The 285,948-nt window shown below is 37.2% G+C and overlaps 23 protein-coding genes, 5 long non-coding RNA genes, 2 other non-coding genes and 1 pseudogene across 43 annotated transcripts in view; 17 read left to right on the forward strand and 14 right to left on the reverse strand.

Moving 5' to 3' along the window:
• Positions 1 to 1,164, forward strand: part of LOC119076033 (cap-specific mRNA (nucleoside-2'-O-)-methyltransferase 2) — a 2,473-nt gene extending 1,309 nt beyond the window's left edge. The window contains exon 3 of the mRNA XM_037182651.1: positions 1 to 1,164. This exon is cut by the window's left edge and continues 263 nt beyond it. Coding sequence (XP_037038546.1) covers positions 1 to 1,123 — 1,123 coding nt within the window. The 3' untranslated portion in view covers positions 1,124 to 1,164.
• A 6,648-nt stretch (positions 1,165 to 7,812) lies between these two features.
• On the forward strand, positions 7,813 to 9,869 carry LOC119076146 (apolipoprotein D-like). Of its 2 annotated transcripts, none has more exons than XM_037182827.1 (4): positions 7,813 to 7,951; positions 8,421 to 8,679; positions 8,764 to 8,957; positions 9,432 to 9,869. In XM_037182827.1, coding segments are annotated over exons 1-4 (663 nt in total). In that variant the 5' UTR covers positions 7,813 to 7,950; the 3' UTR covers positions 9,641 to 9,869. The 2 variants fall into 2 exon arrangements, with proteins under 2 accessions (XP_037038722.1, XP_037038723.1); XM_037182828.1 differs by having other exon boundaries at positions 7,813 to 7,945.
• Positions 9,870 to 17,824: 7,955 nt separating this feature from the next.
• Positions 17,825 to 34,388, reverse strand: LOC119076102 (serine/threonine-protein phosphatase PP1-beta catalytic subunit). Of its 2 annotated transcripts, XM_037182759.1 has the most exons (7): positions 34,043 to 34,233; positions 25,223 to 25,312; positions 19,206 to 19,337; positions 18,917 to 19,132; positions 18,608 to 18,846; positions 18,282 to 18,521; positions 17,825 to 18,198 (listed from the first exon to the last, which is right to left on the reverse strand). In XM_037182759.1, the coding sequence occupies exons 1-7, from the start codon at positions 34,092 to 34,094 to the stop codon at positions 18,085 to 18,087; spliced, it is 1,083 nt and encodes a 360-aa protein (XP_037038654.1). In that variant the 5' UTR covers positions 34,095 to 34,233; the 3' UTR covers positions 17,825 to 18,084. The 2 variants fall into 2 exon arrangements, with proteins under 2 accessions (XP_037038654.1, XP_037038655.1); XM_037182760.1 differs by lacking the exon at positions 25,223 to 25,312 and having other exon boundaries at positions 34,043 to 34,388.
• Trnap-ugg lies at positions 19,884 to 19,955 on the reverse strand. Its single transcript has one exon. It is a non-coding gene; the product is annotated as a tRNA-Pro (tRNA).
• Positions 20,205 to 20,276, forward strand: Trnap-ugg. Its single transcript has one exon. It is a non-coding gene; the product is annotated as a tRNA-Pro (tRNA).
• Positions 34,389 to 35,185: 797 nt separating the features above from the next.
• On the reverse strand, positions 35,186 to 38,084 carry LOC119076078. Its single transcript, XM_037182727.1, has 5 exons — positions 37,875 to 38,084; positions 37,748 to 37,812; positions 37,539 to 37,687; positions 35,357 to 36,380; positions 35,186 to 35,268 (listed from the first exon to the last, which is right to left on the reverse strand). Exons 1-5 carry the CDS (start codon positions 37,945 to 37,947, stop codon positions 35,203 to 35,205), a joined length of 1,377 nt encoding a protein of 458 aa, XP_037038622.1. The 5' UTR covers positions 37,948 to 38,084; the 3' UTR covers positions 35,186 to 35,202.
• A 2,598-nt stretch (positions 38,085 to 40,682) lies between these two features.
• LOC119076094 (E3 ubiquitin-protein ligase RNF220-like) lies at positions 40,683 to 42,529 on the forward strand. Its single transcript, XM_037182749.1, has 3 exons — positions 40,683 to 41,306; positions 41,373 to 41,619; positions 41,769 to 42,529. Exons 1-3 carry the CDS (start codon positions 41,007 to 41,009, stop codon positions 42,368 to 42,370), a joined length of 1,149 nt encoding a protein of 382 aa, XP_037038644.1. The 5' UTR covers positions 40,683 to 41,006; the 3' UTR covers positions 42,371 to 42,529.
• Positions 42,530 to 51,540: 9,011 nt separating this feature from the next.
• LOC119076145 (basic helix-loop-helix transcription factor amos) lies at positions 51,541 to 57,764 on the forward strand. 3 transcript variants are annotated; one of them, XM_037182823.1, is made up of 5 exons: positions 51,541 to 51,704; positions 52,726 to 52,883; positions 54,727 to 54,850; positions 56,862 to 56,982; positions 57,506 to 57,764. In XM_037182823.1, the coding sequence occupies exons 1-5, from the start codon at positions 51,649 to 51,651 to the stop codon at positions 57,716 to 57,718; spliced, it is 672 nt and encodes a 223-aa protein (XP_037038718.1). In that variant the 5' UTR covers positions 51,541 to 51,648; the 3' UTR covers positions 57,719 to 57,764. The 3 variants fall into 3 exon arrangements, with proteins under 3 accessions (XP_037038718.1, XP_037038719.1, XP_037038720.1); XM_037182824.1 differs by having other exon boundaries at positions 56,865 to 56,982; XM_037182825.1 differs by having other exon boundaries at positions 54,727 to 54,835.
• LOC119076006 (putative U5 small nuclear ribonucleoprotein 200 kDa helicase) lies at positions 57,755 to 64,927 on the reverse strand. The gene is made up of 8 exons (XM_037182586.1): positions 64,760 to 64,927; positions 64,473 to 64,636; positions 63,882 to 64,407; positions 62,090 to 63,820; positions 59,157 to 62,017; positions 58,913 to 59,064; positions 58,675 to 58,849; positions 57,755 to 58,616 (listed from the first exon to the last, which is right to left on the reverse strand). The coding sequence occupies exons 1-8, from the start codon at positions 64,802 to 64,804 to the stop codon at positions 57,848 to 57,850; spliced, it is 6,423 nt and encodes a 2,140-aa protein (XP_037038481.1). The 5' UTR covers positions 64,805 to 64,927; the 3' UTR covers positions 57,755 to 57,847.
• A 90-nt stretch (positions 64,928 to 65,017) lies between these two features.
• Positions 65,018 to 72,404, forward strand: LOC119076023 (PAX3- and PAX7-binding protein 1). Of its 3 annotated transcripts, XM_037182626.1 has the most exons (15): positions 65,039 to 65,348; positions 65,421 to 65,674; positions 69,012 to 69,240; positions 69,449 to 69,622; positions 69,761 to 69,837; positions 69,909 to 70,135; positions 70,211 to 70,400; positions 70,620 to 70,743; positions 70,835 to 71,026; positions 71,101 to 71,249; positions 71,322 to 71,526; positions 71,584 to 71,779; positions 71,848 to 72,007; positions 72,073 to 72,236; positions 72,317 to 72,404. In XM_037182626.1, exons 1-15 carry the CDS (start codon positions 65,153 to 65,155, stop codon positions 72,369 to 72,371), a joined length of 2,592 nt encoding a protein of 863 aa, XP_037038521.1. In that variant the 5' UTR covers positions 65,039 to 65,152; the 3' UTR covers positions 72,372 to 72,404. The 3 variants fall into 3 exon arrangements, 2 of the variants coding, with proteins under 2 accessions (XP_037038521.1, XP_037038522.1); XM_037182627.1 differs by lacking the exon at positions 65,039 to 65,348 and having other exon boundaries at positions 65,541 to 65,679; positions 72,317 to 72,395; XR_005087532.1 differs by lacking the exons at positions 71,101 to 71,249; positions 71,322 to 71,526; positions 71,584 to 71,779; ... (1 more) ...; positions 72,073 to 72,236; positions 72,317 to 72,404 and having other exon boundaries at positions 65,018 to 65,348; positions 70,211 to 70,363; positions 70,835 to 70,859.
• A 17,719-nt stretch (positions 72,405 to 90,123) lies between these two features.
• Positions 90,124 to 97,749, reverse strand: LOC119076185. Its single transcript, XR_005087555.1, has 3 exons — positions 97,712 to 97,749; positions 90,326 to 90,544; positions 90,124 to 90,235 (listed from the first exon to the last, which is right to left on the reverse strand). It is a non-coding gene; the product is annotated as an uncharacterized LOC119076185 (long non-coding RNA).
• Positions 97,750 to 105,482: 7,733 nt separating this feature from the next.
• LOC119076187 lies at positions 105,483 to 107,824 on the forward strand. Its single transcript, XR_005087557.1, has 3 exons — positions 105,483 to 105,662; positions 105,717 to 105,852; positions 107,581 to 107,824. It is a non-coding gene; the product is annotated as an uncharacterized LOC119076187 (long non-coding RNA).
• Positions 107,825 to 111,663: 3,839 nt separating this feature from the next.
• Positions 111,664 to 181,511, reverse strand: LOC119076009 (protein TANC2). 3 transcript variants are annotated; one of them, XM_037182592.1, is made up of 10 exons: positions 180,541 to 181,511; positions 134,577 to 134,768; positions 127,264 to 127,412; positions 120,095 to 120,335; positions 119,757 to 119,975; positions 115,599 to 115,937; positions 115,022 to 115,531; positions 112,722 to 114,954; positions 112,455 to 112,653; positions 111,664 to 112,390 (listed from the first exon to the last, which is right to left on the reverse strand). In XM_037182592.1, the coding sequence occupies exons 1-10, from the start codon at positions 181,490 to 181,492 to the stop codon at positions 112,121 to 112,123; spliced, it is 5,304 nt and encodes a 1,767-aa protein (XP_037038487.1). In that variant the 5' UTR covers positions 181,493 to 181,511; the 3' UTR covers positions 111,664 to 112,120. The 3 variants fall into 3 exon arrangements, with proteins under 3 accessions (XP_037038487.1, XP_037038489.1, XP_037038488.1); XM_037182594.1 differs by lacking the exon at positions 180,541 to 181,511 and adding an exon at positions 160,178 to 161,809; XM_037182593.1 differs by lacking the exon at positions 119,757 to 119,975.
• LOC119076077 (gustatory and odorant receptor 22) lies at positions 131,148 to 133,156 on the forward strand. The gene is made up of 5 exons (XM_037182726.1): positions 131,148 to 131,380; positions 131,452 to 131,613; positions 131,854 to 132,665; positions 132,718 to 132,879; positions 132,946 to 133,156. Exons 1-5 carry the CDS (start codon positions 131,284 to 131,286, stop codon positions 133,090 to 133,092), a joined length of 1,380 nt encoding a protein of 459 aa, XP_037038621.1. The 5' UTR covers positions 131,148 to 131,283; the 3' UTR covers positions 133,093 to 133,156.
• LOC119076095 (kelch-like protein 17) lies at positions 138,649 to 140,202 on the forward strand. Its single transcript, XM_037182750.1, has 3 exons — positions 138,649 to 139,539; positions 139,595 to 139,791; positions 139,852 to 140,202. The coding sequence occupies exons 1-3, from the start codon at positions 138,844 to 138,846 to the stop codon at positions 140,093 to 140,095; spliced, it is 1,137 nt and encodes a 378-aa protein (XP_037038645.1). The 5' UTR covers positions 138,649 to 138,843; the 3' UTR covers positions 140,096 to 140,202.
• Positions 181,512 to 187,391: 5,880 nt separating the features above from the next.
• On the forward strand, positions 187,392 to 189,670 carry LOC119076064. Its single transcript, XM_037182707.1, has 3 exons — positions 187,392 to 187,825; positions 187,937 to 188,781; positions 188,870 to 189,670. Exons 1-3 carry the CDS (start codon positions 187,679 to 187,681, stop codon positions 189,378 to 189,380), a joined length of 1,503 nt encoding a protein of 500 aa, XP_037038602.1. The 5' UTR covers positions 187,392 to 187,678; the 3' UTR covers positions 189,381 to 189,670.
• Positions 189,671 to 193,451: 3,781 nt separating this feature from the next.
• On the reverse strand, positions 193,452 to 193,799 carry LOC119076208. The gene is made up of 2 exons (XR_005087577.1): positions 193,756 to 193,799; positions 193,452 to 193,621 (listed from the first exon to the last, which is right to left on the reverse strand). It is a non-coding gene; the product is annotated as an uncharacterized LOC119076208 (long non-coding RNA).
• A 1,112-nt stretch (positions 193,800 to 194,911) lies between these two features.
• Positions 194,912 to 216,506, reverse strand: LOC119076017. 2 transcript variants are annotated; one of them, XM_037182612.1, is made up of 6 exons: positions 216,411 to 216,506; positions 205,189 to 205,203; positions 202,135 to 202,144; positions 195,845 to 197,806; positions 195,546 to 195,651; positions 194,912 to 195,484 (listed from the first exon to the last, which is right to left on the reverse strand). In XM_037182612.1, the coding sequence occupies exons 1-6, from the start codon at positions 216,455 to 216,457 to the stop codon at positions 195,042 to 195,044; spliced, it is 2,583 nt and encodes an 860-aa protein (XP_037038507.1). In that variant the 5' UTR covers positions 216,458 to 216,506; the 3' UTR covers positions 194,912 to 195,041. The 2 variants fall into 2 exon arrangements, with proteins under 2 accessions (XP_037038507.1, XP_037038506.1); XM_037182611.1 differs by lacking the exons at positions 202,135 to 202,144; positions 205,189 to 205,203; positions 216,411 to 216,506 and adding an exon at positions 198,319 to 198,564 and having other exon boundaries at positions 195,845 to 198,253.
• LOC119076196 lies at positions 203,538 to 204,211 on the forward strand. Its single transcript, XR_005087565.1, has 3 exons — positions 203,538 to 203,690; positions 203,762 to 203,944; positions 204,004 to 204,211. It is a non-coding gene; the product is annotated as an uncharacterized LOC119076196 (long non-coding RNA).
• On the forward strand, positions 215,739 to 217,978 carry LOC119076097 (lipase-like). The gene is made up of 4 exons (XM_037182753.1): positions 215,739 to 216,115; positions 216,970 to 217,175; positions 217,236 to 217,471; positions 217,534 to 217,978. The coding sequence occupies exons 1-4, from the start codon at positions 215,803 to 215,805 to the stop codon at positions 217,901 to 217,903; spliced, it is 1,125 nt and encodes a 374-aa protein (XP_037038648.1). The 5' UTR covers positions 215,739 to 215,802; the 3' UTR covers positions 217,904 to 217,978.
• A 3,448-nt stretch (positions 217,979 to 221,426) lies between these two features.
• On the reverse strand, positions 221,427 to 225,210 carry LOC119076036 (peptidyl-prolyl cis-trans isomerase G-like). 2 transcript variants are annotated; one of them, XM_037182656.1, is made up of 5 exons: positions 225,058 to 225,210; positions 223,616 to 223,676; positions 223,068 to 223,548; positions 221,731 to 222,986; positions 221,427 to 221,663 (listed from the first exon to the last, which is right to left on the reverse strand). In XM_037182656.1, exons 2-5 carry the CDS (start codon positions 223,664 to 223,666, stop codon positions 221,514 to 221,516), a joined length of 1,938 nt encoding a protein of 645 aa, XP_037038551.1. In that variant the 5' UTR covers positions 223,667 to 223,676; positions 225,058 to 225,210; the 3' UTR covers positions 221,427 to 221,513. The 2 variants fall into 2 exon arrangements, with proteins under 2 accessions (XP_037038551.1, XP_037038550.1); XM_037182655.1 differs by having other exon boundaries at positions 221,731 to 223,548.
• LOC119076115 (phosphatidate cytidylyltransferase, mitochondrial) lies at positions 223,793 to 225,202 on the reverse strand. The gene has a single exon (XM_037182777.1). It carries the CDS (start codon positions 224,842 to 224,844, stop codon positions 223,867 to 223,869), a length of 978 nt encoding a protein of 325 aa, XP_037038672.1. The 5' UTR covers positions 224,845 to 225,202; the 3' UTR covers positions 223,793 to 223,866.
• A 2,498-nt stretch (positions 225,211 to 227,708) lies between the features above and the next one.
• LOC119076142 (splicing factor U2af 38 kDa subunit) lies at positions 227,709 to 229,372 on the forward strand. The gene is made up of 5 exons (XM_037182817.1): positions 227,709 to 227,895; positions 227,970 to 228,124; positions 228,210 to 228,364; positions 228,806 to 229,005; positions 229,076 to 229,372. Exons 1-5 carry the CDS (start codon positions 227,852 to 227,854, stop codon positions 229,227 to 229,229), a joined length of 708 nt encoding a protein of 235 aa, XP_037038712.1. The 5' UTR covers positions 227,709 to 227,851; the 3' UTR covers positions 229,230 to 229,372.
• An 8-nt stretch (positions 229,373 to 229,380) lies between these two features.
• LOC119076086 (protein SMG9) lies at positions 229,381 to 232,347 on the reverse strand. Its single transcript, XM_037182739.1, has 3 exons — positions 232,246 to 232,347; positions 231,204 to 232,185; positions 229,381 to 229,639 (listed from the first exon to the last, which is right to left on the reverse strand). The coding sequence occupies exons 1-3, from the start codon at positions 232,282 to 232,284 to the stop codon at positions 229,404 to 229,406; spliced, it is 1,257 nt and encodes a 418-aa protein (XP_037038634.1). The 5' UTR covers positions 232,285 to 232,347; the 3' UTR covers positions 229,381 to 229,403.
• Positions 232,348 to 234,953: 2,606 nt separating this feature from the next.
• Positions 234,954 to 235,963, forward strand: LOC119076143 (RING-H2 finger protein ATL52-like). Its single transcript, XM_037182818.1, has 2 exons — positions 234,954 to 235,296; positions 235,362 to 235,963. Exons 1-2 carry the CDS (start codon positions 235,153 to 235,155, stop codon positions 235,917 to 235,919), a joined length of 702 nt encoding a protein of 233 aa, XP_037038713.1. The 5' UTR covers positions 234,954 to 235,152; the 3' UTR covers positions 235,920 to 235,963.
• Positions 235,964 to 236,301: 338 nt separating this feature from the next.
• On the reverse strand, positions 236,302 to 244,763 carry LOC119076019 (patched domain-containing protein 3-like). 2 transcript variants are annotated; one of them, XM_037182620.1, is made up of 14 exons: positions 243,805 to 244,763; positions 240,074 to 240,211; positions 239,706 to 239,821; positions 239,559 to 239,644; positions 239,012 to 239,489; positions 238,843 to 238,952; positions 238,663 to 238,783; positions 238,309 to 238,605; positions 237,943 to 238,188; positions 237,503 to 237,818; positions 237,299 to 237,441; positions 236,938 to 237,225; positions 236,598 to 236,864; positions 236,302 to 236,539 (listed from the first exon to the last, which is right to left on the reverse strand). In XM_037182620.1, exons 1-14 carry the CDS (start codon positions 243,821 to 243,823, stop codon positions 236,303 to 236,305), a joined length of 2,862 nt encoding a protein of 953 aa, XP_037038515.1. In that variant the 5' UTR covers positions 243,824 to 244,763; the 3' UTR covers position 236,302. The 2 variants fall into 2 exon arrangements, with proteins under 2 accessions (XP_037038515.1, XP_037038514.1); XM_037182619.1 differs by having other exon boundaries at positions 240,074 to 240,204; positions 243,799 to 244,763.
• Positions 244,764 to 245,028: 265 nt separating this feature from the next.
• On the forward strand, positions 245,029 to 269,018 carry LOC119076008 (laminin subunit beta-1). 3 transcript variants are annotated; one of them, XM_037182590.1, is made up of 17 exons: positions 245,029 to 245,297; positions 257,562 to 257,658; positions 257,735 to 257,767; positions 262,269 to 262,969; positions 263,064 to 263,295; positions 263,357 to 263,545; positions 263,610 to 264,136; positions 264,199 to 264,609; positions 264,678 to 264,870; positions 264,932 to 265,696; positions 265,763 to 265,962; positions 266,023 to 266,119; positions 266,187 to 267,163; positions 267,229 to 267,581; positions 267,643 to 267,973; positions 268,383 to 268,527; positions 268,590 to 269,018. In XM_037182590.1, the coding sequence occupies exons 2-17, from the start codon at positions 257,595 to 257,597 to the stop codon at positions 268,727 to 268,729; spliced, it is 5,358 nt and encodes a 1,785-aa protein (XP_037038485.1). In that variant the 5' UTR covers positions 245,029 to 245,297; positions 257,562 to 257,594; the 3' UTR covers positions 268,730 to 269,018. The 3 variants fall into 3 exon arrangements, with proteins under 3 accessions (XP_037038485.1, XP_037038484.1, XP_037038486.1); XM_037182589.1 differs by lacking the exon at positions 245,029 to 245,297 and adding an exon at positions 250,398 to 250,547; XM_037182591.1 differs by lacking the exon at positions 245,029 to 245,297 and adding an exon at positions 251,318 to 251,433.
• Positions 269,019 to 273,467: 4,449 nt separating this feature from the next.
• On the forward strand, positions 273,468 to 276,307 carry LOC119076029 (SET and MYND domain-containing protein 4-like). The gene is made up of 3 exons (XM_037182647.1): positions 273,468 to 274,557; positions 274,618 to 274,739; positions 274,953 to 276,307. Exons 1-3 carry the CDS (start codon positions 273,621 to 273,623, stop codon positions 276,093 to 276,095), a joined length of 2,202 nt encoding a protein of 733 aa, XP_037038542.1. The 5' UTR covers positions 273,468 to 273,620; the 3' UTR covers positions 276,096 to 276,307.
• A 922-nt stretch (positions 276,308 to 277,229) lies between these two features.
• On the reverse strand, positions 277,230 to 278,940 carry LOC119077192 (annotated as a pseudogene).
• A 3,362-nt stretch (positions 278,941 to 282,302) lies between these two features.
• Positions 282,303 to 285,948, forward strand: part of LOC119076193 — a 3,824-nt gene continuing 178 nt past the window's right edge. The window contains exons 1-2 of the long non-coding RNA XR_005087562.1: positions 282,303 to 282,344; positions 283,090 to 283,092. This is a non-coding gene — a long non-coding RNA (uncharacterized LOC119076193). The remainder of the gene's footprint in view (positions 282,345 to 283,089; positions 283,093 to 285,948) is intronic.
• LOC119076141 overlaps positions 284,069 to 285,948 on the reverse strand; it is a 5,473-nt gene continuing 3,593 nt past the window's right edge. The window contains exons 2-5 of the mRNA XM_037182815.1: positions 285,729 to 285,839; positions 285,470 to 285,662; positions 285,227 to 285,384; positions 284,069 to 284,265 (exon numbers count right to left, since the gene is read on the reverse strand). Of these exons, the coding sequence (XP_037038710.1) occupies positions 284,122 to 284,265; positions 285,227 to 285,384; positions 285,470 to 285,662; positions 285,729 to 285,839 (606 nt within the window). The 3' untranslated portion in view covers positions 284,069 to 284,121. The remainder of the gene's footprint in view (positions 284,266 to 285,226; positions 285,385 to 285,469; positions 285,663 to 285,728; positions 285,840 to 285,948) is intronic.

Here is a 285,948-nt window from a genome sequence, read left to right on the forward strand (position 1 = left end):
CTGTAACGGCTATCAGCGAATTTACAAACACATCAGCTACGTCCTGGAAATGGCAAATCGGATGACGCACGTCGAGGCTCCAATGTTCGCCTTAGACATGATACCCAAAGACTTCATCGAACAGGTCAACGATTGTGCGAAAATGTTTATGCTCTGCCAGACGAAAGCGATCCAGACGAACATCTATCATTTCCAGAAGCCCGAATGTGATCAGCAACAGGTACTCGATCTGCGGTACGAAATACGAAAGGAATATTGCCGAGTGTATCGCATCAAATCGATTCCCGAACGAATGAAACTATTGTACGGCAAACCGTGTTCGGATGCGGGCAACGTCTGTGGACCGGTGACCGCTGTTGCTGGATCGTTCACTTCTCGTTTAATGTTTAAGAATCTCGCCAAGAACGACAAAATGGTGGAACTGCGTGCACGACTGGAAGGCATCGAGAAACGATTTTGCTTTCAAAATCGAATCGAACCGGTGCCATTAACACTGAACACTCGGCATAATGACATCCTGAAACCGTTCTACGGACAACCCATCCAACAAATTGTCAGCAGTAAATTTGTGTTCGATCAATGTCTGAAACTGTTGCTGGAAATCATGGATGATACCGATGACAGTCTGAATAACAATGTGGACTGGACATCCCGAAGCGATTCGATCATTTCCGTAGATTCAGCTAGTACGGATCTCATCATAACCATCGATATCATCAGCTACGGAAAAGTACAATTTTACGATCGATTCGAGAAGGACGTCTTCCACCAACTAGTCAACGCCATCAATTTGCATTCACCGGACCGAATTCGAATTAAAAATCTTCTGCTGATGACCCACTTTACCGTGGGACTAATCTATGCTCTTGGCTGTGTCTATGAGGAAATTGTGCTGACGTCCGACGGTGAAATTCGCTTGAATGGGTTGCGCGCGATGGGTAAAAATTTTCTGAATAATATTTTGATGAACCGCATCGAGTTCGTATCATCGAATCCGAATCGATCCGTACTGAGTATCGTGAAAGTGATCTTTTTGCGCAACAGCATTGGGTTTAACGACGCCGTCATGAACTACAATAATCAATTGTCGTTGAAATATGGGAAAATGTTGTTGGATAAGTGATCGAGTGATAATTTATTGTTTATTTAAAAGAGAGAGAGAGAAACTTTTTCTTCCTCACTCCATTGAAGTATTATGATTATGGCTTATTATACCCTGTAGAGATTATCATTTTTTTAGGCTTAGGCGTTATTGTTCTTCGCTGATTTTTTTTTCTGTTCAATTTGAATTACGAAATAAATTTGTGACATTTGTTTTTGTGAAAATCGGCGAGTTTTCCTTTTCTCATGAGTATCATCATCGGTTGTCGACAAGGACAACAACATATTAAGTTCGAGATGAAAGTGCTACATACAGTTAAATCGAGGGGTTACAGTAAAATGGACATCTTGGTCTAAACCAAAGACTATTTTTGGAAAGACATTTTCTTATTGAAATTATTCCAGTGAAGTGAAGAATCACCAAAGTCAAATCACAAAACTTCGCTACTATCTTTAATTTTCCTATTTTTTGTGAAAATTTGGGAAATAGCAGGAAAATATACCTCCCAAAATTAGTTCCTGGTCTAAATTTTATGCCATAGATGGGGTTGACCCATCGACCAGAATTCTTTCTGTGAATGGCTAGTTTCGTCGCCACTAAACCTAATAATTTTTTTTTCATTCTTCACTTCTTCATTTAACAAAAAAATCCAAACCGAACACAAGAACCGCATAGCTCCAGTATGCTAATTAATTCATTTCACAGTCAGTTCGAGTCTGGGCGATATTATGGTTATCTGTGCGAGTGTAAGGCTCGGAAAAGGTCAGGTCAACCTGAAACCTGACCTGAAATATCTCTTAACGTGACCTGACCTGAAATTTAATTACCTAACCTGACCTGAAGTGATCTTTAACCTGTTTCGACCTGACCTGAAAAAACCTGAATTTTTAGACCCGTACGAAGTACTGGGGTCTTATAGGTTTACGCATACGTTTGTAACACGTCGAATTGGACTCCCTGAGTAAGGGGAAACCTATTGTGGTTGTCTAGAGATGCCAAATCCGCGAGAAAAAAAATGTCCGTCTGTCTGTCCGTCTGTCCGTCTGTCCGTCTGTCTGTCTGCACGATAACTTAAGTAAAACGCATCCGATTTTGAAAATTCTTTTTTTTCCCGTTTGGTAATGTCAAAAGACAGGCTAAGTTCGAAGATGAGTGATTTTGGATCGACCCCTCCCGAGCTGTGGCCCAATAAGTGCTTTACGGTTTTTCGAAGATATCTCCGGACATTTAAACGTTAAACTTGTAAGTGATACGTCAAATAAAAGGTATTTACAATACCGATCGACAAAAAATGGAAATCGGATGACCGACTCGTGAGTTAGACCCCTTGGTGTGGAACAGGCACAGGGCGGCAAGCAGTTTTTGCTTGTAGACCGGCCACATTTGAACATATTTCGTCTGTTTTATGAAATTATGTTCTCCGGAGCGTGAGCTAGGTCTCTTGGAGTGAGCTCTTATCTGGCTACTCGGCCGTACAGTGAACGCGGAGTATTTTGTCAATATCTCGAGTAAATTTTGACCGAATTTCATGAATTTTTTTTTGTTTGAAAGGTATTAACGAATGTAAAGCGTCGGTACTATTTCCGGTCTCCTAACAAAATGGCTGCCGGCGGCCATATTGGATTTTAGTAAAAGTGATATAAAGTGGGAAAATTTGTACTTAGAGAGTTTCTGTTAACATGGAAATAATGTGTTAAGTGTGAGGGGTTTCAGGGATTCCATATATGGACATCTATATATACCTATATACAGCTATATTGAGCTATATACAGGCATATAGAGCTATATAATAGCATATATTTATCTGTGAAATGTTTATTTATAGTGAAATATAGGTAATTATAGCGGTATATAGCTGTTTAAATAGGAATTTATGAAATTTGACTTCGTACGGGGATGTCTATATTGCCTCCGGCAATTTAATTGTATATGATAACAAGGCAAAGAGTGGATAATGTAAGTGATTTAAAAGGAAGAATAGTTTTTCAGCAGAGAAGAAAATGAAGTAAGAGAAATGAAGAGTTTCACATTAAAGGCTTTTGATACGAATAGGTGTTTCGTACGGGTCGGCGTTAGCTATGTTTGTTTATTTTTTTACATTTCTGATAATTTTATAAATTATTGCGAAATTATATAAAAGTTCTATTCTACTAAGTATTTATAAATTAAAAACGAAAAAAAAACATTTTGAAAAACAGTCAAGCAGTGAAGGCTATTTTAAACACGAGCCTGATGTTGATTTAGGGTATAGTACTTTTAAGAGGCAAGTCTCGGCAAGTCTACACCAGTACTACAATACATCCCAAATCATTTATTTTTACAGTCAAATGATATGCCTCAATATTGCATTGTTTTGTGTGACTATTGTTTTGTTCTGACAAACGGACTACTGGAAGGCCCATTCTGGAACATTTCCCTCTTTAGCGAGTGTGGCTCGCGATTTTTTCGTGGCTCAGTCCGGATCGGTCTTTGTTGAAGTAGACTTATTTGGAGCTGTTGACGTTATTACCCCCACCTCTCTCACACACAAAACTATCCACGCGGTTATGTGCGTTAAATCGTGGTACAAGCCTTAAATTTTGTTCCTCTTACGAAAATAATGAATTATAGTTTTTAATGTTTATGATTTCTACCGTTTAAAATGTTCGACTTATTTCTTCCATAAATCGCGAAGAAAACAATAACAATAAATTGGCTAATAAGTTTAGTATTATTTCCGAAACAATGCTTCCTGACTCAAATCTAAGCTGAAAGGAAACGCCCATAATATTCAAATTAGTCTTTTATCAAATTCGGGTCAAATCAGGTCAGATCAGTTATTTTTCATATTAGGTGAGGTTCAGGTGAGGTTCAGGTCAGGTTCAGGTCAGGTCAGGTTTGGAAATTACCTGAACCTGACCTGATTAACTCAGGTATTTTTTCTCCTGACCTGACCTGACCTGAACCTGACCTGTTCCGAGCCTCATGCGAGTGCCTGAGTGGAATTGTGACATTGTGAAACGAGTCTCGAAAATCAATTCATATCTCGGAAAGTAAAGAAAATGTGTGCAAAGAGATATGAGTTAGAAAAACCGTTTTTATATGTTCATCATGCCTGCGATCGTTTTTCAGAGAAATATGTTTTGTTTCCGTTCTCGGCACCTCTACCCGTAGAGTTTCAAATATTATATAGCAAATCACTAACCTCATTTCGAGTGAATCATCACTTTGTCTGCCTAGATAAATGCAAAAATTTTCGCTTTTCACTGAAAATGGTGGTTTGCAGAGGCATAGTATGTATATTTTGCAACAGCTGAGATAACACGGATTAAGAGTATCAAAAACCATTGTGTTCTGAAAAATTAGAGACAACGGTGTTTTCTCTCAAGTATTTGTTTCTGTGCTATTGTAGGTTCAGTGTCACATCATAACTAATGACTATTCAACACATGATAACTAGAGCATGTCCAAGAGTGTCAGTGTCAATACTCTCGAGGATTTCCAATTTTTACTCTTGAACACAATCCTAAGCGGTAGCTCGTATCACTAAAGTCTCCGAATTTGACACTGTTCAATTCAGTGTTCATGCTAGTAGCAGTGCTATGGTTGCACGTACAGTGGCTGAAATCAGTTTTTATTCGTTAGCACTCAAAATTTAAATTATTCTGAAATTAAAAATTTTGAAGTTTTTATTGTCTGTATAATTAGAAGGAATATGATGCAACGAATCATTATCCCGATTAAAGGAAACGCCATTATTTATTACAAAACTTTTTTTTTACAAGAAATTTAAAGGTATTTGACACCGATTTCAATTGGGTTAATCGAATAACGTTATTCAAAGAAAATGAGATACAATACACGCGTAGGCTACAATTTTAGCTAAGTACCGGTTCCTCTTAACAGTAGTCGAATCAATTCGAGCTTATCGGGCTGAAGTTAGCCCAACGCCAAAATTATGACTAGTAACAAATATGCTTATAGGTACATAAGATGGATGTGTGTGTATGTGTGTACACTGTACATAACAAATCATATTACATAAAGAGTTATGCTATCGCTATTATGTACTTATGCCGGCCTCGAATTTGGGTCGGACCCAAATGTTCCTTAACTTTAAATTGTATACATTTGGGTCGGCCCAATATGTTCAGCTCTTATGACTGCCTCGAATTTGGGTCGGACCCAAATGTTCTTCAGTTTTGAGTTTTATACATTTGGGTCGGACCAATATGTTCGGTAATTATGACTGCCTCGAATATTGGTCGGACCCAAATGTTCTTCAGTTTTGAGTTTTATACATTTGGGTCGGACCAATATGTTCAGCTCTTATGACTGCCTCGAATTTGGGTCGGACCCAAATGTTCTTCAGTTTTGAGTTTTATACATTTGGGCCGGACCAATATATTCACTACTTATGACTGCCTCGAATTTGGGTCGGACCCAAATGTTCTTCAGTTTTGAGTTTTATACATTTGGGTCGGACCAATATGTTCGGTAATTATGACTGCCTCGAATATTGGTCGGACCCAAATGTTCTTCAGTTTTGAGTTTTATACATTTGGGTCGGCCCAATATGTTCAGCTCTTATGACTGCCTCGAATTTGGGTCGGACCCAAATGTATAAAACTCAAAACTGAAGAACATTTGGGTCCGACCAATATTCGAGGCAGTCATAATTACCGAACATATTGGTCCGACCCAAATGTATAAAACTCAAAACTGAAGAACATTTGGGTCCCACCAATATTCGAGGCAGTCATAATTACCGAACATGTTGGTCCGACCCAAATGTAAAAAACTCAAAACTGAAGAACATTTGGGTCCGACCCAAATTCAAGGCAGTCATAAGTACTGAACATATTGGTCGGACCCAAATGTATAAAACTCAAAACTGAAGAACATTTGGGTCCGACCAATATTCGAGGCAGTCATAAGAGCTGAACATATTGGGCCGACCCAAATGTATACAATTTAAAGTTAAGGAACATTTGGGTCCGACCCAAATTCGAGGCCGGCATAAGTACATAATAGCGATAGCATAACTCTTTATGTAATATGATTTGTTATGTACAGTGTACACACATACATCTTATGTACTTATAAGCATATTTGTTACTAGTCATAATTTTGGCGTTGGGCTAACTTCAGCCCGATTCGAGCTTCATGTACTTTATGCAGGAGCTGAACTATTGCAAGACACGTATTCGCTCACGTTAAAAATTCGATATGTCTGTTACTGTAAATTCTCGTCGTGGATTTTTTTTTGATCACGTTAAATTAATAACAACTTGTAATGTTGGTTGATGGTCACAATAAACAACAATCAATCGTGAAGATCGTTTTCAGTCACGACGTGACTGTCACATTAAATGATAACTCGTCGTGGGACTTGTTACCGTTCACGCTAAATTGCAACACCTCTTGAACCTTTTTTGTTGTTCACGTTAAATGATAACAATGCGTGATTTTGGTTGTAATACACGTTAAACAGTCAAATCCACATAGGGCCGAGTAGCGGCCTTAATCCAAGGTCCCAAATTTTAAACTTTTTCAAGAAATTTTCAACAACCTTCTATTCGGTGTTCGATTACCCCAATAAAAAAAAATTATGAAAATCTCATGAAAGCCTTTCAGTTTTTGTTTATTTCAGTTGTCCGGTGCACAAAACGTTGTTCTTACCTCGACAGGAAATGGATTTTTTCAGCACACGTCCTAATTTAGGACTGGTGCTGAAAAATTCGTCATTTCCTGTCTTGGTAAGAAAAATACTATTTTAGCTACGTTTGAAGGCCTTGAAGAGACGATCATTTTGAGTATACACACCACCAGGTCCATGTTCACCTGACGGTGATATTAATGACTTTAGGTGAAAAAATAGGTGATTCGAATGAGCTATAACTCAATAAAATCCGTGACACCTTGTCTTAAAATGTCTGATTTTGTTCGATGTTTTGGCGATATCACTCTTAATTCAATAATAATAATGACTACGTTCAAGATATAGTACAGTACTAGGCAATGGGGCAAATGATGGAAATGGTACTTCTAGGGCCCTAACTCACGGTCCATTCATCCGATTTCAATATTATCGCATACGGTGTGTGTGTATTGTCGTGATACACATGACGGTAAACAAATTTACCCTAGAGTGCTAAAGGTTTTGCAAGCAAAATTATGTCGCGCAAGCGGTCGTATACGTACACGTCTCTTATATACAGCCTTATAGCAGTAATGTACTAATATAAGAGCCTCCTACTATTACTCGCGTAATCGCTCGTATGACTACATGGTTCTTATAAACATCCTTATAGCAGTTATGCACTATGTTCCTCGATTGGTATCGTCAACCTAGCGGTGCAATAGAAGTTTTACCACGTCAAATAGAGTAGTATTTTGTACCAATAATACCATTATCAGCCTTAATGGTCAATATCTGTCGTTTGCCGTTTTATTTACATTTCTACCGTTCATTTTGCCGTATACTCAAAAGACCATAAAATACTTAGGCGGCCCTAACTCACTTTACTTAACGTAACTCACGAAGAGCCGACCCGAATATGCCCATCTTCGAATTAGCCTGCTCGAATGCCATCAATTACACACGGCATCGTATTCCTATGAGCCCCCTTTGTACTTCGTACGGGGCTAAAAATTGTAAAATTTTATGACTACTCGGGAATGTATAAAAAAGTGTGTCGTATAGCAAAATCTTTTAGTGATCGTATTGTCCAAATCTGGATCGGAAGTAGTTTCAAGTGTTTTCTTTCTTCAGTTAATAATTCGTTTTTGAATTCAAATCTCGTTGAAAAAGAAAACTTTTATTTTCGAAGAACTTCTTTAGCTTGATGTGATTAGAAGAAAGTGATAGTAAGTTGACTCTTTGTTTACAATAAACGATTGAATTCTTATGTTTCTTTTTATGTTAAACGACTAGTTTTAATTTTTCTAATTCACTTGTTAGAGTGTGAAGATTTTCACAACAAATTAAAAACTCTTCTCAATGTGTTCAAGTGAACATAGAAAATATACCGGAAAAACTAATTTCATTTTCAACCAAATTGAAAGTTTAACTTTTCCCAAACGGAAAGCACATCAGCATTTCTACTATCAGAAAATCCAATCTATTACTTCATTTGATCTAACTATTAACCAGAGATTGACAAACCAACATTAGGTACTCAACTTATAACCTTGCCCTTGGTTACTTATGATGACACCGCAAAGATTTAATTTTTAATTTCGTTGTGGTGAAACGATAAGAACATAGAAAAGTGGAACATTTGTCGTTTCAAATGCACGAAACCCACATTAAATATTATGTTAATTATCTTTTCAGTGACGCTGATGGTTTACAAACAAATTCTTATTGGGCTGATTTATTTAAGCTCAATTACGAAATGCCAAATACCATCGATCGGCGGCTGTCGCACAATTCAGACGACGCTCAAGCTTAAAATAGAGCAATATTTGGGCACATGGTATGAGGTTGAACGATATTTTACGATCAATGAATTGGCATCTCGCTGTATCGCAGCTACATACGAACGAAGAGCTGATGGGAAAATATGGGTGAACAATGTGATGACGAATCAAATGTAAGAACATTTGGAACTTCCAAAAAAGCACACGACTCTTGAGAAAACCACTTGCACACTGAGATTGACTGTCTTTTCCATTAGAACAAACGTTCAACAAAATATGTCTGGTACAGTGGAACTAACCGGGGTCGGTGTCGGTGGCGAAGCAACGTACACTATTCATTACACAACTCTACTGGTAAATTACAACATCACAATGACCGTATTGGGAACGGACTATAATAACTACGCGGTAGTTTGGTCGTGTAATGGAATTGGATCGGTTGTGCATTCAGGTAGAATTGATAAAATTCAATGCTCGGAACGGTTCGGATTTAGTCTGGCCGATACGCGAGCCTGAACTAAAATTTCAGGCACGACTTGAACGTGATCTGAACCTCAAATGTTCTATTTCGGGTTCAACCAGAACTTGAATTGGTTCGACCCGAATCTGAACATTTACTTTCAGGTTTCTCACAAACCTGACCTGAACCTGAAATTTTCAGCTTAGACCAAGTAGCCCGAAAAAATTCGTGAAAATTTGTGATTTCTCTTGTAAAAATTTCGGGTTACCCGAACCCGACCTTATTCAACCTGAAAGTTTTAGGTTCATGTCAAACCCAACAGATATTCGGGTCGCACCAACTCATCAGGTTCAGGTTGAAATCTGGTTCAAGTTAACATGACTTGATGAAACAGGTCAATCCGAGTCTGATTTGAGCCTTGCAGCCGTAACAGATAGTTAAAGCAACTGTTCATTCAACATACAGAATCAGCATGGCTGATGACGAGAAAACGAAATCCCCCGGCTCATGTATTGAAAAAAGCTTACCGTGTCTTGAAACAATTTGGATTCTCTCGCTCATCTTTCCTGAAAACGGATCAAAATAATTGCGATGCTGTTCCACCAGTTCTATTTAATAGAACAATAGAAATTCCACGGGATCCAGACGAGGATGAAGACGAGGACGAAGACTGATCTGTGATGCCGGGCACGAATTCGCAGGACAATATTTCGAATCATGCTAAGTTGGTACATTATCTATTTGATCGTGTGAAAATTGTTGTAATAACTTTGTTCATCCTTCAGAGGAATTTTACCTCAAGTTTTTGAATAAAATACCTTACTTGACAATGGGGCAAATTCTTGTTTCATACAAGAAGTACCATTTCCATCATTTGCCCCATTGCCTAGTACTGTACTATATCTTGAACGTAGTCATTATTATTATTGAATTAAGAGTGATATCGCCAAAACATCGAACAAAATCAGACATTTTAAGACAAGGTGTCACGGATTTTATTGAGTTATAGCCACGGCAGAGTAAAATAAACCAGGCAGGAGCGGTTCATTTTCGAAACGTCAAATAAGGGACCTAATACATGGGATGAAAATGAACTCAAATGAACACTGACATAAATTGAAAAATTTTATTCGCAAAATATCAAGGGCTACTAGATTATTCAGGTCCCTAGTCAAACAAGCGCTCCTGCCTGGTTAACTTTACTCTGTCGTGGTTATAGCTCATTCGAATCACCTATTTTTTCACCTAAAGTCATTAATATCACCGTCAGGTGAACATGGACCTGGTGGTGTGTATACTCAAAATGATCGTCTCTTCAAGGCCTTCAAACGTAGCTAAAATAGTATTTTTCTTACCAAGACAGGAAATGACGAATTTTTCAGCACCGGTCCTAAATTAGGACGTGTGCTGAAAAAATCCATTTCCTGTCGAGGTAAGAACAACGTTTTGTGCACCGGACAACTGAAATAGACAAAAACCCAAACAAATCAAGAAATCACTTCGACGAACAATCGAATCATCAAGTAGTCCTACCTAGTGCGGGAAAATATATATGAAATTTCATTCTCGCCTTAGATCGAAAAAACCAAGCATTTCAATGCTATCTGCGATTAATAAAAACGTCGTATTTCAGTTGTACGGTGCACAAAAGTTTTTTCCCGAAATTGTTTCACTCGAGTAATTGCAAAAAAACGATTTTGGGCCCCTTTTAGCAGACCCTCCATCGTCGACAACAAAATAAATTTCACCAAACGTAGTACTACGTTTTACTCGCATCAGTTCAACGAATCGAATGAGCTATAACTCAATATAAGTTTGATAAATAGAAGTAATAGATTTGATAATTTTACTGGTGCCATCCAAATTTCTATGACAGGTTAAGTGATAAAAATGATAGTAATGTTGTCGGCGGGCGAAAGCTAACTGACTAAATGCTGGTTGACATTCATAAGCCATTGATTTTCTCCCTATACAATAAGTTTACTACTTGCCTGACCGTTTTAAATAAATTTGGTCAGAGCGCTGTCTTGTATTGAAATAATTGATTGTAGACGCTGCTGGCTTATAAGCTAAGGTCTTCTTAATAACGTTGTCAAGCACAGTGCCGTTTTTTTCCTCTTCATTCCGTACACAGAACGCGTCACCCTCAGCGATATCAGTATCAGTTCTTTTGAAAGTTTGGGGTTTGATCGGAATTGCTTTAAGAGGCATCGGTGCTCAGCTAAAATTGTAGCCTACATTTGCATGTTGTTCCTCTTTGGTGATATCTTTTCATCAGAATCCTTTTTGAAAAATGTACGACCGCAATAACGACCACGAATGTGTTAGCCTTTAATAAAAATTAGTTGTATTCGTTCATCCATCGATTCATCGAAAATTCAAATTCTGAAGCACACGTATGGCGTGCTTTGCCCTCGCATCTTTTTTGGAAAAAGTAAAACCATCCTTTGGTGTTGAAATGTGTTGTATTTGAAAAAAGAATAGAAACATTTGTGGTGATGTAATATAACGAGAAAACTCAAAATATGTGTCAATTGTCGTGAACTATTGAATTTTCACTGATTAAGGTTACATCACAAACTTTCACTCCATTTCAATACCAAAAGATGTTTTTACTTTTTGCAAAAAGGATGCGACGTGAGGCGACTTTCCTACACGGTCAATATTGTCAGGAATGATAATATGGTTTTTTAGACGATAATATCGTTCAAAAAACGATATTTTCGTTCGTAAAATTTCCACTCAGGACGATAAAATCGTCTAAAATGATTTTTTTTTTAAATATTGTCAGGACGATAATACCGACCAAAAAATGTCCTGACGATAGTGACCGTGTAGAAATGTCCCGCCACCGGATGCGAGGGCAAAATTATCATCAAACATTTAATATTTTTGCGTTCAAATGTAGGCTACAATTTTGCCAAATGAAGATTCCTCTTAAATAACGTTGTATGTGTAACCTTTATTTCGGGTATAACGTTATGGACGTGTCACACTCATTAACGAAGTCGTTGATGGTACTGAAGTACCTAAAATAAAAATTGCCAAATTTTATGTTCGTATAGATTTTTAATTCTTTTTTATCTAATTTTAATTAAAATTTGTTAACATAATAAGTATAATAATATCTTTCTCTAACAATGTTTGTTTGTTTTTTTTTTGTTTTTCTTCTTCTTTTTTGTTTTATACCTAGAAACGTATATATATCTTACTTTTTTGTATTTTTTTTTCTTGTTTTTGTTTTTATATTTGAATTATTTAAGGTCAAATTTGACTGATACTTCTTAATAAGAAAAAAAAATTATAAATTTTTGGTAATAAAAATAGTTAAATTACAGGGGAAAAAAAGTTTTGTTATTCATATAACTATAGTACAATGTACACAATTTGTTGTTTTTGTTTTTTAAATATAGACATTTTCTCTTTGTATTTTCTCTTCTTGATGATTCCGTTGAATAAAAATTTTACTTAATTTTGATTGATTCAAGTTTCACTTATAAAAAATGTTTATGTTAGATTGATGTCTGGTCGAGCTTATGAGCAATTGATGGTACGCTGCAATTATAGCCTACTTCTGGGCGTATTTTAATGTATTTCCATTTTCAAGAATGTAGAACCTTTAATTCCGACCGCAACTTTGTTAGCTTTGGATAAGGTAAAAATGGAAATTTTGTGATAATTTCAAACGCTTTTCTCAAAGCTACATCGGCGATAGTCCTGAACTATCGACTTTCCCATTCAACTGTATTTGCCAAACTCCAAACGACTTGCACCCAATTCCGCGTTCACAAAAGAAAAATTGTCAAAACTTATACTTGTTTACAACTCTCACCAAATTGAATTTGATCATAGCTTCCGTGCCCTGGGCCCATAACCTGGCTAGGCTAAAATTGTCAGCACACCATTTATTGCTCTTGATAATTTTGTTTTGGAAACAAATTCCTAAAGATTCCACAATTAGTAAAATTCTTAAAGAAATTCTTTATTGATCTCCAAATATCAAAAATTTAGGAGCGGTAAAAAACAGTCAGATTTCCTTCTTAAAAATACAGACGAAATCAGAGAATTATTTACTACTAAATCTGTTAATTATTGACAGCTATTATTGCCGGGTCGGAATGCACTCATATCAGACATGATGTTGTTGGATGGAAGCTCTTTTGTTGAACCATCAATCATGTTAATAACAGAAGAACTCGTCGAAGTCTGACCATTTTGTCTAGTAATCATTCCGCTTTGACCTGAACAATATGACATAATCTTAGGATAACGTAAGGGAAAATGCTCGAGTCAAATTTATTTGGAGGTATTCTTCGACTCCCTTATCACTTTCCGGTGTGCCTAAAGTTTACAAGTCGCAATAATCGGCAACGTGTTAATTTCCACATGCAAAGGGCGTGATTTATGTTCATTCGACGAATTGATTAAAAATAAATGTCTGATTGTTGTATGAACGGTTAACAAACAACCACTTATAATAAGTAGGAGGAAGGATGGAAGATTTAAAGTAATTAGACGCGAAGAAGCAAAATAAATACGAAAATTTAATTGAAATGCAAAATGGTGATGAAATGGCATGGTCGAAAAAATTAATTAAAAAAACCGAATTAAGGCAAGCCTGTTACATTATATATTCTATCAACCTATTAAAATCAACAGGTCATCTGTAACAGATGATCTGTTCGACAAACAACAGCCTGGTTAATGTTCTGTCATAATACGAAAATGGATGATGATTGTTGAAACCAATGAAGTAAAAGATTTTCATGTCAAATAATGAGTGACAGTTGAAAATTCTTCTACTTCGTTTCTTTTAACATAGGCATATTGCTACATTAGAGGACAACGTCCATGTTCGTCATTGTCATGACTAACCGATTTGAAAAGGCTAAAAAAAATTAATACTAAACCGACTAGGAAGAGGAATGAGTCTTTAAGACACTAACTTGAAATTCGAAACAAAAATAAATATTTTCCAGTTCACACGACCTGTTAAAAAAAAATAATTTCCGGAACTTCGTGATGTTGGTGATGGAAACAAGGAGTAAGATGTCTGTTTCAATTAATACCGACAAGATTTTTCACTGGGAAAAAACTGATTTGATTTTGCATTAAAACTTTTAACCTTTCACAGACGGCAAGGAAAGGTGGTAATCTGTTTTAAGCGACATGTTTTCATTAAATTATGATTTTTTTTTTGCATCAATTGGTTTTACTGTGATCTGCGCATAAGGGCTTTCAGTTTTTAGCCCGTGAAGGGTTTAGATGAAAATAGGAGTAGCAAGCCAGTATCGACAATTTACTTAACTCACATGCAATGACTAAATAATGGAGTGATGATGAACGAATTATTGAAAATATTGCCATCACTGACCAATTGCAACGGAAGGTCAGAATACTTTTCACTAAAACAATATAGGATAATCGTGTTTCACCCAAATTGTGTTGTAGTGAATCAGTGTAATCGAAACGGAAAAACCGTTTCGATGTCGCCATACACAAAAGTTTATAAAAAAATTGTTTTCTTTTTGTTTAATTTTGATTTTCTTCTTTGTCACTTTAATGATTTCTACGTATTCTAAATATGTACAAAAAAATTGACACTGATATATATATAATTATATACTTTGAACGTCCAACCATGGATAAATAAATGCATTTTCTTTCCGTCGTTCTATCTGTATTGTAACACTGTAGACATCCTGTAGAAATTTCAAATTACTCGGAGAACATCCACTGTCTAAAACTACTAAGAAAGCGAATCGGATGTTCGTTTCTAATGCAGTATACGATTCCCAAGGAGTCACAAGATTCTATGATTGCAAATGATTCGCGAGTAGTTAATACGAGACCATCAAGGACAAACCAAAGGAAATTTCATGAAATCGAAATCAAATTTTAATAGGAAATTATTGTATGAAAGACTCAGTTGCTAGAACCACTTCCGCTGTACCATTGCATGTATATAACAAACATACACACCAGGATTTATAAAAATTGTGTTTGCTATAAAAACTTGTCTCTATAAGATCAGCGTTTTCGTCTGTTGAGCGTGTAATTATTGAACTTTTTTCGCCTTAAATCCAATAAAACCCTGAAACCCACCGGATGTTCTCGGTAATTTTTTTTTTTTTCAAAAACTTTTAGAAACGGCTGACTGTTATCGACTGTTCACCACTAAAAATCAATGGATGACCTCCGTTGTATGGGATCTCATGCAGTTAAAGAAATCTGGTGAAAATGAATGAAGTAAAAGATTTTCGGTCGAACACTAGGCGATGAACAGATAAATGAAGTAATAGATTCAACGATTGTATTGCAATACGCTTGCCGTTTCTTAAAAGTCAATGAACGCTACGGGATGACTACATATGTGAATGCATTTTACGTTTTGTTTTTATTAATTTTTGTTTGATATCTCATCATCTACGTACAGACATTTTTTTTTCATAAGAACATTTTGTCGACGTTAGTCTCAATTTTGTTTTTCTTTTCTTTTTCTTTAAATTTAACTTTCAACAACGATAAATTATTTAAATTTTTTTGTTTTGTTTTGGTGTTTTCATAATCCAACTTATTATACACATCACTTCCAGTGAACAGGATTTTCTTTCTTCATTCATTATTGTATGCTAGACCGACAGACTGTGTGCATTTCAGTTGATTACTTATAATGTCACTGCTTTGAAACCTATGCCTTTGATCTACTCGTTAGGGAACTATTTCTCCCACAGATGACTATTTTTTATAAAAAAAAACATTTCCCAAGCTTTTCCTACACTTTCTTGAATTTTCCTATACTTTTCAGAATTTTCCCAAAAAATTTTTTTGGAGAAAACAATGGAAAATATGTAAAAATGCAAGAAAATTAAGGAAAATTTTGGAAAATGTTTTACCTACAAATAGTCTTTGTGTATATCTAAGCAGTCTTACATTATAGAAAATTCAAGCCGGTTTAATGACCATCAAGAGCAGTAGATCTTTTGCAAATTTGTAGCCTACATTTAGGCGAACAAATATTCGTTTTTCAATGATTTCTCTGAACCAAAATCTTTTTTTGAAAAAGTAAGAACCAATAAAGCACGCAAAAATGTGGCACTTTTAAAGGAAAAATTGGTTTGTGGCTGATAACTTATACCCATTGGAGAAACCTTTGCAGATTGTGTAAATTAATGTAATCTGCACAGTATTCTACAATTTGTAAAATTGGTTAACAATGACACATTTTTGCGTGCTTTAATGGTGTTACTTCTTCAAGGAAAGAATTTGTTTCTGAGAAATCATCAAAAAACGAATATTTTTCCGCTTAAATGTAGGCTAAAAATTTGCAAAAAGTCCATTGCTCTTAAAAAATTCAATTTGAAGATTAACTTTCTATTGAAAGGTCTGTGATTACGAGTTTTGAACTTGGCTGGAAGGACAAACGTTCTAATAAAAAATAAAACTTTCTCTTTAAATTACAGATTCGTAATTCGAGATCGATTAACCTTCATTTCAAACATGAATTTCACCAAATTTCACTAAAAGAATTCACTCGTAAAATTTGGTGAAATTTAATTAAATATTTCTCGATCTTAGACCCTTAGATCCGTCGACAGTGGCCCACTTAGCTTAGCACTCATAGATAAAAGAAAAAGTCTTAGGTTAAAAATGTCGCTCGTATCTGGTATAGAGTAATTCCACGGCATATAGGTTTCAAATCGTATAAATGACCGATAAGCACACAGTCTCTTAGTCTATACTGCCGGCCAAGAAAACAAATCTCTAATTCGAATAACATCGATCATCGTTCATATTAAATGCTTACGCTATTCACCAGAAAAAATTATTTCTCCGATTCAAATATAATAAAATTTCATTTTTTTTTTGTTGGCTTTAAACAAGCTCCTAACATTTTTAACGTTCACTTAACATTAATGTTAACGCAAGGATATCAAAGGTGATCTATCTTTAATCGTAAAATACGTATTTTAATAAGGGCAAACAAACCATAGGCAAGGCGACAAATGATCTACGATAACCGAAAAAATGTTTAACGGTTTCGGTAAAATTCAGTTCGAATCTCACGAAAATTTTGATTCGGCAGAAGGCAAGGGGACACTTGTGTCGACTGTATGACGATAGGAAATAAAAAGATTAAAATGCAAAATTACCTCTGACCTCAGACTAAATCCGATTCAGAGACAGTTTTTTTGTTAAGTTTTCTTTCGAGCTGCTACAGTGGACGTTGAGGAAAATTAGACACAAATTTCCGTCAGCTGGTCTACTCATACAAGCAAAACTGCATACGCGTGCTTATGCTTATACTACCACGTATAACAAGTTCGGTTTGTATGAGAGGGCCAGCTGAAAAAACAACTGAATTAATTCATGTAAAAATTTGACTGTATTTCTCTAGAATTTTGAAGAATTCATAGAATTCATAGTTGTCTTAGGTAGTGAGGTCACTGAGGTCTCAATGAAAATACTGAAGTTGACCGGAGCTAAAATTGAAAATGTTTCCTTCAGAGGCCAGGACTTGAAAGAATTTTTCAAAATTACTCGCTGCATTTGACTGTTAGTGTCTTCACAGACCTTTCAGAAATTCTACGAACACCACTTATGAGAAAGGGTTGGTTGTCTTCAGTAGTAGCTCTTTATCCTTCGTCACAATTGATTGCGAACAGCCATTAGTCTTCCTTGTATCCCTTTGTCGACGCCAGTGTCGATGGAATCGTGAGACTCATCTCTGATTGTCAATGGCTAGATCACACAAATTATCATCCCGAACAAAAATTGTTCACTTTTATTTTTGGAAAATAATGACAAACGGGAAAGCGGGTAAAAGAAATGCAAAGCGACTGAGCGTCGCCAGTTCGTTCAGTTCATCTGGATTTTATGAATAAATTTTCCATTACCGACAATCGCGGTAACTTTTCAACACAAAATGTTTTGTATAATCCTGCGACCCAATCAAAGGTAAACAAATAATCAATCGGCCTGGGACGGCCATACGAACAGTTCAATCAAATTACAACAAAAAAAAAGAATTGAAAAGGAAAAAGGAAATGGATGTTCATCATGTTAATAATAGTATAAAAGGGAAGCTCTTCTTCACCACCGCCATCACTGAATATGATTATTTTCGCTTGTTGTTTGCACCAACCTGTGGCACATTTCTCTGTTGATTGGGTCGGCCGGAATTTGTGCCGCCGTACTGGTATTTCGCTTTCTTTTCCGATGGCTTTAATATCTGGAACACAACAGGAAAATTTTGAATTTCGATTCCCTCCAACGACACCACACGAACGGAAATCGTTCGACTGATTCACTCACCTGAAACGAGCACATTAACGACGCATCGACGGTCATCATTCCACCGGCATTATCGAATTCTCCGCAGTAGTTTGGCGCCGAAAACAACGTCACCAACTGTCGCTTGGCGAAAAACTCGTAACCATCTTCCACCACCTGATGCGCCCGACAGATCAGATCCAGATCGTAACGGTTTAAGAATTTTATAACTACGTCGGTTCCGAATGTAAAGCTCACGCCTCGATCATTTTCACCCCAACCCTGGAACGTTGACAGTTCATAGTCATTTGGAGCACTAAAGTCACACGCATCGGATGCACAACTTAGAGTCAGGGCACATGTCTTACCTGTACATCTTTGTCGGGATCGCTCCACAGTAAATCGCATAACAGTCCAGTGTCGGGTACATCTGTCGGTCGTGATATTCGACGTATTTGATCCATGCCCTGCAGGTCTGGACTCAGACCGCCATGACAGCAGAATATTTTTTCGTCAATGATAGCCGCTATCGGAAGACAATTGAAACAGTCTGTAAAGGTCTTCCACAGTTTGATGTTGAATCGCCGTTTGCACTCATCATAAAATCCTGTTTTTGCAGTGGAAAAGAATGTCCGATTGTTAGTTGCTGCATAATCATCGTCATCTTCTTATCTTACCATAAATTCTGTTGATACTCGCACACTCATGATTGCCACGTAAGAGGAAGAAATTTTCGGGATATTTGATTTTGTATGCCAACAACAGACATATTGTTTCCAGCGACTGCTTGCCTCTATCCACATAATCGCCAAGGAATAGGTAGTTTGTGAACGGCGGGAAACCACCGTAGTCGAACAAGCGTAACAAATCTGTATATTGTCCATGTATGTCGCCTGCTCGAAAGTGGTTCCACGTTAATTTTCCCGTCAAAAATGGATCGTAAAGCTTTCGCATGTGTACACTTACCGCAAATGATTAACGGGGCCTCCAGTTCCAGAAGTATCGGTTGCTGCATGAAAATTTCTCGCGATTTCAAACATAATCCACGAACTTCCTGTTCGGTCATTTGAACTTGTTTGCCTGGTGTACATCCTCGAACTATAAAACGAAGCAAAAAATTTGAAATGAACTGAACTGATGGACTGATGGAACAACGAAATGATCATAAATTAGAGGAAAAAGAAAACTATTTTGTTTCCAAAAAAGCAGTCTAGCGCATACGGCAATCGCTAATACAGGATGAATGTGATTATGCATTCGTGTAGAAATGGACTAAATGGAAACGAGCATTAAAATGTTGAAACATATTTTACGGGAGACTAACGTAATTGTTCTAGAAATGCAAAAGTTACAGGCAATTTCGTAAGTACAAAATTTTGTGGTCAAACATGCAATGTACGACGTATGAAACATTTCTGTATCGTTGCTATGACTCTAACTAATATGATACTAAAGTTTTCGTTAAACTAATCAAGTAAAAGATGGGATTTCAAACTACAGAAAATGATTACAACAGCAAATGAAACCAATTGGATAATTAGGAACTGTTATCTGCTAGAGAACTTGCTTTAAATTGTAATTAACAAAAGCATTTACAACTTGTGCAAAGGCACTTCTTCTGTAGATGCAAAGAAAAAAAAAATCGGGCTCAACCGGGATTTGAACCCGGGACCTCTCGCACCCAAAGCGAGAATCATACCCCTAGACCATTGAGCCGATATCGGTTTGTGTGACGATATTTCATTTCAACGCACGTTATCATTGAAAATATTCGTTGAAGACGTTTTTTTCGCTATTATCACATTTCGCAGGTATGTATGTACCGTACCTACAACATCCAATATACAACATCTGCCTTTCACTTTTGAGTTTTGTTTTTAAGTTTTTTTTTTTTTGATTGAAACTTGAAATAAAAGGTTATGCAAATTAGTTTTATTAATTAAATCAATTCGATGCTTTATTAACGGCTCAATGGTCTAGGGGTATGATTCTCGCTTTGGGTGCGAGAGGTCCCGGGTTCAAATCCCGGTTGAGCCCGATTTTTTTGCCTTTTTTTTATGACTAGGAGAAATAACAAAAGAAGCATTAGCCAATAGTAGTTGAGAATACATCGAGATGTCAAGACTATCGCTGTTTTGCCAATGTACTCTGGTCGAACTGTGACTCTGTATTATTTTCGAACCTGAACGAGAACTGAAATAGGCAGACATATTCCATGAAAGGTCATGTAGAGACAAAGGGTATAAAATGACAACAGAGCTACGTGAACACAAAAACAGTGGACGCCAGTGAATACGAATACGAATTTGATTCAGCTGATTTCCAACTGGTAAAACAAAGCTGGTCATACGAATGGAAAAGTTTTTTTTTTTAATGGAAAAGTAACTTGCTTGCACGTGGTAGTAAGACGTATCAGCTGTTTTGACTGGACCAGCTGGAAATCAGCTGAATCAAATTTCTACCTAATTTTCTCTGTCGTCCACTGTAACTCATTTCTTTAAATGAACAGGATGTCCTTGTTCTCCTTGAGACAATGATAAATGGAAAATGATGTTACGGAAATGGATGTGAGTATGTCATCCTAATCAAAAGTCGAAAAAAGACGTAGAATTCTGAATTATTCATCAGCTGTTACTAAGAGAGACTTTTGTCTGTTGCAAGAAAGACTATGTCTTCAACATTAGAAACTGATGCGGCTCAAAATGTCGAACAACAGCAACCGTTTTACGTAATAATTCAATTTTCCGTTTCTAAATTCGAACAGAAGAACTACAAGAACAAGTGAAATTGTTGACGGTTTCGCTCGTTGTTAACACACTGTTCCCTTAATGAACTTATATAAATGAACTACAATGTATCGTGTAATTAAACAGAGCTGATGTAAACACGTCATTCATATATATATATACAGAGCTCTATATACCGTGCCGCTGCCACTCGCTTCATTTAATAAAATCTAATTTCAATTTCCAATTTTTCTTATATAATTCGTAATTCGTCTAAAAATAGACACGCCGTTCGTTCCGCGTATATTTCGGCGTTTTATTTGGTTGTAATAAATTTTTGATTTTCAAACAAATGAAAAACCTCTCCCAATAATGTTCGACGCGTTCGCCGTTTTTGTCGTTTGTAACTCCAGCCTTTAAATAACCGAAACAATTTAAAGAGCTGGAAACTAAGTAATGTTACGGTCTAGGTGTGTGTACACACACAGTTTCCATTAAAGAAATTCGTCAAAGTAAAGGTAGAACGTGACTTTGGTTGAAAATCTTCCAAAATTCGTGGATCGGAATATTGTTAGACGAATTACGGCGTTCGTACGGATGTAGAGGCATGTCCACATAATATATCGAACAGTAACAAACTGCACAGCGCTAAATTGGTGTATGAATGGTAAACATGCGGAATACAGCGGCACATAGACGAGAATTTGTACAATAAGATGTAACAGAGAATAACAAACGGCCGAGAAAACATTGATCGATAATCAATCTGTTTTTATAATCAACTTCCTATTGCACCACACAACACAGCTGCGAATCAATTAGTGGGAATGCTGATGTGTGTTGTTATAACATACAAATAAATAATCAAATGGATGGATAAATTGTTCACACACTTCGAACATATAGGCAGCAATTACAGTCTGTGACTTGTTTTTAATTTTTGGGACGTATCATTTCCTCTCTGATACAAATGCAAATACGAAGACTAACAAAGTAAATCTGCCTACGGTTGGAGTTGGGTCATATTACAGTATATTATCGGCGACAGTTTTTTGTTTTGCTTTTTTAGTTCATTAGGAAGGAAAATACGATATCACGGTTCAGTGTTGTTCACTTCAACCACGACTTCGTCTCAATTGACGAATCATTTAGATTGTATACGCAGTTAAGATTGATAGAAATTCAGCTCAATGAATTTTGTTTTGATTCGGATTATGATTAAAAATGGGGATGGGAACAGCAGCTCGCCAATTTAGCGTCTATGAATACTGCCGTTCAAATTTAGTTAGGTTCCAATTATCGACAGAAACATAAATTAGTTGCTAGGCTAGTGCGAGTCGGACTGGTCGATCGAACTCGTACATCGACATTACAAACACGACGAATTCGACTGTTCGTATGTCTGAACCGATTTTCATGTGTTTTGATCAAAGTGAAGGTAACCAAGGTTCTGAAAGAACAGGTTAAGACAGCCACGAAGGTGGGTGACACCTAAATTGATAAACGCACTCAGTACAGATTGTCTGTGAAATCAACTTGAAGAAAATGTTTGTGAGGAAAATTCGGAATTTCGTCTTTGTTAAAATGCCCTTTTCACATAAAGTTCGTAGTCGCTAACGCAATTTGTGTGTCACCGCAGTCGTAATCAACACAGAGTTGCCTTAGCCTGTTCTTGAAGGTAACAACGGACAATTTGAGAATGAATAATGCTCCCTGAAGCATCAAAATTGAAGAACAGGTCATTAATGCCTCAATGTGCACGAGATTTGTGTCTATGATTGACTTTAAACGAAGTTGTAAGCGAACAATATCGACGGTATTTTTAAACCTGTACGACGCACTGGGGTCTTATTTCGGTAGAAAGGTTTTGTGACCAAGCAAAGACCGATCATTGTTACTAAAGTCAAATCTAAACAAATTTGTAATAACTACCGGGTCGAAATGTACAAAAAACGTGACAGCCAAAATGATGTATGGACGATTCGGTTATCATCAAAAAAGCCGGCACCTTCAGGGACTGTTTTTGGAAAAGATTTTCTTGAATTTTTCCAAAATTTTCCCGAGTTTTCTTTCAAATTTTCCCGGTTTTTCCTACATTTTCCTAAGAATAGTTTTTATGAAGTTGTGAGAAAGTTGAGGAAAATCCGGAAAAATTCCAGACAATCTGAGTAATGTCTTCCCAAAAATTGTCCCCGCACTGAAAAGAGTTGCAACCTGAAAAAAAGAGTTGCAAAAGAGTTGCACGCGGAAAAAAGGAGTTGCAAAAGAGTTGCACGCGGAAAAAAAGAGTTGTAAAAGAGTTGCACGCGGAGAAAAAGAGTTGTAAAAGAGTTGCACGCGGAAAAAAGGAGTTGCAAAAGAGTTGCACGCGGAAAAAAAGAGTTGTAAAAGAGTTGCACGCGGAGAAAAAGAGTTGTAAAAGAGTTGCACGCGGAAAAAAGGAGTTGCAAAAGAGTTGCACGCGGAAAAAAAGAGTTGTAAAAGAGTTGCACGCGGAAAAAAAGAGTTGCAAAAGAGTTGCACGCGGAAAAAAGGAGTTGCAAAAGAGTTGCACGCGGAAAAAAAGAGTTGTAAAAGAGTTGCACGCGGAGAAAAAGAGTTGCAAAAGAGTTGCGGGCGGAAAAAAGGAGTTGCACGCGGAAAAAAAGAGTTGTAAAAGAGTTGCACGCGGAGAAAAAGAGTTGCAAAAGAGTTGCGGGCGGAAAAAAGGAGTTGCAAAAGAGTTGCACGCGGAAAAAAAGAGTTGTAAAAGAGTTGCACGCGGAGAAAAAGAGTTGCAAAAGAGTTGCGGGCGGAAAAAAGGAGTTGCAAAAGAGTTGCACGCGGAAAAAAGGAGTTGCAAAAGAGTTGCACGCGGAAAAAAAGAGTTGTAAAAGAGTTGCACGCGGAGAAAAAGAGTTGCAAAAGAGTTGTACGCGGAAAAAAGGAGTTGCAGCCTGAAAAAAAGAGTTGCACGCAAAAATAAAGAGTTGCAAAAGAGTTACACGCAGAAAAAAGAGTTGCAAGAGAGTTGCACGCGGAAAAAAAGAGTTGTAAAGAGTTGCAAAAAGAGTTGCAAATTCAGTACGGTCCCCCTCGTCCCTACCTTCCACACATCACTATTCAAATATACCAAAAACGGAACCACTTGAAACCATATGCATCGACTCGGCCGCTATTATCCGTAAAGTGTGTGGTGTTGGCATTGTTACAATTTAGATTATTCTTCTAAAGTATAAAATCCAGCCACAGGACAAACTTTCAGAATCTGTTTCTGTTCCTTACTTTTTTCTTGGCTCTTTTATTTTAGAAACCTTTTATAAAACGGCAAGCGTATCGGTACAAAATCTATTACTTCACTTGTCTGAAGTTTCTCCCAGCAAATGTATCAATAAGAGAACACCAGAGTCAGAGCTCATCGCGTATTCCTATCGTCGTCAGCAGATGACTAACCGTTTCTACAAGGTTACATTGTAAATAGTTCCTCTGAATTAATAACGGCGAGATAGCATTAAATCCATCAATGCCACTCAATCATCTTCAATTTTAATAAATTTCACTAACCATTCACATCACACTGAATTATAATATTTTACCCATCATCATGTGCGGTCAATATGGTCAAGTCGGTGTAAAGAGAAAGAAATGAAGCAATCACAGTGTATAATATACCATTCATGTTTCTATTAGGTGTTGTTGTGACGAAAATAGCAAAAATTTTCCAAGCAACATAGAAAGAGGATAACTTGTTTTCCGTTCATTACTATTCAATTTGAATTATATGTGTGGCATATACAATGAAACAAACAAAGTTAGAAGCGGAAAATAGAGAGAAGCCAAACAAAATGATGGGAATTGATGATTTTCTATAATTTCGTTGAAATGGTTCGGTTGTTTTAAGTCGTAAATATTTATTGTAAAATAGACCTGGGTGATAACATGAATTATGTCAAACAACGTGAAAATGTATAACCGATAAGTGTGTGAGTAATAACAATGAGAAAATGATATGTAAGGTAGCTTGAAGGTTTTTTAGTTTAGTTACGTATAGTACAAAGTATGGTAAAAGTAATTTTCTTGTTGTTATGTACACAGAGAAATTGTTTCATGAAAATGTTTTATAAATCTCCACAATGCCATTTTTTCAACGTATAAGTAAAGTATCTACACAAGTTCAGCTGAATGGTATATAAACGGCTAAATATACTATATAGAAAAGTGATGATGACTACGATAAAATTTAATTGAAATTTTCTTTTGATTTTCATTTTTTGTTACCAAAATCTGGTGTGGACGAAAAAAACTCTTTTAATTTCCCCTTTTTCTTGTTGGTTGGCTCCTCCGAATTTTCTTGCTGTGCCTTGTTTACTGTACATTATTCGTTCAGTTTTTTTTTGTTTTGTTTTGTGTGTATACGTTCCCATTTTTATTAGAAAATTTAGCAATTAAAAAACCAAACATCGATCGTTTTCCACAAAACACACACACACACGCAATTAACAACCAAAAATTAAGCGTTATGAGTCAAAGCCAGGGTATAAATTCAGCGCCATTTCACCATTATATATTCACCACGCGCGTCACCATTTTTATATTTTATTAGTAAATTAGTTTGTTTTGTTCGATTTTTAGTTGTTTTTTTTTCGTTCGGTTGCAAGTTAGTTAAACCGAATTACATTCATCATCATTGTACAATTACAATATTGGGATCAGATGATGATGATGTTTGTTTTTGTTGTTGGTGCAGGGAAGATATATATTAAATCGAAACCAATGCACACGACATTTAGAAGACACGGACGCATTTATAATGAAGACATTAAGCAGCATAATAAAAGGAAAAAAATAGAAAAAAAAATTAAAAGTTAGTCAATTGTTATACACTGAAAAAAATAAATAAATTGCAACGCACAACAAAAAACGATTAATTCTATTTTGTGTGAAGGGAGACAGACACATTGCCATATAATTCTCAGGCAATTGAGCGCAGGACTAAAGATCGGTTTATGTCAGATTTACCTTACCCTAAACCTGGCCTGAATTAACCAGAAACCTGAAGACAGACATTTCGCATTTCAGGTCTACCTAAAAATAGATCATTTTCACGTATGCTATTCGAAATGTCAGAACCGACGCACGGATCTGCGCACGGACGAATGAACATAACCTAAAATTTTAATAAAAGAAAGTCAGGTTCGTTAAGTACATTCACCTGTCTGACCAGTGCCCTATATTAGCGAAAATATTTTCACGAATTTTCTCAAATTTTCGCGATTTTATCAAATTTTCACAAAAAAACTTTTTGCGAAAATTCACGAAAATTTGAGAAAATTCACGAAAATTTGAGAAAATTCACGAAAATTTGAGAAAATCGTGAAAATTTGTTAAAATATTTTCGCGAATATAGCCACTGTGTCTGACAGATGACATTGCGAAGCGCTACTTGAAAATGATCTATAGATTTGATCCAAGGTCATACGAATTGTCAAATTTCACTACCTGAACCCAACCTGTCAGTTTCAGTTCCGATCAGATTTTTTCTTTATGATCCGACCTGAACTTTTTTTTTTGCTGCAGTATTCCGAACTTTATTCAAGACTAGTCAATCTGTGCATCTTTTGCAACAAAATCGAATGATAAGTACCGTAGACTTATCGACCTTATCGATCATTCAACAATGATGTCACGCAAAAAATGAGACAAAAGACGCTTTTTTATGAAGTTTTTATGTTTTGTCTCACATCATTTATGAATAGTCCCTTTTCACTCTTGCTCCTTGTAACACATTCTTTTTGTTACAAATTTTTGTCATGAGTTCACTTGCGAACTGAGTAGTGAAATAGTGAAATTAAACACACATTTTCTATAAGTTATAAACAATCAAAACACATCGCAAGCATCACATACACATAATGTCTTTGTTATATGCGGCTCAGTATACGTAGCACATACTAGTATAATAATTTAGTTTGTGTTTTGATTGTTTATTATAGTGTTTGTTTGTGGCAGGGATCCCGATTAACGTTAAGTACGGCTTCCGTTTAATAAAAAGTACTCCGTGTGAGAGTCGTAAGAGAGCGAGCTGTCAAGTAAACAAAGCAAAAATTGAAAAAAATACAAGTTTGTCCCTCACACTGAGTTCTTTTTTGGTAAGTGGAAATCACCCCTTATTCATCACCGATTTCATTTGGGTGTTCGAATAACGTTATTTGAAGAACCAAATGAATTAACGTTATTTAAAAAAAAATGATTCGGTTACTCCAATACTCTCATTCAAAAATTTATTAAAAGTTGATTATTCTCGCAGGAAACGACGTTTCCAGTGAAGAGTTTCATTCATAAGGACTTCCGAGTAACGTTATTCGAGTAACCGAATTCAATTTGGAACTGTTGAATAACGTTCTGTGTGTAACGAAATTTGTTTCGGTTATAACGTTATGTATATCCCAAATTTACCACTGTAACGAATTACAGCGATAAGACTTTTTCAACGTTCCAACTGACCGACAGGTTATGACAATTCGCTATTTCACACAATTCTATCATTCCAAACGCTCGGTCTAATTTTATTGCTGCTTTGCAAAGTGATTTGGTTGAAAATTTTACATTAAATTCCTAAACTTTTGAGTTTTCTTGCAGTCACATTGAACAAAGTTTTTGTTTAAACTACAGAGATCTAGATCGAAGAAATTCAATCCATCTAAACCATCTAACGTTCGAGAGTAGGATGTTAGACACTAATAAAAATTCTACTCTTCCACCGAATAAATACTCGCCAAGACGCAAACTCTTAACCTGTTATCTGTTATCGACAGTGTCAGCAATAATAAGTGACAGTGTCTAACTAACGAGGTTTTATATAGCAAAAAAAAACATGTTCAAAACAAATGAAGTAAAAGATTTCTGAAATCAATTGCTGAAAATCTTCTATCAAATGAAGTAATAGTATGAATAATAAGACTGTTAATATGCTTGCCGTCTGCGACAGCTTAACTTCTTCGCGTAAACCGCGTAAAATAAACGATGCGTATTATGTGTGCACAAGATGTTATGATGTGATAAACGAGCTAAATGAACCACACGGTGTAGTTGTATTCAATTAACATTGGAACGCTACACTTATATCAGAACGAATGATTACAACAACAATTGACGTACGAGGAAACAGACAAGACTTCCGCCAACAACAAGCGGTCTCATAATACATTTCCAGCTGGCAAACCGCCAACTCTTTTTGAGAAATTCATTCGAATCGGTTGGCAATCGGATGGAAGTTCAGAGCTAATATTTTCTAAACCGCTGGTTGTTTCATCCTAAAACTTGAACTCTCATGTCTGTCTGAAAGGGATATCTTGGGGATTATGTTTGGTCCCTTGCGAAACGTAACAACAATTTTTCTTCTTGAGATCTTTGGTATGGGCGAATGATGGTATGTCTTTCATCAAAGACATTCGAATCGGGAAAATCCATTTCTGACCTATTGGAACACGTAGTAGAAAGCTGGTGGTGAATTGTATGAAACAGGTTCGGCTGAAGTTAATGGACCATTTTCAACTTTCATACAAAAACTAGAGTTTCCGAAGTGATTTCCTGTGTATTTTAATGAACCATGACAGGAAGCTATTTTCCACCCATTTGAAACAACAAGTAAAATTGTGTATTAATTCGATTTTTATATAATGCGACGACAATGAACAAACTGCCTACGGTTACATCACATCAGGTCATGTCCATAAATTTAGATTTAAAAAAAATTAAAATCTTGTAATTGCATCACCATCATCACAACTGGATGTAGCACGCTTGCAAGCAATATCGAATTAATCAACAAAGTTTGATTTTACAAATTTGGCACAACAACAGTTTTCAGTTTTGGGAAAATATTATCGTGCAACATGAACACGAACACCGTCAACGCTATGAACGCCATTGACAAATGGTATAAATGACATTATTGAAGAAAATCGTTTTACATGGTTATTTCCTGTGCGAGCATCGTTTTGTTGAATCAGCGGAATAGACAGGTCTTTCGTTATTATACAGAAAGTAATCAGCAAGAGAAATAATTCGCTTGTAAATTTACGACATTTATGGCTCCGGGTGAGATAAGAGGAAGTGAGAAGATGTCAGAATTAAATTAAAACTAAATTCCAATGAGAGGTTTTGCAATGGAATGTTCAGGCGAACAATAAACTAGAAAGAAAAGTAGTTTTCCTGACGTGATTGCTGAAGAAAATCGATTGAAAAATGAAAATCGGACTAGGCAAAGTTGGATTTTCGCATTAACTGACTCTTCAGAATTTGTAATTCGTTGGACCGTTCAAATTCTAGAATCTGAATGATCTGAACTCTCAACGATTTGATAGTCTGGAGAATCGGTATGTCACGAGAATTTTTAAAACCCCCAAGGAGTCTTTGACTGTCGATCTTAAGGGCAGGGAGTTTCAAATTCACAGAGTTACTGAGACTGACAACGATTTGTAAATCTGAAAGTGGAATTGTGACTACCGAGGATTCATGAGTCTCGAGAATTCGTATCTCCGAAGGAATCACGACTGTCGACGGATTCGTAATTTTAGTCTCTTGAAGAATTGACACTGTTTATTAATGAAAGAATAATAGGTTCCCGACTACAAGTACATGTCCAGAGACTGGTGCTAATATTTATTCTTGAGTATGCGTGTTGCTCGAGTGTTGACTGAATTTTTGCTGCTGTGTTTTGCTACGCCAGGGATTTTCTTCGAAGTAACTTTCTGTTTATGTCCAAAATGTCCATCGAATGATGGTAAAACGTTTTCATTGTAAACTTTCGACCACAAGTTCATTTGAAAGTTTTACTGCTGTCTTGGGAAGGGATCAGTGGAAACAACTGATGATGGCTAGATCACGCTAGCCTCAAACCGCCACTGAGTCCCGAGGTCGAAACAGCTCTGTTTTCTTCGTTAAATTCACTCAACATGAGTGGGTAGGGAAGAGCAAAAGCTCTGTTTGTTGTTTTGTTTATCTCTGAATTTAGCTCCCTATTTATAGGCATTTCAGATGGGGATATTTTCAGTGATTCCAAACGTCCTGTTAAAGGACGCAACGATAGATCTGCACAGAATCCACTCCAACATTGCGATGCAAGTGATTGTACATACATGCATAGCGTTGAAGCAGACGACATTAATTCTGAGTTAATAAATGAGTAATCAGGCCTCATCTCCGTATGATGAATGGTGCTAACGCACCGCCTCTGCTTCAATTGCTTGCACACGCTCCGTCTTAACATCTGCAGACTGGATATCTTCCCATGTCATTTAACACAATACACAAAGACATTGCCTCAAAATCTGACATTGCCTGGTGCTAATATTTATTCGTGAGCGCGTGTGCAAATTATGTGTATCCGTGGTATCCAGGATACCGGGAAATTTCTGAAATTTTTTTTTAGGATACCGGGAAATCGAATTATAGCTGCACAAAGCAGCGGGAAATGTATGTACCGGGAAGTCACTTTTACATTTTTGGATACCGGGAAATCTGGGAAATCTTGACTCGGATACCGGGAAGAAAACATAATTTGCACACGGGTTCTTGAGTATGCGTATTACGTAAAGTGTGGAGAACTCATAAATTAATGGAAACGCAGACTATTCCTGCTTTCATAAGTGATCAGAGCCAGACTGGGCGTGGGCGCTTACACAAAATCTTACTCTAAAGTCGCAAAATTATGTGGCAAAAGCGCCAATGTAGGAATTTGAATAGATAATCAAACAAAAGGCGCAATGTAGCTTGCCCGATTTTACCATATGGCCAGTCCGGCCCTTGTGTGACGATACACAACACCATTCATTAAAATGTAAACGAAAATTTGAGATCGTTCAACAAATGAAACTAATTTCGTCAATGTCAGATGAGCAGTATAGACGTTGGATACGAACAATGTAGAAAAAAATATGAAAAATAATTAAACAAATGCAATCCGAAGGCATCATTTGCACCAGCTACAAAATATTGACTCAACGATTGTCAATAAATCAGAGAAAATATTTTTTCCATCGCTTTACTGAATTGCATAAAAGAAAATTCTAGGTCATTTCTCGGTCTATAAAACTTGGAATTTATTGTCATGTTTATCCTTCTACTTAGCACAGTATATGAGAGCACCGTAAACAGCAGAAAATAAGTTCATCCTATGTAAATAACATCAACTCTCGATAATTATTTAACTGACATTGCCAGCATGGTTCTTTCTCTTGCTGTTGTTGTATTTATAATAAATACGTTTTTCGTACGAGCAGTACATAATGGAGTTACCTCTATACAAATTTCCATTATATGCACGGGATGATGATAAGGAAAAATAAACACGTAGATTCGAAAATAGATTTTGAATCACTGTAAATGAGAGTTGTTTGTTTGATGTTTTATAATATATGAGAGAGAGGCTGCAGAGGTATAGTATAATAACATCGTCAACTCTATGTTTGACGAAATTATTGAATTTTATTCGTTCAAATCAATTTCTTTTTTCTTGTGCTTTCAACTGAAACAGTTTTGCAGAAGACCAAAAAAAAGGGACTTCACCTTCCAACAGTTCTAAAATTAAAGTTCCGCGCTTATCCAGAACGAAATTCGAACTATCCAGAATGAAATTCCAGATTATGAGCATTTTGCGCTAACATTTCGTTCGATAAAAGTGATGTTCATTTATAAGAGCTATGAATCGTTGGCATGAAATACCGCTACTTGTAACATGACATTCCGTGCGACAGAATACACATCACCGCAAATTGTTATTTTTTATTGGTATAAAAATGGAAAATTGGAAATGTATTTCGACATCGATTGTATAGGATGGTAAATGTGTCACCATCAAAATAAACTCACATTGTGCCAGACAATGTACGCGTCTTATCGATAAGATAAGTCAATTTTGTTGTTGGAAATAGTAGAGCTAAATTTAGGCAAAACAATTTTTTTCTTCGTTGCGGTTATTGTGGCCTCCGTTCTGTCGAACTTTTATGACGGAACAATGACGGAATTCGTAAAGTTTGCTAATTAACCGTCAGCAATTCGTGCGATTTGATGAAAGAATTCGATAATCTGTCGAATGTGGAGGCAGACGTTATTGCCTTTGCAAAGACCTAATCAAGTCACCTCTTGTAAGATAGTCATGATAACAAGGCCCTTAGAAGGCTGACTGTGTGAAGAGCACCTAGGGACATGTTGGGTGCATTGGGCTCACCCACAACCAATCACACATTTCGTGAACAGAATATATAAACGAACAGGTGATTTGAAATTGTGGAAACATTTATTTTTGATTAAGTGAGGCTAGATCGGACTTCCGAGAAATTTCTTATCATATTTTCTATATCAAAATACAGCTCAGCGATAAGCCACCTGTCGATGTGAGAGAGTTGAGAGAAATCCGTTGAGAAACGTTGCTTTGACGAGGCTTTTGATTAGCAGAGGTGCGTCAACAATTCATCAAACTTTTTGACGATCTTCGACTGTTCTATGTTTCATGGTCAATCATTGTACTTTTGGATTCAATTTAATTGGATTAGATGCGTTTTCTACTCTTCAAAAAATAATTCATAGTGTTGATAACAATATACAGTAAGCATAGGTGAGATACCACCGTCAGGGACACAGATCCTGGTTGATCGTGTGCTTGTAAAAGCTCGAACTTAACCATCGAAAAAATTACAGTGCGAAACGGACACACACACACTTTCAGATAAAATTCGAGTGCATACAACGACTCATCTGTATCAACGACTGTATCGAGCATTTCTTTAACCTGTTACAGTTAGCAAGCATCTGACCAGTATTATTATCTGGTCTATTACTTCCATCAATCAAAGTATTTTTAATCGGTTGATTTTAAATCTAGTACTTCAATTGTTTTCAACATCCATTTTACTATATAAAGGACAATATTACCCAGAGCTTGTCATTATTTTTGTCGTCGTTATCGACAGCAGATGAATGTGTCAGGTTAAAGAAAACTTTCGCGAGACTTTCTTGCGTCAACTGGGCACTTTTTAATTGATAGAAAATCGATTTTTTTAAACAGTAATTGACAAGTGGAGGCCACTTATCGCACAGGAAAAATCCAATTGTTTTGTGCAACTACGAGACCTGCAACGGTAAACAACAACAAAAAAATGTTCCACCGTTCTACACAATAGACAATGAAGCAGTGCATTGTGTTCTATTGTTTGAAAATGCATTTAAATGTTTAAATGGTTTCGAGATGGAAGTTAAGTAGAATTATGTTCAAGTCAATAAATTTTGAAATTATGCCATTCATTCGGCCAATGTCAATGTCAATTACATCCAATTTGTCATTTTCACTTTAGATTCGTTTAAAATGTTTGTCCGTTTGATCAATTAAGACCACAATGAGATTGTTGTGTTTAACATAATTTTCGCTAACATTTCGTTCGACAAAAGTGAAACTTAAACTTGCCTTAATCCATAAAATAATTTCGATTCGATTTTTCCCTTGATAGAAAAACACTGTCAGTCACACATCGCAACCAATATTGTTTCGGAGTAACATTCGGTCATAATAAACAAAAATACGGAGAGAGAGACAAATCCTCTGTATACATTGAAATAGAATTCACTTTCAGAATGCGGTCTAATTCGATATCCATTTATGGAATCATGACTAAAATCAGACACAAATCACTTTGCAATCATCAATTTAATTAAGTGCGTGTTCCAAATGAAACATAAAAAATTTCTAAGAAAAAAAAAAGATTTTGTTTTCATTCAGCATCGTTTTAAACATCATGCTGTGGAAATTGTTTTAATGTTGTGAAGCTCAGCAACAAAAATTTTTAATCCAAAAGAAAATCACTAAGAGCCATGAGCCAAAAAATACACCATGCCTACAACGCGATCACAGGGTTTTCTCCGAAATGGAAAATTTAAAAAAAAAAAACTATTTTTTTCCCAATTCGCCCAGAATCGCACTGTATATGCTTTTCCTGGTCGATTTATCTGGTTTATAATGTCGACGAAAATAATAATAAAAGAACTTTGCACTCGAATTAAACAGTTCACCGTTCAGACAACAAACAAATTTTCTATTCTCACCTTCCAGTAAACGTTGAATTAAACTATCAATATTCAATTCGTAGTCTGCCATTTTTTTCAATTTTCTTTCGAACACACTGATCAAATTATTTTTTCACATTAAATTACCAGCTACTCAAACAAACTGACACTGATGATGGTGTTGTTAGGTCCTTCTCTTGTGACACTTCGAACGCAATTGGTAACGACCAGCAGATTTGTTAAGTTTGTTAAGTTTAATTTCAATATACAAACTGGGTAATACCGGTAATACCTTTTAGATGATTACCACAATACCGTAATATTTTGAACTGGTAGCGTAGCAACCAGTGTCTATATGGAAATTCAAACTTGACCAAACCAAAAATCTCTTCTGTTTTATTGCGTTTTGTTCAAATGACACATCTAGGTACGCTAGGTACTCAAAGAGATCAGTGCTGTCGTAAAAACTATCTCCATGGTGAACAGTGTTGACGCCAAATTTGCGTTTTACTAGTGTTGTCATACCGATTAATGTATGTGGTAAAAGATGAATACATTTCAAGAAGCAGCGTTGCGAACTGTGTTGTTACGTACAAAGTGTATAAACACTGAAAAGGTAAGGCAAACCCTAAGCGGATCAGATTTATTTTGGATCCAAACTTTCAGGTGAATTCATTTTCGTAATGTTATCGAACTTAGACTTGTTGCACAAACAATTCGATAAGGCCGTAACATTTTTCCTAACTCCTCGAGATACAACTTGCCGTAAACGACTTCAATATGTGTTTGCAATTGGAATTGTTTTGGTAAGAACTACTAAAAGTTATTCAATATATTATTTGGTTCCAGAATTATCCGTTTGTTTAGTCAATCCAACATGGCTGAAGCTAAGGGAGACTAGCGAAATTACACTCACACAACGACGAAACTCGTGTAAAGTAGCTGTCAAAAATTCAGAAATGTGGCAAATATGATGTGTATGATTGTGGCAGAGCCATTAACGTAGGTTGTCGCATAGGTTGGTTCCATCGTGCGGTAAATACCTCAACGCTTTTGCGAACAATTTGTCAACAATATTTTTTTTTGGTTATGGCTCTATTGATGACGCTTTGACAGCTCAAATAACCTTGGAACATACCTATAGGGAAATGCTCTTTGGAAACTAAAACTCAATCGTAATATATTTTCGTATAATTCTATTATATTTTTAGTACATTTCGTGTCAATTTAATGATATGTTTGGCAGCAGCAGTAGCAAATTTCATCTGAAATCAATAGATTGTCATTTTTCAATTCATTTCTTCATCAATTTCATTGTTAAATGTAAAATCGTAACAAAACAAAAAAAAATACCTTTTTCGGATCCTCCAACAGTCTTTTTGTAATTCCAATCTCAATAGGAGTCTGTTTTGCACGCTCGCGAAATTCACGAATCATATGAAATAGTTCCCAACACATCAATGAATGTGAAAAGTGAGTCAAATCCAGCAGCGAAGTCATCATATTCAAAATTGATTTTAATTTTGCTTCCACATTTGGCCCCGTAAACAGTACAAGGGTAACAAGTCTAGGTAGGTGCGTATGTAGTGAAGAGTACACGTGTTTGGCCAATTGATTATCAACATTTTTCAATGTTAAACTGCGAACGTTTTTAAGTGATTGCAACAAATCAAATTTTTCAGCAGTCAACGCTTCGCAGTCAAGGATCAACTCAACCAAGGTATTGAATCGACCGGTGTTACATGTGTCCAAGAATCTGCTGCGAATAGCAGGAGAATAATCGATTTCCAGAATTTTTAATCGACAATCCGTCCATTGATCGAAAAATGATCCTACAATTCCTCTACAGCGCCGCAATTTAAGTGTTTTTAGATTCATTGATGTGACTAGTGTCGTCATACCAACATCACCCAAGAATTCGGAACTAAGTTCGAATGACTCGATGTTTTTGAAATATGTTGTACCTATGATATCATCGTTGGTAAGAAGCGGATACTGCAATGTCAATTTCTTGACATTACCACAATATTTCGGGAAGCATTCTAATTGTACAGGATATATAGATCGCCAATGAATGCATTTAATATATGGTGATATCGCTTGCAGTATAGCTGGAATATCCTCTTCTGATCCATTATTGTCGCACGAAAAGTCTCGATACTTTCGGAACATGAGTGCATCGATCGATTTCAGTCGTTTGCAGGTCTGACTTAAGTTGACTGTGTCCATTGGAAGCAAGTATGACGCAATATGCAATAGGCAGTGATCATTAAGATCCTCAAGTTTCAAAACAGTAGGATCGAGTTTAGGTTGATAAGCCGTGTCAGCTTGTTGAACTGTGAATGCTGTGAATGGCAAATTTTGGCTACCAAGAAACCTGAAATAACAGTCATATACGAAATTTTGTTGAAGTTAGACATTTTTTATAGAGACAATTTTGAGAGATAGGTTTGTAAGAGAATCCGATATAACAGCAACAAAAAAGCAGAAAAAGTAAAATTTAAGCAGGTCTGTATACTTTAAGACTCACTAAAGTTTACAGCCTTGAATTTCAGCGCATAATTCTTAAAGTATTAAAACACTGAAGCTAATGCAAGCTCTCAGCAGATCAGAAAAATTGCGTACTCCACTGCCAAAAGTCAATACTAAACGACGTTGTTTCCTGTAAACGTTGGGGAGGTCACGCAGATCGACATTTTATTAGGTGCGTGGCTACGCAGAGTTTCTGTGGTGAGATTGATTTTTTACATGTAAAATTTTACAAATTTCATTCTCCACTACGAAGAGTTTCATTATATAGAAACTGTACGTCGTACGCGGATCTGATCCGCGCTACTTTCTCTGTTTATGTACTTCGGGAGCAAATCTTTTCCATACAAATAGAATCAAGGTTCTGAAAGAACAGTTTAAGACAACTCTTAGTTGATCACGAAGGCGGTGACACACAAATTGCGTCAGCGGCTACGAAGTTTATATGACAAAGGCAACTTAACGAAAACAAAATTGCGAATTTTCCTAAAAAAACATTTTCTTCAAGTTTGGATTTCACACACAATCTGTACTGTGTGCGTTTATCCATTTCGGTGTCACCCGCTTTCGTGGCTGTCTTAACCTGTACTTTCAGAACCTTGAATAAAATCACCAAAATAGAATTTGTATGGCATGGTGAATTTTTTGTATGAAGCGTCGTGTGTCACCTGCGTGACCTCCCCAATGTTTACAGCGTCGGTAGTTCCAACAACATTATTTTTCCAAACGTCACGGCTGTAACATACCTAAACTAATATTCACCCGGCGCGCGCCATCTAGATACCATTTCTCCGGTCTTACCACTCCGTTTACAATTTCAACTCACGCCGTAAGTATGCCAAAAATTTGAATTTCAAGTGAGTCAAAGTAGAAATTAACCGAAAAATAAATTTCAACGCATCCTTGTATGAAAACGACGCACTTACGGCGTGAATTGGCTGGTCCGTAACGATCAAGTGACAAATTTCATTGAAAAATAAAATTGCCCTTCATACGCAACACTTACATAGCAGCGTATTCCGGTAGAAGAAAAGTCACGTAAGCAACGCGAATTATTTTGTTGCACTCAGAATCTCGACTAGCAATGGTGACGTCAGTCACCTGTCCCATTCCAACTGCAAATTCAAAATACCCACGGAGATATTCGACAGAGATCTAAAATATTCGTATTCTGTAAATATCGTAAAAATACCAGAAAATAATAATTTATCTCACATTGTCCCCGATGTTTAAGACTTCAATTGTACGAACCGGTGTATAATCGTCTAGATACAAGGCCACTGAAATTATATGGAAGATTTTCGTAGAAATGTAAAACTTTCAGATGAGCATATGTCCTCACTTTTCGGTTTCTTTATCAGACGAATGCAATCATTGCAACAGCTTTTACATGGACGTTTAGATGTGGAAATCATATTTTAACCAACAAATAAATCACAATAAAATTGAACAAACAAATTAATTTAAAGTCAATTTGGGATTACTATGTGACGAAAAGCGCAGATTTTGATACCGATACATGAGCGATTTGTAAACACGTTTTGTCAAAGAATCTCTTCGTGTATATGATCGTAAAAGTTCGTAAGTTTCTGTGTGTGACATTATAAACTTCAAATATCTGTCATGTATAACAATGAGTTGTCGGCTCGCGTCAAACTATAGTGAAATTCAAGATTAGATGTATACATATCGTCTCGACATGTCATGCATTTGATCATGAAAGACACTATAATTTTTAAGGCCAGTTCATGACGTCTTACACATTTACGATGTATGCGACCATTAACTGCCAGTTAACAACATATCTTGGTTTATCGTATGAAGACTTTTCTTAGAGTTTAAATTCTATGCTCATACTGCTATTTCATTGGAAATTTAGAGAAGATTGAGAGAATATAAAGACGCGAAGCTTCAAAAATATAAGCTCCAATTCTGTGCTTTTATTATAACTCTATATGACCTGTAGCAACATTGGACTTTTACTTGAGATGATATCGATGTGATCGAAGTTCGGAACGAGATGACGACGTATTATCGTAATGTTCTAGTGGTTCCTTTATTGAAAAAATCCACTGATCTGATCCGTTCAAATTTTGGTGCAGAGGCGCCGACTTCATTTTTCGAATAGTGTTGCGCAAAAAATTCGTTTTTGCTATCCCAGGCCATAATAAGGGAGGTACCGCATATACTTTTTAGTTGATTTTCTTGAAGAACTCGGAAAATAAAGAGACCCGTGTTTTTTCTTTTCTCGAAAAAATCAAAATTCGAAAAATTATCACTGGTTGAAGTTGAAAAAATTTTCACACCCGATCACACCCGCCATACAAATTGTTGTTGTAATCGTCATTTACATGGGAAGTATAAAGTGCCCTATACAGGGTACTATTGCTCGAATCAAGAAAGACAAAAACACGGGTCCTTTTATTTTCCGAATTCTTCAAGAAAATGTAAAAAAAATGGAAAAAAAATCTTTTTGTACCTCCCTTATTCACACCTTTCCATGCATGTTTGTGGTGTCATATGAATGCTATTTTTTTTCACTGCTGTCTTCGATACGGTTCATTAGAGTGCGAGAAAACTTTTTTCTCGCACGCATTTGTAGTTTTCTCGCACGCTTTTGGTCATTTTTTTTATAAATAAAAATCTTGCTAAGCCCAGAATTTGAACCCTCGACTCCGAAGCATTCTGATTACAAAGCAGCGCATATAACCATTCGGCTACAGAGACATATACACGAACCGATCGTATTGTTGATGCGTATATAAAACAGCTCATCGTAACAACACATGTGACGACCTATCATAACAACAGTTGTAACAACACATCGGTTCTCTTTACGTCCTTTGGAAAGGTGTGATTATGGCCGGATTGAAAAAAACGTTGTTTCTACCACGGTAGGTATGCTGGTATTTTCTTGCACTAGATGTCGATTGTCGATCCGAGGCGAAGCCTCTACCTTGGTAGAAAAATAACTATTTTTGTATAATCCAAAATTGATGTTTTAATTGAGATTATTGTAAAATTTACTTATCGATAACAGCCGTGAACATTGGGCAAGAGTCCTTTATAAGAGCCATAAGCTTTACAAAAAATGATAGATAATTGCGAGCGTAGCGAGCGATTTTTTTTTATTGCGCCGCTAAAAAGATCAAATGATGTCGAAAATTCGAATGAAGATAAGGTTTGTTTCTAGACTGACACTGAAAAACTTCGCTAACGATCTCGTAAATAAACATTCACACTCACGAACACATTCAATTGTCATGTAATGACTCACTTAATTTACTTATGTTATAATCCTATTACAAAACTAGAACAGCGATAAAAAGTAGTTAGTCGAGTTATCGTGTGAATACACGAAAATGAACTTTTTGTTATTGTCCCGTAAAATAAATTTGATTCAGTTTGATAAATGTCATTCATTTACGCTTCGTTTCAGTGAAACATTTATTAAAAAAAGTAAGTTCCATTGTTGCTCAGAATGCTCAAAATATCCGCTCCACAAAGTCAAACTAAAAAGCGTCATTGAAAAATACTGACAGGTTTTATAAGGTTTGTTTCAGCGTTCTCCTCATTAAATTCTCAGAACTCTGCAAAACTCAAACCGAAGGATTTCTTTTAAATTATGTAGAATTCCGAGAATGTAGTGAAGGTTAGGCTGGAATTGGTCATAAATGAAATACCGTGCAGCGAGAATTTTTTACTTACGTTTCTCGTTCTCTTGACTCGTTTTCTTCTACAGTTTAAACCATTTTTGATGTAAAAATGATTTTATTGTGTCGTCGACTGTCGAGTCATAGTGTTGCTCAGCCTCGACGAATTTGGTCATAGTGTTGCTCGAGCCTTGCGGCAATACCGTAGTCGGCGCCTCTGTTTTGGTGTCACCTACCTTTGCGTTCTTCAAGACTCTTACAAAGGCACCCAAACTTCAACGGTTCAGTGGAAATTTCCCATACATTTTTAGTACACAGAAATTTTCTTTTAAGTCGATATAGGAGCTGGAAAATTGTGGGATGTGTCTTAACTGTCTTTTAGCCTATTTTCTTTCAGAGCCGTGGATGTGATGAGTGTGAGACACTAAAATGCACTGGGACATTTCAAACAAAAATTATTCGACAACACTGACCCCGTTTGTGACCAACGTCACTCCGCATTTGAGTTTATGTCAAATTCCAAACAAAAATATCAACATTGAGGTTATGCAGCAGTTTTGACTTGACCGAACGACATTTGAAAAAAAGAAATATTTTGAAACAAAACCGAATTTTGTGCACGAAAATGAATTTTCTCGACCAAAATTGCTCCTCATTTTCAAACTAGATATGATCACCGGTCACATTTAATATTCGTTTTCCGGAAAGAAATATTGCCCATTTTGATGATCGTTGATTGTTTACCACTCTATCCGAAAGTGATTTCGGTTCGATGTTTGTTTTGTTTATAAATCGTTTGCGTGAAGCAATTGCAAAGCAACATGGACCACCTGCCAGATGAAATAAAGGGTGTACGGCAACGTAAAAAGCAATCCGAACCAATTCGATGTCCAGTTTGTAGCATTACAGTGCGTCCCAACGAGATGGAATATCACATTTCGTTGGAAATCGAACGGCTGCAGAAGATTCATAACACGGGCAATCGTAGCAAGAAAATACCAAACAACAACAAAGACACGCCGAGCTGTTCGACGGCGGCAAACAATTCGGAACCGACCGATCCGAAGGAATGCTGGAGCACATATCAAAAGATAAAAAACAACAGACAAGCTAGACTGAAGGTAATGCGATGATACGATGGTGTGATGTCCATCAATTCAACTGTCAATTTCCAATTGTGTCTTTAGGTAAAGACACGCAAGAGAAAGGCGGATGCAGATGGTATCCATTGTCCCGTTTGTAACGAAACCACTGCTGACGACATAAACGTTCACGTCGAAATCTGCTTGCGACGCAACGAAGGCAGTAACAATGGGACTGGCAGCGACGATGAAAGTATTGATGTGGAAGCTGAATCGTATGATGAATATGAATGGGCTGGTCAAACTCGGATCAGAGCATCGAGCATGCTGGAAGGCGGCTATTCGGGAGCAGGTGATTTTTATTGATTTTTTGTTACCGTCGTCAAAAGTTGGAAAGTTTTCCTCTCGTTACGGGAACCATCTGGTTCAATGACCTCTTTCCAACAGGCTCGACTTGTTGCTCGACAAGCTCACAATTTTTGTTTCCATTCTATCATTCAGGTCTGGGAACATCGCTTGTCAATTCAACCAATGCCGACGAGGATGAAGACTTGAATGTGGACGGTGATGATACACAGATTTATGGACAGTCACAGTATTCCGAACGTGATGTCATCGTTCCGGCCGCTACAACCAATAAGGAAAATAATGAAAATCTGTATCTGCGACAATTGGTGGTGGGCGAAGACCTGATCCGACCCGACCAACAGGGGTCGTCATCTCGAAATGTAGATGAAAATGACGATGATGATGATGACGAAATGAACGGCAATTCGGCCGAATCGACAGATGCCAGGGCCGACATAGCCGGTGAATCATCATCGAGCGGTGCGATTGAATGCAGTAGTAGTGGTCCGAAGACCGGTCACCATCAAATCATCGAATCGTTGAAAGAGAAAATTCGCGAATATGAAACGCTGAAAAACAATAAGTCGTGCAAGTGTCTCATTTGTATGGATTCGTACGTGGACCCGGTGGTGTCAATTTGTTGTTGGCATACATACTGTGAAAAATGCTGGCTGCAAACTCTCGGAGCGAGGAAATTGTGTCCGCAGTGTAATATGATAACATCACCCAGTGACTTGAGGCGCATTTACATGTGATGTTGTTCGAAAATAATGAAATGAAAATTGAAAAACCGCGAGAAATAGAAACTTTACGATTATTTTTATAAAAATGAATGAGAGGAGGAGGAGGAGGATGGAAGGCATTTATGTATGCTATTAACATTAAGTTACACAATAAATGATAGTCGATGAAAACAGAAGCATTGTTTGAATGGACGTACACACAGTGAATGATATCCAGTCTTTCAAAGCAATTTTTTGTGGGGTAAGTCTTTCAGTTTGAATTTTCAGTCAGTACACCCGCACATTTCGATTTTGCAATCGAATGCGTCACACCTGTTCGTATTGCAACCGAAAAATGTATGGCTGATGGAAATTGATCCCTTACGAGGTTGGTGAAAGGGTTGCTTGGTATTTGAACATTCAAAACCTTGTTGTCAGAAATATTTTGTTCTTCGCTTACCCCATCGGTGATTCCCTTGCAACATTTGTTTTGCCATCCTTTCCCATCCGCTTCTTTGTTTAGAATATCCGATATATATTCAATATCGATTAGGCATTTGGTTTGTGGTAAAAAGTGGAAACGACTAAAAGTGTGCAGTACAGACAGGCAATTCTAGTCGTTTCAGGTCAACATGTTCAGGGCCGGATCGAAAAGTTCTTCAGACTTTGTATGAAGAATTTTTCTTTAACCTGTCACATACGGCTGTTTATCTGTTATCGAAAACGACAACACAAATAATGACAAGCTATGGGTAATATGGTCCTTTATATGGTAAAATACATGTTAAAAAAATTGAAGTACAAGATTTGAAATCAACCGATTGAAAATACTTTGATCGATGGAAGTAATAGACCCGATAATAATGCTGGTCATGTGATTGACGTCTGTGTGCTTGACGCTATGGTGAAAAAAAAATCCAATTTTTTGTACATTTATCTATTCTGGTAATTCTATCTATGGCCGCTTGAAAATTCCCACTTTTGCACATTTTCTGGGAATTTTGTCGATTGCAGCGCTTATTAATGAGAATCTTTCAGAATTAAAATTCCCAATAATAAGCTCTGACTTTCTGATAGCTCTGTGTAACAGATTTCTACGTTACATTTTTGAACAGGTCTACTGAAGTCTTCAAAAGAATCGGTGTGTTAGAAATGAGACTAACGAGACGATTTAGGCTTGAGGCTCCATATTCCGCTGTATATTCATACACACCAACACGCCGCGATATTTTGTGTAGTGTGTATTGAAGAACTAAAATCAGTACTTCAATTCAAAGTACTTTTTCCCTGGACTGAAAGTCATGGGTCTTACGGATGATAAACAGTCTAAAATGTTTGTCACACAATGTTCACTAATATGATTGAAAATGCATGAATGTATGACCGAAAAACTTAAATACATGAAAATGTTTGCCACACTTGGCCCCTTCCTTGATAACACGATAATTTGTATAATCCTCAACGGATTTCAAAAAACATTTTTGTATTCGACGTAGAATTAAATTCCTCAGGAAAAAAAATATTTTAGTTCGTTTGAAAATGAAGACATAGTTCGGAAATTTTGCTTTGAATAAAATAAAAATGCGTAATTTATAAGAAATCAAGTCAGGGCAGTTATTGTGGGATTTTAAACAGGCAACTGTCAAGGTAATAATTTTTAGAGTTACGAATTTATGAGAATCGAGGTCCAGAGTGCAGATCAAAGCTGCAAGTCTTTGAATCGCATAAGAATCGAGGCCCAGCAGTTGTATCATATTTTTATAATAATTGCAATCAGTCAGTCAAGGGACCTGACCCACCCAAAAGGTGGGGCCCAGTGATCAATTAGGCTTCAACGATTATCCGTCGAAATCTGAATTTCAAAGTTCGAAACGAAATTTTTCGACGTCGGCGAAATTTTGGTCGTCAAAGAAATATATTTTTCAAATCCCATTCATTTAAATTATATTGTTATCATGTTCTGTGGAACAGTTAGTTGAATTAAGGTGATACAACCACAAAATATCTGAAAAAAATGGATAAAATTGAAAGTGGAAAAAACAAATTTACAAAAAATTTTTTTTTCGATTCTTGATTCTTGTGAGACCTAGTTTCTTTCTGGACAGAAACTTGATAAATAAAAAAATCGATCCACTAATAACAAGCTCAGTTTGATAGCTAAGACTGCAGACTTGTAAAGGGATTTAACCGAATAAACTGAACTCCAAGGCCGTCGTAAATAACTGATGCCGAAACAGTACCTCTGTCTCGATAGTTCATGTCAATAGCCATTGAGAATGAAAATCATTGATGTGAATAAAGATGAACTCACAGATACAAAATGTAAAAAACATGCAGTAGGAGTGTGTGATGGGTAAAGAATCGAAAGTAGCATTACTGCAGTTACATTTTCGAGTTGTAGGACTTTCGCACATTCTGGTCTCTAACGATTTTTTTCTACTTCAGACTTGTTAGTAGTCTAATAACTGTTTTTATCTGTCTAGAACCTATTGCCAGACTGTTATTTTGACGAGTAGGCATTATGGCGCTCGCCTTCGGCTAGGGCAATAATGTCCTACACGTCAAAATACCAATCTTGGCAACAGGTGCATAATATATATTATAGCATACGCGGTGTGATTCCCCGAAAACATTATTCACCTAGGATATATAAACAAACATTACTCCTGTAAATTGTCAAAGTGTCATTCGCATATCTTGTTGTCTCGTTTTCGCTTATGCGATAAAAAAGAATATGCACGTATGACAAAGCGGTCGAGGCTTTTACCTTACTAGGAAAGTGAAAAGGCCCTTGTTGTCCTAGGGCAAAGCCTTTACCGACCTCGTAAGGTAAAATAGCATAGTAATCTACTATTCTACTCATTAGAGTCTCATTGGAACAGAAAAAAATGAAGACCAGAAGAAATTATCGAAGTTCATGAATAAACGACAAGCTCTGTCGAATGCGGTATTATGAAGCAAAGAGAGCAAAGAACATTTCTGAAAAAATGAAGTAATAGATTTGAAATCAATCTCTTGAGAATTGTTAGATCAAATGAAGGAATAGATCCAGACAAACTGTATGTTTGCAGTCTGTGAAAGGCTAATACAGTGAAAACTACTAAAGTTTTTCTGACATTGCAAAGCACCTAGCAGGGTAATAGAAAAAAATAAAGTGGTACTTTAATCGAAGTATGCGAATATTTCCATGCCTTTTTTTTCATAATGTCATTGCAAAATTACCATTAAGGCTGCTAATGGTATTATTGGTATCAAAATACTATTCTATTTGACGTGTAAAAATCTCTATTACCCTGCTAGGTGCTTTGCACATTGACATTCAAAACCATTTTGTAACTGAAAATCTCAATGTTTCAATTGAACCTAACTTTAATAGTATCGCCTGCGGCTCGTGCTGGGAACCTCTCGTTCGCTAAAAAATGCCTCTTAGCATAAGTTAGGAACAACGTTTTGTTTGTGTCGGAAATTAGCGACAATGTCGCGATATTTCGACACTATATAAACAAAATTGTTTTTTTAAATGTAACATCTTAACTAATCAATATTCTTGCATTCTTGCACCCATCTAAACGTTGACCATTTTATTTAATGGAATTACCGCTATATTTTCCTGATATTGGTCGAAATTGAGGTGATAACGGTTATGTGTTCCAAAAACTTTGTAAAATGAAAATTTCTCTTGGTAAACAGAGAAATTCCGTTGCAGGAATATATTTTCCCAACTAATAATTGTCGAATTATACCAGCCTAACCCTATTGAATCTGCGGATGAGCTACAGACATAAATCTGTTACTTCATTTGTTCCAAGTACCACCTTATGTATGATATCGCTATCGCTTCAATATTTTCATAAGAACGACAGCCGCATAAGCTTAGCAGTATTGACTTACAATCAAAATCATATTTTTTACTGCTGTCTAATCGTTCATTGATTTGTTTTCATTTCAATTTATCTCAATAATGAATAAATTGAATCGCCAAACATTTACATTTACGCACAATATGCCGAGAGGAATCGGTGCGATTGAAGTTAATCCCATTTAAAACAATATCACAACATCACACAAATTCAATTTTCTCGCCTGAAGCAATTGTAAAGGTTGTCAGCGAGCACGTGACATAAGAGGTCGTGTGCCATGTTAAATATTTCCCCTTCACACAAGTTGGGATGGAGAATGCATCGGGACCAGAAAAAATTGTATGTTATTGACATTGCTAATTTGAGGGTCGATATGTTATTATCGTTCTAAACATCCGAAACATATTTTTTTGTGTGTAACGTTGTTTATACAACGACGGGAATACATTTTCGCGCAATGATGACGATGTGTGCCAACGATGCTGACACGGTTCTTCTATATGATCTGATTTCTTCTCATAAATTACAAGCCTACCAATGATGCAGGAACTAAACTTAAGTGGCAGTTTGAACAAGATCTTCGATAAATAAATGGTTGTGATAAAGTGCAGTCGTCTCTAATAAAAACCATTATTACCCTTTTACGATTTCATCAACTATGTTATCGACAGGGCACCCCTAAGTAGTAATGAGTTCTATAGAGGTCTTTTTATCGAATGTTAAAACAAATGAAAATTTGTATTGCAATTTGCATAGTCTGGAGTGTTGAATCAAGTAAATATATTTGATAACTAGTCCTATGGTATGCTGGTTGTTCTAATAAGGCTTACTATCATGTTTTTTTACTTCATGAGTGAGCGCTTTTGATTTTTTACGACAAACTCAAAGGTACGGAAAAGTGTATACAGTCTTTACTGGGTTCAGTGGATACACTTTGAGGATTTTTCAGTTTTTATTAGCGTTACCAAGAAGAATGAACAACCAGGATTGTAACTCATATCAAGTCACAGAAAAGGTAACCTGTGAGCGTATAATGATTCATTAGTCTTGCAATGGAAGTCACTTGACACTTTTTTTTTGAAAATAACGTTTATTATCATTCCACTTCAAGCTAAATTATTTTTAATGACAGCTGCCGACAAAGAGTACTATTTTGTATGAAAAAAGTTTCCACATTTTTTACAGTGCCAAAATTTGTTCGATACACTGGCCAGTTTCAGTACTTCTATTTAGAGTACTACTCATGCTTGAAGTGCGTTGGCTGTCAGCATAAGTCATTCTTGATGTGGAATTACCCGAGTCCAAATTTGTATTCGACACGGACTTTTTTTCGAGACTCGATTCCAAGCCTTCCCGTCAATGAAAAAGTAATTGACCTGTCAAAGACGGCACGCATATTAATAGCTTTACTATCTGATCTATTACTTCATTTGATCGAAAATTTTCAGAAATTGATTTCAGAAATCTTTTACTTCATTTGTTTTGAACATGCTTTTTGCTATATGGGTAACTCCAGTTTTAGTTGCGTTACAAATTTCGTCATTTCTGAGGCATAAAGTGAGCTGCGTTGGCTATGTTTTGCGGTAACAAATCAGTCTATAAATTTTCTAATACCCAGAAGACGTAGTGCTTTCATGCCAACAAGAATTGATAATTTAAAGCCTGCGAAGTGTGACTTGTGTGTTCGAAGAAGTCGTCGGTTAGTTGCGTTACTTTTCGAAATATTTTCACCAAATGTAAACTGATTTCTGTAAACTTTTTTTTTCCTGAAAGCTATGGTCAAGACGCCCAACATGAGGTTGGTAGCCCAAAATTTCTGGGAGATGTGTCTATAAAAGTGATTTTTTTCGGTGGTCATTAATAGCCAGATTTTTTTTTTTTGAAATTGGTGCTTGTTGCCCCACAGAAAATGTTGCTTTGGCTCAAAATCGTTTTAAAAAATGGTAACAAAATTTTTCGAGATAACCTCGACGAGTGAAAATTCGAGGATGACCTACTTCCCTCACCCAACTAACCTGATCGAGGCAAAGTTATTTTTCTCGTGAAGTCATATGCTGTAGATTTCAAATGACACCGATCTTCAGTTTTCATATGAAAATTTTTATTTTGGCAACGTTTGTGTCGAGGTGATTTCACCTTACTTCGAAGCAGAATGAACCAAAAATCTTCTAAAAAATTAATTTCGTGTCATTTGGTGCAATTGCGGAATTATAGCGTTCGTTTCTACAGTGAAACAAGTTTACAGAAATCATTTGAGATTTATTGAAAATATCTTGGAAAGTCGAATACAAACAAACACTTTTTGGTTATATCTCTCCGAGACGTTATGCCAATGACCTCATATTGGTGTCAAACTACGCGTCTTGTCAGATGAAGGAATAGATTCGATAATAAAACTGTAGATACACTCAACGGCTGTGAATGATTGAAAATTAAAAGAGTGATCACGTAATAACCAGTAAACCATCAAACAAAATTGCAGTGAACCTACATACGCTGCTTAAGCTGTAGATAATAATGATTTTTTTCTCCGACATAAGTGTATCTAAAACTCAATTGTTCCGATTAAATCGAAATTCAAATATTTATTACTTGAGAATAAATATGTTCCACTTAAACCATGAGTGCGTACGTTCCTCTGTAACATCAAAAATCCCCTTTACGCCGAAAACTATAACCGTATTAACACGCGGTTAAATATACAAACAAATTGTAAACTTCAATTGAATAAATTTGCCAATGATGATTCCACGCTCTCTCTCGTGTATGTACATATTTATGTTGTGTGCACTGGCACACGGCACCAGACACGCGTACACAATGTCATGAATGGTTGGTTGTGGCCTGTTTTTATCCGAAAAAATAAATCACTGAAAATAAAGCGCAAATATAGATGGTTTGGACGGGAAGTAACTAAGGGCGTTCGGGAAATAAGTAGTGTGGAAAATTAGATATTGATTAATTGGCCGTATACAAATTATATGCCGCGAACAATATTGTTCGTTCACTTGAACATAACAACTTATGGGACATATTTTCGGTGAGAAAATGGTAATGATTTCAAAATTGTTATCATTACGAGTAGATTCATGAATTGCAACCCTTAACGGACGGCCATGACATGACATAAGTTATCGACGGGGACAAGAAACAACTATTTTTCATGCTAGCGATGCGAAAATCCTTATTTTGACCACTATGAAGCGTTCTGAAAATTGTTATTCTGGGAGGTAGAATTAATAAAAATTTCTATAATTTACACCTTCTATATAGAATTGATGTTAAATCAGTCGCTAATCGCTAGTCCACTATTCCATCGTTCCCGAAGCGTGTACTATAGGATTTATGGGTGTCGGGGAATCTCGCACACGCGATCATAGTATGCGTCCTTTTACGACATGTAACGAAAAGTCATGACTGTGCGAGATTCACCACTTAGAGGTGAATCTCGCACACCATGAATTTGTGTGGTGTGCGAGATTACCCTACCCCGATTTATGACTTCATTTGATCTAAGTATTTTGAAGAGATTTAAAAATCTTTTACTTCATTTTTTTGAACATGACTTTTTCTACGTAAGACCCACGGCAGAGTAAAATAAACCTTTACTCTGTCGAGTAAGACAGCAGAGATCGTCGTTTTTTCCTGACCTGTAGTTGGCACGAGTAGGAATTTATTATTTTTCCCGGTGACAGAAACAAAGTTTTGGATGCTTCCAACGAGAAAATTTATACGCTTGATCAACAGTCTCTCTATTTTGTTGAAATAGATGACTTGTTAACATGTAATAATACAAACAATATTCGGAGAGGTAGCTCTTATCACTAACTTTAGCAACACATAACAATACATAACTTTTGTTATAACTGTTACTCTAGCTACGCATAGCGACGCAAAGGAGACCTCATTCAAATTTTTCTTTTGTTCATCTGTCAAGTTTGACATTATAACAATTGTATATTTCAACATACCCCAATACACATCGAGTGTGTATTGGGGTATTGAAAGATATTTTTCTGTAATAGTGAGAGTGTGTTGGTGCATTCCTTCCCAACCATTACTTTCCTCCTCGACCGTTTACTTCCCCTACCGACCAATTCATATCATAGCTCACCAATACACTCTCGCGTATACAGAAAAACAACATTTTAGTTAGGTTTAGGACTCTTTGGCACTGCTTTGAGTAGCTGCAGTAACAGTCAAACATAAAAATTAGTCTCCTTCGCGTCGCTATGTATAGCTAGAGTAGAGCCTCCAAATTTGAAGCTTGTCAATTCAGTGTTGATAGGATGATTTCCTCCTGAATTTAGAAATGAAGGAATTCATTTAAATCAGGAAACGCATTTGAACCACACTATGACTGCACTCTTTTGTAAATGGAGTCTAGTGTAACTCATCTGTTATCGACAGAAGTGGCAGACTCTGCCGGATAATTATGGCATGTTTTCTCTATTCTCTTCTCTACCAAAATTACTATGAAAATGTTTCAACCGACGTACTTGATAGACAAAGCATGCCTTCTCCTGGTTAATGAGGTTGAAACTGTAGCAACACAATTTAGAAATTTTTATCAAAAGAAGTAAAAGATTCAGTAAAATTTTGCTCATCTTATGATATGTCTGTAAATGGTGAAAATGTAGGAAAACCACAGAATACAAGCTGATAGTTTTTAAATGATTTCCACAAGAACGACAAACTTAAGTATGGAGCTGAAGATGAAGAATTGAAGATGAAGGATAGGAAAATGCATGTTCAAGCAATGTTTTAGTGAACGATCTCATTTCAGGCTGTCCACAATGCTTAGACAAAACTAATTAACAGATTCGTTAACTATCCCAGCTGTGCTTGTCGTTTTTGTGCAAGCTGAAAGGTAATAGACATCATCTCATTTATGTTTTTCCGTTTTTATCTTTTAGAATAAAATCTATAAATAGGCACCCGAGTTATCGTTATGGTATGCTTTTAATAATTTTTTCTTTGTTCAGTGATGTGAGATAGGAAAAAATATCGTTAGTAACGTGCAATACATTACTGCTGACAAGTACAAAGCGCACAAAGGCTACAAATCTTAAATGCTCATAATATATTAAAGGGAAGAACGATTTCTTGTTGTAAAGAGAAAGACAAACCCTGCATTATGACCTAACCAAGCTGTTAATCATTATATTATATCCTCTTGACGAACAAATTCAAATCGATAAGACACGCCCCGCATCAAAACATGGTACATGGCAACCAATAGGAAAAGTTGAATTCAGACGAACGTATACGTACGGATAAAATGGAAAATGGAGGGTTGAATGTTTCCGTTCAATCCGTTGGAAAATTATTTGGATGGGATATTCACTTTCAATTTGTACTTTCTGTGCGAAGGTTGTGTTGAACGTTAAACTTAGGAACTTAGGAAAAGTGTTTGTGCTCTAAAGTGAAATTAAAAATAATTGATAAAACATGGATAAAGTGAACAAAAATCAGTTACCGGACTCATCATCCTCTCCGCCAATCAAGTAATTTCAATTGTATTTCCTTCAATAAATTAGATCGTATTGTTGATAGAGTTGATGAAATATTTGCACAATAATTGTACGATAGTTTGTTAGAAACACAGTTTTTAAGCCAATTTTGCTAATTGCTAATTTTTCCTGTACCTTCGTGGATGTTTTAAAATTGTAAACTGTCCACTGTTACAATGTTCAGTTATCGTTGTGAACTGCTATCATCAACGACAACAAAAATAAGCTCTGGATATTGCGATCTTTTAAAAGTAAAATTTATGTTGAAACTAATGAAGTGAGCCTTGTATCAATTTTCTACTTTGATCAAGGGAAGTAATAGATCCAATAATTAATTGGCGACTTCCTCGCTGTACGTAAACGGTTAAACATTCGAATGGATTTACTAGATGTACGTTCTCTATTTGAATCAACTGATGACCTTTCCCGTGACTAACAATATTTCGAACCAAAATAGCTGGAACATCATCTTAGAACATCATGAATTATTTTGAAATCGATCCGTTAAGTAGATGAGATAAAGTTTCTGGAACGTTGTTCTAAGAAAACAGTTCAACTATTTCAAAACGAAATTTTGTTCATCACGGGACAGGTCAAGGAATTCGCCATTTGATTCGAACGGAGAATCGGGAAATTGTAAGAATAATGAAGACCACCTGATTGTGTTCTTTCTGGAAACGGCTCATTATCTTGTCGTCTGATCAGCTCGGGCTACCAAAATGAGTTTTTGCTAAAAACTATTGAAATAGATTTCAAGGTAACAGACGAACTAACCGATTAAACAATTACACGTCGACTAGCCGTTTGTAAAAGACCAAGCGAATATTTTCAAATCGAGTCGTTTGTATGGAAGGACAAGTTTAAGTTTTTATGGGAAAACGAGAAGCAGCGGTCTCACACCACGTCCTTTCTAAATGTTTTGTGTAATGAAATTGACACACATTCGGATTTTTATTTTATCGAAACAATTTGTTTTTCTCAAACTGATCTGACACCTTTCTATTTTCTTCAACAGTTCAATCAACTTTCACGCATTCGATGAAGACTTGGTCAACGACTTACCGTCCTGTCTCTATGTACAGGGTGGTCATAATCAACACTTAGGCAATCCAAATAATGGATTGAATCCGAACAATTTGAGACAAATTCAACATCAGTATTTGCATCATTCAGGTTTGTCGATTTGTGGTTTTTGTGTGTGTAAGAAACTGATGAGTGTTATGTCCTCCATAACATATATATGAATAATACGCAAGACGAATGTGTTATACTTGACGATTCGTTTATTACTGCTACTAAGAATGAAATGGCGTTTGGGCAGTTTGACCCAATACATAACAGTAAGGAGTCATCTGAGTCATTTGCTATCGGCAACAACTTCATCAGGAATAAACGACAAGCTCTGTCTAATAACGCCTAATAAGCGTGTTCAAAACAATCGCAGTAAAAGATTCACAGTCACTTGAAAATACTTAGATTAACTGAAGTAGTAGATCCGATTTAGGTTTCGATAGTAAAACTACTGATTATGCGTACTTTCTGTGAAAGATTACAATAAATTCGTCTGATAATTTGATTTTCTTAGCATAGAGCTAAAACTTTCAGACTGTTCGCTTTCTCTTCTACTATTTTCGTATTTTCAATGAGTATTACTGAGTATTACTATACAAATACTATAAAAAGACGGGTGTCATAGATTAAATTGTTTAAATGTGCGCTTCCCCTTATACTGCATAGATAGTTGTTTTAATCGCAGAATAGCTGCATTGACTCTACGGTGAGGAATAATTCTATTTCACGTAACAGTAAGCTATTTAGAGAGTTGTCCGAAAGTTGAAAAAAGAGCGCGAATTTTCACTCTATCAGAGAACACCATTCTTTAGTTCAAGGTTTTTTATTTTCTGAGAACAAATCTCCAGTGTTCATTATCCCAAACGAGTGGTATAAATTACACCAAATTTTATCATATTTCCTAGTACTTGATTAAAACCGCAGGATAAAAGTTGACATAGCATAGGTAGGTTGCGTGATGGTTTCGCAACTCTAAATTTTTACCGATTTTAACATGATCGTTGGAAAGGTCTCGATGAGTTCTAGGAAAGAGGAAGTTTGATCCAATTGCGCTGCATAAAAGGGTACAAAAAGGAAATGTGAATTTTCCTCAAATTTCATCTAAAAATGGTCTAATTTCAACACATGGGGTTGGAAAGGGTGTTAAGGAATCTCGCGCCGCGTCATTCACAATAATTCACAAAGTGACATCTTCCTTATACAAAATGTGTCAAAATGTGAATCTCGACGAGCTCTGGGAAATTGGATAAAATTTGAGGAAATTTTAGCAAAAAAACGCTGAAAATGGAAAATATGTCGAAAATATCATAAAAATTCATCTAGAAGTGTTCAGATTTTTTGGCTCGTGAGAAAAACCTAGTTAGAGAATGTGGAAATCGATAAAACTTGATGCGAAGATAAATCGAAAATGTGACGAATTTATATTTTAGAAAGTTACAGCGCTACGGGAAGCGTTACGAGAATATCTGAAAATTCGTTCTAGTGTGATACATTTATTGTGAACTGTGACGTGAACTGTGACTACATATTCTTCTTGATGTTAGCAGAGCACCACATACAAATAAAATACCTTTCACGTTCAGCTCCACGACAGTTCACTTAGAGTTGGAGGATTTATTATGATAAATTACAAAAATATTTAAATAACGGTAGAAAAGGTAGTTTACTTAGCTCATTCCCGCAGCTCCCACTGAAGAGAAATTATTATTTGTTGATTGCAATGTGCATTACCAACGCACCAGCATTTTAAATACACTTAACAGTGGCATGAAATGAATAGTATGAACCTGTTTTCATAAGTGTAAGTGGAATGAATGTATGATACACTGTCCGATTGTGGTATCTGATATTCAGCTACGCAAATGCTGGTGCGTTGTCATTACGGATTTTTTGATACAGAATTTATATTGAAATGTAGCTCAAAATATCTTTGAAATTCCTACAGATTGTCTCGAATCCACATCAGCACAAAGTGTTTCGTCGAATCCTTACGGAACTCATTACAAAATTCACCGGCAACAGGCCAACATTAGAGAACGTAAACGTATGCTGAGGTCCGCACCAAATGGGTATCATAATTTTGTTTACTTCTTCACCATCTAAATTGTATTTTACATGCTTATGCACGGTAAAGTGTACTTTACATCACTGTTTGTGACAGTGAAAATGAACTTACCGCGCACAAACATGTAAAATGTGTTACGTCATTGTTTGTAAATGCGTGTTTTACTTCGTGTGATTACTTCACTCGCCTTCGGCTCGTTCCGCAAAGCTCATTCAGGTTACAACAAATATTTTCAAACATTGACGTAACATACTATCGACAACAAAAGTTTGTTTTTGTAATTTGTTGCCGAAATGTGGTACTTTTCGATACTAAATATGACAATAAATGACCTACCATTGGGTGTTAAAATAGTTCTCTTTTCAACTCAGTTAAATTACTACTTTCGTTGAGACAAACGTTGAAATATTTGGTGATAATTAGGCATACGATGAATATGTATCTACCTCAATAAAGGCAAAAAATATTTTACTTTTTGTCACGGAGCTGATGTTAGCGAAGAGAGTTTTTTATGACTCCAGAGAACTAACTCCCAAAGAGTGTTATTTACGTCGATTGAAATTGTGTCAATCGATAAAATGTTTATTTTCAAACTCAAATTACAAAAACAAAACTTTTTTGTTGTTTAGAAAAAGCACTGGATTTTTTCGTTACTTGTGTGGAACCAGCGTACTTACAGCAAGTACCTCTAAATAGAGGACTGAAACAAATTTTGGAACTGTAAAAAAAAGTTGAAATACAAAAAGTACTCTATTTGGCAGCTGTCAAACGAAACATTTTTGCTAGAAGTGCGTTGCTGAAACATGTAAATATCTATTAAGCATTACTTTGACATGATTCCTTTACACTTGCCGACAAAGTTTAACCTTCAGTAGACAGCAAGCGTATAAGATATGTTACTTAAAATTGGACCTACTTTCAAGATGATCTATCAAATCTTTTACTTCATTTTTGTTAACATTTTTAGTAATCGATAACAGATGATGACAAAAGTTATAGATCGAAATTTGTTGTCAAAAGAAAATAGCTCTCATTGGAAGCAAAAGTGGTTCATCAGGTCAGGAGACCTCACCGGGCGAGAAATTCTTTGTGTTAAATTCAGCGAGATGTTGAATTTTATACCTGATTTGGATTTATAGTTAATTCACAATCATACTTACTCAGGTTTTACATGAACAAACAAACAATTTTTCACTTCGCATCACATGTCTTAATCGCATCACGAAGGACTTAAGACAAAAATAGATCAACTTCAGCGTGTTCAGAATGGATGTCTGAAGGCATTGTACCGACTCCCTCGAGATACTCCTACGACTTACTTGTATAGTAACTCTACCTTACCAATGGATAAGCTGATCGTAGTTGAGAGAATAACTCAAATACATAAAATGGTCAACAATGCGACGAAGCATAATTTCGCTTTTAATTCCCGCCATTCTGTTCATGGAAGAACTACTAGACGTAGAAATGACATTTTCGTGGCTGCTAGCCATCCTAGCATTTTGAAGGCCCTTACCGATTATAACGCTTTGGATGATGAATTATGTGGTATTAGAAATGCTAAATCCTTTAGGGAAAAGCTAAGGATTAAAGTGATGAAGGACTGTGATGAGTTCGTAGGTATCTCTCCTTTCTACTTTTTGAATTGATTTGTAATTTTTCTATTGATTTGTTTATTGTTTTTTATTTATCCAAAATTGACCTATGAATGATTCATTTAATTTTTCTAAATTAAATAAGATGTTTTTCGTTTTTTGATATAATGTTGTTTGGCAAACTGTTTCTTACAGTTTCCTACTGATTGTGTTCCACACTTAGAAAAAGGGACAATAATAAAGTGAAATTAAAAAAAAAATGTCCAACTAGCACAATAAACTAATTAATCACGAATGCACTCATAATTCACATGGAAACCCTCCCAACAGATTAGCATGAACGTCGATGAATTTCTTCTTGTAGATCGAAATGCTCAATCGACAAAAAATACTGACAAATGGTTTTTCATCTAATTTCAGCAGCATAAATTCAGCGTTCGATGAGCTTCGAGTCCACGTGCCGACATTTCCGTACGAGAAAAGGCTCAGCAAAATCGACACACTTCGTCTGGCTATTGCGTACATCTCACTATTGCGGGAGGTAAGTTGTCGCATGCTATTGGATATTTTGCATGTTTGATCGCTAAACGGAAATCATCTGATAGCGAGAACGATGAGCTCGAGAAACCAATTAAATTGGTTAAAGCCTCCTGGTGCGGATTGTAGAATTGTGGAACTATTAAAACGCACGACAAGAAATGAACCGATTAATGAAATTGATTTTTCGATCGTTTGACCGACGGAAGATTGTAAAATTCCTAGTCCTTGCGAATGCCGTCGGGATTTTCGAATTCAAGAAAATTATAATTTTCCTTCCGAGTGATGCCGACGGCATTTATCAATTTGAACATTAATGACGAAGTTCACATTTCACAGACGGCCAAGCACTACCAACCACCAGTACTATCGAATCTGTTACATCAGTTAAGCAGATTATTTGTGAAAATCTATTACTTCATTAGTTTCAACAAATATTTTTCTATTTAAGACGGCGGCACCTGTAGCTCATCGTTTATTTTTGTCGTATGTGTCGATAACAGAGATGCAATTTTATTTATTTCCAGGTCCTGGAAGCCGACTACGATCCACTTACCTACGTTGAAAAGTGCCTACGTGGTGAAATCAAATGTGAAAGAGCTCACTGGAACACTAGCGATCTAACAGCTCGTTTGTCCTGGATAAATTGGGAGAACTTGGGCGTTCATCCGGGGCGTCGAACTCTACTTACTTCATTGGCATTGTCCAGCGAGCCACATAACATGAATCCAATGATATAAACGAGGCCAACGATTGTATTTCGATATAAGAAACGGTTTTTGCGTCTTCCATAAGTTTAATAAAATCTTAGTTGACAGAATACAAGTGCTGTGTGTTTGCATTACACGTTATACAGAAAAGTCCAAATTTTAGTCGGAATCACTGCCGCTATCCGATTGGAAATCACTCACATCAATTGAAAACTTGTACTCCTGATCGCATCCCAGGTACGAGTCACTCATGTAGTACAATGTGTAGTCATGATGACCAGGGCTAGGTGCCACAAAGTCCAACTTCACTTTAGCCTTTTGCTGCAGCGTCAACCGTTTGATCGACAAGAGTGAATTGGTTCGTGGATCGCCGACAACAACCCACCAGCCTTCTTCGCGTTTCTGTGGATATAACGGTGCAATAACCGGTCCGGTCACTTCATCCTCGCGTTCCAAATGTACGATGACATTGACTGTCGATCCTGAATGAATTCGGTCCTTTTCCGCCACTTCGAAGCTCATTTCAATGTTCGGATAGCGATTGCAGAATCGTGCTACATCGGCCATCTGTGCATCGTTCAATTGCAACAATCGAGATCGATCCTCGTCCTCCAATTCCATGATGTCGAAGACGGTTTCGATGTTCTTTTCGGTACACCGCTTCACAACGTCGGCGTTGAAATGTGGCAATTGTTTCAGATATGAATCCTTGCTCCACATCGCCTGTGTGACCATTTGTGCCAGTTCCATAGCGGCAACGGCCGGTGATAACCAGCCATTTGACGAGAGAACATCGACGCAGGCCTGTATCAGGCGAATTGCTTTGGCTAAAATAATTTCTGTGTCGCCTTGCAGTTCGGGACCGAGTTGCAGTCGCGATAAATGTGCTTGAAGTAGTAGATTGGTTTTGATGTGTGGATCGTTGAATCTATGGAAGGAAATCGTTTTATAACAATTCGGAAGATGAACTTTCTGCTAAAACTTACTTCGGTTGGGCTCCATTCGCTCCAGTGACTTTGTTCGGCAGTCTCTGAGCCAAATTCCTCAAAATACTTTCTTCATGATGACGAACCACAATGTCTTCGTATTCAGCGGCCGACGATATAATTTCTAAAAGTCCTCGGATCTTGGTTTTGTTGTTCAATGACAGGGAAAACAGTTCTGCAAAGGATATGGTTGTTAGGGATATTTCAAATCGTAATTGTTGCGTGCGAAATCACAAACCTATCGTTGTGTAATTGATGTAGTAGTAAGCTGCAATCATTCCCAAGTTGAGCGGTAACGTGTCCATTTCATCCTCAACGCTTATGCACTTCGATTGTTCCAGGTCGGAGAGAGTGTTCTCAACCAGCTCCGACAAATGATCGGATAAATGTCTGAAATGTGAATAAAAATTGTAGAAACAGTCTATCGTGAAGGGTGTGTCAATTATCACCACAGTCAGTCGGTTAAACTGTGAAACACTCACCTGTGAGTAACTCCCTGCAAGTTGTAGTAATTCGGATTTTGTGTCAGCCGACGGTACAAAAACGTCCAGGTCAGATAATCGACAGCGTCCTGCTTATTTTCAATTGTCTTGGTCACAATTTCCGCATTGAAATGGTCGTGCATACGATGATCCAAATGGCTTTCGATGGGAAGACTTTCGTTCAAAAACTTCTTGAAAAAATCCTTCTTTGATGTCTGACACATCAGGATGCATTTGGCATCACTATCTTCCAGCGGCCGATTGGCACGTCCAACCATCTGAAGAACATCGGTAATCGGATAGTCTTCGTACGAATGATTTTTGCCATTGTAGAACTGTGTGTCCATGATGATCACCAAATGGGCGGAAATATTGAGGCCCCAACTCAAGTCTCTGGTTACGCAAGCGATTTGAACGGCACCCGAGTCAAAGAGTTGCTCAACCAATTTATGATCGGATGAGGTCAATCCTTCGTGTATGTATGCTACACCTTGCGACAACGTCTCCTTCAATGTCATATCGGTCATGCGCTCCAAAAACGGTTTGATGTCCTCCTCTTCGGCATGGAAAAATCGATTTGGCTGAGATTCAGCCGCGCAGTAAGTGAGAATGTCGACTGCTGTTAAACGTGCCTGTTTCCGAGACGACACAAAGACGATGACCGGCTTGTGTGGACTGTATTTGACAATGGCGTTGTAGACCGGTTTCGACATGGCGGCAATGCGAGACGCATTGTGAGTGATGTTGAATCCTTGGAAATGCAGTTCAAGTGGTATCGGACGAACACTCGGATGGAAATTGAACGAAGCGTTTGTGTTGCATCCGAGCCATTGGGCAACGTCTCTTCCATCGCTTAAGGACGATGACAATGCAATAATTCGAATTTGTTTCTCGATCTGTGAAGAAATGTAGCGCATTCTCGAGCAGACGACCTCAAGCACCGGTCCATCTTCACCACCGATCAACTGCAGTTCGTCGACGATGAACAGATGAACGTTTTGCACATTTTTCCGTTGTTTCCATCGTCGCGACAACACATCCCATTTGTCCGCAGTTGTTACGATAATTTGTCCCTTGGCAAGCAGTTTCAAATCGGTGCCGGTCTCACCTGTCAATTTGACCACTTTGATGCCGAGTAATTGACCGAATTTGGCGTGCCAATCGCTGAAGATGAGGTCAGCCACGGAGTCTTTGGACACAAGATAAACGCAACGACCATCGGATTGTTGTGAAAACAATCGGAGGACGGCAAATTCAGCAATCGTCGTTTTTCCGGAACCTGTCGGTGCACCAATGAAAATGTTGTCGTCACTGTTGTACACAGCGTTAAAGACTTGCGTCTGAATAGGATTGAATTGAGGAAAGCGACCGGTGTACAATGTCTCGAATTTGGCATGACGCAATGCTGTGATTGGAAGTGGTTGTAAATCGAGCAATTCGGTGGGCGGCATATTCTTCTCTGGCAAAATCAAATGTCTGAACGATACGGGCAGCTGTGTTTCGGCACCAATCCAACGATCGGAAATGATACGAAGGAAGTATTGCGGAGGCAATGGTTCGAAGACCGGAACAAAGAACTTGATCAAGTGATCGTCGCCGGCGTACTTGGCTTTCAGGAGGAAAAATTCATTGTGCAAAATGACCTCCGAGTCGACATCTTCGATTAGAATCCAAAAACCTTCGGATTGTCCGTGAATTTTCTCGTCCCATTGAAAATCGGGCGTGATGGTCAGTTCGACACGCAACGTGGACCTGGTGATTGGTTGAATGTGCGTACTGAGTTCAAGCTTTGGGAACTGATGCACGTAACGATGAATGGTTTTACCCAATTTCGGCACACGAATCAATTCACCGATCTCGTTCGGCTCCAAATCGTACAGTCTTTCCCACGGGAAGTTCTTCTTCTCAATCTTTTTGATGATTTCCTCCGGCATCTTTTTGAATTGACGCAACGGAGACATTGACTGCCACATCCGGCGATCGATCATTTTGCACAGTGTCAGTGTCTTGTCCGACAATTGTGCCCAGCCTCGGTGTAAAACAATTTCGAAAATTGCCCGCATTAAACGGGACGCTGACTGGGTGACATAAACCATGTCGGACATTAGAGCAAAACCTTCCAGTTTCAGCTGGGAAATGTAGGCTTGCAGCAGTACATTCACTTTAGCCGATGGTTCCTCGATGCTCTCTTTAATCGGAATCGGAACACGTTCCATCAATTTCTGCAGCTCGAGTTTCTCCTCCTCACGGACTGTGATGTTTTTGAATTCACCCGACAATGAGAACACTCGGAACAGTTCGATTTCACTTAGATTTGCCTTCAAGAGTTGATTGTACGTCATCATCGTTTCGTGCGTACAATAGTAGTGCGAAGCAATACGTCCGAGCTCCGTGATTTGGAAGTGGCCACTCTTCCGGTCATATTTGATCAAACCACTGCGATCCAAATGCAAAGCAGCTGTGTGCACCAAATCAGCTCGATAGAGTTCCAGAAGTGGATCTTCCTTGATTTTGTCGAACGAAATGCCGTACAGTGTCGGCTGACGTCTCATTCGAATGTACAAATAAGTGTAGCCGAGCCAATGTACCGCATCTTTGATGTTTTGAACGGTTCCCAGCACTATTTCGGCGTTCAGCATGTCGGGCATCTTAGAAATCAACTGACTTTCGATTGGCAGCTGTTGATTCAGCAACGACAAATAGAACTGCAATTCACTGTGATTGGTGATGAGAATGCCTTCACCTTTGGTATCATACTGCGGTCGTCCAGCACGACCCAACATTTGAAGAACGTCCAATGCGCCTAGTTCTACCCAACGACCTTTTTCCGGATTGTAAACTTGAGTACCTTTGATGATGACCTAAAAGTAAAAGGAGGGAATGGTAAGGGAACCGAGGTAATTTCGATGGTCGCCTATGTTGATTATACTTACGGTATGGGCTGGCAGATTCACACCCCAAGCTAGTGTGGCTGTTGAAACCAACACTTGAATGTGACGATCAGCAAACAAATCTTCAACCAATGTACGATCCACTCTGGTCATTCCAGCATGATGGATGGCAAATCCGTACGGCAACAATTCCTTCAGTTCATGATTCTTGACCTGTTCTGCTTCCGATCGCAATACCTCCATACTAGCGGATCCTTCACGCAAGAAGCTGCCCAGTGTATCTTTCTCCAAGCACATGTCTCGTATGGCTCTGGCAGTCTTTCCAGTTTCCTTTCTCGAATGCACGAAGACAAGCACTTGATTTTTGCCAGCATGTTCCATCGTTTTCTCGTACACAATTTCGTTCATGACTTGGAAACGTTTCAGCGCTTTCTTTTCGGTCACACCGATATACTGCTGTTCCAGGGCGACTGGCCGAAAACTGTTATCGAAATAGAACAGACCCTTATCGGGTTTGATGCGAAGGAATGTTGCAACGTCTTGGTAATTGGGCAATGTGGCTGACAATCCAACCAAACGAACATCTTCCTGTGTCGTCTCGATGTTTCGAATGGTACGCGCGACTAATGCTTCCAATACAGGACCACGTTCATCGTGCAATAAGTGGATTTCGTCGATAATCACCAATCGGACGAGCGATGTGAATGTTTTCTCGCCTCCCTTTCGAGTGATGATGTCCCATTTCTCTGGCGTACACACAATGATTTGAGTGGCAGCAATTTGTTCGCGTGTCAGTTGATGATCTCCAGTCAATTCAGAAACGGTTAGATTGTACGAAGCCAACCTACGGCCGAAATTTCCCACCATTTCCTGTACCAAGGACCTCATCGGAGCAACGTAAATGATTTTGAATTCGTCAGCGTTGATTGTACCGTCATCGTTGATGTGTTTGCCAATTTCACGCATCATACACAGCAGAGCGACATTTGTTTTACCCGCACCAGTCGGAGCGCAAAGTAACAAATTCTCGTCAGTTTCCAAAGCGGTTTTCCACAGGCGACTCTGAATTCGATTCAATGTCTTAAAACCATCGAACACTGGCTGCACATACTTTGGCAGCTTGTCGATTGGTTGCAGTTCCTCTTTCTCGTCGAACGGTTTCGGTTTCAATGCAGGCACATGGACCTCTTCATAGCCTTTCCGTTGCTTTCGGAAACTTCCATCCGGCAACTGACACCGCTTGTTGGCCATGAAATGGCTACCCTGAGCGAATGCCATTTCGTCCAATTCCAAAATCTTTCGTTGACCGGTAACTTGACCGACACCACCTTCCGCATTCTCATCACTTTGTTCCTTGCGTTTATTCAAACTGGACGCACCGCCGTCCATGTCATCATCCTCATTTTTGCCCGTATCGAGTTGTCGCAATATTTTCGATAAATTGCTGTCGCTGCGCATACGTTCACGGATATTCTGACGTTCCGTTTCGCTTTGCGCCTTCGCCAAAATGGTGCAGTAGAGAATCATTTGACGATGCTTCTTCAGTTGTTTGATGAAATCGAAACAATCGTAGCCGAGCAGCAGTACCAACTGATTCTCACACTCTCGATCATCGCTGGAATTCTTCAACACATCCAGGACTTCCGTTGATTTTGCCTGTGATATCATGGCATCGTTGTAGAATTTGCTAAGGCAACGCTGCAGCCAATAAGCGTCGATATCAAGAGGGTGCAGGGCACGTTCTTTCTTGGTGACTTCATCTGTGTTGCCCAACTAAACAGAGAAAAGTTTCGGATTAGGAAAATCAGAAATCGGTATCCATTGGTCCACTTACATTTTCAGCATGCAATGTGTTGTCAATCCGAGCCTCCTCTCCCTCATCTTGACCATCCTCATCTCTCACCTCACCATATACATCTTCGTCGCTCTCCTCTTCCGACTCTTCGAACTGAACATTAATCCCGTACGTTTCATCAATCTGTTCGCCTTCCGTAACACCCAGTGCTGTGACTGCATCCGATCCAAAGTCTGTTATTTTCTTACCCAAATTCACCAACAGAGCAAACCGTTCTTCGGCCACATTACCCAACAGACTGTCTATGTCTCGCTTCTTTTCACGGTCCTTAAGTCGTTCGTTCTTGAGCACAGCCAGAATTTCATCGGCAGCACCGCACAATATATCTCTCGGCTGGTCGCCCAATGCCTCCTGAATGAAACTCAACAGAACCTCGTACGTTTGGCGGGTCTCTTGTGTTTTCGGTCGATAAACGATTCCAACCATTTCGTCGATTCCTTCTGACAGTAAAGTGGCGCCTTTCATACGGTCGAAATCATATTGGGCTTCGTCACGCTTCTGTCGTCTGTTGTGGAGGATAATTTTGATTAATATTTTACTGATGAATTGGGTCGGTCGGGATTGACTTACTTGGCTTTACGTTCCTCAGTTTTCTCCGGCTTGGAACGTTGATATCGATCGCCCATTCTCGTTCCATCGAGTTTGCCAACCAATGAACACACCTCTCCGGTAGCCTCATCACGTCGTGGCCGTTCGATCAACCGTACATCGGCTTGTAATACGAGATTGGAGTTCTGAATAGAAAGGGAAAATTTCGTTGAATTAACAAACGACGTCGCAAAACGAATTCAAACATTTAGGTTATGTCTTCTCGATTGTATTCGTGAGAGAAATGGAAATGGAATCTGTTTACTTACGGCTTTATATTCGTATTGCAGCTGTCTAGCTGCCGCATCAGCCATGATTTGTACAAAATTGTCTTGATGAACTTAGTTTTCACTTTTTAATCACAAAAAATAAACTTTAATGTCTCTCGATGTCCGGCTTGTTGTGGTTGCTTCATACAGAGATGATCGTTGATATGTCAAGTATGTCAAAAGTGTGAAAATGACACGAATTCCCAGCCGAAATACAATCGGCTTTGTATAAAAAAAGCTGTCAACACTGACATCACAATGCCATCGCATTTAAAGACCGGATTTGACAGATCGTAGACATTTAGTGTAGCCATTCAGTGAAAATATCAATTTGCATTTTTTTTTGTTAAAACGTTTACCTTCGAGTGAGTTTTTTAATCCAATTTGTTGGACATGTCGCTGTTCAAAAAGCCGAAAAAAACGATACAGCGTCGCGTATTCAGTTACGGTGATGACCATGGAGAAGAGGAAGATATGCAAGACGACAGTTCGGACAGACACAAGGAACGGGATCGTAAAAGTGAGAAAAAGGCCAAGGATGATGTGAAATCGCACAAAAAACACTCGCTGCTCAGTTTCGATGATGAAGGTAAGTGGTTGTAGTTGCGGGCGCACACACCGGTGGTTAAACGAGTTTTTTTTCCTCTTATTTTACTTGCAGAGGAAGGTGAAATATTCCAAGTGAAGAAATCGTCGCACAGCAAAAAAGTTATGAAAATGTTGGACAAAGAGCGGAAAAAGAAAAAATCGTCCAAAGACTCCCATCATAGCACATCAAATTCGTATAGTGAACACCAATCTGATTCCAATCAGAGTGTTCGGTCTGCCGCTATTGTTTCCGTCAATAGCGGCAAACGAAATAATTCTAATAATTCCAATAGTATCCAAACTGAAATACGCACTGACGACTTTGTGGTAAGGTTATTATTATCAAATTTTCTATGTTTTTTATTTATGTGAACAAAAAAGAGCAAAATTATTTTTCCCCCAAAGAGACCTTTCGGTTGACATATTTCCTCTGTTTTTTTGGGATATGTTCTGATTTGTTCCGATTCGAGAATATATGAATTGCTTCACCAACCCTCATGTAAATGATTGGTCGGATAGTATGAACAATTTATTGTCTCGAGCTGGAGCACTCAATCAAATGACAAAATTTTTATTTACACAATCGGACGGCTATTTCATCCTATTATCAAGACGACCGGATTTAATACGTACAGTCAGAGGTACAGTGAAATTTCAGCATGAATTTGCTTCAACTGTTTTTCAGCTGATTCACACAATTGTATGTCATACAATAACAACTGTTTGTACTTGTGTATGCGGTTGAAGCTGCTACACGCACGCCTATAGTGGTGGTAAAACCGTACAAACAATTTTGATTGTTGGTGTGGATCAGCTGAAAAACACCTGAAGCAAATTCATGCTGAAATTTCACTGCCTCTGACTGTAGCTCTAGCTCCCGTCGTCTTTGACGACAGTCTTAAATAAAAGATTTAGATCAAATCAAACAATAGATTCAATAACTATCCTCCAACGTTCTGCTAACTGGTTCTGCTAAAGGTTCAGACAAAATTGTCTCTCAAAAATCTCTCCGGATAACGGATCGAGACTGGCGAAATTGTTATCATCCCTAGATGTCAAAAATGCATTTTAAAAATTTGAAAAGATTCATTAACAACCTGATCAAAATTACCGTGTCCGTGAGGTTGAGCACAACTTAAATAGAGTAGGATAGAGTAGAATAGAGTAGGGTAGATATCGCCATTCAAACAGTTTCAAACTCGATTCATCTTGGACATATCACGATTTAAAAATGTCGAAATTTCGACTTTACCTGGCTATGGCTACGTGATCAGGTTGTCGAGGGAAGCCATTTTAACACGAATTAGCTTAGAATTAGTATCTCTATCCGTTGCGATAACAATCTATATTCAAATTGACTCGTCGGTCCCGCACAGCCACGAGTGCCGGTTCTCCGAAACGGCTGGATGGATTCGCGAACTGAATGTGGTTACTTATAGTACTCGAGTCCCTCAATAAGAACATGATGAAAAATCAGAGGTGATCGCGACTCTATTTAAGTTGTGTTCAACCTTACCGTGCGAAAGCTACATTTGCGACACTTGCTACATTCTCATAGACACCAAAAAATCATTTTGAAATATTTATAATTACGGTTTTTCTACTAATTAGAGTCCAGAAAACTAGAAAAGGAACAAGTTTGACAAAAAACATTTTTTTTTGAATCGTCAAAGTGCTCTGCTTACTCTGCTAAAAAATTGAGCAAGTAAAGTCAAAAACTTGAAAATTCAAATCGACCAAGAGAATTATTCGACTTATCTCGCTTCGCTATGGCCGCAAACACCGATCTTGTTGGAACATCCTATTTTCTCCCCTCGGTAAACCAATATTTTTTCTGCCGTAATTTGCATTTGTTTAAAATTTTCACTAAGTCCCTCATGCAAATTACGCCAGACTGTACACATTTTCAAAAAATTCAATTTTCCCTAATGTGTCATTTTGCTACAATATTAGACCAAAAAATGTGCACTCATTAGACGCCCAGTTCACGACAGATTTTCAAAATAACGCCTGCCTTGGAATGTCTACAATATTGTCAATAATTCCAGGTAGATTTGAACAAGAGTTCGAATAATTTTCTTGGTCGATTTAGAAATTTTCAAGTTTGTGATTTGCTCACTTTTTCACATTGTCGCTTCCCAAAAAAGTTTTTTTTTTAACTTCTGACACGATTTAAGGGGAATCTCTATGTGGCAAATTTGTAGCCTGCATTTGGGCACAAAAATATTGTATTTTTGATGATAATCTTTTTTTTGGACTCTAATTAGTAGAAAAACATTAATTTAGCTGACAAATATCTCAAAATAAATGTACTAAATCACGAAAGCTACGCAAGTTGTTGATGAATCTTTTGAAATAAAAATGCGTTTTACATGCCTACATGCGTCGAAAACCGTACTTTTCATATTTCCAGTCATACTTTCGACACCTTCAGCATGTAAAAACCATTTCAAAACTCGTGATAAAATGAAAAGTCTCGTTTTCGTTTGTTCATTGAGCTCGGCTACGCCTCGGATTAACAAAATTCACACGAAAATTGTACTTTTCATCTTTTTTTTCCCTTTTCTTCATTCTCTAGTCATGTAAAATCATATTTGGCATATAGGAATGATTACAATTTTTTGTGTTCTACAGACTACCCCTACTCTCCATCCTCTCAACACTGCGTTTGTTCACTTACACAGTGAACAAATTATGAGATAAACGTTGAGATGTTGTTGTTTTGGTGTTTCCCTAATGGTGGTCGGGAAAGATAAAATCGTTGTTAAAGTGACGCCTCTTTTCCAAGATTCCTCACTTTCTCTTCATTGTTGGGATTTTCGAATTTTCTTGCAGATTTCGTTTTCGCGTTTGTGTTTTTCTTCTTTCAATTTCAGATCTCTTTGTATGTTTAAGTCCAGTACGAAATGTCTCGAGTAGAATCTATCATAGGCCTCCTCTTCAAATGCATTAAAAAAATGCGGAATAGTGTAGTGAGGCATCGACATCATCAAAAAGTGTTTACATTTTACATCGAAGTAAAGACCAATCTTGCAAACCTTGTTAAGCAAGGCATCATTCATAAAGTGTGTGACGCGAGACGACTGTTTGTATCTCTTTCTGTCACATTTCACAACCACATCTTGCATCTCTTTCACACCAGCATCACTCAAAACATAATCAATTTCAGAGTCCCAAATTTAGAAATGTTTTTAGAAGCGGTGCTATTTGCTTAATTCTTAGTCAGGCATCTCCATAAGCCTAATGATCTAGCCCCTAAACCTTCATGGGTTGTCACGGCAAATTATCACTAGGGTTTCACAAACCATAAATATGTGGTACGGGGCCTAGGTGCTTGATACCTCTTGCGGTCAGCCCATTTATGCGTTCCTCGTACACATTAAATTTGATAAAAAGTAAAAAGAAGTATTGCTGAGCTGGCGCACTCTATACAATTTTATAAATCGGACATGATCGACTAATTCTTCTCCCCTATTGTCATTTCCGACTTTAATGAAACGATCGTTAGCCGGATGGAGACAGTCCATTCACGCAAAACATCTTAAGTCCCTTCTTTTGAACGGGCTAACTTTCTCCAAAAAGTTCTCGATTCCGAAACCACAAATACCACGAAAATCTTGCTACGATCAAATGCTAATTGAATTCAAATTTCTTTCCCAACTAGCTTGTCGTGAAAAAATCTGAACCGAGCAAAGTCATTCTGAATGGACGTGCTGCCCTGTGTGCCGGTCGGGATGACATGTCATCCGAAGACGAAGAACAATCGCAAGACGACCACCAACATCGTTTCAATAAGCCAGACAATTTTAAAACGGTTTTAGAGAGCGGAGCAATTCCTGACGCGGCTATGATACACGCAGCACGGAAACGTCGACAAAAGGCTAGGGAGCAAGGTAAGATAAGACAATATTTTTGAGTATATCGTCGAGGGGCTTTAGGCCTAACTTACTAGTATTCAAAGAAAGAACGATAGCTCGTTGACACTATCGCAGTGTAACCTTAGAACTGACAACTCAATAGTTCAACGCGAGATCGATGAACTGTCCTATTGAGTTATTTGACTTGACCCCACACTGATCGAAAAATGCTTCCTCTTCGCAGGTGATTTTATTCCGATTCAAGAAGACAAACCGCCAGACAATCGAAAAGGTCGATTGGTACGGGAAGGTGATGACGATATGGACGAAGACGAGGAACGTGTTGACATGTCGGCAATAAATGGTGCCAAGGAAAGGGAAGAGCGACGCGAGAAATTCTATTCCGTGCAACAAGAATGTATGTTGTTGATATTCACATTGAAGACTATGCTCCCCCACTATTTCCCCGATGCCAAGACATTGATTGTTGTTTGATCATTCGGTGCATTTGACGGAAAAGAAAGTAAATGTTTTGCATAAAATTTTGTCTTTGTAGACTCCGAAGATGACTCCGATGCGGAAATAAATGAATGGGAAAATCAGCAAATTCGTAAAGGTGTAACGGGAGCGCAGGTATTGGAAACATGCTTTCTCTCAAGTGTCAGTTCGGTTTTTAATTTTTCTCCTTTCTTTATGTAAATCAGCTCGTGACAGCGCAGCAAGAGTCTGCAATTTATTCGCAATACTTAATTAAACCGGCAGCTGATAGTACTAACGACGTTCACTTATCAACTGGTGACCTTTTAGAACAGGCCTACGCAAAGAGTAGCCTAGAAAAGCCAAGACAAATGATTCTATCCACACAAAAGAAACCCAGCAAACCGAGCGGTCCAAGACGGCCAGAGGATGTGGCAAAGAAAATGAATGAAAGGTACACCATTTAACTTCGTCACGACACATGGAGACGGTTAGTTGTGCACTTTAAAACTGTCTGAATTCCGTTTAGGTTGACGCAAGTTCGAGAGCTTCATAACAAACATTTGGACGACATCGATCAAATAACGAGGGACCTGAAAATGATGAAAGTGGACGAATTGTATTGCGAACAGAATGCACCGATTGCGGCGATACGATATCGCTTTTATCAAGAATTACGTGGGTATGTCACGGATTTGGTTGAGTGTCTAGACGAAAAGGTAAATTTGTAGAAAAATTGCTTCCTTTCAGTTCTCTCTTTTTTACCTTCGGCTAGTGTGCGTGTGTGTGAGAGCTACTTTCGCCTCACGTATGCACGCGGATTTTTTTTTGTTTGAAGCGCTCTGTCGATGATTTTGCCGAGCATATTTGATTGACCAGTGAATCGGAGACTCAAGTCACTAATGGCAATCCCATTTTTTTCGCCTAAACCCGTATAGGTACCGTTAATTGTGGATCTGGAACGTAGGACAATTGCATTGATGTCGAAACAGGCGCTGATGCTGATCGAAAGACGACGGCAAGATGTACGTGATCAGGCGAAGGAAATAGCTGAAATTGGAAGTGAGTGTTTTGGCTTCCCTTTGCAACGGCACTCCCCATTTCCTCCCAACATACGATGTCCGTTTACTCAAATTAAAATCTTTTTTGTTAGAACCTGGAGCAGCGAGGAAAATGCTGGACGATGAAGAGCAGGTGCGACGAGCTGCCGATCGTGAAGGGCGTCGAACGCGTCGTCGACAAATTCGAGAACGCATTGATATCAATAACACCCATCTGGATGGAATGTCCAGTGACGATGAGATGCATCAGGATCGGGATACGCTTAATTTTAAAGCGCAATTAGGTGAGCTGCATGGTCAAACACGACTTCTTGTTTTCTGTTGCAATCGATGTCGTATAACGTGAATGCATTTTCAGAACAAATTTCGTCCGAAGTGACCGTACTGTTCGACGATGTGACAGAGGAATTCAGTCAAATTGCGTCAATACTGAAACGGTGTGAAGAGTGGCGAAGGAACGATTTGGACGCCTACAAAGACACGTACTTCAGTCTTTGTCTACCTAAGGTACGTTCGAGCGATTCGAATGTTGTTTGGTTAGGATTTCAATTGTGGTTTTAACCGGGACTCTTTCGATAGATTCTAGGACCACTAATACGTCTACATCTGGTTACGTGGAATCCTTTCGACGAAAACTGTGAAGATCTGGAGCGCATGGAGTGGTATACCTTGGCTATGAAATACGGCTGGAACGAGAATGAAACCGAAGAATCGTTAATGGATGATCCCGATGTGAAACTGGTGCCGGTGATTGTCGAGAAAATTATCTTGCCTAAAGTGACCGGTAGGTTCCGTGTTTGTATGGATTCGAAACGTCGCTAACATTTGTCTTCACTTGCAGAACTTATTGAAACGTGCTGGGATCCCTTATCGACGTCACAAACGCTTAAACTGGTCGGTCTGATAGGAAGACTGGGTCGCGATTATCCATCGTTAAAGGCAACATCAAAGTATCTGCGAACTCTGTTTGCAGCGATTTCGGATAAAATGAAATTGGCGCTGGACAACGACGTGTTCATACCGGTATTTCCGAAACAGTAAGTAAAGTGGCGAAGACATCTCCTTGTCAACATTCATCCATTTGACTCCCTCAACTTTCCTTCAGATCGCAGGAAGCTCGTTCCTCATTTTTCCAGCGTCAGTTTTGCAGTGGACTCAAGTTGTTCAGAAATGTTTTGAGTTTCCAAGGAATTTTGGCCGATAGTGCACTTAAAGAGTATGCCATTCTGTCGCTGCTGAATCGATATTTACTGATGGCCATGCGGGTAGGAAAAAATCGAAGAATTCACTCACCTCATTCGAAACGATTTTAACTGGGATTTTTCTCCAGGTTTGTACACCGGTCGATGCAACGTCAAAGGCTTACATTATTGTCAATACTCTGCCGCGGATTTGGTTGCAACCGGAACTGGCTATTTTGGAGAGTTTAGGCTTGTTCATAACTTATTTAAAATCGGTCTCCAAGCAGTTGGACAAACGGAATCAGATGCATGCGTAAGTTCAGATTACCTTTAGACTTTAATTAGTTGAGCGAGATTTTTTTTAACCGACGCACGAAAATTTTTCGTTTTCAGAGAATCGATTGATAAAATGTCACAAATTCTGCATTCTCTTCACGTGACCGTGTAACCAGCGAAACAATAAAATGACAAACGAATTTTACCGAATTGTTTTTATTCGATTTATCGACAGAGACAACATAAATGAACCGTACCCTAACTGAAATTTTACCCAAACAATGTTTTATCACCCTACTTTCACATCCTTTGCGTTAAGTTACCTTAGTGGCTATTACTTCAACAAACTAAGCGAAAAATCTCGATGATTCATAACTTTGAGGGGTCGTAACACTCGACAATAACGTATACCTTGACCGTTTCTTATTTCTGGAAGACTCGTAACAATATAGATGCCCGGTACTGCCGAGGATCTGTAACACTGAAGAGAAATCGTAAATTTCCGGAATATTAGGTCGACTTCGCTATTCAAAGTATTGATTTGAAAGAATATTTCAGACACAACATGAACAGATTCACCATATATAGTGAAACTGAAACAAATCCAGCTGCTTTTTTTACGTTACAATTTGGCAACGGGCTGAGCATACATACGTAACGCTCAGGGACGAGAACAACTACGCGTAAATCATCAAAATCTCCTTTTCACATTTTAATTAGGGCAACGGCTGAGACATTAAAACGAAATTGCTTTGGTGTTTATTGTTGGTTGAAGATCCTGTGGAAAGGATTGTCATGACAGATACCTTCAGCGCTTCCGTAAAGTTGGCAGTAGGTAGGCTACTTAGAGCTTTGGGTATGGAATAGGTTGAACCTATTCAGTATTTAACGACTTGATTCAGCATTCATCAAAGCCGATTACACTTTGGGTGGTCAAATTATCGAAAGAGTCGAGGAAATCAGCGATTTGGGTGTTTTGGTCGACAGATGGTTCCACTTTGGTCACCACATCGAAACAATGGCAATGAAATGTCGACAGACGATCGGCTGCATAAAACACTTTTCGAACGGTAATTTTACGAAAGAGACGCAGCGAATATTGTATGTGGCGTACGTTAGATCAAGACTAGAATTCGCATCGACCATTTGGAATCCGGCGGCACAAATTTACAAGGACGACATCGAATCTATTCAAAAGCAATTTGTCATTTACTTGCTTGAGAGCCGAAGAAATGCGTCATCATATCGGCTAGCACCATACGTCGATCGGTGTAAACAGTTGAATCTGCAAAGTTTGGAAACGAGACGTACGATCGCGGACGCTGTTCTTGCCTTCGACATATACAAAGGGAATATTGTGGACGATATGATATCACCGAAGTTTGTACGCAACACGAGCGCATACGGCCTGAGGGATTCTACGATGCATTTGCTTATTGAACCGCGAATGTCCAGAGCGTATCTTTCGAACCAGCCAGTAGTCCGGTTAATCAGAATTGTAAATGAATATAAATCGCTAGTGAGACGGACTAATAGCAGAACGGTTTTCAAGAGTCTTTTGTTTGATGTTTTTAACCTTTGACGCGCGTATCCGTTAACATTGTACATTGTCAAATTCATTGTATTTTTTGTATTATATTTATATTCAGCCAGTTTTTGGCGGTGCAATAAAGTTGATTGATTGATTGAACCGTACCCTAACTGAAATTTTACCCAAACAATGTTTTATCACCCTACTTTCACATCCTTTGCGTTAAGTTACCTTAGTGGCTATTACTTCAACAAACTAAGCGAAAAATCTCGATGATTCATAACTTTGAGGGATCGTAACACTCGACAATAACGTATACCTTGACCGTTTCTTATTTCTGGAAGACTCGTAACAATATAGATGCCCGGTACTGCCGAGGATCTGTAACACTGAAGAGAAATCGTAAATTTCCGGAATATTAGGTCGACTTCGCTATTCAAAGTATCGATTTGAAAAGGATTGTCATGACAGATACCTTCAGCGCTTCCGTAAAGTTGGCAGTAGGTAGGCTACTTAGAGCTTCGGGTATGGAATAGGTTGAACCTATTAGGTTCACATCATTGAAGAAAGGCTATGCGAGATTGCGTGGATAGTAATCTGATATTGAAAACAACCGACAAAATAAGAGATAAGTTGCTAGTGCTCTCTCGTTAAGCGAACAATGTGCTGAAACCAATTATAAATGTAATGAGGTGAAGAGATTTAATGTCTAGACACAATACGCTTGCTCTTCGTAAAAATGTCATTGAAAATTGGAACTAGTTAGGGCAATTAGAGTGCTTGGAATGATGAATATCGACCGACCGAAACGATATCTCCATTAGGGGTGTGCGATGGGTAAGGGACCGAGACTGGCGTAGTCCACAAAAAATTGTTTTCATTCCTAGATGTCAAATATCGATTTAAACATTTTTAGCCCCGTACGAAGTACTGGGGGCTTATAAGATTAATATGCCGTTTGTAACATGTCGAATTGGAAGCAGCCAGTAAGGGCAAAGCATTTGGTTATGTTCATAGATGACAAATCCGCAATAAAAAAAATGTCCGTCCGTCCGTCCGTCCGTCCGTCCGTCCGTGACCCCTCTAGCTAGAGTAAATCACAACCTTTTTTCAAAATTCTTTTTTTCCCCGATTGATATGGACAAAAGTAAGGTCAAGTTCGAAAATGGGCATGGTAGGGCCGGCCCTTCCAGAGCTAGGGCCCTATAGGTGTTTTTTAGTCTTTCGCCGATATCTACCGAAATACGCACGCAATACCTGCTTGTGATATATCAAATGAAAGGTATTGACGAGTAGAACAAAGTTGCTGAACATTGTTTTTGGGTAAGATGCAATGTAGGCTTGTTGGGATGGCTCAAAGGTCGTTACTCGGCCCTAAGTGTTTTTTGCACATAAATCGAGTAAATCTCATCCGATTTTGCTAGATTTAGTTTTTATGGAAGGTAATTGAATACCGAAAAGAACGTGTCGAAAAAAGTTTCAAATTTGGGCCCTTGGACTAAGGCCGCTACTCGGCCCTAAGTGTTTTTTGCACATAAATCGAGTAAATCTCATCCGATTTTGCTAGATTTTGTTTCATTTGAGAGATAATTGAATACCGAAAATAACGTGGCGAAAAAAGTTTCAAATTTGGGCCCTTGGACTAAGGCCGCTACTCGGCCCTAAGTGTTTTTTGCACATAAATCGAGTAAATCTCATCCGATTTTGCTAGATTTTGTTCCATTTGAGAGATAATTGAATGCCGAATAGAATGATGGCAAAAAAAAGTTTCAAATTTGGGCCCTTGGACTAAGGCCGCTACTCGGCCCTAAGTAGTTTTTGCACATAAATCGAATAAATCTCATCCGATTTTGCTAGTTTTTGTTTCATTTGAGAGATAATTGAATGCCGAATAGAATGATGGCAAAAAAAGTTTCAAATTTGGGCCCTTGGACTAAGGCCGCTACTCGGCCCTAAGTGTTTTTTGCACATAAATCGAGTAAATCTCATCCGATTTTGTTAGTTTTTGTTTCGTTTCGTTTGAGAGATAATTGAATACCGAAAAGAACGTGGCGAAAAAAGTTTCAAATTGGGTCCCTTGGACTAAGGCCACTACTTGGCCCTAAGTGTTTTTTGCACATAAATCGAGTAAATCTCATCCGATTTTGCTAGATGTAGTTTTCTATGCAAGGTAATTGAATACAGAAAAGAACGTGGCGAAAAAAGTTTCAAATTTGGGCCCTTGAACTAAGGCCGCTGCTCGGCCCTAAGTGTTTTTTGCACATAAATCGAGTATATTTCATCAGATTTTGCTACTTTTTGTTTCGTTTGACAGATAATTCAATACCGAAAGAAAATTGGGATAAAAAAAGTTGTAAATTCGGATTCCTAAGATTACATCGTAAACTTTTGTTTTATACTTGAGAAGTACTTCGTACGGGCTTTTGTAATTGCGCTAAGCGCAATTTTAAAGATGAACGCTTACAGTTTACAATTTACAAAAATAGACAATGATGTCAAGTACGCAATAAGGTTACGGAAGCATTTTGATATCGGACGAATAAGGGTTACGGGCTTATTAGGGCTATGGACGTATAATGCCTTCGGGCTAAATAGGTTTACGGGTCGTACGGGGCTCAGTCGTAGCAAACGCTCCGACTGTTCTGATGCCTTGTTGTTCTTTATAATTTAGAGACAAAAAATGTTTAATTTCCTGGCAAAGAAAAAAATATTTTGAGAGACATAACGATGTCAGCGATGTAGTAGCTTCGATTGGATCGGCAATAAATTATGTGGATCTTTGAATTCATCAGGAAAAAACTCGAAAAATCAACGGTATCTATAGCATATTCCCTGGACCATTCAGCTCTCTGGTTTTTTTTCCTTTACTCTCGATTATATTCCAGCGCTCATAATAAGGCTTCTCTGGGTCTACTCAGCCACTCTAAACTGGTCCAACACAATATACTGCGATATCACAAGTGTGGCTTTTTTTGAGTTGAACTATCCTATGGAAAGTTGACACAGCTGGGGTGAAAAAGTGTGGAAAAAAGTAAATTTGAAAGAACTGAAGCGAAAAACAGGGAAGAAAAGGTGAGCAAAAAGTTGCGGTTTTGGCTCTCTATCTGGTGAGAGAATGTGACGTTTTTACCAAAAAAAAAAACTGCAAAATACGGAAAAATGGCTTGACTTTAGAATAATTTGGTGTAGAACGTTGTGAAACCGTTCATCGACCTAGCCTTCGATGGTCAACTCTTTCGACCCCATATTAACTGTACATTGTTGTCACATATCTCAACTTTCTAACGACATATCACTTCAATGTGTATTTGTAACGCACTTCAAGCATGAGTGAAACCCGACCGTGTATCGAACAATTTTTTGCATTGCAAAGAAATTTTGAACAAATTTTCATCCAAAATTCTACTATTTGGTAGCTGGCTTTAGAAGCACTTTTGATTGAAGTGTGTTGGTATTTGGAATCAATTTAATGTGTAACGGCAGGCCTACCCAAAAAATATGAACCATGATCAAAGTGGGAAGATTTACTAATCATAGTGGTAGAGTGATAATAGAGTAGTATACTACTATAGCACATTTTGTTACGAGTTTTCCGCCTCGTTAGGACAAGCTTACGACGTGTACCGAAAAATTCAGCTTTCATCACGAGTCACAAACGACGTTTTTTGCGGTTGAAAACTAAAATGAGACGAAACCACAACAACATTAACAAAGAAATCACTCGACGGAGCCATTTCAACAGCAAAGCATGCCCACTTGATCACGGCCGGAAAAATATATATGAAAATCCATTTTCGGCTGGAGAGAAAACTTTCTTGGCTGCAAATACCTCTATCTGAGAAGAACAGAAAAATTGAATTTTTCAATCGCAGTTTGCGTGTCGAATCCGTCGAATTTCAGTCTTCAAGCGCAACAAAACCTTTTGTGCCACCGAGAATTGAAATACGACTCTTTTCAGCACTCATTTTAGTGTTGTAAAGTGACCTATTTCAGCACCCGTTTGATGTGATATTACAATACTCAAAGCAGTGTTGATATGGAATTTGTTTGAGTTGTTACAGCATTCGTTTGAGAAAATGCAAAGCAATGTGATCGATCAAATTTAAAGAGTGATTGTTTACAATGAAAATTATGATTGTTTGTGCTCTTGTCTATTTCAATTCTCGGTTGGCACAAAGCATGATGTGTTACACGTATTGTAATGAAACCACACAAAAAAATCAACATTACAATACTTGTAACACAACATACTATTTAGTTTATTCGTGTTTTGACTGGTATTTCCCATACAAAATTCAAATTTTAGTGTTCGAAGAGTTATTTGCGCCAAACCTACTGACACACGCTGATGCCGCACTAAAAGCTGAAAATGTCAAATGAAAAAATGCGTGGGATGAAACGTGTTTGAGTTCGTGCTGTCAAAGTTTGTGTTTGACATCACCTGAAAGAAAACCTATAGTAGCGTCTAAGAACTGAAAGAACACGTTAATACGATTAACTTGAAGCGGAAGTAAAAACAGAAAGTGAAAAACCGATTAACATGAAAATCGATCAGCTACCAGCTACCAGTGAAGAAGAAATAGATCGAGAGATTATTGAGTCGTTGACCAGAGCTCATCCAACGAATGCTGAAGTGAATGTGGATGAGATGATTGCATTGCAACAGCAAGAGAGTACGAACGCAAATCTTCAGCCTGCACCGATGGCTGCATCAACGTCACTAGCAGGAAGCTCTACGCCTGCACCGATGGCTGCATCAACGTCACTAGCAGAAAGCCCTAAACGAAATAAGCAGGATTTGCTAACTGACGACGACATGGCTGATATAGAAGTTAGTCAGCTAACGAGTTCGTTTGAGTCGAGAAACAGACCCGGTACCTCCGCAGTATTGAAAAAACCAATCGCATCGCTACCTTCATCTATTCCTCGTCGTTGTCAATGGAATAAAGAAAATCCAATCGTTAAGCCGCCATTTAATAACGAACCATTCGACCTTCAGATTCCGATATTTCCACCACTACGCGAATTGAATTTTGAGTTTGACTCGGATGCTCTGATGAACAGTAGTACTGACCGTTTGTCAGCGAGTACTGACCGTTTGTCAGCGAGTACTGACCGTTTGTCAGCGAATGGATTGGAAAAACGGAAAAATCGCGAAAGTAGCGGAAGTAGGGATTCAGCGCCGTCGGTATTCTCAGCTGGTTCATCGCCCGACGAACGACAGATACTTGTTTGGAGAACAGATGGTACCCGCATCAGAAGCGAAGAAATTCGGCAAAATGAAACATTGACTAAGTTCGTTAAAAAAAATGAAGCAGAAAACGCAGCAGCTGCAGCTAAAGCAGAAAATGCTGACGAGCCGGCAGCATCAACGTCCGGCAATCCGAAAAAGCATTCGGCAAAAGTAAAGAATTAAAGCCAGAATTAAATATATAGCTCAATAAATCATTAGAATGAAAACCGAAAAGTGTTTCTCATTTTAAACATAGTCCTTCTACGCTAGGGTGGGTCGATTTTCCCAATTTTAAAATCCACAACCAGTAGGGTGTGTCGCTTGAAGAGACGAATCGATCTGCATCATTAGTTTTTGATGTCCGATTACTTTTGAATATCCCATGACAACTTTTGCGAGTTCAGAGCCTTACTTAGTGTTGAGATTAAAAAAAAATCGTTGGATTCTCTTCAAATAAGTAATTTAAAGACTTGTAATGATAAAAAGAAACTAAGCGAAGCTTTTTGCAAAAAAATGTGCGAAATTGGCACACTTGTTCTACAATTTTACATAAAAGTTTAGAATTTCCACACAAAAAATCCATTTCGATTCATAGTTTCGGTTTTTGTTGCTATCTTGCAAAGAAAAAATAAAATAAATAACAGAACATATGCTAGACGCTAACACTTTATTTGACTAAAATCCTCCTTCCTATTGATAAGTTAAAAGAATAGTAGACGATAGATAAACAATGACTGCCGTAGTACCGTTCCAGATGCGGTTCCACCTGTAGAGCCCCCAGAAAGACGGAAAAAATCTGCATTGCGGCACCAACTTTTTTTCCAAGAGTTCTGGGTTCATTTATATGTTGAGCTATAGTGGGTGAGGTCAGCTACAACACCACATACACAATTCCGTGGAAGGCGGACTACGAACATCTGCTATATTTTAGTCATAACTCTCGTGCACACCAAGCAGTGCGTATACTCTACCTGTAGGTCTTTCCAACATTGCAATAATTTAAAATAATCTTTTCTTGAGTTATTGCCGAAAAACTGTCTGACATGTCTTTACTTTTGAACGCTTTTCACCAGGGGCTATTTAGTTGAATTTTTGGCGAATTTTTACTAATTTGGAGAATTTTGGCAAATTGGCGAATTTGGTGAATTTCGGCGAATTTTGACGAATTTTGACGAATTTTCTTTGTAATTAAAAAATTGTTGGATTTTAAAATCTTTTTATTTGAGGTCATTCATGTACATACAGGTTGTGTTTACAAAATTTATAAATAGAAAATCTGATTAAGGCTCGCAGATTGGGGAATCGTGCCCAAAACGCAAGAAACATTGGCTCTCTGAATGGCGAGGGAGATGCGCTGCACTAAATAACTGTGAGAACGTGGATCGCCGTTCACTTCGTTGAGCATGGGACCGATTTTGTTTATCAAGTCTATTGCTTCGGACGACCAAGGTCCGAAAGTTTCGACGGCAAAGGCGTTCAAGATGTAATTGTTGGCTTTTAGTTCGGTGTACTTGCTGTGTTTTGTTCTGGCAGCGAGCTCGGCGGTGCGTCTGGCTTGTCTAGACGAGATGTCGCGATGGCTGGGAGCCAAAGTGTCCCAGCAGGTGGCGTCCCAAACGAGATAGCGCCCGTTCAACCAAGGAACCAAAGTCAATCCGTCGGGCCTCTTGCCGTCATCCCGAGACAAGCCCGGTGGTTCATGTGCTGGAGATAGCGCTTGACATAAGATCCTATTCAACTCCGAGTGTCTTGACAACTTGCCGACGCTCTTTTGACAGCTCAAACCATGAATTCCGAGTTCATTCACTGAAGATCCGCACGAACAAATGTGAGGACGGCAAATATTAGCTCCGATTCTAAGTGCCATACATACTCTGACGGAATTATTATCGAGGAACGTACCGATGTGTTTGGATGGAATAACATTTAACCAAGCGTTTGATTCATTCCATTGTTGGATTATATTTTTTTATAATCTTATCCAAAATATCTTCAGAAAAAAATATAAATATCTATCTTAGGTTTACGATTATTTTCAATTCTCTTCTCAAAAAATGTCTCATAAAAACCTCACGAGCATCTCCAAAATCTCAAAAAAACAGTCCAATAAAACCTCACCAACATCAAGGATATCTCAAAATGATGTCGGATAAAGCCTCACGAAAATCTCAAAGACCTCACAATCGATTTAGTTATTTTCCTAAAGCATGCTAAAATGCTTTTTTAGTGAATGAGACGTTTCCAGCTCGAGCCGGAGCCGAGTGCTGGAGTAAAATTCGCTAAAAATGCCTTTTAGCATAAGTTAGGAATAACGTTTTTCCTAAACGACGCGGAAAATGAGCGACGACGACGACACTAGTTAGGAAATAGTTATTTATACAACCGAGTGATAAATCCTTTTTTAGGCACTAGATGTCTAGAGCATTTATCATCGAGTTGTATACAACGTTTTTCGCAATAAAGGCAACGGAAAGTCCTACTTTTCGTCACTTGTTGCGAAAAAGTACTTTTAAGTACAGAAACGTACTCTACTGAGACAAAAAAAGGCCTATATCAATCAAATTCAGAATTCTCAGCTTTATTTTTCGGGTTGCTCATTCCTCAGGTTATTGCTAAAAATGTGTTTTGACCACCCCCTGACATCACATGACAGACACATTACACCCAAAACCCAAAGTGAAATTTATTTTTTTTTTAAATGGAATATTCGTGTTAGCTAGAATCGATCGACGAATCGAGTGAGCTATAACTCAATAATATCAGAGCGAGCTAGTTTTCCAATTGTCTTAGAAATTGGCGAATTGACTCCTAAGATGATAAAGTCGTAATCAGTCAGAAAACCCTTAAAGGGTGAATGTGACGCAAGTCCTTTATCTTACTTACAAAATAGCTGATATCGCTGAGGGTGACGCATTGTGCGCCGTACGCAAAAGTTTTATCAACAAAAAATTGACCAAAAAATTTGTGAAAGAAAATTTTACAAAAAGAAATTTGCGTCACAAGTGATTCGGTTTTTTCCGTAAATTCCTTCAATACAATTTTAACCATTTTCCTAACAATAGGTTTCTCAACATCTGCCACTTGTGACGCAAATTTCTTTTTGTAAAATTTTCTTTTACAAATTTTTTGGGTCAATTTTTGGTTGATAAAACTTTTGCGTACGGCGCACAATGCGTCACCCTCAGCGATATCAGTTATTTTGTAAGTAAGATAAAGAACTAGCGTCACATTCACCCTTTAAGGGTTTTTTGACTGATATCACTACTTTTGTAAGTATGTCATTTCGACAACATCAAAAGACCGAGGGGTAACCGACTGGCCAAAATGGTGGCAAATCAATTTCTAATTCCTTTCAATTCCGTTTAATTACCTCAATTACCGGACCAACTCGTCTAATTGCCGGATTCGCTCTATTTCCTTTCAATTCCTTTCAATTCCGTTCAATTCCTTTCAATTCCCTCAATTCCCTTTCAATACCCTTTCAATTTCTAAAGGTACTTCCTGTCAATTCATTTTAATTGCTCTTAATTCCTTTTATTTCTTTAATTAACGGATTAACACCACTACTTGCCGGATTCGCCCTTCAATTCCTATAATTCCAATCAATTCCTTCAATTCCACGAATTTGAATTTTCGAAATAATTGCTCGATATTTTCAAATACAGCCAAGGACAGTCAAAAAAGTGCATTTTTATGATTTTCGTGTTTATCGATTTCAGCTGTTTTAACAATACAAATTACAATGGCAAAACAGCTGAAATCGATGAAACACGTATAGAATAAAAATGCACTTTTTTGACTGTCCCAGGCTGTAGATATAAATTTAAAGTCAAAGTTAAACCCTTGAGCATTTTGGAAAAAGAATCGTCAAACTATATCAAGATAAAATTTGGAACAACTATGTTGTCCTTAGAGATGGGAGGCGTTCAAAATTATCGATAATATCAATCGAAAGAAATTATCGATAATTGATTAATCATATCGTTATCGATAATTTAATAATTATCGATAATTATCAAAATATCGAAATTCGATAATTATCAAAATATCGATATTTTGATATTTATCTGAAAATTCATGATAATATACCGATATATCGGAATATATCGATAAATATCGGATTTTCGGACCAAGATATCGATATATCGAATTATCGATATCTTGATAATTATCAAAATATCAATAATAATCGATTATCGATATTTTTTTGATAATTTTCGATAAAAAAAGTCGATAATTATCGATTATCGATAATTGATAATTATCGATAATCATTTTCATTATCGCCCTACATCTGTGACTCATTTTGTTAGAAGCTTTAATTTTTACTCATACTTTTAGAAGGGATTTTTCAATTTCAATTTAGATCAAACCGTCCAATTGACTGCAGTTTTGTTTAAAATGATTTCACATCGCACATCATTGTTTATTTTAGATAAATAGTATTTTTCGTACAAAGACAGGAAATGGCGAAAAACTTTTGTGCATCCGACGACTGAAATATGACATATTTTGCCATGATTTTTCATTAGGAAATGTCAGTTTTTCCCGAACTGTAGGAATAGTATTTTTCGTACCTCGACAGGAAATGAACAAACAGTGTGTCTGTTTTCAAGTAAATTGCTGTGTTTTGTCTATTTCAGTTGTCCGATGCACAAAACGTTGTTCGTACGTCGACAGGAAATGGATTTGTTCAGCACACGTCAGCAAAAGCCAAACCACTCAATTTTTTGTTTCGTTCAAGTGATCGAAATTGTAAGATTTTAGGCTTTTGGAAAGGTTGATGTCGGTGATGCCTTTTTTTGTAAATTTGGTTTGAAATTAGAGCATTTCGCATCGGCAATGCCCCAGCCTAACATTCCCCCGATGAATATTCACTTGTTTGTTACACCTCAAACTCTTCTGTATCTGACTCACAAGAATCCTCTGAAGAAGAATCCTTCAGTGTGCATATTTTGAACATAAAAGGACGTTGGACCTGTTCTAAAATGGAACTGATCAACACTGTACACTGTTATTTATTGTGCGGGAGCTTTTAAAATTAAAACAAAAAGGAAATAATGTGGTTTTGCATTCGCTGGTCCTTCTTTCCGATAATCACACTTATCAGCATTTACTCTCATTTACTTTCAATTCCATACAATTCCACATATTTCCATCAATTCCGATCAATTCCGGTCAATTCCAATTATTTACCGGATACTCCGGCAATTCCTTTGAGGGTGTGTAGTCAATTACCCGAGTCGGTTACCCCTCGCAAAAGACCTTATGAAATTAAAAAATTCTAGAGAAATTAGTCTAAGTCCCAAAATCTAGAAACAAATCTTGGAACACCTCACTCATGTCTAAGATAACCCAAAACCATTAAAAAATGCGATGGAAGTTAGGAAGTGCTTGAGGTATCATCTCTCATCCCAAAATTTAGGATCTAACCTAGGAACACGTCACTCATGTCGAAAATAACCTAGATCCATCAAAAAATCAGATGAGAGTTAGCATGTGCCCGAGGAATCATCTGTCATCCCAAAATTTAGAAATTTAGAAATTGACATATTGCAGAGTTTCGACACTGCCAACTATTATTGTTTAGTTCAATATCCATTTTCTCCTTCGTTACTGTGACTTCCTAAATTTTGGTTGTTATTTTGGTCGCGCTAAAGCTTTAGACATTTGAACCTAAAGCCCGAACGATAACGATAGAACGGATGACAACGATCAACGTATCAGAAGTTCGATTGATGGTGAAATGAGCGACTCGGTAGACAATCCTGTCTAAGTTTTTTCGATTTTATTCTGAAAATATTCGAGTAGAGCTGTTCTACTTTTCAAGTATTTTAACTGAATAGAAGTCGTTCCATTAATGGAAATTAGTGTGTGTGAATAATATTTTCTTAAAATTAAAGATCAGAACAATATCCCACTTTAGTTTTTTCTTGAGTTTCTTTGTGAGGACAAATATACAGTCGAATTGAATATAAAAGTACTCCTTGGTAAGCTAGGAAGTCGGGTAAATTTTTGGAGAATTTTGGCGAATTTCGGTGAATTTGGCAAATTTTTGTGAATTTTGATGAATTCGGCGAATTTCGGTGAATTTGGAGAATTTTTACGAATTTGGCGAATTTGGAGAATTTAAGCGAATTAATTCAACTAAATAGCCCCTGCTTTTCACAGAAAATATTTTCTTTTCTTTTTTCAAAAAAGTGAAAGATACGTATTTGCTAGTATTGAATGACGAAGTTAATAAAATCACCTGAACTTTTGGCGGTTTGACTCCTAACTACAACAAATTCCAATGACTCACTTTTATTTTCGACTGCTAACAAGTCAACGTACGCCTGGCTTATACGCAGGGACTATTTTTGAGAAATCGGATTTCTCAAAACTCTTAAATTTCTTAAAAATGTCTCAAATTTTTTAAGGCTATAAAACATGTTTCAACATTGTAATTTTATGTCTGTCTGCATAAAAGTAACCAATGAACTTGTACAGTCGAAAAAGATATATTTTTTTTATTTATTTATTTTCAATCAGAAAATATTATAATGAAAAAACTTCATTTAATTTTTCTTTTTCTGACATTGTATTCAAAATACTTGTTGCATTCCCTCAGGTGCATGTCGCTGGCATCCCCACCATTTAGGGCTTTGTCGAGTTAGGGCTCGTTTAGGGCTGACGAATGGAACCGGTCCCGAGTTTAGGGCTGTCGATTTATGTGAGTTATATCGTTTTGAATTATGTCACTTAAGTGTTTTGTCATAAATTGAATAGGTTTTTGACTTTCTACTTAATCTATGATTTGGGGCTAGTTTAGGGCTGACGATTGAAACCGGTCCCGAGTTTAGGGCTGCTCAAATACCAAAGCTATTCAATTTTTTCTCGAAAAAACATATTGGCAGTTTTCGATGTTATTCATAGTGTTACTAGTTGAAAGTATATATTAACGTTTGGGGCTAGTTCTCCATAAAAATGTTGCATTAAACGATAGTGGTAGAGGCTTGTTTATCGCTAAAAATCAGATAAAGTTATTTAATCTCTTATTGAGTATGATTGTTCTAACAATGCTAAAGTGCACTTAGAACTAGAGAATGGCACTGCCTGTGGTCATATTTTTCGAGGGGAGAAACTGTTCAAATAAAATTAATACCGTGGTGGCTCTTGAAATAATGTTGAAAAATAACTCAGGGACAACGATGGATTCACGTTATAGACTTGAAATCTGATCATCAGATGTCTTGAAAATTTCCAATGGAACAGTTGATGGGTGATAACTCGAATAAATTTGCTCATTCAAGATCCCTAGACTTGAGGTCGGATTCAATTGTCAGCCCTAAATGAGCCCTAAACGTTAAGCTACGCTTTCAATAAGAAACAAATTGTATATCAACAAAACGCCCAAAATGACATGCTTTTTTTCTTAATCATCGGATAACTTTGGTCACTGAGCGGCTCCAAACTCTGGACCGGTTTCAATCATCAGCCCTAAACGATAGACTATAATTTTAGTCAGACGCTTTTTGAATATCGTTGAAAGAGCTAATATGACATGTTTGTGTTTAGAAAAATCTGACTATCTTTGGCGGGATAGCAGCCCTAAACTCAGGATTGGCTTCAATTGTCAGCCCTAAACTAGCCCCAAACGTTAATATATACTTTCAACTAGTAACACTATGAATAACATCGAAAACTGCCAATATGACATGTTTTTTCGAGAAAAAATTGAATAGCTTTGGTATTTGAGCAGCCCTAAACTCGGGACCGGTTCCATTCGTCAGCCCTAAACGAGCCCTTTAATATGAGCCCTAACTCGACAAAGCCCTAAATGGTGGGGATGCCAGCGACATGCACCTGAGGGAATGCAACAAGTATTTTGAATACAATGTCAGAAAAAGAAAAATTAAATGAAGTTTTTTCATTATAATATTTTCTGATTGAAAATAAATAAATAAAAAAAATGTATCTTTTTCGACTGTACAAGTTCTTTGGTTACTTTTATGCAGACAGACATAAAATTACAATGTTGAAACATGTTTTATAGCCTTAAAAAATTTGAGACATTTTTAAGAAATTTAGGAGTTTTGAGAAATCCGATTTCTCAAAAATAGTCCCTGCGTATAAGCCAGGCGTACGATGACTTGTTAGCAGTCGAAAATAAAAGTGAGTCATTGGAATTTGTTGTAGTTAGGAGTCAAACCGCCAAAAGTTCAGGTGATTTTATTAACTTCGTCATTCAATACTAGCAAATGCGTATCTTTCACTTTTTTGAAAAAAAAAAGAAAATATTTTCTGTGAAAAGCGTTCAAAAGTAAAGACATGTCAGACAGTTTTTCGGCAATAACTCAAGAAAAGATTATTTTAAATTATTGCAATGTTGGAAAGACCTACAGGTAGAGTACACGCACTGCTTGGTGCGAGTAGATCCACGAGAGTTATGACTAAAATATAGCAGATGTTCGTAGTCCGCCTTCCACGGAATTGTGTATGTGGTGTTGTAGCTGACCTCACCCACTATAGCTCAACATATAAATGAACCCAGAACTCTTGGAAAAAAAGTTGGTGCCACAATGCAGATTTTTTCCGTCTTTCTGGGGGCTCTACAGCTGCAACCGCATCTGGAACGGTACTACGGCAGTCATTGTTTATCGTCTACTATTCTTTTAACTTATCAATAGGAAGGAGGATTTTAGTCAAATAAAGTGTTAGCGTCTAGCATATTGTTGTGTTATTTACTTTATTTTTTCTTTTCTTTTGCCGAATGCTTTTTCGGATTGCCGGACGTTGATGCTGCCGGCTCGTCAGCATTTTCTGCTTTAGCTGCAGCTGCTGCGTTTTCTGCTTCAATTTTTTTAACGAACTTAGTCAATGTTCCACTTTTCCGAATTTCTTCGCTTCTGATGCGGGTACCATCTGTTCTCCAAACAAGTATCTGTCGTTCGTCGGGCGATGAACCAGCTGAGAACACCGACGGCACTGAATCCCTACTTCCGCTACTTTCGCGATTTTTCCGTTTTTCCAATCCATTCGCTGACAAACGGTCAGTACTCGCTGACAAACGGTCAGTACTCGCTGACAAACGGTCAGTACTCGCTGACAAACGGTCAGCACTCGCTGACAAACGGTCAGTACTACTGTTCATCAGAGCATCCGAGTCAAACTCAAAATTCAATTCGCGTAGTGGTGGAAATATCGGAATCTGAAGGTCGAATGGTTCGTTATTAAATGGCGGCTTAACGATTGGATTTTCTTTATTCCATTGACAACGACGAGGAATAGATGAAGGTAGCGATGCGATTGGTTTTTTCAATACTGCGGAGGTACCGGGTCTGTTTCTCGACTCAAACGAACTCGTTAGCTGACTAACTTCTATATCAGCCATGTCGTCGTCAGTTAGCAAATCCTGCTTATTTCGTTTAGGGCTTTCTGCTAGTGACGTTGATGCAGCCATCGGTGCAGGCGTAGAGCTTCCTGCTAGTGACGTTGATGCAGCCATAGGTGCAGGCTGAAGATTTGCGTTCGTACTCTCTTGCTGTTGCAATGCAATCATCTCATCCACATTCACTTCAGCATTCGTTGGATGAGCTCTGGTCAACGACTCAATAATCTCTCGATCTATTTCTTCTTCACTGGTAGCTGGTAGCTGATCGATTTTCATGTTTATCGGTTTTTCACTTTCTGTTTTTACTTCCGCTTCAAGTTAATCGTATAAACGTGTTCTTTCAGTTGTTAGACGCTACTAAAGGTTTTCTTTCAGGTGATGTCAAACACAAACTTTGACAGCACGAACTCAAACACGTTTCATCCCCACGCATTTTTTCATTTGACATTTTCAGCTTTTAGTGCGGCATCAGCGTGTGTCAGTAGGTTTGGCGCAAATAACTCTTCGAACACTAAAATTTGAATTTTGTATGGGAAATACCAGTCAAAACACGAATAAACTAAATAGTATGTTGTGTTACAAGTATTGTAATGTTGATTTTTTTGTGTGGTTTCATTACAATACGTGTAACACATCATGCTTTGTGCCAACCGAGAATTGAAATAGACAAGAGCACAAACAATCATAATTTTCATTGTAAACAATCACTCTTTAAATTTGATCGATCACATTGCTTTGCATTTTCTCAAACGAATGCTGTAACAACTCAAACAAATTCCATATCAACACTGCTTTGAGTATTGTAATATCACATCAAACGGGTGCTGAAATAGGTCACTTTACAACACTAAAATGAGTGCTGAAAAGAGTCGTATTTCAATTCTCGGTGGCACAAAAGGTTTTGTTGCGCTTGAAGACTGAAATTCGATGGATTCGACACGCAAACTGCGAAATTAAATTTTTCTGTTCTTCTCAGATAGAGGTATTTGCAGCCAAGAAAGTTTTCTCTCCGGCCGAAAGTGGATTTTCATATATATTTTTCCGGCATGCTTTGCTGTTGAAATGGCTCCGTCGAGTGATTTCTTTGTTAATGTTGTTGTGGTTTCGTCTCATTTCAGTTTTCAAGCGCAAAAAACGTCGTTTGTGACTCGTGATGAAAGCTGAATTTTTCGGTACACGTCGTAAGCTTGTCCTAACGAGGCGGAAAACTCGTAACAAACTCGTAAGAAAATGTGCTATAGTAGTATACTACTCTATTATCACTCTACCACTATGATTAGTGAATCTTCCCACTTTGATCATGGTTCATATTTTTTGGGTAGGCCTGCCGTTACACATTAAATTGATTCCAAATACCAACATACTTCAATCAAAAGTGCTTCTACAGCCAGCTACCAAATAGTAGAATTTTGGATGAAAATTTGTTCAAAATTTCTTTGCAATGCAAAAAATTGTTCGATACACGGTCGGGTTTCACTCATGCTTGAAGTGCGTTGCAAATACACATTGAAGTGATATGTCGTTAGAAAGTTGAGATATGTGACAACAATGTACAGTTAGGCTTACTATTAGATAACAATTCTGCAAGAATTGCTGTTGGTCTTCGTTTGGGCAGTCAATTGTGTGAAGAGCATAAATGTATTTGTGGAAAGAGGGTTACGAAGGATGGCTTACACGGTTTATCTTGCATTAAAAGCGGAGGATGGATTTCTGGACATGATGAAGTTAATAAAATCTTTTCTCATGCATTTTCCTCTGCAGGTTTTCCGAATCTAGGACAACCTCCAGGCATTTCTAGAGACGACGGTAAAAGACCGGACGGTATGACTCTAATTCCATGGAGTCACGGTAAGCCGATTTTGTGGGATGTAACCATTAGACACACTAGCTCCATTTTACCTAAGCCAATCATCTAAAAAATCTGGATCAATTGCAGATAATGCTGAAAGATTCAAGCATAATCATTACATACGTTTAAAAGAAAATTACTTATTTACACCTATTGCTTTTGAATCACTAGGTTGCATGGGTCCTGAAACAAGTACATTTATAAAGAAATTGGGTTCATTAATGCGAAAAGCTTCTGGCGAACCACGATCAATGGATTACTTATTACAAAAGGTTTCTATTGCAATTCAACGGAGAAACGCTAGTTGCATTTTGGGGATTTTAGGACGTAGTAGAATTGATGATTTTTATTTATTGTAACTTAGGGATGGGAGGCGTTCAAAATTATCGATAATATCAATCGAAAGAAATTATCGATAATCGATTAATCATATCGTTATCGATAATTTAATAATTATCGATAATTATCAAAATATCGAAATTCGATAATTATCAAAATGTCGATATTTTGATATTTATCTGAAAATTCATGATAATATACCGATATATCGGAATACATCGATAAATATCGGATTTTCGGACCGAAATATCGATATATCGAATTATTATCGATGTCTTGATAATTATCAAAATATCAATAATTATCGATTATCGATATTTTTTGATAATTTTCGATAAAAAAAAGCCGATAATTATCGATAATTGATAATTATCGATAATCATTTTCATTATCGCCCATGCCTATTGTAACTTTGTTTTTTTTGAAAAGATCGTTTTTTACTGGTTGCGCATTGTAGCCTTTTTTTCGCTTTTAAAAATAAAGAAACCATCGAAGGCTAGGTCGATGAACGGTCTCACAACGTTCTACCCCAAATTATTCTAAAGTCAAGCCATTTTTCCGTATTTTTCATTTTTTTTTTGGTAAAAATGTCACATTCTCTCACCAGATAGAGAGCCAAAACCGCAACTTTTTGCTCACCTTTTCTTCCCTGTTTTTCGCTTCAGTTCTTTCAAATTTACTTTTTTCCACACGTTTTCACCCCAGCTGTGTCAACTTTCCATAGGATAGTTCAACTCAAAAAAAGCCACACTTGTGATATCGCAGTGTGCAGAATATTGTGTTGGACCAGTTTAGAGTGGCTGAGTAGACCCAGAGAAGCCTTATTATGAGCGCTGGAATATAATCGAGAGTAAAGGAAGAAAAAAAAAACAGAGCTGAATGGTCCAGGGAATATGCTATAGATACCGTTGATTTTTTTGGTAAAATTTTGGTTGTTTCCAGTCTAAATTTTTTTTGTAAAAATTATTTGGCAGATGATGAGAAAACCTAAGCCAGCTTGTTTGAACTAATTGGGTGTAAAATTTAAGTTTTGCGTAACGAAGCTGAAAGCGTCAACTCTAGCGATATCATTCATTTTAGAAATTGTATTTCAAAGACTGCGTCACACTTTTCTCGAAGAGATTTTTGTTGGGATTGACGTTTAGGAAAACAATTGGCGCAGTGACACTTAGTTATTTTGTATGCGATTTTTATATATGCGAGGGGGGATATCAGTCATGAAATTTGTATTCAATTTAAATGGGAATAGTTATCACTTAGATTAAGTATATTTTTGATAACATATAATTTTACAAAAATTAATCTTTTCCATACTTACTATAGATTGAAGTCATAAAAATTTGCCGGAAATCACTTTAATTTTGAGCGTTGAACCGCGATATTTTCCCTTAACACAAAAAACTTTAAAACTCCCAAAAGTATCAATAAGAGTTTTCAAAGTAGAAGCTAAAAGTGTTTGAGGAATACAAATGATGCAAATGGACAAAGAAATAATCGATTGCTCTATTCCTGTTAAAGCTTATTGGAAGTGGTAACATTTATACGAGTATCCTATCCAGTCTAGCTCTTCGCTGTTTGTTGGTGTTATGTAAAATTGCCAATCGTAAGAACAGGCACTGGAGGACTCGTCGAGAGTCGCGTGGCAATATATCTTGTAGATCAACAAAATATTTAAGAAAATAACATGAAAATTTACACACATCATTTTTTCACGCTAAAAAAATCATGTACTAAAAGCAATTTTCGGCAGTGACATGCCCCTCGGTCATTAAAAGAATCAATGGCGAACATATGTTGGTCTCGTTTACGCTCATTCTCGATGAGTCAAGGGACAAACTTTTTACACTCTCTCATTTGAATGCATGTAGCTCCTTCACCGATTGCTGAACCAATTATTAACAACCCACAAACAGAACCCAAAAACAACGGCTGTACGATTCTCTTGAATTGAAAGACGAATCTAACGATCTATCACTCCTTAAAATCGGAGACCACTTGTTCCCCTATCACCATCACCGCCAGTTTTGGCGATATGCCAAATATATTATTGCCCTAATATGCTCTGAAATATTTGTTGTTGGTTTTGGGAATTTAGGGAATTTAGAGAATTAATTCCCAAATATTAGGCTCTGAGTTTAATGCTGCAAATGCTTTTTAGCCCTGTCATCGACTTAATGACTACTTTTACAAAATGTTGGAAACGAAAAATCGTGAACGAGTTCACATTTTACGTAGGTGAAAAATGCGTTGTTTTAGCACCGTTTGCCAGATTACCCCACGCCGGTTGATTGAAATTGTGAATACAACAAGTACTTTTCAAAAGGATTTTGACTCAGGCGAAGGTTTTTGTGATGCTTTGTGATGCTTCGGAAGTTTAATAGCGAAAAATAAAATTAAATTGATTTAAAATATATTCATAAAATTGTCGGTCAAGGGACCCGACCCGCCTAAAAGGTGGGGCCTAGTTTGATAAAACCATAAAATGAATCCAGTGCACCATCTCAGTACAAAGTTGCACATTTCTTAAGAAAATCATAAGATCGGTGTGGTCTAATTTAAGGTTTCTATTGACAAAAGAATTATTAATGGACAAAGTTTTGGTGTTTTGATGTAGTAAATAGTTCGACAATTAATATTATTAACATAAATAGCGTCTAAAAGTTAATATTTGATTAATTACATGGTGGTCAAAACATTGCATCGAAAATATGCCATGTTTGTGTAGTTGACCGCACCAAATTCCGTACATTTTTCTTCATGTGACAAATTCACCTTCCATGTGCATTGTTGTGTACAAAATGATGTGATTAAAATTCGTTGATATTTTGTGTTTTTATGAGTTTTCATCATTGAAATTGGTTAATATCAGTGAAATACGAGTGAAAATGTGTCGAATAATGCGAAATTATTGCGAAAAATGTGAAAAATGTCTTAATTTTGTAGCGGTCAACTACTGCAACAAGACTGGTCAGGTATAAAAACACTCGTTTTTTTGTGGTCAGCTACTGCATCAAAAACAGTGCTTCAGTAAAATCAGGTTTTTACAATAAAAATTAATTAATTGTCAATATTTTGATATTCTACGGAATGGGAACAGATCAAATTAAATTCTGACGAAGGAAAAACTTAGCTTCATTGAAATCATCCTGAGATACTGATGATCAAAGTTGAAAAATTGCTTAGCCGGTCAGCTACTACCTCACTTACCTTATTAACGAAGTATAACATTTTCGTTTTCAACAGATTCTACAAAAGTGCTATCGAATTGCATACTCAATTTCACTCAATAATACCCACTAAAAGCTACAAATTCATCAAAAACTGTTTCTTTCTCTTTAACGATAACGGATATATCGTGTTTTGACTGGCATTTCCCATACAAAATTCAAATTTTAGTGTTCGAAGAGTTATTTGCGCCAAACCTACTGACACACGCTGATGCCGCACTAAAAGCTGAAAATGTCAAATGAAAAAATGCGTGGGGATGAAACGTGTTTGAGTTCGTGCTGTCAAAGTTTGTGTTTGACATCACCTGAAAGAAAACCTTTAGTAGCGTCTATCAACTGAAAGAACACGTTAATACGATTAACTTGAAGCGGAAGTAAAAACAGAAAGTGAAAAACCGATAAACATGAAAATCGATGAGCTACCAGCTACCAGTGAAGAAGAAATAGATCGAGAGATTATTGAGTCGTTGACCAGAGCTCATCCAACGAATGCTGAAGTGAATGTGGATGAGATGATTGCATTGCAACAGCAAGAGAGTACGAACGCAAATCTTCAGCCTGCACCGATGGCTGCATCAACGTCACTAGCAGGAAGCTCTACGCCTGCACCGATGGCTGCATCAACGTCACTAGCAGGAAGCTCTACGCCTGCATCGATGGCAGCATCAACGTCACTAGCAGGAAGCTCTACGTCTGCACCGATGGCTGCATCAACGTCACTAGCAGAAAGCCCTAAACGAAATAAGCAGGATTTGCTAACTAACGACGACATGGCTGATATAGAAGTTAGTCAGCTAACGAGTTCGTTTGAGTCGAGAAACAGACCCGGTACCTCCGCAGTATTGAAAAAACCAATCGCATCGCTTCCTTCATCTATTCCTCGTCGTTGTCAATGGAATAAAGAAAATCCAATCGTTAAGCCGCCATTTAATAACGAACCATTCGACCTTCACATTCCGATATTTCCACCACTACGCGAATTGAATTTTGAGTTTGACTCGGATGCTCTGATGAACAGTAGTACTGACCGTTTGTCAGCGAGTACTGACCGTTTGTCAGCGAGTACTGACCGTTTGTCAGCGAATGGATTGGAAAAACGGAAAAATCGCGAAAGTAGCGGAAGTAGGGATTCGGTGCCGTCGGTGTTCTCAGCTGGTTCATCGCCCGACGAACGACAGACACTTGTTTGGAGAACAGATGGTATACCCGCATCAGAAGCGAAGAAAATCGGCAAAGTGAAACATTGACTAAGTTCGTTAAAAAAAATGAAGCAGAAAACGCAGCAGCTGCAGCTAAAGCTGAAAATGCTGACGAGCCGGCAGCATCAACGTCCGGTAATCCGAAAAAGCATTCGGCAAAAGTAAAGAAAAACAAAAAGAAACAGTAAATCGCTCGCTTTTAGTGTGTTTTTGATGTAAATCGTCCTCTTTGTCTCCAGCCTACGGGCGGAGGTAGTTGTAGCCAGAATTAAATATATAGCTCAATAAATCATTAGAATGAAAACCGAAAAGTGTTTCTCATTTTAAACATAGTCCTTCTACGCTAGGGTGGGTCGATTTTCCCAATTTTAAAATCCACAACCAGTAGGGTGTGTCGCTTGAAGAGACGAATCGATCTGCATCATTAGTTTTTGATGTCCGATTACTTTTGAATATCCCATGACAACTTTTGCGAGTTCAGAGCCTTACTTAGTGTTGAGATTAAAAAAAATCGTTGGATTCTCTTCAAATAAGTAATTTAAAGACTTGTAATGATAAAAAGAAACTAAGCGAAGCTTTTTGCAAAAAAATGTGCGAAATTGGCACACTTGTTCTACAATTTTACATAAAAGTTTAGAATTTCCACACAAAAAATCCATTTCGATTCATAGTTTCGGTTTTTGTTGCTATCTTGCAAAGAAAAATTAAAGTAAATAACAGAACATATGCTAGACGCTAACACTTTATTTGACTAAAATCCTCCTTCCTATTGATAAGTTAAAAGAATAGTAGACGATAAACAATGACTGCCGTAGTACCGTTCCAGATGCGGTTCCAGCTGTAGAGCCCCCAGAAAGACGGAAAAAATCTGCATTGCGGCACCAACTTTTTTTCCAAGAGTTCTGGGTTCATTTATATGTTGAGCTATAGTGGGTGAGGTCAGCTACAACACCACATACACAATTCCGTGGAAGGCGGACTACGAACATCTGCTATATTTTAGTCATAACTCTCGTGGATCTACTCGCACCAAGCAGTGCGTATACTCTACCTGTAGGTCTTTCCAACATTGCAATAATTTAAAATAATCTTTTCTTGAGTTATTGCCGAAAAACTGTCTGACATGTCTTTACTTTTGAACGCTTTTCACAGAAAATATTTTCTTTTTTTTTTCTTCAAAAAAGTGAAAGATACGTATTTGCTAGTATTGAATGACGAAGTTAATAAAATCACCTGAACTTTTGGCTCCTCTCTCATCATAACAGCCTGGTAAGTGTTTCCAGTTACGCACACGGAATTTTGAAAACCATCACATTTTCTGTTTCTGTGTTTTAAGTTTCTGATTTCTCCATATAAAAACAGGAGAGCGCGATAGGCGTGTATGAAAATTATTTTTCCATGATATTAAATTTAATTTTTTTTTTGTGAGTGCTAGTGAAGGTGAAGCGGCTCATATGTACTCTGAGATTTCGTCATTGTTACCAGGGATTAAGCGGGTTGATGAGTCTTCGTTGGAGATGTTAAGTTCGCCTGTTTTTGAGTTAGGTTTAGAAAGGATGTTTTCAACTAAAGTTGAATCTATCAAGTTGATGTGTGATCGTTTAACTTTGATGGATGTTCATCCTGCTTTGTGTGTTTTTAGGAAGTCTCTCGGTAGTTGTAGGTTTAATTATTTGTTGCGTTCCTCGAAGGCGTTTTTGTTAGGTGATCGCTTGAGAGCTGTTGACGAGATTTTCCGTTCAACTCTCGAAGCCATTGCGAATGTGAAGATGTCTGATTTTTCTTGGGACCAGGCTTCTCTTCCTTTAAGCTTTGGAGGTATAGGTGTTAGGAAAGTTGAGGATATTGCGATGCCAGCTTATCTGTCGTCTGTTTATTCTACTTTAGAACTGTCGAGTGAGATATTGAGAAAGTTTAGTTTTCAGGTGATCGAAACTAGTGTTTTGGAATTAATTGAGGAAATACCTCGAGATTTTGTTCCAGAAGGTGACGAGAAGAAGAAGAAGCAAAAGAATTGGGATCTGCCGATGATTAAGAGTAAATTCGATGAGATGTTTGACTCCAGCGAACCTGTTGCTCGTGCAAGACTACTTGCATCATCAACCAAAGAATCTTCAAAGTGGTTGCAAGTAGTTCCATCGAGCCAATTGGGTTTGCTATTGGATAACAACTCTGCTAGAATTGCTGTTGGTCTTCGTTTAGGTTCTGGTTTATGCGAGGAACATAAGTGTGTTTGTGGTGGAATGGTTCAAAAGGATGGCTTACACGGCTTATCATGCAAAATGAAAATTAAAAAAATTGCTGCGCATGATGATGTCAACAAAGTTTTTTCTCATGCATTTTCTTCAGCAGGATTTCCAACCATGTTACAACCGCCAGGTATGTCTGGAGATGATGGTAAAAGACCTGATGGAATGACCCTGATTCCATGGAGTCATGGGAAATCTCTTATTTGGGATGTAACCATAAGAGATACATTGGCGCCTTCATAACGCAGAAAGATTTAAACACAATCATTATAAGCGTTTAAAAGAAAATTATTTGTTTACTCCTCTAGCTTTCGAGACTTTAGGCTGTATGGGACCTGAAACAAAGAAATTCATTGAGAAATTAGGAAAAATTATAAAGGCCACTTCAGGGGAACCGCGATCAATGGATTATTTATTGCAGAAAATTTCAATTGCGATACAAAGAGGCAACGCTGCGTGTATTTTGTGGACTTTGGGACCGGATAGAGTAGATGATTTTTATGTTTTGTAACCTTTGATTTTTGAAAAGATCGTTTTTTTACGGGCTGCATCATTGTGAGCAGCCTTTTTTTCGCATATTTAAATAAAGAGAAAAACATTAAATTTATTATTTAAGGACCACGTTCTGTCAGTCTTTGTAACTTCTTTGGTTTGGTTTTGTCGATGGATCCCGCACTGGATTTGCAACTCTTTTTGCAACTATTTTTTCACATGCAACTCTTTTGCAACTCTTTATTTTTGCGTGTAACTCTTTTGCAACTCTTTTTAGCCCCGTACGAAGTACTGGGGGCTTATAAGATTAATATGCCGTTTGTAACACGTCGAATTGGAAGCAGACAGTAAGGGCAAAGCATTTGGTTGTGTTCATAGATGACGAATCCGCAATAAAAAAAATGTCCGTCCGTCCGTCCGTCCGTCCGTCCGTCTGTGACCCCTCTAGCTTGAGCAAATCACAACCTTTTTTCAAAATGTATAAGAAGTTTTATTCAATTCATTCTACAAAGAACAGTTTACAAAAATTAAGAGAAGGCAGTAAGAGAAAAATTCAAATGAAAAACTAAAAACTGATTAAAAAAAAAGACTACAAAAGCACTAGAGAACGTAAAGTTCCTCCATTGGTGGGCTCTTAGGAATGCTGTTTATGACGCACATAGCATTACCGTGTTGAATCGCAAGTGAAATTCTTTCGATTAAATAACGTTTCGATTTCGGTTCTCCTGTGATTCGGATCAAGCTCGAACCGATTTTGTTGATTAGATCAACGGCTTCCTTTGACCACGGTCCGAATGATTCGACAGCGAAGGCGACGAAATGATAACTTTGTTTTATCTTTGAATACTTAGCATGTTTTCGCGCCACTGCCTTCTCGGATGCCATTCCTGGTTGTTTCCTTCTACCGGTCAAAATTCTTTTTTTCCCCGATTGGTATCGACAAAAGTAAGGTCAAGTTCGAAAATGGGCATGGTAGGGTCGGCCCTTCCAGAGCTAGGGCCCTATAGGTGTTTTTCAGTCTTTCGACGATATCTACCGAAATACGCACGCAATAGCTGCTTGTGATATATCAAATGAAAGGTATTGACGAGTAGAACAAAGTTGCTGAACATTGTTTTTGGGTAAGATGCAACGCGGGCTTGTTGGGAGGGCTCAAAGGTCGTTACTCGGCCCTAAGTGTTTTTTCCACATAAATCGAGTAAATCTCATCCGATTTTGCTAGATTTAGTTTTTATGGAAGGTAATTGAATACCGAAAAGAACGTGTCGAAAAAAGTTTCAAATTTGGGCCCTTGGACTAAGGCCGCTACTCGGCCCTAAGTGTTTTTTGCACATAAATCGAGTAAATCTCATCCGATTTTGCTAGATTTTGTTTCATTTGAGAGATAATTGAATACCGAAAATAACGTGGCGAAAAAAGTTTCAAATTTGGGCCCTTGGACTAAGGCCGCTACTCGGCCCTAAGTGTTTTTTGCACATAAATCGAGTAAATCTCATCCGATTTTGCTAGATTTTGTTCCATTTGAGAGATAATTGAATGCCGAATAGAATGATGGCAAAAAAAAGTTTCAAATTTGGGCCCTTGGACTAAGGCCGCTACTCGGCCCTAAGTGTTTTTCGCACATAAATCGAGTAAATCTCATCCGATTTTGCTAGATTTTGTTCCATTTGAGAGATAATTGAATGCCGAATAGAATGATGGCAAAAAAAAGTTTCAAATTTGGGCCCTTGGACTAAGGCCGCTACTCGGCCCTAATTTTTTTTACACATAAATCGAGTAAATCTCATCCGATTTTGCGAGATTTTGTTCCATTTGAGAGATAATTGAATGCCGAATAGAATGATGGCAAAAAAAGTTTCAAATTTGGGCCCTTGGACTAAGGCCGCTACTCGGCCCTAAGTGTTTTTTGCACATAAATCGAGTAAATCTCATCCGATTTTGCTAGTTTTTGTTTTATTTGAGAGGTAATTGAATACCCAATGGAAAGTTGGCAAAAAATGTTGGGTTTCTAAAATAATGTCGTAAATTGTTGGTTTTATTTGAAAGGTACTTCGTACGGGCTTTCGTAATTGCGCTATGCGCAATTTTAAAAATGAACACTTTCAGTAAATTTGACCATGCCCAACTTGACTTGCATTTTGGTAACAGACGCATTAGAGGGTTGTAGACGTATTAGGGTTCCGGGCGTATTACGGCTACGGACGTATTATGGTTACGAACGAAATAGGATTACGGGTCGTACGGGGCTAAGTCGCAGCAAACGCTCCGACTGTTCTGATGCCTTGTTTTTAAATTGATTTACAACTTGCGTAAAATCAAAGAAGCTAAATTTTCGAGTTTTTGGTTGCCCACATATTTCGACCTCTACCAAAAACTTACTTTGAGATTTTTGTTAGCTGTATTAGTCTTATTCGACTAATTGGGGAACAATTTAACTGGAAAAAATAAAATCCGGAAGAAGTTTGTTGGAAAAGTCTTCTTCGTGAGTCGTCAAAGTTCGTCGACTTTGAAAAATTGAAAATTCGTAAATTCATCAGGAAAATGATTCAATTTTTGCTCAAGTAGGCTTAAATTCTTGGGAATGTTGTAGGCTTTCCAGAACAGAAAAGTTTTCGAAAATCTTCTGAGAAACGATTGTGTTGTTAGTGTTTGTATGGCCTAAAATTGTGGAAAATGCCTCAACTGAGAAAATCGATTATTTTTTTTAAACGTGTGGAAAACATTATTTTTGATTCATTTAATTAAATTTAATATTTGTGGTCCCTTTTCGATCAAACAAATTAAAATCGAAGTTTTTTACACTTTTTCAAAAATTCGATTTTCTCAGCTGAGGCATTTTTCCCAAATTTTAGGCTAAACAAACACTCATGACACAAACATTTCTCAGATGATTTGCAAAAACGTTTCTGTTCTGGATAGCCTACAACATTCCCAAGAATTTAAGCCTACTTGAGCAAAAATTGAATCATTTTCCTGATGAATTTACGAATTTTCAAGTTCAAGATCCACTCAATTTTTCAAAGGCGGTGAACTTTGACGACTCTCGAAGAAGACTTTTCCGACAAACTTATTCCGGATCTTATTTTTTCCAGTTAAATTGGACCCCAATTAGTCGAATAAGACTAATACAGCTAACAAAAATCTCAAAGTAAGTTTTTGGTAGAGGTCGAAATATGTGGGCAACCGAAAAGTCGAAAATTTAGTTTCTTTGATTTTCCGCAAGTTGTAAATCAATTTTAAAAATTCTTTGTATAGAATGAATTGAATAAAATCTCCACAACATTAAAAATTTTAAAATTTAAAAATCGATATTTGACATCTAGGAATGAAAACAATTTTTTGTGGACTACGCCGGTCCCTTACCCATCGCACACCCCTAATCTCTATTTAAAAATTTTTGTCGCTGACAACGCGGTAATCCATTAACAGTAATTTTGTTTCACTATAATCGTTCTTTGTCCCACAACCATCCGGACAATCATCGCAATTTACGAAAATTGTTATCTGCAATAAGAGGAATTCGTCCACTTTCAGTAGCAAGTAGAATCGTCGACAGGATGGAGTGCTTTCAACAAGCATATTTGCAACGTTTGGGTCGAAATGTTCTTACAATTCTGGTGATATTCTGCTTGGCGAACGTTACTCACTCCTGGGTATTGACTATTGACCTTATTCGATGAATCGAAATGATAATTAGAATTCTTCATCCATACAGAGACCGTATGCACTCAAATTCCACAGTTTCCCGTATATGTCTTTTCTGCCGGATATTGTAGATTACAACTCAACAATTGACCGAAACAGCGAATTAAATATATATTGGAACCTCAAACGCGACCAGACGAATGCATTGATGCATTTAACGTACCTATTGGCTGACCGAGATGGCAACTATAATTTGGTGTATACGAACAAAACCATAAATTTTTGTGAATTTTTGGCTGACCGAAAGATTGACTTTGTGCTGCGAATTTTTTTTGCTGTTGGTAAGCAGTTTGGTCAGTTACCGACCCATTGCCCAATTAAGAAGGTAATAGCGCCTAGGGTGTATATTGTTGAGGTTATTTAAGAGCTTCCGAGCGTACGCTGAAATTGTAGCCTATTGTAGCCTAGCGGCCTTAGTCCGAGGACCCAAATTTTTTTTTTTCAACAACATTCTATTCGGCCTTTGATTACCTTCCAAATGAAACAAAAATTACGAAAAACGGATGAAATTTGGTCGAGTTATATGTAAAATACACATAGGGCCCTAGTAGCGGCCTTAGTCCGAGGACCCAAATTTAATTTCTTTTTCAACAACATTCTATTCGGCCTTTGATTACCTTCCAAATGACACAAAAATTACGAAAAACGAATGAAATTTACTTGAGTTCTATGTAAAATACATATAGGGCCCTAGTAGCTTTTCACTTCTAAGGCCCTAACTCACGGTCCACTCACCCGATTTAAAAAAAAAAAAATTTTCCTGGCTTGGTATTGACAATACCTATCATTTGCCGTGTCATTTACATTTCCATCGTTTATTTTGCCATAAATATCACCAAAAGACCTTAAATCACTTAGGTGGCCCTAACTCACGAAGGGCCGACCCGAATATGCCCATCTTCGAACTTAGCCTTACTATTTTGACTATCTTTCAGGGAAATTTTTTTTTGAAATCGGATTTGATTTACTCAAGATATCGACGTGACAGACAGACGGACATACGGCCCAAATTTTTATTGCGGATTCGTCATCTATGAACATAGGCAAACACTTTGCCCTTACCGTCTGCTTCGAATTCCATCAATTACACACGGCATCGTAATCCTATAAGCCCCTTCGTACTTCATACGGGGCTAAAAATGTACGACCACATTTTCGAGTAGAAATATGTCAGCTTTGAATAAAAAATAAAATTGTCTGTGAAAGTTTCATGTGCTTTGAGAAAAGTGTACCTTTGGTGCAAATTTGGGGCATCGGTACAGTTTTCTCAAAGCACATGAAATTTTCACAGACAATTTTATTTTTTATTCAAAGCTGACATATTTCTACTCGAAAATGTGGTCGTAAATTTTTCAATAAGGGCTCTCGTAAAAAGATATCAGCGATCAAAAATTTCGAAACGCAGAAATGTAGGCTACAATTTCAGCGTACGCTCGGAACCTCTTAAGTAAAAGCTCAGACCATACTTAATCAGTCACTGTATACATTCAACAGAAGATATACTATGTCAGAAATATGAGGATTTCTGCCGAAAACTTACCGCCGGTTATGCCAGAAACGAAAGGAATTTTAATGTTTACGTGGATGGGAAAAGTAAATGGAACATTCAAAACTTACTACACAGCAAATATTTCTTTTACATTGGAGAAAGTATACAAGCCAACTGAAGGGCGGAAATAGTACAAGGAGATTGAAATTTCAAAGACCGTAAAATGTTGTAGAGTAACTTCTGTTCGGCAGACCTGGCGTTCTTAACAAGTTCTGACCCGCCAGGAACGCTACATCCGCAAACGAAAATTTTATTTTTCTATTCGATTATTTAGTTCCAGTACCTTCACTCTAAACGCAATTTGGAAACATGGATTAGATCAATGCAGAAATTGCAAGTTGAAATCTTTTATGAACGTTACAGTGCTCATTCTAAGAATCAAGTAAAAATGGATACTATTTCACCTAAGCCATTTAAGCCATAGTTATATTATACAGCCTAGGTGCTTGACACCTCTTGGAATCAGCCCACTTATGCTATCCTCGCGCACACTCCATTTTATAAAATTCCTGTTACGCTTTGTGTGCTCTACGCAATTTGATAATAAATAATTATTTATCGAAGCTCGCAGCACCTTTAGTAATTTTGTTGAATTTGTCGCCTTTCAATAGCGCTTTTTGGCGCCTTTTCTTCACTTTAGGCGCCTTTTCCTGAAGGATTCTTTTGAAAAACAGCCTACCGAAATCGGAGGCTTTTTCTAGTAGAATTTTTTATATGTGTCTAAAAGGGTATTAGACCCTCTACGGCTCGTGTGACTGGAGAAATTTTTGTAAGAAAAGTACAAGCTTTCGGATTTTGATTATCTTTCACCAGCGACACAAGCTTTGAAGATTTTTTTTTTTTGAAAGTGGTTCTGGCTTCTAGGGGACCTTTCTAGGGGCACATATAAAAGAGTCCACTTGAAAATGCCTCCGATTTCGGTAGGCTGTTTTTCAAAAAAATCCCTCCCTATATTTCACAGGAGCGCCTTTTGGTAGCCAGTGCGGCCCTTAAGATAACATAATTTTCTTAAACATACCCCCGATGGGCTTTTTGCTTAACTTACTAGTTTACAGAGAAAGAGCGAAAGCTCGTTAATACTATCACAAACGGTGTTAAGGAATCTCGCGCCGCGTCATTCACAATAATCCACAAAGTGACATCTTCCTTATACAAAATGTGTCAAAATGATAATTATTGTGAATGATGCGGCGCGAGATTCCTAGCAACCTCACAAACGGAACTAGCGGATCAATTCAGATAAATATTGAATCATACGTTACTGCCCAGGATCTGTAACACTGACAAGAATTTCACTGTTCAAATTGTTGATTTGGAGGATCATTGAATAAAACTATCCGAGATTGAGTGGATTTATCGACAACAAAAATAAGAGATAAGTCGCTTGTGGCAAAGAGATTTAATGATTTAATGTCTAGTCACAGTACGCTTGCTGTTCGTAAAAAATTAATTGCGAAATGGAACTAGTTAGGGCAATTAGAGTGCTTGGAACGATGAATATCGAGCGACGGAAACGATTTCTATTTAAAATTTTGTCGCAGACAACGCGGTCATCCATTAACAATAATTTGGTTTCACTTCAATTGTTTATAATTTCATCTTTGTCCCACCACCAATCGGACAATCATTGCAATTAACGAATTTTTTTCGCTGTAATTAGAGTAATTCGTCCACCTACCTGTTTAGTTTCAGTAGCAAGCACAGTTGTCGACAGTATGGAGTGCTTTCAAGTGACAGATTTGCGTCGTTTGAGTCGAAATGTTTGTACCGCTGTGGTGGTATTTTGCTTGGCGAACGTTACTCACTCCTGGGTATTGATATTATTCGATGAATTGAAAATATACTTAGAATTCTACATCCATACAGAGACCGTATGCACTCAAGTTTCATAGTCCCACATATATGTCTTTGCGGCCGGATATTATAGATTACAACTCAACAATTGACCAAAATAGCGAAGTATCTTTCTATGTCAACATCAAACGCGACCAGACGAATGCATTTATGCATTTAACGCACCTATTGGCTGACCGAGATGGCAACTATAACTTGGTGTATACGAACAAAACCATCAATTTGTGCACATTTTTCGCTGACCGAAAGATAGACCTTGTGCTACGAATTTTGTTTGCTGTTGGTGAGCGGTTTGGTCAGTTACCGACCCATTGTCCAATTAAAAAGGTAACAGCGCCAAAAGTTCCGAAACTTTCGGAGATTTCCTCATCTCACGCACTTAGTTCCACCGCACTTTGGTGCGAGCATTTTTGCTTTTCACTCTGAGACCTGCGGGAATGGACCGAGAAAACCATCTAGTCGACCATCATTTTATAATATTTTCGTAATCGTGACCTTTCCAAAATCGACCATTTTCATTTCTTTCAAAACATATCTACATTTGTACCGATTTTAACATGCGATAGCTCGATTAGTTCTAGAAAATGTGTTAAAACTTGAACATTCCAATTGGTAACACTGCATTAAACGTTGCAAAATTTCCTCAAATTTCATTTAAATGGTCCGATTTTAACAAATGGAGGTTCTTTGAAAAGGTCTCGACGAGCTCTAGAAAATAGAAAATTTCATCTAAAAGTGTTGAAATAGTTATAAATGGGGGCTTGTTAGAAAGATCTCGCTAAGAACTGTATAAAGATTAACGCGCAGCTAATACGAAAATTTGACGAGATTTTTAATATTTTGCAAAGAGAATCGTTACGAAAGTATTTGAAAATTCGTTCTAGAGTGATGTAGTGACATTGCGCAAATATTTACAGATCGTTTCGCTATCTATATTTCATTTATAAAAGTGTGGACAATTGCAAAAAGGGCAAATTACCAATTACGTCTAGAGCCATCGATCTCTACGTTGTCTCACAATCTTATAACAAAAAGATTGTTTTTCGTATCAAGGTGAATGTATTTTTGAATGTAACAATGTTAGCAAATAGTTCACAGAAAAGGAAGAAGCGTTTTCTGTTTCAAAAATAGTAAACTAAATATTACAAACACTAAGCAAATGATCTCATGGTGCGCTATCAAAGAGGTTTTACTTTTACTACTCTTGGTTGACAGTGACGAGACAATGCCCAAGGTTCTGAAAGAATCATTAGTGGTTGGACTAAAGGCCAACACACATTAGCATCTAGTGTCATTGGGAATACGATATTTCTATTGTTTAAATCAGCTAAAATCGGTTAAAACCGGTTTTAAAATTACCAACCGAAACTAGATGCTAGGTAGGGGTGTGCGATGGGTAAGGGACCGAGACCTGCGTAGTCCACAAAAAATTGTTTTCATTCCTAGATGTCAAATATCGATTTTAAAATTTTTTAAAAATTGATTTACAACTTGCGTAAAATCAAAGAAGCTAAATTTTCGATTTTTGGTTGCCCACATATTTCGACCTCTACCAAAAACTTACTTTGAGATTTTTGTTATTGTACATTGTAAATTTGTTAGAGCTACCATAAAGTTGCGTCAAATAACTCAGGCTCTAAATGGATTTTTTTACATATTTTTAACCAAAAAAAAATCGTCCGCAACGTTGGTGTCGTCTTTCGAAGCATAATTTTCTGTTCATCTTCTACGGACGTATGTAGATGGGATTGGCAATGGAATAGTAACGTTCGACGACACATACTTTTTTTGACCAACCAGAGGTATTACGGGAAGAGCATCGAATTGACTGATTGTGATAATGTTGCAAGAACGTTACAGAAATGTTGCCACAATGTTGCAGTAACATTTCATTTTTCCATTGATGCAACGTTGTAGAAACGTTTTATCGATGTGATCGTTGCATGTGAAACGATCGTCCTAAAATGCTGCAAGGGCTTTGAAAACCACATATTCCTTTTAATGAAAGAGGGTACCACATAAAAGTAAAATACCGTTCACGTTCTACTCTACTGACCAGTACACATGAAATTGATGGAAATATAATAAATTACACGCACGGAATTTTGAAAACCGACCAATTTTCTGTATCTATGTTTTACTTGAGGTTCGTATTTCTCCATATTAAAATACATGCAAAATTCACAAAAAACCGAGGGGTGACGCACTTCCATTTAATCCATTTAATCCATTTAATCCATTTAATCCAAAAAAAAAAATTTTAGTTTTACCGAAATAATTAGGCTACCGACCTGAAAAATTTGTAAAGTAATTGCGAAAAATAGATTTGTACGATCCCCAGCTCGTTTAAGTACTCGTGAGGTATAGGAAAAATTTTTTTGTGAAAAATGGTATTAAATTTATTTAATCCATTTAATCCACTTTACACCAAAAACTCCTAAAAGTGGATTTTTTCGCTTTTTAACATTGTAGTATGAGTTGTAGTACGTGGTTCGATCAAAATCAACAATTTTTAAGACTTTTACAGTATTTGGTAAAATGAACTTTTTTCCTATTTAATCCATTTAATCCAATTTTTATTCCATTTAATCCATTTAATTCATTTAATCCATTTAATCTAGAAGTGAGTTACCCCTCGCAAAAAACCAATAAGCTACAAAACAGAAAATGTGTCGGTTCGAAATTCCACCCTTCCCGCAGCTCCCTGACATTCCACCATTCCCGCAGCTCCAATACGTAACTAATCACTGATATCTTTTTTATGTAAATAACATCCATTAGAAAATGTACTATGTCAGAAATATGAGGATTACTGCCGAAACCTTACCGCCGGCTATGCCAGAAACGAAAGGAATTTTAATGTTTACATGGATGGGAAAAGTAAATGGAGCCTTCAAAGCTTACTTTACTACAAATGTCTCTTTTGCATTGGAGAAAGTATACAAGCCAACTGGAGGGCGGAAATAGTACAAGGAGATTGTAATTTGTAAAGATAATAAATCTTTTCGAAGGAACTTCGTAACTTTCCGGAAAATTGAGTAGATATTACCATTCAAAGTATTGATTTGGAAACGGTTCTCCTGACATATACCATCAACGTTTCCGTAAAAAAGGTAAACGCTGCATAATTAGAACTTTGGGTATGGAATAGTTTCACATCGTTTAAGAGAGACTATCCGAGATTTCGTGGATAATTATCTGTTACAGACAACAAAACCGACAAAAATAAGAGATAAGTCGCTAATGCTCTCTCGTTTAGCGAACGATATGCTAAAACCAATTTAATGAGGTAATATACAGATTTAATGTCACAGAACTTACTTTTGATAAAAAAAATGTATTGCAAATTGGAACTACAGTAGAAAATCTTAGCTTAGAAACTTTTATTCCCTTTACTTACATACCACAGTTTCTTAGTCAACATAAAAGACTTCGTGCATGCATAAGTACCATGTACGTACTTTGTACTTCGTAGATGTTATACTGCTTTTTCGCGTGCATAAGTGCATTTGTAATCGAGCTATGTTGCAATGTGAATTCATATGGATTGTATTTGTTAATTGAATAACGTTGAAAACAGAAAAAGAAATTAAAGTAAGTTCATCTGGTGTAGTTTGGTCAATTAGAGTGCTTGTAATATCGAAACGATATCACTATTTTGAAATTTTCAATCGTTCATAATTTGATCTTCGTCCTACCACCAACCGTACAATTATTGCAATTTACGAAAAATTTTCGCTGTAATTAGAGTAATTCGTACAGTTATTACCTACCTGTACTCTAGTTCAGTTTCAGTAGCAAGCACAGTTGTCGACAGTATGGAGCGGTTTCAGCTTGCAGATTTGCAACGTTTGAGTCGTAATGTTTTTACCGTTTTGGCTCTTTTCTGTTTGGCGGATACCACTCACTCCTGGGTATTTCATTCGATTACCATTCGATGAGTCGAAATTATACTTAGAATTCTACATCCGTACAGAGACCGTATGAACTCAAACTTCATAGTCCCGGGTATGATTCCTCGCAACCGGATATTGTAGATTACAACGCAACAATTGACCAAAACAGCGAAGTATCGTTCTATGTGAACATCAAACGCGACCAGCCGAATGCATTTATACATTTAACGTACCTCTTTGCTGACCGAGATGGCAAGTATACTTTGGCGATCACGAACAAAACCATAAATTTTTGTGCATTTTTGGCTGACCGAAAGATTGACTTTGCGCTGAAAGTTGTGTTTGCTGTTGGTGAACGATTTGGTCAGTTGCCGACCCATTGCCCAATTAAAAAGGTAATAGTAAAAAGGTCAAGAGTTCCAATACATTCGGAGATTTCCTGATCTCACGCACATAGTTTCACTGCACATTGGCTCGAGCATTTTTGCTTTTCACTCTGCTTTAAATCTATTCTTACAAATAGAGAGGAGTAGAAGTAACGCACCTAACATAACTGGTCACTGATATCTTTTTCATTGTAACGTCCATTAGAAGTTATACTATGTCAAAAATATGAAGATTTCTGCAGAGAACTTTCCACCTGTTATGCCAGAAGCGAAAGGAATTTTAATGTATAAATGGATGGGAAAAGTAAATGGAGCCTTCACAACTTATTTCGCCACAAATTTCTCTTTTGCATTGGAAAAAGTATACAGGCCAACTGAAGGGCGGAAATAGTATAAGCCGATTGTAATTTGTTAAGATAATAAATGTTTTCGAAGGAACTATCGGCAGGTCTGACGTGTCAGGCCCGCCACGCCTGTAAACGAAAATTTAATTTTTCAATTCCATTCTTCATTTAGCTCCAACACCTTCATTTTGAACCTCAATGTAGATTATCTTCACTGCTGAGATATACACAAGAGCTATCCTCGTTGAGCCCTTCTTAAAGCTAGAAAATGAAAGTCGTAGAACAGATGTTTTTCGTATCGGGAAATGTAACAATTTGGCATTGATTTGAATCCGTGGCCTTATGAGGGACTCAAAGTGCCGTGGGACACTGATCTAATTGTCGAAGGCAATAGATCGAATCTAGTATGATTGATACGACAAAGCTCTAACTTTCCTTTGAACATATTGGTGCTCCAAACTAAGATTCAAAACATGTCAGTTTTTACCTGAATCGGACCTGAGTTACCTGAAACCTGTTTTGACCTGAATCTGACGTAATGAATGCTGACCTGAAACCTGAAGATAATCATCAGGTTCAGCCTGTCAGGTCAGGTTTCAGGTATATCTAAAAAAAATTAGGAAAATCTCAGGTATAACTGACATGTCTGCACTGACAGAAAAGAGTTGAAAATCTTACCTGTAGCAGATAACTTTGTCTCCAGATAATCTGAATAGCTGCTACAGCTGTATTTTTTTATGAGGCACTACAGCTGTGGCAGCTATTGTAGATTACCTGGAGACAAAGTTACCTGCTACAGGTAAGATTTTCAACTCTTTTCTGTCAGTGTGCTTCAAATACAACATCAGTTCCGTTCAGCTTTGTCTTTATGAAATCACCTGAGCTTATCTGAATTTTCTGGTCAATCCATTTTTTGACAGCGTTCTACCGATTCAGAGCCTTACTGCAAACATGTAAACTTCTTGAAACTGAAGAAGATGGATTGGAGTTCACCACTGCACCACCATAAAAATTGCCAACATTGGGCTTCAAAAACAGAGCTCCTGTGAGTTTTTTTAAACTCGATTTCAACAAACTTCCCAGCAATGGATTCTCTATGAGATTACCTGTTCAGACATACCTTACACGACATATTTTGGTATGATTGGTCGATTTTATTTGCAAATAAAGTTGAAATTTTTGGTCGAAAAGTCTTAGTTGTGAACAGAGTTACTCTGCCCGAGTGAAGGCGAAGGTCAACAACATTGTTATGGTATTTCATAGCTGGACTCCTCAGCTATTAACTACAGTTAGCAATAATGCCTTCTGTAACCAATAGCCCGAGATATCAGTCAACAATGTGTGCAATTTCATGCTACTACCCCGAAAATCAAAATCAGCCTAGCAGGCAAGGGAAAAATTAATTGTAGAATTTTTTCTTTGCTGTTTCGGATTCCTTGCAAGGCCATGGCCAATTCTCAGTACAGCGTGGGGCCAGGCCTTTTAAAATAAAAACAAAATGAAAATACGACTAACCCTAACTCAAAAAGATATGCGTCACAAATGACAGCTGATGAGGAAAGTACGCGAAAGTTTTATCAACAAAAATCTTACCAGAAAAATTTTAGGAAGAAAATTATAAAAAAAGACTTTCTTCCGTTTGAATTCCATTCTTTAAAGCAATATATTTCACAATTATAAAAATTTTCCTTCCTCAACATCTGCCACTTGTAACGCAATTTTTTTTTGATAGAATTTTCTTCCTAAAATTTTTCCGGTAAGATTTTTGTTGATAAAACTTTCGCGTCCTCATCAGCTGCCATTTGTGACGCCTATCTTTTTGCGTGTCGAGTCTGTAAGCGTCACCTACACCGATATCAGTTCTTTTATAGGTGGATAACAGGACTTGCGTCACACCTGCACTGTAAGTGGTTTTGGGCGATAAATGATCCCTTTTTTTCCATACTTGATGTATGGATTGGCGATTGAGCATGCAAAATTAAGCATGACCTGAATGCGATCTGTTCCAAGCCGAAAGTTCATATTTATTCTGTCAACGCACTTGTCAAAGCATGAGTGGTACTCTAAATAGAGTACTGAAACTGAACCGTGTACAAAGTAGTACCCTATTTGGCAGCTATAAATGTATGTATCTCTCTCGAGTCACGTATGCACGTTGAACGATAGGATATTCATGTATGGCGACGATTACATGGTCACCATGGCATGGTGTACGTAAAAAAAATAAAACAAGCGAAGGAACTCTACACAAATTTATTGACAAAGTAAAATACATAATCGTATACGACGGTAGTACCTTCATTACACGTTCGTTCATTTTTTTTTTGTAGATAATTCGTTCGTAAATAATGGCAATAAACACAAAGATAAAGGGAAAGGCAATCCATCACTTACGACTAATAAATGATTTTAAATTAAAAATATTTTTAAGTAAAAAAAATTGGGAAATCGGGGGTGGGGAAGGAAATAAATTATATAAAACTTTCACGTAATATGCTAGCGGGGGACTACAAACCATATTTAAAATAGATTTTCGAAGTAAACACTTTAAGCACTCACTTCACACAATTTGTCTTCGAGTTTCTCACTTCGTACAAATTTATAAAAATTTCGATTTTCACAGTCAGTCTTAAGCTTAAAGAAAGGCAGTTAAAAGCCACAAACTCCCAATAAACCATGGCATTTATCGGTTGACTCACAAAACCGTGACGGTATCACTTGACTCAGCCAACTGTCCGTTACTTGCAACCGACCGTTGATACAATTCCTTTTGTAATCGCACCAGAATCTGTTGAATATCCACCGAAGCGCTGACAGACCGGTTTATCGCTTCCTGTGCGTCATTCAACGCCGCTTCAATGTCGTCCAGTTCCATAAATGCCTTGGCCCGTGCATAGTAACCCTCGTAATTGTCCGGTCGCAGATCGATTGCCAGACTTGCCAAATCCGTTGCCTCAGCGAATTCCTGTTAATGAGATTGGGAAATTTATTGGTCGGCCCACTATTTTGGCATTATTTGGTGCACTCACTTTCATTTTTCTCTTACACCTCGAGTGATTCAGCAAGAAATTCACCTTCAACTGTAAGAAGGTGGTACTATGCTCTGCAAACGCTGTGTGGTTCGGAATCTTTCTCAGGGCATACTGATATCGATGTGCAGCGTCTTGCAGCCGATTCTTTCTGTATAACACATTGCCATCCTCTAGAAGTTTATTGAGCAGAAGAAGTCTGAGGGAGAAAAATCGAAAATTTTAAGAGGAACAATCGTTGAACGTACATCCACAACTACAACTTACAATATCTCAGGTTTTCCGGCTGCCATGGCCCATGTTGCTGGACCCAGTTTCGCTCCTCGCTTCAGAAAGACCTGTACCACTTGAATGTTTCGCGACGCTATAGCCCGATCCAACGGTCGCATCCCATTCATATCAACATGCTCAATTTTGACTCCTTTATCCAGAAGCATTTGAACCAGTGCAGCTGATCCTTGATACGCAGCCAAATCGAGTGGCGTTCGACCGGTGTTGTCAACATGGTGAATATCCGAATTACGTTCCGTTAAACATTTAGCCGCCTGTAGTCGACCACGTAAACATGACCAACTTAGTGCCGTTAAACCGTCTCGATCTTGTGCCAACAATGATGCTCCACGATTCACCAACAGTTCGATGATACCGACGTGACCCTCTTCAGCGGCAATGATTAATGCTGTTTTTCCGCTCAAGTCTGTTTGTTCGACATCTGCCTGGTTTTGCAAGAGTCTTTCCGTAACTGCCCAATGGCCTTCCTTTACTGCTAGCAACAACGGTGTCAATCCTTTCTTATTCTTGCCATCGACTAACGCTCCACGTGACATTAGAGCTGCAGCTGTTTCTGTATGTCCACTTTTGGATGAGCTACTCAATGCGGTTTCACCGGTCAATGAGTCCGTTGCGTTTATTAGCAAATCTTCCATGTCCAGCAGGTCTTCGATGATTGATGTATTGCCTTGAGATGCTGCTGCAATTAGAGCTTGTTGGCCTGCTTCCACTAAAGTCACATCGTTCGAGTCTGATCGTGATATCCAGTCGCAGGCTATCAAGTATTTGACGACGGTAATTTTGTTCATTCGAGCGGCATGAACTAAGGCACATCTGTTAGCTGTGTCGATGTGACCCAGTGACGAACCAGCCACAACTAATTGCCGTACTACATCACAATGACCATTCGACGCAGCTAAAATCAATGGGGTACATCCTTGACTATTGGCCAATTCGACATCGGCTCCGAATTCCAACAGTAACTTTACCATCGCAACATTTCCTTCGTGCGCAGCTATGCAAAGAATGGGTGCTCTACCGAGAAAACTAGTGATGAAATTGGGTGATGCTCCTGCCAGCAATAATAGACGCGAAACTTTAACATTCGGACTGTAGACATTGCGCAGTGTACAGAGAGCAGATGAAATGCAATTCGTAACGGATGTGATCCAGTACGATTGAAGGTCACGGGGAGAATGATGACTGGGTGCATTTCGATAAATATGAGCCTTGAGTATGTGATGGCCCAATTCGAGAGCCTGTTCCGCATCCAGTGGCGCTTGTATTCGGGACAATTTAAATGCTAAGCCGGCATGACCCATCCGCAAATCGCACAGAAACTTTGTACTCTCTCCTTCATCACGGCGAATTAACCACTCCCTGAACGACGGATGAAAGAACATGTACGTGTTGTCGATGCGTTTCACTAAAAAGCCGGACAGTTGCTTGAATGCAAACACGAACTCGTTCCAGTCCATTGGATCGGTAGCTTGTAATGCGTTCACCGACTGGAAAATTTCCGACAAGGTGAGAGGATACAGTGCGGCCAAACACACGTTGATCATATTGAAAACCTTGTCGTAGGTCGTTGCCGTCGGAAACCGGAGATTAAAATGCAACAGGAAAATTTGAGCCAGTGAAACCGGAAGTACTTTGAAGCTGCTGGATTTGATCACCAAATAACCGCGTTCAATCAAATCGAGCGTTAGTTTGGCGAATAGGAACGAGCCACGGCACAGTCCCAGCAAATGCTGTGCGAATTTCGTTTGACCCGATTCTTTGCCACCATTCGTATTCTTCTGGATGCTGATGCTGTGATTGATACGGAATGTTATGTAGTCAAAGATGTCCTTCTGAAGACTTTCGTTCGAATTCCAACTGTCCAACGTCATCCGTGTGTACGGCAGTCCCTTGACGAATTCCAACATTTGCGTTCGGACGGTGGCGATGATTCGCAGCCAAGAGGGAAAATGTTCGGTCATTTTTGCTAGGAATGATGCGATGGTGTCTCCGTGATCGGGACGATGGTATTCTGCTTCGCAGAAGGCGTCGATGAGAATGATGCAATTCTTTGCAGAGATTTTTCCGGTGCGTTTCAGAATGATCAACGGCTCGAGTATACCCATTTTCATTGCACGTTCTGGATTGGCTACGCACTCCTTGACGCTCAGTATATTTTGCAAATTTGGATCGCCGAGGATGTAGTCTCGATAGTTGGATAGTTGTGGTGCTGTGAAAGGGATTTTTCGATTTAAATTTTCCTTTCGTTATGAGGAGTAAGCGTCTACAACACTCACCTTGACATAGTTGAGCAGCCAGCGAATGGATAAAATCAGGAACTAAACACGTTGAATTGTTGTCGGCTTGACAGAAATGGTAGGCGACAACCTGTGAAGCTAAGGAACGAATTCGGTCTTGGGCCACATTGACTTGACGAATAATTCCGTCATTTTCTTGAGAATAACTGTCGTGGCGCCGACCGAAACAGGAGTATTCGACCAATTGTAGAATTAGGGCAGTTTTACCCGTGCCAAGATTTCCGTTAATCAGAATTCCCGCAGATTCAGTTGTGGATATTGTGTTGGATAACTCTCGTAACAACCAATGCCGTCCAATGAACAGTGGATCTGGCTCCTGCAGTGGCACCTCAAAAAACAGTGGTTTCAACGTCAGCTGAAGTGGTCGATATTGAGCAAAAATCTTTGGGTCCAACGATTCTTTGTGATGTGTTGATCGAGCCGATCGTCTGACGAGCGACTTTCTGGTTTTGAAAATAGCAAGGTCCTCAATGTGTCCTTGTTGGGCAGCTTCAACAAAAAAAGTTTTTGTTAGGAAACTCTGACTTGAGATTATACGTTTCGCTTCTTTAATTACTTGTCACTGAATGCCGTCTACTCAACGGACTCGATGATCCATTGCTGTTACCGGAAATCGATACGGACATTAACGACCCTATCGAATCACAACCGATGTTATTGTATACATTGGAATCTTGTAGAACTCTAGACACATCCGCTTCCGATGAACCTGTGAGCGTCGACACAGGACTCGTATTGGCCGATGCTAGCGAGCTACACGATTGGGCAGGAGTCGATCGAACATTTCGTCGGGAATTATTTTGCAAAAAGAATCCCAGACGAAGCTGTAGTTCATCTTGTGAGTTTTTGGATTTTCCATTCAGTTGAACTGGTTTGACATTGCCTCCTTCGTCGTCTGGAAAAGATAATGAATAAAATCGTTATTTTTAAACGGAATGGGAAAACTGGAACAACAAATAGCCGATGAAAGCCTCGACTTTTTGTACATGCAAAATGTTAAAGAATTCAAAGTTAATTTCTTTCACACGGCAAGCATATCGCCTATATCGAATCTGTTACTTCTTTGATGAAACTTAATTTATGAACATAAATGTCTCATCGTTGTATTCTCGGGATTTTTAGAAATTTATTTGGAGGCATTCCTCGACTATTTAAGTAAAGTCCAGGGTGCCGAAAGTTGGCAAGCCGCAATTAATTTCAATGTGATAAACAACCATATTATCCAGAGCTTGTCATTAGTTTTGTCGTCGTTATCGATAACAGATGAATAGCCGTATGTGACATGTTAAAGATGTTCACAACTTTGAGGTCCTATTCTTGAAAGCTGTCTCTAGTTGAATAGTCCAGTTTTGTGTGAGGTTTCATGATCCGAGGCGAAGCAGAGGCCAACAATTACACACAACTTTTTATCCAGAGTTTTGTAATGTATTTCACATACTTTTGTTTCCCTAGAGTCAAAGGTGACGAGAGAGTCGAAGGTGACCAGAGAGTCGAAGGTGACGAGAGAGTCGAAGGTGACGAGAGAGTCGAAGGTGACGAGAGAGTCGAAGGTGACGAGAGAGTCGAAGGTGACGATAGAGTCGAAGGTGACGAGAGACCAAAAGAACTGATTTGGGAGTTCACAGAAATTGTAACCAACACTCTTGTGTTCCCTAAGTCCGTAATAACCACTTTCGACTCCAGGAAAAACAGATGCAGAAAAGTAGAGTTTTCGTGTGAATTTTGTTGATCTGAGGCGAAGCCGGGGTCAATAAACACACGAAAACGCACTGTACAATTGAAGAATGATTGGAAGGAATTCAAAATTTTGAGAATATTTGTCTGAGTCTGGAAAATAAATCAATTAAGCTGCAGAAGATCTGAAACGTTTCGAATTCGGAGCATCTGTTATCTGTTCGATAAATATCTAGATAGAATTAGCTGTTTTCCTAACAAGTGATTTAATGGAAATTTTGCGCAAAAGTCCCATCCAATTCCACTTAAAGCACGAGTTAGGAACTAAGCTTTATGTAATGAAGCAATTACAAAATTTCACGAATGAATGTTGTCGCACGCAAAACGACGATTGTCGATGTTGCAAAAGTTAGCTTAGTACAACTTATATTTTAGGTACAGAAAAGTACAGCTTTTTACAAATTTTTCGAGGTACAGATTACGAGATTGTAAGGAAATTCAAAAGTTGTACTTGAGGTACAGATTACGAGATAGTAAAGAAATATAAAAGTTGTACCTAAGGTACAGATTCTAATATACAAGGAAATTCAAAAGTTATACCTAAGGTACAGATTACGAGATTGTAAGGAAATTCAAAAGTTGTACTTGAGGTACAGATTACGAGATTATAAGGAAATTCAAAAGTTATACCTGAGGTACAGATAAAGCGATAGTACGATCGCGATAGTAGGGAAATCGAAAATTTGTACTTGAGGTACAGATTACGAGATTGTAAGGAAATTCAAAAGTTGTACCTGTGGTAGAGATTGCGAGATAGTAAAAAATTGAAAAGTTGTACCGGAGGTACAGATTGCGAAATTAATAGAGGGTTTTTGCGCACTAGATGTGAAAATGTGAGTTTACTCATTGAAAAATAAAACGAAGTAAGTGATTTTATTAACTGTTAATGGCGCACGGTCTCCGGAGCGTTTGATCAAAGAAAACAAAAACAAGAATGAACTAGTAGTAATGAACTGTTTTTAAATATTTGTTTTGGCAAAAAGTGAGGTTTGCGGAACGAGCCGAAGGCGAGTGGAGTAATCACACAAGCCAAAACAAGAATTTACAAACAGCGCTGGCATGTAAAAATATTTTTTCGTTAGCTTAGTAAAACTACAGGATGAAGTGCGGATAATTGTCAGATATAAGAAATGCTAAAAAAGGAAAGCCGATGTGACTGCAATACCAAACATAGCGTCCTTGTAGATTTTGATCTATTTTCGTTTTTCAAAGAGATCAAAAAGGAAAGCAAAAGAGAGATAAATAGTGAAAATGATGATTTTGAAAAAGAAAGGAATTAAGGATTGAGATTACGATTACATTAAAAATGTAGAATTCAATTTCGAAGTTTTGAAAACTGGAAGTGTGAGGCTAGAATCAAATTTCGAAGCCAGACAAGATTTTAATTGGGGTGACACATGTAAATGATGTAAATGACTACACTTTCCTACAGAAAAGAAAAGAAAAGGTAGAGTAGTCGTAGTATCGTAGGGCTTATAGAGTCAATGAGTATAGTCAGTTCTACTTATACAGCCTTAGACTAAGTAGATATAGACTAGCAGTACGTAGACATATAAATGAAGCAAAAACAAACGAACCTTACGTATGAATAACATACACAAAAAACACCAACACATTCTCACGTTTACGAACGTCAAACAAAATTTGAAAAATAATTCATACGAATCAACGTTGGCGCCGATATTCGAGTACACTATTGAATATTTCGTATTTGCTTTTGCTTCAGCGTGTAGAACAAAATGCATGTATGGAGGGCCAGTCTATTTCATCTAATAAGTCATTGGATACAGCAATACCAATTACACTTGTGTTATAACGTATCCTACTCGGTATAATTTTTTAAGCTGATCTGATAAGCTAAGGATATTTTTAACGTTGTAAATGCATGCGGGTCGAATTCCCAAAAACGTGCAACACTAATGTAGTGACCACATTCACATGAGGTGTACTCTATGTTCACGGTGTGAATGTTATGCCAACACCATTTTTGAGTCTTAATACAGGAACTGAAGTTATAACTCTAAATTCTAAACTCTTACGGCGCGGCGATAACATGAAACAATTTTTACTGAGAAAATTGGTACGTAAAAACAAAGAAAAATAACATAACGAAACTCAAAATCTCTGATTCTTAGGAGTGACCCATATTCTCAATTTTAATATATTCGCATTCATATCATCATATATATCAATATCTGCGTAACCTTGCAATTTTATAGAGAAATATATTTTCATATCAAATTGCGACAAAAAAGACTGCTCACAATAGTGGCGCAACCAGTAAAAAATCGATCTTTTCTTAAAAAAAAAATTACAATAAATAAAAATCATCAATCTTGCAATGTTTAAAGAAAAAAATGTAATTACGATTTGTAATGATATTTTTTAAATACGACATGTGTAGGGTCGATAGTTTAATAAGTGAGGAAACTTTATTTTGATAAATAACCCTGGGAACAGTACGACCCGGCCGAAGGCCGGGAAACAGTGCTAGTTTTTGCAATATTTACAAAATGCAAAATTTTCTCGCTCTCTCGGCTCGCGATTATTATCTTAATCCATGAAGTTTAGGCGGATGGAATACATTCATATCGATTCTGTAACGCATTTGTAAGTTTCGTGTTCTGTTAATTGTTTACCGAAAGGTTTCAGAGTCTCTACAATTATGCTTTGTTTCAATCGCATCTCGCATATTATACTGTACCTAATAATGTTATTATTAAATGCACAATGGGGAACGGAAAAAATATCATCAAACAGTTAAAATAACACGCAACAAAGATCATGCAAAGAAGGAACAAAAAAATTAAGTCATCACAACAAAACAACACAACGAACGACGAGAAATGTAAATCTAAAAAAAAATCTCGAACGCAAAGACGATTAAATAAAGAAATGAATTCAAAGGAAATTAAAATAATTTAAAAAAAAAACAGCAACAGCAACACCAAATGTATCAAAATTCAATAGAAATTCGTGCCTGCAAGTTGATTCAGGCCGGAATTAGCCGTCGATGATTGTGCCGTCCACAAAGACTTTATTTTCCCGAATACCAGCGATGATAAATGGCCCGCATACGCAGATGTGCTGCCGAGACTAAGACGATTCTGAGCCTTATTGTCATTCGAACCACATTTCGATCGAATCCTGCGCGTGACAATGGAATCGGAATGGGTTGATGTGTCGAGAGATGTGACTCCTTTTGTTGGTATGTACGAGTAATTTTGTCAGTATTATGTTTTATGCGTCGTCCGATCATATATCAATGGGTCGCGAAAATAGTTTGTCGATTGATGTATGAGAGTGAATTTGGCTTACCTGAAAGTGTTGACGAATTTTCGGTAAACGAACCCTTGTTCACATGCCTCTTTTGACCGAAAGGACTGCGTAGACTTTTCGGATTGAACAGTCGGCGTCTGTGTTGCGGTGGAGTGGCACATGAGTGAACGTTAATATCGGCCAATCCGCCAGATTGTGACTTTGTGTGGAAAATGTTTGTTCGGTGCGAGGTTGATCCAGTGCCGGAATCCGGTTCTGGTGATGTTAGTTCGTGACGCGACTGGAATAAAAATTGCGTATTAATCTCAAGTGCTTGTTTAACCGGACAAATATTTATTTTGTGGCAATAATCTGGTTCTTGTTGTCTTATAAAAGCAATGATTGCACAAGAAGCACACTTTTTTCACACTCAGACGTTCAATAAATAACAGAAATGATTCAACAGAATAGAATATACAATGGTCGTAGACGTGAGGATACTTATGTAATGATCGTGAGAAAAATCAATACGGCAGATGATGGACATGAATTATTGATGAAATAACAATGTAAAACAACACGAGAAGACAAACAAGATTTGCGAATTATATTTTCCCAAGAATAATAAATCGACAAAATTGTACGAAACGATTCAATCGTCTCGGGAAATGCTTCAGTTTATAGCACCACTTTTCCATTGCATAAATTAGAGTCGGAGGAAGTAGTAACGAGAGTAGTGAATTACTAACAGTGGTTTCAGAGGGTCGTTCATATATACGAACTTTTGTATACCACTCTGAACTCTAAAATGTAAAGTCTAGTTTTTGTGTGAGTTTTGACCTCGGCTTCGCCTCGGATCAACAAACTTCTCACGAAAACTGAACTTTTTTTCATTCCTTGTTATGTAAAGGCTATTGTGTTGTCACAGGTGTCTGTATTACTGTTTCGACAAAGCATTCGTAATGACTGCATTCGCGTTGAGATGGTCTTTGGTCTTATTTTCCCTGTTTTAATTTCGAGACCGGTAAATTGCACTAAAAGGAGTTTTGTCCATTTAAAAACTCTTTAATTTGCCAAATTAAGTTCAGCTGAGTAAGGGCAATATGACCAAATCTGTTCAAATTCAAAAGAAGTAAACAGCCTCAACAACATGACGCTGTGCCTGCCGTCTGCGGAAGATTAACGAATAAAAGTCAAACTTGTTTTTTGATACATAAGGAATCGTTCATCAGTTGCAATACAACACAAGCTGATGATTCATTTAATCGAAACTTGTTTATGTTCAGATGTTCGCCATCAGTGATGAGACAATGATAATCTCTCAATGTATAAAGGCTCAATGGAAAAAAAAAAAAGAATCAGCAAGAAGTAGGTAAATGTTTGTAAATGGTCTTTTGAACCGACACACGATAATCTGAATTTTGTGTTCTTAATATTCGTATGTTGTTATAAATGGTTAAATAAACATTTTAGCTGAGCTCGCTCATGTATATTGTGTATACAAAAGTGGTCCACATTTTCATTTGTTTGCTTTCTTGTTTCAATCTCTGTAAACATTAATTTCATTTGTCTGGATTTAATTTTTGTCGTCGTCCAAAAGACACTTATTGTGCGATTGTTTCAAAAACAACATCCCGAGGGGTTAACTACGGGCAAAAAATCTGTCATAATAATTGCAATTCCAATAATTCCACTCGAAATTCCATTAATTCCATTTGATTCTAAGAAATTTCGAGTAACAACACAAGATGAAAAAGATGCTTTTAGAAATTATATTGAAGTGGACACTAGCCAAGCATTCGTGAACGAATTGAATTGAATTCCAATATTTCTACTAAATTCCATAAGTTCCAAAACGTCAAAATTGGCTCCTCCCAAAAATTCTACAGTGACTACCCCCTCGCAACATTTTCATCTTTTTAGTACGTTTTTACTGTAGACTTAGGTCCATGCATTGAGGTTAGGTACATTAAAGTCACACACAAAAAAATGCAACAAACGAAGGTCTCTAAATAAAGTATGATGCCGATTCGGTGAATTAATATTTAAAGATTATTGACATTAGGCGTAGCACTGCTTCCAGCACGAGCACTCATTTTTCCAACGTCAAAAGACTTTGAAATTTTTCAAGACGTAGCGTGTACGATTGCATGTGCTGTACGTGTCAAGAAAACACGACCCCTGCCTTAATGAATATGTCTTATGTTCATGATAGTAGCAGAGCTGTGTGTATGCATGAAACACACGAGCAATTTTGCATTGACGGGATCGACAATTATGCTGCATTTTTCATTGAAATTCGATATTCACCACCACCAACGCAAAATTGCTCGTCTGACTAAGAAAGTACTAAAATTTGCAAGAATATCTCTGCTGACTAACAATCCCTCGTTTCTCTTAATCTTGAATAAACACACGCATCGAAACAAAATCTATTTTGTCATGCATTTCGTTAAATAAAGGAACACTAGCCAAAGGTTATCGCTTTCGTCGTTATGGATAGCAGATGACTAGCCGAAGTCTGGGAAGTTTCCCGTTCCTATAAGGTTGAAGCAAAACTTCTTTCAGCATAGCCAATCGGAAATTTCACTAAAACTGTAAAATGGTATTTCGGATCGAGTTGAAGTAATACCACACCGAGACACCATTGTACAGTTCGCGTGGAGCATAATTTAGTTGTTGATACTGAGCGTGTGAAAATTCAACGTCTCTACTGTAAAGAGAATGTTGCAGACGAAACGGTTTATGAACAAATTTAAAATCCTTTGGGTGTTCACCTGGTGTACTCGTATTAAGTTGACAATAATCAATCAATTTAATTGCTACCTTAAATCAATTTGCCGAACATTTCTTTAATTTCTCTTTTTTGTCTGCTCAATTCGCTGAAATTATACACGCACCACATAGTAGAAGTTCGATACTCGACGCCGTTTTTTGTATTATTTCAGGTAATTTGGCTTTTTACGGTTAAATAAATGATGTCACGGCTAATTTCCCACATAAATCGACAACAGCACACTCATCATTCGTGTGTGTCGTTAATGGGACCGATTTGGTTCATTATCGTTGAACAATTTTATTTTCGACAGTTGAAAAAACTGCATAACTGTGATCAATATATAGGAATTCAATTGAAATAAAATTACGTAATTTGTATAGCCAGAATCTAAACTAGCTGACTCAAATGTGATAAGGAGATAGGTATGGAGACCTTTTGTAGAAGCGTTTTCATTGTCTGATTTTGTCACCTACATTTTAATTTAACAAAAATATTTCAAGTCCATCACGATTGACGTTCTGATACGGCATTTTTGTTCGGTAAAAAAAAGATCGATCATGATTTTCGAAGCAATCATAACTATAGAGTTGATATTACATACAGGTTACAACCGAAATTGTCCAATTATTCAATACCAACCATTCTAAATCTGAAACTCTGAATATTTTATCAGTTTATTTTGTCAGTCCACTGTAACTACTAGATACCCGTAGAAATAGAAAATCAAAATTGTATTTATCACATGCAGGGCTATTATCTACCAATTATGACATAGAAGAGAATGACAATCGGAATTTTGTAGAAAGAAAGTAGAAAGGCTGAAGGAAACGGAATACCGTTTGAAGTCATGTTTTGTAAAGATACCTTCATCATCTGTTAACGATAGTATTGACAAAATGAGCGATCATCTCTGGCACATGTAACCTATATTGGAAAATTACGTTAAATTACGTTGTGAAGTAAAAGATTTTGAAAGTATCAATTGGAAATACTTAGATCAAAAGAAGTACTAGATGTTATGAAATCAATGTATTTTATTTGAGTGAATCTACATAAGAATTCCTAAAGAATTCATCTACAGAGACCATCGAAGATCAGACGATTAGTGAAAAATATCGGAAAATATTCGACATTCTTGGGGTTGGTAACTACAATATGGCAGATTGTGATGTTGTATGTGAATAAATGAGGTTTTTCCGAACGGTTTATATAAGTTTTGAAATCTCTAGTACAACACCAATTGTTTGACATACATTTCCGCACTTGCATCGAAATGAATGACACTTGCATTACTGACGTCTCAATTTTACATTAATTTTTAATTATTTCGGTTTTTGTCTATTGTAACCATGTATGAATGAGATATATATGACATGTAGAAGAAAAACATAGGCCAAAAAACCTCAGTTGGTCACACTGATTTTCAGTTTGTTAAATTTCACAGTTAAATGAAGCTACGCTAGATGACGCTAGATTGTCCCCATACAACACTAGCTCAAAATCAGGTCCTCAATTACGATACTAGCTTTGTTAGTGTGGAAAACTTAAGATTGGTGCTGCAAAAGTCCACTTTGTACACCACGGTGCAATTAGCGAATTATAAGAAAAATGAAATTTCATTGATTTAACTTCGCTTTCAATAGAAGTCTCGTGCTACTATTGAAATTGGAGCTAAATTTAAAAAAAAATCTTTTTTTCAATTTGTTAGTTGAACATGTCCCCTATCTAGATTTAGATATTCTTTAACGATACGATTTAGCAACGAACCATTGGTAAGATTGGTATACTCAGTTGGTGGATGCCTCTCTACTATTTCACTCTCTCAACCATAATCATGAGATTATAGCCCTAGTGTGATAATTTATTATTTTTCTCACTTCTTTATTCTTATCGATAAAGAGTTACAATTCCACTTTTTTCTTTTCAAATATTTATCTTGTTGTAATCTAAGGTACCACCACAAAAAATACCTTCAAGTGGCCTATCTATGAAAACACCGTGCGCTTATGTATACACATATATTATGTCGGAAGTTAACTAGACGGGAAAATATTTACATTTTATCAGCCAGAAAATATCGTTATGTTACGATGACAGATATATATTAAAAGTTCATTCGATTAAATTTGTTTTTTTTTTTATTTATTCTTGTTTACTTCTTTCGATTTAAAAAACTACCAAAAAATTTTTATTACGAAAGAAAACATAATAAAGCGATAAGTTTAGTGCTCTAATTTAATTTACTTAATACACAACGTAATTATGGGTCATTACTATTATTGTGTAATTCAATTTGTTTTACTTTTTATGGAGAATTTCAATTTAAATTAATTTTCAGAAGTTCTGTATTGAGTTAATACCATCAAAGTCCCATTAAAAGTCGTGAGAATAAAACCCTTTTCCGGTTTGTAGGTTGTTCTAGTTAAGGTTTGGCTTTGTTTCAGTTTAAGGTAATAAAAAGAGTGAAAAGCAATCAAGTATTTATTCACGTTCGCTCTAAAACGGGAAAATGTTTCATCGCTTTGTAGGGAGACTTCTGCAATTGTTCTAAGTGAACCTATAAATCTGTGAAGTAACTAAACCAGAGTAATTCGAGCATTGCTTCAGGCTAAAAATAAAATGAAATCTATATTGTTTAGCTCAGCTCTAGCTAACATCGTCTTATATACTATGGAATATAGGGAAGTCCACACAAATGAAGCGAGAGATTTCATTTCAAATCGCGAGTACACATGCAGTTTGTGAAAAATGACTGAAAAATCAACACTCTGCAAAATGATTGCAAAATTACGGAGCGAAGTTTTGAACATGCGAAATAAAGTTTCTGTTTTATGTGATTAATTGGTAATTTATTAGTTGAAGTTCAATATTTCGCATCCCAGAACGAAAAGCAAACATTTTCAACTAATAACTAATCAATAAATCACATAAAACAGAAATTTTCAAAACTTCGCGCCGTAATTTTTCGATCATTTTGCAGAGTGTTGATTTTTCCACCATTTTTCACGAACTGTGTACTAAAATATTTAAATCAAAATTGGATTAACAGAGTAACAGATTAACAGAGTAACAGATTCGTTAAGTGCCCTAAGATGTGCGTGCCTGTGGTCCTACTAACCAAACAAATCACAGAATCATTTTTCTAAAATAGGAAAAGAAACTGTTTTTTAAGTGTGAACAGTTACGCCGAGTATACGAAGGCGATGGAAGGAAATTGCTCCCAATGGGATTGTTAGTTTCTGATGTTCGCCTCCATGAAATGAGAGGATAGTTTTCAACAAGTTTCTAACATTGACTATGTTTAGATGAAGTTCAGAAAAGTTATCTTGCTCCCAATAGGTAAAACCAAAGTCGTCGCCTCTGACGGGCATTACTTCCTGAATTTTTTTTGAATCGATGTTGTAAAATAAGGCTGAGAACAGGCTAAGTTCATGTCATAGGTCATGAAAATTACCTCAATCGCTTTGCAAGGCGTCATTTCCTAACAAAGGATTCGCAAAGGATGTTTTAAAATTGTCAAACCAGAGGCGAAGCTTAGGTTGCCACACAACGTATGTGAAAATATCCAGTAACGGACAAGTTAGAAACAAGGTCTATGCACGAGAGTGGGATTGTAAATCGCTTGTAAACACTTGTGCGTAAGTGTATACCACTTCAATGGTACGTATACCATGCTTCTTCAATCCGAATAATGATCTTTGCATCAGTTTCAAATAAATGCAAAGAATCTGAATTCGAAGCTTCGCCTTTTTCATTAATTTGCGATTGTCTTACTTTAATCAAAAATCAATAAATCGAAAAACAGATGCGGTATCAGTCGACCGGTAAACGTAAAAGTCAACTCTTGGTGCCACAATTAATTGTTAACTTTATATTCCATTTTGTTGATATGTTGTCATGTCTTGTGGCTTCTCCTTTTTTTTGTTGCTTTCCATTTATATAGCTTCGATAATTTCGAACAGCTTTATTGCTTTGTTTTGTAATTGCATATGTCTTGCAAAAAAAAAGGAAATTAAAATCGAAATTTGTGTTCAATTCGTTTGTCAGTTTTTCGTGCATTTTTACCGCAGACCGGTGCATTTTAACCGCAGAAGTAATAATAACCTTTGACTAACTTCTTCATACATTATGAGTGCTTGCAGTTTCAGCAAAAAGAAATTCTTGTCATATAAATTACACAAAAAGAACGCATATCGGAGCCACACACTATAATGCAATAATGTGCATGCACCGCATTCGATGCTGGTATACACACTAAGCCACAAAAAAAAAAAAACAGTTGCTCGCAAGATATTCAATTACGAGAACACTGTTTTTTTGTTAAAGCTCTTGTTTTACGATGTTTTAAAGATTTTTTTTTCATCTTCTTCAACTATACGAATCGACGGTTGAAAACCAAAACCATAAAACCGAAACGCTCAAAATGTTTACGAGTTTCAAAACGGCTTACCTGCATATAATTTTCGAGAAAACCGTTTGCCCTGCCAGACGAACGATATGGTCTTTGCGGTGACCCAAGCAGAGGACTAATTGTGGTTGTTGATCCGCCGATGCTGGTGTCATAATCTTGTAATTTTCTTGTGTTGCATGGTAGCATTTCTGTAAGAAGAAGAAATTGGAGAAATGTTTATAATTCAATTTTGTTGAGATGGTACAGTGAATAACGCGAAAATATTCTGCATGTCATGTAACTAGCGTAATTTGGTGTTTAAGATCGATATAATTGAGTTATAATTAAGAATGTAAGAGAAAATAAATTTATGAACCGTCACGCTTTCCTGTGCCTTCCTAAGCACTCCCATTGTTCCGTAATTTATGAACGACCCCTCATTACTTTCAAAACTGAAAGCCAGACATCCTAAGAACTATTAAAACCCAAAAACAAATCTTCAAGTCTTTACGTCATTTCCACTCACGATAATCGCATATCCTCTCGATTAATATTGAAGGAAATTGATTCTAAAAATGTTGGATGCTCATAATTTGGTTACAACCAACCGATTCGCCAATGCCATCATTGTAGAAACAGTATCTACAAAGTGTTCAACTTACTTCTTCGACACTGTGCACTCTCCTGGTCCAAAGCCTATTTTTGGGTAATTAATAAATTCTCCAAATTTTCAAAACTGGCTGAGATTTAAAAGAAAAAACTGGCAAACCGAAATTTCGAGTCCATCGTTATCTAAATGTCCCTCCTCCAAAAATGCATACTCAGAACAATTAAATTCCTTTGGCATCTTGTGTGTGCATCTACTGCACCGAATGTTAAATTTGTTGAATTTGCTCTCGAGATCACATACACTCCAAATGCCTCCCATAGAAATGCAAAGTAGTATTTACTGCAGAAAACGATTAGCGAAGAAAGAAAGCCCAGCATTGTAAACTATATCGCCTACACATGAAAGTGGGCCAATCCTCACATCACATCATATTTCCGTTGAACCGTTGAAAATGCAGCTCATTTACGTTGGTAAAATCCGAGTCAAGACAGAATAACAATAAAGATTTCTTTAAAACGTATTATAACGAAAAATTAAACAATTTATTTGTGGTATTTATGAAATAAATAAAACTCCGAGGGCTTTCGAATCCGATAATGACCCAGTCACTGTTGTTCGACAGTGAAATATGGTCGCTGCATTACTCGCCATATTGAGTTTATTACTTGGCCAATTAGTCGAAGTATATGCCGGATAAAAGTTAAGTCTTTTTCAATTAATAAAATTGATTGAAGTCTTTTAGGTCACATTTCACTCAACAAGTCCCTATACCCTGAAGTATTTTAATTAATGGTAAGGTGACATTATCGAGGTGAATTAAGATTATTTCCAAACTGACTTTATATGTAATATTGAGATAGAAGGTTAATGTTGATTGGTGCTGACATTTTTGCTTCTTTTTTCCGTTGAGTGTTGTTAAACAACCGAAAATATTTTGTTTTCTTTTCTCATATACACAGAACATAAAACGTTATCTCGCTGGACCAGTGAATGTGTTGAGTATGCATCAATTATAATGTTATGTAGCTCAGCCAGAGATCATGAATCTCGTTTATGTACAAATTTAATTTGAACTTGTACCGACACTAATGAATTTTGCAGGGGAAAAAAATGGTGAACGAACCTCTTTTGTAGAATTTAAATGTTACAATCAATGATCATTCAAACCAATTTATTAAAGTATTTTGTATCCAATCATCTGCTTACATTTTTTTAAATAGGAAAAAGTAGACACTCATCGTCATGGCATAAAGTTATAAAAAGATGAGCTAGTAAAAAACCTTTGTTTATGAGCAGTGCAGGGTTTGTTTTAGTGAAAATAAAGTTTTGGATCTCATTTACCCTACTATCACATTTTGGTAGGGACTCATGGAAAGGCATTTTGTGTATTGAAAGGGTTGAGCTTTAACTTGAACACTTACGTGTTAAAAATAACGAAGTAACAGATTTTGTATCAGATAAAAACACGTGAAACAAAAGAAGTACTAGACTTGATAACTGTATCATTGATAAAATTCTCACCAGTACAAGGGTATTGATATGTTATGAGACATTCAAGAATATTGTTGCAGAATGTCTTGAAAACTCCTGGCTGGTGGATGCAGCAATATGATCTCAACGGAATGGAGAACAACATAATCGGGCTATCACTAGATCGAAAAATTCGGTTTCAATTCGAACGAAAGATATTTTGTCTCCTCCAACATTTGAATCACACTTTCCGAAAAAAGAAAACAGCTTGACGATCTATTCGACTCATTCTTCGCCATCATCAAAAGAAGAATCGTCGAAATGACCCCTGAAATTCAGTGGTTTCAATTGAAAAAAAAAAACATTTTGTTTAAAATAAAAGAAACTCGACAGACAAAATGTTTATCGTTAGACGGAAAGAAAAACAACCAAAAACAAACAATTATAATGAGCATATAGTATGTGAGTTGTTCCATCATCAGTTTTTTTTTTGTCTGTTCTTGTATCATTATTCTAATATGGAATTATGGATAGATAATCGTTTTGATGTTTTGATGACCTACTTAAATTTTCTTATAAAACATTTTAACAACGACGAAATAGCTGAATGAGCTCATCTCGTACATTATGATATAGTTACAGTAAGATTCATCGAATCCTAGTCGCATATGTTGCTCTTAAGGTAATCGGCGAAGCTCTTCTTCTGAAGTAATTGATTCAATAGTAAGTCCAGGAATCTCACATGTATGTCTAGTTCATACCTTCAACTGAAATATTCTATTAAGGGCACCAATTACCTATCAATGAGCACAAGGTGAATTACTGGAATGATTTAATTAAATGAAACAGTAAAACTTTTCTGGGAAGAAAGGTGCGGGAAAGTGAAAAAAAAATGGTTGTAGAAATAGTGGCTGCTCATATTTTACTACAAATATCGTTGAAATCTTAAATGTCAAAACTTAATTCTGATTCACCATCTCAAAGTACAATATGAAATTTTCAACCCTGCTCTGAACTTTCATTCAGGGTGGTCGAAATTCACCTATCACCTATTCACCTAAATTCACCTATTTCGAAATTTGGTTTTGACAGCTGTGCTTCAACGATATTTCTAATTAAATATGAGAATCCGTAGCTTTGTAATTGAAAATGTTTTCTTTTCACACTTTTCCACAGCTTCGGCTAAACTGTCCCAATATTTTCAAAAATTTTTCGTCTTATGACATAGTTCGAGGGGTCCCCACTCTTTCATATTAACTGGAATTTATTTTGTTTTTTTTCTTCTTCAGACAATAGAGATTTTTTGATTCTCTTGGGAACAGTTTCAACCACTTTAGACTCTGACAAATCTATGAATCCAAAAAAATCGGTAGAATTCCAACTTTGAAAAAGAGTCAGGAACCCAATACTGCATTTTAAAGCAATCTCACAAGGAATCCAACAAAACCAAGCTTTTCACCGGATTATCTTTGCAGTACCGTTAACCTGTCACAGACGGCAAACATATTAACAGTTTTAATATCTGATCTATTACTTCATTTGATCAAAGATTTTCATAGTTTGCTTTTACTTCATTTGTTTAGAACATGCTTTTTGCTTTATAAGACCTCATCAGTCGGAGCTTGTCGTTTATATTATTGCTGTCGTTGTCGATAACAGATGACAGCCGTCTGTAACAGGTAAACAATGTGAAAACTTGTAGGAAAAGCCATAAACATTCAAACTTTGAATTATTTAATTCGTAATTCAGAAATAGTCTCATAAGGGTGGCGTGAAAATGCCAAGAACTTTACACGTCCGACGAACGACCGCTGTGTGCATGTAAAATAAACAAAATTGACTTAAGATAAAAAATTCAACTAATTCAAAATCAATAGTCGTTGTTTGGCACCGCAATATTCGATTCATAATTGATGCGTTCCAATAAAATTTAAACGAAACTCATTTCTTATCAAACATCACTTGTACTGTTACCGTTGACGTGAAAGCATCCAGAGAACATGGAAAAACCTTTCCACTTTGCCTACAATCCAAATCAAAGACAATTTATTGAAGACGATAGACGGTATAAGGAGAAATTGTCTCAAATAACTGGTGGTAAGTCTTGATGAAAGAAGTGGTACCACTTGCACGAACGAAATTAAAGCCAAATTCAAATCATGTATCAGGTGAGAATGACGATGTATCAAATAATATCTTGCTCCGACCAAAAGAAGTTGAATATGATGCGGATCAGTTGGATGAACATGACTCCTTTTATCACACTACAAAAAGTCTGCTCGTTCTTTTCCAAATTATGGGCGTCATGCCGATCATGAGAAGTCCACCAGGTAAGAGAAAACTTAAAAAACCTTTCAGAAATGGCCAGTCGTTTGTTGTTTGTTGTCGATAGCAATGGCAAAACATGGTCTTTAACTAATGTGTTCTCGCATATTAAAATGAAGTAAAAGATTCAGATTACATTAATCAAAAGAAGTGACAGATTTAATAGTTGTACCGCCGTTTCTGAATAGTTACACTTATATTAACAAATCACAGCAGAGAACACAAATTTCAATCAATTCGTACAGGTTCAAAACTGCCACGCACCACATTCCAATGGTGCTCAAAGGCATTCATCTGGGCCTATACAATTTATGCCCTCGAAACGTTTGTGGTGTGTTACATAGCCCGCGAACGAATAAACAAATTTCTTCGCTCGTCCGAAAAGAAATTCGACGAAATCATCTACAACATCATCTTCATGAGCATTTTGGTGCCACACTTTCTGTTGCCGGTGGCATCGTGGCGAAATGGTTCCGAGGTGGCCAAATTCAAAAATATGTGGACAAAGTACCAACTGCAATACTTGCGTGTTACGGGCACACCGATCGTTTTCCCGAATCTGTATCCGCTGACGTGGGCACTGTGTTTCGTGTCGTGGTTCGCCAGCATTTTCATTATGCTGTCACAGTACTTGCTGCAACCGGACTTTGATTTTTTGCACACATTTGCGTACTACCACATTCTAGCGATGCTAAACGGTTTCTGCAGCCTCTGGTTCATTAATTGCACTGCATTCGGAATCGCTAGTAAGGCTCTGGCGGCTAACTTGAACAAAGCGTTGGAGAGTTACAAACCGGCCCATAAACTGACGGAATATCGTCATCTTTGGGGCGACTTAAGTTATATGATGCAACAACTAGGCAGAGCCTATTCAAATATGTATGGGCTGTATTGTCTTGTGATATTTTTCACCACTATAATCGCCACATTCGGAGCTCTAAGTGAAATTCTAGACCATGGAGCTACATTCAAAGAATTCGGCTTGTTTGTGATCGTTTGCTATTGCATGACGTTACTGTTCATTATATGCAATGAGGCTCATCATGCTTCTGAGAAGGTTCGTTAATCAGTTCATAGAAATTCAATTTTAAGTTTTATGTCCCATACAGGTGGGTCTAGACTTCCAAGTGCGTTTGCTCAGTGTAAATTTAACAGCCGTCGATAAGGATACCGAAAAGGAGGTGGACATGTTTCTGATTGCCATTGCAAAAAATCCTCCGACCATGAATCTGGACGGTTATGCGAATATTAATCGAGAATTGATAACAACGGTAACGTATTTAACGTGTTGGTAACGTTATTCATCCCATTAGACTCTGAAATTCTTTCGGTTTCAGAATATTTCATTCATGGCTACATATTTGGTCGTTCTGCTTCAATTCAAATTGACATTGTTGCGACAAAATGCAAAAAGAATTCTGATAGAGGGAATGGCATCCGCATCAAAGAACGCTGGAATGAACTCAACAGTATCGCCCACTTAGTAAAATTTGGTTTAGGTGAATGTGTTGTGGATGAATGAGTCGTGAGTATAAAAGAAAATTTTCCTGAAGCAAAATACGAGTTTTTCTGTTCATACGTGAGTGAGTTCTCTGCAAGGCGATTGATGCACTGAGTTTGACCAGTTCGACGCTCTAGAGAGAAACAAGAGCATATAAAATTTCCCTAAGTCCTCAAGGTCCAACAAAGTCACGTATATGCAGCTTTAGATGCACGAGGGCAAAATTAGCTCATTTTTGTCCTCGTGTAAATATTTTGCGTGTGATTCCGGACCCAAAAGACAGTTTTATTTGCATTTTCTTGATAATATATTAGCAATTAGCTTCAATGACACCAATCACACCACATCAATCAATGTCTTTCTCCGCATTCAACTGATAACAGCACTATGGCAGGTTGAACTTTAAACGAAACGAAAATACACCTCGTCATCAAAATATTTTCGCTGTGGATGGATATCCCCGTAACTTTCATTTTAACGCCATTTCGACCGCAATAGCACCACAGAATTTCCGTTTGTAAATAAACGATTTTGAAGGCAAAAAATTGAAAATTCGTGAAAAAAAAATCAGAGAAAAAAACAGAGTTCCATCATCAATCATAAAAAAAATGATTAATCATTCATGATATTCCGCATGTAATATCACTGTTCTGCCCATAGAGTGCTAAGTAAAGTGCTTCGATAATTGGTGAGCAATTGACTTCGATTAAGTTTACAGAATTGTAAGTAATTACCTCCAGCTAAATGCGGTTGAACATTACAACAAATAAAACAATTCCACAGTGTACCGAAAAGCCGGCCAAAAAGGAACACAAAAACCAAATTTTGTATTTCTCTCAGTCTTAATGTAAATTGTTAACGATTTTTATTGACGAACACAAAAAAGTAAAATGCATAAAACATCCGGTATATTTTCTTTCGTTCTTTTCGAGCCGTCAGTTCACAATATTCAGTCATACGAGTGGAGAGAGAGTAATTGTTTTGACACGAATGTAATGGTTGCTGATACGAGATCATTTACAGTATACTTTTCGCCTGTTATGCAATCTCGAAGAGTGTATCAACCGGTTGAAAATATGTTGCAACAAAAGTGCACGAAGAATCATTCAAAACAATGCACCTCCTATAGAGAATATAAACACTGCTCGTCTTAATGTTAACCCTTCACAGATGGCAAGTATATCAATATAGCTAAATCTGAACTATTGTGGATTTCAAACAAATTCAAAAGATTGATTAATCGGAAATCTGTTACTTCATTTGTTTTAGCATATATTTCCTATGTAAGATAACACTTGCCGTATATCACGGTTTTTTTTCACGCCTCGTTTGTAAAAGTAAATAATGAAAGGTAGATGCTACTTGCCCATGGGTGCAAATAGTCTCCGATAACTATTCGTACTTGCGAGTGTACAAGTAGTTCCTTTTTCTCGCATATAGGAGTAGTATAGTATATTGTGTACATACCTCGTTTGTGTTCCAAATCTTGCCGCTTACAGACGGGGCACTGTTCGTTTCGGAACATGCATGAATAGCAACGTTCATGGCCGCAATTGTCGATCAGCTTTCTCTTCTTACCCTTGTCAAATGGCATCTGGCAGCTGGGACATACTAGTCCGCCAGTTTCTGTTTCCAGTAGTTTTCTGATTGCTTGTAAGTCTGTAATCAAGAAAAGACAGAGAGTTAAAAATCAGTTTCTCCATTATGTCCATGCGGAATGGTTGTCCAGGATAAAAAATTTTTAGATTTAAATGGAAAAACCCGAGGGGTGACGCACTTCCATTTAATACATTTAATCCATTAAATCCATTTAATCCATTTAATCCAAAAAAAAAATTTTAGTTTTACCGAAATAATTGGGTAGCCTAAAAACCTGAAAAATTTGTAAAGTAATTGCGAAAAATAGATTTGCACGATCCCCAGCTCGTTTAAGTACTCGTGAGGTATAGGAAAATTTTTGTTGTTAAAAATGGTATTAAATTTATGGCAGATGCTATTTGCACCCGAGTGCAAATAGTCAATATGAACACTATTTGCACCCGAGTGCAAATAGTCAATATGAACACTATTTGCACTCGGGTGCAAATAGTCAATATGTACGCTATTTGCACTCAGGTGCAAATAGTCAATGTATGAGCTATTTGCAGTCGAATGGTCTGTTAACATTATGAAATATGATTTCGCGCCGCGCCGCAGACCATTCGACTGCAAATAGCTCATACATTGACTATTCCTTCGCTTCGACTAACAAAAAACGTGTTTTTCAAACAAAAATTTCATTTCGTTAGATTTGTCAAGAAAATAATTCCAGTGAATTACGTTGAATTGTGACAAAACAAAAATAATCAATATTTTTTCTTTCGACGCTTTGTGAAAATTGCATTTCCCCAAGGTCTCAGAAGGGCAGCTAAATGTAGTGATTTTGACAAAGGCTACTCATTTGGACCACACCAAACTCCTCTCTTATAAACAGTTGGTAGATGGAAGAATTCAGGAATAAATTAATCTCCTTAGACAAATTGTAGAAAGATGAATTCAGTAGGGACGAACCAACAGTTTGTAGAAGGATGAATTCAGTTGGAACAAACCAAACTCCTTACTTTCAAAGTTTGTAGAAGGATGAATTCAATAGGAACAAAGGAAAGTCTTTCCTTACACAAATCGTATATGGATGAATTCAGTAGGAACAAACTAAACTCCTTCCTTACACAAATTGTAGAAAGATGAATTCGGTTGGGACGAACCAAACTCTTTCGTTACAGTTTGTAGAAGGATGAATTAAGTACAAACTAAACTCCTTCCTTACACAGCTCCTAACAGGGTGAATTCAGTAGAAACAAACGAAAGTCCTTCCTTACACAACTTGTAGAAGGATGAATTCAGTTGAACCAAACTCCTTCCTTACACAGCTTCTAGAAGGGTGAATTCAGTAGGAACAAACGAATGTCCTTCCTTACACAACTTGTAGAAGGATGAATTTAGTTTGAACAGACCAAACTCCTTCCTTACACAGCTTCTAGAAGGATGAATTGAGTAGGAACGAACCAAACTCCTTCCTCACAAAGTTTGTAGAAGGTTGAATTCAGTAGGAACACACCAAACTCCAAACATAGTTTCTAGAAGCATGAATTCAGTAGGAAGAAACGAAAGTCCTTCCTTGCACAAAAATCTAGAAGGATGAATTCAGTTGGAATAAACCAAACTATTTCCTTACACAGTTTTTAGAAGGATGAATTCAGTAGGAAGCCAAAATACTTCCTTACGAAAATTGTGGAAAGATAAATTCAGAAGTAACAAGCCAAAATCCTTCCTGACAGTTTGTAGAAGGATGAATTCAGTTGGAACAAACCAAACTCCTTCCTTACACAATTTCTAGAAGAATGAATTCAGTAGGAACGAACCAAACTCCTTTCTTATAAAGTTTGTAGAAGGATGATCTCAGTAGCAACAAACAAAAGTCCTTCCTTACACAGTTTGTTGAAGTTATAGAATTCAGTTGGATCCAACCAGACACTTTGTTTATACAATTTGCAGCGAATTGTGCGAGTAGCATTTTCGATAATATAATTCGTACAGCTTGCTAACAATGATTTTTTTATTATTTCCGATAGTTTTAAAAAGTTGGGTGCAAATAGCGTTAATATTCACTATTTGCACCCGGGTGCAAATAGTGTTCATATTAACTATTTGCACTCGGGTGCAAATAGTGTTCATATTGACTATTTGCACTCGGGTGCAAATAGTGTTCATATTGACTATTTGCACTCGGGTGCAAATAGTCACTTCGTAAATTTATTTAATCCATTTAATCCACTTTACATCAAAAACTCCTAAAAGTGGATTTTTTCGCTTTTAAACATTGTAGTATGAGTTGTAGTGAGTGGTTCGATCAAAATCAACAATTTTTGAGACTTTTACAGTATTTGGTAAAATGAAGTTTTTTCCCATTTAATCCATTCAATCCAATTTTTATTCCATTTAATCCATTAAATCCATTTAATACCATTTAATCCATTTATAGAAGTGAGTTACCCCTCGGAAAAACCTTAAATTTATGTAAGGTATGTGGTCCTGTTGCTTTTAAATAAATTGAGGTCACCAGAGCAAGAGGTACCGCATTTATTGAAGTGAGTCACCATCCTTGAATTTTAGAAACTTCTCGAAGAAGACGTCAGATAGTACACATCCCGGAAGAAATATGTCGAGTACACACCTGCTTTGGACGGAAAAAACCCAATGTAAGAACCGAAGCTTCCTATCATTGAATTCAACAAACCTAGAGTTTGTTCTATGTTTCAAAACATTAGACTTTACGTAACGAGGAGGGAATTTTTTCCTAAATTTTTCAATAAATCCGAATGAATTTAAATTGCTCCGCCAGAAATGCCGAACGTCTACAATTACGACAATTTATTCCACAATTATTTATTTACAACTTCTCATTTAATTGATGATCATATTATGCCAAAAACGGAACATATTAAAATCAAAATCTCACACCACGTCTACCGTCGTAATTATGTTTCCATTTTTAAATTGTTCGTATGATTCGTTATGAATCATTATTTATGTAGATACAATCGACAATTAGCGCCCACCTGGAACACGCATTTATTTGTTAATTTCATTGCTATTATTTTATAAGAAGACGTGATACTATTACGAATGTAATCAACCAACGTAGAGGTTACTTTTCAAGCAGAAAAAAAATTGTTTCGAAAAAGTAAGAAAATAATTTTTGCTGCTCACCGACCGAGGCTCAACTTAATTTTGTTCCAATTCGGATTAATATTCGCTCGATATTAGCGATAGATGGAATATTAATTTTATGACATCGAAGGCAATTAATATCCGTTTCATCTCGCCGGTCATCAAGCTATATGTTTTCGAACATTTTAATTAACTTTTAATGTCTTTAAAAGCTAAATTTACATAAATTGTTGAAAACGCAAAATTGACCCAACAAACTGGAAATGTTCAATGATGTCCGCTAATTACGTTTACTTGATGACTTAACACACTTAACATGACGATCATGATCATAAAATCAATCAACGATTGAGTTTATTCAGTTTCGAATGGACAAAATTGCTCGTTTAGATTCATCTCTAATATACCGAATTACGCGACGCGGTAGGGATTCATTCAATCACTGATTTTTATATTAATATGTGGGATGAGGTCATCATCATGATGACTAACCACCTGCTGATATCAGGACTAAATAGAGTAGAATAGACCTTTTAAAATACATCAAGAGATTGACTACTAATACACTAATTGTCGTGTGTTATCGACAGTGATGACAAAAAATAAATGAAAAATTGTATTAAATGCTATCTCATAATGTAAGTTACACCCGTTGAAGTAAAAGATTTTGCATCAATTTGTTAAAAACTCCTAATCAAAGGAAGTAGTAGACTCGAATATTAAACTGACACCATGCTCTGTGAAACACTCTTTTAGTTTGGAAACTTTACTCTGTAACCGTTTTTAATTGAACTTTAGAGTCCCAAGAAACTACTAAAATTTCTTCTCAATCTAGAGACCATAACGTTGTCGAAATGTAACTTTCAACAAATTTATCTCCTGTCACTGTTCCGTCATTTATTTGTCCGACATAATTTACTGTGCATTTGTATTTTTACGTAATTTATTTTGTCCGTTTAACGCTTGCATTCGTTTCCATACAAAATTTTCCCCTCCGTTGTTTGTTCTTTGTCACGCACACTAAATGGCTTCCCACAAGGATAACGAATTGAAATTTTTCTCGAACAACTTTTGCACCAATATCCCCATACTATTACCGGTAAAGGATGACCCGCTCAAAGAAAAATCCCTGGCACAAATGGGCTACGATCCGAACGATATGCCCAATTGGGGTGCCATATCACAGCCGAAAAAACCGAAACTCGAAAATCTACTCCTTGCCAAGATACTGAAATACGAACAAACCAACGTCGAGATTCACATCGAGGGCACAATATTTCGATGTCATATGCTCGTTCTTCAATGCTATTCGGAATATTTCTGTGATCTGACCGGTACAGACAAGGTAGTCCTTCCGTCGAACAAAGTCACACCACAATCATTTTTCATGCTGTACTCGTGGATGCTGTCACCAGATCCGATAGTCGGTCGGGAGGGTATCTTGGAGCTGTATAATGCCGCAGAATATTTGAAAATCGATGGTGTGTTGAGTCAGTGTTGGGCGTGTTTGGACGATGCACAAATTAGTGAAGATGCTGCGTTCCTTCTCTATTTGGAAGCACGACAATTTCGGAAGTCGTTGATTGAAGAACTGATGATTGCCAGAATATTTAAGTTTTTCTTGACACTCGTTGCATCTGAGGAGTTTTTAAAATTTGCTGTCGACGAAGTTGTGCTACTGCTAAATTCCAATTCGATTGGAGTACATTCCGAAATGGAGGTAATTAGACACTCAATGGTGGCCGATGTACAAATTAATTCGAAATACTACTTAGGTCTTATTATCTGTGGTGCGTTGGGTCAATCACGACTGGATGGAACGATCCAAGTACCTGATAGAAGTTATCTCGTGCGTTCGATTCGGATTGCTAACTTTACCCCAGCTGGTGTGGCTGAAGAATAGTTGTGATGCTGAAATTAACGAAATTATTGACACACCCGAAGTGAAGGAGATGATAGAAGATGCGATTAGGTTAGTCTTCGCACGTCCTTCATGGAATTTTTACTTATCATTGACCCATTTACTCACCAGTTACATCATAACAAAAGGCAGTAGTAACAACTTAGAAGATCTGTTCAAGAAACTGAAAGAATTGAAGTTGTTTGAACCAGTCGATCGATTATGGTTGGAGGAACACTATTGCGAAGGTCAAGGCGATGGTCAGGCAAGCTATAATTCGTATAAAACATTTCTCGAGTATTTACGAATGATCAGAGAGACAAATCCCCATGGATGGCGCAACGAAGTAGTTCGTGTTGATAACGAAACGTTCTGATCTGGGTCGAAATTTTTGTTGTTTCTTTTTCTGTGTCAAATTTCTTGTGGTAAATTTTATTAAATGCAAATGGGTGCAGCAACTGAAGTCAGTGGATATTGGAATTTTCGACAATTGATGCGACCAGCGGTTTAATACCATTTACAAAGATCAATCAATCTCTTCGCATTCATGTATGTACACATTGTGACCCGGTGATTTAGTTCCTCATGTTGCAGATTAATTTTTACCGAATGTAGCATTGTCAAGCGGAGTGACAACATGCAAATTTATTGTAATGATCCGTCTAACCTCATACATTATTTGCATGCCATGACAATTAATCTTTTTCATCTGTTGCAATGTTGCATGTCGTTGATTTTTTTTCCACTCTTCTTCTCTCTCTCAATTCTGAACAAAAACCATTTCTGGTTGTTGTGCAACAAGTTTCCATTTTATTATTTTAAATTTTAAATGTTTTGAAATCTTCTGGAGACGAGATAATAAGATCCGATAAAAGACTTATGATATATCGTGTGTCAACGAAAGAACGGCATCGAAACGTGAAGGTATTTGAACCCAAACACGAACGTTCAGATTCAGAAGTACCTAACTTCATGTGTAGTGCTGACTGACTGTGTACTAACTACGACAAATGTTTTTCGTTACGAAGCTAGTGAATAATTTAAAATTTGAGCTAAGGAAAATTAAGTGATCTGAACAACAGGAAGCTTTACGATCAGTTCAACAACTATTAATGACAGGCGATCAATCACCATTTTTGTACGATCGAACAAATTACACAGCAAATCTTTCGACAAGTCCTAAATATTTTGAATGACTCTTAACCTTTCGGAGACCACAATCATATTAGCAGTTTTACTATCGAATCTATTACTTCATTTGATCTATTTTCAATAGAACATCGTTGCTAAAGTGCGAAAAGTACGCGTGACATACTTTATTAGATTGTGATTTCAAATCTTTTACTTCATTTTTTGAACAAACTTTTTGCTATATAAGACTGTGTTAGTCAGAGCCTGACATTTATATCTGTAGTCGTTCGTTATCGATATCAAATGATACCGGTACGTAAAAAATTTAATCAAAATAGAAAATTTCAAATGAAGTTGATGACACGCGTGTGTTCAGTCAACAAGCCGTAAGCTTCTTTTAGGTTAAACACTTTGATCTACGCTCTGAGGAAAACAATTGGCTTTTTCACATTGTTTCATCTACACCATAAGATTGAACCTGGAGTTGTTGAGTGGACAGAGTCTGCAATCGTGAAAAGTTTTTTGAGACATTTTATGAAACTTCAGAAATTTTCATGATTTTTCGGAAATTTTTACGATTTTCTTGAAGGATCGAAGTACAAGATTTTGTGTTAATCCGATACTCAGACGAGTAACAAATTCGATATTTGCATTGAAACTACAATACAAAATGCCAGTTGGAATTCTTCGCTTTTTGCTACCTATTTATACTAAAATGTTCGTGATCTTTTAAAATGTACATTTTGCCATTATTCAGATCCAATTATTTTTAATCAGCAAATTTTATACGACAAATTTGCTTATGCTAACACTTGAAATAAGACTCAACTCAATGCACATATAATCGCTGTAACATTTGAAAATGTTTATATACATCCGGTGGGCTAAGCTCGGGGCTTAAAATGCGCGAAAAAAATAGACAATCGTATTCGTGTTGTTTGCACACCATTTCCAGATATGACAAACACTTTACACTTCCATACATATGGTCGCCTTCGGAAAGAGATTTCCATTTCGATTTTGTTTTATGATTAATAAATGTGGGTAAATATCTGATTTATTTAAACGTAACTGAACTCTGCGAAAAGAAAAACACACAACCTCGTGAACGGTTTTCTGTTAAACATGCACCACCTATGCAAAATTCGAAAACAACATCTTTGTCTTCATTGATAGCATTGCTAATATGAAACCTACGTATGCAGCGATATGAATTTATTTATGCTCTCCCCATTCGATTCTTATAGACATTTTGCGCCCACACGTCCCACCTGTTGTATACATACCAGTTTTATGATAATTTTTGTTTCTTTTGCTGAATCACACAGATGCAATTGGTTTTGTGAAGGAAACGCAAAATATCAATGAACGTAAGATGTGTTTACGATTCAATAAATTTACTAATAACCGCGCGGAGGTTATGGTAATTACAAACTTTTTAAGTGACTTCATTATCGCTGAAAAAAAAAACCCGACTCCAAACATGTTAGCCTTAACTTTTACCAACGTTTTGATTACCGTAACATGAAATATATCGATATCTTTGGCCTTATATGGGTCATTGAATGAAAAACGTATCTAATTCGTGTGTAAGGTCTTTCGGCTAGTATAAGATAGGGGATCGCAATGTTGAGCCTAAAAGGGGCATTAGAAAATGAAATTGATTAAATATGCAAGAGACGACGAGACTTTACACGGCTCTCCCGAGTAGTTAAGCCCTTTTGAAATAATTCCAACAGTTTCTGCAAAAAATGTTTTTCTCTTACAAATCTTGCAACTACTTCTTGCAGGTGGAGTAGTTATATAACTATCGTTTTACCTAGATGAACTAAAGCTCCATCGGAAGGACTGTATGTTTACCAATAGCAAAAAATACAATGAATGTACCCTACTTCTATATTGTTACGTGTAACTTGTTCAGCACGAGTTACACACTTCCACAAAAATTTAAAAAAAAGCCTGGAAGCAGGTACCTTATTTGCTACTACTTGTTACACGGCATGGCAACTCGTTTTATAGGTAAAAGAACGAGTACTCTTCTTCGTTCTCTTTTTTGGCGAATTAATGTGCACTCATTCGAGCTACCTACCTACACGAAAGCGCCTAAACATCATTTTAAATTCCATTGTTATCTATACATTGGAATTTGTTTATTTATCTTTCCATTTAATACTGTGCCTGTGCGCGCTCTATTGTGAAACCTTGCGAAATTTTCAAATTATAAGATAAGCGACGACGGCATTACAAGAATCTCTGGCTTGACTTATATGAAAGAGTTCATTTAACAATTTAAAAATTTAACGTAAATAAATGTACGGTGTGCGGTTAATGAACTCCACCGTTTCATTAGAGCATATGTGCTACTCATTCCAATTGTAATAAACTAACAAAATAATTCAACTCATTCAGAACTACAGAAAATTACCCACACAACAATAGTCGTGCATCAATCCGAACCATTCATCATTATGAATATCCATAGCCATATTTTGACGGCTTACCGGCCGATAATTATTTGAATAAACGAAAGTTTCTAGAGTAAAGTATCTCATTTTTTTCATTATTGTACTTTGTTTGTTAGTCTGTTTTGTTCGTCGGATATTATTTCATGGTGTCTCATCTTATGAAGGTAAATATACTTCCATGTTTGCTCAAACGAGAATGGTTCAGTCAGAAACGAAATGTAGGTAGAAAATGATTCAATTTTAACATTATCAAAATCGTACACAGAAGCTGCATGTTTTTGGATTAAGTAAATAGCCAGATGGAGAGTGATATGCTTATGGAATTTCGAGGACCGAACTATGTGTGGAAAATCTAGAAAACTTCATGAAAGTTTTGGTTATTCTTAGTGAGGGAGCAAAATATTTTCTTGACCTCAACGATGAATAGTAATTTTAGAACGATAGTAGACAATCGGGCATTAGGACTGCAAGGGAGGTATAATAATACAAACAAGGCATCAGAACAGTCGGAGCGTTTGCTGCGACTTAGCCCCGTACAACCCGTAATCCTATTTCGTCCGCAACCATAATACGTCCGTAGCCCTAATAAGCCCGGAACCCTAATACGTCTACAACCCTCTAATGCGTCTGTTACCAAAATGCAAGTCAAGTTGAGCATGGTCAAATTTACTGAAACTTTTCTTTTATAAAATTGCGCATAGCGCAATTACGAAAGCCCGTACGAAGTACCTCTCAAATAAAACCAACAATTTACGACATTATTTTAGAAACCCAAAATTTTTTGCCATCATTCTATTCGGCATTCAATTGTCTCTCAAATGAAACAAAAACTAGCAAAATCGGATGAGATTTGCTCGATTTATGTGCAAAAAACACTTAGGGCCGAGTAGCGGCCTTAGTCCATAAAAAACTAAATCTTGCAAAATCGGATGAGATTTACTCGATTTATGTGCAAAAACCACTTAGGGCCAAGTAACGACCTTTGAGCTCTCCCAACAAGCCCACGTTGCATCTTACCCAAAAACAATGTTCAGCAACTTTGTTCTACTCGTCAATACCTTTCATTTGATATATCACAAGCGTGCGTATTTCGGTAGATATCGTCGAAAGACTGAAAAACACCTATGCCCTAGCTGTGGAAGGGCCGACCCTACCATGCCCATTTTCGAACTTGACCTTACTTTTGTCGATAACAATCGGGGAAAAAAAGAATTTTCAAAAAAGGTTGTGATTTACTCAAGCTAGAGGGGTCACAGACGGACGGACGGACGGACGGACGGACATTTTTTTAATTGCGGATTCGTCATCTATTAACATAACTAAATGCTTTGCCCTTACTGGCTGCTTCCAATTCGACGTGTTACAAACGGCATATTAATCTTATAAGCCCCCAGTACTTCGTACGGGGCTAATTTTTTTTTTAATCTTTCAAAGGCACTTTCGCGTATTACTATTAATCTTAAAACCTTCAGCTTTCCCTGACGTATTGTAATCGACACAGAAATTACTAGAAATGACTGTTTTGAATGCAAAATGGACGATGTAAACGAATATATTAAAGTAAATCCATTATCTGATGTCGATACAGAAGACCAATGATAGTCTTCGTACTATATTTCTCGTATATAGCAAGATGTTAAAACGAACGAAGTAATAGATTTTATATCAAAAATTGAGATGTGATTGAGACTAGCAGATCACATAATTAGGAGCTTTGGTGCATTGCATGCAACGGATAGTATTCAACTATTGAACGACAGAAGTAACAGACTCATTGATTATGGCCGAAGACGCACGAGTAATTTCGCCTTGCTAAGATCGACAATTATGCAACGTTTTCCATTGTTTTATGCATGCTACAATTTGGATTACAATGGAAAACGGAGCATAGTTCTCGATCTCAGTAACGCAAAATTGCACGTAAATTTTCGGTCTAAAGCAATTCAATACTGAAGATATTAATTGACTGTCTGAATGAAAATGACTCGTAAGCATCAGTCAAATTATGTTCCTGGTTACAGCTCATTCATTTGCATTCACTTATAAATCAAACACCACCAACTGCTTCAGTAGGACTTCACGTGATATTAAAATGAGATCAGATCAGACTGTAACTGACAAGCTGATAAATAAGAGTCTCCGTGCAATCTTTTTATAAGGTGCCTAATACGAGGGAATCGTTAAAGAGTAAAAGACTGAATAAATCTTCGTTTCACGAACTCAAAATTAAAGGAACGGAAAGTTGTAAACTTTCGTAACTTTAATAAGTTAATTGATTTCGGATTACGATACACACCAGAGAACTGATAATTATTTTCCATTTCTAAAAAATGTCGCAAATACAAAACTACAAACGTGATCCGAACGAAACCATTTTCTTTTCGTTTTTTTTTTCTGTCGATCTCTTTTTGATATATCACATGTTAATGCAGCACCTCATTTTATTTATTAATTGAAAGTGAAATGGAAAACTTAAGCTGTGTGATATCTAATTTAAACTTACTTACTATACGCCATGCAACAAACACTGATAATTATTTCAATTTAAATTTATAGTGATTTTGTCGATGGAACAAGATTAAAAACAAATATTTAAAATTGGCATTCGTTTCTATATAAAAACAATAATCTAGTAATGGATCTAATTATCTATATTAAGCCGTTGTGTCGGCATGGCAGTTACATAACATAAAGCTGCTGCTGCTGGTTTCCATCAGGGAAATATTTTTCTATTTGCGCAGAATGATATTTTAATAGACTTCGTTTAAATTCAATGAACTTATTATCTTGATTAAATGATTAGATATTAGCTTCTATGCTGTAGCGATATTAATCTGAATGCAATTGAAATCATAGACGACTCTCGGTTGTGTCTATTTTTTTTTTTATGTCTTAATGCTGGCATTTTTGTCTCATATTATGCAGAATAATGTGGAAAAAGACGAGATGGAATCGGGATTTTGCGAGTGGAAAATAACTTGTTCGAACTGATGAACGAGCAAAGTGGAAATACGTCGAGTCAGATATGACAGCCGTTCGAGTCGTGCCGTTACAATGAAATAGATGTGAATCGAAGCAAATTCGTAACTTTATCTAATTTCGCGCTAATATTTAAAATTCAAATCCCAATGAGGGATTCTTTTGAAAAACAGCCTACCGAAATCGGACGCATTTTCTATTGGAATTTTTTATATGTGCCTAGAAAGGACTTCGACCCTAGTGGCCAAAACCACTTTCAAAAAAATTCTTCGAAGTTTGTGTGGCTGGTCAAAGGTGAGCAAAAACCGAAAAGTTGCAATTTTCTTACAAAAATTGCTCCAGTTACACGAGCCGTACAGGGTCGTGTGGGGTGTCATTAGAAAGGTAATCACATGTACTATTGAGCCGAATAGGGTCTTGTTGGGTTTAAAATTCATCCACACTGAAATATGTGCAGATAAAGTTTTTAACCGAAGACGTACACTGTTCTTACTGAAATTTCTCGAGGTACACAAAATGTACATGGTCGTGTGGGGTATCATTTGAAAGGTAATTTTATGAGCTTTTGAGCCAAATAGAGTTTTATGTGGTTTGGATACATATGCGATGAAAAAGAAGTTGAAATGTTTAAGTGTCCATATTTCATCATAGATGCATCCAAACCCCATAAGACCCTTATTGACCCAAAAGCACATAAAATTACCTTTCAAATGATACTCCACACGAGCATATACGTCTTATGTACATCGCGAAACTTCTGTAAGAACAGTGTAAGTCTTCGGTTGAAAACTTCAACTGCACATATTTCAGTGTGGATGAATTTTAAACCCAATAAGACCCTATTCGGCTCAATAGTACATGTGATTACCTTTCTAATGACACCCCACACGACCCTGTACGGCTCGTGTAACTGGAGCAATTTTTGTAAGAAAATTGCAATTTTTCGGTTTTTGCTCACCTTTGACCAGCCACACAAACTTCGAAGAATTTTTTTGAAAGTGGTTTTGGCCACTAGGGTCGAAGTCCTTTCTAGGCACATATAAAAAATTCCAATAGAAAATGCGTCCGATTTCGGTAGGCTGTTTTTCAAAAGAATCCCTCAATTCGAAATTTTATGTTTTCCCCCAGAGAAATGATAACAGATGGTGTTGTTGCTGCCTCACAGGCTGGGTCGGCGCAACGCCATCTGTTATCATTTCTCTGGATTTCCCTTAGCCTTATCACATGCGTTGTTTCTTTGTTCTGCTGCACTCAGTGATCGTGATAAAAAGAATTCCTCTCTCGTTGATTTAATCATATAATATTTGACAGAACCCAATGTGGACAAGGTTTTTTTTAGATTTATCAGGGTGGAACGATCACCTAGGTTATCTTGAAACACAGATCTTGTGATCCTTTCTTTACACAATGTGGACAAATGGCAAGAGCCGCAAATTAATTGTCAACTTTAAAACACGGTGCAGACGGCGATTTTTCTTGTAGTCAGCAGTGCCCATCTGACTCTAAAACCAAATGACCTTAAATCTATTTCTTTGAAAATTGTATGAGGAATAAAAGTTCAGATACGAACGACAACTGTGGTAATATCTATATCGGGGAATATGTGCATTATCAGCAGCAAGTTATGTTTTACATGTTCACTTTGACTGGTTGTATGTGGTAATATTGCTGGCAACGTCTATTTAAACATTGTTTTAAAAGGTACCGATTTAAAATAACTTTAACCCTGATCGTTCAATTACTGGGAGAGGAAAAAAAAACCGCATGTTCATTTTCAAATTAATTGCTCGGTAAATCACTCCAAACACTTGCCATGTAATGTATAGACACGTCGTTAACATTAAATATTATTGCGCCAATTTCTATACATATAATAGAGTTACGTCGTGGTCGCTGCTTAAACAAGTTTAAAATAATATCTCACATCAGACTCAACGACTACATTTTAACTGCATTAAGAATGTTTTCAAACATAAATCTTTTCACATTTTATATTCTCTATACCATGTCATAATTACCTACATCGATAATCAAAATTGTGTTTAAATGCTTGAAATTTATGGGTTCATGTTAATGCCGGCCGATAATAAATTCGATATTTCAGTTGTTGCGATTGAAACTAGGTCCCACCTTTTGGGCGGGTCAGGTCCCTTGACTGACACTTTTTTCAATATATTTTTGACCAATTTCATTGTTGAACTTCCGATAAAAATGCCTACATTTAATATATCGATTACTCTAAACATGACAACGAAATTTGACAGAAAAAGTTCTTCAAATAAACCTTCGAAGACCGAATGATCTTTGAGTTCTGATTTTTCTTATAAATTTGCAGAAAGATTTTCAATCAACCACACAAATCGTAAATAAAATGCGACTCGTGTGATTTACGGCCCTCGCTTCGCTCTGGCCGCAAACTTCCCACTCGTATGAGCTATCTATTATTCTGTTTGATTGCCATTTTGTCGAATTTAATCAGAGTAGATGCGAAGTTTTACAAATGTGGAACGATGAGACAACTCTTTCACTTTGGTAAAAATTTAAAAAAAAAACGATAGATGTTCTTCTCTTACAGTTTTGTACAAAAAGGAAGTCCCCCGGTATTTTACAAAACCGTCACTCGTGAATAAAATGTGGATGGTAATAAACGACCGATAAATTAATTTTTTTTTTCGTTTCTTCACTTTTGTCGATTCAGAAAACGACAAAAGTGAGGGATTGACAAAACGTCTTTAAGTTACATTTCGTAGAAGGATGAATTTCCCTAGGAACGAACAAAACGTCTTTAAGTTACATTTTGTAAAAGGATGAATTCCCTTGGAACGAACAAAACGCCTTCTCGTTACATTTTGTAAAAGGATGAATTCGCTAGGAAATCGACAAAGAGTGAAGCAAAGACAATTTTTTTTACTTTTTACTGATTTCTTGAAGAGGTGCCAGCGACATGTACCACATTTCTATCGGTATTTTATTATTTTTTATCGGTAAAATTGAATTTTTCTATTGGTCGAATATAATATCCCATAAAATTATTACGACTCGTGAGAATTACGGCCCTCGCTTCGCTCTGGCCGCAAACTTTCCACTCGTATGGGAGTTGTAACATATTTTGTTTGATTGTTGGAATAATGAATTTAAAAAAAATATTCAGAAATTTGTTGAGAATGACTTATATCTTATATTGCCTACAAAGAATGATGGTTACATTTAACGTTTTTCATAAAATTTCCTACACTTTTCAATCATAGTATAGTGTGCTCATGAAATTTTTGCCGTAAGACCTTGAGTAAAAAAACATCTTTCTTTGGTAGTAGACGCATTAAATTTGATAGTCAACTATCAAGTTGATAGTCAACTATCAAATTTGATAGTTGACTATCAAATTTGATAGTCAACTATCAAGTTGATAGTCAACTATCAAATTTGATAGTTGACTATCAACTTGATAGTTGACTATCAACTTGATAGTTGACTATCAACTTGATAGTTGACTATCAACTTGATAGTTGACTATCAACTTGATAGTTGACTATCAACTTGATAGTTGACTATCAACTTGATAGTTGACTATCAACTTGATAGTTGACTATCAACTTGATAGTTGACTATCAACTTGATAGTTGACTATCAACTTGATAGTTGACTATCAACTTGATAGTTGACTATCAACTTGATAGTTGACTATCAACTTGATAGTTGACTATCAACTTGATAGTTGACTATCAACTTGATAGTTGACTATCAACTTGATAGTTGACTATCAACTTGATAGTTGACTATCAACTTGATAGTTGACTATCAACTTGATAGTTGACTATCAACTTGATAGTTGACTATCAACTTGATAGTTGACTATCAACTTGATAGTTGACTATCAACTTGATAGTTGACTATCTTATTTATCTTGATAGTTGACTATCAACTTGATAGTTGACTATCAACTTGATAGTTGACTATCAACTTGATAGTTAAACAAACAACTTGATAGTTGACTATCAACTTGATAGTTGACTATCAAATTTGATAGTTGACTATCAAATTTGATAATTGGCTAGCAGGAGATGTTCACCGGTTCAAAGCTGGACATCGACTGATGGAATTGTTCTTTCCACTTATTAAATAAACTCTATCGAGAACATACTTATACGATTTACACACACTACGCAACCAAATCAAATTTCATCAAAGTAATCTTTTTCGATTGAGGCTATAATCAACAGTGTAAAATCCTGTTTTTCCTGGATAGCTTCCAGATCCTTCGTCCCACATTGCCCATCTTCGAACTTAGCCTCGAGATTTTAATTCCACATATTTAAAAAAAAGATTCATCCAAATTGCTTGAGAATTACTCAAGTTATCGTGCCTTCAACGATTTTTTGTCACCCACATTTAACGTTTTTCATACCATTTCATACATTTTCAATCATAGTGAACTTTTTTGTCACCCACATATTTCGGTATTTTCTGGTGTAAGACCCTGACTTTCAGTCAAGGGAACAAGGTTTTACATTGAATAGTTTACCAATCATTTTATTAGTTTAATGAATGCTCATTCAAAGTGTGTTACACGAGCGTTTTATCGGAACATTTAAAAGTTCTTTGGTTTTTTTTTTTGTAACACTTTCAATACGATGGACATCGGAAATGAGAGAGTTGCAGTCGCCATTCAAATTTTAACCGAATCAAGTGAAGTGTAAAAATCGACAGACTTGTCATGTCATCTGTCGCCGGGCAGCGACGAAAAAAATTAGAAAAAGTACTGATCAATGACACCCTAAGTGAAACGTTGAAATGTTGAATCTAATGAAGTAACAGATTTTTCGGTTTTGCGGCCAGAAAGTGAGTCATTAGCTCGAGCCGAAGGCAGGGATGCAATTACACGTAAGTTATTTGACTCACTAGGCCCCGGGAAATGAGTTTGTACGCTCATAACGAGTAACCTACTGTACATTTGCTGTTTCGACGTGTTCGACACAATACTCGCCCACGGCTCGAACTAGAAAACTTTAGAAAGACAGTAATGGTCTATTGCATTCAATCTCTTCGAAAGATTCGATACTGATGACGTGGTTACTGGCTCTATCTTTAATTCAGTAAAGGATATCATAATTGAGAGACAAATTGAAAAAGATGTATCTCTCGTTGTTCTGATGAAGTTATTGTCTCAGAAATGTTCCGCAGAAAAACATCTCTACTTCCTAGTTCAGTGGACTGCGGACAGTTATGCCCACCGGGTAAATCGGCATATTTTATCGATTAAATCGCAACAACACAGCTAATAGAAAAGAAATCAACTAAATAAAAAGATATTCACTAAATATAAATCTACAAAGTTTATGAAGCTGATGAAATTAACTACACATAACGAAAAGCACCACAGAACCATTCAAGAAAATGTGAAGAATATACACAACAAAAAATCACTCTCAATAAAGTCGATACAATGCCCCATTCTCACTCACGATATTCGAAAATAACCTATTGGCAAAATGATTAATATTCTCATTGTTAAAACTATTTATTTCTTTAATGTGAAGTACACACGTAAAATGCATTCAAATCGAAATGTAAAGTGTGTGTTTTGATTGCTTGTTTTTGTGTCGACAAAACATTTTTCTACCTTTATAGATGTTGTGTAACGATACACTATGGCAGAATCAATTTATTGTTCTATCGAAACTATAACATTAAATTGACTTGTTAAATGGGTTATGAGGTGGAGGGAATCAAGTGCTATTGTGCAAACTGTATGCAAATATTTTTGAACATTAAGTGCTCTATTAACGTCTGGGAAGGGTGGATTTTCGATTCTGTTTTTTAATAACTTTACGGGAATATGCAGCTGCGGTTGGATAGCCCAATTTATTTTTAAGGGGAAAGCAATGGTATGAGTAGATTGATTCGACATGATATTTCAACGATTGATTTCTTATCCCACACGGAAGGAAGCTGACGAAATTAAAAACTTAGAATTATTTACCTTTCATGGGTGGTAAATCACAAGACCAGTATCATTTTTCGATCAAAGCATTTTCCTAATGTACAAACACAACCTTTTCCTACTTGTCCCATGCGTAAGTTGAACGTTACATAGCACTTTGCCACCTGCGAAAATGATCGATTGCATGTGGGATATTCATTTTTCGTTTATTTTTAAGTGAAATTTAACCTTTGCATGTGGTAGGCAGTAAAATAGATTACATTGGATGCTGCTACGTAATTTATTAATTCGGCAACAATTTTGTGATACTCGCAAACTCCTTGGTGTATTTTTGTGCGACATGCTTCTGTAACTGTTTTTCGACAAGTGTAGAGTTTGCATATACGAGGCGAAGGCAAAAAGACAGTTACCGAAGCTTGTTGCTCAAAAATACACTTGGGATTTTTCTTTAATCACAAAATCTCTACCTCATGTAATGAATTACTTTCGTAGTATCCAATGTAAAAGACTATTAGTTCATCAGTTTAGCCATGCATTTTGCCGTGTAGGACGACACTGTAATAAGAGCATGTATAACTCATTTTTATTGTCGTTGTCCTTTTTTTAAAGGACAGGGTACGACAATGTTATACTTGATCTTGTGAGTCTCGCAGTATGACGACGATGGTACAAAAGCACTCGCTTCTTAACCTGTCACATACGGCTATTCATCTGTTGTCGATAACGACGGCAAAAATAATGACAAGCTCTGGGTAATATGGTCCTTTATATACAGTAAAATACATGTTAAATAATTGAAGTACAAGATTTGAAATCAACAGATTAAAAATACTTTGATCGATTGAAGTAATAGACTCGATAATAATACATGCCATGTCTGTAACAGGTTAAACAGTAGATTATCTTTCTACCAGCCTTTGGTACTATTCATAAAATATGTGTCCCAACTTGTCGGAGCTGTACACAAATTACTTACGATTTTTCCAGTGATTTTAAACCTCCACCCCAAATATTACTTTGTGTGGAACGTATGAAAACCACTTCCCTCCCATTTGATGTACGTATTTTGTGGTCAGTCCCTTCTTTAGCATTGTTAGGACTACATGTACCGAATCAAGGATTTTGGATTTGGAATACTTCAGAATCTCCCGCTCATATGATAAGATGTTTTTAATGACCCATTTATTCAAATAAAACTTTAAGTGTGAGAACTACCGAACAATCACACCCTATACATGATGGGTAACAATTAATTTCATGTGATTGTAACTGTATAATATATGTTTTGAACCTGAACTTATCATTTATTTACACATTTTCCTTGTTTATTTTTTACGTAACAACAAAAAAACGTTTCTTATCAAACGAATTCAAATTACATTCAACATGTTCGTAAGATAAGACGTAACACAAAATGGGAAAGAGAAAATTGTTGTATAAAAAGGTCATGCATCCCCGCTTGTATTTGAGTGTTTGACTAAAAAAAAATTAACGAACTTGTTAAGCTTGGAAAAAGAATTGTATTTATGAGAGGTGACACACATACAGTACTGCGCAGATAATTTTATTTTTGGTTTCATTTCCGAAACAATATTAATTTTTAGAAAAAAACGACTTCGACTAAACCAAACGGGTAAACAAAATGTTAAAACAAATAAATAGAAAAACTGAAAGACTATACATTTCGAAGGTCTCTCTTCCACATTTAAAATGCTAAATCATAACAAACAGTGAATTGTATTCAATCGCAACAAATATCAATATAGTTACATTTAATATTAGGTATACACAACAGGCTTGTACGCTAAAGTGCTAAGCCAAGCAGAACCTTAACCAATGTAAAGAAACCGAAGGTAAACTATTCGTATGTACATTTCGTGAAGCATTAGAAAAAATAAATCCAATTTATGTGTGTATACGACAAAATAAACCATAAAAAATATAAAAAGTAACGCGATTTTATATATATAGGCAAACGGCAATATTCCTACCGTCAGTAGACTTTTTTTTTTAATACATAACAATGTGGGCTGGGGATCGTCTCTTTCATTTCGAGAGAGTTTAAATTGCAATTATATTTTTAATCGCATTTTAATCTATGACAATGGCTAGTTATTACAATGGAAACGTGGATAATAACCGCAGCATTAATCGTTGAAACTTTATAAAAAATAATTGTGCAGTCAACACCGTGCAGAATAGTGTTAGGAAGAAGTTATGTGAGATGTGTGATAAATGTTGTAGCTTAAGATGTGCTTTATGTATACCGCGAGTAAGCTGTTCCGTATTCATAATTGGCTTTTCGCTATACTTTGTAAAATTAAAGTGCAAAAATCCTTTGGAAGACCCGGGAAATCTTTAGACTCCGCTAAGAATAGAAAATTGAAAGTAGATTTCCAATTCGTTTTTATAGTTCTCATGGAAATCGTGGGCTTCGTCTCAAAAAGAACTTATTAGCGATTATGTGCCTTATTATAGTTTGATCAGCAGATTAAATTAGACTGGTAGAAGATGCCAGCTTAAAGTCCCGAGCTAATAGTAAAAACGATAAAGATGGAAGCAGGTACACCGAAGGAAATCCATCACTAGGTCATTTCAAGACTGATACAATACAGAACTGTATTGCTAAAATATTCGTTATTGCGACGCGTAGGAAGTTTTTTTTCCAAACTGAATGAGAGTACTATCCCACACGAAATCAGCAAATTCGCCAGCAAGACAGTACAGCGACTTTTAAAGCCATGAGAGTGAACACCCGGATGAGAAAATGTCTATTTTCTCACCACTTGTTTTGACAGGGGTAAAAATAGAAATTTTCTCACCCGAACTGTCACTTAAATGTTTTTGTTTTCAAAAACGTTGCGTTCACCTCTGTAAGAAAATAGGAAATTACAACTCGAGTGACGCAGCCCTTGCTCCCCTCTGTCCGCAAAACTTTACTCTTGTTGGAATTTCCTTCTTTCTTCCATCAATAAACAAATTTCTAAATCTCTGAATACTTGAAACATTAGACTGAGCCCAATTTTTGAGAATAAGGAGAATATTGAGTTATAATAAGAGTCGTTTATTACCAGAAACACTGCATGAATCTATCGTGGCACTTGTGTACTCTCGACGATTTTCAGGGTGATCGTAACTTGTAACAGTTATATATTTATGTCAGTCGACCAGTCCAGCCATTTTCACACCTTTGTCGGACAAATAACTATTTTGAAATGGAAATATATGTAAAGTAGTATACTACTCATGAGTAGTATACTACTCATCGGCAGAAATCAAATAAAAAAATGTTCAAACATCTTGTGTTTGCACTGTTGGTCATTTTTACAAAATCAAAATAGAAAACTTAACCTTCCACTCGATGGGCGAAGTTTTATGAATGAACATTATCATCTTTGCCAATGACTTAACAGCGGTTTTTTGGTTAAATATCAGCCTAACTTACGTCAAAATCAAACATCCACTCAATCCACCATATATACAGAATGGGCCTGCAAAATTCGTTTACATTATTTATTTGACTTTCGTTAATAGAAGACGTATAAGATAGTTGTTTGCATATACGTATAATGCCGTTCTTCATTCAATAAAAACCATTAATGAAATGTTCGTTTTATTTAGCAGTTTTCAGGTAAAAGCAAATAATGTTTTCATTGAAAATAAATATTGGCCATCGGAGAGGAAAAAAAAAGAGTTTGAAAGTAATACGCGCATGTACGAACAGTTAAATTCAATTGAATCTATATGTATTCGACTGTGTGCATTTACTATTACTCGATTTACAACACAGGAGAATGTCGTTTTTATGAATAGAAATGGAAACCAGATTCACATAAATTAACAACATTTATGCATTTCACATGAAAGTAGGAAGAAGTCTATACGGTGAAAATTTGTATTGAATAATGAATGATGAACGGACATACTATACTTGGTGTTAGTGTGTGACCGACCAATCTGTACCACATTTTGGTGCGTAGCAAATTTTTGTTTTTAGGAAGGAAAGAACAGATGTTAATGGGTGAGAATGACATCAACATGCCTCTTTTTGAAACTTCTGTTCACAGAAGAGTAATAAAAAATTGTGAGAATAATTTGAAGGACTGGTAACACAGATTATGAACAAAATTCTTTTTTTTTTAAATTAAAACTGGGGCTACAGTATCGCTAGTGTTTACGATTACGACTGAAAATTACGTCAGTTATATTTCTGTATCCTCAATAGAATGACAAAATTCACCTGTTATCGACAACGACGACACAAATAAGTGATGAGCTCTGACTAGCGTTCTTTTTATAGTATTACTCATGAGAAACCTAGAGAAGCACAAGATTTTCTGTCAAACACTAAACGATATGTTAAACAAATGAAGTACCAGATCTCAGTGTGAAGTGGCACGAAGACTCTATGTAAAGTGATCGTACGCTTGCTATATCTTTGACCGATTGGATTGCATCATTCGATTGAATTAAATTATTGAAAGTCTCATTAAATAAATAAAGTGATTCGAGCACAGATACAAGGGACCTCTGTCTTTTAAGTTGTTAAACTGGGAAAAGTTTCCATTAAATTGGAGACTTATTGCGAATCTGCGGTGAGAGCAGTGTTTAGAGAAACATTTGTTAGTGGACAGAATTCAGAGGAATCCAAATTACTCTAGGTAAAGTCTTAAGAGATTTTGAGCTACATTTTGGTTTAAAGTTTCGTTAGTCACGGGACAGATTGTTTTATTTATTAGTCAACATTCCTTCCCCCTATAATAAATTGATTGAAGGCCGTTACAAAACGTACAATTTGCAATGATGTTAATCCGCACAACACTTCAATCTGATACGAAATTTTCTCCTGTGATGCAACGTGGTGTTGAAATTGAATTAATTGAAGTACACCATAAATTAACGATTGCCATTCATAAAATTGATAATATCCGCTACTTTCAGAAATCCAAGCGCTCAATCCCGTAGTCAGCGAAAAGAAAACAAGAAATGAAATGGCGAAACCTACGCAAAATCACATATTAAATTCAGAAAATTTAAATGTTAAACTCTATCAATGAAAAATAAAATCCAATAAAATAAGAGGCTGCACGGTCAGAACGGAATGATAGAGAGGGAGAGAGATAGATAGTCAGTTAAACGCATACAAGATTATGCACGTAATGTAGTTCATTGAATTTTGTCTTTTTTAAATTTTGCTTTTAAATCAAAACCAACTGGATCAATGCATAAAATTTTGCTACGGTCCATGCAGAGTCATTACAAAACACCTACTCACTTCACTCGGTTGTAGGAATAAATCAGGCAAACATAAAGCATGGCACGTACATCTATACATTTCGATCTTTTACACATTTTAAAAGCCATTAACTTGCACAACGCAAACGATTTGAAATTCATTCATAAAATTTTGTCTTTTTTTATGTCCAATATACACAAACCATTATCCAAAACAAGATTTCACGTAAAGAGACAAAAAAAAATGTTTTAAATCTGCAATGGTCGTTATTACTTCTATCAATAATCGATTTGTACAAGAAAAAAAAAAGAACCGAACTGTGTCTACACGCGTGGATTATCTCTATAATATGTTGTGTGTGCGCGACAGGAAAACCTTTGCACTTTCGGAAATGTTTTTTTTTTTTAATAATAATTCTTTCACAAATTATGTATCGGCTTTTCGTGTTGGATGTAAATTTTTATATGAAATTGAGTGACGAGAATAGGTAGTTGTTCGATAGATTTGTCACCTTTAGTTGTGGATGGATGGTGTTACACATTTTGCTACGTCTAAGATGCAAAATGTTGACGTCATTTTTCGTTTATGGTTAATTGTACAAATATTATGGGATTTGTGTACGAAAAAAAAAATTGTATTTTAATGTAGGACGTCTGGAGATTTATTGCAACTCTTTTAGCAACAAGTTTTCAATGTTTTTCTTTCTCAATTTTGTGTCAATAGTTTGTGCAACTTATTTATCTTTAAAAGACAAGAAAAAAAAAACTTAGAATTGAAGTCAACTTGTGGCCTTATTTTATTCTGTTGCACGAAAAGTAGTTATTTTTTTACAATCGGGGTCATAAACGACAACAGTGCAACCAATTTACATGGAAATTCATATTTTCATTGAGAAGCCGTATATTTACTCTATACCTGACTTAGTTCAGAATTATTGTGAAATGTACAATTATTTGAAGATCAAACCTCAGATTACGTAACTGTTAAGTTTTAAGTTGCTGACAACTTACTTTGCATACTTCAGGGCCGAAAAAAAGGCAAATCGTTAACGGGGTAGATATTTATTAAATTCCCCGGAATGATATGTATATATGAACGCATTGGAACGTACACGATGTGTTGTCAAGCTCGGCTTCGCCTCGGATGGACAATTCTCAAATTTTTTGCGCAAAATTGCCATGTTAAGAAAATAGCGATTTAGGAACTAATGTGTGAATACAATGAAAGTTTTACTTGTAGTCACTGGTCAGGCCCGGACTGACTGTACAGGGCGATGCCCGATGGGCCTTTTGGGTTTTAGCGCTACTCAGGCCAAAAAACCTTATTTAGGCGCCTCAGAACCTTTTCCAGCCAATTCGCCCGATGCTCCTTTTGGTAGCCAGGCTGGCCATGTCACTGGTGACAAGGATCAAGTGTTCAAGACAAGAAATATTTTCGATTTTTCCTCTCTTTTCTCAAATTTTCCAAAATTAGTTTTAGTAAAATTACGGAATTAATTGGGAACCTGTAAGAATTCGTACTAAGAACGAAACAAGCATTCCAATTATTGAGCTTCAATTATGATTGTTAATTTACAGATTTCTCTCAATTTTTGAACAAAGGAGGAGGACTCGGAGGAGTAGGAGCCGCGCAGTTTTCCTCGTTCTTGGAAATCAAAGACGAATCATCCTAAGAATAAACTTTAAAAAGATTTCCTAATGGGTTCCTAATAGAAGCAGAGATTAATTTACGATCAATCATAGTCTAGGAAATTCATTGTTAGAGGCGAAAACGCTTCGAAAAGACTGATATGATCAAACCATTTATAACCTTCCGTCAGTCCCACTCAATCCATATACGAAGTGAATAAGAAATTAATTTGAACGGCGAAGATGTGCTAAGATTAACCTAAATTTTTATTTCTCATTCCCACATAAGTTTCTGTGTTGTTTTAAGACAAATTGTCGGAGTTGTCTTACAATTTAATCAAAAAGTAAAATTTTTTTTCGAAAAATTTGGAAATTTACAACAAGTTTCAAGACAGACTGATGAGTAAACCATTTTCTTTAACCGAATTCACGTCATTCGTTAAATATGTTCAATGTTCAACAGAACTTGGTGACTTCAGTCTTTTTTTCGTTCATTAAATTTTGCATGGCATATCCGACCAACAAACACAAGTCGTACAACATAAGCACAACATATTAATATCGATCACATTGAAATGTAAATGATGTATGAAGTCATGTTGAACGTGCCTTTTTTCGTTAAGTAGAAGCTTCTTATTCATAAAATATTCTCGGGCCGTATAGAAAACATATCTAATCTTCCGCACACATTGATAGAGTTAAAAAAGGCAGACGGAACAATAAATTCAAAAAAAAAAGTAAAATTTTGCGAACATTTTGTTTGTTAGTTTGTTGATTTTGTGGTATAGTGTTAGATTGCATGCACACTTCTTTTTTTTCTCACGTTCATATTGGCGTGTCTGAAGGTGCGACGTTCATAATAATATATCGTCATGCATAGTATTACCTTAACAACCAATCATTCAACCTTCGGTTTTAAGTTGTTAGAAAAAAGAATCGGATTTTCATTCAATCGACACAAACTCTATAATTTGGCCTGGGAGATTCAATTTTTGATTTTTCTTTTTACAATCAATCTGGCAATAACAGGTCGCATATAAATTGAATTTAAAAAAAGAATCAACAACAAATGACATACCCAAAACACTCAAACTTAATCCACTTCCCGGCCGTACCGGTTTATTTTGTGGTAATTGGGTATCCCTTGTTATCGGCATTGTGATGTTGTGCAACTTAATACCGCATCGAAGCCATACCAGTTTTAAATAGTATAATCCGTTAAAATGTCTGGTTACCAAAGTGAGTAGCACTACACTTCATAACAAGTTTAATCCAACAACCGCATCTAATCGGCGAAAATATCAAAGTGGATAGAAAACGTAGAGAAAATTAAATTAAATTAAAATCCGAACGGCCACTTCACTTTGCATAGATTTTACCGCTTTATTTAAAAGAAAAAATTGTTTACAATCTTCACTTCGTGCTGTGGTTAATATTGTAATTTATTCGGATTTAATTAGGAAGAATGATGTCCACTGCATGTAATATTATTATACCACTTACTATACGCGTTAGATGAGTAATGATATTCCATTTGGTCACAATGTCCGATTTCAAAATAATTTTGTTTGATTACATTTTTTCGTGAAATAATCTTTCGTCTTTTTGAAAAATGACGACCGGTGAAAATTTATCTATTCAAAACGATCACAATCATAATGACCGAACGAACAACATCAGAATCCACAAGTTATAATAAAAGAGTTGTTCTCACAGCGATATTCTGAATATATATTTTTCAGTATTTTAAGTTAATAGTTGCCTTGATAGAAGTTGCACACATCATTCCACTCTCTTGTCATTTAATATCGTCAACATCATTCTCTTAACTGAACTTGTTTTTCTTCGAACACGTAAAAAAAATTGTTTATTTATTCTGTGAGCATAGATTTACCATATCATTTTCCGACACAGAACTATCATTTATTCAAATTAAAAGGAATTAAGTTTTAAAGAAACACAACGAGAAGAAACAAATATCATAATTAAACTGGTGAAACGACCAGCCATTCATTTACATATTATAAATCCAACTTAATTATCGAGTAAAATGTCTTTAAGTAAATTTTGTTGTTCAATGTTAATCAGCGAGGTGAATTACATATTTAAATCATACAACCAACTAGAGATCTCTTTATACACACTAATCCAAAATTCTATTTAAATTGAATTAATCGGAACAAATTTATTGTTAATTGTGGATTGGGAACTATTTATATATCGCTGGCTGATAACAGAAAACGACGTCATGCGCGCAATTATTTCATTTTCCTGTTGAATGGAATTATATATCGCCAAATTGATAAACACAACACAACTCCGAATTCAAACAAAAAATCCATTTGCAATTCATTCCGATTATTAGACACGATATATTTATTGATTGTTAATCGGTATAAATAAACACACCAGACGCAAAATCGACGACACAACAATTTACGGAATTATCGCTCTTTAAACGATTTTTCTTTATTATGATCTATATATACAGCGGAAAAAATCTAATTAAAAACTGCGATTCTTCGGTGCGGAATTTTTTCATATATTTTTAGTCCGACTCAAAATCAAAACGGCCGATAAAGAACTTTTATTTTATGCATACACACGGAATGTTAATGGAAAGAAGTATCGAATTAAAAAAAAATCAACAACAAAAACGAAGCCATAACACGACCGTACAACACGACAAATTTAATCAGACTAAACTTAAACCGAACCAACCGACCGATACTCCAGCCAGCGAATATAAAAAAATATGCTTTTAAAAGGTTTTGGTCGAATTACTTGAATATATATTTAACAACAAAAAAAAAGAACCAACAACATGTTGTATAGGCAACTTTTTAGTGCTTCAGTGCTCTCTAACATTTGCAAGAGTTGGGGGATGTTCAAATTGTGCGTCAGGTAGAAAAAAATTTTTATACCGAACGGTCATTTTCTCGTTGCAAATCAGTGCAAATTCTTTGGATAAAAAAATACAAAGTCTCATGTACTCGTCAATGTAACCCAACTTAATTTTTCGTTAAGTTGTCATTAACCTCAATCGATTGACTCAGATCAAAACAGAAGATTCTGAGATCTACATTCGACAAAATGTTTATATTGTCTGCTAAAGAGCTATATGGAGGACCACGAATAAACTAGAAAAAATCATTTTCAATTTAATTTGGGTAATGATGTACAAGAAATGTACTAGATTTTTGATGTTATTTTGTAGAATCTAGCACGATTTTTGTTGACTGTTGGCAATTTTTTCAATAGTTGATTATCGCGCTTTTGTTTTCAGTATGGAACTTTACGAAACGACAGAATGCAGCTATGAAAGTGTCACTTTTATAGTTTTGTAGTGTGACTCTCTTTAGATCTACAAGTACGCTTGAAACGCTACGTTAAAAACAAGGCATCAGAACAGTCGGAGCGTTTGCTGCGACTTAGCCCCGTACGACCCGTAATCCTATTTCGTCCGTAACCATAATACGTCTGTAGCCGTAATACGCCCGGAACCCTAATACGTCTACAAACCTCTAATGCGTCTGTTACCAAAATGCAAGTCAAGTTGGGCATTGTCAAATTTACTGAAACTGTTCGTTTTTAAAATTGCGCATAGCGCAATTACGAAAGCCCGTACGAAGTACCTCTCAAATAAAACCAACAATTTACGACATTATTTTAGAAACCCAAAATTTTTTGCCAACTTTCCATTGGGTATTCAATTACCTCTCAAATAAAACAAAAATTAGCAAAATCGGATGATATTTACTCGATTTACGTGCAAAAAACACTTAGGGCCGAGTAGCGGCCTTAGTCCAAGGGCCCAAATTTAAAACTTTTTTTGCCATCATTCTATTCGGCATTCAATTATCTCTCAAATCAAACAAAAACTAGCAAAATCGGATGAGATTTCCTCGATTTATGTGCAAAAAACACTTAGGGCCGAGTAGCGGCCTTAGTCCAAGGACCCAAATTTGAAACTTTTTTTGCCATCATTCTATTCGGCATTCAATTATCTCTCAAATCAAACAAAAACTAGCAAAATCGGATGAGGTTTCCTCGATTTATGTGGAAAAAACACTTAGGGCCGAGTAGCGGCCTTAGTCCAAGGGCCCTAATTTGAAACTTTTTTCGCCACGTTCTTTTCGGTATTCAATTACCTTCCATAAAAAACTAAATCTAGCAAAATCGGATGAGATTTACTCGATTTATGTGCAAAAAACACTTAGGGCCGAGTAGCGGCCTTAGTCCAAGGACCCAAATTTGAAACTTTTTTTGCCATCATTCTATTCGGCATTCAATTATCTCTCAAATCAAACAAAAACTAGCAAAATCGGATGAGGTTTCCTCGATTTATGTGCAAAAAAAACTTAGGGCCGAGTAGCGGCCTTAGTCCAAGGGCCCAAATTTGAAACTTTTTTCGCCACGTTCTTTTCGGTATTCAATTACCTTCCATAAAAAACTAAATCTAGCAAAATCGGATGAGATTTACTCGATTTATGTGCAAAAAACACTTAGGGCCGAGTAACGACCTTCGAGCCCTCCCAACAAGCCCGCGTTGCATCTTACCCAAAAACGATGTTCAGCAACTTTGTTCTACTCGTCAATACCTTTCATTTAATATATCACAAGCAGCTATTGCGTGCGTATTTCGGTAGATATCGTCGAAAGACTGAAAAACACCTATATGGCCCTAGCTCTGGAAGGGCCGACCCTACCATGCCCATTTTCGAACTTGGCCTTACTTTTGTCGATTCCAATCGGGGAAAAAAAGAATTTTGAAAAAAGGTTGTGATTTACTCAAGCTAGAGGGGTCACGGACAGACGGACAGACGGACATTTTTTTTATTGCGGATTCGTTATCTATGAACATAGACAAATGCTTTGCCCTTACCGTCTGCTTCCAATTCAACATGTTACAAACGGCATATTAATCTTATAAGCCGCCAGTACTTCGTACGGGGCTAAAAATTCATACAAATGAATAAATGAACGAAACAATTTGACGAAACTAAAGTGAGATTACGTTTGAAAGTACCGTATCTTGAAAATGATCTATAATAAAAATGTGTGTTAAAGCAAATGAAGTAATAGATTTTTTATCAAACAATGATATTTTGAACAATATAAGTACTAGATTGAACTTCCTTTAAAAAAGATCTGCTCCGAAAAACTATTGCGATCTTTGAGTTCAATAAAAAAATTAAATTCCGATTATAATCAACGCACTGCAGTAGTTGTTAGAAGAACCTCGAATAACATCAAAGATAAAGGAAACATTCCACACATTCGATGACTGACCCTTTAGGATTTTATTGACATGAGACTAAAAGCATGCCAAAAGACTTTTCTTCCCTTACACCTACTGTTCGAAAGGAGGTTGCTTCGATCGAAAAACTCCTAAACATGTTTTTCGCTCATAAATTAAAATCTTCGAGCATCCCCATAAAGGAGACCCAAGTCTACCACAAAGCGATCTGTACGTAAATATACGACCAAAAGTTGTCGAAATAAGACCGATCCATTTCCTTCACAATACAACAGGTGTATCATTTGCAGACTTTTTCTTGAACGTCCCCTCGCTCTGTTCGTTTCGGTATGAAGCATTTTGTTGGACGATCATGTTAGTAATGATTGTATGTTTATATATGCTGGTATTAGTGTTATGGCATAAGAACTATAGAATGCATGGGAATTTATAGTTTTTCTTCTTCGATCGTCTTCGTTGAGATGTTATAAACAAAGTATAATATACGCAGCGAGCGCATAGAATTGAAATGCAGTTCATTCTAGAGGTGCTTTTATGTATTGTAGTTCCCGTCATCATAAAACATAAAAAAGGAAATTAAAGAGAAAAAAAATCACGAACCCAAAACAAAACCAAAAAAAGGAAAGAAAAACGAAGAAGATTAGAGTGCTGAGAGTTCTGAATATTTTATTAGTTCTTGGGTTAAGCTAAAAACATTTTTTTTAAATTTTTATTTTGACAAATATTTTAGGTAGCCAGCACGGCGGTACAACCTTAAAGGTGTTAGTCATCAAGATTACCATTTACCGGCAAAATTTACGGCGCGTCAAATGTTGACAGTAAACATGAACTCTAAAGGCAATTGGTGATCTTTATCTAAAGTAAAAGTAGCATTATAAAACCCCGGCAAAGGCGAAAGCCTTTTTCTTCCGAATTCATACCGATTTTCAATACCTGAACCACTTCACCAAATGTTATTTAGAAAAGAATTAATCGAAGAGAATAAAAAACGTTTTTGATAAACCAGTTTTAATGTTGGTTTCGATCGAGATTGAGAATGATCAAAATCTACATAAAACTCTATGTTGCGGTTGCCCATAAATTCGGTATTTTTCTGTGGTTGGTCTTTTGTTGGACGCAGAATTAGATTGATTGGTATTTTCTAAAGTACTTATCCTAAATGTGATTGTTAACCATAATACAAACAGCACGTCCATTACCATCGAGGGGTAAGCGACTTCAGAAGAGAGTGTAACACGATTTTAAAATTGATTGACAGAATCTACTACTTATTTTGTTTGAAGTAGCGCGTAACAAAATCTTTTACTTCATTTGTTGAAACATACATATCTTGTTATAAAAGTGAGCCCTAGTCACAGCACAATGTTTATTTGTTGTAATTGTTGTCGATAACAGATTATTAAGAGGTTTACTTTCTGTTACGACTTCTCCAGGAGAGTTGCATGATGGAATGACAGCAAACGTTTTTTTAAACCTCTATCACCAAACCGATATAAGGCCGATTGAAAAACTGATTACTGTTCCGGAGTCCTGAGATCATGTGCTATACGATGGCATTTTATTAGACTAAACTCCGTCGAGTCAAAAATTAATTATTTTTCTGTTGACTTGACATTGGCTTTGTTGCAGCGACATCGTCCAGTGAAATAGTGGCATCGTTTTGATAGAATCGAGAAGAGGGAAGTGACGCCGTAATTCCTCTCCTGATGTATAGCACAACAAAGTTTTCCTCGAAATCATTGGAATTTTTCGATTACAAAATAGTTTTTCGTTGTAATTTTCTACTTTGATCATTATCGAACTAAAACAACTATTGTCGTTAGGTCTGATCTGATCTGAATGATGGTCTTTGTCTTTGAAGGAAGCCTGATGCAGGAATAGTTAATCTGCCCCGTATATTCATTGAAAAAACTCCTTCAATCAATTAAAACCCAAACAAATGTACAAGAAACCGTTCAACTCAAAATTTAAAAGACTTCCTATTTTGGCGAATTAATGCTCAATCGGGCTGCCATTAAAAACCGTTTTCAATGTGAAAACACTGTCCAGGCCACGGTGTCTATGTCTATGTCACGACCAAGTAACAAGTTTACCTGGATTCGATATTACATCGCCATAAAATCGAGTATCACATTATGCTTTGATGGTGCTGACGATAAAAATGATGATGTGCGGTTACATCCGAAGACTTGTTAAATGTTGCATATCCTAATATGGTAACACGTAGGAAGCAGAGTATTTATATCAACAAAAAGACCAAGAAGCCGAAGATAAAAACGCTAAGGTGCTAGTGAGTTTAATGTAAGAAATTGAAATGCCCTGCACTTCTTATCAATGTGTGGTTGACGTTCTTACAACGAACGGTTAGTAAGTGTACCTCATCGAGAGATACCTACAAAATAGACAAATGTGTCTTGGTATGGAAACATTTTGCAAATGCCACTAACCACTAACGAACATTGATTGTAGACCATATGCGAACGCTTGAATGTATAAATTAGAATTTAAAAGTTAAATCAGTTAAACGCGAATGATAAAACTTGTTTTCTGACGGGAAATTGAAAGACCCAATGGTGTGCATGTCCAGCACAACGTTTAAAATCAAAGCTAACGCATTTTCGCAAAAGTATTATAAGATCGGGGGTTCGCCTATAAACCACCTAATTAATGCATTTATGTAACACGATCACGTCATTTGATTTTTCGCCCACCTATGAACATGCATGCAGTCGTATGCATTTGCATTTTGATCTTTTTTTTCGTAAGAATCTGACGGCCTGTAATTTGGTCGATTGCTGTAATTGACGATTGTGATAGAAAATTTTCAGACTAATTTTAGTCTCTAGCCTATCACAGACGGCAAGCATATCACCAATATAATTATTGAATGTTTGGATCTTTTATTTCATTTGTGTTAACATACATAAATATAAAAGAACTCAAAGTTCATCGATTGTTGTGGAGGTGGCCTTCGTGAGTAAATCAAATAGCCGTCTGTAAAAGATAAATAGGGAATCTTAGCTGTGGTTGAAAAAGTCTTTACTATGCTGGTGCATGTAATAAGGCTGTTACATGTATAGGCAATAACCTTTACATCACTCGCATAGTAAAACGTCGTACTACACACGGAAAATAAAGTTATATCTCGTATCACGATGAGTAAAAGTACCTCGGGCTGCCGCCCTCGGATACTTTTTCTCATCTGGATACGAGATATCACTTTACTTCCCTTGCATAGTAATGTACTATTGTCAAGTAGTCGAGTAACAGGTAGTTTTTTTTAAAGAACGTTGCTTCTGCATTAAGTCTATTTTGGGCGAAATTCAGTGGCGCAGCAGTAACAAATGTTCAATCCTATCAAGTAATAGTTATTTGTTAACCTAGGGAAGAAAAGTAGTAAATTTCATTTCGATAGTGTTTTCCAGTAACGCCCGAGAAAACGAAATTTCCTATTTTTTTCCGATGTCAACACAACTTTTTTCACGACAAAGGCTCCCGAAGTTTCAGCTTTAATTGGTAACCTAGGGGGAAAAAGTAGGAATTTCATTTCGAGAGACATCTGAAAAAATTAAATTTCCTACTTTTTCCCACAGTCAACACAACTTTTTTCACGACAAAGGCTACCGAAGTTTTAGCTGAGGTGAGAAAATGACCATTTTATGAGTTGTGATTCACAACTTGTGAAAAACTTGAGAAAATTGTGTTCTAGACGACTGGTCGAATGACATTTCTAGTGACAAAAGTGCAGCACTTCCTCTACCGTGGAGAAAATAGAACTTTTCTTATTCGAACTGTCACTTTGCTTATATTATCGTAAATGGTATGGCGAATCGATGTTTTTGTTTCGTTGTTGATTTACTTTATTGTATACACTCTGAAGGCGAAGAGAAAATGAAGTTTTGCTGACGATCGGCCGAATGACATGTTTAGTGTGAAAAGTTCATCATTTTCTCGCCAGTGAGCGGAAAGTATAACTTTTCTCACTGGAAAGGTAAACACGGTAAATTGCACCTCGCGAAATCAACCTCACCTAGCCTGTGGGAGACATAGAAAATTCCACTCGAACGAAATTTCGGCACTCGTTTCGCTCTGGCCGCAACCTTCACTCTTGTTGAAAATTCCCATTTTCTTCCTTCTATAACAAATAACTGCTTCACCCAAGCAAAGATTAAGGGACGTTGGATCTATCAAACAAATAACAACGGAGTTTTCTTATATGATTATATATGATTTGTACAAATACGAGGGACGATGAGATACAAGACAGTATGTCGCGCAAAAAACACAAATATTCATTCATCCTTTCATCAACCCAACATCAATATTTGATTATAGTTTGTAGTTTGTTGGAATCCATACTTTCGACACTGTTTATACGGTACTAAAATGGGGGTAGGGCTTATTTTGTAGATTTTTTAAAACTCGAAAAACGTTCGAATGAAGCACGAACGAAATCAATTATCTTCGTACTGACTGGACGTTTGAAAACGTTTAATTAACAGTTGTCCGTTCCAAAATGTGAACCGTTGCTTAACAGACTTCTGCATAAAAGTTTTATCTTTACCTGGTGATTCATCATCGGCACTAAATTAATTATTTAATTCGTTTAATTTATCGAGTATCTCGTTAGAAATGCAATTCGAAATATGTCATTGTGTGTAGCGAAATTAATTAAATTATAATTTTGCATTCAACATTTCTATATATCGCCTTTACAATTTAATATACGCTCACGAGAAACTTCTGTTACACATAAATCTTGTGCAATTCTTTGTTGCTTAATTTTCCGATACATAACGCTCCATTCCCATTCATAATGTACGGGTGATTTTTTTTTGATTTCTTTCTTTAAATGATTATAGAATAAATACGAAACACCGAACCGAAATGGCCACTTTATTTATTTGATTTTAATTTATTATACCTGCCTCATGTGTATAGTAATAATGCAATACATATGGGGACACACATATAGCGGACTTTTTAAATTTGATTTTTCTTATTCTTCGTATAAAATATACACACCAGACCTCCATCTGAATTTGACAAAAATTAGTTGTGCAACCAACATTGTTTGGTTAAATTTATTCCTCGGGGTCCAGGTCGTATATTGATCATGATAATGAGACAGAAAATGATTGATAATACAGAGAGCCAGGGATGCAAGGGATATTACCAGAGAAAGGTCAGGTGAATTCAAATTTAAATTAAAAAATTAATTCAAAATATATCGTGGGAGAGATAATCAGAGGGATAACAATTTATTGCCTTTACTTTGTGCTTATGGTGATGCACGTCACGTTATATATACGAAACTGAAGAATTAATTATTTTTTTCTTTTAATTCTGCAACACCAACAAACCCACAACCAACAATGAACGAAAATTAATATTATCTCAATGGGACGTTTATTGTACAGAAAAAATTCACCTTGTACAACAACATTGGAAAGGAATAAAATAACTTATCCCCCAATCAATGATTATAGGTCACAAGTAAAGTGTTAAAAGGTCTGCACATAATAATACAATATTCTACCAGACGTTCAACGAGAAGTCTTATAACTCTCTCTCTATTTTGCGACCACAAAATCTGATAAGCGAAAAAATGTAATTTTCTTTTATGAAATTTGCAATGCGAAAAAAATAATAAAACTTTTCATTCATACACTCGTAATGAAATATAACAGCAATCGTTCGATCAAGACAGTTGAAAAGAAACAACAACGACGAGAAAAAAAAATTAAATAAAATTTCTTCATGCATCATTAAGTCGGTATGTGTACAGCGAAAAGAACAAGATTTTATTTAAATGCCAATTCGTTTTATTGCATCGAACGTGTTAATGATTTTATATTGATTTCGTGAATTCGTGGAACACTATGCTGCAATGGAAATTGGTTTGTTCCTAAATGTTTTATACCAACCTATCACTCTTAGACACTACAGTCCACTTTCTTGCGAACATTACATCGGTAAGCTAAATTTCTTTATTTGCATTTCCGATTATTTTTAATGACTGTGCAAAGAATTGCCTGGATTTTATTGAAACAAGTGATGAGGAAGACACATTTCTGTCGTCTCCAACAGAAAAATGTTGTATCGTCATTAGAGAATCTAAACAGTCTCTGACTGTCACAAAACTATAGATATTATCGACAGTGAAAGATTTTTTTTAAAGATGAAGACATCGATGTAAGGAAAAGTGTATCAAGCTCATCTTGAGAGCAGTCACTTTCCACATAAAAAACGTGTGTTCCAAGAAAGAGGGATGTCGCAATTACGGGTATGGTAATAATGCGGTATATTGGTATAGTGAGGCAAAACTCATAAAAAATGCTGTGTCAGTCAAAAAAAACCTTCAAAATTTTAATACGGAAAGCCTCAGAAAATTCTCAAGAAAATCTGCAAAATCCTTGAAAATAGAAATAAATCCTTTGAAAGCCCATCCAGAATCAGTAAAAAAATCCTTGGAAAACGATATGAAAATCCTTTGACATCGAAATTTACCACTCGACTGAACCCGCCGATATGAAATAAACGGGAAATGTATGGACCGAACTAAATGGAAAAAAAACCGTAAGCTCAGACGACCTAAATGAAAAAGTGGATCTCAACTTTAATGGTCTGTAATGGTTCTCGAACTGAACTGAGCAGGCAGTTTACAACTTTAAAACTGGAAAGGATCTAAAATATCAGTCCAGGTCAAGCATTCCACATCTCCAATATCCTTTAAGACTCCTCAATTTGAGCGAGGGGTAAATCACTGATTTTTTGACAAGTATTATATGAAATTATTTGGTGATTATATGTGATAAAATGAGAAAGTGATTTCCCCATCGAATTTGAGTGAATTTTGCACAATCTTTTTTCTCTCTAGAAAATCACGCAACATCCTCCAACTTATCAAGTTTCAGAAAAGTTTAGCCATCTGTTAATGACACAAATAAGCAATGACCTGTAGCTGATGATGCCTTATATGTAGCCAAATGCATGATCAAACTAATGAAGTACAAGATTTCATAACATCAAGTGTTGAAAATAACTCAAAGAAGAGAGAGAATACGTGACACTCAACTGCCGTAATTCAGAAGAAAAGCAATTTCCATTGAAAATTACCAAATTAGTGAAAATTATTTTGTCTTTTCCACTGGAAATTGTTTTTTTAATCCAAACTACAGCAACCATTCAATCAGCTTGTTGGCAACAATGTGAAAAAGCAAGAACAAAACACAGTTCATCACACGGTTTTCCACAAGTTAAGGACGTGGTTGAACAACAAATACATTGAACATCTGAGATAAACGCAACCAGATAAGACAAACTTATTCTGTTACACTTTCTCTTCATATTATCGATGCAAAAGCCAACATTAAATTTGTCTGATGCATAAAGTTGGAAGGTTATAAATTTGAAAAAAAAGATCGAGAGACGAGTTATGGAGTGTAATGCAGTTGGTTTTGGAAATTAAGATGTTTTTATGCATCGTTTTGTTTAATAACCATTGCCTTGCCTTGGTTCAATTGCATAATACAGTTTAAAGAACCTTTTTTTTTTAATATTTATCGTCATTTTAATGCATACGTGCAGCATAAGCATTACATGTATTGTAGCATCTTGTTGGAATTTAATATGCTGGCTGATGTATCCACATATCCACACACAGAGAGTGTATGCAAAACGTATACGGTTGATTATATTGATTAATCAGTGGAGAACATTCAAAACAGAACGACGATAATTATCCTGAATGTAAAACATAAAATTTATGAGCATATCCAATTGCGTCGCATTCGCTTAAGTTTTCATATTTCTTTTACCTTTTATCCGTGTTTTTATTAACGTTGTAATAATAAATACATCACATTGTCACCAAAATAATCAACCCATCTCTGGTTTGTGAATGGTGAAGATAGTTAGCCGAATGCATGCGGTCAACTACACAAACATTTTTTTGTTGGTAATTTTTTTTTTCTTCTGTTGTGTGTGTTCTCAGTTCTGGAACACTTTTACTGTTACTGAAAATCATCATAATTTAATGTTCCAAAAAAGAATGGAAAAATAAAAACTTAGTCCTTCCGAGAAAGACTGGATCACGTTTTTAGCCCCGTACGAAGTACGAAGGGGCTTATAGGATTACGATGCCGTGTGTAATTGATGGAATTCGAAGCAGACGGTAAGGGCAAAGTGTTTGCCTATGTTCATAGATGACGAATCCGCAATAAAAATTTGGGCCGTCTGTCCGTCTGTCCGTCTGTCCGTCTGTCCGTCTGTCCGTCTGTCCGTCACGTCGATATCTTGAGTAAATCAAATCCGATTTCAAAAATTTTTTTTTCCCTGAAAGATAGTCAAAATAGTGAGGCTAAGTTCGAAGATGGGCATATTCGGGTCGGCCCTTCGTGAGTTAGGGCCACCTAAGTGATTTAAGGTCTTTTGGTGATATTTATGGCAAAATAAACGATGGAAATGTTAATGACACGGCAAATGATAGGTATTGTCAATACCAATCCAGGAAAAAAAAGTTTTTTAAAATCGGGTGAGTGGAGCGTGAGTTAGGGCCTTAGAAGTGAAAAGCTACTAAGGCCCTATGTGTATTTTACATAGAACTCAAGTAAATTTCATTCGTTTTTCGTAATTTTTGTGTCATTTGGAAGGTAATCAAAAGCCGAATAGAATGTTGTTGAAAAAAAAATTAAATTTGGGTCCTCGGACTAAGGCCGCTACTAGGGCCCTATGTGTATTTTACATTGAACTCGAGTAAATTTCATTCGTTTTTCGTAATTTTTGTGTCATTTGGAAGGTAATCAAAGGCCGAATAGAATGTTGTTGAAAAAAAAAAATTAAATTTGGGTCCTCGGACTAAGGCCGCTACTAGGGCCCTATGTGTATTTTACATAGAACTCAAGTAAATTTCTTTCGTTTTTCGTAATTTTTGTGTCATTTGGAAGGTAATCAAAAGCCGAATAGAATGTTGTTGAAAAAAAAATTAAATTTGGGTCCTTGGACTAGGGCCCTATGTGTATTTTACATTGAACTCGAGTAAATTTCATTCGTTTTTCGTAATTTTTGTGTCATTTGGAAGGTAATCAAAGGCCGAATAGAATGTTGTTGAAAAAAAAAATAAATTTGGGTCCTCGGACTAAGGGCGCTACTAGGGCCCTATGCGTATTTTACATATAACTCGAGCAAATTTCATCCGTTTGTCGTAATTTTTGTTTAATTTAGAAGGTAATCGAAGGCCGAATAGAATGTAGTTGAAAAAATAAATAAATTTGGGTCCTCGGACTAAGGCCGGTACTAGGGCCCTATGTGTATTTATACTCAATAAATTAAAATTTTAGGGCTATTTGAAATTTTTGTTTCATTTGAAAGGAACGTCGTACGGGGCTTCGTAATTGCGCTATGCGCAATTTCTAAGATGTACACATTCCATAATAATTTTACTTTAACTACATTAACCGGCGCAATAGGTTTACGGTCAAAGTAGGGTGACAGACGCAATAGGGTCACGTACGCAATAGATATACGGGTTTGTACGGGGCTCAGTCGCAGCAAACGCTCCGACTGTTCTGATGGCTCGTTTTTTCTTGTTTCTCTTCAACAAATTAATGTCTGAGTATGGTCTATCCAAGGAATGAACATTCTAATATATCTTGTTCACACACATAAAAACCCGAATCGTTTCATAAATATAAACAAAAAAAAAATCAAAATTTTATGTTTCATTCATCATACAAAAACGAATGAAGACAATACAAAGTGGATGAAAAATTGAATGGTTTAGCGGTCGTATTCACTCGTTGAGGAAGAGCACGCAGCGGTAAACTGAGAAACTTGTTAAATTAATATAAAAAAAAAACTAGAGGCGAAGAACTGCGGACAGGTTGGACAAGCAGAGGTGGCTCAGCCGTTAGTGGAAGTCTCTTATCTATAACATAAATTTTAATGTTTGTTAATTTGCTTATTTGTCTTGATATAAAGGACCAGAAGAAAAGTTCTCAAGATTTATAGCCCCGTACGAAGTACGAAGGGGCTTATAGGATTACGATGCCGTGTGTAATTGATGGAATTCGAAGCAGACGGTAAGGGCAAAGTGTTTGCCTATGTTCATAGATGACGAATCCGCAATAAAAATTTGGGCCGTCTGTCCGTCTGTCCGTCTGTCCGTCACGTCGATATCTTGAGTAAATCAAATCCGATTTCAAAAATTTTTTTTTCCCTGAAAGATAGTCAAAATAGTGAGGCTAAGTTTGAAGATGGGCATATTCGGGTCGGCCCTTCGTGAGTTAGGGCGACCTAAGTGATTTAAGGTCTTTTGGTGATATTTATGGCAAAATAAACGATGGAAATGTAAATGACACGGCAAATGATAGGTATTGTCAATACCAATCCAGGAAAAAAAAGTTTTTTAAAATCGGGTGAGTGGACCGTGAGTTAGGGCCTTAGAAGTGAAAAGCTACTAGGGCCATATGTGTATTTTACATAGAACTCAAGTAAATTTAATCCGTTTTTCGTAATTTTTGTTTCATTTGGAAGGTAATCGAACGCCGAATAGAATGTTGTTGAAAAAAAAATTAAATTTGGGTCCTCGGACTAAGGCCGCTACTAGGGCCCTATGCGTATTTTACATACAACTCGAGTAAATTTCATCCGTTTTTCGTATTTTTTGTTTCATTTGGAAGGTAATCAAAGGCCGAATAGAATGTAGTTGAAAAAAAAAATTAAATTTGGATCCTCGGACTGAGGCCGATACGAGGCCCTATGTGTATTTATACTCAATAAATTAAAATTTTAGGGCTATTTGAAATTTTTGTTTTATTTGAGAGGAACATCGTACGGGGCTTCGTAATTGCGCTATGCGCAATTTCTAAGATGTACACATTACATAATAATTTCGGAAAATTCGAGGATTTCGATAAAGGCTGTGGAACTTATAATATAGCTGCAAGACTTATAAAAATATAGCTACTGAACGCATATTCTAAAAATGTTGGTAATTTACGTGCAATATGAGTTACACAACTATATTATGGATCACACAGCTACATTATGCACCGACAACACATGTTATAGCTAGGATTTGCATATTGTGGCTGTGTACTCTATATCATAGCTGTGTAACGCATATTTGACGTATGAAAAATATAGCTGTGGGCTGCATATCAGAAAATGTATGGGACCATGCATTCAAGTCATCCGTGCTGATGCTCAATTGACATTAATGTTAATGGATAAAGAAAAATCGCACCAAAAACTGTTCTAAAACAGCTTAGCTGATTATAATGAGGTTTCATCATCAGGTTAATGGTAACGCCTCTTCAATAGTCAAAATCCGTAGAAACACAGACGAATGAAAATATCAGAAATTTCACTACATTAGAAACGAATTAATTAATTAGCCAAGTATTGCTCCTAAAAATCAAAATCGTCATTTCACAGATAATAATTGAATTGGCGATTCTTCACACAGTTTCAATTCACTTTCTTTCAGAACCTAAAGCCATTCTCCAAGTGACAACTGACAACTCACCAAACTAAAAATGCTAAATATAAAAACTACAGACTTGAATTAGGCTGTGTGCCGCATAATATAGCTGTAGAATTTATATTGTGGTAGCAACGCTTCGAAATAAGAACGTGTTAAAGCACAAGCAAAGTTAGCACAGCAGCAGCATAGGTGACGGTCGGATTCTCGGGTTAAGCATCAATCGGCGCGGTTAGTACTTAGATGGGTGACCGCAAAATTCATGAAAGTTTAGAAGAAAAAATTTTTATTTCTCGTGATAGATTTGAAATGCGGCTCACAGCTATACTATAAGTTGCACAGCTATTTTAACTACAGTCTTCGAAATATGCATTTCACAGCTATATGCCAAAAAATGGGGGTGCTAAGTCCACTTATAGATCTCACACGCATATTGGGATTTTCCGTGTACTTTAACCGGCGCATAGGCTTACGGTCAAAGTAGGGTGACAGACGCACTAGGGTCACGTACGCAATAGATATACGGGTTTGTACGGGGCTCAGTCGCAGCAGACGCTCCGACTGTTCTGATGGCTCGTTTTCTCATTTTCTTGCTCTATTTGACGCGTGAATTGTTTTTTCCGTTGGCGCTGTGAATGCATTCTTTAAATATGTCAAAAAGTAATACCGAGCGAAGCCGGGTAAACTCCACTTTAATATAAAGTTTGTGTTGTTGGTTTGTTTTTTTGTTGTAGAAGCCCAGACAAAAGTCCCAGAGATTTGACTGGCTAGAGTAAAAGTCACTTTCATGCGTTATTTGACGCGTGAAATTTGAAGCGTTTTTTAACAGGGAAACATTTTTGTGACGCGTGAAAATATTTTTTGGAGAAAATTTAATTTTGACGCGCAAAAATATTTAAATATTTTGTCATAACAGCAAAGTTCCGACTAGTGGTACTTCAATGGTTAAATGTAGTTTATCAACTATTGCCCTTAATCGAACACCAATGGAATTCTTATATCAACTAACTCTGATGACGTCACAAACTTTTTTGAATTTAGTCTCATTCAATTCAAACTCTTGGGATCTTCCATATTTCAAATTTAATTAAAAATATCGAAGATTTATCTCTCGTGGATTTAGATCTATCATGGGAGTTACAATGTGTAAATTAATGGATTTATGTCAAGTGCATGGATCACGTTGAACGATTGTCCCATTAAAAAAAAATCTGTCGATTTACGAGCAATAAAATAATGCCTCAGTCAGCATAGCTCTGCCAATTAAAAGATTTTTTCTCACATCAAATCGATTCTATGCTTGTCTAAACAAAAAAAAAACAAGACCTGACATCATATCAGCGAAAATGTTTGCTTTTCCGTTGTTTTTTTTTTCAAGTCATGTCATTGAATGTAGAAATATTGAGCTGGGAATTGAATAGTGCACCGCTTGTGAAATCGCGACAAGAAGATATATAATTTACATTTAAATTTTTGCTTACTCAATGGTGCAATGCTTTCAAGCAAATGCCATTCGTGAACTGTACTTGTCGCAAAGTGCACCTCAACGGATTTTACGTAAGAAACGTAATTTATAATGCTCAAAGTAAAGCGGTCAATTATGTATATTAGAGATCGCGATGTTGTGTCATTCATCGACATTGATAATATGGGTCAACCTTTAAGTTGATATTAGGGTGATTGAAGTTTGACCCATTCAAGACTAGGAAGAATTTTCACTATGTCTGTCCTTAACCACGATACACAAAATTTACTCCCAAATCTAGTACTACGAAATATCGTCAGTGGCCTGTTTTTGATCGATGCATCAACTGCATTTATATAAATAAAATATTTTGTACTCTACACACATTGCCAACGTATTTTAATCTCCGCACAGTACGTTATGCTTTATAGGTATATCAATAGTTTCTTACTGGCAAACAACACTTGAACTAACAACAGACGGTCTGCACATAATTTCAACGGAAAATAGACAGACGAGAATTTCGCAATTGATTTTAATAAATTGCAAGTTTTCATTCATCCGGTATTCGACGCCTACGGTTTGCTGAAATAAAATGACGTCGCTTTGTCTCATACCCATGATCGAGCACGTTTGTTTTCTCAGTTTTAGCTGTTTGGTATATTATACCAGTTTGCCATTTCATCATTTTCTTTTTTGTGATAAAAGTTCGTTCACTTGAGTCAGAGCTACCCATTGCTTTACAATTTGATCGAATAGTGGGCAGAACAGTGCGTATATCAGTATACCAGTTCTGCTGAATTTTACATAATTGGATATTAGCTTGATTAGCTTTGAAATGTATGCTTTTGACCGCAGTCTATTTGATATCCTGCCTGATTCTGGGTCTAACACATTTTACATTGAATATGCACTCTGTTATCTGCTGTTAAAAATACTACGAATGCAAAACCACGCTGGGAGATTGTGAAGTGATGTGTGCTCATCGGTTGTTTAATCAATCGGAAAATGTATAGCGGTTGATGAGGAGTTGCATTGGGATCGTAACCATCACTAACATAAAATTTCTTTTCAATTGAAAGTTGAATATTGCAATCAATTTATCAATTAAAACTAATTAATTTGCGAGATCGTGAAACGCAGATGAACTGAGCCCAGAAAACTGTCAGACAATTCTATATATTTATTCGATATGATGATGAATGGACTCGACCGACATAAGGAATGATTGAAATAGGAACGTTGCTATGAGGTAAAAACTTGAATATTTACCATCACATAATCGTATAGAAATCATGTCATTTACAATAATGAGTGTTGAATAAACGTGGAACGTTTAATTAATGGAAGCATTTAAATATCAGAATAGACTTGCATGCAGTTCAGTAAATCAATTAGTCGATACATTTTTGTAAAATTATTGTTGGTGTTGGTCAACTCTGGCTTTTTTAAACCACCATTAAGACTGTCCGTACTATCATTTATATTTGAATTCTCATTCTAAATTTCAAATTCAGGCGTCTGATGACCCGTTTGTGTATCTGTCTTTCATAACTCCCTCTAGCGAACTCCGGGAAAATTCGGCTGTTTAAGCAGACATACTGCTCCCAGAACTGGTCAAACTGACGAAAGGAAGGAATTTACGTATCTGACTTAGTTTCTTTGAAGATTGATTTTAGGCAATGTCGCGAGTTACAGCCCGAACGAAGTGCAATTTTACAATTTTTCCATACAAGCACAGAAAGCGTCACCTACAACGATATCAGTTGTTTTGGAAGTATACAAAAGGACTTGCGTCACTTTTTACTCTTTTAAGGGTTTTTGACCGATCTGCTGTAGGTGAAATATTTGATGTGCACATGATCGCAAAACCTCTCCAATTCGTTGAATTGCAACAGGTACAGCATGTATGTAGTTCTGGGCTACAAATGTTCACTCTGCATCGCTACACCATTTCCCTACAGTCAAAGAGGCTTCCCGACTATGAGCAAAATGTGAAAAATAGTGTTTTTTCAGAAAGAGTCCCTCGGAATCGATCGGTTTTGGGCTAGAAATGTCCCCCAGACATGCTACTTATAAAAAAAAACTATGTTGGACGAGAATTTGCTTCAAATTTAGTCTTTTATTCCAGCCGTAAAGGTCACCTTTTTTTTCAAATGGTCCGCAAATCCTGCAACATAAAACTTCTGAGGTATGTGATGGTGATTGAGATCAGCTACCATAATATGTGGTTGGCCCATTGGTCGGAACAATGATGTTGCAGAGATGCAGCACTCTTTGAAAGTTGACCATACTTTGATTGATGGCTGGCCATGGGTGGTGAGTGCGGAAGTCAGGGTGGGCTCAAATTGTCGGCAGTGGACAGGCCAACAATCCTACAAAGTTTTAACTTTTTGGGTTGCTCCTTCCTCAAGATATTGCTAAAAAAGTGTTTTCACCATCATATGACATCTACACACATTACACCCAAACTAGATTTTTTTGTAAAAAATTACAGACATCCGTTCGCTAGAATTGAACGACGAATCGAATGAGCTATAATTCAATAATGTCGGAGATAGCTTGTTTTCCAAGCGGTCGAAAAATTACCGAATTGACTTCTAAGCATTAAAAAAAAATTCTCTGGCTTCCGTCTCTTAGTAACCGTTATTTATTTATATTGTTATTCGACTTGAAAAGTGAGTCGCAACAAAAAATGATTCTTGGTATGGCTCGATTAAAATCGACCGTCCTAAACGGAAATGAATAAACCTTTGCAAACAAAAAGGATTCCGACTTTTCTAAATTTCCCCACTTTCGTCCCCGAAGCATGTTAATAAATAGAAATAAACCAACAAAAAAATCCTCCAATTTCAGTAAATCATAGCTAGTTCTTACCCTTTACAGACGGAAAACATTTCATCAGTTTTACTATCGGATCTATTACTTCACTTGATCAAAGTATTTTCAGTAGATTCAGTTCAAATCTTTCACTTCATTTGTTCAGACTATACGTTTTTCTATATAGGTCCGCATTAGTCAGAGCTTCGCATTTCTGTTCCTGCAGTCGTTATCGATAACAGATGAGAACCGTACGTAAACTTAAATGTGGAACACGCAATCGCTGTCTACATTATTTTCCGCAAATTTATTTTTAATGACAACCTTCACATCCTAGAAAATGACCTCACCCCAACCAGTTTTTATAACAAATAATGTTCAACAGCGAATGTAAAATAAAATTCTACTCACCACTATCGACAACCTCCTCAAATTTACCAACAGCTTCGTCGCTGAAATACTTAGAACCATCCGGTAGATGCACTGACATTTCCAACGGATTTATTGTCGTCGTCTTCGTACCCATCCCGCTAAATTCAATAGACGATTGCATTGACTTCGGTTCCGTAAACGATACATTCATGGATGTTGTACCGTCAATGAACGAATTGCTCAACGATGTTGGTAGTGGACTGCGACACTTTGCTTGGTTATTGATCAGCGGATTTAGATACAAAAAATCGTCGAGTTGACTTTTATCAATCAATTCATCGCTGCTTTTGTGAATGGTGTTCACATCTTCTAGACTTTTGTCAACAAACGGGTTAGACAGCGCACCGTAACACGAAGTCGTCATTATTTTCGGATACTCCAGAACCGGCTCACCAGATTTTACAGTCGACGCGTAAACATCATTCTTATCGGTAGCATGCACATCGACTGTTATCCTCTTTTGGGTCGCCTCACCGGAAATCCGATGCGGCCATGTGTGATTCGACCATGGATGCACCGACGTTTGCTGATCGGAAATCTTATCGATTCGTTCGACTGATTCAATGTCCAGTATGCACGATTCATCTAACGTCGTGATGTATTCACTAACATCTTCAGCTTCCCAACACATTGGCTTTCGGTCGAGCATTGTGTTGAACGAATCATCATTCTGCTGGGTGACTTCCATCGGTAACGAGTTGTACGATTCAGATTCCGACCAATTTTCTAAAATGCACGACAAATGTCTCGTGCGATGGTACGCGCCCAGCTTGAATGTCGGTAGTGTATCGACAATTATCGATTGTTCGGGCGAATTTGTCGCCAGATCGTAGGTGATCGATGGTGATGAATCGTAATAGTTCGAAATGCCGAACAATGGAGAATCGGAATTGTTTGATGATAATAGCAATTTTTCGGTTGATTGATCCATGGTTGCAACGGTGATCAGTCTAAAATAGATTTTTTTTCACGTTAAAATACGAATCGACAAATATAATGAATGGGATGTGGGATGGTAATATGAATAATAATGAAATGAACAACACAACCAAGTTGAGAGATTCCATCTTTCTTGTTGTTGCTGCGATAAAAAGGTGAAAGTTTCTCTCTCATATTACAATCCATAAGTGTATGATCCTTCAGAGCTTAATTATTCAGTTTAAAAAAAAATCCTCCAGCTTGTAACAACGACAAACTCATAGCAATCAGATAAATGACCCGGCCGCCCCATGTCTTGCAAGATGAATTACAAATTCTTATTGTCTTGATCATTGTTATATGGAACGAAATGATCGAAAATGTTCCTCCACCTACATAACACAGCGAAGTATAATTGTGTCAGTGTCATAACCGTGCAAATCAACAAGTACTGCAATAAAATGCAGCCTACACAAGGATGTTACGTGCAGCAAAAAGAACGAATAATTCGAATACCATGCCGTGCATCAGTCAACAGTCTATAAAAAGGTAAATTTATTTAAATCGATTGAATTGAATTAAAAACGACAATAAAATGAACGCATAATGCCTCCTCCGAAATGTTAAATAATTTTGGCCAGACAAATGGATAGAATATGTGGAACAAGAAAATATTAGCTGCTGCTGAATGAGAGTCCCTAACATGTTTTCTAATTTAATGTGAACGTTGGAACAGGTGAGAAGCCAAATTCACTACTTCTTGCTCATGTTCTCTTTTGGTTGAAAATTTGTATCAAATATTTACAATAAAATTTCACACTGTCGACATCAGTCAATACCGAGTCTGTTACTTCTTCCGATCAATACATTTTCAATCTTTTACTTCGTTAATTTTAACATATGCGCTATATGAGACTGCACTAACCTCTGCTCATTACTGATTTTCGTCGGTGCTGTCGATTACAAATGAATCGTTTAAAATTCGAGTACAAATGATATTTCCGTCCATATACAGTCCTTGTACATGTACAGTGGAATATAATGAAAATGTAATGCTATTCAGTCTCGCGGCCGAGCACATTACTTCGATTTTCTTTTGTTCCTAATGAAAGGAATGGATGGCGTATGTTTGGAATTTCGTGCACCCGTGAATCTGATTCGGTTATGTATGACATTAACTCCCCGCTGTACCGGTTATTTTTGTCTCCAATACTTTGCAGCACGTAACCTCATCATGGTGTACCATACTAAACAAACGAAAGTCCGTCGAACTGAGGTACACAGTTATGATATAATCAAATCAGGGCTTATTATGGGAAATTTTTTATTCGGTAAAATTCCCAATAATTCTGATAAAATTCCGAAGAAATTCAGGCCAAGCAATACATCAATTCTGAATTTGTTTTCAGATTTTTTTCCGAATTTTAGAAATAAAATTTCCAATAAAAAGTCATGAATCTAGAGTTTATAATAGGTGGCGTTGCTTCCGCCTCGCCGAGTACCAACACCATCTTTTATAAATTCTCTCTACAAAAACTGTTTTATATCATTAAGTGACGGTAATGAAGTGTCGGTAAAAATGTGAACGATGAAAATGAGCTGAAATCCAAGGTTCTGAAAGACCAGGTTAAGATACTTCTGAGTTGATCACGAAGGCGTAAACACAAATTTTGACAATTTAGACAGGTTTCGTTGAACACACCCATTACAGAATGTGTGAAATGTCAACTTGATAAAAATATTTTTTTTTCCTTCAAGTTTTCTTTTCGTACAATCTGTTATGAGTGTGTTTAACAAAAAATGTCTAAGTTGTCAAAATTTGTGTTTCGAAAGTATCCTAACCTGTTCTTTCAGAAACTTGTTAAAATCAACGAAAATCTTTTGTTCTAAATGTCATATTTGATACGTAAGTCGCTGTGTGAATCTACGGTGGTATAAGTCCAAGCAAGCATTATGTAATAAGTAAAAAAAATATTCAAAAATTGCGGTTGGTCCCTTTTCTATTTTTAGAACTTTTGATATCAATTAGTAAAGACCAAAACAATAGAATGCTATGAATGGCCATCTATTACTGAGTGAAAGAATTAAATAGTTATTTATGCAGCTAGTTGTGAAAAGTGGTCGTTTGTGTCATCACTAGATGTGATGTTATCAAACGAGCGAAGCGAGGTCAGGGCAGAATTTTTATTTACGGTTAATGGTTCAGATATGAAGAAGGAGTGGTGAAAAGTAAATCCATTTCACAACTAGTGATGAAAAGTAAAACATAGAAAACCAGGTAAAAACAGACCCTTCGTTCGCCACCCAAATCACGCATGAAAAAGTTCAGTTTTCGCAGCGCAGTTGCAGAAAATATTTATAGTTAACGCAGCGCCGATAAAGTTGTAAATGAGAGAGCGTAATGTAAATATATGTAATGCAAAAGTACGTAATAATCTCTTATCGTTTATTGTCGGTTTGATAAAGCAATTATGAGAAGCTGAAATTCACTTGCTGCCTTTTTGTTGCAACGTTTGTTACATTTAGTTAGATAAAAAGAAATCTCGGATGAAGTGTGTTAAATTTGATTCGATAAATAAATCCGTTCATAGCACTGTCAGTGCGTTCATCCGTTCATTTATTCGGAAGGAAGACCTTCTGGGAATGCAATTTGTCCCAAAAATTTCCTCTATAAATGTGTGAGTTAATCCCGTCGCGAGTTAATCCAATTAAACTTTAAAACGCAAGAAGGTCGAAATCGTAAGCGATTGAATTATTTTGAAACATAAAAATCATCGTTTTCTACCTCGTAAATAGAGTGTGCTATTACGCGTAGTGTTATATAATCCATAAAAATTGTAAAACATCCGAAAAGGATGCACGTTTCAACACTAAAAATTTGAATAAATCAAAATCTCATTTAACGATTACATACAGCACACACAGTCAACCAAATAATTATTCCATCCATTTATCATTCGTAAATCATTGGCAACGAGAGTAAAAAGAAAAACACGAAAAAGAGAACAAAAAAATCGTCTTCCATCTTCTTCGGCTAAAAACATGGATTTTCATTAATCTATCTCGTTCAACAAAATTCAAACGATAAAAAAGGTCCTAAAATTAGATAAAGTTCAATACACACCTCCCCCATGTGTGTAACATACTGACTGTGTTCCGTTAGAATATTTACCTCGCTCGTTCGTATACCTCGAAATAAGAAGAAGGAAAAAAAACCTTAAAAGGTAAATGCCCTTAAATGGAATAAGATTTACTTATTTCATCAACATGTCAACAAACACCGAATATGTCTAATATTAAATCGTATGCGCAGCAGCCACTAGTATAAAACATACAATAGTAGTTTTTCTCTGACGAACAGTGTGATCTTTTTACACTTACTGATGAATGTTTTGCCTCGAAAATAAATGTTTCGTTCGGAGCGAAGCTATAGCTTGAAGTCCGTATGGAAGTAATTCGTCGGGAGAATTTCACATGTGACTTTAAAATGTCTTCATACTATAAACACACAAAATGCGTGCAGGGATTTAAGAAAATAATATCCAACATATTAACTGACAAATGAGCACATTGTTTTCCTCTCAGATGTTTGTATAAATATGGTGCACGGTTATTTATATGTGACTGTAACGTTGGCTGGCTACGCATACCGTTCTGATAAAAAAAAGAAGAAACCTGGGTGAATGTGCACTTATTTACTATATACGGTTTAGGGGTTATTAACCGATCACAAATTGTTGTAATAACCGTATATGGGGGTCACATTCAGGAAATGAGAGTACTCTGTCATATCACATAATTTTACATAAGGTTTCTGACTTGTTCTGGTATGCGATCCATTTTCTATAGATGTTTGTTTGCGATTTGATTCAAGGATTTGATAATGCAAATGTAGGAGGAGGCGAGTTGTTTCGAAATGATATAGCTTCGTGGTCTCTGTGTTGAATTAATTTGCAGTCGTTACAATATAATATTTAAAATTAAAATTAAAATTGGCACGGGCTAAACAAATGTAGTTCATTTCACGACATTTTCATATCAGAGTGCGTCCATCCAATTTTTCACTTAAAATTCCATCGACTCCGATAACTTTTTCTTCGTATACCAGACAATTAAGTTTGGATTAACTTTTTTCGTCATTAAATGAATATTCCTGAGTGGTGGCATCCAAGGCAAATATAGTGAGAAGGTAATGCCATTCAGACGAGCGGCCTAGCACATAAGTTCGATGCCAATGACACCTTTTTTTAAATGGTTGACTACGATTTACTTGTATTTCACAAAAATATTTTCGCTATCTCACAACAGATGGCCCGACTTTCTATTCCATTTTTTTGCTTTCAACGAAGGGATGAGATGGCGTTTGTATCGAACTTCACTATATTTACCTTGCTCTTTTGTCGTTTTGGAAATGATGTTTCCTGAGTGCTGACATCAACCTGTTTTCATAGCTTAAAATCGGATCAACATATAACTAGGAGAATTGTAGATAGTGACGCCATCTATGTTTTCATACTTAAATGCAACAAATGACACGATATAGTAAAAAAAAGCTAAAAAATGACAGAATTCATAGGTTTCTTCCAAATAACTGTAAAACCGAACTTTGACAATACGAACGACGACGATTTCATCCACAGAGATGAACATAACCTAAACGCCAACAAATTTCTTTGTAAATTTTTCGTTACAATTTTCGTCAACCTGAAAGTTGAGGTTAAGCTACTTTCTGTGGATGAAATTTGACATTTCGAAATGACCTTGGAACAAACGTATTACTGCTGTTGCGGTTTGTGAGCCACTTACGACGGCGGCTGATACCAGAATTTGGTATCGTTTATTGTTTTTTTGCATTTTATAATGTTACCAACATGACGAACACGAATTTTCACAGGATTGCAATATAATGATCAAAAAACATTGGAGAAAGATATTCGGACATTGTCGCATAGAGATACAGTGAACGACATCTCAAATGTCTCACTGTCAAATTTTTCTGAGAATTTTATTGTGTCATTGCAAATTCACAATGACATTCTCTGAAAAAAATGACAGTGAGACATTTGAGATGTCGGTCACTGTAATTTTGACAGAAAATTCAATATAATGACAAAAAACCAAAAAATGGTAACAGATGACATTGGGCCGGTGAGGCTGCATCAACGCCATATGTTATTATTTCTCAGCAAAAAACTGTTGTTTTGTAATCAGGTTGCTAGTAGCCAAGAATTGAAATCTCCTGACGGGAGTCGATTCATAATGCTAGTGCATAGTTTATGAAACCTTGCAAAATACATGAAAATTGTTTTCAATCACTGGACTCACCATAGAGTTGTGGATGTAATGGGGCTTTTACTCTCTTTCATTCATTCATGAATTTTTGACAGACGACCCGAGACTAGTTAATCTCTTGGTCAACTGGCGTCTATCGGTAACTCTAACTGCATTTCATTGCGAAATTTCAACTGAACTGAACTGAACTGAACCCCCTCATACACAACATTTTCAATTCCTCTCATTTTGACTTGCCACTAAAGATTAGTTAAAATTAACTGGTCAGAAATCGCTCTCCGTGAACAGGTTTGTATAAGAATCGGTGCCCTAAGTCTGAGCCACAATCGTCCTTAAAAAATTATTTGAATACTCTTCTTTCATTCGAAGACAATCAAAATTTTTAATTCTCTGATTAAATTGAAAGAATTGTTTCAAATAGCAGAACATTTGGATTGAAATCAACGCGTACTTTTCCACTTTTAAATTTTTTTACTTTTCTTCCCGCGCTCAGTTTTGAAAATCGTTTATAGTAAAATGCAAAAATGGCAAAACGACGTCACATTCTAGTGACACGAGCGGCATATTGAATGTAGCGGCTCTTGACACAATAGCCGATCATATCTCAATTATGTGTCAACAGGGTCAACAGCTTTCAAAGCGTTCAACCAGCGTCATTCCAGTTTGAAACTTGGACGTGGTGGTCGTGTTTTGTCAGTCACTCTCCTTAAATTTTGTATATCAATTAGACGCTGCACAAACGAAATAATAAAAAAACGAAGTTCTAAGCCGGAACGTTAAGTGTCAAGTGTGCAGTCTTTTTAACCATTTTATAATCTCAGGCAGTGATAGAGACATAATTATTCGTTTATCGATTCAATTGATTCATATTTCGTTACGCGTTTGAAGACAAAAGTCATTAGTCAGTATGCCGCCGTTTCAAGGTTTGGTTCCTACTCTCACGGAAAAAAGCAATCAAATGTCTACAGCAAGCACTTCGTCAGCAGCCCGCTCGAGCACAGCGGCTCAACAAAATAATGTGACGACCAACCAACAACGTCTCCCATTCGGATCGGTAAGACTTTTTTCGTCCAATTTTTTTTTCTCCTAAATGGCGTCAAATATAAATTGCTGTGCGTGACTTACACCCTTCTTTCCACTAATTCGTGCATTCCATTGTTTTCAGGTATCAGTCTCGAATCGAAGTGCAGTTCTGTTACCGCCAAACATAATTATAGGTTGCCGATCATTACGACGCACGCTACCGACGCTGTCTTACACTAGAAAATTTTTCGGTGTTTCTGTCCCAGAGCGTCCATTACATCTTCCGTTCCCCGTAATCAATACTGTCAGTGCAAACATTCCACTTCCTCCAAATTGGAACGCAAATATGGAAAAGGTCGCACAATCACTGGATCCATACCAGCTTTTTGCAGTCGATTCAAAATCGCAAGAATTCCGAAAATTGGAGAAATTACTCGATCCTTTAAATGTCTGCTACATCGACCGAATCGTGAATCCAACGGTGTGGACACGTTTCGTCAATGCAAGAAATGAAATGCTGAAGGCGAAATGCAACGATCCGATGGTATTGACCGAGCTTGGCCTCAGCCACGAAGAAATTGCACGCAGGCAGCAGTCACTGAATTTCTTGCGACACAATGCGGTAGACGCAGCCCCATTTGACGACAATTTTGCTCTGCTTTTCCATTGTACGAGAGATCGGCAAAATGTCGAACAGATTCAACGTGATGGTTTCGATGAGCGACTGAGTAACGGTGGAATACTCGGACGGGGAATTTATTTTACCGACAGTTCCAGAAAAGCAATTAGTTATGATCGGAGTAACAGTGGCGTACTCTTCATCTGTGGAGTGTTACTTGGAGATTGCATTACGCACAAAGACTCTGCTGGTTTTGGTTCATTGAAAGAACCGGAAAAATTGCCGGCAGAACGGCGGTACATTGACGACAATAATTTCGATTCGGCCATGGGACAATTGAAATTCAACGAATACGCAGTCTACAACAGGTAGGAGCAATTTTCAGATAAAAATCCGTGTTAATCGTCCGCCCGCATTCCCGCATTTTACTGATTGTTTTCTCTATTTATCTTACAGGTATCAATGTTATCCGCTGTACAGAGTGGTCTATTCCCGACTGCAATCAAGGTTCGATCACTCATCTGATTATGTGACTCCACCGCCGTTCCGTTGGCTAGCTGAAAATGAATTTCGCAAATTGGCGGACAACTCAACATGGCCATTCCATGCTAAGACCGTTTTTGAAGAAATAAATGGATCGAAAGAAACAACTCGCCAGATTAAACGATCAGCTGCACCGACACGAGAATCAATCGGTACAAAGTCAAGTCGACAAACACTCAACGAAAATCTTAAGATCTTAACGTCCGAGATCTTAAAAGGTCCTGACCATGCTGACGAAGAAGAGAAAGAGAACGATTTCCCTGTCGGAAGCGCCTTTCGACAAAACTCTTGTGAAAATATACGACAAGAAGCAGCTGCAGCAAACGAAAGTAAAATCATGGAATCATTGCTCAATGGTGAAACACTCAATGACATTCTACCGAAGAAGATACAAATGGCATCATCTACGACCGGTCCTTTATGAAGGTATGTGTCGGAACCTTCTAAGAGGATGAGGATGGAGTTAAAATTAAGACAAATTGTATGGACGTCGTGAAGACGTTCGCTTTTTTGGGGTCGGAATAGAACAATTAAAGTTTGACAGTTTAAGGTATGGGAAAAATACGGACATGAAGCATGGAGGGAGGGACGCTGAATAATTAAGAAAACATTTAATGAACGACACCATATATTACCTAGATGTAAGTAATTTAATCATTTGTGTAAGTCTTTATGTAACAAGCGAAATACTTGAATAAATATTTTAAATTAAAAGACAATGTTTGGTTGGACGCCAGGGCCGGACTGGCTACCCAAAACCAGGTCGTTGACTGACAAAAATCTGTACATTTATGCTCGACTGCCTGTGTTTGGCTGTACGAGGACGAGATTGAATTCTCCAAGATTAAATTTAAATCTATGTCGGCATTTGATTATTAGAGTATTTGGAATGGCGTTTTTTTGTATCCCAGTCTAAACAAATATATGGCAAAAATGCGAATTAATTCTTCCTTTACTTTCTATGTTATATAAAGCTATGGCGTACTGACCCACTGACACAATTTTACTACTTTTTTAGTACTTCATTCTTTGGGCTCTATTCTCAAGTGATATAACTTTCTCTCAAACAGCCCACTCTGCGACTAATGTGGTGAGACTGAACCCGCAGAACACTTACTATGTTAATGTCCTGCTTACATAATGAAGAGGGCCAGATTCTTTGGTTCTTACACTGTAGCTCAATAAAAAACCACTCACCCAGAATAATACTGAATTATCTTAACCAAATAAAAAGAACAACCCTCTAACTTCTGTGGGCAAGCACAAAAGGCTTATCGGCGGCTTAGGTGTGAGTAATAACATTTGTGTTATCCTACCCACTTTATCCTATCCTAACTTCACTCTGGTAAAATATCCACGAAATGTCATAGCTATGAAGTTGGTTGACAAAAAAATAGAGCGCTGACATTAGTTAAATTATGACAAAATCTTATATAATTCTACGAAAATCTATTACATTCGAGCTTTAGTTTCCAAACAACATTTCCCTGTAGATCATCTTAAGTTATGTTACTTTCAGACGTAGCCTCACTTATGTTTCGTTAAATGTTTCGTTCATTCATTCATTTGTGGATGTCGTTTCAAACGTCCGTCAAGATGATCTATAGGAAACCCCGATTGGCCTGTAGATGATGCTGCAATTTTTTCAGTACTAAAGCCTTCAAATTTGACACTTGTCAATTTAGTGTTCATGCTAGCTGGGAGCAGTGCTGTGTAATTATACGAAAATCTATTACATTTGCCTTGATTTTTTTTTGCGGAAGAAATTTACAGTGGGCGCCAGTGAAGTTTAGGCATGAATTTGCTTCGGATTTCAGCTGGTCCGTGTCGTATAAATCCGTATAAACAAGAAAAAGCACTTTTCTTTGTATAAGTGGGCCAGCTGTAAACTAACTGAAGTAAATTCATGTAAAAATTTCACAGACATCCACTGTAAAGAAAAGTCGTGACACATCTGTCCCTCCATTTGGAATAGAATTGTCAAACCTCTTATGGGATAAGTGTGATTCAACAGGCCAAGCTGAGTTGAGTAGAATCTCACCTTTATCAAAAACTAGAGGAGGTAAAAACAAAGAGAATGGCAAAATGACGTCGAAATTAAATGGGCCCTTGACTCTGTAAACTCTAATCCGGATTGAAATTTGCAATATAAATAAAAGCCAACAGTAAAAATGTCAGCAAAATTATTATTTATAAGCAAAAACATTTCTCACCTTGACTCATGCTTCGAGAATTAATTTTTGTATTTTAAGTACATTTCATAGTCAAAAAAATGACCAATTACAGTGACCGAAATTACCAACAAAAATTTCCATATAACTGGAATTGCATAACGACTCGAATTAAGTTTTTTTTTGTTAATCGATCGGTTTTTGTTGGACTGCAATTATAAAGTCTGAGTATGAGGAAAAATGTGATCAATAAAAAAATTAAAATATAATTAGCAACAATATTGTCACAAAACTGTTTATTAAGCACGGGGGACACAATGCAACGTCTAAATTATTTATTACTTTACAGAGGTCCCAACAAGAAATAATAATTTAAATACCAAAATTAATTGCCCATTATAAGGTAGGTTTTATGTAAAAATGCGAAGTTGGTTTAAATGATATCCATGTTTTCGGGTTCAATAAAAATCGATGTAAATTTGTTTTTAAAGACTGACATTAAAATCGAACCGAGTGAAATTAAAATGTGTTTGGCGTTTCATTTTGTACATTTTATACCTGCGAGACCAATATTTACAATACAATTCGAAGGCACCGGTTTTTTTTTTATGGAGGCTCCGATGTTTTTCCATATAAAACAATCACTTTCACTTAAACTGCAATCATTCTTTAATGATACTAATTTTGGCAGCCATTTAGTTTTTCGTGGGTTGTATGTATTACAGATTAAAAACTGTATCGATGCGATACAAAAATCAGCAAAATTATAATCAAATTTTACAGACCATTTTGTTGCTTATACCATACGTAATTTATCAATTATTGATAACTGAATCTACTCATTCATTGTTTCTAGCCTGTTTTATTTTGACGGTTTAATTAAAACTAAAACGAGAAATAGACGTTCAAAGTTTGGGTTGCAATGGTCAATTTGACACTCATATAACCAAGGCTTAAAGCGAATCATCGTCGACTTCATTTAATCAACATATTTTTGAAAAGATTGAAATGTGATCTTGTACTTTATCAGTTTTAACAAAAGGTCAGTCCACATTAGCTCAGTTCATCGTTTAATTATATTGTTGCCGAAACATTGTCACATAGTATATATGTCTGTTCAATACTCTCTCTAGCAAATAAATTTCGTTTTTACGCTGTCAAAATACTATTTTATTTCTTTATTTGTAGAATCATGAATCGTTGACTAATTTCTAATTTATTTGTAAAACGCCACCTTAATGAATGTAGTTAGGTTGCCAAAAAGCGTATTCCATCCAAGGTAATTTTAGCTGTCAAAACGTCATCCATATAGACAACCAAAACAAGGCATCAGAACAGTCGGAGCGTTTGCTGCGACTTAGCCCCGTACGACCCGTAATCCTATTTCGTCCGTAACCATAATACGTCCGTAGCCGTAATACGCCCGGAACCCTAATACGTCTACAACCCTCTAATGCGTCTGTTACCAAAATGCAAGACAAATTTACTGAAAGTGTTCATTTTTAAAATTGCGCAGAGCGCAATTACGAAAGCCCGTACGAAGTACCTCTCAAATAAAACCAACAATTTACGACATTATTGTAGAAACTCAAAATTTTTTGCCAACTTTCCATTGGGTATTCAATTACCTCTCAAATAAAACAAAAATTAGCAAAATCGGATGATATTTACTCGATTTATGTGCAAAAAACACTTAGTGCCGAGTAGAGGCCTTGGTCCAAGGGCCCAAATTTGAAACTTTTTTCGCCACGTTCTTTTTGGTATTCAATTATCTATCAAACGAAACAAAAACTAGCAAAATCGGATGATATTTACTCGATTTATGTGCAAAAAACACTTAGGGCCGAGTAGCGGCCTTAGTCCAAGGGCCCAAATTTGAAACTTTTTTCGCCATCATTCTATTCGGCATTCAATTACCTTCCATAAAAAACTAAATCTAGCAAAATCGGATGAGATTTACTCGATTTATGTACAAAAAACACTTAGGGCCGAGTAGCGGCCTTAGTCCAACGGCCCAAATTTGAAACTTTTTTCGCCACGTTCTTTTCGGTATTCAATTATCTCTCAAACGAAACAAAAACTAGAAAAATTGGATGATATTTACTCGATTTATGTGCAAAAAACACTTAGGGCCGAGTAGCGGCCTTAGTCCAAGGGCCCAAATTTGAAACTTTTTTCGCCACGTTCTTTTCGGTATTCAATTATCTCTCAAACGAAACAAAAACTAGAAAAATCGGATGATATTTACTCGATTTATGTGCAAAAAACACTTAGGGCCGAGTAGCGGCCTTAGTCCAAGGGCCCAAATTTGAAACTTTTTTCGCCATCATTCTATTCGGCATTCAATTACCTTCCATAAAAAACTAAATCTAGCAAAATCGGATGAGATTTACTCGATTTATGTACAAAAAACACTTAGGGGCGAGTAGCGGTCTTAGTCCAACGGCCCAAATTTGAAACTTTTTTCGCCACGTTCTTTTCGGTATTCAATTATCTCTCAAACGAAACAAAATCGGATGAGATTTACTCGATTTATGTGCAAAAAACACTTAGGGCCGCGTAGCGGCCTTAGTCCAAGGGCCCAAATTTGAAACTTTCTTCGCCACGTTCTTTCCGGTATTCAATTACCTTCCATAAAAAACTAAATCTAGCAAAATCGGATGAGATTTACTCGACCAAATGCTTTGCCCTTACTGTCTGCTTCCAATTCGACGTGTTACAAACGGCATATTAATCTTATAAGCCCCCAGTACTTCGTACGGGGCTAAAAAATTCGCGGAACGTTGAGGTTATGCCTCTGGGGATGCTCTCGATTCTTTTCGGCTTGACGAAAGTCGTTTTTACATGACGATGGAACAGACCTTCGCAATCTTTGAATGAATTCTGATCAGTTTATCATCCGATGAAACTTTGAAAGCCTTTCTTCTGAAAACGTTGCGCTTACCCCGGTGAACATTGCTTCAACAACATTTCTTCATGGTTTAGAAACACGAAACCCCAACCTAATAAAGTCAGCCTCGATATGCAATTTCCAATTATGTTTCCCTTGGTGAACCAATAACTATTGTCTAACTTTACTTTGAACCTTAAACGGATCTCATAATAAGAATGTAATTTTGGTGGGTTTCGTTTGTTTCTTTCGTTCGTTTTATTTGCTCCACACGTATTCCACCACATAGAAGTAGCGTTTGTCCTTACGTTTCTTAAATTCCACACGTACGCGTGAGTGAAACGACACTCTTTACGCTTCTTTTGTTGACAACATGTAGAACGATGTTGAACAATTAAAGCTGTGGAATGCTAAATTAGCAATGCTCACCAATTACAAACTTTAATTGAGTTGAGTTTACCTCTCTAGGAAGCTATATGTGCTGTTGAACTTTATTGAAACAGTCGGACAGTTCCAATAACATAATAAAACGACTACTGCTGGCAAAAATACCGACGAGAAAAATAGGCGATCAGCTCTGCTTAGTCATTAGTGTTCTCTAACATATTGTAGTTCCACGGTTACCCTAACGTTACGTTTGACTATTGTACTATTAAGTTTCATTCTGTGTACCGTCGGAAAAAGTGTGATAAGAATATTGAAGTGAAACATTTAGTTTCTAGCACTAGGAGATAATTTGCAACGAATGAAGTAACAGATTTAATGGGCTCAGCATCGTCACGTAAACAAAGAAAGGGATTCCTAGTAAAATAGTAGCGAAAAGACAGGTGCAATTGCTCAATTTTTCGATGGTACGAGTAGACACAAGCGGTTACAATAAACAGAAAATTTTATTTTTTTTGGCACTTGAAAAATCAGAGTCGTTGCTCATCAACGTTTTACATTATTTATACAAACGCACTGAACGCTTAGTAAAGCTTGCGCTTAATTCCCCTTAATTCGATTGTAGATGTACCCGGCTGATCTACGAATCATCTTCGGTTTCAATATCCTGACAATCAGGAATAACTTTAAATCCTTTCATACTTTCAACGACCTTATCTTCGCGATAAGGAGTAACGACGAAATGGTCAGCACCGGTTTCTCGTCTGTTCGGTAAACTTCTTCGTCCAAGCGACAGTTTCGCTTTCATTTTTGTTCCATTCGCGCGTAAACTATTCGACATTTTGCTGAAAAATCCCCCCATCCGTTCAGCTGGCTGTAGCGACGACTTTTTCGGCTTTCGTCGCGTCCGTTTATTCTGTTCGATTTGTTGCCCATCTGAATCAGATTCAGATGAGGTTTCGATGTGTGTACGTTTCTGCGGGATTTCAGCCAAGTTCATCGAGTTACCAGCCGACCATCTACGTTTCAAACGGATCAGTAATCTATCTCCCCTTTCGGCAGGTCGTTGATCACATTCTTGTTCTATAATGAAATTAGTCCAATGAAATACATGTCTAACACAGAGCAGAACATCGTCTCGTACCATACTCGCTACATCCAGAATTTGACTCCCCCATATTATCATCCTGCGATTTCGAACTCACAGAGGAAGGTGACGCTTGGCCTTCGACAGGTGATAGATCTTCGTTCTAATGAAGAGATAATAGACACTCCAGTTGGTGGGTTGCAATGTTTAAACTATAAATCGCGCAGGTCACCTCAGCAGCTGGCATGAGAGTCAATAAAATTTGGTCGGTATTCCCAGCCGCCTTTTCAGGCCGACAATTTTCTTTTACTGATTCTCATGCCATGCCTGTGAGAGTTTACTGATTTAAGTTTTACCTGAGAAACCGGAACTGGAACTGGAGCATCATTTGCGCGCAATATCTGTTCGTCCATGGAATTCATTCTTGGAACGCCGGAATCGGGAAGGATGATAAGAAAATTGACTGCATCATTCGTCACCTCTTTACCACATCTTCCTCTTGCGATGAGCTCATCATCGGACAAGGACCGACTTTCGAAATTTGATTTTCTCTGTGTTTGCTGGCCTAGTTTTTGTATTAATTCGTCGTCACTCAAGTAAACCGCATTCGAGATTTCTGTGCCGACTGTATTTTGGCTCGAATCGCTAATATCAGTCAAATCGCAGTCATGTTCGCCTTTGTGGAAATCATTCTTATGCTCGTCCTGTTCCCCGTTGCACATGTTTTCATCTGAGTCGCTTGGGTTGCTGCGATCGTCGGGTCCTTCATCTATGATTAATTCATCGTGATCACTGGACCATTCCAAGCGTTGAGATGGAGAATATTCCAAACCACTTGCATCTTTCATGGAACTTTGAGAGGAGTCTGCTATAAACAGTGTTGATAAACGCTTCCCCTCTACAGCTTGTACCATTGACTCATTCAATTCGCTTTCAGATTCACGCTCAAACTGTAGACATTTTGGTCTGAGTTTACTGATTCTATCTTGTACCATTTCAGCGTTGCCAATTGCGTACTCAAGTTTACTGCACGTACTGCACTCACACACAAAATCTTTTCGTTTCGTTTGAACAATGCCATAGACCACTAATTCAGGTGATTCGTTCCCAGATGTATTTGGTTCAATGTGTTGACAAAATCCATAGCTTGAGTCGCATTCAGACCCAATAGTTTCCTTTTTCGAATCACAAAGGTCGTCGATGACTGGTTCAGTTGAGCCGATGTCATAGGAATTATCTTTCATAGCTTCGTCGTCCTCATTGCTTAAGTCGGCACACGAAATGATATTTGGTTTCGCTTCACTATACCCATCAGTGACTGGTTCGCTTACGTCGTTGTCATTGGAACAGCTTGAGTGAATGTCCTTCCGCACCTCTACCAATGGACCAGTACTAACAATACTTAGTACTTTGATTGGAGATGTAGATTGCTCATAAACCTCGACGGAGCTATCAGTCCCTATCCCTTGTTGTTCAAGTACGTCCGTGATTTTGGTGACAATCACATGAGACACTAGAGTTTCTTCCAAAAGAGAGACATCCAAAGCCTTCTGTTCCTTCGTAGCAGTTTCCGTGATAATATTCCGTCTCGATTCATCGTCGACGATCGATTCAGTTGAGCGGGTCTCATATGTTTCTTCTTTCAGAGCTTGACTGCAATTATCATCGTTGTTTAAATCGCCAGATGAATTACTGATCTGACTGATGACGTCAGTGACCGGTTCAGCTGAGTCGTTAAAAGAGATCGACTGTGTGTCCTTTCGCATTTCCACTAATAAGCTTGTCTTTATAGCACGTATCACTGGCGACAGAGAAGGCTGTTGGGACGTGTCGCATCCGCCAGTTCCAATCGGTTGTTGTTCAAGTAATTCAGAGTTGTCGGTGACAAGCACACGGTGAGCTTCTTTCAATGGAGAGACATCTGAAATCATGTCTTCCTTCTGCTGCGATTCATCGTCCATGATCGCTTCAGTATTATAGTATTTGTCGCTAGCAGCTTCACTGCAGTTATCCTCGTTGTTCAAACCGTCAGACGGATCAGTGATTTGACTAATGTAGTCAGCGATCGGTTCACTTGAGATGTTGACATTGCAACAATTCGATTGCGGACCCTGTTCCAATGGGCTTGTAGGTTGTGGTTTCACTGGCGATGGCGATGCAGACGGTTGAAGGGTATCTGCGCAGCTGTTAGTGCGAATCGTTTGTTGTTGAAGTAGTTCCGAGTTGTCGTTGTCAATCATGTGAGAAACGACAGCTTCTTCCAATGGAGGGACATCCGAAATCAAGTCCTTCTTAATAGAAGATCCCGTAATATCTTGATTGCAATTAGCGTCGTTGTTTAAATCGACAGTTGAGTCGTTGTCATTGGAACAATTAGATTGCGAATCCTGTCCCATTTTTACCAATGGGCTTGTATTTCCAGCACTTAGAGCTTTCAATGGCGATACAGTGGACTCATGGGCTTCGCAGCAGCTGGTTGACGATTGACATTCCGAGTTATCGGTGACAGTCACTTGAGATGCGACCACACCATCCAATACAGAATTATCCGAAACTATTTCTGTCTTCGGAATAATTTCCATTACGTACGGGTTACGGGTACATTCCACATCGGACCCCTCACTGTCACTAGAGATAAGAATCACCTCTCTGAATGAAAGTCTTTTCTTTGCAGAGCGAGTGCGAGGACGATAAAGAAACCAGTTCTTATTGTCCGGAGTAGCTTTCAGTGTATTTGAAATCGGCACTGTGTCCGACACGTTGTTCTGTAATTTTATAATTCAGTTTCAGCAACGAAAAATCGGCCTGAGTCAATCAAATTTTAATTTACCAATTGAGCCATCGATAGAAGTGGTAAAGTGGGCTTTCTGTCCTCCGAAACTTTGGGAAAAGTCCCGTTGGTTAGCTGGTCCGGTAAATTTATTTTCGATTGATCTGCAACACTATGCACAGCATTTTCCTTATCAGAAGGAAGATTGTCGACCGTTGAATTTATCATTTTTAGGAATGTAATTCACACGCACCACACCATGTAAGTACGTGAACGTCAATGAGGTTATGATGTTATGTAACTTAATGCGACGATAGTTGGTATCCGTGAATAAAATAATAAATTTTTAATTGACTGGGAGCAAAGAGTGTGAAGGAGGTCAAGAAGTAGCGCAATTTTTAATTTTCGATTAATATCGATATTGACACTCACTTTTTGGCATTTTTCGCTTTTTTTCAAAATTTATTTTTGTGTCGCAGTTTCTCTTAATGCCGGGATATGCAACCGAAGTACTCTTTTAGATTTACGGAAGACTAGATACTCGTAAGACATCTGGAGTTGTAATAGAGAGGTGACAAGACATGTGACCTCCAGTGTACTCCAAGAATCAAAGTATGAGATGAGTTTGTAGTTAAAGACCTCTGTGATTTTTAAATGCTTTTTGAAGAGAGAGAAAACCACTTCAATTTTACTTGTTCCGCCGTCAGCTGTCAAAAATTCATGCACAGACTGGTCTCGACTAGTATGATGAAAGCGCGAGAGTTCCGAAGACCAGTTAATTATGACTTACTTTGGGGTACTTGTCATAGCGTAGATTCATATAAATTTTTGACGTATCTCTAAGGTAAGTTAAAATAACTGCGGTCCAAAATTATATTGAATTCTCTCTCATCATAACAGTCTAAGAAAAAGAAAATTGAGAGTCGAACCCTGGTTCATGTGCCTTTACACAAGGACGTATGCGAAGTTTCCAATGCTGTATTGCGACACCAGATGCATTGATAGTGCCATCACATTCATGTTGTACATTGAAAAAAATCTAAATTGACAGTTGTGCTGGTTTTAACCAGTTACAGACGGCTGTCATCTGTTATCGACAACGACAGCAAGAATAAACGATAAGCTCTGACTGATGATGTACTATATAGCAAAAAGCAAGGTAAGGAGGTAATGCCATTCAGACGAGCGGCCTAGCACATAAGTTCGATGCCAATGACATCTTTTTTTAAATAGTTGACCACAATTTACTTGTATTTCACAAAAATATTTTCACTATCTCACAACAGATGGCCCGACTTTCTATTCCATTTTTTGGTTGCTAGTAATCTCGCGACGCGTCATTCACAATAATTCACATTTTGACACATTTTGTATAAGGAAGATGTCACTTTGTGAATTATTGTGAATGACGCTTCGCGAGATTCCTCAACACCCATTTTTTGCTTTCAACGAAGGAATGAGATGGCGTTTGTATCGAGCTTTCGTGCCACCGCACATCTGATTCGGTTATAATGGCATATCCTCCTCACTATATTTACCTTGGCAAACAAATGAAGTAAAAGATTCCTAAAATCAATTTCTGAAAATTTTCGATCAAGTGAAGTAATAGATCAGATAGTAAAACTATTAATATGCTTGCCATCTGTGATAGGTTAATAGGGTTGTAGGGTCAGTTACAGACGAAATAAATTTGTATGCGATTTCTCTAACGTGTGACCCGAGACAATTTTCAATAAAATAGTCAGAAATCGATCTGCTTAAACGCCGTATATTCCTAGAAAAACTAGTTTCTGAACTTTTTTCTTACTTCCTAGATAAGTGATCCAAATTTATATCCGACCCACATCCAAGGTAAATATAGTGAGTAGGTAATGGCATATATAACCGAATCAGGAGTCTGAATGACATTACCGCCACACTGTATCTACCTTGCCCAAACCCATTATATTGCGATAGTGATGATATTCACTTCCTTGCACTGCATTGTGACTATACAATAGCGGATTTGTTGTTATGATTTTATCAGTTTCTTCACAGTTGACCTTCACAAAATGAATTGGACCATAAATTAGTTCGAATAGGTATACTACCATACAACCTACCTACAACCATCTGATGGAAAATAAATTACAGCGGGGAAACAATTTTGAAAAAAATTGTAGTATCTTTCTAAATTAAAATGCAATCATTTTTAAACTACGCATTACCTAAAGTAAATGATATTTCCAAATCACGAAAAAAATTAATGTTCAGTTCCTGACAGGTTTTCAAGGCAAATGGACGAAAAAATTTCGGTTGTTGTGGTTCTCGTTTTTATTTACTTGGACCATCATACGGGAACATATGCTAAGGTTAGTATTTTATTATAAGTGAGGCACAGATACTTATAGCTGAAATTAGAGTCTACATTTGGGCGTCTCGTGTTGTATTTTCGCCGATAACTTTGTACAAAAATGTATTTTGAAATATGTGAGACAACAATAACCGCCATTACTTTCAATAAACAGTATATTCACGGCAGAGTAAAATAAACCAGGCAGGAGCGGTTCATTTTCGAACCGTCAAATAAGGGACCTAATACACTGGATGAAAATGAACTCAAATGAACTCTGACATAAATTGAAAAATTTTATTCGCAAAAAATATAGGGCTACTAGATTGTTCAGGTCTCTTGTCAAAAGTCCACTCCTGCCTGGTTAACTTTACTCTGCCGTGGTATATTTGTCTGGGTTTTGGCGAAAATGCAACATGAAACGCCCAAACGTAGGCTCTAATTTCAGCGAATAATCAGTGTATCTTAAAGACCTAAAATAACAGTTTATACCGTCATTTACTGTTAAGTTTCCTTTTTGCAAGAAAATTCAAACATGTAAATCCATTATTAGAGGTGTGCGCCGATCTTAAAATAGTCGGCGGCGGTGCGCCGACTGGTAAGGGATCGGCGGTGGCGCGCCGGCAGAAATTTATAGTCGGCGGCGGTGCGCCGATCGGCGCGCCGATAAATTTACAAAAAATCTAAACTTTCGAAAATAATGCAAAAACATTTGAAAAAGCGTGCGCAATCCTTTTTCCGAACACTGAATTCTTACTATCTTGCGATCTGAAGTATCAACCACTTATACAAGGGGAATCAACTGAGACGTATCTCACCTTTTATATTTTGAATGTACAATCACTGACCTATTATTTTAAAAACATCTAATTTAATGAATCCAAGAATGATTAGTGAGTTTGCGTAAATGACATATAAGCTATAAGTCAACTTATAAGTTGGAAATTTTAAGTCACATCTTCATACTAGATGTTCTGCAGGTTTCTTATTTCTAACTTATAATTTATGTCATTTACGCAAACTCACTACTATTATCTTTCGATTTATGCAATAACCGTTCCCGTTGCCTTTAGTCCATCTTCGATGTAGGAGTGAGATCGTAGTAGAAGGTTTTCGCAAATAAGAGATTTAGATAAACTTAAATTTATAAGTAATAAGACTACGCCAAAATGATTCTTTTCCCAACTTTTTTACATAAAGCAGCTAAAAATTGAAAATAAAGATACCAGTGTTTCGTCTTTTGACGAAAAAACTTGAAACCGGAAAGATTTTCCACTTTATAAATTCCTGAAACATGTGATTTGCGCCATTTTCCACCCAAATTCCACATAAGGTCTTAAGTTTGCCACTTTACAATTACAGTAGTATTCACCGAGTTTTGACTGATTCACTGTATTTTGTTCTCTTTCTTCTTTCTCTTATCTGCATCAACAGACAATAAAAGAAACTTTGTCTGCCGTCTGCCGCGCTCCATTCCATTGCACAGAAAATAGAGTAACGTACCCAAGGGTTCACGTTAAGTGAGGATACAGAAAATACAAATGCTGTTTCGATCTCGGATATCGATGGCGGTCCCAGGCCAGCGTGATCTGATCATCCTTAGTTGTATCCATCGATACCCTTCCCAAGACAGCAGCAAACTTTTTCTTTGGACTAGTATTTAAAAATTTGCATAAAACACTTGCCATCTACTGATGGAAATAGGATACGTTATAGAAAGCTACTTCGAAGATAACCCTATCGTAGCATCAGAAACAAAATCACCGTCGCCGTCGTACAGTGTGAGTAAGAAGAAAAACCCAAAGTTCCAACAAAAAAAATTAACAAAAAACTCCTTTCTACGCATATAGAAACATAGCAGCATAACCTGACTTATAAATTAAGAGAGATAAACTTTTGCTAAAACCTTGTTAATTAAAATGGCTGAAAGCACTAAACGTATAAAATTTCGGCGCGACGAAAATACAATCGGCGGCGGCGGCGGCGTGGGCTATTATTTTTCAGCGGCGGCGCGCCGAAAAATTAGCAAAAAATCGGCGGCGCGCCGGCGTAAAATCGGCGGTGCACACCTCTATCCATTATCATAGATCAGGGTATGGTTTCACAACTTTGCGGTGGTAACCAGAGGAATTTTCACTTTGAGGTAGAGTTATAAAGTGTGATCGTTGAAGCATATTTGTTCATTTATTCATAGCTTTATATAAATAAACTAAGGTTGTAAACTTAGGGGTCTGTGTGACCTCCCAAAGTTTACATCCTTGATAATTACAACGTTATAAAATAGCATATGTCATGAGTGGAAAAATACAAATGTTTGCCAATGTCCGTATGTTCTCTCTGTCACACTATATCCCTAAGTAAATAAAAGGTTTCTCTGCTGAGAAAGTGTTTCAAAAGAAAGGTCTAAGTTCCTCATCCGTTAGGATAATTTATCAATGATGGTGTGTCTGGTGTGTCGAAATATGTACTACTCCACTATAAGTACCATTTATGGTGATATTGTGATTAATACCATCAATGAATGGTTAGTAAAGTATTTTTCCGCAAAAAATGAATTTAAAAAAATACAATTTTCTGATGTGTCAGTCCTGATTTTGACACACCAATACACTTCAAGCATGAGTAGTACTCTAAATTTTGGCACTGTAAAAAAATCAGGAAAATTTATTCATACAAAATAGTACTTTATTTGACAGCTGTCGTTCGAAGCAACTTTTGCTTGAAGTGCGTTGCTACAGGTGATTTGTCTCCCACCAACGCAGTTCAAGCAAAAGTGGTACTCTAAATAGGGCACTAAAACGTGACAGTGTTCCAACAAAATTTTACACTGTAAAAAGAGTGGGGATAAAATTTCATACAAAAAGTACTCTATTTGGCAGCTGTCATTAATAGCACTTTTGCTTGAAGTGCGTTGCTCCAACTAAAGACGACTAATTTTCAGACATACTATGATGCAGTACCTAAACCATTGGTTTGCCAGGCTTTTGATGCCGAACTTATCCATAACATCACTTGCATAACTAAACCATTTAATCAGACAACGGTTTTCCGAACCATCGACATATATTTTCAGCCGGGTGTTGTTATAAAAACGTTTCATGTAAATACGTATTACCTATAAAATGACGGTGTTCACACTGTTCATCGTATAACTCCATTTTAACACTGTAGATGGAAATTCAGTTGTTCCGAAAATTGGGAGCCAACTACAAACCGTTCATATTCAAAACGGATCAAGACATGTGTATGTTCATCAATGGGATCAATTCAAGGGAAGCAACAATCCTGAAACATTTCATTGATATCGACACAATCCGCAAAAGTGGAAATTATTACGATCCTTGTCCACTAACGGTACACATTTTGTTAAATTGCTGTTATCGTTTATAATGAGTTTGAAATTGAACATGTAGGGAAGAAGATATATGATGGATGTTAAAAACGACTACAGCAAATTGCCGGATGTTGTTCAACGAGGAGATTACCGGCTTAATGCGTCCAGCTATACGATTATTGATGATGTGAAACGATATCTATTTTTATTGCAAACGAATGTTGAGGTTCGGACAAAACTTAAAAAGAAAACGAAAAAGTAGAAATGGATTTGGTAAGTCAAATATTGAATATATATATCGTTATGTTGTTCGTCTTATTATTCCACGTTTATCTTGTATTTGCTGCTACATTTTGAATTTGATGCAAATAAAATTGCACGCGTGATTACAGATTACTATAAAATTCTTTGATTCTTCCCTTCGACCCTCTAATATATGAAGCTTTGTTCTTTTATGTCATCAAGGTTCATAAAGTATGTGGAGCGTGCGAATGAGATACAAGATATGGTTGAAAATATGGTCTCATTAAAAACTGAAACTTGGAATACTTTGAGATCATTTATTAGATGAAGCATGTGTTCATCTAAAAGGAGCATCGCCATCGCCTCTTAGCCAAATCTTTTATTATTTTGGTTGAAACTATTGATTGTCTTATGGGTATTAGGGGTCATTCATAAATGACGTCCATCACTTTTGGCCATTTTGACACCCCCCCTACCCCCTCGTCCAATTGCGTCTGATTTCAGTAACCCCCCTTAAATATGACGTCCGTTTCTGATAATCCCCCCCCCCTCTTCATTATTTAAAAAACTGCGTTTGAGCTAAAGCTAAAGCGGCTTGGATGGGTTATCATTCATTTTCTGATTTAGGGGTCATTCATAAATGACGTCCGGTGCTGAAGGGGGTAGTCAAAATTGAACGTTCACGATACATGGATAAGTATTCACCATCATTAATATCGTGGACATTTTTACCAAGAAAATTTCACTTGGCAGCTGTCACGAAGTTCATGCTTTTCATTAGGCAAAGGTGACACTGTTATAGAAATTACCAGGTGGCTACACGTTACATGTTTTTACACTGACAAAGAAAGTTTAATAATGAAACGCTGATTTTTCATCGGACGTCCAACTGCTTTCGACACCCCCTCTCCTCCCCGTCCAAAAGCGTCCGGTTTTTGAAGACCCCCTCCCCCCCTCAGCACCGGACATCATTTATGAATGAACCCTTATGTCGTGGGTACTGGGTATGACATAAAATCACTCGTTTCGTTTACTTCTTTCAAAGCTTTTTGAATGTGCGAAAGGGCTTACTAAAGAAGTATTAAACTGGCGACCGGACAAGAATAGTTACGTTGACGGAATGCCATCATACTTTAATATAAAACGTTTTGTTACATAGTCTATATTCACAGACAATTTTGCATAATTTATCACAGAACAAGGGCACAGGTCACAACTGGAGCATGTAAAATTACTTTCGTAATTGTTTGGTACTTTTACTTTGCCATGTGTATGTGTGGTCGCCTTCGGCTTGAGCTGCAAACGTCACACTTGAGAAAATGAAAAGTTAAAAAAAAGGACGAAATCTATTATTCCTTAGATTTCCTATATTTTTACAGATTTTCCCAAGTCCAGGAAAATATGGGAAAATTTACGAAAGTATGGGAAGGGAATAGTTATTTTCATCATAAGGAGAGAAACCACGAAATTACAGTATATGTGTGAATCCGTATGCCGAGAGAATTGTTTTGCATAAGTATGTATATTTCGTCGAGACGAAGTCGAGACGCAACATACATACGTATGCAAAAATTATTCTCGTGGCATACGAATTCACACACATACTGTGATTGAGTGTGTTCTCCCCATATGGTGAACACAATTTTACACGCTTTTTGATACGAAGAACAGAAAAAACAAAAAGAGCAAAAGAAAGTGAGAGAGTTAGCTCCGCCTTCATATACATCAATTCAAAACAGGTCGCATGCCAGTAAAACATCATCTATATCCCTAGACCTGTTTACAAGGTCTGCTCAGAGAGAACTAAAAAACTATGGTTTCCGATAACTTTCGGCGCGTGATTTCGGCTGTTTTCGTATCATGAAGCGTGTAAAATTATTTTCCAATAATTCAGATGAACGACATGTCGATACATAAGGAAAATGCTGAAGGCATCTAATGTCTATGCAAATTACATCTTTACTACAGGTTTACCACTCGGATTGGAGGTCGTGGGAATCAGTCTGGAAACGGCTTTCCATCTTTCTTTTATCGACAACAACAACAAGAATAAATTGTGGGTTCTGGTTAGTGTTGTCTTATAAGATAGAAATACTGAAGTAATAGATTTTGTATCAAACACTAGTGGAGATGGTTTAAACAATTGAAGTAGCAGATTTAATGATTTTGTTGGTTTACTTTATATAAAATATTTTTGAGAGTTTACTACTCAGTATATCCTATTTTTATCAAGTCGAGTTAAATTCAAAAGTTTAAATACCTCAAGAAAAAATGCTAAAAGTTCAGAACAAAAAATATACCGAAATTCAACTAAAAATAAAAAAAAGAAGCGAAATGCAACATATTTATATACCGTGATAGTAACAACTATATATATTTACAGATGAAAGCAAGTCTAATTCTATTTTCAGTGTCAGTAGTCATTATTATAGTACATATAGCACTCGACATTATGCGTGCCTGAAATATATAGACGCAAGATCATCACATAATATAAAAAGAATCGGAAGAACCCCAGCAAAGAAACATTAAACTGTTGTAGGTATATATATACGTAGAGTATGGTAGAAGGAAGGAAAAAAAAGAGTGTGATGAAATTCAATGTTGTTCGTTGGGAGGCGTCACTGAGGATATGTTTTAGAATAATTACGGTCTTGCGATGCTTTTTTTGTGTGTCTTACAATTATAAATAGAGAGCGATTTTAGAGGATAAGAACAAGAAATAGAAAGGAAAATTCGTACATATACGGTACTTAAACTGCGTTATAACGTTACACTGGTATAGGGCAGCGATCTTTCGCCACATGAATGTAATGCCTCAAATATGTACAACAAAAAAACACCAACAATTTTCCGTTGCTCAAAAATTAATAGCTTTCGTGTGAAATTGGGTGTCGTGTTACGTATCCACTACAGTAAATTCGATCCCTCAAGCTAATTACTCTGCGCGATCCAGCTCTCCGAACTCATCAACTGAATTTGCATTAAGTAACCTGAATGTATGAAACATCTATGATTCAAAAAGTGAAGCGACGACGGCACACACATATTTTAAATAGAGTCTCGAATGTGTAGTATATTATATGCGTAAAGTAACTAGAAAGCAAAACAAAAGCAAAAAATTTTCAGCAAAATGTGAAAATATTTATTTTGGTCGATCGTAACATGTAACTAATATTTAAGAGAAAATTCTTTGTTCGTCTGTGGATCACTGTTTTCGCATTTAGAAAGTGAAATGTTCTTAAGTGTGTGCACGAGATGGCAAAAACATTTGATACAAATTCGTTTAAATCGAGGCTGGACAAAATAAAAGGATTATTGATTCTACCGATTAAACCACATAAAGACACTTTAAATAGATGTGCATGCATGGTTTCGCAGCGAGTATATTTTCAACATTTATTACATCGGTTTTTACAATCCCCTTAAGATGGACTCCGTCACACAAAGTCAACAAATTGGCTGATAGTCATTCTAGTCCAGACGAAGAGTTCAAAATTCCGTTCATGAAAATTATGTTTTCTTCCCAGCAAAATTTATGGAAACCAGGAGCTATTTTTAAGAGATTATTTTCCCATATTCTTCTAGGTTTTCCTGATTTTTCTCATAAAGTAGAAAAGTTCAGTAAAAGATGGAAAAATTCAAGAAAATATGGAAAAAAATCCCTGATGGAAACTAAAGATCTCAAAGTTCATTTCCCGCTCATACGTTTCCCGAAAATTTGTTTGGCGAAGATTCGATTTTTTGGTAAAAAAGTTTTTAAAACAAATGAAGTAACAGATTCAACCACTTTCAACAAAAGATGTAATAGATTAATTTATTGCATCGCAATATGTCTGTCGCTTCTAAAATAAACCGTTGGCCTTTCGTATGTAGTAATAGTGTAATAGTGTAATAGTTACAACGATTTTCTAAATATTGTCAACGAAAGTTCTACTTTCCGCCACTGAATTGTCGGACATTATACTCACCACACCTCCAAAAAATGAGTCATTAGGGAGACTGCGAGTTTCGCGTAAAACTTGAAAATTCTTCGTTGACATGAACGTTAAAATTCATCTACCGTTTGCTTCGCTTCATCACATTCGGCAGGATATAACGTTCCAAGCAAGGACTACCAAAACTAAGTCCTATCAAATACTCAAAGATTGAGCAACGGTACTTTTAACGTTGCGCTTTAGCAACGGACTATACAAACTCTTACGCGACTATCAAAATTCTTTAACAGAAAAAACGTTGCTCTTGCCGTACCACTACTAATCGTCACGTGAAGTGAATTATTATGGAGTCAGTTCGAGAAGAACTCCAGGGAGAACAAGACAGGAACTTTATATTTTAATACATTTGTACATGATCCTTGTTTGGATATTTTTATTTTGGAGTGGGAAAGTAAGAAGTTTGTAGCCGATCCGACGCCGCTCTTGTCAAAAATGCCCATACAAGGACATAATGAACATGTTACTCGTAAAAACCCACGGAAAATAAAATTGTATTACAAATATCTTCAGACCATTTCATTTGGGTACTTCTTCTTACTCGCACTTAGAAAGAGTCTTTCAGTTTCATGAAAAACAAAAAAATCTTTAGAAACACACAAACGGGAACAGGACAGGAAATTGTCAGAGAAAAAAATTCTAAAAAATTCTTGTTCACACGGACCAATTTTTCAAGGTAAAAATTCAGATTAACAAATAAAGCAACGGTAAGAACTCACCTTATCAGAACAGTCTCCTTCAATTGTATTATCCGGCTTTCACCTCATTCAAATTTTCACTAAAACATTCTGCAGTCTCTCAAATCTCCCAACTTATTTATTTCAAGTCACTGTACAACAACCGCACTTCAGTATTTTGTATGATGCAACTTTCGCCAAAATAATCCTTTTTAGGTATAAACCATCTTCGGAGTAAGAGTTATCGACATGGAAATCATTTCACATCGTTACGAAATGAACAAAGATAAAAAGAAAACTAAAAAAAAAATTACGAACGGAAAACGTATATACATGCGACACTCGAAAAAGAAGAAACTATTTTGTGCATACGGCCGTTGCGCATCCCTCTACCAACTGAAATGAGTCGATGTTTCCATTTGAACTATAAGTCTGAACGAAAGAAGGTACACAATTCCAGAAATCATTTGAACTAACAAAAAAATCATTCATTTCTCTCACAATCTAAAATTAGAATCGAAATTCCCCTCAATCTCAGTGTCGTCTAGTGTCAGTATACTTTATGTCTCATTGAATGGAATGATTATCGAAAATAATTAAAAAATAAAAGGAGTGAATTTCAAGCGTTAAATTAAGTTAATTAAAACTAAAAACTGGATAGGCATAACAGCCTTTTTAAATTTATCGATGATCGAGGAGTGTTGATGATTTTTGTTGGTTTTAATTTTCTTCATTTACGTATTATTAATTATGACCTGGTCCAGTCCTTAGAGTAATTATACCTAGAGAGGAAATTGGTGCGACGAAATATGGTCCCAACATCAGTTTGTATAAGATACAAATTTTGTATAATTTTACACCAATACATGTATGCGTTTGCTTTGTATAGTTCAATTTGCCCTCTTAATTAAGAGGGCAAACACATATACCAATAAACATTTCGTATTTGATGTTGGGACCACATATTCTACGTAATTTTGTTCGAAATTTCCTCTCTAGGTATAATTACTCTTAGGTCCAGTCCATAAATATTCTGGCATCTAGCCATAGCAGAGGTCTCTTGCTTTATAAAGTCGATAAACCTTTTGATCATCGTTATCGACGACAGTGATAGTTATCGGAAAAATAAACGATAATCTCCGGTTAATGAAGTTTTACATGTTTTTACAAAGAGCGCGTCTCCAACCCAACTGTCGAACTAAACGGCACCGAACTACCTCGGGGCGGATAGCTAATCGTTTTCGTACAGGGCACGGATGCTGTGCGTACCTTCTCCACAAATGGAAGTTTAAGGAGTGGCGAAATCCAAACGATGGTCCACATTAGGCCTGTTCATTTTTGAGAAATAGTCTCAAATTCATCTGGCATGGTGTCTATCTGGTCCGGAAGGCTAAAATATTAGACCCGTATTTTTTTTTAGAATTTTAAAAAATAGTTTAGATCTGGGGAGCCAAGCATTTGTTCAAATGTACGAAAGCGTTGGTTAGAAGAGAGGAGAATGATGGTGTATATCTTTTTTACTCTTCTAACCAACGCATTCGTACATATGAACAAATGCTTCGCTCCCCAGATCAAAACTATTTTTTAAAATTAAGTTCCAAACAAATTTTTTTTATTTTTTTTATCGATGGAGAACCTAATTATAAGACACTTTGTCTCGTATCATATGCCAAAAAAAGTTAAAACTTTTTTTAGAAATCATTTTGAAAGTCACTAAAAACACGAAAATTCGAATAGAAATACAGTATGTCATCAAAAATTTTTGTATTTCGATTCGAATTTTCGTGTTTTTAGTGACTTTCAAAATGATTTATAAAAAAAGTTGTAACTTTTTTTGGCATATGATACGAGACCAAGTGTCTTATAATTAGGTTCTCCATCGATAAAAAATATAAAATTTTTTTGTTTGGAACTCATTTCTAAAAAAAAATACGGGTCCAATATTTTAGCCTTCCGGACCAGATAGACACCATGCCAGATGAATTTGAGACTATTTCTCTAAAATGAACAGGCCTAGTCCACATCTATCAGAATTGCCGTATTCATCGATTCAACGGTAATCTGAAGGATATTCATAAAGTCACAGCCGGAGCGCGCGAGTGGATCGAAAACTTAAGTATCGAGGTGTAGAAAAAACTTCGTTTGTGATAATGAGATTTCTGAGAACTGTAAAAGGGAAGAAGATTTAAAGTTTAAAGTTGAGAATGTACTGATTACTCTTAAGTCATTAAATAAATAAATAAATACATGCTTTTGTTTACCCTAGGGTCGAAAGTGGATTATTACAAACCGGGGGGTAACAAGAAAATGGTTTAGGTTACAAAAGCATCGAGATCATAATGTTCGAAAACTGCGAAATTTAGATCCCTCTGCCGCATAAATCGTTATATGAATCTCGATGCGAAGTACTTCGCACTCGATGACATAGATAGAAGGTATAAAAAGATGAAAGGTAGAGTTTTCATGTGAATTTCATGTGCGCAGCCGAGGTCAATTAACACACGAAAACGAGACTTTTCATTTTTATGCCGAGTTATGTAATGGATTTTATCTAACTATGTGAAATAATAGCAGTGAGAAAGTGCTATTATTTCGCCGTCGGTAGACTTAACTAGAAGAATAATTCAAAAATGAATATTGCGGCGATGTCCCTCTATGAAGATGTAAGTTTTCCACAGCAAGTTAGTTAGTGTCTAAATCTAAAAAAATGAAACTCCAGGTGGTTCGAGCTATAGCTGAATATTTATGTGAAAATCCCAGTTTTAAAGTGGTTATTGTTGGTAACAGTTTGGGCGGCGGTATAGCACCACTAATATAATTCTTCTTGGAAGAATGTAATCAGTTTCCAGAAGTCACATATGAATTGTATACCTATGGTGAACCAAGGGTCGGTAATAGATACTTCGCAGATTTTATGAACAGCAAGCATTGCAGGAACCAATCTTCTAGGCGATTATTACATTGAACCACAAACTGAATTCTGGATCAATGGTAAGGAAGATCAAAAATGTGGCAGACAGACTTTCTACGAGGATCCGAAATGTGGTATGTCTAAGGGACCTGCGTACAGTGTCTTGAATCATGGAGTATATTTCGATACAAATCTTGGATCTTGGGTCAAACGTTGTTATTCGCACATCTTCCACTGAAGCTTCTTAATCCGGTTGAAGTATTGCCGCCATTACCGAAGCCGATCGAAAATGGCGGAGGTGTGACAGGTGGTGTAGTTGGTGCACTTGCTCCTGTGCTTGGCTAAAACTAACTGATGTGGTAAACTAATGCCAATATTGAGATTTTTAATATCCAATAAAAATAAAAGTCTACGCCAGATGTAAGAGTAATTTTAACTTAGAATACTGACTAGGAGCAAACGCTGGAATGGCACTTTTTAATCGTTGGTGGCTTTGAATCCCTTAGAAATTCCCCGTAATATGAAGACGTGCAAAAGTGATACCTGTCCCTAAAACCTAAGCCGATGAAACTATAGATCAATAATTATACTGAAGTATCGCAGCAAAATCCTTGAAAAACTAATTTTGACTGGATTGAAGGCACACTCCATTTCCACATCCGTGCAGGACATTCGATTAATCATCAGTTACTTCAAGTTTGTAAATACACCAAAAATTTCTAATCGAAAGAAGCACTCCACTCTCCACATGAAATGATAAAATTTTGATAGCAGGGCTTATTTTCCGGAAAACGGTTTATCGTATCTTCTCAAGTTTTTTCCTGTTTTCCAAAATTTTCCGAATATTTTCATAATTTTCCCAATTTTTTTGTTGTTTAAAATTTCGGGAAATTGTGAGAAATTTGGAAAAAGTTTCCCCAAAAATAGTCCCTGTTCGATATGAACATAAAGCCTTTGGCAATGTATGACACAAAAGACGACTACATCTAACTAACTTAGCCAATCATTCTCCCTTTAGGTCTTGCAAATCGCTTGCAAATCCTTTATCGCACTTGTTCTATAAAATGCGTTCATACGACATTGCACACAGGCGGCTTACAAATATCATCACAATTGTATAAAAAATGATATTAAACTTGGCCACATCTTATCGATGTGGTATGTCCTTGACTATTGTGAATCATGTCCGGAGCGATAGCGGAGGACTTGACGCAGTCTAACTTCCAAAAAAAGAACGAAGAAATTTTTTTGAGACGCGGCAACTATATATAGGCGAGAATTTAAGTTTCTTTCCTTTGGCCTGTATCACCACAAATCCTATTCTATCTTATTCGCGCTTCAAATACGAGCAAAACGAGCTATCACTCGACTATGTAACTTTAAAATTGCCGGAGATTCGTTTTGAAGTTGGTCATTTTGATAGAAAATGCACCAAATTAACGTTTTCCAAACAATCAAAATCTTTCAACTTACTCTGTATGTTTCTATCTATCTGTCTATCTGTCTATCTATCGACGGTCGATCTCGGAAACTAGTCAGCCAATCTCCATGAAATTTTGCAGGAACCTCAGGGTGGGCATAAAAATGAAAATGTGATACGCCATTACCCCAGGAAAAACCAGAATTTTGTTTTATTGGCCTCGAAGTGGTTTCTGAGTGTGGTTTTCGAGGGTCGGGAACGCGTTTTCGGCTGTAGCTTAGCTGTATTGAAACCTACAGAGGCGTGTGACCCATCAAATGAAAGGTATTCGTAACACGATTCAAACAAAAAAATAATTAAAAAAATCGGGTCAGATTCGTTTGAGCTAGAGTGATTAGAGTGACCAAATTTTGAGCTACTCGAGCGTAGGATGAAAGGACTAATATTTTTGCGATTATGAGAGATAGAGAGTTACTTTCTTCGGCAAAGTCTCAGAGTTTTACGAGTAGAACAGAGGGGCATATGTGAAAAATGTCGAAAGTTGGAAATGGGTGGGTCAATTATGTTTTTAGAGGTATTTCTTGAATGGTGGCAGATAGAGAGTTACTTTCTTCGGCAAAGTCTCAGAGTTTTACGAGTAGAAAAGAAGGGCATTTGCGAAAAATGTAGAAAGTTGGAAATGGGTGGGTCAATTGGGGTTTTGGAGATATTTCTTGAATGGTGGCAGATGAGAATTACTTTCTTCGTCAAATTTTCGATTTTCGTTAAATTTCGTCAAATTTTAGAATTTCGTCAAATTTTAGAATTTCGTCAAATTTTAGAATTTCGTCAAATTTTCGATTTTCGCCAAATTTTCAAATTTTGCCAAATTTTCGAATTTCTGTTATATACTGTTATAAAACGCAGTGTTCTAAAACTTCTAAAACGACTGATATCCCAACAAAAATCTCTTCGAGAAAAGTGTGACGCAGTCTTTGAAATACAATTTCTAAAATGAATGATATCGCTAGAGTTGACGCTTTCAGCTTCGTTACGAAAAAATTAAATTTTACACCCAATTAGTTCAAACAAGCTGGCTTAGGTTTTCTCATCATCTGCCAAATAATTTTTACAAAAAAAAATTTTGACTGGAAGCAACCAAAATTTTACCAAAAAAATCTGCGTCGCAAAGTGGCAGATGTTCAGGAACAGACCAGCAAGAAAATTTATCTGCCACATGCGACGCAGATTTTTTTGGTAAAATTTTGGTTGTTTCCAGTCAAATTTTTTTTTTTTGTAAAAATTATTTGGCAGATGATGAGAAAACCTAAGCCAGCTTGTTTGAACTAATTGGGTTTTTTAATTTAATTTTTTCGTAACGAAGCTGAAAGCGTCAACTCTAGCGATATATTTCATTTTAGAAATTGTATTTCAAAGACTGCGTCACACTTTTCTCGAAGAGATTTTTGTTAGCATATTGATTTTCGTTATATTACTATGTCCAAATGTTTATTTTGACGAGTTGGACGAGTTTTAATCAAATAGTTCAGTTAAACGACAGGTGTAAACTTGGTTTACCTCTTTTTTTCAATAAACGCACAAAAAACCATGGAAAATTTGATCAGTCTTCTCATACAAACTTTAAAAACATTTACGCGAAAAATGTGTAATTTATGTTAAAAAAAAACTGTCTGTGTCAACATGTAGAAGAAAGAAAAATCAAATAATTCCAACTGCAAAAGTATAACTGTTTGCTTGGAAACACATTTCTTGTTTGTTTTTTATGATTAAATAATTGACTTTTATACGTGAAAACATGCGAAAAAAACAACAAAATAACACCTTAAATTTCAAGGCTAGAGCTGACAAAAAAAGATGCAGCCACCGAAATTCCCGCAAAATATTTGCAGCATTTTGAAATGAGATGTTATACCTCGAATGCCATTCCGTTCCGATTTTAAATTCAGATTCTGAATTTCAGAATCAATGGCATAGCACTGCTCCTAACATTAACATAGAAAATATTCGAAGGCTGATGGAATCACAGTACCCTATTGGGTCGCTGTGTTGTTTTTTTTGGGTAAAGATAGACGACTTGATTTCGTTGTATAAGTTACAACATGTAATAGATTAAGAGTTTACCTCGTTCGGTATGTGTTTTTAAGTAGGTGGAAGCATTGGGTTTCGGTGGTGTTTGTAATTTAGTTTCTTCTTTCAACATTTGCAATGTCAAGTATATTTGTGTTAGGTGAAGTTCTTTTTCACAAAGCAATTATGTATTTAAAAAAATCAAAACCCTCTCGAAACCGGTGGCGATCCACTTGTCAACATACAATGCGTGAAGAAATTCCATAATCTATACAAACAATCTTGAGCGGCAGTTCATATTACTAAAACCTACTAATTTGCAGCTTGTTAATAAAGCGTTATTGCTAAAGCTGAAGTTTAGTGAATTTATTTCCACATAGGACAATTATTAATGTTCTCCGCTCCAGCAGTAAATCGGCTACAATTTCTGCTAAGCCATATGACAGACTTTAGTTTATTTGAATTAATTTTGGGCTCTCTGGAATCTAAAATTTGTATAAAACTGTGCTCCTCCGTTACCAACGGCGTCATTAGTAAAAAAAAATCGTTGAAAAAGTGGGGTATTATGATTTTCAAATTGTATCTCGTTACGGTGATCGTATTGGCAGTGTTTGGGGAACAGTATACACCTGGGTCCAATGAGTATTTACTCCAAACTCTAAGTCCGCTGTTGAATCCATTAAATGGGCTACTATTTGACGGACCATCAAGCGCTTCAAACGCAAGGACGACAACGCGTAACCGAAATAAATTACCAACTTTGGAGCAAATGCAGTATTACAATTACTACGCAGCATCTATGTACTATGGATATGGTCATGCCAACTTGACTTGTGACTATTGCTTAAAGTTCAAGAAAAATGTGGTCCATCACAGAGGTATAAAGGATAAACCGAGGAAGGGAGAGGAGGCACATTCACTGCATTGAAGGAACTCTACGGGAACTGTAGATTAGTTATTACAAAGTTGCTTCAGAGGAGCGACAAATCATCTTGTGTACAAAACACCCCTGCGAACAGATGCTAATTAGATTCTAATTAGATTTCATCATTTAATTTACGCACTATTGTATAGTGTGCATGTGTACTAAAATCTCGAGTGATAGTCTACAGAGAGTACGTTCATAAATGACATCCACCAACAACTCATCTCCACTCACTTTTGTGACAAAACGGTTTCAGAGGGTCGCATGAAATTTCATGAAATGAAAAATTTTGCATGGGGAAGGAGCTGGTCCGATTTTAGTGAATGCTGTTCTTAGCTCCCAATAGGTCCCCGAATCGATGTGCGTTCTTAGTTTTTGGGTGCATTTCGGACAAACTTCTTTTTTGTTGAGGAGGGGCGTGTAACTCATTCATATTGTCAAAGCCACAGGTTCAGACAAAATGATATTTACGCCTAACGCCTTTCATGATAAAACGTAGACTAAAAGATTATGCTGCGTTCCAAAGCCTTGAGAGCGATCCTAAATTGCTTATTAATCGCAGTGTTGACATAGGAATTGAATGATAAAAAGGAAATGCCGATCAAAATTATGTCTGGTGGCAGACTTGGGTTCCTTTGAAGCCTTTGCGCAGGTCCGAACTAGTGGATTTTTCCATTTTGTATGCGTATTTTACGTGACAAGGCTTTTCGATCATTTTTGCGCACTTGGTAGCCCAGCCGGTTGAGTTTTCGTATCGTCATCATACGTATATATGTCAAATAATGGAAGATTTTCACGGTTTTTCAGTAATCCCTAACAACATGCACAACACACTTGCACTTATAACGCTTTCGAAAAATCGTAAAGAGATCGTTGTCGCATTCCGCGGTACATGGAATGTTTGGAATGTTATTCTCGACGTACTACTAATAAACGGTAGAGAGGGAAACAGCCCGAAACAAATTAAAGTTCACCAAGGATTTTATATTGCGGCGATGTCTCTCTATGACGATGTAAGTTTCCCAAAGCGAATTTTTGAGAGACTGAAGTAAGTCTAAAAAGCGAAACTCCAGGTGGTTCGAGCTGTAGCTGAATATTTACGTAAAAATCCCGGTTTCAAAGTGGTTATTGTTGGTCACAGTTTGGGCGGAGCTATGGCACGGTTAATATACTTCTTCTTGGAAGATTGTAAACAGTTTCCAGAAGTCACATATGAATTGTATACCTATGGCGAACCCAGGGTCGGTAATAGATACTTCGCAGATTTTATGAACAGTCGATCAATCACCACAGCAAGAGTTGTTGCCAGGTAGAAAAATAAAAATTGGAAATAAATTTGAGAGTTTACAGAATGATGGTCCTGAATTTCAGAGCCGACCTTGTTCCGCACTTTCCACCGACAAGCATCGTAGGACTCAATATTCTCGGCGATTATTACATTCAACCACAAACTGAATTTTGGATTAATGGTGAGAAAGGTCAAAAGTTTTGCTGTCAGACTGTCTACGAGGATCCGGAATGTGGTATGTCCATGGGACCTGCGTACAGTGTCTTGGATCATGGAGTATATTTTGATACAAATCTTGGAAGCATATTGGGTCAACCGTTGTTATTTGCACATCTTCCGCTGAATCTTCTTAATCCGGTTGACGTATTGCCGCCATTACCGAAGCCGATCGAAAACTTAATTGGAGGATTGGCAAGTGGTGTAGTTGGTGCACTTGTTCCCGCGCTTGGCTAACACTTTCTGTTGTGTTGAGTAGATGCTAATATTCAGATTTGTAATATGCAAAAAATAAAAGTCTACGCCAGATGCCAGAATTCACATTGCCTCGCAATATGGGGACAAGCGAAAGTGATACCTATCCCTAAACCAGAGAAACTTCCAATTTCTTGTAACTATAGACAGGACATTCGAATAATCGTCAATTACTCCAAGTTTGTAAATACATCCAAATTTCTGATTAAAAGAAGCACTCCCCTCTCCGGCAGGTATGATAACATTTGATGTCATGGACTATTTTCGGGAAAAGGGCTTACCACATTTTTAAGTTTTCGCCTGTTTTCCGTGGTCGTGGTCTACATTTTTCTCCATTTGACCAAAAATGAGCCATCATGGCTTCATGGTTTAAAATCGATTTAAAGAATGTCTTGGCCAGAAATATGTCAGTAAGTTTTATGATTCTTTTCCGAATATTTTCCTAATTTTATAATGTTGGAAAATATAAGAAAATTTGGAAAAATATTGGAAAAACTTTCCCCGAAAATAGTCACAGTTCGATATTAACACAAACCTATGGCAATTGTATGGCCTATATTGCACAAGATGCTTCTACTAAAATTGCGACTACATCTAACTAAATCATTCTTGACGAATCGCTCCTTTTAGGTCTCAAACAATCATCATGTTTCGAACACCGCCCGCATTTTGGCTGTAACTCTAAGCTTTTTAATATCATGTACGTCCGACCTTTACAACTTCCGAAAATGAAATGCGTGTGCCAACTAGTAAAAACACAATGCCAAAACTGATGAAGCGGCGTGTGAAGCTATTTTGGGGCTGCAGGAGTGTGGGTTGAGTTTTATCTGCGATTTTTTTTTACACGTTTTATCCCAAAATGTCCAATAGTATTGAATCGCCCAAAACCACTTACAGTGGAGGTGTGACGCAAGTCCTGTTATCCACTTACAAAAGAACTGATATCGGTGTAGGTGACGCTTACAGATTCGATACGCAAAAAGGTATACGTCACAAATAGCAGCTGATGAGGAAAGTACGCGACAGGCTTATCAACAAAAATCTTACCAGAAAAATTTTAGGAAGAAAATTATAATAAAAAAGTTTGCGTCACAAGGGGCAGATGTTGAGGAAGGAAAATTTTTAAAATTGTGAAATACATTCCTTTAAAAAATGGAATTCAAACGGAAGAAAGCCGAATCATCTGCCCCTTGTGACGCAAACTTTTTTATTATAATTTTCTTCCTAAAATTTTTCTGGTAAGATTTTTGTTGATAAAACTTTCGCGTACTTTGCTCATCAGCTGCCATTTGTGACGCATATCTTTTTGCGTGTCGAATCTGTAAGCGTCACCTACACCGATATCAGTTCTTTTGTAAGTGGATAACAGGACTTGCGTCACACCTCCACTGTAAGTGGTTTTGGGCGATATCAGCTCTTTTGTAAGTTGTGATTTTTTATAATTTGGTCGCAGATAATAGACAATCATATTGTGCAGTTTGAACGAAAATATTCTTCTTAGAAAACTGTATAACTTTCTCTTTGATCTGAATCTTCCAGCTTTCATTTGACGAAAATCGTAAATTTGACGAAATTCGAAAATTTTGACGGAATTTGAAAATTTGACGAAAATAAAAACTTTGATAAAAATCGAAAAATTGACGAATATCGAAAATTTGACGAAAATCGAAAATTTGACACGCTTAAAACGCTCATAGCTCCCAAATAAGCGACTTTTTAGGGAAACAATGAAACACGTATCGACTAGAATCTAAAACTCTATAACTTTGTCTTTTACACGAGGTTTCCATCTGCCGTATTTTCCGAGTTATGGCTGACATAGCTCGCACTTAAAACGCTCATAGTTCCCAAATAGACGACTTTTTAGGAAAACCATGAAACACGTGTCGAATGAAATCTGAAACTCTATAAATTTGTCTTTTAAACGAACTTTCTATCTGCCATATTTTCCGAGTTATGGATGACATAGCTCGCACTTAAAACGCTCATAGCTCCCAAATAGACGACTTTTTAGGAAAACCATGAAACACGTGTCGACTAGAATGTGAAACTCTATAACTTTGTCTTTTACAGGAGGTTTCCATCTGCCGTATTTTCCGAGTTATGGCTGACATAGCTCGCACTTAAAACGCTCATAGCTACCAAATAAGGGACTTTTTAGTGAAACCATGAAACACGTATCGACTAGAATCTAAAACCCTATAACTTTGTCTTTTACACGAGGTTTCTATCTGCCGTATTTTCCGAGTTATGGCTGACATAGCTCGCACTTAAAACGCTCATAGCTCCCAAATAGACGACTTTTTAGGAAAACCATGAAACACGTGTCGAATGAAATCTGAAACTCTATAAATTTGTCTTTTAAACGAACTTTCTATCTTTTATATTTTCTGAGTTATGGGTCATATAGCTCAATGGCTCAAAACGCTCATAGCTCCGAAATTATAAGCTTTTAAGAAAATTCCTTCAAATTACGTCCTTAACATACCCTGAAAATTTCAGCCAAATTCACCGGTAAATTAAAAAGTTTCGCCGTAACAGAGTGACAAAGTGACAAAGTAACAAAGGTTGGTAAAATTCATCAATTTCAAAATGTATGAAAATGAATTTCTTCATACAAATTTCTGCAAGTTTCCAAGTTTTGAAATTTAATATCTCGGCCAAATTTTAACCTTATGAGGCGTGTGATAGCTCGTTGAACTCGTATGGACGCCCAGATTACGAATAAAATACTTTGGGGGTAGTAGGAGCAAAGGGGGAAAAGTCAAAAAGTTCGTGTATATATGTTCCTCAGTCCTGCGGAAATTTTTTTTGGCAAATTTTTCTGTGTGAACGGACTTGCGTCACGGCCCTTCACTAACGTAGGGCCATGAACTATTACTAACTCTGTTTCAATAGACCTCTAACAACCTCTGCACCTAATAACTTATGCAGTTAGAGGAGGTATCAATTGCTGCCGAGTTGGCGGTGGTGGTGATCCCAGTTCGGATACTTCTCAATCAACAAATGTTTTAACGATTTCTGTTCTATTGACCTATGGGAAACTTGACTATAAGCTCATTTGATGGATTAAACGTTCGGCCAATTTTTATCGCCCAGAGTTCAATGGTCGCTAGATTTTGTTGATGGAACGACGCACGACTGAGAGTCAACACACACCGAAACCGAATAATGTTGCTGTATTGATGACCATGTTACTCGAATCTTTGGTAAATGAAAAGAGAAAGCAAAAGTGAGGGACATAAGTGCCCCTTTCGCCAAGACTTTATTTTAATCCATTCTCAGATACAGCGCGAAAGTATAAGGAGCCAAATCGCTCAGGATTTTCATCGTTTGCCACACTATCCGGTTTTGTATGAAGTTTTGAAAGGATAAACATTCTGAATCAGATCTTCGGATCTTCTGGGAATAAGGAGTTGGCGAAGTGTAGCAGGAGACGTTAGCGCCGGAGAAGTAATTTGGAGAAGGCATTTGGTCTCATTGGATATTCGACTCACAATTTAACTGATTTTTGCCTAAGTTTTTATTTAAATAAAAAGACAACAAGTTACAGCTCACTGATTTCCAAAAATGAAATGAAAAGAATTGAAAACTACAAATATTTCGATTCACCACTTCCAAATCGGCTACCTAACAGTTGCGCTTTCTTCAAAATGGAGTTCTTTTGCGCTTGATCGAATCGATGTACCTTCAGGTCTGCGTCCCGATCGAATGGTCTTCTTGACGGTTTCTCGGGTTCTTTCTGCAAAAAGAAATTCATTTTTTAGTGAGTATAAGCAGAACGCGGTTGACGCATGTGTTTCACATACCTCTCGTTTCTTCTTCATTTTCTTTTGGTGAATTTCCAACAATGATTCATCGCGATGATGCTTTTTACTATGTCTTCTAACCGCCTCTTCTTGTTCGGCGTCCCGTTTGGCTGTATATAGCACTTCGGCTTCTCGTTTCTTATTCCGCTTAATTTCGTCCGATGACAAACCCCTGTGACGGGATTTTCGTTCTTTCTCTTTTGGCGTCTCCGTCCATCCCGAACGGTCACTCATATCAGGCCGCTCTTTAGTACGGAATTGTCGTGCACCCAAGCCAAGATTGGCGACGGCTTTCACCTCGGGAAGTTCAATCATCCACTCCTCACGAGCCGGACTTTTCGCCCGATCTTCTTCGGCATATTTGGCCAATTTCAGTTCTAAGGCCCGTTTCTCCAATTCCAAATGAGCTTCGGACTTGCCGACACCGACTGGAAGCGGTCCGATCAGGTCATCGTCCTCAGAATCTGAAATATCGGACATTGCATGTTCATCCAGTAACATTTGAGATGGTGCGCTCGGTCCAATAACTTTCCGTTCGGAACGGTTGGATTTTTCCGCTGATTTTGAAGAAGACGATGATGAATACGACGGTGGTAATGCGGGGCCTAGCGGTACAGATGATTCGATGCTACGGCGAGATTTCTCTTTGCGATCGGAACTATGCGACCGAGAATGTTTCAAATGAGGTGGAAGCGATGGGCCACATATGGAATTGCTGTGGTCACTATTGCTTTTGTGGTTGTGATGGTGTTCAGGCGTGAAACTCTTATCACGAAGTGCAGGTGATATTTCCCGATCAGTTGACTTGCATATATCACCTCCGTTATCCTCTCGGCGCGACCGCTTATGCTTTTTGTGCTTGATTTTCTTTGATTTGTGTTTGTCTACAGTGTCTTCATCAATGTCTATAACAATCACAGACTTTTCGTTTTTGTCATTGGATTCCACACGAGACGTTTCCGTTCGCCTAGTATCAACTCTTCTTTCAAGAGGTTCGCAAATCCGTTCTCTACTTGCACTGCGACGACGATCACCGTGTCGATGACGGTCGTTGTCATTCAGCGAATTTCGTGTTGATTCCCGTACAGAGTGGTCTCGACTATGGTCTTTCGCTGGACGATCTCGACTGTGGTCCCTTGTCAAACGATCTCGACTGCGGTCACGCGTTAAACGGTCTCGACTGCGGTCACGTGTTAAACGATCTCTACTATGGTCTCTTGTTAAACGGTCTCGACTGCGGTCTCTTGCTGTACGATCTCGACTATGGTCTCTTGCTGTACGATCTCGACTATGATCTCTTGCTGTACGATCTCGACTATGGTCTCTCGCTATACGATCTCGACTATGGTCTCTAGTTTGACGGTCTCGACTGAGGTCTCCTCGATCTCGACTCGAATATTTAACAATTCGCGAACGATTAGAACGATCGCGACTGAGATCGTCATGTGCATTTCTTTCACGCCTTTCATCATTGGTCGATCGATCTCGATTCGTTTTTTCCGACTTCGTATGTTCTCTGTGTGTACGTTCCCGGCTAATTTTGTCTCTGTCCGATTTTTCTTTAGCTCCACGGTCTCGACTCGAACGTTCGCCATCTCTCGCTACCACTCTACCGCCTCGATCATTGCTATTCGATCTGTTCCGTCGACGATCACGGTCACGACTGTCGCTCCGACGACTTCGATCGGGTGACCGATGCCGTTCTCTATCGTGACGACTTTTGGTCGAGTGTGAATTGTCGTCTGTTCGACCTCTGTCCCGGGTGCCATTGCTTCTCGATGACGACGAATTGTCTTCTTTGTTTCGGGTCGATGCAGTCTGTAGGCGATTGATGAAATGTTTACACGATTAGGAAGTGACTACAATTATTCAGACCAACACTCACCTTGAAACGGATTCCATTATCCGAATCAGAACTGTCGGAATCCGAAAGCATAGCAAATATCCTGAAAGAGAAATCGAACAAATCAGTTAGTTGACTGCAAAAGACGTAGATTGGGCAGAGATTTTCTGGTCGTTTCGATGGGACTGAGAACTAAAATGAAAAACGAAAACAAAGTCGTTCGACTACTGATAATGCTCTGTATTCAGACTAATAACAATTCTAATTTCAATTTTAACAAATCATCTCTCGGATCACAGCCCCACAGTTTTCAGCACTTTCTTCCAACTGTATCGAATCGATTTGGACAGGCCAGCTGTTGGAATATTCTTTAAGGATTGAGACACGCTGCTATTCCAAACGATCTGGTTGACACTCTTCTGAACAATTCGAGGCAAATTCGGGTCTTTAGATAGATGTTCGAAGGAACGTTCATCCGTCGCCATTCTACGAAATATTTCCTTGTGTAACGTCTTTGGCAAATGCTGCAAATGGTATAGCGTTGTCGTTTCGGATTTATCCTGAACAAGTTGACCGGATTCATTCGTTGGCAGATTCAAATAACGAGAGTGACCGGTCAGAATTGGTACGTAAAGGTCACGAAAATCCGATAACTGTGGCGCGACGATGTTCCTCACTTTGTCCTTGTTTTCACCGAAAATCATTCGAAAATCTCCAGCGTAACTAAGATTTGCAATTGTGTAGAACAGATCGAAGTAAGTGAATCGCTCCGGTAGCAAACATAGGGAGACATGTAGAGCGTTCCTAAAATTGGTTGCAATCGCATTCTGAATGTCCGGTTCCGGCGGGTAGAGCACCTCAATCGGCTTATGTAAACGTCCTGCCAGATACAGGTGTGTCCAATCGATCAAATCACTCGTCAGGTCATTTGTAGTCACAACGCCATATTTGATAGTAGAACCGTCATCCAATGTTATCAACGTGTTACAATACACCCGTGCTCCGAATTGTGTTTGAATTTTTGCAACGGCAGAACTGCCCAGCATCCGGACAGCCGAATAATGTGACGAGTTAATTTGCATGTTATTGCGATGCCACTCGAACGAATCGTTCACACAAAATACCAAATCGATCATCGGCTTTTTGGCACTATTTCCATCGGCATAGCCAAGCTGCTTTTTTACCCCGGACCCGTACGCAAAACAGAACGAGAAATTGTTCGGAAACTTCGACAAAATGTTCCATCTACCGCTGGACAGTGACCTCGACATTTTCGAAAAGATTTGGCGACTCGAGAGCTGGTTTCTAGGGCGCTAATACCATCGGGCATCGGAAAAACTGTGATGTTTTGTCGTTTCTTTTTTCTTAGGTGGAACAGCAGCTCTTTTAACCTCACATTTTCCCCATATTCAGATTTTCAACGGCTATCGCACAAAATCCACACACTTCAGTACATCTACAGCATAAACAGATGATGAACTTACTTTTTCACTAAATTTCTTTACGAACTACAGGCACTGTTCACAGGTTTAATAATTTTTTCGGTGGCTGTTTGCTGTTTTTTTCTTAGACGAAAACTTCATACTAAAAAGATGTTTGCAGCGACACGAACACAAACACGAAGACCAACTGTCAAAATTTGTTGCGGGATTCTCGGTTTCTTATTTCTGTTTTCCAAACGTTTTGTCAACATTGGCCAAAGGTGGCGCTGTTCTGCACAAAAACGATTTCGGTGACTTAAGAATGCTTTCATATAACACTCGTAGAGTGTTGAAAGAGCGCAAAAAAAAGGGGAAAACTAGTTAATTTAACTGAGCTCGATGGGTGATACGTCAAAATTTCTACTCTATTTTAACACTTTAAAGTCAGAAAGTCAGTTCCCAAATTGGGGATTTGAATACCTATTCGAACAGTGACAGCTGCACAGTCGTCCATAGAGAATCCTAACATCAACTCTGTGAAAGAAATTGAAATTATTGAGCTGCCGCTTAATTCTGTGTTTTGTCCGGATCACCAAAAAACATTAAATTGAACATATTTCCAATGTGTGAAAGGTGAAGTTATAGTCTGCTATGACGTAAGTGTTTAAGCTCAATATTTTACAATAAAAACATAAAAACCATTCAGAAATTTGTTTCTATTTTCAAACGTTAACAAAGTGCCTGCTAATTTTCACTGCCCATATTTTCAAATTAGGGACTCTCAAGGTAAGATGAGCGGTGGCACGAAAGTTCGATACAAACGCCAGTAGTTAACTATTCTCTCATAGTACTAGTGTTAACTACTACGCCATCTCATCCCTTCGTTGAAAGCAACATCTCATTCCTTTGTTGAAAGCAAAAAATGGAATAGCAAGTCGGGCCATCTGTTGTGAGATAGCGAAAATATTTTTGTGAAATACAAGTAAATCGTAGTCAACCATTTAAAAAAAATTGTCATTGGCATCGAACTTATGTGCTAGGCCGCGCGTCTGAATGACATTACCTCCTAACTATATTTACCTTGAGGACTCTGTGGATGATTTTTTGACATTTCGAATAATCTTGGACTTGATCTATTGTCAAGTCGAGTAAGCTTCACTCCATCCAAGCTTTGGACCACATTAGGCATTTACGTCGTCACACGGACAACATCCGAAAGTACTTTTCCATGTGACGTATTGAGTTTTGAAAGTAAAAATCGGATCCCTTAGCAAGCATGCAAAATAAATCTACTGTCAACGTATCTTCTTCCCAATTTCTTTTCTAGCAAATTGACCATGTCACCTCTATCGATTAATTATTTGATTTGTATCGAGTCAGACAACCACGAAGGCGGGTGACACCAAATTTTATAAAGATAGTGGGTAGAGATGAGCGGGCCGGCGTTTTTTCAATACCCGACCCGACCCGGCCCGATCCAATTTTTTGAACCCGAGCCCGACCCGACCCGAGACTTTTCTCTTCGCTGCCCGACCCAACCCGACCCGAAAAAATCATCGGCCCGACGTGACCCGACTTTTTTTAACTATAAGAAATTTAATGAAAAATCATTTTCTACGCATAAAGGCTTTGCAATAATCTTATACGCGAAGTAAAATAATAAAATAAGTTAGTGTTTCATGCTTTATAGGCTTTTATTGGCTTAATTTAAATTTGTATTTCTAAGTCGGGCCGGCCCGAATTTTTGTTTTCAAAGCCCGACCCGACCCGGCCCGAATGAATTTTCAAAACCCGGACCCGAACCCGATCGGGCCGGGTCGGGTCGGGTCGGGCCGATGTATTTCGGGCGGCCCGCTCATCTCTATTAGTGGGAGAAATCAACTTGAAGAAAATATTTTTCTCGAAAATTCAGAATTTTGTTTTTGTTAAGTTCCATTTTACATATAAACTTCGCAGCCGTTGACGCAATTGTGTGTCACCGCCACCGTGATCGACTCATGGTTGTCTTAACCTGTTCTTTCAGAACCTTGTAATCGACCAATTGGTACAAAACTTTATTTTACCTGGAAAACATACTAATTCCAGGGGTGGCGTTATCTAACATGCAGAACAAACACCAAAACAAACAAACAGAGCATAATTACTCTTCCCTTTCCCATGGCTCCCGTGAAGCGAAAGTGGAGACAGAACCTTGCAAAATCTTTGCATTACATTCAAGAGACACTGTCATTTTTTTAGGAGATCTGGGAGGGAACTCCTGTTATGTGTTTTAGCATCAGCACCACCATTTCACCTCTTCGATTGAATTTATGAAATGAATTTTTTTAGTCTCGCTTACAATAAAGCTGAATTTTTAATAATCCGTTTTGCTCTACGTTTACGTGACATTTCTATTCGAATGTTATCTGCTGGAAAACGGACGACTGTGAATTCAACTTAATAATGAGTGAAGGACGTAAAATCCAAGGTTCTGAAAGAACAGCTTAAGACAGCCACGAAGAAATTGATAAATTTGATGGAATTTTATACAAGCAACTGTCAAGCTACGAATATTTGGAGTTGCGAAAATATGAGAATCAACGCCCTGATCCGTTGTGTTGCCTAAAATTTCATACACTCAGCGAAATAATTTTTAATTTTCCAATAGATGACACTGCATTTTCAGCTGTTACCGCTATTTATCGAATTTTGACAGTTCTGACAAACATATCGTTTGGCTCTCTCAAATTTTGGTCGCCATTTGGTATAGATGCCGCATTGACAAGACGCTTTGTTTTTAAGATAGACTGCAACTACATTAACTTATCACTCAAGTTCAGAGTGCGGGCGGAATTCACATAAAAAGTTCATGTGAATAATGGCCGAATATTTGGCCTCGATTTTCGGTACCGAAAAGGACAAGTAAGTTCGTTCGGAAACGTTTTCTTTGCCAAACCGAAACCGTCCCGTTCACCAATTTGTTTTTCTGTTTGCAGAGTCAATTGTTCATTTTATTTTAAAATCGGAGCATGTAGACACGGCGACCGATGCTCGCGAATACACAACAAACCGACATTTTCACAGACCGTTTTGCTACAGAATCTGTACGTTAATCCGCAAAATTCAGCTAAATCCGCCGATGGCAGCCATTGTAAGTGTGAATTTTGACAATTTCAATACAAAACCACTCTGTGGACTGTGATAGGTTAAATTTTTGATTTCGTTCATTTTGTCAGTGGTGGCCAATGTGTCCGACGAGGAGATGCAGGAGCATTACGACAACTTCTTCGAGGATGTATTCGTCGAATGCGAAGACAAGTACGGAGAAATCGAGGAAATGAACGTTTGCGACAACTTGGGCGATCACCTTGTTGGAAATGTCTACATTAAGGTGAGTTTGGGAGAAGAAAATTCTTCATGGAAGCCGGTTGGGCAGCAGTTTTGACTGTTGTATCCTTGACACCGGTACAATTCAATTACACCTAACATGAAGCAAAAGCGTCTCTAATGATCGCTTACTAGACACTCACTGTGAGCTGTCAGTTATGTATTTATCTCGTTTCCGGCAGGCATTACATTTTCAAACTTTTTCTTCCCTGAAGTGAAAAAGTGACTTTTTCTTCCCTGAAGTGAAAAAGTGACTTTTTCTTCCTGCTCTTCAATGCCTACCATGGAATCTTATCTCGTTCTTCAGATTGAATGTTAAATACCCCGAAAAGTCTCCTGAAAACAGCGTCTCTACAGCGTCCCAATTGTGCAGTCTTCCCGGATCATTTTCCACTTGATAATCACACGGTCCGTTTCATTCAAAAATTTCTTTAACTTTTTGCAGTTTCGTCGTGAAGAAGATGCAGAGAAAGGAGCCAAGGATTTGAATAATCGATGGTTCGGTGGTCGACCAGTTTACGCTGAACTATCTCCCGTCACCGATTTCCGTGAAGCCTGCTGTCGTCAATACGAAATGGGTGAATGCACACGTTCGGGATTCTGTAATTTCATGCATTTGAAGCCAATTTCTCGAGAACTTCGCAGGTAATTTTGAAAAGAAGTTAAACATTTCACGGCCAGTAACTTAATTGCACTTAATTTGCCACCGGAACAGATATTTATATTCACGTCGGCGCGGACGCAGTTCACGATCCCGTTCGAAGTCACCGCGCGCACGTCCACGTGATCGTTCACGGGATCGTCGTCGTTCACGCAGCAGAGACCGTGAGAGGCGAGACAGATCGGAGAATCGAAAAGGACGTTACTGATTGGACACACCGACAAGCAAAATTGGAATGACCGGGAGTGTGTATGTCATCAATGAATGAGTTTGTAAGAAACTTTGTTTTTTTGTTACTCTTCGTCATATAAACCATCGGAGACGAATAAATATTTGACTAAATAAAAACACCAGCCAGCCAGTTCATTTACACATTTTGCCTTTATCGATTGGTGCTCCATTCTTTTTCTTTGAAATTCTCGTATTTTCGTAGAAAGTAATTGCTTTTGTGCGACTCCCAAACGTTGGTGACGAGCGTCGACCAGCTTTTCTCCGTAAATATTGGTGCCGGTTGGGGTAGAATTTGCATCGGTTTTTTCGGTGACATGAACACGCGTCGACGAAAGTCTTCAACCAATGAATTTATGTCCTTGTCGCCACGAGGGTACAGCTTGGTCTCTGGAAACGAATGGAAAATAAAATATTTTTTTTAGCATCCATCAGCAAATCGATCATAGAGATGTGTATAGAATGAGGGAAGGGATCGTATATCGCCTTCGATTTGGAGACCTGTCTTGTCTTCCGTTTGCGATAGCAGAAAAATTTAGTTTCACATACCTCGCTCTGTGTTGATGCCTACAATAATTACACATACTCCATGAGGTCATCTAAATCTACTGAGGGACACAGAATCATGACCTGTACCTTTCAATGGCAGTTGTCAATTATGGATCCCACAATCCCACATGCAAATTTTTCTATTTTCAATTATCTGCGCTCAAAATGAGCGGGTCAGCTATCGTCGTCAATCCGAACGTAGAAAAGCAATTCGGCTTCAGCTTCACGTTGGTAAATTCATTGAGTTCCATAGGGCATAAGTGATGACATCTCCTTAGTGAAGAGTAAAAGAAGGGGAATACGAAACACTACCTCGACACTACACGGAGTGTGCACTCTCTTCAACCTCAAGCCCCGTTTTTTTTTGTCAATCAGGGTCATTTAACCAGAATTTGCTTCACACCATGTACGAACTGAGTATTAGCCCTACTCACGTTAAAAAATGTGGTTCAGATCCTTCGGAGGAATGTCGATTTCGTTTCATTATCGGATATAAGTTTACATGAAAACGCATAGAAACGCATGCATTTTCGATTGCGTTGCGCGACTCAGAAACAATTTTTTTGTCAATTGTGATGTTCTAGAGAATTGTTTAGTGTCCGATAATGAAACGAAATCGACATTCTTCCGAAGGATCTGAACCACATTTTTTTAACGTGAGTAGGGCTACTGAGTATGGAACACTATTCCCTTTTAAAAACACATTACCACAGGACTCCGCTGCGACTAGTTCAAACAAAAAATGTGAACAAAATTATGGAATCGCGATGGTTGCATATACCCAAAGTACAAAGCACAAGTCCATTGGTATCAATCATCTATCGTTAGATCAATCTAGGAAAAACGCTTTTTTCACACATCCGTGAACGATTTTGTCGAATACTCCCGTTTAAAAATGGACGCGAAATGATGTGCCCTAAAACTGATCTGATTGAGAATTTACGGCTTGTTTGGTATCGGGAATTGTGGTGTGGGTATTGGATTCGATGTATCCAATTAAGTGTATCTTGAATGATATCATGGAGTGCGAAAAAGAGGAATTAGGGTAAGACTAAACATCTTACCAACGTCCTCACGTTTAATATTCTCATGGGAGTGGTCATGAATCCGTAGACATCTAGAGAAAAAGGAGAAACTTCCAATGACAACACAATACTCCTTCTTTAACAGATAAAATCTCAGGGAACATTTTCTTGCCTTTCGCATCATCAAGAGGAATCAGTTAACAACTGTCCGTGTATGACTCACTTCTCAGTAACAGAGTCTAAAGTTTTTATAACCGAAAATTCGACTTTCCCACTGACAGAACCGAACCTCTAAATTAGACTATCCTTTGTTCAAGTAGGAAGACATAAATACCAACTGGTTCGAAACTTATATACCCAAATGCTCTTGAAATACTCACGTTTCACACCAACTTCCGGAAAAACAAAATAGTTTACGCTCCTCGAGGATTTCTCCTGACCGGTCGGCACGCTACCAGGTGAGATTTTCAATTTTGAAAGCTGGAAAAACTTTTTGTACATCGCATCCACTTGACTCTTTGCATTCAGTGAGAAATCTCGCGGTTCGGCCATATTCTGAATGAACATCACATTCGGATAGTATTCGTCGGTTGTCTCTTTGTCCAAATTGGGTTTCATCATTTCGGCACACTGTAGCAAGCGCAACAAATTCACATTGACCAGTTCGTCCTGCACGACGATCAGCAGATGGCAGACGCTCAACAAAAATATCAACATTTTCAGATCGTCGATTTCGCTCTGAACGGCATCCTTTTTCATGTACGGATTGCACAATACGGGCGAACAGTCCAACAGAATGGTACGATTGCCGGTGATGAACATTTGAATGCCTTCCGTTGTCGGTGTGGCTGAACTTTGGTCTTTTTGCTGGGTTCGGAAGGTGCCGTTTTTATCGTTGAAATAATGTTGCTTCAAGTCAACGACATCTTTATCGATGGGACACAATAGGTTGAGGAATGTTGACTTTCCAGATCCCTGTCCACCGATAATTCCAACCACAAAGAAATTATCGTTTCCGTCATTCAAATAACTCAATGCCGCCGTATTCAGATGATAATGATTTGTGACGATGTCGATCGGCTGCAGTAGCTTTAGGGCTTTATCAGCCGGTGGATCTACGGTTGCCTGGACGAGCAGTTCCTTCGTTAGTGTGACATTTTTTTGCGTCGGAGACGAGGATAAATTTTCACTTCCTTCACGAGTCGCAATAGTTATGGGAACCGGTTGATTGTCACTTTTAGGTTTGACTAAGAGTTTCGGTTTTGATGGGTCGGATTTGATTGCATGGTCGTGAGCTGAATGGTCATCGTCTTTTTCCTCTTTTTTCGCCAACACAATCGTTCTCTTTGATTCCTTGGACTCCTGCGAACAAATTAGGATTAGGCAAATATTTCGCGGGATAGACCGGAAAATCTTGCGTACCTTCAAATTGTTGTATTTTCTGCTTCTTTTTTCCGACATCGTTTTCTCCTAAACCTTCAAAACGACAAGAAAATATCAACAAATATTTTGACAACCACAATGACAACACTGTGATAATCTACTACATGCGCCAAAATTCAATTTCAACTGGGTAGTAGAAGTAAGATGAAAATTTTGAATACTTTACCGTTAGGATTTGTTAGAGGTTCCAGTTTGCGGTGAGGAATAAAAGCAGTGATACAAAAAGTGATGTTTATTCAATCGCTGATTCTAACAGAATAAACATAAAAACTGTCTTTCCTCAAGTGCCAACTTGATTGATTTAACTCAATTAGAATTTATGAGAATGCTAAGTTCAATCTTCAACAGGATTATCGAGACTTTGATTGTAGTAAGCTCATCATCTTACATAATTGGGCCCACTAATGAACATAAAATAGCAGCATATCTGTTCCAGTTATATCGTCACCACCCGGAAAGAACAATTTATCGTGCTCTTAAAATCACAGGGCAAATTGTCTATCTTTCTATAAGGAAACGGGAAAACCATTTTTTGCGGATTTAGTGTGTACCGTTGCCGAATGTGAATACGTTTGACTTCGTGTTCTTTTGCACACACGAACACATACTCAAGGTTTTTTCAAACTCTGCAGTGAAACATTGAAATTTTTTCTATAATACACGAAATATTTACCAAGTTTGAAGCCAGCCACACTTGAGATTGTGGTCAGAAACAAATGCAGACACCGGGGTCGAACATATCAAATATATATTTTCAGAAATTTTATTTGCCGGCTTGTTGTAAGAGACACATTTCTTCTGAAGATCAAATGTTTGTTGTGTGACTTCGTGTTCTTGTGCAATTAGAAAACCCTGAGATTAGTTTCGCGCGAATTCAAATGTCAAACATTTTGACAGTACTACCCGTACGACCCAAGGTTCTGAAAGAACAGGTAAGACACTTACGAAGGCGGGTGAAACACAAATCTTGGCGATTCAGACATGTATATTGTTTGAAAAGTCAACTTGAAAACAAACTTTTTTTTTGTTAAGTTGAAATCGTCTTATAAAATTTTCCAAACCTAGTTGGCGCTACAAGAAAATTTTGATCACACCGCCTTCGTAATCAACTCGAAAGTGGCTTAACATGTTCTTTCAGAACCTTGATAAGTTAGGTCTAACTTCTGGTTTCAATATTAAAACAAATATAATAAATTTGTGTTGTGGATCGATAGAGCAATAATTGAATTTCTTCTATAAACGTATAGTAATTACGTATAGTTTCAATCCGCGTCCAATGTTAATTTTAGTAATTTTCTGATGTCAGCAGTCAACAATTTTTTTTTGTTTCTATATAGCATCTTCAACTCATTCTATTCAACTTACAGAAGGAAATGCAAGATTAGAGATAACACTTTGTCTGTGTAACCTTAATAAAAGTAGTTTGGTTGCTAGAGAGAGTTTTGTTATTTCCTGAAACCAATTTTCTGGTGGCGGGACATTTTCACACCGTCAATATCGTCAGGAACGATATTATCGTTTTTTTGGACGATACTACCGTCTAAAAAACGATACTATCATCTAAAAAACGATAATATCGTTTTTAGACGATAGTATCGTCCAAAAAAAACGATAATATCGTTTTTTGGACGATAGTATCGTCTCAAAATCGATATTATCGTTTTTTCGACGATACTATCGTCCAAAAAAACGATATTATCGCCCAAAAAATTTTCATCCAGGACGATAATATCGTCTAAATTGAAAAATTCTAAAATATTGTCTGGACGATAGTATCGTTTTCTTGTCGTCCTGGACGATATTATCATCTCAAATTTAAAAAAATAAATTAATTAAAAACGATATTATCGTCCCAAAAATTATCGCCCATGACGATAATATCGTCCAAAATACCGATAAATTTGTTCAGAAAAAGAAAATAACGATAATATAGTCCAGCGGATATTTTCATCCAGGACAAAATTATCGTCAAAAAAACGATATTATCGTTTTTTTGGACGATAATATCGTTTTTTAGACGATAGTATCATCAAAAAAACGATAGTATCGTCCAAAAAAACGATATTATCGTTTAAAAACGATATTATCGTTTTTTTAAACGATAATATCGTCAAGAAAACGATAATATCGTCCTGAAAATATTTTAAAATTTAGAATTTTAGACTATATTATCGTCCTTGATGAAATTTTTTTGGACGATAATATCGTTTTTTAGACGATAGTATCGTCTAAAAAACGCTACTATCGTTTTTTAGACGATACTATCGTCTAAAAAACGATAATATCGTTCCTGACGATATTGACCGTGTAGTTATGTCGCCTCATCCAATTTTCTATCTCCAATATTCGATTTTCTTTCAACTTCAACTCAACAAAAATATTTTATTCGAAAACTGTGAGAAGCTGATTGAATAGAGTGTTATGATGAAAGAGAAAGAGATATTTTGACAAGTACCCCCAAGGGAAGTTATAATAAACTGGTCTTCGGTCCTCTCGCTCTCAACGTACCACGTCGAAAGAGAAGTGAATACTTTGACAAGTACCCCAAGGCAAGTTATAATAACTATAGTCTTCGGTTTTTTTCGCTCTGATCATGGTTGAGTTAGTACGTTTTTCAGTTTCTTTTGAATCGTCTTTAAGTCTCTGTCAATCCTGCTGCGCATGTGTTTTTTGTTTACAATTTCTCACAAAATCATTTCACAACACTAGCTCTGTCAAACGGGTTCTTTTGAAAGTCAAATTTTTGCAGCATTTTGGTTTATTGATAAACAAAGTAGCTGACAACAGCATTTTCTTTTTCTTTTGTTCTATCGTCGCGTCGTCTGTTTCGGTTGGTAAACGGAAGGGTTTTTTTTTAAACTACGACAGGAGAGTATACTCAAAAAAATGGATGTGATTGCTGCAGCCCGTATCAGTCAAATCGAACAAATTACCAAAGCTAAAGTATCGGACAATGACACCCATTCCAGCTGTTCGATTTGTATAAGTGATTTTATGAAAAATGAAATCATCCTCATTTTGCCCTGTGTTGTGAGTTGAACCACCTTACGTGAACATCCATTCATCAAAATAATTCGAAAATTTCTATGTTTCAGCACAAATTCCATAGAACGTGCATCCAGACATGGCTGTCCAAAAACAATACGTGTCCTTCGTGCCGGGAGCGAGTATTCGAAGACACGGATCCGTTCGGGAACGCCGACGACAGCAGTTCCGACGAAAGCGTTAATGTCGACATTGCTGATTTTTCGTTCGACCTACAAAGTTCGATAAATTCACTTCTACATTCGGCGGACATGTCAGATGTGTCAGACGTGTCAGTCGCATCGGATTCAATTGCATCAGATATGTCAGACGATGAATCAGACATGTCAGGTATACCTGATCTGTCGGGCACGGTATGGGGATACTCACCATCGCCGTCTGATACGTTAGAAATGGTTGCTGGAAGCGATGATAGCAGCTCGAATGCGGCGTCGGATGACTCGTCAGATGAAACAGATGTCATGAATGAATCTCACATCACTGTGACTTCGGAAAGTGAAGATTCGGAACACAGTGATGCTTCGGCAATGGTATTTCCGATTTCCAGCGATGAGTCGTCAGACTCAGATTTAATGCTTTATGATAGTGATAACGATAGCAGCGACTGATACTAAGCCTTTATTTGATAATTAAATGTGAAACTCTTATTGAATGTCAAGCTGTTTAATCTAAATTGATCAGGTCAGATTGGAGGCATTAAGACGACGAGTATGGAGGTACGTAGTGTTGTAAACCTTTCTCGATTCGATTGAAGTAACAACTTGACTTCAAAATGCTCATCCACCAAAACAATATGAAACGTACCGCGTACAGACTAAATGCACTAACTGCTGTGCGTTCTACGGAAGGCTAAGGATATCATTAAAGTTGAAACACTTTCCCACTCTAGCAGTTTGTAGTCAAATTCCCTTTCAAAAAAAAATCGGATTGAGGCAATCCGTCACGTGTTGCGTCGTTGCACGTTTAAATCTAAAAATAAAAGTTTTTTCCTTCACAATTTTATTGGAAAATTCGTTCCGTTGCTGGATCCATTTTGGTGCTGTAAAGTAGTCATTTCATTAACATCATCGTCCATGCTGGTCACATGAGCTTTCCTTTTGTATGATGCAATTTCATCCGCATTCGCTTGATCAATTATTTCGTATGGCTGAGGTCCAATAGTACTTAGAATGACTGGTAAAAATACTAGTCCATGGAACAGGCCGAAAATGATGACCAACATGAAGATCTGCTCGCAAAAAATTGTTGATTTAAATCACAACCGCGCACATCCAACTAAAAATTACCTTGAAAAATGCTTGAAAAATGTATGCATCGGACACGGCTAACATGAACAATGACAAAATCGTCGATGAGCCGCCCGAGAAAACCGCTTCGCCAATCTGTAAAACAGTTTCCAATGCCCGTTCCTTTCTCGTCCCGTTCAGCTTCATAAATGTGTGACCAATATGCGCAGCGTAGTCAACACATAAACCGACGGCCAATTGTAATGCTATGCACGATACCAAGTCGATGGTCAAGCCCCAGACATGCATAAAGCCGCAAACGTTCACCTACAAGGAATGCAAAATTGTTGAGATCGGGCGAGATCAAACAAATTCTGATTAACTGTTCGAAGTGCCCTACCAGCGTCAACAAAACGGTCACGAAAATGTAGAAACAGATGGGAATGTTTGCAATCAATATCAGTGTGCACACCATCACACTGACCAATGCCAACGTTATATTGCGTATCAATTCAACATCGATAACCTCGTCCGTAATCCAGTTGGCATACACTTTTCCCCAAACGGTACTGACTCCATCACCGGATGAGAAATTCGTCTGCGCCAACAAATCCTCGATGGTATGCATGGCGGGAACGTACTCGTATCGTTCGACGAAAATTCTGTACCGAAAGGGTATCGAGGAAATCTGAATGGCAGACAGAAAAATCAGTTGAATGAGAAGATGGAAAGTCCATTCCTCCATTTCGCACTTAGCATACCTTCGGCTGAGGTATTGGCTGCCCGCATTTCAATTTTCTATCAAATTTGAAATTTGCCTGATATTTCCCGCCGCTGTTACTGAATAAAAACTTCGACAAATAGAGACCGAACTCTGCATCGGTTAATACACCACTGCATGCATCTAAAATGATGAAGAGTTCAAAATGACCGGATGTCGTTACAGAGTATTAAGTGGACCGAACCTTTTTTGAAATTAATTTCCACAAATTGCCGGAACGGATCAATCCATGAATCAACATCGTACACCAGGTCCGTTCGATTTTTCAATAGTTCGGTAACTCCACAAATTTTTGGCAATTCTTCAGTGTAGTTCAGTCGTCCCATAAAAATACCACACTCTAATCCAGCATCGGGGTAGTATTCATGTTGATTTGCTAGATAGCTGTGCAGATATGTCGTTGCCGGTATGAACCACGACGGATCGAATTTTTGTTTCAATTGAAATAAATTGTGGGTGCTGAAGGTTGTCAGTGCTATCACAGTCGTTATGACTATTACCTAAAAGAGGCATACCGGAATTTAAAGCTGTTATATGCCAGCGATGATCACTTGACCAACAGAGCTTACGACTTCTACGATTTTCACAAATTTTCAATGAAATAAAATCAGATCCTCAACTTACCTTGCATGGTTTCGTCAGAATAACATTGAAGACATACTTAAGTATTCTGTGCCCAGCCCGTGGATTGCACACCGGTTCTCTGTTAACGTCTTTTCGGACGATGCATGGAAAAATAGGATTGCGACTTTGCTCTATTCGCTGCTGGTCTAACGTAAATACGGCAACGACAAATGTTATAGCGAATATGTAGGTGAAAAACACTCCAACGGCCGCATAAATGCAAAATGATTGAAGTGACGGTAACATCTGATAAAAGTGAAAAAATTTCAATTTCATAAAATGGATCAAAAGTGGAGCAAAAAATCTGAGTGCCTTGCACCTTCCTCTCCCATTGGAACCCTTTCACACATAAAATAATTTACGTACAGTGGATGCTCCGATACTGAATGCAACGACATCCGTAAAAGACGTAACCGTAATCGACGCTCCGGCATGCTGCAGCATTAAAGCCATTTTCTCCGGAATGGAATGCTGACGATACTTCGCTTCAACTTGCCTCCAACATGCCATCATCACAAAAATATCGTCCACACCCAAGCCCATCATTAGAAATGGTAGAGACGTATGTACTGGTCCGTAGGAGACACCCATTACCGAGCATATTCCCACAGCAGAAACGAATGCCATTCCAATGCTAAGCAGACCCATGGTACCTAGAATTAGCTAAAATTTCGTACGGAGTGTGAGTGGAATTGTAAGGCCAAATAGAGTCAAAATTACCCGAAATTCTAGCCAGTTGAATTTTGATAAAACGAGTTGCAGGAAAGTGAACATTATGACACCGCTGATCATTAATTTGTCCATATCTTGGAACATCGTGGCCGAACTTATGTCACCAAAGCTAATAAAAAAATGGGCAAAAATTGATAGCCGAAATATTTGGTTGAGACACGTAACTACCTTCGAGCCGCTTCGTAAAACAATTTGGTTTCGTTATCGAATAACTGATTTTTAAGCCGGCCTAACGTTTCCAAGAGACCATCCTCCCAAATTAGAGCCTCTTCGGACGCCTGTAATTTATGAGAATGTTACTCGTCGCTGCTAAAGAAATCTGGTCCCACTAATGTACCCAATCTTCTGTTCCTGCTGCATTCCCAGCATTCTCATGATCGACATTCGAAAAATTCAAGTAGACAAACCAATGGGACATTAATGCTGTTGCTGCAACAATGTGACCGCTAGAATTGCGTTTAGTCCCACCCAATAATCGAACAAAATTCGACTCATGACCACTGTACGGACTGATCGTTGTCGAATTGATAGCGTTCAATATATCGTCTTTGGTCAAATTCCCAATGATCTGTTCATCGAAATTCCAAATTTCCAACAAATTCTCCAGCAAACATCCGTTCGGCAGGTTTTCGATGATGCCACAATAAACTGTTGGATTTAAATCGACACTCGGGTTGAATGGCTTGTTGGCCGTCTTTACTATGGGTCTTACAGTTGACTCTTCGTCGAACAAATCGTCGTCAAAGTCGAACGACTGCCGTTTCGTTCGTTGTTGGTGTGAGGGTGATTCCTGTAGATCGGCTATCATCGGCACTCTATACAAATCACACAAACATTTGCTGCTTATCGTTTTCGGTCTATCAATTTATTGTTTACTGTCCCACCTAAAACATACATCCTTCCATCGGATTTCCGTTCCATTCCTTAGGGTGGCCGTTATACTCATTACTTTTTTACTCACAGCCGCAACCTTAAAGCGTTTCGTTGATAAATTTTTCGAAATTTTTAATTTATTTTGCAACAAAAATTACTTTTTGTAAAACCTCCGGCCGCAGTACATCCTCGTCTACAATTAATATTGTTTGTTTCCTGTATCCTTCTTCGAATGACGTGGTTAACCATTCTGTGTCTTCGATAAATTTGGAATCTAAAAATTGGGAAACATTGAGCTAATAACACCAGCATCGAAACTTAGTATGGGGTTGGATAGAGTGGCCCTGCGAAGCCGATGTGTTTACTTCCATAGGTGACACGGACGTTCGGGCGTTGAAAAACGAACATTTTTAAAATACTCTTTGTTCACACAAAAAGTCAAAAAGCTCTTCGGGCATCGTCCGAATTCTCATTGAACCAATCCAGGCCTGGACATGGGTCTTTGGAATAAAATGGTTTGATTTACCTTGTGGAATCCACAATTTCAGGGGATTCTTTTCCTTGTGAAACGCTAGTAGACCGACAATACAGCAAATGACCAGTAATAGGGAACATATTATCGTATTCCATGGATGTGTAGCAACGGTCACACCAATTCTGTAAACAGAATTTATGAAAAGATAAAATAATCACTGTGGCTATTCGCACGCGCGTGCGAATAGCCATGACACTTGGGATTTGACTATTCGCACTCGCGTGCGAATAGCCATTCCACACTGTAGTAGACTATTCGCACGCGCGTGCGAATAGCCATTTCACATTGAACCTGACTATTCGCACGCGCGTGCGAATAGCCATTTTACATTGGGTTTGACTATTCGCACGCATTCACATTTTATCTCAAATCAAAACGATTCCATTTTGTCGTTATAGCGTTATTTATTGGCTGAAAACTTCAATTTAACATGTCTTTAGCGTAAATTCATTCAAAAAACATATACAAATATTTTGAGATCAGAATTAAATCGAAATATCCAAAACTTACGTTACATTAAATGACGGATTTTTTTTTAAATTAATTCAAAATAAGTAAAAGCAAAAATATCGAAAGGGTCACAATTTAATTTTTCCTTTTAACGACTTAATGTAACGACAAAGCGTTTCGTTCGATCTTAGCCTCCTACGAAATTTAACGCAAGATGGTATGTATAGTATACATTCTTTTTCATATTGGCACATTCATTGTTCCACTTTGGAACAAACCATTTTTTGCTAGAATAAAGCGAAAAACGTTTTGGAACATTTGAATTTACAATTATTTTTATTGGAACATTTTAATGCTGACAATATCGAAATGTTGAACATAAAAAATGATTTTTTCCGAAATTTTTTCATTAGTTTCTATTTTTTCTATGTAGTTCATGGTGCATTGGCTTGCCATGATCAATATGATTATCTGGACGAGCGCTGCGAAATTCAAGATTGTTTTGGGTGTTGACTGAAGAATCTTTTTAATGCTCAACTTTAATTTTAATCACTCTACTCACTTTTTATCACTCCTTTTGAGCCATTAATGGTAAATAATAATTCTGTTCTGAACAAATTTTGAACCCATGACACTAAAACCAATTGCTCATGAAGCAACAACTCTAACCATCACGTAATTTTCCGTACCTAGGGTTAAATGTATGGCGAATGTAGTTCTGTGTTTTAAAACAACCTTGTATGTAACACGTTGCGAAACCTCTTTTCGCAACTTGTTGCATGAAATACTATTTCGACACGTGTCTGTGTATAAATGAAGACACTCTCACATTGCCGTTTGTTGATCTATCAGTTTTACGAGTACTGGCTATTCGCACGCAAAATCGAGCGCCCATGAAAAATACGAATATGATTTTCGCGCGAAAATCATATTCGTATTTTTCATGGGCGCTCGATTTCGCGTGCGAATAGCCAGTACTCGTAGGCTTAGCTATTCGCACGCGCGTGCGAATAGTTAAATCCAATGTGAAATGGCTATTCGCACGCGCGTTCGAATAGTCTTCTACAGTGTGGAATGGCTATTCGCACGCGCGTGCGAATAGTCAATTACAATAAGGAATGGCTATTCGCACGCGCGTGCGAATAGCATCAGCCTAAAATAATTTGCATGATAAATTGCACCTCATTACGTAACGTGCATATAATCAGTCTGCAATTGTTTCACGAGATTTCTTTTTCCAATTGGCGGTGGCAGCAAGTTAATTATTTAATAATTAATAATAATATCATCAAAACAAACAATAAAAACAAAAAAAAATGTTTTCAAAGGTTTTTTTGTTCTGTTTTGAGTGATTTTCTATATCATTGAATCATCAGTGAAAAACCTGTTGCCTATGTCATAAACTCTGTATTAGGGTGCACTACAAAAAAATAATCAGTAGAATGTATAGCGTTAAAATCATGGCATGGAGGCACTGTCATTTTGAAACATGCATGGGTGCAAAATTAGCATCAGCGCCACCAAGCCACCTCTCGAGTGTAACTCTATGGTAAAATGGTGATACGAGTTAAACGCAGCCACTGAAATATGAGTGTATATTAACGAGATTTTCGCTTGTAACATTCTAATAAGTTGACGTAAAACTTGGAATTTATGCGTCAAGTGATTTTGCATTAAGTGATCAAATTATATACTAGCCAATTAAAAGTGATGAAAGTCGTCGGTCAGTTACGTGTTTAAATCTTATCTTTACGTGTTTTGACTTAAGAATGATTTGAGATGTAAGTTATTCAAAATTCAATTATTTCTAGACAAGTTTCAACATTGATTGTCCCGTTGGAACTATTCATATTCATTCATAATTATAACTAATGAATTGATTGTTTGATTCAGGTTATAAAATAGCTAGCAATGGTATAATGAGATTAGTTGTTTCAATTTGCTTATAATAGGCTCGTGTCGTTCACCTTCAAAACTACTGATGTAGACTCGTTTCTATATCTATTTGTTTCACATTATTAAATAGTCTGTTGATGATCACAAATTGGTCGGATGTAACTTCTTTCTATAAATTGAACGGTTTTGTTAAGAGTTGATGCGACACTGTGCAGAATTTGATTGAGTAAACGAGAAGAGTGAACTGAGGGGCAGATATTATTAAATTCGTGTTGACAAACGTTTAAAAAAAACTCTCGGGATTTCCAACGATTTTCAGACGATTTCTACTGATTCTGGACGGATTTTCAAAGGATTTTCTTTCTACTTCCAAGTATTTTTTTGTTTTTACCTGATTTTATATATCTCTCTACTGTAAAGTACACTTTACGGTGGAGCAAGCGAGCTTTGAGCTGCTCGATATCAACGCACCTCAAGCAAAAGTGCTTCTAATGACAGCTACTATTTGGTATTAGAAAATGTTCCGAATTTTTTTTTAGTGCCAAAATTTGTTCGATAAACTGTCCAGTTTTCTATTTAGAGTGATACTAGAAATGTGAAGGGGGATCTTTGTTCTCGATGTAGGTTCTCGACTTTGTCTCGAACCGAGTTACCTTTTTTGCAGTTCTGGTAGCATAAATGTCTTCTGATGGATTTTCTATGATTTTGTGGATTTTCGATGGACTTTCTACGAATTTGAGGGTTTTCTTTCGTAAAATTTTGGAGGATTTTCTAAGGATTTTCTTTTGGCTAACAAGGGATTTTCTATGAATATTTGTTCCTCAATGAAAAATGAACCCCAACGTCTACTTAATAGAAGGCTCATTTGAAAGTTTCCAAGAAGATTTTCGAGAGGCCGTTACTGCGAATTTCTTCATAAATTGAGAGTACCCTATATCAGTTAGTTAGTCCCAAGGTCATACATAACGACTATTTTGTGAGACACAAGGATATCATAGTCAACCATTTTAAAAAAGGTGTCATTAGCATCGAACTAATGTGCTGAAGCGCGCGTCTGTTTGACATTACCTCCACACTATATCTTCCTTGGCTAGTCCCACTTCTATTTTAAAGTTTTAGCGCAATTACGACGTGAATAATATTTGATTTCACAAATTTGCGACACCCTACCAGTCCATTACCACTAATAGCCAGTATTTTTCGGTTTGATTTTTTCAAGTTATATCCAACAAATCAATAAATAAAAATGACAAAAATAATAGCCGGATCCAACAAAATATTTTATCTCAATTTAAGACTGGATAAAAAAACGTTGGATCAATCAAAGAAGCAAAAAATGTTCTGTACGTATCCACCGTATGTGCACTCACCTGTAAAAAAGTTCACTAAGTCCATTCGATATTTGCAATGAAACGTTGTCGCACAAATTCCTTTTTTTCGGCATGTTAAAATCGCTTTGTTTAGGCATGATTGAAGTGTCTTGGTTATGATGTATTGAGATCGGTGAAGAACTTATGTTAAATTTCGTCGAAAAAGTATTTAAATTTCAATCCTTTGTCTCATTAAACTGAAACTTGAATGTTTAGCACTGCAGTTAGCTGTTGCTTGAAAGGATAGTGATAGGTCATCACCAAAATTAATATTCTATTTCACGAAACCTTAGTAGTTAATTGTCATTTCATTGGACGGTTCTTCTAATTTATTACACAGAAACAAGAAAAAAGCTTCACTGACCTTTGCGTTAGATCGGTATTGTATAATTAAAAACAATGACAACCATTTTTCGACTGTAAATCCACACTCAGAATGAGTAATCGCAATTCAACTGCTGCGGACCATCCATTTTCATTGAAAACAATTTCGAGTCTATATGTGGTTGACGAGATTAAGATTAAATATGTCTGGCGAAATCGTATTCGCTCAGATTCTTATTTGGGTGTCAGTGCTAAATTTTATCATTTTTTTTAATTCTCCACTGATAAGACGTTCAAGTGCATTGAATGTGTAATACACTTTCAGTTGAATGTAATATTTTCTTCTTACTATAATCACAGATCTTGAACGTAAATCCCGACGTATATAAATGCTATCACTGCATCACAAGTTAGTTAATCAAGCATGAAGATCGTAATTATATTACAAAGAAAATGTGCACGAACAATGCAGCTGCTTTGGCACGAATTTAAAAACAAAAATCCGATTCTAATCTAACGATGTTTTGGTGTACTAAGCCAATGTCCTTTGCACGCCATTCATTTTTTAGTATAAACAAAAACCTAATCCAATTATAGCGGGCAAACAAAAACGACTGTCCCCGTTTGAATTCGGAATAACACTAAACATCGATTTGTGTACACAAACTTCATTCATCTGTTTCACTCACAAACAAAAACAATTCGCTCAACACGTTTTTACTAAAAAAAAATACTCAGTTGAGAATTGAGAGACATGAATCGTTAGGGATACCAGCCGTATATTTCATTCATTCATTCATTAATATTCAAATTCACAGTCGGTCAAGATAACAAAGTGTACGAGAAAGAAAATTGTCAAGAATTGACGATTAAGAAGCTAATCAAATTTTTAGAACAGTTCAGTTGCTGACGGACTTTCATTGCGTGCGGAAGTGAATTCGGTTGGGTGTGTGAAGTTAGTCCCCGGTTCTTGGTTATTTTGTGAATTTGTTACATCGAAATTTGAATGGATTTCATTGATAACAGTCTGTTTTTGTAGTTAATTGAAAAGACGCAAAGTTGTTGTTACGTAGCTCGTGTTGTAAATTTGTTAGTCAACGGTTGTGAACGTGCACGGTTGAACGAGATACGAACAAGATATCGGAGATCAGAAAGGATTTATTCATCGTTTTTAAGTAAGACTGACGGGGTAACAGGTTTTCATGCAATTCTCTCATCATTGATCTGACCTGTATGGAAAATGGTCTTGATAACGTGATCAGTATAAGATTAAGACAAAGTTCATGGAAGTCAATGTCCGCTCTGATAATAGAAAAGTCATTTTTGGTAATTTTGCTAAAATTAGGTTGTTTATGTCGTCCTTCACTAGTGTTTGTGGTATAATATTGTCGTCTACTTCTTTGATAAAAACAAAAAATTATCGCTCTCGTGTCGTTATACCCCACCATACTACTACATAACGATGATGGGGTCATTCATCAAATATGGTACGAAACATTTCTATGTTTCTGATAATTTTTCCGGCGGAAAGCACTTTTTCGCCGGCAGAGTTGTAAGACGTGACAAACAGCTTGACTAAATTATTACATTCAAAACACATAACAACATCAAATGTAGCACATTTGGACTCTGTTTCCAATCTGAAATTTGAGAAAAACCTCAACGAAAAGAGCTTATCGAATTTTGAGTTTTTGTTTTTTCGTTCGTCTAATCGTATAAAGGTCATACTTCTAAAAATAACGATAACCAAAGTTATAATTGTGGTCCAGCAGTAGAAGGTAGTCTGTCCACCACATCAACTATGTAAGACTCTCGATAGTTGCTATTAGGTTGAATTATAGTCTGGCTGAAGTTGTTCAAAACAACACGTTGATTCCGATTAACTGAATAAGAGAAAAATATTTGTTGAGTCATTTGAAGTACTAGATTTTTCATAAATATCGTAAAAAAAAGCTTAGATCACATAAGAAGTAACCGACTCGATAATTGTGATGTGGGCCTGCTTTTCATATGTGAAAAGCTTATGCGGAAAGCGAGAGACGTAGTTTTTAACATATTAGTATATGACGAAACTCTTCGCTGGTCTCATGCGTAATTGTTTGTTTTTAGTAAAGGTTCCTATCCTTGATTTCTCTTTAGTAGAACTGAATCTTTTTCTTTGGCGGTGTCTTGTTCCCTTTTTGTACGTCATAGTTATTTGCATCACTTGGATTGAAACCACGTATACCTCGACTTCGTCTCGACGAAACATACATTTTTTTAGATTTATCAGTTTGGGACGATCATTTAAGATCTCGAAACACAGATCTGTTGATCCTTTGTTTCCATTCCCGGTCATCATGTAAATCAAGGTAGCCTTCCTGTTGCCGATAGGAACCTGTCTAAGATGTCAGGTCCTATTGCAGCAATTTCCGAAGGAACCACCTCGTAGTCTCCGAGCATCCTGCGTCTTAGTTGAATAAATTTGGGGCAGTCACATATCAAGTGTGCACCCGTTTCTTCTTCTAGGTCGCAGGAACATCTCGGAGTGTCCGAAAACCTCAACTTATTCATGTGCCGATTCAGCCCGCAATGTCCCGTAATCGCTCCTACTACTCTTCTAATGCGATTTCGGTCCATTTTGAGCAAATCTTTGACCCATTTTTTGTTAGGCTTAGGGAAGAAGCATTTCGTGTGAACGCCTCCTAAGACGAAACATACATACTTATGCAAAAATTATTCTCGTGGTTCACACATATACTATGATTTAGTGGTTTCAATCCTGTGATGCACACAATTTTACACTCGTCACACCATGAAATACACAAACAACAAAACCAAATATAATACACACCGTTCAAGATTGAACTTGAATGTATAGATGATCGTTCGATGTGCATCACACTACTCGTTGATACGGAGAGTAAGCTCCGCCTTCGTATCAAATTTCTCTCTTTGACGAATAACATAAACAAACTGCACCATTAAGTAAAACATCGCCTGGATCCCTAGACCTGTTTGCAATGTCTGCTGAGAGAGAACTAAAAAAGTGTGGTTTCCGATAACTTTTGACACGTGATATTCAATATTTTCATGGTTTGGCGAGTGTAAAATTTATTGTCATCCGTTCATTGACATTCTGGAATATCATACTTAATTCTGTAAACATTGTACGACCCAGTAAAAAGTGAAGGTAAAGGTTACAATGAAGCCAATTGATGTCATTTTTGATTATTATTTATCGATAAGAGCCCTAGACCGTGACTCTACCCTTTAGATACCTAATGCGTTTCACTACCTCTGTTTACTACATTTGTTTAAAATATCGTCCAGCATTTGATTAAAATCTTTTACTTCATCAGTTGTAACATTCACTGTCCATGACAATACTAGTACAGCAAACGCTCAAAAGAACATTGCATTGAATCCGAACTTATGAGGTGAACGACCGTGAAAAACTATTGTGTTGTCTTTGATTGAAATTCGTAACTACCAATTGATCGAAAGTCGATCGAAATAATTCTAATTGTGTGTATTTGTAGTAAAGGGGTCAGTCAAACGATGTTTAAAAATTTGGAAATGTTGTCACTCTCATTATTTCCATTTATTTTACATCCCCTCCCCGTTTTTTAAACATTACTCACATTCTTCTGAAGAATGGTCTCCATTCGCAATTGCAATTCATAAATCCAATCCACATCAATGCAGTACACACAAACCCCTCTATTCAACAGAGAACGTTGCTCGAAACAAAAAAAAAAGTTCTACATTTTTAATCAAACGAGTATGTAATGTGCCACTTCCGGGTGAACATGTTATCATCAAAACTATACTTCAGAAAAAAACATTTTGAATAAAATGTTTGAATTTGATTCGCGTTTTTATTGTGCTCCGTCTGAGTGAAAAATATTTAAAGAAAAGAAAAAAATTTATAAATTGGAGTCCGACTGTTTCACATTAAATGAGAACTTGAGACGATCGACGATCAACTTGAGAACATTCACATAAATTGCTTAGGTTGCACCAGGCTTTATGAATATTGTTTGTTTATGCTAGACTTTTCCCAAAGAAAATATTGATTTTGATTTTGCCTTCAAAAATGATCTCGAGCTCGGTTCAGCAATATTGATTAAGTTTTTTTTAAAGAAATTCATGAAAGAGGGAAAACCGCGAGAAGTTACAAACATAATCTGTGCCGATAATAAAGAACAAATTCCACAAATTCAACCTATGTAGTACTTGATTTATTTATTTGTTGGTTTTGAGACTGTTCTAACAGCCTTTTACAGCCAATAACAAGTTCAGTCTGGACCACCGGCTTTACGTGACTTCCGAACCACGCCTCGAAGTATGTAATTACTCTCTGAGGAAAGTTAGGTGCGAAATTGATATCTCGCCTTAATGTAGGCTAGACATTATGTACACAAATTCATCGTATTTGGGTTACGTCATACGATTCATTCAGTGTGTACATCGTTGCAGCCACCAAACACACCGCAACTACCCAAATTAAGAAGCTTGAGTGAACTAAGGACGTTACCAATGCGATATAATCGCTAGAAAAATTCCATGCGGAATTTGTCTGTCACGGGAATCGAACCCGGATCATTTTGGTGGAAGGCTAGTACGTAACCATTGAGCCATCCCGTCATTGTACCTATGTAGTCTTTGTAGTACTTGATTTGGCATTTACATAGAAAACAAGGACAACATGTCAATCAGAGCCAGGGTTCGTTCAACCCCAAAAAATCTAAATCTGCATGGAAAACTCAATATAAATCTACTATAGAGGTCAACTACAGCCAAGTTTAGTGAAACTCTTATTTCTCGTACGGTAAGAACTTTAGCCAAACTAGATTGATCCTTGTTCTAGTCGCTTAAGTGCCTAACTCAAACTAACTTTTCAAAATCACAATCGTCTCCGGTAGAAAATATTACGAGAGGAGGTCTAAAACAATTTTGCCGTCTGTGAATTGCCCTAAACTATTTCCAATTGGCAATGAAAATTGTAGAAATTGCTTATGGCTGGAGAAGCTAAGCTGCCATCAACACTCGGCTTTCGGAAATAACACATTTCGAAAAGCCTAGGAGCAAATCCGTTACCATCCATTGAAAATCATTTAAGTCTTTCACAAGCGGAAACTTTGAGGTCCAACCTTTTTCAAAGCATCCATCTTTAAATAAGTGTGTCTGCATTCCATGAATAATCCTGGTTCATACATTTAGAATCAATTGGAAGGAAAGGTCAAACTGTCCTAACACAGACGATCGCGTACACTCGACTTATTTTCGAAAAGATTGGCACGGGGAAGTGGGACTTAAATGTGACGTTTTCTGCTGTGTGTTTTCCTCATCAGCCATCTAGATTTTTCTATTTTATACATTTTAGGATATATTACAATATAGCCACTGTCGATGGAGTGTATCTCTTTGTAATCATTGCATCTTCTACTTCGCTTGCTAAAATGCTTTGCAGCTTTTTATACTGAATCTATTACTTCATAGATTATGAAGCATTCATTCTGCTATAAAATCCAGAGCAAATTTTTTTTTTGTCGTAGCTGTCGATAACAGATGAAAAGTCTTGTACGAAAATGTATCGTTTTAGTCTCTTCCATTTCCTACTTCTACCGTTTAATCAGAAAATAGTGGAATGGTAAGAACTAATTTGTGATAAGAATTATGTACGTTGGCGATACGATTCTCTGATACAGTACTCAATCGTGTACACATGTTGGAACTGAGTACTTTTACATCGTAAAGTATAATACTGAAAACTATAAAATGAAAGAGAGAGTTAAGTAATAAGTATACTTGTTGCATCTTCGATAAACGAAGAAACATTTTTATATATGTGTACGACTCGATGTACGCTCATTTTTAACGTTGTTGACTGTGTTGTGTTCAAGAAATTTGTAAGAAATAATGAAAGATTGTTTTGTTGTCGTAAGTGTGGACGACTGGTGTATTCCAGTTATTGCAAACAGTTCACTGTTTTGAAATAAAAATCGTTTTCAATTTTAATGTTTTGTTTAAATGAAAGCGTGGATGGTGTTTCATAGAAAGCCGTCCAACTACTAGGCAGAAAGAACTGAAAAAATATCAGAGTCAAAGTGTCGAAACGTTCTGAAAACATTATCAACGAATTTTTGTTATCTCTCCTACACATAACCGACTACGAAACGATTTTTACAAGAAACACAACCGGCAAATCTTTGTTTGAAATTGTTATATACACATGATGGTACACATCTTACCATGCTGTCTGTGTGTATATATAGACACACACTGGAAGCGATAATTATTTGGATGTGTGCAGCCATTTCCTGAGAACAAATTACTAATCCAAGCAAATGAACTCATACTGAACGTTTAGTCAAGAGAAATACTTTGATCGGACAGGGTCTTGAGAGTTAGCTGGTCGCGTTCGAATATCAGACAAAAATGTAAATTCAATTTTTTTTTGTGTATACAATTTTACAATCCGAAAAATCAAGTCATTTAACTCGAACAGTTCGAGTGATTTTCTGGAAATTATTTCCAGATTTTCTATTGTTGCGAGTGTTTAGATTCGGTGAATTTTTCGTTTTTCTTGTCTTCACATAGGAGAAACAATTCATTACTCGTCTTACAATTGAATGGAAAACCATCTTTGGTGCACAAATTCTCTGTTCAAGAAACAAGTCTTATTTTTACCCATCTTACACACATTTAATCTGATTGAATAAGTGCATTTTTGTGTGTGTCTCTTTTTGTTTTGTTTTCAGTATTTTCTTCGGGTTTTTAGTTTTATTCCATTTGGGATTTATGTGCAGCGCATTTGACAAACTTACATGGAATATCAGTGAATAGCAGTGAACATATGAGCATTAGTGTTTTTTAAGACCACAGAAAAAAAAAAACAAAAAACGAAACCAATAAATCTCCGAGTCTGTAAATGGAAACTGAGATGTGTGTAATGTGTGCTCTTGTAACTAAAAATGATTCAGTTGTGATTTGGGAAAATTAAATCTCAAATTGTCGAAAGAGAAAACCAATGGAGTTCGTTGGAATCGACTGCTATTTTGGTGAAATAAATTAGACTTTCTTAACGAAAAAGAAACAAGAGACTGGTGGAGTGTATGTTTTATATTGCAAACTGATTGCATTTTGAAGTGAAAACAACAAAACATATAAGTGCTTTACCAATCGTTTTATGTGTAGAATAAAAGAAGAGTGTGGTAAATACCATAGACTGTGTTCATTCTTGGGATTAGCTGATGGTGTTTAGGTTTTAAGCATTTTTGGATTATCGTTTCTTAGTGTTTGAATTATCTGGGTGTAACGGTTAACGTAAGTAGAAATCATAATTATTCGAATGAAATCATAATTATTCGAATCGCAGTTCTCCTGAGGAGAAAAGGGCCATATTGGACAACAATTAATTTGTCTGCAAGAAATTATGTTCAACAAATGAACTGTGTGTGTTATTTGAAATTATACGTAAAATGAAACCGCTGCGAACACAAAATAAAGAAAAATTTGTTTACCGTTTGAAATGCATCGCCACGTTAGAAGAGTGTTTGAATAAATTAAGTGGAATTCTTACGAATTCGTTGAAAGTGAATTCGGAAACTAAAACTTTTTTTTGTTGATCTCTGGCCGATGATCTGTGAAATAATGACCAACAGGAGTGACAACCTATGTAATTCGTTTTCACGGTGGTCCTGTTGTTTTCCATGGCTAATTAATGATTGAAAATGAAAAATAAAATCAATTTTCCATCATCTGAATTGCACCGCCGAATAAACCGACCATGGAAGGTAGTTTTATTCGGCGTTACGTTACATTCAATGGAAAATGGATTTTTTACTGATCCAATCCAGAGTCTGGATTCCACACATGGATTTTCAATTTTTTCAATTTTCTTCTTTTGATTTTCTTTACATTTAGATTTTCTATGATCTAATGGATTTTCGATGGATTTTCCACGAATTTGAGTATTTTCCTTTGTAAAATTTTGAAGAATTTTCTAAGGATTTTCTTTTGACTGACGAGGGATTTTCTATCAATTTCGGTCGATGCCTAATATGCGGTCATTGTGCTTGTCGCGAAATAGCTTGGAGAACTTCTGTTAGAATTCTCTTATAAGACTCATTTTGTATGCGCAAAGACTTTCAGTGTTTTGTGACAGTATAGTTGTAGCACATTGTAAATATTCAGAGAGCGACCCTACAATCACTTGACCACTTTTGTCTGGAAGTAGTAGCAGGAGAAAATACCAGATTTTTACATGTTGTGTGCGTCGAGAAAATCGTACGTTCCAACATACGAAAACACTTCCTGCGACTCCATCAACATTTTTTAGCGGGTTTTATTATTCACAGGGTGTGGTAACAATTGAGAACATCAGGAACGATAAATCCAAACGAAATCATAAACGCGAAGATAAACGGAAAGGATAGGTTTGACAATTGAACAGAAAAATAATGAAATTTTAAATGCACGGATTTTGATCAAATAAAAGGTCAATGAAAGGTGTTGTGCCTAAACTTAGGAATCTTGTAAAGAAGATAGTTCTTCGATGGAACTTACATCGGCCGTGAGATAAGGCTTTGGAAAAAAAATGCGTTTTCACATCATGATTTTAAAGTCTTATCGCACGGCAGATATGCATTTAATTAAAAACTAATAACTTTACCAGATTCCTGAGAACATGTGCTAAACACTGATCTTTCATTTGATCAAAATACGTGCACTCACAATTTTTCAAACCTTCCCTTTCCGTTTGTGTTTGCCTTTGGTATTGTCGTTCCAAAATCTGACGTTCCTTAATGTTCTACTTAATAAGGAACGTCAGATTGTTCGAACAGAAACGGAATGCCCAACACAAACGGAAACAAAAACATTTTTTATTTGGGACAATTTAGCTTTGCCAAAGAAAAATCGTTTGTGTTTCCGTTTGTGTTCGACTTTCCGTTTCTGTCGGAACAATATGATGTTCTCTAATGTCCAGAAAAACGCAGCCCGTTTTAACAACCGTATTGTCGTCGGGACAACCATAAATTATGTCAGCACTTTTCTCGAATTTTTAAACCTGTCCCCTACGTATAACAAACGAAAATTCACTTTTTTACACTAGTGTTTCATCCCCTCTAGTGCAGACGTAATTATTTATGGAAGACCCGGTTACAATGTTAGGAAGCTTAACTGATACGTTTTTGTCCCTAGCCATATACAATGAACAACAAGACCATTTTATACACACGCAACATCTTCAGGAAAAATCACATTCTTCAACCGATTGTGCCAATCTACTCGTCTTAATTTTCAAGTGCATTCCAGTCTGACAGAAAAGTTTTTCCGTTCAATTGTGGTGAATGATAAATCGAAACACACAATCCATTGGTTCTACAATAATTGCCAAGAATTTTCGTGATTCGTAGCTATTCAAACGCCTCCTAAAACGTGGAGTCTTTAAAATGAATACGCTGACCGGAAATTGAATTCTTATTCGAAAACTTGAGTGAAGTGAAACTTTGTTACATTCTGACGCATGTTGATCCAAGTGGAAAATGAGTAAAGAAATCGCTCCATGTCTCCATAGTACCCTGAAAACTGATTCAAAATTTTGACAAAAATATTCAGTCGAAAATGTTACCAATCCGACTTAGACCAAACATTTATAGCATAACTGATTGCAATGAAACGAGGTAATCGAGGGATAACATGGCTCAAATCCCTACTTAGCACTTCTAGCTAGTTCACTATACGCAAACAGACTAAATACTACATCCAACCGGTAATGTCTTAGAATGCATGCTATAACTCAAACTATAGAAATCACAGACCCAAGATAACAATTTTACATTTTTCCTGCAGTTTAGCGCATGACTCAAGTTATACTCTTGTATCAGAATCTCAACTTACATTTCACATAATTTTCGCAACTTTATGCATCTCGTATTTGCATCTACACAATATGCTGTTATAATGTATAGTTTCACTAACAGCAAGTTGACATTGTAGACATTGTATAAACGTTTTGCTGCTGTAATGGAAAACGAAAGAATTTATTTCCATTGTTGAGCAGATAGCGGAGTGTACCAGTTTTTACTTCAACCGACTTCTTTAATTACAAGATAGAAAGTAGATTCGTTTGCATATTTTTCTGTCGCTTAGATCATACCTCGAAGGCATGAATTAGCAAATGGATTCCGTCTGAGCGTCGTTTGGTTATAGACAATGTTCTCAGATAATAATGAGGAATCCGCCGATATTTGCAATTGATGCAATTACAACTTGTCCTGTAACCGTTAGTTTTAATATTTTATTTATTTTATTATTTGTTTATAGATCAATAAACAAGTCTTTCAACCCAATAACATATCAATCTTTTATTTAGCACCCATTGATGTTCAGTGAGCTCAGTCGTGAAGCTAGCATTGCGCATCTAGGATTCGTTTTATGGGAAGTAGTTATAGGTTCACCGAGCGAAAAAAAGATGAAAGTTTCATTTCGGGGGGATTGTTTGTGGCAATTTCCAACCTTTTTTCCCCCGAATTCTAAGATTCTAAGGCTCGCGAACTTTCAGCTGAGATGAGAAAATTCCGTCTCCCATTTGAAAAACATTTATCTTTTCGTGACATTGGAGAGGAGTAGGACAAATAATTTATTTCTTTTATTTTCCTATCAAGTTTGACAGTATAACAAAAGAAATTTTTTAATCAGATCCCTTTCGCGTCACTAGCTGGAGTTAGTAGGCTAGATGTTAGGTCAGAGTTAGTAGGAACTACACAATAGGGTGTAGCGGTTTTACAAAATGTGTTAGTTCTGTTAAGGCTCAGCCGGAAATCCACTCAGCTGGTCCATCTGATCATTTTATGGAAGAAATGTTTTTTTCAAACTTCAATTTTAAGCGTTTTCTAAGCTAATTTACAACATTAAATACATCAAAATTTGAAAATGTAAAGAGACGTAGCCACTGGCTCTAGAACTTGTCAACAGTACGTAAATTAGCTTAGAAAACGCTTAAAATTGAAGGTTTCGCATTGTCAGAACCTGGGAATACATTATAAGCTAAAAAATTTTTGATTTGAGGTAATTCGACTTTCGCCACCAATATTCCATGTACCAAAAACACAACTTTTTGTCAGATAAATATCAAATTTAGGTGTCCCAATTCAAATCAGATGTTGTATTTGACTCACCGCGGTCCATTTAGCATATTTAAAGTTTAATTTACATTTTTGCACATTTTCATCAAATTCTGTGGCGAGATTAAAGTCTCAAAATCACCATCGGGGAACTTTGACGATCAGTCATGAACTCAAAAAATATTTTTTAGACTTGATCTTTTTTATAAAATAATCTGTGAAGCCTGGAGATTAGATTACCATGTTGACTCAACTTTTTATGTACACCGAGCCCACCGTAAAAAATCAATATATGTGACGTGGACCGAAAACGACGAAATTTTCAAAAATCGATCTGGCGGCAGCACAAAATCAAAGTTTGAAAAAAAATTTCTTCCATAAAATGATCAGATGGACCAGCTGAGTGGATTTCCGGCTGAGCCTTAACAGAACTAACACATTTTGTAAAACCGCTACACCCTACTACACAATGAGTTTAGCGATTTGAGACATTGTTTTTGTTTGAATTTTACTCAAGGGAATTTCCATTCAATTCTATCGATTGTTTACTGTCTAAATTTATCAAGAATTCTCAGTCCATTTCAGGGTATGTTTTGCTAAGAGTGTTAGGGTACGTGAGTTATTTTCATATCAATAACGTAATGACTCATTTTCCAGATGTGGAGTGAGTAATCGTACATTACTATACCAGTGAAGTAATTTGATATCTCGTATCCAGATGAGTAAAAGTGTCTGAGGCCTTGAATTGCTCGAGAAAATTAAGAAAATTCTCACTAATTTAAGGAAATGTTTTTGCAATTTTGCACTACCTCTACTACTAGGATACTGTGGAGAATGAAACAATGTTTTTTGATTGAGTCCACAATTCAGAATGTCTTCATTCGGAGAAAGCGTACGGTATATAAATGATTGGCTACTTAATTGCATACATTTCAATGGCATACTGTACACCACAGAGCTCCCCTTTAAAAAAAATATTATTCGGAATCCGACATGAGGAGGTCATTTTCCAAGCTTTCGTCTTCGTTCATTACTGCCCAATTTTCCTTTTCTTCTGCCCAATTTTCCTTATCATATGGCCATACAATGGTGGTGTAATTTGCGATGAAATTGGTCGTGCAATTGCTGGTTGAATTAGCGATGCAATGGGCGGTGTAATTGCTGGTTGCTAGACCGATATCTCGGGTTTTGTTACTTTCTCGATGGTGGCTTTCATTTTTTTGATTTCTTCCTCTTTTTTTGAAGGAGCAAAATTTGGGTCCTGGGCAGTTTCTGGGGTTTGCAGATAGTCCGAATTTGCGGTGGTACCAACAAATTGAGTTGTCTATTGGTCGGTTCGCAATGTCATTGAGCAATTGACGTGCTGGTTAAATTTCTTGTAGGTGTGTCTCCTCTTGGTCGGATTGTTGCTGTAGTTGGATTTCCTGATTGTGGTGCGTTGACTCTAGATCGGCTTGCTGCTGGATTTAATTTTTGTGAAAAGAATGCTAGGGGTGCCACATATTTTGGTTAAATTGTAATAACACATCGCCGAGTGCATAGTCAGATGCATCGACATGTAGAGAAATTGGAGCTTCAAGATTTGGGTGAACTAGAAGAGTAGCATTAGCTAGATCATTTTTGCACTTGTTAAATGATTCTATTAGTTCAGGATTCCGATTGATTGATTGATTGGCGTTCTGCCGTTTTTTGCGTTTTTTTTAAATTCCGTGACTGTTTTTGAACTTGATAAAAAACGTTGTAACATTGATTACATCTTTAAGTCTCAGTTAAATCTCTTCATTACGAGATCAAAATTCTGTTGATTCTACGGTACCAGAGACTATAGTTTGAGTTAGTGAGTTTCCACCACGAATTTTCTCGATTTCCGGTCTAAAAAACACCTTTTCCCTACTTGTCTGTCTCCTCAATCTAGGTAGTTCTCCAATCTCTAGTCAACAATTCCAAAAACACACATGCATGATAAGATGCAACTATTGAGCCACTTCTTGGTAGTACCCGTCTGTTGGGATATTTTGGTATATTATGGCCGTATAAAGTTTCTAATTTAATGTTTTTTCCATGATGATGCTTATCCTTGTACGGCAGAGCTATTTAATTACTAAAAATATCTTGAATGTCCGGAGAAGGACAGAACCAAAGTTGATGCTCTCGGTGTGACTACTTCTTTTGAATCCCAGAAATTTTCAGATTGCTGCGTCTAGGAATTTGATTTTTCTCATGTTGGCCAATTAAAAGCTTCCGATTGATGAAATTGGTTTTTCAGTCTTAGAATGTAATTGTCTTAAGCACCTCTAAACCGAAAATCCATTTCTCTATTTTCAGAGGTGGGGTAAATTCAAATCCCCCTAGACTGCGATGGTGAGGCTACGAACGTCAATACTAGGCGTTCTATTTTACTTAGCGTATTTCTTAGTAAAAGGTAACACAACGTTTCTAACATAAAACTTTTTGGCAAGAATCACAAATAATAATTTTGAACAAAAATGCTTTACCAGATGTGACACCAGTACGGGCACCAACATCTAGAGGTAAGTTACGACTCAGTTCTTTCACTGCTTTTCGAAATTTCATTTTACAATCAACAAATGTATTGATTGGCTTGCAAATTTGGCTTTTAATTTCACTTACACACCATATTTTGCCGTATTAAATGCACATTCTAACATTGCACACCAACAAAACCATAACCATCGTCTCTAGCATTGTTTCAAACTGGTAAAGTTCGAATGCATTCAACGTTCTATAAATTTCGTTTTACCACACCCACAACAACAACCGCTTTGCGGGGAGATCAACAACCTGTAATCGATGAGGATGATATCCCAGAATTTTATTCCATTCATGACTATGGAGCATGGTCACCATCAGCTACGATGAGTCCAATTTATCGAACGGATTTTCGAGGTCTCTTTTGACAATTGATTGAATTTTTTTTATGAAATGATTTTTCTCCCCCCGTACATCATTTGTGTTTTGTGCTCCTTGTTCTGGTTAATTCCTCCCAATGAAAAAACAACAAAATTTGTAATTATGCATTCCAGATGTATGACCTGGTTTTTTTTTTCTCTAAACTAAACAACAATTTTTGCTTCAATGACCTAACATTACACACATAAGCATCTATACCGTCTGGTTAGACATACTAAAAACCATTTTTCGACTATCTTCTCCGAAGGAAACGGCGAACATATTGACTATTGAAACGATGAAATCACAAGAACATTTTCTGCTTTGTTTATGTTAAATTCAATTCTATGTTTCTATTTATGTAATGGTTGTGTATACATAGTTTCGAGCCGAACATGTGTTCCTTTGCTGTAAACATAAAATGATTTTTTTAGTACCTTCGTTAAATATTCTTGCTCCCATCAAATGTTAGTGCATGATCTTGCGAATGGTATCGTCTTTTTTAATTTTTTAAATCGGGACTTTTGATCTTTAAAGTTGATTTACATTTATCTTTTAAATTAGCAAATAATGTAGAGATTCCAACCAACTACCAAAACTTAGACATCAGGAAAAAGAAATGAAAATTTCGTTATCGAATTAAATGTTCTCAGAAATATTAAATAATTGGTGATAATAGGTTCACTGATTACAGACGATACCAAGCATGAATTAAATACGATTTGAATTGTTAGCATCAAGTGATTTTGATTTAAAATCGATCACTGAGTAACAACAAAATGCATAAAAAACGATAATTTCTTGCTATAAACTCAACTTCTGATCAATAAATATTAGTTTGTCACGAATCAGACTACCCAGAAAAGAATTTGTTAAACTTATTCGATAGATCTGTTAGTTTTTAAAGATAAGAGAGTCAGCTCTTGACTCGGTGCCGCAGGTTTAAATAATAATCTGGAACACATAAAACACATACTCATGCCTTTGAATGTGTTATTTGATCCTTCTACAAATTTTAGTTTTATCAAGAAAACGTTTCACTTCTCTGACGAACATTTCTGTCTCGACTCAACGGCAATTAGAGCAGATTGCTGAAAAACAAATCTATTTTTCCATAACTCCTTGGGAGTCTATTTAAATATTTCCTTTAGCAACTACAGTTGGAGGCAGTGAAATTTCAGCATGAATTTGTCTTAGCTGACACACATATAAAACTGTTATTAAATTTCAAAAAATTTCTGTAAAAGAATTTAGCAAAAATATACCTTGTTCCGAGGTGGTGTACCTGTACTCACATCAGTTAAGGAAAAATCGAGGGGAAACTGCACTAGAGAAAGCATGAGCGAAGATGTTATTCATAATATCATGTCTAGCTAATTTTCCTTCTGCGCATTTAGCGCATGATAGACCATGTAAACCATCTCTCTCTACCATTTTACCGCAAATACATTTGTGTTCCTCACATAATTGTGAACCCACTCTAAGTCCAACAGCAATTCTGGCAGAGCTGTTATCCAATAACAATCCTAATTGACTCGATGGGATCACTTGCAGCCACTTTGAAGATTCTTTAGTTGATGACGCAAGTAATCGGGCACGAATCTTAAGATCACCATTTTCAAATAACTCATCGAATTGATGTTTGATCTTCGGAAGATCCCAATTCCTTTGTTCTTTTTTAAGCGTATCAGTTTCTGGAACAAAATTACGTGGAATTTCATCGATTAATTGTAAAATCTGATCATTAATTATTTTTAAGTTAAACTTTCGGAGTATGACACCACATAATTCTGACGACGAATAAACAGATGATAAATAGGCTGGCACTGCCAAATCCTCAACTCTCCTAATACCTATACCACCACAAGACAAAGGGAGAGATGCCTGATCCCACGACAAACCTTCTATTCTCGTATTCGTAATAGCATCCAATGTCGACCGAAACATCTCATCAACAGATCTAAGATGATCGGGTAACAAGTAGGCTCTAGAAGTACGCATCAAGTAATTAAATCTACAACCACTCAACGACTTCTTAAAAACACACAAAGCAGAATGGACATCCATCAGTTTAAGTCGGTCACACATCAACTTAACTGATTTGGTCTTAGAAGAAAACATCCTCTCTAAACCTGTCTCAAATATCGGTGTACCTAACAGTTCTAAGGAAGACTCATCAACCTTCTTAATACCTGGTAACAAAGCTGATATATCAGCATACATATGAGCTTCTTCATCAGGGGTCGCATTGATAAAGAAAACTTCACATTTCTTCGTATTCAGGCGTAGTCCTGAAACGTCATAAAACGATAATACTTTCTGAATATCAACTAAAACAGTCGATAATTCATCACCTATAGTACCATCGTCTAAATACCAGCCATTAAATCGAGACAAAAGGGAATGCGTCATTCGCATTATACCTATACAGAAACCTGTAGGACCCAACGGGTCTCCCTGCTGATAGCCTCTTTGAGACAACAAGGGATTATCAGCGAAATACAGATTCGAAACAAGCCGATATGCTTGTTGCAACAAGGGAAACAACTCCGGGCAAATATCTTTAACCTCTCCTAACATAAACTTCCTAAAAAGCATATTAAATGCATTCTCAAAGTCAAACTTAACAAGAGCCATCGGCTTATCATGCTTAATCTTACAAAATTCACGCACAGCGTGAACTAAAGCTTCAGCTCCCCCTTTAATCCCAAATCCAAACTGAAAAGATTTCAGTTTACTCACTAACTGTTCCCTAATCTTATAATTCGAAATCTTCCCTGCAATACGTCTCCAAACTAAGCCCACAGCAATTGGTCTTGCATCGTTCTCTCCTTTATTAAGAGCAGTTAACGATGCACCAAAGAAAACCTTTAAAACATCCTTTAAAACAGGGGAAACTACTTTGAAAGGCGCTGTACAACGACTCTGGCGTTTTTGGCTTTCGTGACTTTCCGATCCGGGATTTCACGGGATTTTGATTACTTTCGTCATTCATTTTAATTACTAATTTCGATTCTTGTGTACACTTGAGGAAGAGTGAAATTAATCATGTTTCTGATTTGTTGTAGTTTGAAATCGGTCGAACATAAATTTCGTCTAACAAATACAAATACAAATTTAGATTTAGTATTTTCTGCCTTTCTGGTAAGGTAACAATTCCGAACTGCGAACTACAAAAGCTCTCAAATCCGAAAATATGTCGGATTCCTCCTTCGAGGTGAACTTTGAAATACGGTTACGGTTATCGACTGAAGTGACTTTTCCAACTTCATTACGAAATTATTGTGAGTTTTTGACTTTTTTTGTCTGACTTTTCGCATTACCATGACTTTTCGGGTCAGTTTCTGTCTCGGCAAAAATTTTGTGACTTATCACTGATAAGTTATCAGTGATTAAGTATAACTTACATAGCTGACTTACAACGTTTGATGTTGATCAAAAAAGAAATGCCTGTCCTCTCGCCCTGTTTGATATAATGATTTGAAAGTTCTTGTTTTGTTTCGCCCGAATCTCTTTACCAAGATTCTATCATTCAAATGACATGCTCTATCCATCATTCAATTCAAACTAAGTCTTTTGTACAAACTTTCAGTGTTTTCATCAGAAAATCTGTGTACAGTAAATAATTAGTTTGTTGATCATATTAACACAAAAATACAACCTTTTGCAGACAGCTATGAGCTATGTCATGATTACAAACAACGTTGATAAAACTAAGCAATGAGCCCTAAGTAATGTGGTATCGATATAGTAAAATGTTAAAATTAATGAAGTAGAAGATTTAGTGACAATTCGTTGCAAATGTTTGAGTCAAAGTCGATCAAAAGTCGATGCTTATACTGATGCTTATACTAGAATATTAGTAGGTACTGTGCAGTCTGTGAAAGGTTGAATGCTCACAATTTATTTTATTTTCATTTAAAACATTTTTTTACGCATTACATCATACTTTGAGGCGATATGATGCTTCTTTCAATTAAAAAGAATAACACATCAGCTCATCCAAGCTACTAAAGCATAATAAAAAAAAACATTTCTCAAATATTTACTTGAATTCAGAATATAACGCGGAAAGTAACGTAAACATTTGGTTTGTTTTTTCTTCTTCAATTATATTTTTAGCATACAAACCACCGCTAAGAGTACATCCATGTGAACAGAGCTCATGTTATCCAGCGACTGGTAATTTACTGATTGGTCGCGAGAATAGATTGTATGCATCATCAACATGTGGTTTAAATGGACCGGAGCGATTCTGTATCGTTTCGCATTTAGAAGAAAAGAAATGTTTCCTGTGCGATACACGTCCGGAAACCGAATACGATTCGCTGAAGAATCATCGCATCGGTCAGATTATTTATAAGGCACAGCCGGGCACACGGGAACAGTCGTGGTGGCAGTCGGAAAATGGTAAAGAAAACGTAACCATTCAATTGGATCTGGAGGCAGAATTTCATTTCACCCATTTGATCATCGTCTTTGCAACGTTTCGACCGGCGGCTATGCTGATCGAACGATCACACGATTTCGGTAAAACGTGGAAGGTGTACAAATACTTTGCGCACAATTGTCAGGAGGCATTCCCGGGCGTGCCGCTGATACCGAAAAATGTAACAGACGTTGTGTGTGATCATCGATACTCTGGCGTTGAACCGTCCAAGAATGGTGAGGTTATCTTCAGAGTGCTACCGCCGAACATGAACATTGAAAATCCGTACGCTGAGCATGTTCAAAACATGCTGAAGATGACGAATTTGAGAATCAATTTCACGCATCTGCATAATTTGGGAGACACTTTGCTTGACGATCGCTACGAGATTCAGGTAAGCTTCGTACGAATACAATGAGAAGACATTAAGGAGAGGCTGAGCGGACGACTTATGAGTAAATGACTTCTTCGTCTGTTTGATCCATTAGGAAAAATACTACTACGCCATTTCGAATATGGTCGTCCGAGGATCATGTTCGTGTTACGGTCATGCGTCTCGGTGTCTACCATTAGATGGGGTAGCCAATAAAATTGACATGGTCCATGGACGATGTGAATGTACTCACAATACGAAAGGCTTGAATTGTGAGGAATGTGAAGACTTCTTCAATGATTTGCCATGGAAGCCAGCGTTGGGAAAGCAAACGAATGCCTGCAAAAGTATGAGAAACCTTTCGATTCCCACGAATTGCCTTTGAATGATCACCCTTTCCTCTTTCAGAATGTAATTGTAACAACCATGCGACGAGTTGCCACTTCGATCAAGCCGTCTATGAACACTCTGGACGCGTAAGTGGTGGTGTCTGCGACAACTGTCAGCACAACACACAGGGACAACATTGCGAGGAATGTATTCCATTCTTCTACAAAGATCCGTTGGAAGATGTTCAGAGTCCATACGTGTGCAAACGTGAGTCCTTCAAACATTTTGTCTGTAAACAAGATTCCTAACTCCAACAAATCTCAAATTGCAGCATGCGATTGTGATCCTCGCGGTGCACTAGATGACGGCATTTGCGATTCCATTACCGACGAAGAGAATTCAATTGAAGCTGGTGCATGTCATTGCAAAACGAACGTGAAAGGGCGACGATGTGATACGTGCAAAGATGGCTTCTGGAACTTAGATCCGAACAGCCCGGATGGATGTGAAAGTTGTACGTGCAATTTGTTCGGAACCATTAACAATTCGGGTTGTAATATGCACACCGGTGAGTGTACGTGTAAACGTCTGGTTACTGGCAAGGATTGCAACCAATGTATGCCCGAAACGTATGGCCTGTCGGACAGTAAGGACGGATGTACTATGTGCAACTGTGATCCAGGCGGTTCCATGGACAATCATTGCGATGTAATAACTGGACAGTGTCGCTGCAGAACCCATATGACTGGACGAACATGTAACATTCCCAAGCAACATCATTTCATTCCGTCGATACATTCGATTTATGAAGCCGAGGTTGAATCGATGACTGAGTGTCTATCGCATTCCAGTTACCACGTAAGATAATGCTTGATACCACAGTGAACCTTAGCATCTCACCCAATCCAATCACTTTCAAGAATTGTACCATTGCGTATCGTGAACCACCAAGAGACAGAGAACCAGATTGGACTGGCCCTGGTTACGTTCGAGTACCTGAAGGCAATGAAATCACCTTTACAGTCGACTCTGTGCCGAAGACAACCGAATACGATGTGGCGATTCGATATGAAACGCAAGTGCGTGGTGATTGGGAACAGGCGACTGCAACAATTGAGCGTCCCGATCCGTACGATCCTGAGGGTCCGTGCGCCAATTCTCATCCATCGTACGAAGATCGAGTTCCATTTTCGCTGCCCGAATACGAACGTAGTGCTGTTGCGTTGCACAATGTGTGCTTGGAGCAAGGGAAGGTTTACAAATTTAAGATTCATTTTGCTCGTCACAGAACACAGGAAGATGATGCAACTGCACAGATTTTGATCGATTCGGTAAGCACGGTGTACCGAAGTGACGTGTGGGAAGATATTTATCGACTGAGTTGATTCAATTTTTGTAGATCGCACTTATCCCTCGCATTGAAGTGACACCGATCTTTAGCGGAGGCACTCCTGGGGAACATCGTCTCAGAGAATACACTCGGCTTGGATGCAATCAAACCTACTACGAGGTCAATTACGAAAATACTCTGCCAGACCAATGTAAAGACCTGTTGCATAGTGTCAATATTTGGTTGTTTAATGGAGCTGAAGGTAACATCGCCTCTGACTTTCAACTCAACAATCGTTTCAATTCAAACAATTTCTCACGCAGCTTGTAATTGTCATGCAACCGGATCTATGAGCAAAAAGTGTCTAGAGTACGGTGGTAATTGTCAATGCAAACCGAACGTAGTTGGCAGACAGTGCGATAGGTGTGCACCGGGTACTTATGGTTTCGGACCGGAAGGATGTAAAGCTTGTGATTGCAACAGTATCGGAGCCAGGGACAATGACTGCGATCTGATAACCGGTCAATGTAATTGCCATCCGAACACATACGGCAGGGAATGCGATCAATGTCAATTGGGCTTCTGGAATTTCCCGAATTGTCAGCAATGTGTGTGCAATGGTCATACGCAGAATTGTGACGCGCGAACCGGGCAGTGTGTGTCATGTCAGGACTACACAACTGGATACAATTGTGACCAGTGCATCGAAGGTTATTATGGCAATCCTTTGCTCGGAAGTGAAATCGGTTGTCGACCGTGTCGTTGCCCGGACACAATTGTATCGGGACATACTCATGCCGAACAGTGTGCATTGGATCCGCGAAGCAATGACATGATTTGCTATTGTAAGGAAGGCTATTCGGGTGCACGGTGCGATATATGCGCGGACAACTACTATGGCAATCCGGATAAGCCGGGAGGAATCTGTCAGAAATGTGAGTGCAGCAACAATGTGGATCCATCGAAGCCCGGAAATTGCGATTTGAGAACGGGACAATGTTTACAGTGTTTGTATGATACGACTGGGGATCACTGTGAAGTGTGCCGAGATGGATATCATGGCGATGCTCTGTTACAGGACTGCAGACGTACGTTTAAAGTTCAATTCGACCTTGCAAAGTTACTAAAAACTCAATTCCTTTCTTGACATTCAGAGTGCGATTGCGACGTCTTGGGAACGAACAGTACCGAACAATTCTGTAACCGTTACACTGGTCAATGTCCGTGCTTGAAAAATGTTGAAGGACTGCGATGCGATCACTGTATAGCAAACCATTGGAAAATTGCCAGTGGCGAGGGTTGTGAACTTTGTGAATGTGATCCAACTGGATCGGAAAGTGAGCAATGTAATCCGGTGAGTGCGAAAGTGTGGTGACAAAATGATCTCGATCGAAATTAACAACTCCATTTACAGTACGATGGCCAGTGCAGATGTAGAGAAGGATTCGGTGGACGGCAATGTAACCAGTGTCAAGCAGACTTCTGGGGTAATCCGAACGTTGAATGTCATCGTAAGTAGAAGATGTTTTTCTATTTAACTCATGTGCATCGATTCTCATTACCTAAATCCAATTCCAGCATGTGAATGTGACCCGTACGGATCCGCCACGCAGCAATGTGATCGCGAAACCGGCCAGTGTAAATGCAATCTGGGTATCGGTGGCTACAAATGTAACCAATGCGATCGAGGATTCATTGGCAGTGCACCGTACTGTGATCCGTGCGGCGAGTGTTTCGACAATTGGGATTTGATTCTGAATGTTCTACAGAACGATACCCGGCAGGTGATTGAAGAGGCTAAACAAATCAAAACTGTGGGTGCCACTGGAGCTTACACCAAAGAATTCGATACAATGGAAAACAATTTGAATATCGTCCGTAATCTACTGGACAATACAACGGTCACCGCTGGTGATATCAGTTTGTTGGACCAAATCGTAACCGACTTACGGAAACATCTGAATGCATCGCTGGATAAGCTGCAAGTGACCGAAGGTAAACTGGAGCACATCTATTCGGGCATAAATTTGGCAAACGGCTACTTGGACGAATTGCGCAACAAGAGTGAACAAATCAAAAGCTTTGCCGGCGATCTGAAAGACAATGCGACCCAATTGCAAGAGGCTAACGTCGAAGGTGCATTGAATTTGACCAGGGACGCATGGCAACGAGTCGGCTTGTTGAGCAATGAAGACGTGGAAACCGTTGACATGAATGTTAATGCTGAACGTCAGTGCAAGAGAACCGAAGCGCTGGTGAATCGATCGATGGAAGAATTTGAATCGTTGCAGAAGACCAATGAGGATGCCTTGGATCGTTATCATGACGAAATCGTACAGTTGAGTGCCAAGATTCCCGATTTGAACGAACAGATTTGCGACAAACGAGGCGACCCTTGCGATAATTTATGTGGTGGTGCTGGTTGCAAGCAGTGTGGTGGATTGTCCTGTGAAAATGGTGCTGTTACGAAGGCCGAAAAGGCTCTCGCCTATGCTGAAGACACGGAAAAGGAAATCAAGAAGAAGGAAGAAGTGGCTGAAGATTTGATTCGTTCGGTGAGTTGGTCAACGTTGAGGTTGATTTTGACAAATATTTATAAATTGCTCCTCTCTCCCTGTAGCTGTCCCAGGCTAAGACCAACGCTTCAGAAGCGTTCAAAAAATCGGAAAAGGCGTTCAACGAAGCCGAGAACTATTTAAATGAAACCAAAGAGCTGATCAATCAGGGCAACGAACTGATTGCTAATTTAACAAATGTACTGAACAACAACACGGCTTCACCGGATGAGATTCGTAACATTGCCGAACAAACGTCGGCATTGAATCTGGAATTGGATCCGGAAGAGATCAAGGCATTGGCAAACAAAATCGACGAAACTGTGTCCCAATTGGAAAATGTCGAAGCGATCATTTACAACACCAGACACGATTTGGAGCGAGTTGAACAACTAAAGAATCAAGCGAACGAATCCAGGTGAGTCGTTGCGTTCATCGTCGTCTAATATCAGATGAGACTGAAACTGCTTTTCTCACAGGAAACGTGCTGACGACGTCTTGGAATCAGCGCAAAAAGTTGTTCAAGCCTTGAACGAAGCCGATTTGGCACAGAAGAAAGCAAAAGAAGCTATCAACGCAGCCAATGAGGACATTGCGTTGGCCAAAAGCGATTTGGAACAAATTGACAGTGAAACTGGTGAAGCGCAACAGAAGGCATCGGAAACAGCTGCCAAAGTAAACGATTTGTCGAGCAAATTGAATGAATTGCAAAAGAACTTTTTGAAAAACGATTACGATGCCAAGGAGATCAAACAGCAGGCCGATCAAGTGCGTGATGCTGCGCACAATGCACATGAGGATGCGACGAAGGTAGGTTGCGATTCTAGTTGGACCTTTGAGATTTATACAAACCTACAAACCCTGTAGAGTTGTACAAGCCTACCAACCCTTGAGAGTTGTACAAACCTACAAACCGTTAAGAGTTGTACAAGCCTACTTGAGAGTTGTACAAACCCAATTAACCTTTGAGAGTTGTACAAACCTTCGAAAGTTGTGGGACTCCTAGAGACTCCTACAGAGCTTTACGACTCTTTGAGAAATCCTTGAAAATTGTATGACTCGAGGATTTACGAATGTGCTATACATTCTTATGTATCCTCGAGTGTCTGGCTTCCTTATTTACATTCCTCGACTACAGCAAAAATGATAAAACCTAAAGTCCTCACACGAAATTGGTGTCTAGATTTCGTTCTTTACCTATCCGTTTCTGTATTTGTAGCTTCGCGACAACTACCGCAAGGCGAACGATTCACTAACAGCCAAAGCCATCACTTCCGAAAGTGCTCGAGAACGTGCGCAACAACTTTTAGCGCGAGCTTCTAAAATAACTGTCGAAACTAGCAGTAAACTGAAAGAATTACAAGGTAAGTTGTTGGCTGTTATATAATGATTGATCCGTAAACGAAATTTGGTTCTTTGTGATTAGGTATGGTCGATATTTACAAAACAAACGACAAAGAGCTCAACGATCTTGAGAAACGAGCCGACTATCTCAACAGCCAAATGAACGATTACCTTGCGAAAATTCAATCCGATTCTGTTAGATATAGGCAATGTACTTCATAGTTAATAAGTTCAAACAGAAAAAAATCAGTTTTAAATTTAACGAAAAATTCAGGTGAAATGCCATAATTCGATCAAAATGAAAAATGAAAAGAGAAATGAAAATCCTTTCGTGTAAGATTTGTAATACCAGTGCCAATCCAATTAAATGACAACAAAATTTAATCGCGACCCCCTTTCGATCCATTCTTAATTTTTAATAATTTTGTTTTCCTTTTAACGATACAACACACACACACACACACTGCCATATTACACTTAATTACAATATAGTCAACTTAACAAGAAAAAACGAACGGAAATGATAATTGTAATGTGTTTGTAGTTTTCCTATATTTTGTTTACAAACAACTTCAACACTCTTTATAGTATTCTATGCGTATGGATCTGCTGAAATTTTAAGTTTTCTTGTCACCATGTATGCTGCATTTTATGTAATTTAAAAAATTTCTAATAAAGAAAATTAATTAATTAAATCGGTGGTCTGTTGTCTTATCGACGTAGCACACCGGAAGCGAACTAACAACCTGAATTTTAGTCGAAATCTTAACTTGTTGTCATAAGAAAGACGAAAAATGTCTTTGGTCAAAGCCTAAAAACAAGAAAATTCAAGAATGTATTATCTCAAAGGGCTCTGGCTGAAGCGAAACTGTTATTTTGACTAAGATTTCTCATATCTATTGTCGATAAGGATAACTAACGATAACGACCCAATCTTCCTGTCTTCTTCTTCTTGCCGTGTAATGACGGAAAGTCGAAAAATTAAAGTTTTTATTGCCTGCCCCATGCGAAAATTGACTATTACACGGCTGTTTACCCCCTGCGAAAGTGATCCATTACACTAGGGATATTTGGGGTTTATTTCAAGTTGACAGTTCTATCAAGTAAAATTTGCCTTGCTTTCATTTTATCTTTTTTGTTGAATGAATCGATCGATCGAAAAAGAATGTAAGAAATGTCGCTAAAATAACATTTTTTTGATAAAATTATTGATCGATGAACACAGTTATTTCAGAAAAACTTGTTACGCAACATACTTTTGGAAGAATTCACAACACAGAATTGTCGGCCATATTTATTGTAACAATAATTTTGATGTTTCGAAGTAACACTGGCCACACATTTCGTTGTATTTTTCACTTGTAACACTAAATGCTTTTGCTTACAAACACTACACTTTGTTGCACACTTTTTTGAAAACATTAACAAGGACTAACAAAATAATTGCACAAACAATGCGTCTTCATCAATACTAACTGCGAAAAACTATTCAATGTCAACATGTCACCAACGCAATTGTAACTACTGTTGCGACAATACTAATGTAACACGAGTGCTGTTTTCGGGATCAATTTTTTAGGAGACGTGTAGCGTGTGAGCCGATTTCGTCAGCACACTAGATTTGTTTGTAAACGTTTTATCGGAAGAACAGATTTATTTTTGTTTTGTTGGTGTTGGTTTATTGAGATACTGAATTTATGTAGAATTTCTGCAGAACAGCCGTGTAATAGTCAATTTTCGCATGAGCAGGCAATAAACCAGAATACGTTGGATGCTGCGACGTAATTCATTGCTCTCGGACACAATTTTGTAGAACTCGCAAACTCACTCGTGTTTTTGAGCAACAAGCTTCGGTAACTGTTTTCTCGACAAGTGTAGTTGCATACCTCGCCTTCGGCTCGGATATGCAAACTCTACACTTGCCTCGAAAACAGTTACCGAAGCTTGTTGCTCAAAAACTTACTCGTGAGTTTGCTCGTATCACAAAATTGTGTCCTTGCGTAGTGAATTACTTTCGCAGCATCCAACGTAATCTACTATTGGTGTGAATTTTTGAACTTTTTCTTACTCTAATTGTAACAGAAAATAGTTACCTACTCTGAAGTGAAAAGTATTTTTCCTAACGCATGCTAAAGGGCTTTTTCTTCCTGTAGTACCAAAACCGTCACATTCACTCACCAAATTTAGTACCGAAAGAGCAACATTCTCCCCTACTATTTTCTCTCAATTTTCATTCCCGCTTATGCCATTTTCGATCCTATATCTTTATTCTTTCCCAAATGTGTCAAGTAGTTGTATGTACGCGAATGTAATGTTTTAAGTGTTTTGTGACAATGCATTCATAAGGATTGCTTTCAGCATTCATACGGACTGCTTTCGGCATTCATTCGGATGTCTTTCGGCATTCCTACAGATTGCTTATTTTTCGACATTTGTGAGAATACATGCACACGGAACGGACTTCTTTAGGCATTCATACGGATTACTTTCGGCATTAATATGGAATGCTTTTGCACCGGTATGTTGTTCAGTTTTGTTGTTATGTTTTGTTCGGAATGTGACTTTGGTACTCCAGGAAGAAAAATAGTATACAAACCACGGATCAAAAAGGTGTGTTTTAGACCACGGTGGTGAAAACGTCCTTAGTCTCCGCTCCGCTTCGCGTCGCTCCATCCCTGGACGTTTTCACCACCTGGGTCTAAAACACACCTTTTTGATCCTTGGTATGTAACATACTATTTTAGCGAATGGATAGCCGGAAGCGATGATTTTTTTGATACAATCGGTGGCAGTGGCAGATAGGCCATCCTGTCTACAGAGAGAGAGAAAGAGAGAGAGAAAGCGATTGAAAACTCATTGGGGGCGGAATCGATAGTGGTTCTAATAGCAATGGTACAAAAATTCGGTCCCATAAGTTCAAGAGCTGGCGGTAGATACATGCTACAGTTGAAAAACATGATTTTCAAAAGGTCACAGAGGCGTGGATACTTGAGGGATGAAGCTAATAAATAGTTGTAGGCCACAGCTTGTAGCAGTAGTGGGATATTACCTCTGCCAAAGTCAGAAAATTATTTTGGTAGACCGTTTACGTAGAAACCGACACTAGCTTAAAGTTTGTCCCTGATATTTGGTCACACTCGCGAAACTGATCGTCACCTGCAAAACACTTGTGAAATTTTTTCGCAGTTAAACGGGTGAATTGTGATTTGCTAACAGTCTCAGCTTTCTATCGACACCACATTTGCTTTGACTCACGTCAACAGTTCCGCCGTTGCATGGATGAGTGAGTAGAGTCCTTCTAGACAAACTTTTAGGCACTTTTATATTAAGAGACAATGAATGTGGTGACCATCTGCAAAAAACATTGACTGCTTGCTTCAATTCTGTTCAGTTCAATTCCTGATACCTTTCTAATGACACCCCACACGACCCTGTAGGGCTCGTGTAACTGGAGAAATTTCTGTTAGAAAAATGCATGTGTGCGGTTTTAAATCACCTCCTACTAGCCACACAAACTTCGAAGAATTTTTTTGAAAGTGGTTTTGGCTTCCAGGGTTGAATACCTTACTGGACACAAATAAAAAATTCCTCTGGAAAATGCGTCTCACAAGCAAAACATCCTAGAGGGACAATAGCAGATTGGTATGGACAATGTCCATTGGACATATTCATTTTACCCAGTAAACCAGTGTACAGAAGGTTGTAGCAACATAATAAACAAAATAACTAAACAGTTAAGTAGTTATCTTGCTTGTTAAGACCTATGAAATGAGTGAATAAGTGGCGAAAAATGTCTATTTTGTCGGTAAGAATCTTCATTTTTCATTGTTGGTAACCTCTAGCAGCTTGTGGCTGTATCACCAACAAAATGATCGATTCTGTTGCTTCTTTTGATTAAAGTCAATATTTTCAACAGAATAAGAGGTAAAATCTTTTACTTCAATTGTTTTAACATAGATGTTTCTACATAAGTTCAACCTAGGAAGAGTGTCTCAATTATTTGTGTCATGTCGATGTCGATAACAGATGATACAGCTGTCTGCAATATTTTATTTTGTTCGTTTTCCTTGTTGTTTGCTTAACATAAACCATTGAAGAAGAACTTATTTTGTAATGTTCAGATTTCGTTTGCTTAATGATTAGCATGAAAAGTGAGAAGCTACTGAAAATCATGTGAAAATGGTTGTTCAATGGATAAAATTGAATTGAAATCGGTATTGATATGACACCGTTACGGCATTAAGGGTAAATGAAGTATAGCGCTAACATGCCATGTATGGATGCTGGAGGTTACAATAGGAGGAATTGGATGCCGTAGCTGAAGAAAGTGGTGGTTTATATTTCTGATAGATAAACAATAGTCATTTACACATGTGTCTTGGACGATCGATTTTTGGCGATTTAGCTAGTTTTGTATCCCGACAGAAGTCGATGTCGATGTCGACTTCTGTATTCCTTACCTGAATTTACTAATCTTTCAACGAGTCTTTCGATACAGCATTTGTAATACACTCAAACTTGTACTACTGAAAACTAGTATGTGAATCGCTAGAATGAACAATTTCAATCGCTCGTGTGTTTTCAGCTTATTCACCCATCCCACGCAATACCGACCATAATATTGTTCGAATTATGTTTCATTGGAATATGAATCGTCTTTCGTAAATTTATAAAAATAAACATTTCGCGTATGTATCTTCGGAGACTGTTAATGATCGTACAATAATACTGAACATATCATTCAATACACACACTCTGAAGCTTAGCCTGACCGGCAACAGTTCACAGTAAACATGTTCTCAATTTTTGGTATAATTTTTCAATTTTCGCCAAGATCACGATACGCAGAGAAATTATTTCGATCATTTATTGAGTCAATGATCGTTGCGTGCATGTGTACATATCACGGTTATTCAATCTGTGATCGAAATAGAATTTTTTTTAACGAAAACATATTTTTAGACGAATAGGTGGTGTGTATACACATCCATCGGATTTTACGTTGATTTGTCCGATAGAACGCCAGTGGCAACAGTTTTCCTTCGTCTTTCTGAAAAGTGATTTTCTTTCGATCGAAAATTGTCTTAATTTTCACAGTTAAATTGTGGGAAAAATGGAAAATTCTAATGGCATCGATCGGTTGTATGCCGATTTGTGTAATAAATTGCGAAAAATGGGCAAAGCAGCCTCCTTTTGTCAGTTAATTAAAAGTGCTGTGTCCGACCTGGACCGTATCTATATATTGAACAAAGATTGCAATATCGTTCCCGATTTATTGAAAGTGGTGAAAGAATGCAGGAAAAATAATTGCAAAGACCCACAAAGGGCACGAGCATTTTTGGAGACGTACTATGTCCAAAAAAGTGAATGCAATCAATCGACAGTCGAAAGTGGAGATCTAATTAATCTACTTAATTCGGCACTGAGTCACCTACGAGTGAACGAACAACTTCAGTTCGAACAGTTCGATAGTTTTGCTAGTAGTGGAATTGAGTCGCTAGAAAATTTGTTCGTCGACAGTGACGACGATGTGTCTGATTCTGTATCGGAAAGTTCGTTATTGAGTGACATATACAGAGAACGGGCAGGTTGTTTCTACGATTTGGGTGATCATAAAATGACTATCGTTGAATCAATACGTGCGATACGCTACTCTAAATTCAGCAAAGTCAAGCCACACGAGAACCTCTTTTTGCTGCTATTCTGTATAAGCAGATCGTTAAGACATTTAAATCAGTGGCAAGGGGCCACAAATGTTATTCAATTGTCCATCAAATTGTTGCGGGCGTCTCATCTAGATAATGCGAAGAAATCGGTGGAAACGATGAAATTTGTAAGCCTTCTCAAGGAAATACAAATGGGTTCCAAGGCACAAGGAGGGGACGAAATACAGTTAAATTTAAACTCGTGTTTAAAACCGGGGATCGAAAATCTCCCGACAGTATTCGACTCCATCAGTGATACCTTAACAAACACGTCCAGAAGCTTGCAACTGAAATGGCAAGAAGATCGAGGAAGACATCTGATTGCAACGAAAACGATCCCTTCCGGTAAGATTTTGATATCCAACGATGACTACATTCGGTCAATTTAATCACAAAATCCGTTAGGTTCTACACTGATAATCGAACACCCGTCTTCTTGGATCGTTCATCCGAACCAGTGCCACTCATTTTGTCAGCATTGTTGTCGAGAAATTAAAAATCTTGTCCCGTGTAATGAATGCTCCAGCGTACGTTCGAACTTAGTTTGCAATCAGGAATCATTCATAAAGTATGTCACGCTTGACGATTACTTGCATCTGGTTCAACGATTCTACCACATTTTCAACCATATGTTGCATCTCTTTCATATGCTTGACATACTTTAAGAACGGTACCTTAGGCAGACCAAGAGCACCCTCTGCAATGGATTCGAAAAATTTTCTAATAATTTTCGTTTTCAGGTGGTTTTTTGTAGTGTTGAATGCCGTAATGAGTCCCAGGCATACCATTCATTTGAATGCGATTTTATCAACATGTTGACGACTTCGAAAATACTTGGCGATATGGCCCTGCTGTGTTATCGAACTGTGTGCACAATGGAATTTCCGTTGTTGATATCTCACATTCGTGAATATCATCGTCTCGCAGAAGAAGTCAAGCAAGGCAATTCAACAAGCGAACAAATGTTCCGAGATAAATTTGTCTTGGGCTTGAACGAAAGCTCGAAATTAGATTCCAGTTGCTATAACGCTGCATTTGCACAGACTACGAATACAGATGCTAGAGTAGGAGGCGATCTTCTAAAAAGGAGCTTCTCAGCCGTGCTACTTACCATTTGTCTGAGACTCGCTGGCTACTTTGAAAATAGCGAGGAAATTGAATCCGAAAGTAGACTTACTGTAACGGAAGAACTTATCGCGTCTGTGTTGCTACGACATTTACAGAGCACCAGCTGTAATGCTTACGGCATAAACAAGGTCAGCGGGTCCGATCCTCGTCGTCTGCAAGTGAACGACATCGGCGGTGCTACCTATCCAATCATTTCGACAACGAATCACAGTTGTAACAGCAATGTGTATCGGTTCAGTGTAGGGAAGGTGTGCATTGTCAAGGCCTTACGAGAAATTCAAAGCGGAGAGGAAATATTGGACTCTTATGGCCCGCACTTTGCATCCAACCTAATCAACGACAGAGTCGGACTGTTGAAAGGGCAGTATCTGTTTAGTTGCAATTGTTCGGCTTGTTTCGAAGACTGGTCGTTGTATGCAAAGCTGCCGAAAGAAAATCCTCGCTTAAAATGTACGAATTGTGGGAATGGGACGTGCACAAAGAAAAAAGATAAATTTGTGTGTCGAGAATGCGGAAGCGAATTAGATTCGACAAAATTGTTGAAAACGGTCACCGAGTGCGTAGGACAATATCAAGCTGCTAAGCAACAGTTGTTAGCTGCGAACAAGGATTCAAAAATTGATTACAAGCAGATTGAAGATGCCATCGCTGAATACGGCACTGTTTTAGAGCGAACTCAGAAGTGGCCGTGTCAGGTGCTTATAGAATGCCAAGAGACATTAAAACTATGTTGGAATTTACAAAATTCATTTTAATGGTTGCGATTACAGCAACGCTGATTTTACCATGAAAAGACAAAATTTTCGTTTGAATAAAATTTCAAATTTTGATTGAATTCACCTGTGTGTTTTCCTTCTGCGACGACGAACATACAACAGCTGCACTGTTGCTTGGCACATGAGAATTATATTTCAATGTCATGGCATGGCGTGCAGTAAATTGTTTGACTACGGTTTTTTTCTCATAATGATTGGCTTGTGTAATAAATTAAGGTCAACGAAACAGAGTTGAGGCTGTACTAAAATTAGGTGCTAAAAAGTACGAAGTTTACGAGAAAAAAGTGTAGGAAACGCTATAAGCTCGAATGGATTCCTGATATACGTAATGAACCACATTTTGTATTGGTGCCTCGACGAACTTAGAAGAGAATTTTTTTTGTACTAAAAATTTATTCTGAAAATATCCACAGCACCATAGCACTGCTGCATAATTGACACTCGTATGTCAAACGTCAGAAAGCCTCCACATTTTGATACTTGTATGCGTCTTCATATGTGCCTAAATCTGTTACTTCCAGAACCTACTATGCAACAGCCTTCCAAAAGAATCTTACTCGCATTTGGGAGATAATTTTAAATGGAGACCTAATATCGAGCCCTTTGAAACGATCCCTTTCTCTATCTGCACCAGATTTATTCAAAGTCGGTAATCATTTAGTGTCTCAGTGCCATAAACTCTTTATTTTAATTATGACAAGTCCAACAACATCAATGAACTTTGTGTATTTATCTGAATGCAAAAGAACAACGAAAAACGATTAATTTAACATGCTATAAGACCAAAAATGCTGTTCTACTCCGCTACAGTTCAGCAAAAAGCGCACTTTCCGTGACAACGATGAAAGTGAAAGTGATATGAGGTATGTAGCCCGCCACGTACCTTGCAAACGTTTAAACAACACTGACAAAAAATATTTGAAAATTTTACCTGTTGCAGGTAACTTTGTCTCCAGCTACAGCTGTGGGGGCTGTCGTTACCTGAAGACAAAGTTACCTGCAACAGGTAAAATTTTCAACTATTTTTTGGCAGTGAACACTTTGACTTTATCAATGGTCGATACATCCATTATTGCATATTTCGTAGGATATTAAACATGCTGAAGGAGCGTTTTAAAATCTGAAAATGAAAATGGTGTTCGAAATCAAATTCAGTAAAGAATGACCGAAATGAGCGAAAAGTAAGGGAAAACGAACTTTCATGTCCTGTCCTTCACGTCATTCAAAGCTAAGATTGTGTTGGTCTTACCTTTCCTAAATCATCTTTTATTGACAGCAATAAGAAAAAAAGCAAAAGCACCTCCAGATGCTGTCACAGCATTGCTGTGATCTTATAGTGAGAAGTAATGTTGAAACAAATGAAGTAAGAGATTTGTACGTATCGAACACTAAGAAATGCTTTAAACAGGTGATGTAACAGATTCAATGACTATAAATGAATACGTTTTTCGTTTCTCAAAAAATAGCGAATATGACTTCCTTCCTTGACTTACCACTCAAAAATGTCATACTCACCGTAGTAAACATTTCCAAATCCACAGAAAATAATTTTCCAACCACGAACTGTCTCGGCCGTTTCAGGTATTCAACTAAAATGACGACATGCTGTTTGCACGGTTCTGTCTGAATTATCCAATCGGATTCAAAGAGACAGTAAGACAACCGGTCAGACGATAACATTATTTCGTTGCCCAAGTACAGAACGGCGAAAATATCGGAATAACAGTAGAAAATCTCGATAAAATAAAAGAGACTGATGGCAAAGTTGTCGTGGATTTTCTACACACAGAGTCAAGCGTTTTTAATTGTCGTAAATCGATAGTTGAAATTTTAGCTTACGAACGACAAGACGAATGTAGCTCCACAGATACACAAGCTGCTGGTGATGATTTGAAGTAGAAATAGGCTGGAAAAGGTCCCTTCGAATTCGTTGAGTTGTCTGCGGTATGGAAATAGCAAAAAAAAAGATTTTTGTTTCCAATGCAGTCAGCATCTTTTCATACTCATTAATAATTTCCAGTCTTCGGATTCCATCAGTCAAACGTTGAATGTATGAGGTTTCATATTCATCAGATCTTGGCGTAGTCCATCCACTTTTTCCATCTTTCACTTCTTTCATGGCTGTACCCAAATTTTGAAACTCATTTCCCAATATATCGTACTTGACCACAAAGATCTGCATCATTTATTTATTTATTTATTTATTTATTTATCTCAGTTTAACGACCAGATAACAGGCAAGGCCCAATAATAATCCAGTCAAGACCATATACCATATACCATATCATGCTGACAAACATGACCAAAGTTATGGACAGAATATATGATCCAGCCACAAGTGTGTAGGCCAACCAAAATGCAAATTCGTGCGTTCTATAGTCCCATGGGAACGCGACATCGAATAGTAATCTCTTTCTGATCACCGGTAATACTACTACCGCAACGCACAAAGTGTATGAAATGAAAAGGAATGACAGGGCTAGCCTGTACATATTTCTAATTAGGCCTCATAGTTGTCGGTGTTGTTAAAGCAAATTCTAGACATAAATTCTAGAATTTGATTTTGCTTCCAAATAATGAAATACAGTCGATACGACTGTATGATTAGAATGAGGACGATCACTGTCAGAAATACGGCGTTGTCTGTGTTCTCAGATGTGTAAACTCCTACCATTGACGATAAATTGAATGCCGAAAAGAAGATGAAGTAGAACACTTGCAGCAAAGTAACTTTGCCATTTTTATTCCACAAGCCGACAGCGTGATAAATTGTTGTAAATCGATGGACGACTTTAGGTACCTTAACAATGTACGGTTTTTCCATTATTTATCGTCTTGTACAAGTAATTAAGGTGAATTTCTTTCCGCTTTTACAAAATTCGGGTTTCACCATAACAATGTTAGCTTTTATTGTTCGTTATTGTAATCTTTCGTTCGATCTAGACTGAGGTGTCTATACTAGCTAAATCGTCAGTGTAGTAACAACCGATATTGAAAGAACATTAAACTGTGTTAATGGTCCCTTGATGAAACTAACTTAACGACAAGAAAATTTGTGACACCAGCTGGGAAAATGGACTCCATTTTATTTGATTTGTGAATCATGCCCGCACGTTAGTTAGCGGGCGTGACGCAAGTCCACTACCAAAAATGTTTTTAAAAAAAATTTTTTGGGGACGGCGGAGCATATTTGCAGCAACTTTTTGACTTCTTCCCCTTAACTCCAACGACCATCAAACTAGGATATCTGGAATCTAGGAATCCATACGAGTTCAACGAGCTATCACACGTTACTGCAGCTTCAAAATTGGCCGAGATATTGAACTTCGAAATATTGATGTCTGTATGAAAATAAGCAAAATTTCGTTTTTTCAGATAACTGAAATCGCCTACCTTAGTTAGTTAGTTACTTAGTTAGTTAGTTAGCTCCAGGATTCCGGGATCCAGGAACTCCTAAACGTTTCTATAGATTTTCCTGAAATTTTGGTTATAGGCTATAATAATGGCCCAAAAATAAGAATGGAATTTTCAAAAGTTGGAAAAAGCTCATATCTTGGGAGCTAGGGCTCCCGGAAGTTTCCATACCTGTCAACGCGTTTACAATTGTGTAGCGGTTGTTTTAAATGCTACAGAGGCGTGCGATACATCAAATGAAAGGTATGGACGGTACGAATCAAAGAAAAAAAAGTTTATGCAAATCGGGTAGCTCGGTGGTGAGCTACAACGCTCCAAGTGGACCATTTTGGAGCTACTCCAACGTACAGCGATCGGTGATGATTTTGAGTTTATCTCGGTTGGTTTGAAAGTTGGACACTTGGTTTCTTCGGCAAAGTTGTTGGGTATAGAAAGAGTGGTTGCGTGGAAGTGACCACAATGTACGCTTTTATGTAATAGTTACCACCCCCTAGATTTTTGTAACTTTTTGTGTGAAGCAGATGGAAAGTTGGTTTCTTCAGCAAAGTTGTTCGGTATAGAAAGAGTGGTTGTGTGTAAGTGACCACAGTGTACGCTTTTATGTAATAGTGACCACCCCCTCGATTTTTATAACTTTTTGTGTGAATCAGATGGAAAGTTGGTTTCTTCGGCAAAGTTGTTGGCTATCGAAAGAGTTGTCGTCTGAAAGTGACCACAGTGTACGCTTTTATGTATTAGTGACCACCCCTTAGATTTTTATAACTTTTTGTGTGAAGCAGATGGAAAGTTGGTTTCTTCGGCAAAGTTGTTGGCTATCGAAAAAGTTGTCGTCTGAAAGTGACCACAGTGTACGCTTTTATGTAATAGTGACCACACCCTCGATTTTTGTAACTTTTTGTGTGAAGCAGATGGAAAGTTGGTTTCTTCGGCAAAGTTGTTGGTTATCGAAAGAGTTGTTGTCTGAAAGTGACCACAGTGTACGCTTTTATGTATTAGTGACCATCCCCTCGATTTTTGTAACTTTTTGTGTGACGTAGATGGAAAGTTGGTTTCTTCGGCAAAGTTGTTGGTTATCGAAAGTGTTGTCGTCTGAAAGTGACCACAGTGTACGCTTTTATGTAATAGTGACCAACCTCTAGATTTTCGTAACTTTGTATGAAGCAGGTGGGAAGTTCCTCTGGCACTTTCTAACTTCCAATGGATTTTTCGATAGATTTGGGTTATTTTCGATATAATTGAAGTGGTCCGAGGTTGATTCCTAAATTTTGGGATGACAGATAATTCCTCTGGCACTTCCTAACTTTCATCGGATTTTTCGATGGACTTGGGTTATTTACGAAGTAAGTAAGGTGTTACAAGGGTGGTTCCTAAATTTTGGGATTACAGATGATTCCTCTGGCACTTCCTAACTTTCATCGGTTTTTTTGATGGATTTGAGGTATTTCCGATATAAGTGAGTTGTTCCAAGGTTGGTTCCTAAATTTTGGGATGACAGATGATTCCTCTGGCACTTCCTAACTTCCATCGGATTTTTTGATGGATTTGGGTAATTTTCGACATGAGTGAGGTGTTCTGAGGTTGGTTCCTAAATTTTGGGATGACAGATGATTCCCCTGGCACTACCTAACTTCCATCGGATTTATTGATGGATTTAGTTTATTTTCTATATAAGGGCAGATTTTGCCAATAACGGTCTGTTGCGTTACAATTTTTAAGACTGAAAACTCTAGTTTCAAGAAAAAATCGTAGTTTCAGGCATTAGACTGATCCTTCCTCTATTGCCTCAAAGTGTTAAAAATTTGATCTGAGGTAACTGGTCATACAAAACTATTGCAATTGGCGGAGGTCTGCATTTTCAAACCCATATTCTACGGCGATCTCCGCTATCAAAATTTTTTCTCCGCCAACAACGGATTTGTTCCATTTGTCTCCACCAAGTTTTATTCGTTTACCATAGAAACTCAGGCGTCCGCTGATAGACGATTTTACAGATTCTGAAAATTTACTATCAGCGAACCGCCGAGTTATGTGGGAGGACAACCAAAACTTTCGGGGATGGAAAGAGCCGGAAAAACTGTGGAACAAATCCGTTATTGGCGGAGAAAAAATTTTGATAGCGGAGAATTGACGAGGCTTTAAAGTTCAAATTCAACAAAATATGCCCATAAGTGAAGTGGTCCAAGGTTGGTTCTTAAATTTTGGGATAACAGTTGATTCCTCTGGCAATACCTATCTTCCGTCAGTTTCAGAAACCATGGCTATGAAAATAATTAAAATAGGACAAAATCCGTCGTGAAATAATGGAATTTAAACGGAAGAAGGCCGAATCATCTGCCACTTTGTGACGCATTTTTTTTTGTCAAATTTTCTTTCTGAAACTTTTTGGGTCACTTTTATGTTGATAAAACGTTTGCGTACAGGCGCAGAATGCGTCACCCTCAGCGATATCAGTTATTTTGTAAGTAAGATAAAGGACTTGCGTCACATTTACCCTTCTGGGTTTTTTGGGGGATTAGGAAATATATAGGGTTGAAAAACGGAGTCACTGTCACGAAATACGGCACAAAATTACGGTAATTACAATTAGTTTAATTAAATCGTTTAAATTGAAACGGTATGTTTCAGGAATTGATTTTTACTTGTTGTAATAAATCACCAACCTTGACGATTTACCTTGAACATATGGAATGTAAATTGCAGATTTGAAGTTCCATATAATTTGTCTCGATCTAAGTGAAGAAACTTCCACTTACAACGTAGTTTTTGATTTTACAACTAGGAAACTGTTCTCAAATGACGTCACGCCGTTAGTGGGTGTTCAAGAAAACTTGACGGTTCTAACTGTTCTCTAACGGGTCTGGGGTATTTTTGACTCCTTTTGGATGATGATTGAGGAGGGGATGTGGAAAATTGCATAAAATAGCGTGACGTCAGGTGTGAACGACCCCAAGGTGAGCTTGTGCAGACAAATAGTTAAAAAAAATTCGGGAACAAAATGGTTGAGGTAATACAGAAAATTATTCAGACCTTTAAACGTAAGTCATGAAACGCTCTTTGAGGGAAAAAATACTTTGGATTCCATCGCCTCATCATCCTAAAGAAGCTGTGGATGTTGATAATAACCTCAGACCCTTAACACGTCCAGTACACTCTGCGACCGATACGGAGAAAACGCAGCTTCTACAACAATGTCCTGCCTTTCGCTTTTATTATGACCTAAGCGAGCCAAATCCTTTGGTTCATACACGGTAGACTCCATAAAAAAAACCATCCACCCAGGACAATACGAAATTATCTCAACCGAATTAATGGTAGATTATTGAATTGGTCTACTAAATATACGTTATTAAACGAATGTTTTTATGTCATTCAACTTACTGTTCTAATGGCATTGCATAAGTGATATCCTGCACGAATCTTTATATTCCATGCAACGCATTCGGATAACGATACATTAATAAAGCAAGGTCAATGTTCCAAATATTGATATGCTGTCGCAAAATGCGACTACTTCCGGATCCGGAATTACTTCTATCTACATTTCCGAGTAGAATGTTAGGAAGTAGTAGGTTACAAGTCAAGTGAGTCAGCTGCAGACAGTATGAGTATGAGAACCTCACTTCAAAATTTGATAACCAAAATTATGAACTCGATTTCAAACTCGACCCAAACGCAAGAAATGAACCCGTGCGACGAATCATTTATCTCATTATCGCATTCTTCCAACTGCAATCCATCATCTCACAACCGATTAACTAATTTAAATATTCATTAAAATTAATCTAAATTAACATATCGCGCACATACTCATAATTTAACCAGAAAAATGTACAGGATTGATGATGGGTCGTACAACCAACATACCCAAACCGCATTATGTGTATAACAAATAACCGCGTTCAACAGTTAGTTTTTCCCCAAGACTCATCATTTCTTTTCATTATTCAGTTTGATTGTCTTTAATGAATCGGTTAATTGAATGTCTACTTGTGACATTTGAACTTCCTTCCAAAAACAAACATTCGTCTAACGACTCGAAAATGAGTGTACATAACACCCACAACGTGCAGACCTTCTGCTGACAAGGCAAGCGAATGGAAATAAAAAAAAAATTCCAACATCTTTTTTTAATAAGTTGTTATAGTTGTTGTAGTTATATTACAGTGGGCACCATACGTATTCGGTTTTCCAGCTCCGGTCATATTTAAGTTGTAGGCATCGTTATCATTTGATTATTATTATTGTCAATAAATGTTGTGTTTCACTCATGTTATTGGTATAGTTAAAATGAAACAAATAAACTAAAAACAATTAATTAATTGGTGTAATTGATGGGAACGGTTCATATGGGCTGGCTCTCATTGAATGGCATCTGATGTCCAATTTTAAAATTTAATTTAATTTTGACACTCACAACGAACGAATTGAGAATTATTGTTCGACTGCATTTTTATAAAAATTTCTAAGTATACAAGTGATCCGAGCGGAGCGCGGTCTTTCCAAAGGATTTTACCCACATTATGTAAGAAAGCCATTCAATTTCTTAAAATTTTCTTTAATACAAAAAAAAATTCTGGATTCTGAACACAATTTAGTAGTAGAAAAGGAAAGCCAAGCCTAACAGTAGAATCGAAGAAAATGTAACCGCCGGTGCATTTCCAGTAGCGCACACTCTTCGAATCGATGAAGTACTTAATCCTCGACGTCTTAGTAAATTTCTTACACTTTGAATGTCCTGAAATAAATGAGCACAAAAAATGGTAAGAAACTAACAGAATAACGTGTCGTTGATGGTATCGAGATCATGGAATTTTATTACTGAAAATTCCCTAAATTTATATAAATTTGCCGAAAATTAAATTTTACCGAAATCTACCAAAAATTTACCCAAATTTTTAAAACAATAACCAAATTTACCGAAAAAGTTTTACGGTAAGTAAATTTGGGTAAATTCAGTAAATAAAACTCTGAATAATATGCCTGTGGAAAGTAGAATGACATCTGTCTAGTCTTTCAGAAAGGACAATTAAAACAGCCACAAAAATTTGCAACGGATCTCAAATTTGTACTGTTGAAACTAATGAAGTAGCAGATTTTCGAATCGAATGATTAACCAATAATTTATGCGAACAGAATTAACCATAATACGCCTGGTATAAACAGCTTTGAATATTTAATTCAAATTGTATTTTAAACAAAAACGAAACCACCAGACGTAATTCAATGCAGTCATACTATTAATTGAATGGAAAATTTATGAATGAATGATTCAACAAATCAAATTATTTACGATGTTACGCATACATACAATCACATTTTACACAAGGCCAAGGACAAAGGCTTTATGACCAGCGGTGCGGAAAGGTCATAGAAGAAATGACATCACTTAGCCTGGATGGATTCTCTTTAATTTTGCTAAATTTATCTCCCACTAAATCCGAGAGAGAGGTAAATGAAGCTGAGCTCAATTAATTGTTCAATCTAGGCATATGTTATCGACAACAACGACAAATATATTCTATTTGTGGCCTAATAACACTTATTATAGCAAAATGAATGTTGAAACTAATGAGGTAAGAGATTTTGATGAAATAACGTATTACTTAAGGAAGTAATAGATTCGATTTAATTCTACTACAGTGATATGTTCATCGTCTGTGAAGATATAAATTATGTTCAAAAAAATGTGTCATTACCTCGTGAGTTAGTGTATTCGGTCTCCTGGACAAAATTACTGAGAATAACTGTCCTGTAGGCACGGTTTGACAAAACGTTAGAACCAAATGAGTGCCAACAGCTTTCATCACTTGAAGCGTTCCAGTAAACTGAGTGTACGGCGTATTTCTTTCAGCATCTTTTTGTATATGCAAAATACAAATTGATTTTGCGATTAACTCTTCCATTTTCTATGAAAATTGAAAATATAAAACACTCCCAACCTGCAAGTGGCGGCGAAGATATCCAAAAGCCACGTCGGGTCGTATTGTATCGGAGAGAATATTCCAGCACAGTTCCTCTTTCCTCCCAGATCAGTCTAACATAGTTGTATTGATTCGGGCGAGGTCTACTCCTTTCGGCATTGTAGTAGGGAGCATCAAATGAATCGTAGGTTGGAGAACGTGTTGTAATTTGCTGTGAATGTAGTTGGAGAAAATGAAATAAAATTCAAAGAGCTATGTGCGGAAGAGGCAATCAAACCTCGTGGGTCGTTTCCTTTATGTGGACTGTGACGCAAGTATCCACTAATTTGTCACTTTCATAACTGTTTTGATGTTGCAGTACTTCGGCGCCATACCACATTCCAGTTATCTAAAAATTGATTTTATGTAGAAAATCGTTTTCTTTCAGCTTGAAATCCGATCAAATAATTTGCCTAATCTGAGTGATCATTTGTCTAAAAATTTGAACTGAAATCGCA

Source organism: Bradysia coprophila, unplaced genomic scaffold (assembly GCF_014529535.1).
Source record: "Bradysia coprophila strain Holo2 unplaced genomic scaffold, BU_Bcop_v1 contig_232, whole genome shotgun sequence".
Classification (NCBI taxonomy): domain Eukaryota; kingdom Metazoa; phylum Arthropoda; class Insecta; order Diptera; family Sciaridae; genus Bradysia; species Bradysia coprophila.

Bases quoted from the DNA above. Each gene is read 5' to 3' on its own strand.
- LOC119076146 (XM_037182827.1), top strand. The intron at 8,680-8,763 runs GTAAGAACATTT...CTTTTCCATTAG, and splicing joins AATGTGATGACGAATCAAAT to AACAAACGTTCAACAAAATA. The intron at 8,958-9,431 runs GTAGAATTGATA...TTCAACATACAG, and splicing joins TGGATCGGTTGTGCATTCAG to AATCAGCATGGCTGATGACG.
- LOC119076102 (XM_037182759.1), bottom strand. From the start codon at position 34,094: ATGGCAGACTACGAATTGAATATTGATAGTTTAATTCAACGTTTACTG. The intron at 18,847-18,916 runs GTAAGATAAGAA...CTGCAAAAACAG, and splicing joins GAGTATCAACAGAATTTATG to GATTTTATGATGAGTGCAAA. The intron at 18,522-18,607 runs GTAAGACATGTG...TCAACGTTCCAG, and splicing joins ATCCCGACAAAGATGTACAG to GGTTGGGGTGAAAATGATCG.
- LOC119076078 (XM_037182727.1), bottom strand. From the start codon at position 37,947: ATGATTTCCACATCTAAACGTCCATGTAAAAGCTGTTGCAATGATTGC. The intron at 37,688-37,747 runs GTGAGATAAATT...CGAATATTTTAG, and splicing joins TCTTAAACATCGGGGACAAT to ATCTCTGTCGAATATCTCCG. The intron at 35,269-35,356 runs GTATTTTTTTTT...TATTGATTTCAG, and splicing joins TGTTGGAGGATCCGAAAAAG to ATGAAATTTGCTACTGCTGC.
- LOC119076094 (XM_037182749.1), top strand. From the start codon at position 41,007: ATGGACCACCTGCCAGATGAAATAAAGGGTGTACGGCAACGTAAAAAG. The intron at 41,307-41,372 runs GTAATGCGATGA...TTGTGTCTTTAG, and splicing joins ACAGACAAGCTAGACTGAAG to GTAAAGACACGCAAGAGAAA. The intron at 41,620-41,768 runs GTGATTTTTATT...TCTATCATTCAG, and splicing joins AGGCGGCTATTCGGGAGCAG to GTCTGGGAACATCGCTTGTC.
- LOC119076145 (XM_037182823.1), top strand. From the start codon at position 51,649: ATGGATAAAGTGAACAAAAATCAGTTACCGGACTCATCATCCTCTCCG. The intron at 54,851-56,861 runs GTATCATAATTT...ATCTAATTTCAG, and splicing joins CTGAGGTCCGCACCAAATGG to CAGCATAAATTCAGCGTTCG. The intron at 56,983-57,505 runs GTAAGTTGTCGC...ATTTATTTCCAG, and splicing joins ACATCTCACTATTGCGGGAG to GTCCTGGAAGCCGACTACGA.
- LOC119076006 (XM_037182586.1), bottom strand. From the start codon at position 64,804: ATGGCTGATGCGGCAGCTAGACAGCTGCAATACGAATATAAAGCC. The intron at 59,065-59,156 runs GTGAGTGTTTCA...TTCACATTTCAG, and splicing joins TTGCAGGGAGTTACTCACAG to ACATTTATCCGATCATTTGT. The intron at 58,617-58,674 runs GTAAGTTTTAGC...TTCCTTCCATAG, and splicing joins GCGAATGGAGCCCAACCGAA to ATTCAACGATCCACACATCA.
- LOC119076023 (XM_037182626.1), top strand. From the start codon at position 65,153: ATGTCGCTGTTCAAAAAGCCGAAAAAAACGATACAGCGTCGCGTATTC. The intron at 65,349-65,420 runs GTAAGTGGTTGT...TTTTACTTGCAG, and splicing joins GCTCAGTTTCGATGATGAAG to AGGAAGGTGAAATATTCCAA. The intron at 70,401-70,619 runs GTAAATTTGTAG...AAACCCGTATAG, and splicing joins TTGAGTGTCTAGACGAAAAG to GTACCGTTAATTGTGGATCT.
- LOC119076077 (XM_037182726.1), top strand. From the start codon at position 131,284: ATGGAAAAACCTTTCCACTTTGCCTACAATCCAAATCAAAGACAATTT. The intron at 131,381-131,451 runs GTAAGTCTTGAT...ATCATGTATCAG, and splicing joins ATTGTCTCAAATAACTGGTG to GTGAGAATGACGATGTATCA. The intron at 132,880-132,945 runs GTAACGTATTTA...TTTCGGTTTCAG, and splicing joins ATCGAGAATTGATAACAACG to AATATTTCATTCATGGCTAC.
- LOC119076095 (XM_037182750.1), top strand. From the start codon at position 138,844: ATGGCTTCCCACAAGGATAACGAATTGAAATTTTTCTCGAACAACTTT. The intron at 139,540-139,594 runs GTAATTAGACAC...AATACTACTTAG, and splicing joins GAGTACATTCCGAAATGGAG to GTCTTATTATCTGTGGTGCG. The intron at 139,792-139,851 runs GTTAGTCTTCGC...TTTACTCACCAG, and splicing joins ATGATAGAAGATGCGATTAG to TTACATCATAACAAAAGGCA.
- LOC119076009 (XM_037182592.1), bottom strand. From the start codon at position 181,492: ATGGATCAATCAACCGAAAAATTGCTATTATCATCAAACAATTCCGAT. The intron at 127,413-134,576 runs GTATGTACACAA...TTCTTCTTACAG, and splicing joins AGATTTGGAACACAAACGAG to AAATGCTACCATGCAACACA. The intron at 119,976-120,094 runs GTAAGCCAAATT...TACCAACAAAAG, and splicing joins AAATTCGTCAACACTTTCAG to GAGTCACATCTCTCGACACA.
- LOC119076064 (XM_037182707.1), top strand. From the start codon at position 187,679: ATGCCGCCGTTTCAAGGTTTGGTTCCTACTCTCACGGAAAAAAGCAAT. The intron at 187,826-187,936 runs GTAAGACTTTTT...CATTGTTTTCAG, and splicing joins AACGTCTCCCATTCGGATCG to GTATCAGTCTCGAATCGAAG. The intron at 188,782-188,869 runs GTAGGAGCAATT...TTTATCTTACAG, and splicing joins GAATACGCAGTCTACAACAG to GTATCAATGTTATCCGCTGT.
- LOC119076017 (XM_037182611.1), bottom strand. From the start codon at position 198,486: ATGATAAATTCAACGGTCGACAATCTTCCTTCTGATAAGGAAAATGCT. The intron at 195,652-195,844 runs GTAAAACTTAAA...TCTCTTCATTAG, and splicing joins TTCCAGTTCCGGTTTCTCAG to AACGAAGATCTATCACCTGT. The intron at 195,485-195,545 runs GTACGAGACGAT...ATTTCATTATAG, and splicing joins TTCTGGATGTAGCGAGTATG to AACAAGAATGTGATCAACGA.
- LOC119076097 (XM_037182753.1), top strand. From the start codon at position 215,803: ATGATTTTCAAATTGTATCTCGTTACGGTGATCGTATTGGCAGTGTTT. The intron at 217,176-217,235 runs GTAAGTTTCCCA...GCGAAACTCCAG, and splicing joins CGATGTCTCTCTATGACGAT to GTGGTTCGAGCTGTAGCTGA. The intron at 217,472-217,533 runs GTAGAAAAATAA...CCTGAATTTCAG, and splicing joins ACAGCAAGAGTTGTTGCCAG to AGCCGACCTTGTTCCGCACT.
- LOC119076036 (XM_037182655.1), bottom strand. From the start codon at position 223,666: ATGCTTTCGGATTCCGACAGTTCTGATTCGGATAATGGAATCCGTTTC. The intron at 223,549-223,615 runs GTGAGTGTTGGT...AATCGCCTACAG, and splicing joins ATAATGGAATCCGTTTCAAG to ACTGCATCGACCCGAAACAA. The intron at 221,664-221,730 runs GTATGTGAAACA...TTCTTTTTGCAG, and splicing joins AAATGAAGAAGAAACGAGAG to AAAGAACCCGAGAAACCGTC.
- LOC119076115 (XM_037182777.1), bottom strand. From the start codon at position 224,844: ATGTCGAGGTCACTGTCCAGCGGTAGATGGAACATTTTGTCGAAGTTT.
- LOC119076142 (XM_037182817.1), top strand. From the start codon at position 227,852: ATGGCCGAATATTTGGCCTCGATTTTCGGTACCGAAAAGGACAA. The intron at 228,125-228,209 runs GTAAGTGTGAAT...TCATTTTGTCAG, and splicing joins ATCCGCCGATGGCAGCCATT to TGGTGGCCAATGTGTCCGAC. The intron at 229,006-229,075 runs GTAATTTTGAAA...CCACCGGAACAG, and splicing joins ATTTCTCGAGAACTTCGCAG to ATATTTATATTCACGTCGGC.
- LOC119076086 (XM_037182739.1), bottom strand. From the start codon at position 232,284: ATGTCGGAAAAAAGAAGCAGAAAATACAACAATTTGAAG. The intron at 232,186-232,245 runs GTACGCAAGATT...ATTTGTTCGCAG, and splicing joins GAAAATACAACAATTTGAAG to GAGTCCAAGGAATCAAAGAG. The intron at 229,640-231,203 runs GTGAGTATTTCA...ATTCGTTTCCAG, and splicing joins TCCGGAAGTTGGTGTGAAAC to AGACCAAGCTGTACCCTCGT.
- LOC119076143 (XM_037182818.1), top strand. From the start codon at position 235,153: ATGGATGTGATTGCTGCAGCCCGTATCAGTCAAATCGAACAAATTACC. The intron at 235,297-235,361 runs GTGAGTTGAACC...TCTATGTTTCAG, and splicing joins TCCTCATTTTGCCCTGTGTT to CACAAATTCCATAGAACGTG.
- LOC119076019 (XM_037182619.1), bottom strand. From the start codon at position 243,896: ATGCCTAAACAAAGCGATTTTAACATGCCGAAAAAAAGGAATTTGTGC. The intron at 237,442-237,502 runs GTTCGGTCCACT...TCATCATTTTAG, and splicing joins GGAAATTAATTTCAAAAAAG to ATGCATGCAGTGGTGTATTA. The intron at 236,540-236,597 runs GTAATTTTTAGT...TTTTGCGAGCAG, and splicing joins TTTTTCAAGCATTTTTCAAG to ATCTTCATGTTGGTCATCAT.
- LOC119076008 (XM_037182590.1), top strand. From the start codon at position 257,595: ATGGTGAGGCTACGAACGTCAATACTAGGCGTTCTATTTTACTTAGCG. The intron at 262,970-263,063 runs GTAAGCTTCGTA...TTGATCCATTAG, and splicing joins ACGATCGCTACGAGATTCAG to GAAAAATACTACTACGCCAT. The intron at 263,296-263,356 runs GTATGAGAAACC...TTCCTCTTTCAG, and splicing joins GCAAACGAATGCCTGCAAAA to AATGTAATTGTAACAACCAT.
- LOC119076029 (XM_037182647.1), top strand. From the start codon at position 273,621: ATGGAAAATTCTAATGGCATCGATCGGTTGTATGCCGATTTGTGTAAT. The intron at 274,558-274,617 runs GTAAGATTTTGA...AAAATCCGTTAG, and splicing joins AACGAAAACGATCCCTTCCG to GTTCTACACTGATAATCGAA. The intron at 274,740-274,952 runs GTACGTTCGAAC...TTTCGTTTTCAG, and splicing joins CGTGTAATGAATGCTCCAGC to GTGGTTTTTTGTAGTGTTGA.